Source organism: Nomascus leucogenys, chromosome 14, assembly GCF_006542625.1.
Source record: "Nomascus leucogenys isolate Asia chromosome 14, Asia_NLE_v1, whole genome shotgun sequence".
Classification (NCBI taxonomy): Eukaryota; Metazoa; Chordata; class Mammalia; order Primates; family Hylobatidae; genus Nomascus; species Nomascus leucogenys.
Genome location: NC_044394.1, coordinates 46,013,178 through 46,295,028, shown reverse-complemented (window position 1 = coordinate 46,295,028; position 281,851 = coordinate 46,013,178). Strand labels below are relative to the sequence as shown.

General features: G+C 51.8%; 7 protein-coding genes and 2 pseudogenes across 20 annotated transcripts; 5 read left to right on the top strand and 4 right to left on the bottom strand.

Moving 5' to 3' along the window:
- Positions 1–25,277: 25,277 nt before the first annotated feature.
- Positions 25,278–39,224, top strand: LOC115838220 (glycerol-3-phosphate acyltransferase 2, mitochondrial). Of its 8 annotated transcripts, none has more exons than XM_030826936.1 (22): positions 26,007–26,400; positions 28,809–28,877; positions 29,027–29,140; positions 29,837–29,910; positions 30,326–30,430; positions 30,640–30,768; positions 33,093–33,192; positions 33,632–33,765; positions 34,078–34,177; positions 34,275–34,487; positions 34,879–35,001; positions 35,174–35,256; positions 35,582–35,700; positions 36,334–36,404; positions 36,491–36,749; positions 36,839–36,987; positions 37,176–37,253; positions 37,728–37,859; positions 37,942–38,062; positions 38,145–38,210; positions 38,447–38,502; positions 38,895–39,224. In XM_030826936.1, exons 2-22 carry the CDS (start codon positions 28,815–28,817, stop codon positions 39,009–39,011), a joined length of 2,406 nt encoding a protein of 801 aa, XP_030682796.1. In that variant the 5' UTR covers positions 26,007–26,400; positions 28,809–28,814; the 3' UTR covers positions 39,012–39,224. The 8 variants fall into 8 exon arrangements, with proteins under 8 accessions (XP_030682801.1, XP_030682796.1, XP_030682798.1 ...); XM_030826938.1 differs by having other exon boundaries at positions 28,758–28,877; positions 37,728–37,849; XM_030826934.1 differs by having other exon boundaries at positions 28,758–28,877.
- LOC100593421 (fumarylacetoacetate hydrolase domain-containing protein 2B) lies at positions 37,783–50,608 on the bottom strand. 4 transcript variants are annotated; one of them, XM_030826944.1, is made up of 9 exons: positions 50,443–50,608; positions 47,206–47,465; positions 45,851–46,067; positions 41,903–41,962; positions 41,463–41,625; positions 39,925–40,033; positions 39,705–39,792; positions 38,419–38,496; positions 37,783–38,274 (listed from the first exon to the last, which is right to left on the bottom strand). In XM_030826944.1, exons 2-8 carry the CDS (start codon positions 47,448–47,450, stop codon positions 38,428–38,430), a joined length of 951 nt encoding a protein of 316 aa, XP_030682804.1. In that variant the 5' UTR covers positions 47,451–47,465; positions 50,443–50,608; the 3' UTR covers positions 37,783–38,274; positions 38,419–38,427. The 4 variants fall into 4 exon arrangements, with proteins under 4 accessions (XP_030682804.1, XP_030682805.1, XP_030682803.1 ...); XM_030826945.1 differs by having other exon boundaries at positions 37,783–38,176; XM_030826943.1 differs by having other exon boundaries at positions 37,783–38,496.
- A 49,522-nt stretch (positions 50,609–100,130) lies between these two features.
- LOC100593075 (glycerol-3-phosphate acyltransferase 2, mitochondrial) lies at positions 100,131–110,515 on the top strand. Its single transcript, XM_030826942.1, is given in 22 exon segments — positions 100,131–100,193; positions 100,343–100,394; positions 100,397–100,455; positions 101,152–101,225; positions 101,643–101,747; positions 101,957–102,085; positions 104,451–104,550; positions 104,990–105,123; positions 105,436–105,535; positions 105,633–105,845; positions 106,236–106,358; positions 106,531–106,613; positions 106,939–107,057; positions 107,691–107,761; positions 107,848–108,106; positions 108,196–108,344; positions 108,534–108,611; positions 109,083–109,214; positions 109,297–109,417; positions 109,500–109,563; positions 109,802–109,859; positions 110,253–110,515. Coding segments are annotated over 22 exon segments (2,403 nt in total). The 3' UTR covers positions 110,370–110,515.
- Positions 110,516–110,689: 174 nt separating this feature from the next.
- On the bottom strand, positions 110,690–121,487 carry FAHD2A (fumarylacetoacetate hydrolase domain containing 2A). The gene is made up of 8 exons (XM_030826947.1): positions 121,315–121,487; positions 118,405–118,655; positions 117,052–117,268; positions 113,254–113,313; positions 112,820–112,982; positions 111,281–111,389; positions 111,059–111,146; positions 110,690–110,926 (listed from the first exon to the last, which is right to left on the bottom strand). The coding sequence occupies exons 2-8, from the start codon at positions 118,647–118,649 to the stop codon at positions 110,864–110,866; spliced, it is 945 nt and encodes a 314-aa protein (XP_030682807.1). The 5' UTR covers positions 118,650–118,655; positions 121,315–121,487; the 3' UTR covers positions 110,690–110,863.
- A 16,552-nt stretch (positions 121,488–138,039) lies between these two features.
- On the bottom strand, positions 138,040–229,284 carry KCNIP3 (potassium voltage-gated channel interacting protein 3). Its single transcript, XM_030826932.1, has 9 exons — positions 229,153–229,284; positions 215,785–215,950; positions 149,672–149,796; positions 149,169–149,238; positions 148,878–148,948; positions 142,334–142,441; positions 141,558–141,662; positions 140,781–140,843; positions 138,040–140,071 (listed from the first exon to the last, which is right to left on the bottom strand). Exons 1-9 carry the CDS (start codon positions 229,165–229,167, stop codon positions 140,024–140,026), a joined length of 771 nt encoding a protein of 256 aa, XP_030682792.1. The 5' UTR covers positions 229,168–229,284; the 3' UTR covers positions 138,040–140,023.
- On the top strand, positions 155,211–155,815 carry LOC115838219 (annotated as a pseudogene).
- Positions 229,285–235,210: 5,926 nt separating the features above from the next.
- Positions 235,211–252,065, bottom strand: PROM2 (prominin 2). Of its 4 annotated transcripts, none has more exons than XM_030826931.1 (24): positions 251,613–252,065; positions 250,933–250,982; positions 250,311–250,574; positions 250,097–250,217; positions 249,787–249,850; positions 249,391–249,480; positions 248,956–249,088; positions 248,450–248,524; positions 247,670–247,733; positions 247,310–247,469; positions 246,434–246,586; positions 245,076–245,199; positions 244,424–244,515; positions 244,213–244,297; positions 241,347–241,493; positions 240,751–240,822; positions 239,890–239,982; positions 239,628–239,681; positions 239,271–239,351; positions 239,020–239,088; positions 238,195–238,284; positions 237,906–238,012; positions 237,489–237,562; positions 235,211–236,384 (listed from the first exon to the last, which is right to left on the bottom strand). In XM_030826931.1, the coding sequence occupies exons 8-23, from the start codon at positions 248,459–248,461 to the stop codon at positions 237,499–237,501; spliced, it is 1,467 nt and encodes a 488-aa protein (XP_030682791.1). In that variant the 5' UTR covers positions 248,462–248,524; positions 248,956–249,088; positions 249,391–249,480; positions 249,787–249,850; positions 250,097–250,217; positions 250,311–250,574; positions 250,933–250,982; positions 251,613–252,065; the 3' UTR covers positions 235,211–236,384; positions 237,489–237,498. The 4 variants fall into 4 exon arrangements, with proteins under 4 accessions (XP_030682791.1, XP_030682789.1, XP_030682788.1 ...); XM_030826929.1 differs by having other exon boundaries at positions 235,216–237,270; positions 248,886–249,088; positions 250,311–250,513; XM_030826928.1 differs by having other exon boundaries at positions 235,216–236,384; positions 248,886–249,088; positions 250,311–250,513.
- LOC115838503 lies at positions 241,951–242,128 on the top strand (annotated as a pseudogene).
- A 24,272-nt stretch (positions 252,066–276,337) lies between the features above and the next one.
- LOC105738919 (golgin subfamily A member 6-like protein 9) lies at positions 276,338–278,876 on the top strand. Its single transcript, XM_030827090.1, has 3 exons — positions 276,338–276,353; positions 277,885–278,086; positions 278,149–278,876. The coding sequence occupies exons 1-3, from the start codon at positions 276,338–276,340 to the stop codon at positions 278,834–278,836; spliced, it is 906 nt and encodes a 301-aa protein (XP_030682950.1). The 3' UTR covers positions 278,837–278,876.
- Positions 278,877–281,851: the final 2,975 nt, after the last annotated feature.

Below are 281,851 nucleotides of genomic sequence, written 5' to 3'. Positions count from 1 at the left end.
TGAGCCCTGGCCCAAGCAGGGCTAGGCAGTGCCCTGTGGCTCAGGCCTGAGCGGCATGGGCGTAGCCCATGCTGGGAGGGAGGAATGAGACTCCCTGTGTCCCGAGGCTCTCCCTTGGAGCAGGCTCTCTCTGTACCTCCTGCCCTGTCCTTTCTGGCTGCAGGTTCCTAGTGGCAGGAAGTTCTGGGAAGCAATGCAGAAAGAGCACTGGACTTGGGTGTTCTCATCCAGTCTCTGTTACCAGTGGGCTGTGGGATCCAGCCCCTTCCTCAGTCCTCAGATGGATATTTGCCTGTGGCCTTGTGCAGTGCCTGCGGCCTCGGCAGGGTGGCTGAGGGTGGCTGAAACCCAGGTTGTGGGAGGATCTGGAAGGAGCCTGGCTCCTGTCTCCCTATGTCCATGTCAGTCCTTGGCCTGACACTAGGAGACCCTCAGGGTTAGGGGTGTCACCCCACTTCCTGCAGCCTCCACATCCTCCTCCCATGCCCCACTCTGCTTTTCTGCTGGCTGGTGCGGGAGACAATGGCTGTGGGGCGTGTGGGTGCATGTAGGGGGGGCCTGCGTGGGTTGTGTGATTTTCCCGGACAGGCAGGCATGAGAGGGAGAGGAAATTATTCTGTCTGAAATCTCAGAGATGAGTCCTTGAGAGCTGGGAGAGTGACTGCTTCCCGTCTGGGTGGGGAGGCAGAAGACAGGGTGGGCTTTTCCCAGGGGCAAGAGCAACGCAGGGCAGGGCCAGTCCTCAGGGAGAATCCCAAGAAGGCCACAGCAGCACAAAGATAAGCCCTCATGTTTCCCACGTGTCACCTGGACAAAGAGCCGTGATGCTCGCCATAACAGCTGGTCCTCACAAGAATCCAGAGAGCTTGCTAGGGAGGCAGACATTATGATAACCCAGTTTACAGATGAGGAAATGGAGGCTCTGGAGGGGTTCACTGACCTGTCTAGGTCACAGAGCCAGCCCGTTAGCGATAGAGCCAGAGCTCGAACTCGGGTCCCCAGATCCTGAGTGCACATCTTCCTCCGAAATGACCACAGGGAGGTGATGTCTCTGAAAGCAAAGCCAGGGAGAGCCACCAAGGCAGACAGGGGCCGCAGTTTTGTTCAGGCAGAAAATGCCAAAGGTGCCACACTCCCACCTCACCCCCACCCAGCCTTCACCCTCAAAAGTGCATCTTTCCTGGTGGAGGAGGGGAGGGGTTGAGCTGGGAAGACATCTTCCCGCCTGTGACTCTGAGGCCCAGAGGCTGGGCAACTCTCTGGGATTCACAGGGAGCCTCCTGAGGGACTTCTACGTCTCTGCCATGATAATTTTTATCTATTTATTGCCTCAGAAAAGGAGCCAGATAGCAACAGCTAGAAACTGAACCCTCCATGGACTCTCTCCCTCCTTCCCTGGCAGCATTCACCTGCACAGTAGGAAGTCCTGCAGCGATGGCCCAGGTGAAATGGAGTGGGCAGGGGCTCTTGGTGAGGTGTCAGTACGGTAGTCATCTGGGCTGTTCACAGATGTTCAAGTCTCCTTTACGCCAGGCCCATGGCAGGAGGTGACTTCTCCATCCACTTCAATTCAAGCATGGCCATGTGAGTTGCTCTTACCAACAAAATGTGGGTGGAAGCGGGTGGAATGTCACTTTCAGGCAGAAGCCTTAGGAGGCCGTGTGTGGGCCAGCATGTTCTCTTTCCCTGTCTCTGAGATCCTGGACACACCTGTTGAGATGAAACCTCTGTCAGACTGGGTCACCCAGTGACTGTGATGCCCAGAGCCCTCCTGCTGACTCAGTGGACATACTGCATATGTCAGAAATAAACTTTGCTATTTTCATCCATTGAAACAGTGGGCTACTTGTTACCTACATAACCCAGCCTATCAGCCTCAATGCAGTCACCAAGCTAGCCAGTAAGATCCCTGCCCAGGACTTTAGAAACAGGACCTACAACTCTCTAGAGGGCTGGGCCCATAAGGTGTAAACCTGGCTGCTATGTTTTGCACTGTGGGATTGTGGAAGCAGAGAGATCACTTTTCAAAGACAGAGAAGGAAGTGTTCTGCGCGTGTCTGATTGAAGAGACGCCCTGAACAGGCTAAGTGTGAGCAACAAGGCTGTTAATTCACTCGGGTGCGAGCGGGCTGAGTCTGAAAAGAAAGTCAGTGGAGGGTTGTGGGAGTGGAGTTAGTTTTATAGGCTTGGGGTAGGTAGTGGAAAGTTACAGTTAGGGGCAGTTTTTTCGGGCAGGGGAAGAATGCCACAAGGTGCATAGTCACGAGGTGGCGAGAAGTCACAAGGCACAATATTACAAGGTCGATTGATTAGTTAGGATAGGGCAGGAACATATCACAATGGTGGAATGTTGCAAGGTCGGTTAATCAGTTAAGGCAGGAACTAGCTGTTTCTTCTTCTTTAGTGGTTCTCCTATTGCTCCAGGCTTTGTGACTCCAGGAGGCCTGTACATGTGGGTCACAGGGATCACAATGGCTTGACCATGGTGCAGCCCGTTCAGAGAACCTTACAGGAAGCAGGCACACAGTAAGGAGACGTGCAGAGCCCTCCCCAGGATTCTCTCTGCTGCCTAAGGTCTGGATACATAAAAATCCTCGTGTCCTGGGAAACTCTTCCCCTTTTCTTACACAAGCTTGGGTTGGTTTAGGTTACATTCAACCTCGTGTCCTAATACAGAGTAAAAGGGGACATGGGAGAAGCCTCCCTCTTACAGATGAGGCACTGAGGCTCAGAGTGGCCAGGCGCCTTGTTCAAGATCATAGGGCCATTGAGGACTAATGCTCACCTGCTCCCTTTCTAGTGAAATAATCCAAACAGTAAAGATCCATTGTGAGTCCTCCCTCTCTCTCTCCTATCCCACTCTCCAGAAGTAGCCACTCTTAATAAGAGTTTGGTGGGCTTTGTATCAGACCTTTTAAAAAAGGTGTTTATCAACATATATTTATACAATATTCATACAGTTATATTGGAAAAATGGGATATGGAACTCATTTTTCTGAAATTCACTTTTTTTCACTCTTCAGATTGTCAGTATTGCCAAATTCTATCTGTGCCCGGCATATCAGTTGATGTATCTGGGAGGGAAGTGCTGATTAAGGTCAGGGCCACCTTGAGCCCTCGTGTGTCCAGACTCAAAGGACTGAGGTCAGAAAATCCTCTGGGGAGGGCTGAGACTTAGAGTCAGGGTGGAGCCTTCCAGGAAGTGGTGCAGCCCCTCCAGGTGGCCGGCTCCTCTTGCTAGCTCTGACCTGGAGGAGTTCAGCTTTTGGTTTCAGTGAAATCTGCTCCCCCGCGGAATCCTCCCAATGGCCCGGTACCTCCCCCTTAATTTCTGGGGCAAATTGCATTAAATGCCTTCCTTCCTCCCACAGTGGGCCAGGCAGGAGAGAGCCTGTTAGCTGCAGGGTAGGGAGTGTAGCCCCAGATTCTCACCTGGCAACCCCAGTAATGAACACTGCAGAGGCAGCTGCAGACATCCTCATAGACAAGGAAGAAGTCAGGAGCCCAAAGGCAGAGAACCAAGGGCTGTGGGCCTGGAGAGAACCCAGGGAAGCCTAGACAGCCAGAGGCAGGCAGGCAATTAAAGGAGGGGGTGGAGTTTTCAATTGACAGCTCTTCTGCTAGAAGCAGGTAATTAATGGATTAGCAAGGCCATTAGCAAAGCTGCTTGCTGCCAGTGAGGAACCTGGCAGGTGCTGCCTTGGAGAAGGAGGACCAGGCTCCAGATTCCACAGGAAGCAAAGGATTCTTTGGAGGCAGGATCCTGAGGGCAGCTGAGAGTCATGGGACTCAGCAGGGACACAGTGAGCAGGCTGGAAGGGCGGGAGGCAGGCCAGAGGGGATGGGGCAGTATAATCCCACTGTCCCCTGGCCTCACAGGGCCCCTGATTTGCAGAGCCCTCTTTGCCTGGGATGGGCTAAGGAGGCAGTGTATGAGAATATCTGTGGGTCATGGTGTTGACACCCCTGGAATTGGCACATTACCACACAGCTCACACGTTTTCACAGTGGTTGGGGGGAAGCTGCATAAGGCGGGGCTGACAGCAAGGACTTTGACATTAGACACGCTTCAGTTAAGCCTCGCTCCCACTTCCCAATCTAGGGGGCTGTGGGGTCATCAGACAGCCCAGATGCTCCTCAGACTCCTCAGCACCTTTCTAGTTAGACAGGATCATGCCAAATTCTAAAGAAGCCAGTATGCACCTCCATCTGCGTCTTCCCCTGCCAGGGAGTTGGCAGAGGCCGCTATTCCAGACAGCAGAGCCTCAATCAGCCTGAATCCCTGAGGGACCTGCATGGAGCAGATTCCCTTGCCAGCCCCCGTGAGTGGGAGTGAGGTAAACTACTGTGTTAAGTTATGAGATGTTTAGAGCTGTGTGTTATAGCAGCATAACCAAGCCTACCCTGACTATTACACAGGGTCAACCTCACCTTTGTAAAATGGGTAAGAATGATACCACCTGGAATGATTATTGTGAGGTTGAGTGAGAGGATATATGACTTGGCTGAAGGGTACACTTATCTCCTGGACCCCACACCCTCTCCAAAAGCAAGGAATATTGCCATGGACCAAGAACCAAGGCCAGGGACATTTGATTGGCCACTTCTAGCAGAACTCCTATAATGCTTAGCAAAGTGTTTAAGGGTTGAACACACAGGGGAGGGGCCTGACCTGTGATGCTTAGCAAAGTGTTTAAGGGTTGAGCACACATGGGGAGAGGATGGTGGAGGCCTGGGCTGTGCCCTCCGGAAAGGCTTGACCAGCTCCCTCTCTCTGGCTTCTCCAGTTCTCTTTTGTACCCAGTATGGGGAGAGAGGCTGGGGGCTGCTACCCCAACTCTTGCTGGCTGGAGCCGTGAGCATTGCTTGTGGTGTTGCTGGGCTCTGGGAGGGCTTCCCTTGGTTCTTGAAGGCCCCAGGCCATAAGTGACTCTTGTGACCCCATTAGCAGCACAACTTTCCCTCTGCCCCCTCTATCCCATAGCAGCCCCCAGCTTTACCTCCTGTCCTGCCACACCTGGACCCCACCACCTTTCCGTCATAAGCCTCCAGCCTGTCCCCTGAGCTGGCCCCACTTCCCTCCATTTGGGAGAAGCCGTGGAAGCTGCTGACTGTTCTCCCCTCGTTTTTCAGCCTGTTCCCCACTGTTCATGTTTGGTCTACAACATGAAACCCATTTCTTTTTCAGCTGATCTCATTTCTCCTGGAGTTTCTGATGCTCTGAGTCCAAAGCCTAAGCAACCGTATTCTTTTCACTCTCCAAATACGAAGCCCTCTCACCCTGGCTCAGCGGTTGGCTCCCTGCTCTGAGCCAGCTCACCTGATCCTTTAGAGGAAGAATGTTCCAAGCACAGGCTTTAAAAACGTCCTTCCTAGCTTGTGCATATTCTATTTGCACTTCCCCACTCACTCATGAAGATGCCATTTCCCCCACAAAGCTGGGAGCCTTAATGCCCTTCTCCAGCACCCATCCTGCCCACCATGGCTGAGGTCACAGCTCTGGGCTTTGAAATGCACAAACACAATCAGAGGTCAACTCCTGTCATTTGAGGATCCCTGATTAGAAAAGAACTTGATATACAAGCAGGGTATGTATGGAAATAAAAACATTAGAAAAAAGAGAAACAAAATGGGACACACAGATCAGCAGGGGTTAGCAGTTTCCTTGTCACTGTCACAAACAAACCCCTGTTCTGGTTCATGCCAGCCACTGCCACCCTTACAACCAAAAGTACAGTCACTAGGCCTGTGCTGTCCAGGGCAGCAGCCACTAACCACGTGTGCCTGATGAGCACTGAAAAGGAGCTCAGAAATGTTGAGATGTGCTGTATGTGTAGAATACACACTGAATTCTAAAACTGGGGATTAAAAAGAATGGGAAACACCTTATCAATATTTTGTATATTGATGACACATTGAAATGATAGTATTTTAAATATATTGGGTTAAAATATATTATTGAAATAATTTTACCTCTCTTTCTTTCTTTCTTTCTTTCTTTCTTTCTTTCTTTGTCTTTCTGTCGTCTTTCTTTCTTTTTTTTGACATGGAGTCTTGCTCTGTTGCCCAGGCTGGCGTGCCATGGCGCGATCTTGGCTCACTGCCACCTCTGCCTCCCAGATTCAAGTGATTCTCCTGCCTCAGTCTCCTGAGCAGCTGGGATTACAGGCACTCGCCATAACTCCCGGCTAATTTTTGTATTTTTAGTAGAGACAGGGTTTCACCGTGTTGGCCAGGCTGGTCTCGGACTCCCAACCTCAAGCCATCCACCCACCTTGGCCTCTCAAACTGCTGGTATTACAGGCATGAGCCACCACACCTGGCCTCTTTTTCTTTTTTAATGTGGCCACTAGAAAACTTAAGATCCCCATTGCAGGGAGTGTTGTATTTCTGTCATACACCGTTGCACTGGGCACCGCTCTGTCACTCCTGCCATGTGGAGTCCTGCCCTTGGAATGCTGTATTTTTTTGTTACTGCTGCTGTAACAAATTACCACCAGCTCAGTGGCTCAGAACAACACACATTTATTATTTTGCAGTTCTGGAGGTCAGACTCTGACCTGGGTGTCACTGGGCTATAGCCAAGGTGTCACTGGGGCTGCGTTCCTTTCTGGAGACTGTGGAGAAGAATCTCTTTCTATGCTTCTCTGAGCTGCACACATGCCCTGCCTCACAGCCCCATTCCATTTCCAAAGCCAGCAATTATTGTGAGGTTTTCTCACACTGCGCACCCTCACGCAGACTCGCCTACCTCCCTCTTGCACATCCCACCTGAATAATTCAGGATAATCTCCTGACATTGAGGTCAGCCGACTAGTAACCTTAACCCCATTTGAGCCCTTAACTTCTCCTTGCCATGTAACCTAACATATTCATGGGCTCCAGAAATCAGGACTTGTACATCTTCAGGGCCCCTCTTCAGCTGCCCACATGCCAGTGCCCCGTGCATGTGTTTTCTTGTTCTGTGCAAACTGGCCAGGTCATAGAAATGACTGGTGTGGGGACACTTGCTTCATTTTCTCCCTTTTCTTGATTATAGTCCAGAGATCTGCTGGGGGATGGTGTGACCCCAAAGAAGCCGATTTCCTTCTTGAAGAGGGTGAGAAGAAGGGAGAATGTGACTTGACCAAGTCAATCAGCAAACAACCTTCCATCCCAACAGGAGTTGATTTGTTCAGGAGGGGGCATGTGACAAAAGCTGGGCCACTCAGAGCCCATCTAAGGACTTCACTGAAATGCTGACATAAAGCAGCCATTTGTGCCACAGGGGGAAAGCCAGCCTCAAATGAAACTGTCTCACAAAGAAACAGAGATGAATGACTTGTAGAGAACTGGAAACAGAAACAATATGAAACTTGCAGAGAAAATATTGCAAGTAAATGTTGAACCTCTGGATCGAACCACGCCTAAGTCCCTCCTGGCTCTGACTTTTCAGTGAGGTGAATCCACACATTCTCTTTTTTGGCCAAGCCATTTGAATGGGATTTTCTGCTATTTGCAAAATAAAGATTTGCGATGACTTAGAGAGGGGTTAAAGCCGTATTTGATCTGGACACATGAGAGTACCTAAAGCCTGTCCTCACCCAACTGTCTCTTCCCACCGGTCTTTGAGGCACAGGTCCTAAAGGAATGCCCTGTCTCTCCTTCCCCCAGATCTCCAAGAGGACCCTCCTGCCTCTGCTTCTCTTCCTCCCCTGGAGTCAGTTTTGTGGTGTGCTGGTCAGCCTCATCCAGTCTCTCTTTTCCGGGAACTGCTCTAACTCTATGGCTGGATTGACTGGCCAAGAGACAGACACCAGGGTGAGCTGGATCTGATGACAGTCTCTCCTAGGAATGTGAAATACGAATTCAGAGAGGCCAGCAGCCCATTGTCCATGGGAATGCAGAAGCTGTGGGGCTGAGAAACCCCTTTCCATCCAGAGGGAAAGAAGGTATACTAGGTGAGGGGAGAACAGCAGAGGCAGGCAACCCTGGGGCCAGGGGAGCCAGAAGGAGCAGCTGCCTCTGTCTCCAAGGGATTGCTAGCTTGAGGTCAGGTCCTTCCTGAGGTCTGACTGCTCCTCTTGCCCATTGGGTCTGAAATAAATCAATTATCACCCGCCCTTTTTCCTTATAGATGAGTTCAATCAATTTCTATCACTTGACATCAGAGGAGCCTTGAATAAGCCACCCTTCCCATTCCCTTGCTTGCCCTAGGACCCACTGCCCCAGATGGGGAGAAGGCCAAGTGAACACCCAGCCTTCAGGGACCCTCATGGAGGCAGTTCTCTTCCCCCACTTTGTGCCAGGCAGGAGAGGCTGCTGAGGCTGCAGCAATGACCTGGGCTACCTGGGGTTACTGAAGGCAGCAGGAAGCAGTGTTAGGTTGAGTCCCAGGTTTCCGGAATCCACACCTGGTGGCCCATGCAGCTAGCTACCTAGTCCGCAGCCATTCTCCCCTTCCTCTCCCTCAAAGCCAAAGGTGGTTACACAACACAGTACAGCCCATGACAGGCATCTTCAGAGTGGGGCTTCCAGCACAGCTGCTGCCTTCCTGTTGGGCCTGGTGGCTCTTCACTGTACCTTTCCCCTTCCCTATATTCCTCCCTGGGGCACGAAGTTCTTCCTGAAGGTGTAGCAGCAGGTATTTGTGGCCCTGAGGATGAACGCAACTGGTGAGGATGTCAACATAGGGAGCTGGAAGGACCCTGGTCCCCTATAGCCTCACCACAGCCCCAGCAGTGGGACCATCATGGATCCTGACCTTTGGGGCTTCTCATTACTCAAGGAATAGAAAAACCCCAAACCATGTTTGCTTAAGACCCTCTTGTCAGGTTTCTGAGTCTTTATTATTTGCAATTATAACTGATCATTTCCTATGTCCTCTGGGAATTTGGGTCATGGGTGGAGTATTCTGGTGAGAAGGAGAAGGGCTCAGGGACTCTCTAATTTCATCATTTTGCCTAGGGTCCAGTTTCCTCTCACGTTTGCAAGGACACATGGAAGGTCAGCAGAAACTTGGCCATCTCAGTGTCCTGGTGGGTGATGTTTACAAGGATTTCTTATCACAGAGGATGGGAACCCAAAGCAGAATGGCTGCCATAGGCGCCTTTCCTCTCCCTCCACTGCTCAAAACAACTGAGCTCTGTGTCAGTTGGGCTGCAAGTAAAGAAAAGTCAACTAATGGAGGCCTCATTGAACAGGAGTTCATTTTACTCACGTAACAAACCTATATGGTCCCAGGATTGTCTCACAGCCCAGTAAAGGCAAAACATGGGGTTGGCAAGTCTGAGATGTTCTTGATTTTCCCCCATTGCTGCAAGATGGCCCCTACAGCTCCAAACATCACATCCTCAATGGTGAATAAAGCTGATCGCCAACTGGGAAGAACCTCTGTCTCCTGGTGTGGTGAAGGCTGTTGGAGCATCTGCAGGAGTATCCAAACCCTGTGCTATTGGGGTAGTCCACGCCCTTCAAGCCAGTCATGGCTTTCCTGTTTCCTCTGTCAAATACTGGCTAAGGATAGGTTTGTGATGCAATTCTGGCCAGTGAGACATGATGGAAGAGCTGCTGGGTGAAATTCTGGGAAAAGTTCCCTTACTCTTTAAAAGATGGATCCAGGAGAAGAGAGTCTCCTTTGCTGGGTGTTGTCATATCTGGAGGTGATGCCTGGAACTGTGGCAGCTGTCTTGTGATTATGAGGGAAGCTGGCCTGAAAACAGACTGTCCCATTCAAGAGGGCAGCATGAAAAGGTGGAATAAACCTGGGTCCCTGTTGGCTCCCTGCAGCACTGATCTAACCAGCCCTGAGCTGTCCTTCCTCTGCACTGCTTGGCACAGGAGACACATCTTGATTGTTTAAGCCCCTTTGAGTTGGGTTTTCTATTCCTCGCAGCTGAAAGCACTCTAACCAATCCACACATTTCCCTCTGCTCGATTTCCTGCTCCAGAGAGACAGGCACAGACCAGTACCGGGCAGCCCCACTCTGGGGAAAAACAATAGTGCTTATTGTTGGCCGGCACAGTGGGAGCTCTGCCTCCCGCGGCAGGCTGGTCATTCCAAAACCACACTGCCTGCCACAGCCATAAAGAGGCCAACCTAGGCAATATCATTCAGGACATAGGCATGGGCAAGGACTTCATGTCTAAAACACCAAAAGCAATGGCCACAAAAGCCAAAATTGACAAATCGGATCTAATTAAACTAAAGAGCTTCTGCACAGCAAAAGAAACTACCATCAGAGTGAACAGGCAACCTACAGAATGGGAGAAAATTTTTGCAACCAACTCATCTGACAAAGGGCTAATATCCAGAATCTACAATGAACTCAAACAAATTTACAAGAAAAAAACAAACAACCCCATCAATAAGTGGGCAAAGGATATGAACAGACACTTCTCAAAAGAAGACATTTATGCAGCCAAAAAACACATGAAAAAAATGCTTATCATCACTGGCCATCAGAGAAATGCAAATCAAAACCACAATGAGATACCATCTCACACCAGTTATAATGGCAATCAATAAAAAGTCAGGGAACAACAGGTGCTGGAGAGGATGTGGAGAAATAGGAACATTTTTACACTGTTGGTGGGACTGTAAACTAGTTCAACCATTGTGGAAGTCAGTGTGGTGATTCCTCAGGGATCTAGAACTGGAAATACCATTTGACCCAGCCATCCCATTACTGGGTATATACCCAAAGGATTATAAATCATGCTGCTATAAAGACACATGCACACGTATGTTTATACCGGCACTATTCACAATAGCAAAGACTTGGAACCAACCTAAATGTCCAATGATGATAGACTGGATTAAGAAAATGTGGCACATATACACCATGGAATACTATGCAGCCATAAAAAATGATGAGTTCTTGTCCTTTGTAGGGACATGGATGAAACTGGAAACCATCATTCTGAGCAAACTATCGCAAGGACAAAAAACCAAACACCACATGTTCTCATGCATAGGTGCGAATTGAACAATGAGAACACATGGACACAGGAAGGGAAACATCACACACTGGGGACTGTTGTGGGGTTGGGGGAGGGGGGAGGGATAGCATTAGGAGATATACCTAATGCTAAATGACGAGTTAATGGGTGCAGCACACCAACATGGTACATGGATACATATGTAACAAACCTGCACGTTGTGCACTTGTACCCTAAAACTTAAGGTATAATAATAATAAAATTTAAAAAAAAAGAAAGAAAAGAGGCCAGGACTGTGTTCAAAACCCCAGGCAGCGGGAGGAGTAGTTTGGGGGAGGTGTTGTGTGCATAAAGGAAGGTCATTTCCTGACCCTCAGAACCCACACTGCCCTCAGCCCCACAGAGCCCTACCCAGCCCAGCATCGCCCCCAGTGCCCCTGGAGACAATGACGGCAGCCACCCACTGGCTGCTCCTCTGCCGGGCAGGGCAGGAAGGTTGGCAGTTAAGTGCTGGAGAACCCCCAGGCCCTGGGGCTTGGCCGGAAAGGATTTCTGTAGAGACAGCGTGGACATTCTGCAGGCCACCTGGTACAGGATGAAAACAGGCCGGCTCAGTACTTTCTTGGCAACCGATTATATAGATTTGCATCCACATGAGCTCCCTCTTGCAATGACCCAGGCCCCCAAGAGGGCTCTCCCCACAGTCATTTGTGTTGAGAACACTCTGAGCCCTTGAGCCTCCTTTCTCTCTGGGAAAGGGACTTTCCAGAGAGATGCCTAAGGGCCTAGAGGGAGGCACTTCTGGAGGCATTTCCTTTCTAGGAGGAAATGCTCCAGGGCTCTCCTCCATCCACTGCTAGCCGCCAAGTTGAGGGAGTTGCAGCGAAGGTCACGCCTGAGCTGGGCAGCCATGGAACCTCACCTCCTGCTTTTCTAGCTTCGTTCCCAAAGATGTCCCTCCATGAGCTTGTGCTCGTGCCATGCCTATGCTGGAAGACTTTGCAGTCCTCAGGTGGTGATGTGACCCGGGCCTGGCCCTGGGGATTAGTTCAGGCATGTCACTCTTTCTGGCCAAAGGGGACCAGCCTTGGGGCTTTTGTGGAAACCTCTGAGAAAGGGAGGTCCACAATTCTGGTTTCCTGGCTGGACAGAATATGCCTGGTCCTGCTGGCAACCATCTTTCCCACCCAAGGGAGTCAGCCTGGACATTTTAGTCACTTGAGTCAATAAATTGTTTGTAAAGAAAAAAAAAAATCGATTTGAGCCGGGCTTTCTGTGGCTTACAGTGGAAACTCATTAGTAATATAAATGCAGATATCCCTCTTAGGCCAAATTAATCTCTCCTTTATTGTTCTCTCTATACCACACACACCTGCTTCATTGGCATTTACTGTTTCTCCACCTGCACGGGTGACCTCAGCCCCCCTGCACAAAGGCCTGGACATCATCGCCTGTGCAGCCGCCCTGGATCCAGGTGCCATTAATTTTACCCTCAAGTTGAGCTAAACTACTCAGTGAATTATCGTTGGTCCAATAAAACTGCTTTTGTTTTATTTATTCTTTTGTCCCCACACTCACTCCCATTCCCTTCCCTGCATGGGTAACAGGCTCCTCATAGATTCCCCCACCTCCTGCGCTGCTTTAAAAATGCTCTTTCAAAAGAGATACTGTCTTTATGTGTTTTTTAATTTCTGCAAATGGTAATGTTTGTGTTCCCATGTTGCTTCTTCCTTTTAAACTCAGCCCTGTGTTCAGGCCCATCCATGTGGCTATGTGTGCCTTTCATCTCTCCTTGTGGGTGCATAATTCTCCATGGTGTGGACCATTCCCATTTTGCCTCTCCATTCTCCTCAGGGTAGACCCCTAGGGTGCCTCCCACAGCCCCCATCCCCACACTACCACAAAGAACTCTGCAGTGAACATCTTGGTGTGCATGTTCGATGAATCTGTGTCAATTTCTTTTACATCTCTACCTGGAAATGGAATAGCAGGGGTGTAAGGGATGCATACTATTGACCAAAATCCCTCCACAATGGTGGCTCTGGACTATACTCCAAAAGCAGTGCCCTCATCAACTTCCCCACTTCCCCACCCAACAAAAAGACTTTTTTTTTTTTTTTTTTTTTTTGAGGCAGGGTCTCACTTGTTGCCCTGGCCACTTACAGGTGCGATCATAGCTCACTGCAGCCCCAAACTCCTGGGCTCATGGGATCCTCTCACCTCAGCCTCCTGAGTAGCTGGGATGACAAGGCATGTGCCACTGTGCCCAGCTCCAATACTTGTCTATTCCCAGATTAGTTTTGCTTAAAAGATTGCATTAGTTTTCTACAGCTGCAGAACAAGTTAACACAAATTGTGTGGCTTAAAACACCATATATTTTTCATCTCCCATTTTCTGTGGGTCAGGATTCTGGGTTCGGCTTAGCTGGGTCCTCTGCTCAGACTGTAATCAGGTGTTGGCCAGCCTGCATTCTCATCAGAGGCTCCACTGGAGAAAGATCTGATTCCAGGCTGCCTCATGTCGCTGGCAGTATTCATCTCTGAGTGGTTGTAGAACTCAAGGAGACTTGCTTCTTCAAGGTCAGCAGGAGAGAGAGTCTCATACATTTACATCCTTTTTTAAAGGGCTCACCTGATTAGATGCACCCTGGATGATGTCCTTTTTGATTAACTTAAAGTCAACTGATCAGGGACTTGAATTACATTGGCAAATTCCTTTCCCCTTTTCCATATGGCACATGATCATCTTTGTTAGAATCTATTAATTAGAAGCATATTTACCAGGAGAGGATTACAGAAGGGCTTGCCTATTGGGGTTCAGCTGAGAATTTTGCCTACCATGTATGTATAAGGTTGTATCTGGTTCAAACTGTAGTAAAACACACATAACGTAAAGTTTCCCATCTTAACCATTGTTAATTGTACACTTTAGTGGTATCAAATACATCCAAATTGTTGTGCAACAATTACCACCATCCATCTCAAGACTCTACTTTTGTGAAACTGAAACACTGTGTCCAATTAGATACTAACTTCTCATTCCGTTTTTGCCCCAGCCCTTGGCAATCATTCTATTTTCTGTTTGTATGAATTTGATTATTCTAGGTATCACATGTAGGTGGAATCCTGTCTTTTTGTGACTGGCTTATTCCACTTAGCATAATGCCCTCAAGGTTCATCCACGATGTAGCCTGTCACAGGATTCTCTCCCTTTCTAAGGCTGAATCATATTTTATTGCATATGTAGACCACATTTTGTTCATGCATTCATCCATCAATGGACACTTGCTTCCACCTTTTGGTTCCTGTGAATGCTGCTGCTGTGAACTTGGATATACAATATCTCTTTGACATCCTGCTTTCAATCCTTTTGGGAATACATCCAGAAGTGGAAATTTTTGGTCATAGGGTAATTCCATTTGAATTTATTTTTAGGAGTGGCCATGTCGTTGTCCACAGTGGTGGTACCATTTTACATACCCACCGGCAGTGCACAAAGGGTCTAATGTCTCACTCCTCACCAACACTCGGTATTTTCGGGTTTTCTTGACAGTAGCTATTCTAGTGGGTATGAAGTGCTATCTCACTGTAGTTTTCATCTGCATTTCCCTTATTCTGGGTGATGCTCAGCACCTTTTTCTGTGCTCATTGACCATCTGTATATCTTTTTTTGGAGAACTATTTCCTCATATATCTTATTGTTATAATGTGTATTTCTGTACTAATGATCTTGGCCACTTCCTCGTATGCTTCCTGGCTTTTGGGGTTTCCTCTCCCAAAAACTGCCTGCTCGTGTTCTTTGTCCATTTATTTTTCTTGTTAATTTTCAGGAGTTCCTTGTATATTGAGGCTACTAATCTCTTGTCAATTTTAGACTGCATGTAACTTTTCTCATTTTGCCATGTGTTGCTTGGAACAGATCTATTTGATTTTAACATCATGAAATCCCCTCCCCTTTTTCTGCCTTATGGTTTCTGCTTTGAAATTTTGTCTAAGAAAACTTTTACTCCCTTTGGGACGTTCCCCTGTGTGTTTTGTTTTCTAAATGTTATAATCTGGCCATTCATGGTGGTCAATGTGAAAAGCAATCCCATATAAGGTGGATGCTCAGATTATGGATTAAAGAATCAATGAGTCAGTTCCAAGATGGCCAAGTAGGAACAGCTCCGTTCTGCAGCTTCCAGTGAGATTGACACACAAGACGGGTGAAGGGGAACATCACACTCCGGGGACTGTTGTGGGGTGAGGGGAGTGGGGAGGGACAGCATTAGGAGATATACCTAATGCTAAATGACGAGTTAATGGGTGCAGCACACCAACATGGCATATGGATACATATATAACAAACCTGCACATTGTGCACATGTACCCTAAAACTTGAAGTATAATAATAATTAAAAAAAAAAAAGACGACGGGTGATTTCTGCCTTTTCAACTGAGGTACCTGGTTCATCTCACTGGGACTGGTTGGACAGTGGGTGCAGCCCATGGAAGGTGAGCCAAAGCAGGACGGGGCATTGTCTCACCTGGGAAGTGCAAGGGATCAGGGGATTTCCCTTTCCTAGCCAAGGGAAGCCATGACAGATTGTATCTGGAAAAATAGTACACTTCTGCCCAAATACTGCACTTTTACCATGGTCTTAGTAACCAGCAGACCAGAAAATTCCCTCCTGTGCCTGGCTCAGTGGGTCCCATGCCCATGGTGCTTTGCTCTCTGCTAGCACAGCAGTCTGAGATTGACCTGCGTGGCGGCAACCTGGTGGGAGGTGGTGGAGGGGCGTCTGCCATTGCTGAGGCTTGAGTAGGTAAACGAAGTGGCCGGGAAGCTTGAACTGGGTGGAGCCCACTGCAGCTCAGCAAGGCTTACTGCCTTTATAGACTCAACCTCTGTGGGCAGGGCATAGCTGAACAAAAGGCATCAGACAACTTCTGCAGACTTAAACGTCCCTGTCTGACAGCTCTGAAGAGAGCAGTGGTTCTCCTAGCATGGCATTCGAGCTCTGAGAACAGACAGACTACCTCCTCAAGTGGGTCCCTGACCCCTGTGTAGCCTGGCTGGGAGACACCTCCCAGTAGGAGCCAACAGACACCTCACACAGGCAGGTGCCGCTCTGGGATGATGCCTCCAGAGGAAGGATCAGGCAGCAATATTTGCTGTTCTGCAGCCTCCCCTTGTGATACCCAGGCAAACAGGGTCTGGAGTGGACCTCCAGCAAACTCCGAAAGACCTGAAGCTGAGCGTCCTGACTGTTAGAAGGAAAACTAGCAAACAGAAAGGAATAGCATCAACATCAACAAAAAGGACATCCACACCAAAACCCCATCTGTAGGTCACCAACATCAAAGACCAAAGGTAGATAAAACAGCAAACATGGGGAGAAACCAGAGCAGAAAAGCTGAAAATTCCAAAAATCAGAGCGCCTCTTCTCCAAAGGATCACAGCCGCTCACCAGCAATGGAACAAAATTGGACAGAGAATGACTTTAACGAGTTGACAGAAGTAGGCTTCAGAAGGTCGGTAGTAACAAACTTCTCTGAGCTAAAGAATATTCTAACCCATCGCAAGGAAGCTAAAAACCTTGAAAAAAGATTAGACCAATGGCTAACTAGAATAAACAGTGTAGAGAAGACCTTAAATGACCTGATGGGGCTGAAAACCAAGGCACAAGAACTTCACGACACACGCACAAGCTTCAGTAGCCGATTCGATCAAATGGAAGAAAGGGTATCAGTGATTGAAGATCAATTGAATGAAATGAAGCCAGAAGAGTTTAGAGAAAAAAGAGTAAAAAGAAGTGAACAAAGCCTCCAAGAAATATGGGACTATGGGAAAAGACGAAATCTACATTTGATTGGTGTACCTGAAAGTGACGGGGAGAATGGAACCAAGTTGGAAAACACTCTTCAGGATATTATCCAGGAGAACTTCCCCAACCTAGCAAGGCAGGCCAACATTCAAATTCAGGAAATACAGAGAACACCACAAAGATACTCCTCAAGAAGAGCAACTCCAAGACACATAATTGTCAGATTCACCAAAGTTGAAATGAAGGAAAAAATATTAAGGGCAGCCAGAGAGAAAGGTCAGGTTACCCACAAAGGGAAGCCCATCAGACTAAGAACTGATCTCTCGGCAGAAACTCTACAAGCCAGAAGAGAGTGGGGGGCACTGTTCAACATTCTTAAAGAAAAGAATTTTCAACCCAGAATTTCATATCCAGCCAAACTAAGCTTCATAAGTGAAGGAGAAATAAAATCCCTTACAGACAAGCAAATGCTGAGAGATTTTGTCACCACCAGGCCTGCCTTACAAGAGCTCCTGAAAGAAGCACTAAACATGAAAAGGAACAACCAGTACCAGCCACTGCAAAAACATGCCAAATTGTAAAGACCATTGATGGTATGAAGAAACTGCATTAATTAATGGGCAAAATAACCAGCTAACATCATAATGACAAGATCAAATTCACACATAACAATATTAACCTTAAATGTAAATGGGCTAAATGCTCCAATTAAAAGACACAGACTGGCAAATTGGATAAAGAGTCAAGACCCATCATTGTGCTGTATTCAGGAGACCCATCGCATGTGCGGAGACACACATAGGCTCAAAATAAAGGGATGGAGGAAGATCTACCAAGAAAATGGAAAGGGAAAAAAAGCAGGGGTTGCAATCCTAATCTCTGATAAAACAGACTTTAAACCAACAAAAATCAAAAGAGACAAAGAAGGCCATTACATAATGGTAAAGGGATCAATTCAACAAGAAGAGCTAACTATCCTAAATATATAGGCACCCAATACAGGAGCACCCAGATTCATAAAGCAAGTCCTTAGAGACCTACAAAGAGACTTAGACTCCCACACAATAATAATTGGAGACTTTAACACCCCACTGTCAACATTAGGCAGATCAATGAGACAGAAGGTTAACAAGGATATCCAAGACTTGAACTCGGCTCTGCACCAAGCGGAACTAATAGCCATCTACAGAACTCTCCACCCCAAATCAACAGAATATACATTCTTCTCAGCACCACATCACACTTATTCTAAAATTGACCACATAATTGGAAGTAAAACACACCTCAGCAAATGTAAAAGAACAGAAATCACAACAAACTGTCTCTCAGACCACAGTGCAATCAAATTAGAACTCAGGATTAAGAAACTCACTCAAAGCCACACAACTACATGGAAACTGAACAACCTGCTCCTGAATGACTACTGGGTAAATAATAAAATGAAGGCAGAAATAAAGATATTCTTTGAAACCAATGAAAACAAAGACACGATGTACCAGAATCTCTGGGACACATTTAAAGCACTGTGTAGAGGGAAATTTATAGCACTAAATGCCCACAAAAGAAAGCAGGAAAGATCTAAAATTGACACCCTAACGTCACAATTAAAATAACTAGAGAAGCAAGAGCAAACACATTCAAAAGCTAGCAGAAGACAAGAAATAACTAAGATCAGAGCAGAACTGAAGGAAATACAGATGCAAAAACCCCTTCAAAAAATCAATGAATCCAGGAGCTGGTTTTTTGAGAAGATCAACAAAATAGACCACTAGCAAGACTAATAAAGAAAAAAAGAGAGAAGAATCAAATAGACACAATAAAAAATGATAAAGGGGATATCACCACCAATCCCACAGAAATACAAACTACCGTCAGAGAATACTATAAACACCTCTATGCAAATAAACTAGAAGATCTAGAAGAAATGGACAAATTCCTGGACACATACACCCTCCCAAGACTAAACCAGGAAGAAGTTGAATCTCTGAATAGACCAATAACAGGTTGTGAAATTGAGGCAATAATTGATAGCCTACAAACCAAAAAAAGTCCAGGAGCAGACAGATTCACAGCCGAATTCTACCAGAGGTACAAAGAGGAGCTGGTACCATTCCTTCTGAAACTATTCCAAATCAATAGAAAAAGAGGGAATCCTCCCTAACTCATTTTATGAGGTCAGCATTATCCTGATAACAAAGCCTGGCAGAGACACAACAACAAAAAAAGAGAATTTTAGACCAATATCCCTGATGAACATCGATGCAAAAATCCTCAATAAAATACTGAATCCAGGCAAACTGAATCAAAAAGCTTATCCAGCACGATCAAGTTTGCTTTATTCCTGGGATGTCAGGCTGGTTCAACATACACAAATCAATAAACATAATCCATCACATAAACAGAACCAACAACAAAAACCACATGATTATCTCAATAGATGCAGAAGAGGCCTTTGACAAAATTCAACACCCTTCATGCTAAAAACTCTCAATAAACTAGGTATTGATGGAACATATCTCAAAATAATAAGAGCTATTTATGACAAATGCATAGCTAATATCAGGCTAAATGGCCAAAAGCTGGAAGCATTCCCTTTGAAAACTGGCACAAGAGAAGGATGCCCTCTCTCACCACTCTTATCAACATAGTGTTGGAAGTTCTGGCCAAGGCAATCAGGCAACAGAAAGAAATAAAAGTATTCAATTAGGAAAAGAGGAAGTCAAATTCTCCCTGTTTGCAGATGACATGATTGTATATCTAGAAAACCCCATCATCTCAGCCCAAAATCTCCTTAAGCTGATAAGCAACTTCAGCAAAATCTCAGGATACAAAATCAATGTGCAAAAATCACAAGCATTCTTATACACCAATAACAGACAAACAGAGTGCCAGATCATGAGTGAACTCCCCTTCACAATTGCTACAAACAGAATAAAATACCTAGGAATCCAACTTACAAGGGATGTGAAGGACCTCTTCAAGGACAACTACAAACCTCTGCTCAACGAAATAAAAGAGGACACAAACACATGGAAGAGCATTCCACGCTCATGGGTAGGAAGAATCAATATCGTGAAAATGGCCATAATGCCCAAGGTAATTTATAGATTCAATGCCCTCCCCATCAAGCTACCAAAGACTTTCTTCATAGGATTGGAAAAAACTACTTTAAAGTTCATATGGAACCAAAAAAGAGCCCACATTGCCAAGACAATCCTAAGCCAAAAGAACAAAGCTGGAGGCATCACGATACCTGACTTCCAGTAACCAAAACAACATGGTACTGGTACCAAAACAGAGATATAGACCAATGGAACAGAACAGAGGCCTCAGAAATAATACCACACATCTACAACCATCTGATCTTTGACAAACCTGACAAAAACAAGAAATGAGGAAAGGATTCCCTATTTAATAAATGGTGCTGGGAAAACTGGCTAGCCATATGTAGAAAGCTGAAACTGGATCCCTTCCTTACACCTTATACAAAAATTAACTCGAGATGGATTAAAGACTTAAATGTAAGACCTAAAACCATAAAAACCCTAGAAGAATACCTAGGCAATATCATTCAGGACATAGGCATGGGCAAGGAGTACATTACTAAAACACCAAAAGCAATGGCAACAAAAGCCAAAATTGACAAATGGGATCTAATTAAACTAAAGAGCTTCTGCACAGCAAAATAAACTATCATCAGAGTGAACAGGCAACCTACAAAATGAGAAAAAATTTTTGCAATCTACCCATCTGACAAAGGGTTGATATCCAGAATCTACAAAGAACTTAAACAAATTTATAAGAAAGAAACAAACAACCCCACCAAAAAGTGGGCAAAGGATATGAAGAGACACTTCTCAAAAGAAGACATTTATGCAGCCAAAAGACACATGAAAAAATGCTCATCATCACTGGTCATCAGAGAAATGCGCATCAAATCTGCAATGAGATAGCATCTCACGCCAGTTAGAATGGCGGTCATTCAAAAGTCAGGAAACAACAGATGCTGGAGAGGATGTGGAGAAATAGGAACGCTTTTACACTGTTGGTAGGAGTGTAAATTAGTTCACCCATTATGGAAGACAGTGTGGTGATGTCTCAGGATCTAGAACTAGAAATACCATTGACACAGCAATCCCATTACTGGGTATATAACTAGAGGATTATAAATCATGCTACTATAAAGACACATGCACACGTATGTTTACTGCAGCACTATTCACAATAGCAAAGACTTGGAACCAACCCGAACGTCCATCAATGATAGACTAGATTAAGAAAATGTGGCACATATACACCATGGAATACTATGCAGCCGTTAAAAAGAATGAGTTCATGTCCTTTTCAGGGACGTGGATGAAGCTGGAAACCATGATTCTCAGAAAACTATCACAAAGACAGAAAACCAAACACCCCATGTTCTCACCCATAGGTGGCAATTGAACAATGAGAACACATGGACCCAGGGCAGGGAACACCACACACTAGGGCCTGTCAGGGGGTGGAGGGCTGGGGGAGGGATAGCATTAGGAGAAATATCTAATGTAAATGACGAGTTGATGGGTGCATGAAACCAACATGGCACATGTATACGTATCTAACAAGCCTGCACGTTGTGCACATGTACCCTAGAACTTAAAGTATAAGGATAAAAAAAGAATCAATGTATGATTCTTTAATCCATCATCTGAGCATCCATCTTACAAGGGATCACATTGTTTTTCTCCATATAGTAAGAGTTTTTCCAACAAGAACAGCAACTCTTTCCCACTGACTTGTGATGCACCTTTTATCATAGATGAAATTTCCCTCTAACCAGGGATCTTCCCTCTCCGTGCTGAGTTGTCTATTGGTTCACTGTCACCATACTGCTTAAGACAACAACAGCACCTTTAGAGTGTACCTGAGTATCTGGAAGAGCTTCCTGCCTACCCTCCTTTGGCTCAGGCATCTGTGGACCTTTATTCCTCCTCACATGATTCAGAGTGAGTTTCTAAAACTGGAATCTTTACTGGGACTACAGTGAAGTGATGGATGAATTGAGGGAAAACTGACATCTCCATATATCAGGCCACCCCTCCCAGGAGCAGGAGATGACTTTACTTGGGGAGTGTCTACACCCCCGTTCTACTCCCACCCGCCAATTAGTCAGCAATGGATGGAGTTGCTCAATCGATGCTAGGGAGCAGATCTCTAGGGAGGAAGACAGAGTGGGCCTGGAATATTCTTCAGCACCACTGCTTCCATTCCCAGCCACGCCTGGCAAGAGGGAGGAAACATCCTGTCACAGAACCTATGTTTTCTGGGTGGACGAAACCAGGTGTCCTGGAGGAAGCAGGTATGCTGGGAAGTTGGGGCAAGGGGCAAGGGGACACAGAGCAACAGAACTTCTGGCTTTCCCTAGCATGGGCCAACCCTCCTGGCCAGCATTGAGATGCGGCACTGGCTGCTTCCCCTCGTCCTGGGGGTTGAGAGGATTGATGTGCTTCATTCAGCCTGTCTACCTCATGACTTGACTGAGCTACACCTCAACATTGTGAAGTAAGTAGACAGATTATCATCCCCATTCAAGAGAATAGGAGAAGTCATCTCCTGCTAAGGTCTATGGAGAAGGAAGTTCACTCACCACCTGAAAAACATTTATCCAGAGCTCACAGTGCAGCAGCTTCCTGGCCCTGGGATGTGGCAGAGACCAAACAAATGGTCAAATGGATCCAGTCAGCATCAGACACCATAGTGGACATGTTGTTCTTGTCAGCCAGCACCATTCCCTGAGAAAACCAACCCCGTGCACTCCATTTCTCCTAAGCTGGTCAATCATGGCGCCCCCTCACCAAAGACAGGAAAGGGGGCAATGGTGTGGGTCCAGCCACTACATCAGGACATGCCACACCCTCTAGCCACAGGGATTGGTCGAGAGGGTAGGAGGACGATCCTTGCAGGAACAGAGTCTTCCCTGGGGTTTCATGTGTATTTTGGGGGACAGAAGTTTCTTTCTACTAAGGTTGATGAGGAGGGTGGATATAAGTCTTGGGCGGCTGACAGTCACGTTTTTACAGAAAAGAGCCTTCAGGAAGAACAAAACCAAGCAGAGACAAGCAGTATGGACACATGAGAACCAGAGGCCTGACAACATTGCTTTAGTACTTAGGTCCAGCCATGCCTAGAGTTGACACATTCATACTTTCTCGTTATGTGAGCCAACCCATGATCTTTTAGCTTATGTGCATTTGAGTTGGAGTAAGTGGAAACAAAGAGTCCCACTGGACAGAGCTCCTACCAAGAAATCCAACTCTCTGCCCCCTCTACTGAACTTTCCCCTCAGGTTCCACCAGACTCTTTCAGGTTGGGGCTTATTTTGATCATAATTCCCCTTTTCTCAAATTGTCTTTGAATCCAGATTCTGTCAGTAAGTACCCTTTATTCCTTATTGGTTTATGACATCTGCTAGAAGGCCAAGCCTGCCTTCTGTGTCATCCCCCAAGTTGGAGGAGGACAGAGCACTGTAGCATGCAGCACCCTCCTCCCTCAGGTTGTCAGCCCTTGAATCTCTCACGCTGTCCCTGGTCTTCACAGAATCTCAGATCCCCAGTATTAGAAAGGATCTCGGGTTCCCCACTCATTCCGTCCCAACCTCTTGGCTCGAGTTTTCATCTACAGAGGTGGTGCCAGCCTTGGCCAGAGGAAAGTGGCCTGTGTGGTGAGTGTCTGTTGGCAGCTTCCCAGCATCAATGTTCCCATTCTCCTGCCACTAGCACCCATATTCGACTTCTCCATTCTAGGCTGCCATTTGCTGCAATGCTTAGCAAGACGTTATGGAAGGTTCTGGTATAATGGAAGGGATCTACAACATAGAGTACCACCAATGGTTTCCTCTGGAGGTGGCTGTGCTCAGAGCACCTGGGCCTGGGAGGGAAAGGGGTGTCTCAGAAAGAGGCATGTCTCCTCCATTAATCAGGGTTCCTCAGAGATTGGCATTTGAATCACTGGACTGAGTAAGGAATATTCACCTTCACCCCATGGGGGTAGACATCATCCAATCGGCTGAGGGCCTTGATAGAACAAAAGGCAATGGAAAAGTGAATTTCCTCATAACCCTAACTAATGGAGGAGACATGCCTCCCTCTGAGACACCCCTTTCCCTCCCAGGCCCAGGTGTTCTGAGCACAGCCACCTTCAGGGATAACCATTGGTGGTGTCTATGTTGTTGATCCCTATTATTCCGGAATCTTCCATAAAGTCTTGTTCAACATTGCAGCAGACCACAGCATAGAATGGAGAAACAGAACCAAGAGCATAGGTAGGGGGATGGGAATTGGCTCCCGTGATTATGGAAGTTGAAAAGCCCCACCATATGCCTTCTGCAAGCCAGAGAACCAGAGAAGCTGATGGCGTAGCTCAGCCCAAGTTTGAAGGCCTGAGAACTTGTGGGTGGGGGTGCTGCTGGTCCAAGTTATAGAACCCAAAGCCTGGATCTAATGTCCAAGGATAGGAGAAGACGGCTGTCCCAGCTGCAGAGGAGAGAGAGAGAAAGAGAGAGCGCCTGCATGCAAATTCATTTTCCTCTGCCTTTTTTTCTATCAAGGCCCTCAACCGACTGAATGGTGTCTGCCCTCACTGGGTGAAGGTGAATATTCCTTACTCAGTCCAGTGATTCAAATGTCAATCTCTTCCAGAAACACCCTCACAGATATACCCAGAAATAATGCCTTACCAGTTTTCTGGGTATCCGGGTATCCCAGTCAAGCTGACACCTAAAATTAAACATCACATCTCCTCTTTTCAGCCCCCCAGTGGTCCCTGGACAGATGGGCGAGAGCCCCTCTACCCATTCTAATGCCAGCCCAAGTCATTTTCTCCAGGTGATATACAAGAGAAAGGACTGTCAGTGCCTTCAGGGAACACCTGCCCCCAGCCACAGAGAGGGCCTTTGTCCCTCTGGGTGCAGGCAGTCAGTTATGTGCGTGAGGATATTCTGGGTAATGCGTTCTGGCATGAGTCCAGGATGGGGCTCACCAAGTCCAGTCCAGGTTGGGCAGAGCCCAGCTCAAATCAGTTTCTGTTTCTCTCAGGGTCGGGTCAGTCACAATCAGTGTGTATGGCAGCTGGCCTACAGGTCTTGCTGCATTGCAGCTCTGCCTCTCCTGCAAACTGCTTGAAGGAGTAAGAGCACACTGAGTCCTCGGTGGCCCAATCTGGGTCTGAGAGGGATGATTCTTTTCAAATATCCAAATTGCAGCAAACAACCACCACCATCATAACAAAATCTGTTTCTTCCGAAGAAGCAGCACATCTGACAGCTGAACTCTGTGAGATGCCAGGCCTCGTCTCTACAGTCAGTCCATGCAATCTTCTAGTCTAAATTCTCTGCCTTGGGGCTACTTCTCAGCAGGAGAACTCCTTAAGAGGTGGGGGCCTGTTCACAATCACAACACTCAACTGCCTGTACAGATGGTGTTCCCAGAACTAAGGGGCGTCAGCCCTCGGTAAATTCAAGTCTGCACTCTTAGGAGGTAACTTACAACTTCGAAATCAAAGTCTGTATTTTTCGTTTTTCAGCATCAGAGTCTCAGGATCTCGATGTGGACAGGCACCCTGATACAAAAGAAAGGTAAGATGGGGTACAAAATGGATTCTGCAGGTACCGGGAGGACGTTGCAAATCCCAGTGAAGGTGAGTGGATGCACACACAGCCTGGATAGACACAAAACGGCACAAAGGGAGAGAAAGGCTACATCCCGGAGGGGCAGGGTGTGGGAGTCACATCAGGGCTGGTGAGTCAGAGACGAGGGAGGATGTGAACACGTTCTGTCCTCTCTTGGGCCCCGCCAGGCTCATGTGTGGCTCTGCTCCGGCACACGTGTGTCACATGCTCTGGAACTGTGGAATCCTCTGGCATGTCAGGCTGGCTCATTCCATGGGGGCAGGAACAGAGAGCACAGTCATTCGCACGTTCATCTGTTCTGTACTGCCTGCCTCCCACTGGCTGGTCTCCTGCTGGGTGCTGGGAACACAGTTACAACGTGAATGAACCCATAAGGTCTTTGTACACGCGGAGCTTAGGGCCGAGACAGGAGTCAGGTCTTAATCAAATAACCACACGAGTGAACACACTGGCCACAGGCCCAGCGGAAACCTCGGCACCTCGCGGCTGCGGGAGGTCGCGGACTGTGGTCTAGGCTTCACATTAACAAAGGAAATGACACTGGGAGGCCTGACTTGTTTTTCATGACTGCAACTGTCTCTTGATGATCTTCTCTCCTTTCTAATTGTCCCCAGCTCGGAATTTTGCTAAAGCCTGAACCCCAGCTTGGAGGAGCGTGAGCCCTGGGATAACCTCTTTAATCAGAATCTGGCCTGAGTCCCTGCTCGAAGCTCGGGCACCCGAGGCCTCGTGTCCGCCTGCAGTACTCCCCTCCTACCGTGGGCAAGGGCCGACTGGAAAACGGAGCAGGCCATCCCGAGAGCACGGATCATGTGGCCACCTCGAGTGCCCCAGAGCACGGGGCGCAGGGCGGGGCTTCTGGACCAGCGCACATCCCAATTGGCTCTCGGGGCTGCCTTTTAGCCGGACGCGCTGAGGTGGGCAATCCGCTCCTTCCGTTGGGAAGTCAACGCCTTCCGGCGGCTTTTCGGAGCTGCTGCTTTGGCGGGAGTTGGCGGCTGGTGTGAGGTGAGAGGCGCGGTGGTCGCTCCCCGGTGAGGCCAGGTCAGAAGCGGACCGGGATCATCCAGGGGCTTTCCTGCTTCAAGAGCCTGGTCTGAGCGGCGTGTTGGGGACTGGGCGGAAGTCCAAAGGGAGGGAGCGCCGGCCATGCGGAGCCTGTGGCGGGAATGAGTCCTTGTGGGGCATGGTGTTGCGGAGAGCCCCGCTTTGCCTCTTCCTCGGCGTTCCGTTCCCCTACATCCAGAGGGGCATCCAGGACCTGATGTGGGGCAGGTGCCCTTCGCATATATTGGGGTAGCTCGGGGAGCGCCTGCCACGGGTCTGACGAGGGAGCTGAGGCCTGAGGGGCCCTGGGCGGGGGCTGTGGGGTGCTGAGGCCATGTTTGAGCAGAGCCGGAAGGTGAAGTTCTCTTGCGGCTCTCTTTAGGGCACAAGCATTCCAAACGGGGGCAGGTTTAGAGATTTACCCTTGATCAAGGGCTGGACGCTCAAGATGTGCACAGGCTCAGGTGTCAGTGATAAGGTGGAGGCAAACGGGAGGGCTCCTGCTGTCGGGCTAAAGGGACAGTGGCGGCCAGCTGGGCCCTGTGGGGTGTGTGCTCAGAGACGCCAGAGCTCAGCTTTTTCATTACAACCGCGACTAGAAACCTTGATTTTAAAAAAAAAAAACGTATATATAACAAGCCCTCTGCTGTTGAACGTTGGTTTTACATCATAAGGTTTTAGCACGTTGTATAGTCAAAGAAGTATATGTGTGTATATACATATGTGTGTGTGTGTGTGTGTGTGTGTGTATATGTGTATATATATATATGTATGTATCTATGAGTTGAATTTGCCCTCGGGGTGCCAGTTTGCATCCTCTGCTGTAGGAGTCCTGAGCTGTGTCGTTAATTGGCAGATGGGAATAACCCGTTGCCATGGCTTTGACTCTGCTTCCGTAGAGCTAGCACAGATCTAATGGGGTTGGATTTGGGGGTTGGGGATGGTCTGCAGTTAGGGGACAGACACCCTCCTTGCAAAGTGGGCCTGGGTTTGTAGGCTTCCTGTACCATGTGTCTGTGAACAGGGCTATGTGAACATTTTCAAGATACCAGAGTGCCTTTGGGATGAGCCTCCCGTGGCCTCCCAGACCCTGGGCACTGCAGGGATCCTGATGCCATTACTGCTTGGCTTCATGGCTGGAAACTGAGCTGACTGGGGGAAAGGAGGAACACGCCTGGAGAATTCTTGGGAGGAAGTTACCGTGGGTCAGCTGGCTCTTCCTGGTTCCCTCTTGCATGCAGGGCGGACGGCTGGACATACAGAGATGAGCCCGTGCCCTCAGGACACTCTGACCACATAGGGAGATGAAACCATAGCCCTGGAGGAGGGCTTCGAATGGCTTTTTGCCCGGCAGGCTTGGGCTGGGGAACCCAAAGAGGAGAGAAAGGGCTTAGAGTGTGTTCCAGAAGCATCATGGACTTAGAACCCTGGGCAGAATTGGGTGGGTGGCTGGGAAGGGAGAGGCTCCTAGATGGGCCTGATCAAAGTGTGGTGGGGATGAGGAAACATGATTAGACCAGCCCACTCATCAGGGTAGTGCTGAGAAATAGGGAAGAGGGGCTTTTAGGCCCCAATTTTTGAGCCAGGAGGCATTCAGTGCTGTTTGAAGGAACATAGATATTTATTAGTTCAGGGAAATATTGTGGTGGGAAGGAGGGGCTGAGGAGATACAAGTGGTGTCTTCTGTGGAGAACGTTAATGTGCGAGAGGAGTGATTGTGGAAAAACCTATCTTGTCCCCAACTAGATGCTCATTCCTTGTGAGTAGGCCACTGTGTTCTGACCCTGAGTTGTCCCTCTTCTATTAGCCAGCCCACATTCCCATAATGTTTGGGTGGTTACAGAGCTGTCTCCTGGTGGGGAGGGGAAGGGCAGCTGAGTAGGACCTGGTGGCCTCATGGCGATAGTCTTCTTCCTCCTTGGCAGTCTCGTGCCTCCTTCCTTCCAATCCAGCCCTCATTCTTTCCCTCTGCACAGAAAGGATCAGCATCTCCGGTACAGCCCCCATCTGTGCTAGGAGATGGCCGGGTGGGTGTGGATGGTAAGACAATGGATCCCCGTCATGTTGGCCTGAGGAGGGCCCTGACCTGGATACTGTGAGACCTTTCGAGGACAGCTGGCTCCTTTGTGGGACCAGTTGGGTTTGGGGCAGGACCTTAATCTGAGCCAGCCCCTAGTTTCCAGCCTAGGTTCTCCTCATCACTAATGGCTGAAGTGATATCTGTCTGTCCTGTGATAGGGGGTTGCAGTTACCGCAGGAGGCCCTGGATTATGGTTCAGATTCTTATGGCCCCATCCGTGCACCTTTCCCTGGCTCAGGTTTCTGTGGGGAGGAGAGTGCCAGAGGTGACTGGTTCATGGTTCTTCTAGGCTCTCATGGCCACCATGTTGGAAGGCAGATGCCAAACTCAGCCAAGGAGCAGCCCCAGTGACCGAGAGGTACTGTGGCTCCTCCCATTCCTCAAATCCCCTCTGCTCTGCCACTCTTCTGCTGTGCCGCTCACTCCTAGGGCCTCAGTTGCTACATCTTTCCCTCTCTCCTGCCAAGGACTTTGAGTCCTCTCATCTCTCCTCATCACCCTTTCCAGACTAGCCTGTGGTCCTCAAGCTTTGGGATGAAGCTGGCATCTGTCACCCCATTCCTGGGGAAATATCGCCCCTTTGTGGGTCGCTGTTGCCAGACCTGCACCCCGAAGAGCTGGGTGAGTGATGGTAGGGCCAGGCCCCAACCAGGAAGCTTGGTTCTGAGAGCTGAAGCTCTGGGAAGCTGCTTCCTTTATGTCCCTGCAAGCTTGGCTCTTCCCTGCCCCATGCCTCTGCTTCTATCTTTCAGGGGAATGGATGCACTAGTATTGGTTGTATGGTTGGGCGGTGGCTTGTTCCCAGGCCTGGGAGGGTTGGGTGGGAGAAGTACAGAGGGGCCTAAGTGGTGGTAGGGTGTGCCCAGAGGGCTGGGTTCTCATCATGCCTGTGTCAGTTTTGTTGTTCAGTTTTGCGGACATCACCCACTCAGACTTGCCCAGCACTCAGCGCATGCTTGAAGACCTCTTTTTTGGTTCATGTCATGTGATGGTGGTGAGGGGGCACAGATTTCTCATAGAGACCCGGACTATGTGTCCTCTGCTATTAAGATAACTTCCTGGAGACTTTCATATGCCATTCTGAAAGAGGGTGATTCTGTACAGGGTACAGCACTTCAGTTTTGAGCATGGGCCCCTTTTTCCTGAGCCAGCCTAGGATCTGGGGTCAAACACCTTTTGCGAAATACTGTGCTGTAATCTTTTCTCCTGGAAGACTTAGCAGGCCACCAGACAGAGCCAGAGGGGCAGTACAGGGACGTTTCTTTGCCAGTTTGCAAAGGCCCCCCAGGACATGCTGTCTCTCCCCTTCTCTTGCAGGAGTCCCTCTTCCACAGAAGCATAACGGACCTAGGCTTCTGCAATGTGATCCTGGTGAAGGAGGAGAACACGAGGTAGTCAGAGCTAAGGATGGAGCAGGCTTGGGGACAGGGCCCCTTGGGTGCAGGGCTGCTGGGGCCCTGCTTTTTTGGTGCCATTTTCTTCCTCTGATAGAGAAAGAAGGGCCCCGTCCTCTGTTCCATACACAAGCCTGCAGGGAGGGGCAGACTTGGAGCTCTCCTGCAGTTCCTTCTGTGAGCATGTATGGATTGCCCACCGTGTTTCAGGCTGTGAACCTGTACCCGACTCAGCAGGGTGAGGGGTTGGAAAGGGGCACAGATGGACAGGCAGTTCCTCTTCCTGCTCAGGTGTTCCTAGTACATGGGTCTGGGGTGTGGTCCCTTTCTGACTGAATAGCCTTCTGTGAGTCCTAGTGGAGGTGGACCCTCTCTGAAGGATCTTCCCTCCTGCTCTGGGAGCTGTGCCCAGGTTTCGGGGCTGGCTGGTTCGGAGGCTCTGCTATTTCCTGTGGTCCCTGGAGCAGCACATCTCCCCCTGCCAGGATGCCCCACAGAAGATCATGGAAAGCACCGGGTGAGGAGGCAGAGAGTGAGGTCTGGCTGGCATTTCTGGGATCCTGAATGGGATGGCAATGACACTAGGTAGGGGTGGTTGAGAGGCCTGGCTGGGGCAAGGCTTCTAGAGCATGAGCTTTGCCTGGGACCCTTCCTTAAGGAGGAGAGTGAAGACTGGAGGCCGTGCCCTGCTGCAGCCTCATACCACTCCTTCCAACCCCCTCACAGGGTGCAGAACCTCCTCTCAGGGAGGGTCCCAGGAGGTGCTGGGGAAGGCCAGGTGCCCGATCTTGTGAAGAAGGAGGTACAGCGCATCCTGGGTCACATCCAGGCTCCACCCCGTCCCTTCCTGGTCAGGTAACTGTGCTGAGGGGCACTCACCCTTGGGCTGGGGACTCTGTCCTTCTGGAGAGTGGGTGTTGGCCGGGCTTGGGGAAGTGCTGGACTCTCCTCCTGGGTTGCTGGATAGTGTTTACCAGAGTGGGCTGCAGCCTGCCTTCACCACCGCCTCCCATCCCCACATTTCCCAGCACAGGTCTGAGCTTATGTTAGATGCAGCGCACTGTTCCAGGGAAATGGAGGGGTAAACAGAGATACGCGTGGCTGCAAGAAGGAAGGAACAGGGCTGAGACAGAATACCAGGAAGGGGACGAAGAGGCTGTAAGCCAGAGCCGAGAGGAAGAAAAGGAGCCAGGCTTGTGGGTACAAGAATGAGGGGAACAGTCTTGCTAGAGGGAATAGCCTGAGCTTTGTTTGGCCCTGGGCAGGAAAGGACTAGGTTTGCTCAAGAAGCTGACATGGTTAGAAGCCAGCAAGTGGGGGGTCGAGAGCTGTGGGAGGTGAAGTCGAGAGGCAGAAGGGATCAAATCATGTAAGGCTGTGCAAACTTGCACCAGATCTCCAAGTGCAGTGAAAACCAGTTGCAAGGTTTTAAGTGGGAAGTGACGACATCATGAATTGGGGTCAAGAGTGGAGACCAGAAGGGCACCTGGAAGGCTCTTTTGTTAATCCAGGTGAGAGATCATGGTGGACAGTAGAGGTTGAAAAGTGGGTTGAGAGGTCGAGGTGATATTAACAGGACTCACTGAGGGATTGGACGGTGGGAACAGGGGCAGCGAGGGAAGGAGAAGTTACAGGACAGCCCCATTTCTAGCCTACTTTCCGGTGGTATGGACAGAGAACAGGCTTTGGGAGAAGTGAGTTGGCCCAAAAAGGTAGTTTGGACAGAGAGTTTTGGTACCTGACATGCTTGTGGAGACACTGAGGAGGCAGTTGCATATAGGAGCCTGGAGCTCAGAAGAGAGGTTGGAGCCAGAGACACTGCAAAGCTTTAGCATACAGATGGTGTTTAAAGCCAAGGAGATGAATGAGTCCCTGAGTGCAGGTGGGCTTTGTGGCAGCATGCGTCAAGCTCAGCTGTCTTGAATGTGCTGAGTGGCTAACTGAGCAAAGACAGAAAGTAGGGGTTGTTGGTGACCTTGACCAGCCCTCTGCTGTGACAATTCCTTGACTTTGTTAAGATTTCTAGTCCCTTGATCTGCCTACCTTGAGATCAGCCATCAGCCTCCCTTTCTGTGTTTCCTTCCCTCTGAGCCTAGCTGAGATTGCAGGCTCAGGGTTCTAATAATGCTCTTGTGAGGGAGTCATGAGCATGACCCCCCGCTACCTTCTCTTTGCACCTGAGCAGCCCAGTGTTGCCAGAGAAACACACACCCGTGGACTGGTTTCTTTGCTAAGTGCAAATGTCACAGGGACACATGGCACCCTCCAGAGCTCCCACCTAGCCTGTTCCTTTTTAGACTTATCCACTGTCAACTGATTCCCCATCTCATGCTTTACAGAAAGATAAAAGCCATCACATGGGGACTGGCTGCTAATCCTCCACATTTCCCTGCTACTACAGCTATGTGTCTGTCCTAAATTAAAGCTGGTCCTATGCCGGTGCAGTGGCTCACACCTGTAATATCAGCACTGTGGGAGGCTGAGCGGGGTGGATCACCCAAGAGCTCAAGACCAGCCTGGGCAAACTTGTCTTTCCAAAAAATTAGCCGGGTACAGTGTTGCATGCCTGTGGTCCTAGATACTTGAGAGGCTGAGGTGGGAGGATCACTTGAGCCCAGGAGGCAGAGGTTGTAGTGAGCCCATTGCACTTCAGCCTGGGCAACAGAGCAAGACCTTGTCCTAAAAAATAAATAGAGCTTGTCCTCCTGTTGGGCTGGAGGGACAACCCCACCCACCTGCCCACCACGGATTTTGCCCCTGCAGTTATCCCCTTTCCTTCTTCTATCACTAATCCTTCCTTTTTATTTCACCTTTTCTGGTAGATTGCAAAGACCAGGCTGGGTTCTGCCTGGTGAGAGGCTTGGTCCTCTAGTCTCCTTTAGGGTAAATTGAGGCAGATGCTCTGATTCTGATGTGAGGCAGCTGCACCATGAGGTCGTGGGAGAGTAGCAGTGTCTGGTGGGCATGAACTGTGGTGTCAGAACTTCCAGTCCCAGCACTGCTACTTCTTAGCGTTCACTACCAGGAAGCAGTTCTGTAGCTTCCCTGAGCCTCACTTTCCTCTTCTGTGAAGTGAGGATAGTGGTGGGGCCTGCCCTAAGGAGCACTGGGCGGCCCTCCAAGTGCCACGGGCCGAGCGTCACTCCTTGCCGCACCTCAGGCCTGGTGTCCCTCCCCAGGCTGTTCAGCTGGGCGCTGCTGCGGTTCCTGAACTGCCTCTTCCTGAATGTGCAGCTCCACAAGGGTCAGATGAAGATGGTCCAGAAGGCCGCCCAGGCAGTAAGGCCCGCCCTCCATTGGGATGGGGATGGTGGGAGCAGAAGGGCAGAGGCTGGGCCAAGCCCTTAAGTCAGGAGCAGTCCCCATCTGGTCCTGCTTCCTGGCCTCTCTGCTCCCAGCCATACAGCAGTCCAGTCCCCGTCAGCTGGTGGGAAAAATCCCCTGCTCTTTGCCGACCTTCCCTTTATGTCTCACGGCCCTGTTCCCACGGGGTTTCCTCTAACGTCTTTCCATCACGGTCTTAACAACCATTACGTCAGGGCATCAGCGCAGTTACCTTAAAAGTTGTCTAAAGCCTCCTTTGCTTTTGGGAAATGTGCTCAGAGGAAGAACACTGCAGCTGAACTGTACCTCCCTCTGGGGCTGCCCTGGGTCTTTGGCTGCCTGTGTCCTCAGGGTAGGGCAGGTTGGCACTTCCCTCTGGCTCTCCCCGGAGCAGGGCTCGCCGCTTGTCCTCCTCTCTACTCACAAAACCCTCCTGGACGGGATCCTGCTGCCCTTTGTGCTGCTCTCCCAGGGCCTGGGTGTGCTCCATGTGGCCTGGGACTCCCGTGCCTGCTCCCCTGCCCTCAGGTAAAAACCTTTTTCCTCTAGACATACGTGGGAGTAGTCTCAGGCTGGGGCGGGATGTGTATTGGGGTGTGTTGGCAGCAGCTCCCTGCTAAAGACCCTCTTCCTGGCCTCTGTGTTCCGAGCCATACAGCAGTCTAGCCTGTGGGGCTTAGGTGGAGGTGTCAGCCACAGGGCCTAGGGCCATGGCTTCGCCTCAGGGTATTCAAGTAGGACACAGGTTGGCCGTGGGGGAGCTGAGACTCTCACTAGCCCCTTATTCATTTACATCTCCAGAGCCCCTTTCCTTATCAGGCTCTGCCCTATGTCCCACAGAGCTCTGCTGAGGAAGCTTGGGGGGCTTTTCCTGCCCCCAGAGGCCAACCTCTCCCTGGACAGCTCTGAGGGGCTCCTTGCAAGGGCTGTGGTCCAGGCGGTGAGTGCCCCCAGTGGTTACATATGGGCCAGGCTAAGGGGACAGGGGTCTGTTTCTGCTCTGGCCTTAACACCCCCTCTGACCCCTCCTATTCCAGGTCATAGAGCAGCTGCTGGTTAGTGGGCAGCCCCTGCTTATCTTCCTGGAGGAACCTCCTGGGGCTCTGGGGCCACGGCTGTCAGCCCTGGGCCAGGCTTGGGTGGGGTTTGTGGTGCAGGCAGTCCAGATGGGCATCGTCCCAGATGCTCTGCTGGTACCAGTGGCCGTCACCTATGACCTGGTTCCGGATGCACCATGTGACATAGACCATGTGAGAATGTGAGACCCTCCAGCCCCTTGGGCCCCTAGGTGGACACCAGCTCCAGACATGAGGCACAATATCGTGTTCTGTGGCTGAGCCCCTCTTAGGGCTGCGGGGGGCACAAAGTAATCGTCCTTACAATCATCTGGCAGCACCTGTCAAGGCCATTACCATCATCTCATTTCATCCTCTGAAGACCTTGATAGGGAGGGATTTTTCCTGTGTCATGGATAAGAAAAGAGGAGTTTGGGACAAGTTCACACACCAGTTTGGGCCTGAGATAAAACTGAGCAGAGTGGGACCAGAGGATACCTCTGGAGACCAGGATGGGTGGGCAGCCCTGATGTCTGCCTGAGAGCAGTGTCCTTGGCGAGTATAGTTATCCTCTCCCTCCTTGCAGGCCTCAGCCCCCCTGGGGCTGTGGACAGGAGCTCTGGCTGTCCTACGTAGCCTGTGGAGCCGCTGGGGCTGCAGCCGCCGGATCTGCTCCCGGGTTCACCTAGCTCAGCCCTTTTCCCTGCAGGTAGGGAGCCAGCTGGGGAAGGCTGGGAGTACCTAGGGGAGGTGTGTCCTGGGCCTTTTGGGAGCCTGGCCCTCAAAGCCACTGCAGGGATAGCTTTGCCTACTTCCAATGGGCTGTGTGCAGGTTTCCTGGTGGGCCCGAGCAGGCCACCTAAGAGCCTTCTCCTGGGCAGGAATACATCGCCAGTGCCAGAAGCTGCTGGGGCAGCAGGCAGACCCTGGAGCAGCTACTGCAGCCCATCGTGCTGGGCCAATGGTAGGGGCATGGGAGGGTGCGGTCTCAGGGGCAAGGCAAGCAGCCCTTCAGCACCAGCTTATGTATCCCCCATATACACACACTAACAGCCCTCCCTCATCAAATATCCTGGGGTCATCTAGAATAGTTCCAGGCACTTACCTTGCCAACAGTCTGAGTGTGGGATATGGCACAGAGGCCTGGATGGGACTGGGGGTTATAGAAGCCATCTCTGTCCTGGGGCTGGGAGGGGGAAACACCCTCACCTTTTAGAAAGCTCTAGGCGTTCTCACAAGCTGTTTTTGTGTTTGGACCCTTCATCCTGTCATCTGTGTCTCTATCTCAGTACTGCTGTCCCAGACACTGAGAAGGAGCAGGAGTGGACCCCCATAACTGGGCCTCTCCTGGCCCTCAAGGAAGAGGACCAGCTCCTGGTCAGGAGACTGAGCTGTCATGTCCTGAGTGGTGAGGGTAAACCAGATCTGGGCCTTTGCGGGTGGGTCACTGAACCATGCCCTCTCTCGGGGTCAGCCAGTCACCAGGGTTCTCCATTCCAAGTGAGTGTCTGCACCTGAGGCCTTCTGTGGTACCTCGGGGACATCTGAAGAAGAATGGAACCTTCCTCCTACAGGAGGAGCAGGCAGCCAGGGCCGTCATGAGGGAGCAGCTAAGTGCATGCACAAAGATGGCTGCAGCTGCTTCCCCAAGGCCACACCCAGCCCTGCCTTCTGAGCGGAGTCTCCTTAGCTTTGCATGGGGATGGTGTTAACTGAGTGGAATGATATGTGTAAGGGGCTTAGCACAGCGCCTCGGCAGAGGGCTCTTATAGGGAGATCCATCTGTATCTTCTTCAGTGCCCCTCTAGTAGACGCTGTGGGTTGGTGTGTGGGCCCCACAATGAGATCCAGGGAAAGCCCCGAGCTCCTGGCCTGGCTCTCAGCCTGTGTGTGATAAACACCACTGCTCCGGGTGTACGTTCCTCATCCCTGGGGTGGAGTTGGGATGTGTGGCTAGGAAGACTTGCCAGATAATGGAGGGACCAGGCTGCTGGGCCTCAACCCGACCAGCATCTCCACCCCCTGCCCTGCCCCACTCCAGCCAGTGTGGGGAGCTCTGCGGTGATGAGCACGGCCATCATGGCGACGCTGCTGCTCTTCAAGCACCAGAAGGTAGGGGGTGCAATGTGGTGGGGACCTGGGTGGTGGGGGGGTGGGGATGTGTGGCCCTGCTGCTCAGCCCTGCTCTGCCTACCCAGGGCGTGTTCCTGTCGCAGCTCCTGGGGGAGTTCTCCTGGCTGACAGAGGAGATACTGTTGCGTGGCTTTGATGTAGGCTTCTCTGGGCAGCTGCGGAGCCTGCTGCAGCACTCACTGAGCCTGCTGCGGGCGCATGTGGCCCTGCTGCGCATCCGCCAGGGCGACTTGCTGGTGATGCCGCGGCCTGGCCCAGGCCTCACGCACCTGGCACAGCTGAGTGCTGAGCTGCTGCCCGTCTTCCTGAGCGAGGCTGTGGGTGGTGAGTCTTGAGGTGCACGGGGTAGGTGGGACGTGTGTGCAGGGGTGAAGGGTACAGCTCCTTCCTCTTAATGGACCCTCCTCCCCCAGCCTGTGCAGTGCGGGCGCTGCTGGCAGGCAGAATGCCACCCCAGGGGCCCTGGGAGCTGCAGGGTATATTGCTGCTGAGCCAGAATGAGCTGTACCGCCAGATCCTGTTGCTGATGCACCTGCTGCCGCAAGACCTGCTGCTGCTAAAGGTCAGGCCTCCCCTACCGCCCACTTGGTCCTAGGCCTTCCCTTCTTGGTGGTAGGAATGGCCCATCCCTGCCCAAGCCCTACCTCTGAAACCTCTTGGGTAGTAGGTCTGACCTTGTCCAGCTTTGGCTAGGCCCCTGCCCATGTGCCTGGCTCTCCTGAGGCCATATGTGTGCCTTTTTCTCCCCAGCCCTGCCAGTCTTCCTACTGCTACTGTCAGGAGGTGCTGGACCGGCTCATCCAGTGCGGGCTCCTGGTTGCTGAGGAGGTAGGCAGGGCAGTTGGAGACAAGATCCCTGCCTGGAGACAGCTTCCCACCCTGAGTGCCAGCTGCCCCAGGCTCCTCCTCTGCCCTGTGTGTGCTGTGGGGGTGGGCAGCCCCTGGCTTTGCAGTGGGGAAGCCTAGCTCGCACCTCTGCTCCCTGTACCTTGGGATATGGCCACCTATGCCCCGGTTCTGTGTGTGTTCTCTCTGGATAGCACTGGACATGTGTGCCTCTGAGGTTCTCTGCATACCTCCTGCTCCCCACATTTCTTGGCCACAGGGCTACTGCCCTTGAGGGTGGGAATTCACTTCCTCTCACTCTGCAAGTTGGCCCAGCAGGTGCTGGGGCATGGCTCTGGCCATCCTCTTGGGTCTCTAGGTGTGCTTTTACTGGTTTCACCTGCATGTACCTGGTCCGGGGGTGTAGGGTTGATCCCTGGCCAGCTTGTCAGAGAACAGTGTCTCCACGGCCCCTAGACCCCAGGCTCCTGGCCAGCTTGTGACACAGGGCGACAGCGATTGAGCAGAAAGCTGCTGTGGAAACTGAGTGGGGACTTTACTGATAGTGACAGTGATGACTTCGAAGAGGCCGAGGGCCGGTACTTCAGGGTGTGTTTCAAAAAGCTGCCCCTGGAGGGAGGTGGTAGGGAGGCGGTGGGGAGCTGCACTCACCCCGGCCTTTCCCCTCCAGCTCAGCCAGCAGTCACACTGCCCAGATTTCTTTCTCTTCCTCTGCCGCCTGCTCAGCCCGCTGCTCAAGGCCTTTGCACAGGCTGCCGCCTTCCTCCGCCAGGGCCAGCTGCCGGATACTGGTGAGGCCCTTGTTCCCTTGCAGTCCTTGAGGCAGGCTCTGTCTGTGCTGGGCGCCAGGTCTAGGTCTTCTCTCTTCTGCAGAGTCGGGCTACACAGAGCAGCTGTTCCAGTTCCTGCAGGCCACCGCCCAGGAAGAAGGGAGCTTTGGTGAGTCCCAATCAGTCAGCCCAGGCTCCCAGAGGCAGGGGTGTTTGCTGGTGGCTGCTGCCCCCTGCTGGACAGTAACAACCCAACTCTAAGAAGGCGGGCTGCAGAGTACAGAGGGTCTTCTGTCCAGTCTGAGCTCTATCCCTCCCTGGGCTTCTTTAAACAAGAGGAGAGAAGCCTGTGCCCAGTGGCTCCCTGTCCTCCCTACCTAGAGCCTTCACTTCTCTCCTCTCCAGAGTGTGCGGACCCAAAGCTCGCCATCAGTGCTATCTGGACCTTCAGAGACCTAGGGGTGAGAGGAGCCAGTGTCACCATCTTCTGTCCCCCTGCTCCCACCCCAATAGAGTGGCTCAGGGAAACCCAGCTATGTCCCCATCACCCCACAGGGCTGGCCTGATGGTGCCTCATTAAAACCCTGGGATTTACTTGGTGTCTTCCAGCAACAGATGTGGTGATGGGTTGGAGAAGGTGGGATGGTTTCCTGCCTCTTGGTCTCCCAGATCACTGGCTCATCCTTCTAGGTGGGGTATTGGGGCTGCTTTGAGGCAGCATTTGCACTGAAACACTGAAGTCTAAGGGGCCAGAGGTCTCAAGGCAGGTTTCTGGGGGACAGGCCTGGCCCCTGGGCCATGTGGACACAGTCCCTGTGGTGAGCACACTCACAGCCCATCTTCCATGGCCCAGGTTCTGCAGCAGACACCGAGCCCTGCAGGGCCCAGGCTCCACCTGTCCCCTACTTTTGCCAGCTGGGACAATCAAGAAAAACTAGAACAGTTCATCCGGCAGTTTATTTGTAGCTAGAACTGTGAGGAGGAGCCTGTGCCGAGACTTCTCAGCCCCAGAACACAGCTGTGTCCTAGAGCCAGAAGACAGAAAGGAGGCTGCAAACCCTTAGCTGGTCTATAAATATAATCATTGAGGCTTGAGTGTCCCTTGCCATCTCTTGCTTTCTCCCTCCTTTGATGTGATAAACAAGGGGACCAGATGAGTTGTCTTTTCCCAAGCCCAGCAGCATCTTTTTGGCGTATGTGTGTGTATTTACTCTCTTCTTCCCGAGTCCCACAAAATGCCCCAACTTGTCCCATGAAACAAAGCCCAAAAGAAAACAAACAGCAGAAGCCAAGCTGCTGCTTTGACCCGATGAATTTATTGAAGATAGTTCTGTCCTTCTCCCTTCTACTGAGAAGAGGCAGCTTGCAGGGCTGGCGCCTGCCCACACCTGTCACTGGGACTTTCCCTGGGCTAGGCTGAGTGGGAGCAGATGCCCCCATCCTACGTGCAGGGCCTTTGCAGGAGCCATCACACCACCTTGTTGATGATGACACCTAGTTCTTCAATCTCACACTGGACTTCATCCCCCTTCTGCAACAGAGCAGGCCATGAGTGTGTCAGTCCTTCCGTCAGACACACGTACACAAGCCTGTACTTCTCAAGTCTGAGCCAAGCCTGCCAGGCCTTTGGGGCCCTTGCTCTCTTTGCTTTTTGCTAACCTACCTTGAGAAAGACAGGAGGTTTCCTGAATACACCAACACCTGGGGGAGTCCCAGTCAGGATGACATCCCCTGGGTAAAAGGTGACAAACCTGGAGCAAAGCAAAAGGACCCAGTGAGACCAGGGGCTGGCTGAGGTGGCCACAGCCAAAGGTGGAGGGCTCAGGTCGGCCTCCACATATGTGGCAGGTGGACCGGGGCTGGCAGCACAGCCCGTCACTCACTGGGAGACCCAGGCTATCAGGTCCTCTGTCTTGAATACCATCTGGTTGGTGTTGCTGCTCTGGACCACTTCCCCGTTCACTCGGCAGCAGATCTTTAAGTTGTGTGGATCTGAAATGCAAAGATGGTACCTTGGAGTTATTCCTTTTCCCCCTCCAACTCCCCAATATTTTACAAACACAACTGTAGTGGGGGCTTCATGACTTGGCAGGTGAAAGGGCTTTGTGCCGACATTGACTCTGCTCTGTGTTAGAACTTTCTGTATGGACATTGGCCTTCTCAGGCCTCCCCGCATCCCCACGAAGAGTACCAAGCAGTAGTCACTTGGATGAGTTGAGAGGATGTTCCAGACTCTGAAGGGGAAGAGAAAAATGGCTAGGGTTTTTGCCTTGGAAAAAAGAAAGGGGCATCTGTGTACAGCATAGGATGACACCTGTAGATACAAAAATGACTCCTGGGCAGCACCAAGTGTGGCTCACACCTGTAATCATAGCACTTTGGGAGGGCAAAGCAGGTGAGAACTGATTAAGCTTAGGAGTTCAAAACCAGCCTGGGTAACATAGTGAGTGCTTGTCTCTATGAAAAATAATAAAAACATTAGTCAGGTGTGGTGGTTCGTGCTTATAGTCCCAGCTACTCAGGAAGCTGAGGCGGGAGGACTGCTTGAACCCAGGAGGTTGAGGCTTCAGTGAGCTGGGATTGGGCCACTGCACTCCAGCCTAGGTGACACAGTAAGACCATGCCAAAAAAAAAAAAAAAAAAAGACTCAGCATCTATAAAGCAGTGAGGCAATGGTTCCAGCCAGGACAGAGAAGCCTTGTGTACCAGATGCTGGCAGGGGATGGATTACTGTAAGAACATCCTGGCTAACCTGCACTTTTAACTGTTGGTGGTGGTCTTAGTGTTCTACCCCCCTTAAGTAGAGCAGCTGAAACACAATTTAACTTTGCCGAGGACTCTGCACGGGGTGCTGTGAGGCACTGGGGTCTTTGGTATCTTGGCATGGCTGGCCCACGTGGACACCCCCCACCTCCACCACAGTTGTGGGTGGCTGTGTGTTAAGAGGCTGCACTCTGCCCTCTGGCACACTGCCTCCGTCCTGGCGCTGTCTCCTCACTGTGTGTGGTCAATGCTGTTGTGTTTCCACAGTGGCTGGGTGAGTCACACTGGCTTTCATCTCTTATAGTGTGGAAAATGCCTGGGCCTTGGGATAGCTATGCTCCATGACGCTCAACTTAGATTGTTTCAAATGGTGGCAGCCACAGGAAGCCTGATCCACCCATGAGCTCAGTGCTCTTTGTAATTTACTTCATGCATGCAGTTTCACATCCTCTGCAGTTGTGTTCCCTCTAGGGGGCTTGGGAAGGAAGCCCATGGGAGAACTGGTGGCTGAGGATAAGAGATTTGCCCTGCATGGAGTCAGCAGTGAAAGGGCAGCCAGGGAGGGCAGGTGCCACATGTACCTGAACCCATGCTCCTCCCTGGAGGGCTGTTCATCTGTGCAATGGTAGGTACAAGGGGGCAGGGACCAGGGACATACCTGCTACACTGTCCTTGGTCACCAAGGCAGGGCCCAGAGGGCAGAAGGTGTCGAAGGTTTTTCCCAGCAGCCACTGTTTCCCATTGCGTCTCGTTAGCCAGTCACGAGCACTCACGTCATGAGCCACAGTGAAGCCGGCCACGTGGGCCATGGCATCTGTGGCCTATGGGGGTAGGGGATTTGGCCATACAGGAGGTTAGATCACGGGTGACACCAACACCTATGGCAAGGGATCTCAAAGCTGTTATCCTATGTTAGTAGCCAGAGCCAGCCAAAGGTGGGTGAAAGGCAAGGCAGTGTCAGGGAGCAAGGAGGCTGACTGCTTCCTAGTGTCAGGGACACCTGGCAACGTGTGTTGGTGAGCGAGGTCAGAACTAGGAGAGGCAGGAGCTGGGGCCTCTGCTGCGCTCTGGCCTGGGAGCCCACCCTTTCCACCTCACCTTGATGTGCTTGCTTTTCTTTCCAATGACCACAGCCAGCTCCACTTCCCAATCTACCTCCTGTAGGGTGGGAGAGGAACAGTGAGCCGCAGTGGCTTCGGGGCCTATTATCTATGCTCAGAGGCTGTACGCCGTGGATCTCTGTCAGTATGGCTTGGCTGCCATCCCATGTTTGCCATCACCACGAACCAGAGCCAAGTGAATGACAAGGGAGGTGTGACTTGTAGACCCATACATTTTGGGCAGTGGCAGACAGCATCATGGGATGCAGGCACAGGTCCCCACACCACTGTGACTGCAGAAGAACAACACCTGTCCAGGGCACTGAGTTTAAAAGTCACTCTGGATACTTTTATCAAAGGATAAATACGAAGTAATATCCCCTAGCAATATGTAACCTTACTGTGTGTCAGGCACTATTCTAAGTGTTTTAATCTATTAACTCACTTTAGTAAGAGAAAGATTGACATCCCACAAAGGACTTGAGTAAGCAATTCACAAAAAGGTAACAGACATGGCCACAAAACATGAAAAAATGCTCAGCCTCTCCCATAATCCATAAAATACACTATAAAATAGATATAATTTGGCCTTTAAAATTGGTGGCTCTTTCTAATAATAACCAGAGTTGGTATAAGTACACCTGACATCCAGATGTTGGTCTCTAATACCACTCCCCACTAAGGAGCACCAGGTTCCTTGGTCCAAGACAGACAGTACACGATGAGCCTGGAACGTCTTGGCCAGAAAGCTTGGGGATGGAGCAAACTCGAAGGTCCCTCATTGGCCAAACTGAGGTCACCTGAAGAATGTGATGGATTACAACCAATTGAATAAAAACAAAAAGGAATTCACAGTGATATTGAAGACACAGGAATAAAGAGGGAGGCAGCTTTTTTTCTTTTGAGACGGAGTCTCGCTCTGTTGCCCAGGCTGGAGTGCAGTGGTGCGATCTCGGCCCACTGCAAGCTCCGCCTCCCGGGTTCACGCCATTCTCTTGCCTCAGCCTCCCGAGTAGCTGGGACTACAGGCACCTGCCACCACGCCTGGCTAATTTTTTGTATTTTTAGTAGAGACGGGGTTTCACCGTGTTAGCCAGGATGGTCTCGATCTCCTGACCTCATGATCCACCCGCCTCAGCCTCCCAAAGTGCTGGGATTTCAGGCATGAGCCAACGTGTCCGGCCAGACTTTTTTGGTAGAAGAATGCCAGCTAATAAAAATGGCATGATTTAGAAAAATCATTGTTCTTGGCCGGGCGCGGTGGCTCATGCCCGTAATCCCAGCACTTTGGGAGGCTGAGGCAGGTGGATCACCTGAGGTGAGGAGTTCAAGACCAGTCTGGCCAACATGGTGAAACCCCATCTCTACTAGAAATACAAAAAATTAGCCGTGTGTGGTGGTGCTACTGTAATCCCAGCTACTAGGGAGGCTGAGGCAGGAGAATTGCTTGAACCTGGGAGGAAGTGGTTGCAGTGAGCTAAGATGGTGCCACTACATTCCAGCCTGGGTGATAGAGTAAGACTCCATCACACACACAAAAAAAGAAAAGAATAGAAAAGTCATTGTTCTTCATCCCCCAATGCAATAATGGATTCAGTAAGGATGACTGCAGGATCCCTGGATGAGAGTCTATGGGGCAATAAGATAGTTACGTGATCTCAAACTACCACCCACAGATTGCTTATTAATTACAAAAATGGAAATGCATCTTCACAATGGAGGGACCTAGTGAACGCCAGCTAAACCAAGTGGCCAAATTCTGGGACCACTGACATAAGCCTCCCAGTCGGATGCAATGGGAAATGTATAACATCTTTGTAGATCTCTTGATAAAAATGCTTACCCTGACACTAATCATGAAGAGACAACCAGACAAACCCAGGATGTGAAATATGCTATGAGACAACTGGATTCTTCAAGGAAAGGGCAGGGGGGATTGTTTGAGATCAGGAGTTGGCAAACTATGGCCAGCTCACCATCTGCTATAATCAAGTTTGATTGGAAACCCATCATTCATTTCATCCCTGGTGGTTTTCACACTATAACAGCAGAGTTGAATTGTTGCAAAACACACCATATGACACTCAAAGCATAATATTTACTAATTGGCCCTCAATATGGTTTAGCTGTTTCCCTACCCAAATCTCAAACTTGTAGCTCCTCTCATTCGAAGGTGTTGTGGGAGGGACCTGGTGGGAGATGACTGAATCATGGGGGCAGGTCTTTCCCGTGCTGTTCTCATGATAGTGAATGGGTCTCATGAGATCTGATAGTTTTAAAAACGGGAGTTTCTCTGCACAAGCTCTTTTCTGCCTGCTGCTACCCATGTAAGATGACTTGCTCCTCCTTGCCTTCTGCCATGATTGTGAGGCTTCCCTAGCCATGTGGAACTGTAAGTCCAATTAAACCTCTTTCTTTTGTAAATTGCCCAGTCTCGGATATGTCTTTATCAGCAGCATGAAAACAGACTAATACAGCCCTTTAAGAAAAAGTCTATGGAACCCTGTTTTAGGTTAAAACTACTAAAGAGATATAACTGAATATAGTGTGTGGCCTTGGTTGATCACAGAGCAACAAAGTAACCGTATTAAAAGTCATCTTTGGGGCAATTAGATTTCATATTAAATATCATTCAAGTTAATTTTCTTGGTTGTGATAATGGTATGGTCATGCAAGCCGTTGTCCTTATAAGATGTCTATTTAAGTTTTTATGACAATATTTGCAATGTGTTTTAAAATGTCTCCACCCCACCCCTTGCCAAAAAAAAAAAAGTGTGTTTGCCATGTGAAGGGCAGGGAGAGGGCAAGGGAGAGAAAGCAAATACAGCAAAATGTCTACAGTGAAACCAGGTGAAAAGTATATGAGCATTCACTGTATTATGTTTTCAGCTTTTCTATAATTCCCAAGACATTTCTAAAATAAAAATTTGAGAGGAGAAGTAACCAGTGTATATACGTTAACAATGGATGTGTAAGTTGCTTTTACAATTTGCTTAAAGGACAATTGGCAGATTTTCTCAAGAGTTTTGAAATACTGCCTATAGTCTGATAATATTCAAATCCTAAGAGTTTATTCAAAGGAAATAATAAGGCCGGGTGTGGTGACTCACACCTGTAATCCCAGCACTTTGGGAGGCTGAGGCGGGCAGATCACAAGGCCAAGAGATCGAGACTATCCTGGCCAACATGGTAAAACCCCATCTCCACTAAAAATACAAAAATTAGCTGGGCGTGGTGGCATGCACCTGTAGTCCCAGCTACTCGGGAGGCTGAGGCAGGAGAATCACTTGAACCCAGGAGGCGGAGGTTGCAGTGAACCAAGATTGTACCACTGCACTCCAGCCTGGCAACAGAGAAAGACTGTCTGAAAAAAAAAAAAAAAAAAGGAAATAATAATATATTAATGGACATGCAAAGTCTGTTCTACATAAGGATGTTCATTGTGACATTTATTTATAGAAACTAGAAACAACTATCCAGCAGTAAGGAACTCAGGAATATAAACTACCCTGTACAACACAAAACTCCATGGTAACCTAAATATGTCACGGAGAATATTTAATGGCATGAAAAAATGCTCCTGATGGAGTCTTAAGTAAAAGGTAAGTATATGTACAGTATAAAAGTATACAGGAGTGGAGAAACACTGGGAAGGTAGACAGCAAAACATTAATATTGCAAGCCCTGGGCAGGGATTATGGGTGACGTAATTTTTAAACGTTTATCTCTATTTTATCTACAGTGAAGGTGTATTGCTTTTGTCATCAGGAAAACATGTACATTAACTTTTTTTCCAAGGCCAGTGTTACTACTGTGTGTATAATCCTGTAGAGTTTCTGTTGAATGCACTATTGAGCGAGAGGTGGCTCCAGTACGCTGAATACTGAGCTCAGAATGCCCTTGTGATGGGCCCAGTGACTAGGGAGGGCAGTGGGGAGACACTGACCTGGCTCTGTGGTGGGAGGACCACCTCATCATAGGGCCCCACGATGGAGCTGGCAAACTTGCTGAAGATGATGGGCTCCTTGGGCACGGGCACGTTCTGTTCTTTGCAGTGGTCCACATAATTCATGCCCACACACACCACCTTATCTGGCCGTGTGACTGGAGCCAGGAAGGTTACCTCCGACCGTGGTAGGACTGGCAACTGGGCAGCCAAGGCTCTGTAGAGACCAGCGCAGGTGAGAGGGTCTGGCTGGGAACAGGTCGGCAATCCCGGGCAGGCTGGGCAGATGCTGCAGCAGCTACAGGTTTTGCTTTTTGAAATCTATTTCCTAGCTCTATCAACCATCAGAGTCAGTGTGAAAATCAGGCCCAGCTATTGTCCTTTGCTATCAGAGCAGGGCTTTTATTTATCCAGTGTTGATTTCCTCTCCCCCTTAGGTAACGCATGTCCATGTAAAAGATACAAACTGGAACACATGGAAAGGTCTCCCTTTCCCCTTCTGGTTACCCCGTTCCCCTGGCTCTTCGCAGCTACTCTATGGATATTCTTCTCCCACCCTTTTGTATGCAAATGTAGCACACTAGTTACACCTTTTAAAAAGACAATTGATTTTGGAGATCTCTCCTTAGCAATATGTAACAATACATAGAGTGTCCTCTTTATTTCTTGTGGCTGCATATTACTGCTCTATAGAGATATACCCAAGTCCCTAATGAGGGGCACGGAGGTTTCCAATCTTTGCAGAACATGGCAATATGGGAACATACTGTTAATACTGTGAGCTGTGAAACATTTGTATTTTCTTCCCATTTTAATAGATGAAAATGACATCTTAAAGTATTTTTAATTTATTGTTCATCAGCTCCTTAGACCAGATTCTATAGGGGTCCAGGCTTCAGGGACACTCTCACTTAATCTAGTCCAAACCCAGGAAGCAACAGTCTTATAGAAAACCTCCTTGCAGTCCTCTCTCCCTGCAGGAGCTGGGAGTCTATATCACTCCCCCAGCTGCATAAGATGCCTTTTAGGACCCCTGGGCCCAGACCCATCAGTCAGTCCAGAATTTCATTCCCAGAGGAGGTAGTGTGATGAAGTATAGAGCCCTGGTTCCAGCACCAAATGTATGGCCTTGAAATTGTTAATCACCTCCCCTAGGTCTCAGTTTTCTCCTCTGAAAACTGAAGATGTTATTATATAAGATTTCTAAGGATCTTTTAAGAGAATGGGAGAAGAGGAAAGGTGGGGTTACTCTGCTCCCTTGCAAAAGAGCTACCTGCTGGTGCTGTTTCCCAGAGCGGGGAGGGTGCGGGGGGACCAGGGCAAATGCGTCAGGGCGATGCTGCCCACTTACTTACCTTCTTGCCACTGAGAGGGTGGCCTCTCCCTGCTCTAGGAACTGTGTCATCGTCTTCGGGAGTGTGGGGTCAAAGGCATTGAGGTTGATAACCCCTCCACCATTCCCTGTCTCCAGGCCCAAGTGAGGCCCCAGCAGGTGAGGTGCCTGGAACTGCACTAGTCTCATGTCTCTGGAGGGTTGAAAGGGCCACTTCTGAGCCTGCAGCAGAGCTGTGAGCAACCTTCTTCTACAAGACACCAGCATCAGAGCCTGCAGAGAAAAACCCAGGATCCAGGAGACAGAGGATCCCAGAGCCATCATCAGGATCCCTGAAATTCCTAGGGCTACAGCCCAAGGCCCTTTGCCCCATCAACCGTTCCCTGCGTACCACATGGGAAGTGGTCCAGGCTTGTATTTTACCCTGCTATACTTCATAAGGTGAAACTTTTCTAGAGGAGCAACTACTACATGCTACGCAGTAAGTCCCAGGGATTCCAGGGTTCCTTCAACCAGTGCTTTCTGAAAGTTCCCACTGTGCTTGGCTCTGCTGTAGGTATTGGGGAAACAATGTAGGTCAAGCTCAGCCCTGCCATTCTCCCTGCACAGGTCACAGATGTTAACAAGTGACGTAAGATTCAGCTATCAGGACTAGTGCTGTGAAGATGGTTAGGGGCCCTACCCTTGTCTAGTTTCTTGAGGAAGCGATGTGAGCTGAGCTGGGCTAAATGAGCAGGACCAGGAATTAGCTGGGTGGCAGCCCAGCATGGGCAAGTGACGCTGGTGAAACTGGCTTCACAGCGGCCATAAGCAATTTTTTAAATGCTATTTTGTTCCTGTTAACCTCCTATTTAAAATGGTTTCCACTGCTCACATGATCAAGCTAGAACCTCTACCAGGCTGTCCCTGTCTTCTAGGAGCAGCGCCCCCACCTGCCTCTCCAGATAATAATTATTTCATTTCTCCTGATAGAGAACAAGTTGCCTGAGGGAAGAGGCTGCAGACAAACAGCAAAGTCTGGGCCTGACAGCCATCACTTGGTCATCTCCTCCCTGGATCCAGGGCACATGTCTGTCTCTTTCACTGCCCAGCACTGTGCCTGGTGCACAGAAGGCTCTCAGTGATTTTCTGCTGAATGAACAAATAAGTGACAGAAGCAGGGGCTTGACATTTCACTACTGGGGAAAGCTTAGTGCTTGTTAACTTCAGAAGACATGGCTGTGCGTTTCCTCCTCAAATCACCTAGAAAGTATCCACAAGGGCCAGGCGCAGTGGCTCACACCTGAAATCCCTAGCACTTTGGGAGGTCGAGGTGGGTGGATCACTTGACGTCAGGAGTTCAAGACCAGCCTGGCCAACATGGTGAAACCCTGTCTCCCCTAAAAATGCAAAAAAAATTAGCCAGGACTGGTGGCGGGTGCCTGTAATCCCAGCTACTAGGGAAGCTGAGACACGAGAATCACTTGAACACAGGAGGTGGAGGTTGCAGTGAGCCAAGAACATGCCAACGGCACTCCAGCCCAGGCAACAGAAAAAAAAAAAAAAAAAAAAATTATCTACAGAGCTCAGGTCCTGTTTTGAGTCCAAGCCTCCACTTAAAGACAAACACTATTCTTTTGTTTTGTTCTTAATCCAAGTCTGGCCTCTATTCCTTACCACATGGTGCCTTCCCTGAATGGTTCCTTGCTCTTACGGCAAAGGCTGTTTGTATTGTACAGCCTTCTATGCTTAAAAATGTGGAGGCAGCTGATCCCCAGACTCTTGGTCCTCACCTGGAGATTCAATCTGCCTTGTTCAGTTAAAGACTCATTAGACTTAGGTCACCACTGTTGTGGCCCGCCAGTTTGACTAGAAAACCGAGGGTTTTGACTTCTCTGCCCTGCTATCTTACACAAGCACCAACTGTGCCACTGTCAAAAGGCTGTTTGAGCCAAAGTGCACACACTCAGACACTCCACATGCTAACATAACAGTAACTGCTGCCACTGAATGCCAACTATTAAGTGCTCTACCGACAATGTCTGATTTAATTCTTTTTTTTTTTTTTTTTTTGAGATGGAGTCTCACTCTATTACCCAGGCTGGAGTGCAGTGGCGCGATCTTGGCTCACTGCAAGCTCTGCCTCTCTGGTTCACGCCATTCTCCTGCCTCAGCCTCCCCAGCAGCTGAGACCACAGGCGCACGCCGCCATGCCCGGCTAATTTTTGTATTTTAGTAGAGACGGTGTTTCACTGTGTTAGCCAGGATGGTCTCAATCTCCTGACCTTGTTATCCGCCCGCCTTGGCCTCCCAAAGTGTTGGTATTATAAGCGTGAGCCACCGCGCCCGGCCTGATTTAATTCTTGACACTTGTGGAAGGTAGGTACTGTTAGTCCCATTTTACAGATGAAACAGTTAAGGCTTAAAGAGGTTAAGGGATTTGCCCAAGGTTACACAGTCCTAGAGCTAGGAGGGGAAGGAGCTGGGATGTGAATCCAAGTCCAGGTAACATTGAAGTCCTTGGTTCAGAAGCTTGTAATGCAAGCAAGAAAATCTAGCTTCAGCGCCATCTTCCTACCAAGGACATTTTAACCCAGAATGTTGTGGTAAGAAGTGGGGGCCTTCCATAGGAAATCCTCTAAAGGCCCTCAAGATTGTAGTGAGAAGTAGGGACCTCCCACAGGAGATCCTCCAGAGGCCGTAACTGCTAACAGCCATGCGTGGGGAAACTACAGGCGCCCTCTGGCTGTTGCCTCAGGGAGGAGGCTGGTTACCAGCTCTCCAAGAGAACCCCAGGCACCACTGACTGTTCCCTTCCCACATGACACACATGCAGGTTCATTCCAACCTTACAGCAATCCCCTCCGGTAGAGCGCCCTCACCTTACAGAAGAGGACACTGAGACTCAAAGGGATGACGTCAGGTGCCCAAGGTACTAGTCAGAAGGTGGCCCTGGGGCTTCTGCAACAACCACTGTCACACAGCCCGAGCTCAATCCAGCTCTGCAAGAGTCCATAATCAAAGGGGCGGCGACATGAGGTGGAAACAGTAGCCTGAAACGTGGGTGTGCACGTCGGATCCCATCCCACCGTCCACTCGCCTGGAAACCCCCAGTTTCCCCATATGCCCAGCTTCGTCCCCTGCAATCAGTGAGGGCTTAGATGGGTCTGCCCCATCCGTGTGGTCGGAAACGGCCGGGGACCTTGTTCTAGTTCTGCCCTCCGCGGGAGACCTGCGCCAGGGACACCCTACTCGCCTAACCCAGCCAGGCTTGGTCTACCTGCGGCGGCGGCAGCCGGTCCTCCTGCGCTGAGTTAGGGCTCGCGGGGCGGGAGGTCAAGGGCAGCGGGCGCCTGAGCACTGGCACCAGTGACCGCAGCCAACCGGGGAAATGCAGCAGCGGCGAACCCACGGCCGCTCGGTGAGCACTCCAGCGAGAAGCGGGCGCGTCCGGTGACGTCACAGGCAACCGCCCCTTGCAGGCCACCAATCCCAGAGGGGCGGGCCCATCGCGGGGCGGGCGGTTCCGGGGACTCTTCAGGCTCAGGGCACAGCCAGGCGCCGGCCGCGTTCTCTGGAGACGCTCGCTCTCGGAGGGACCCTGCAATTGCCCGAGCCCGAGAGTGGGCGCTGCCTGAAAGTTTGTCCCTGGGCGCTTCGCTGGCCTCATCCGGTCTCGGCCCTGTTCTGGGCCTGGCGCCGTTCCCATTGCTGGGGAAAGTGGTGGAGGAGACCAAGGCAGCGTGCTGGGTGGCAGAGAATGATTTGTGGCTTCTGATTCTGACTTATATAGTTGAGGAGAGGAGGGATGACTGCCCCTGTTTTACTTATGGAGAACCTGGGGCCAGAGCTGTTTTCCCAGGGTGGCACAGGCGGTGAGTAGTGGAGCTGGCATTCCTGACCCCAAAGCGCAGCGTTTCCCAGCCACTCTCAGCAGCCAGGCCTTCACCTGCACTGCTGGGCGCAGGTGGGGAAGTGGGGAAACGGGGCTCCATCCCCTGCAGAGGGCAGGCTTGCAGGGACCGGCGGCTGAACTCCACAGACAGCTACTGCTCAGCTCTTCAGCTGCCGACTTTGAGGAGTGAATGGTGCAATTCATGAATGAAAATATTTGATAAGCTGGACTTCACTAAAATTGAAGACTTCTGCTCTATGAAACACACTGCCAAGAGAATAAGAAGACATTAAGTGTCAATAAACCTTTTTAAAAAGAAATAAATACATGCACTAAATAATAATTTGTTTTTTTAAATTGAGATGGAGTCTTGCTCTGTCACCCAGGCTGGAGTACAGTGGCACAATCTCAGCTCACTGCAACCTCTGCCTCCGAAGTTTAAGCGATTCTCCTGCCTCTGCCTCCCAAGTAGTTGGGACTACAGGCCTGCACCAGCACACCTGGCTAATTTTTTTTTCTTTGTATTTTTAGTAGAGACAGGGTTTTGCCATGTTGGCCAGGCTGTTCTCGAACTCCTGATCTCAGGTGATCTGCCCGCCTCGGCCTCCCAAAGTGTTGAAATTACAGGCTTGAGCCACCACGCCCGGCCAACAATGAATTCTTAAAAAGAGAAAAGAAGACAAGCCACAGACTGGAAAAAATATTTGCAGAAGAACTATTGGAAAAAGGACTGTTATCTAAAATGTATAAAGAACTCTTTAAACTCAACAATAAGAAAATGAATAACCCAATTTAAAAATGGGCAAAAGACCACAATAGACAACTCACCAACGAAGACATACAGATGGCAAAGAAGCATATGAAAAGATGCTCAACATCATATGCTATTAGGGAACTGCAAGTTAAAACAATGAAATAGCACTACACACCTATTAAAATGGCCCAGATCCAAACCCTTACAACCCCAAATGCTGCTGATGATGTGGAGCAACAGGAACTCTCATTCATTGTTGGTGGGAATGCAAAATGATGCAGACACTTTAGAAGAAACTGGAAAACCAAGTATGCTCTTACCATATAATCCAGCAACTGCAAGTCCATTCTATTTATCTAAATGGGTTGAAAATGTACATACACACAAAATACTGCACATGGATGTTTTTAGCAGCTTTATTCTGAATTTCCAAAACTTGTAAGCTATTAAGGTGTCTTTCAGTAAGTGAGTGAACAAACTGTGGTACATCCAGACAATGGAATATTATTCAGCACTAAAAACAAATGAGCTTTTAAGTCATGAAAAGAAAAGAAGGAACCTTAAATGCATATTATTCAATGAAAGCACTCAATCTGAAAATGCTACATACTGTATGATTCCAACCATACAATCTTCTGGAAAAGACAAAACTGTGGAGACAGTAAAGAGTTCAGGGGTTGACAGAGGTTAGGAATGAGGGAGAGATGAACAGATGCAGCATCCCAGATTTTTAGAGCAGTGAAACTACTCTGTGTGACACTCTAACGGTGGCTACATGTTATTATACCTCTGTCAAAACCCATAGAAAGCACAACCCCAAGAGTGAACCTTAATGTTAAATATTGACTTTGGTTCATAATGATATGAATGGGACTTAATTGTAAGAAAAGTACCACTCAGGTGGGCCATGTTGATAGCGGGGGACATTGTGTATGTGCAGGACAAGGGATGAATGGGAACTCTCCACACTTCCTGCTCAATTTTGTTGTGAACCTAAGACAGCTCTAAAAAAATAAAATCTATTAACAAAGAAATAAACTAAAAAATAAATAACATTTATTAACAAATGAGCAAATGTAAGCTCTAGATCTGAAAAATACAGAATCTAAAATGAAGTATTCACTTAATAGGCTTAACAACAGATTGGATACAAGCAGAAGAAAGGATCAGTAACTCAAAGGCAGGTCAAACTAAGTTCTCCAAGTGGAAGCACAGACAGAAACCAACAACAGAGCAGAGGAAGGGTCAGCAAACTGTGGGACCATGGACCAAATCTGACCTGCTGCCTGCTACTGTAAATAAAGTTTTATGGGAACCCAGACATACCAGACATTGTTTATAGAATAGCTGAGTAGTTGTGACAGAGACCATATGGCCTGCAAAGCCTAAAATATTAAGTCTTGCCCTTTAGAAAAGTTTGCCAACCCTTGTAATAGAGCATCACCATCTATGAAACAATATATTAAATGGCATGTTATATGTATAACTGGAGTCCCAGAAGGAGAGGAGAATGAGAATGGGGCTTGACTAAATATTTGAAGAGAGAATGACTGAACACATCTTCACAAAACTCATGAAAGATGTCAACGCACAGATTCAAGAATAAAAATAACCCTAAGCTGTGTAAGTACAAGAAAGGCTATACCTAGAGATATCATTGTCAAGCTAGAAGACAAAGGTAAAAAGAAGATCCTAAAATCATCCAGAAAATACAATCAGGTTATATTTAGGGGAAACACAATAAGAATTGTAGCTGATTTCTCACTAGAAACAAAGGCAGCTAGAAGACAATTGAAGAACCACTTTAAAGGGTCTCAAGGAAAAAATTCTGTGAGCTTAGAAGCCTATATCCAATAAAAATGTCCTTCAAAAATAAAGGCCAAATTAAGGCATTTTCAGACAAATGAAAGCTTAAGGAATTCATTGCCATGCCATAAGTAATACTAAAGGAATTTCTGAGGCCAAACGGAGAGAATCTCAGATGGAAGCCCAGACTACACAAAAGAAATAGAAAGGGCCAGGAATTGTAAATACATGGAAAATATAAGAGATTATCTTTTGTGTTGTACTTTAAAAAACACTTTTGGTCATTTAAAGCAAAATAATAAGCATGTGGAAGTAAAATATATAATAACAGTAGTGCAACAGGCAGAGAGGGATCAATACAATTACACCGTTGCAAGTTCCTTTTATTATCTGGATGCGAGTGATGGTCACAGGTGCATCCATTTGTAGAGATGTATCAAGCCATAGCTTAGGATTTGTGTACTTCACTATGTGTTAATTATCCTGTACTTTAGTAAAGTACTGTTACCAAAGAAAGAGAATGGACACGACAGAGCTCTGCAGGACAGATGGACCAGATATTTATGTTTGTCACGGGAGAGTCAGTGCCTCCTGCTTGGCAGAGGCTGCTGGGAGCTGAAGATGGGGTTGGCTGGGGCTCAGCCCACCTCCTGCATTGCCGAGGAGGCAGCGTTTTCCTCTGTGACTGACCCCTGCTGGAGCCTTGGCTTTGTGGAGATCTGCCACAGGGCTTGGCCCATGAGACGAAGAGCCCAGAGGCCTGGCCTTCCTGTCCTGAGCCTGGTCCCACTTCTAGGGACCCTCTCCTATGGTGGAGAAAACCAGAATGTCAGCCTGGAAGGGACTTCTGATTCAAGTACTTGATGGCTGCCATTTTATAGAGAAGGGCTCTGGGGCTCAGAGTGAATACATTCTAGAAACTGGACTGGAAACCAGATCTCCTCTTTATACTGTAGCAGCTGTCTTGGGCCCATTCAAGCTTGTCCTTCCTAGGTCCACAAGTATTCCTCTCTCTACTCTTTTCTTTAAAATCCTCATGCCACCAATGCTAAATAACTGCTGATAAAACTAATTCATACTAAAGTGTGAGTGACTGCTTCCCCGTTAAAGTCTCCCCAAGAAGGGCATGCGTAGTAACCACCCCCAAGAAACCATTCTAATGGTGTGATCCCATTCAGCACCCAGGCTGAGGAGAAATGGGCATGAAGCGGGCAGAGTTGAGAAAAGGGTTGCTAGTCTGGAGCTAGCATGGTGCAGGAGAGAAGGCAGGGCTCTGTCTTTGCTCGAACTCATCGGCTCATCTTGGCCTCATTCTCTGACCTCCTTGGGTCTGTTTCTTCTGCTGTTAAATGAAGGCTGGATACTCAGATAGCCCAGGGCCCTTCAGCTCTGGTGTCCCAGGCCCGTTCACTTACAGTCTTCTGGAGCCTTTGCTTTACAATAAGCAGTCTTCTGATCATCACTGGCTCTCACGACATTCTTAGAAGCAGATTAGAGGCTTGGGTGTGTGGGTCTCCATGTCACAGGTGAGGAAATGGGGCAGAGAGGGCAGGTCAGTGGCCTGGGGCCACTCTGTGGGATGCCGCTGCATACCTCCCCCACCCCCGGCTGCCTCATGAATGGGGCTAAAGGAGCCTCCCCTTCCTGACAGAACCCACTGCTTCTCTGGTCAGCCCAGGACAGTGGAGCCCTCCCTGAGCAGGGGTGGGGGTGCAGAGCCAGCCCCACTCAAGTCCCCAGGGGAAAGTACAGGGCCCCTGCCAGAGGGGCCCTTCCCTCTCATTCCTCCCCAACAGGAGGCCACCCCGAATGGAATGCCTTCACCAGCTTCCAAATGCCTCTCAACTCTGCATCTTCGAGCCTTTGCCCAGGCGCCCCGTCTGCCTGGATGTCCTTCCCTTCTTCTCTGCCCAGCACACTCCCACCAAAGCAGCTCCCCAAGGCAGGTTGCAGCTCATGCTCCCAGTGGTGGACAGCTGTTCTGAGCTTGCCTAAGGGTTTCCCTTGCTGCCTGCAGCCTCCTCTGGGAGAAGGAGCATGTCTTGTCTCTCCTGTCCACCCACTTCCCAATGCACAGTTCCTGGCACACAGTGGGGTCAGGACACGCCTTCTGAGCACTTCAGAGGGCTGGCGAGGCACAGTGTCCCTGAATGCCCTCGGAGTCCAGGTCTGGCCCAGCCACATTCTTGAGGATGGGAAGCTGGAGAGGTAAAAATATCTGGGCTGAACGCCCAGCTGGTCACATAGAAGCTGGTGAACTGGACACTTCACCTAATGCCTCCAAGCCTCACCTAAACATGGGAGCTCAGCTCCTCCTCTGCAGCCTGTGGTAGTGAACAGGTGAGGTCGTCTATGTGAAGACTTAGAGCAGATGTGCCTGGGACATAGGACACGCTCAACCTCTTCTTCCTGTTAATCCTCCTCTGACACCCGAGGGACCCTGGCCAGGCCACCCAGTGCCCTCTGTTTTCTCAAGTTCAAGGTGAATAAGAGCCCCAGCACTGCCCAGCCCCTAAGGGGTGGTGAGGGTGCAGGTGGTTCATGAAGACAGTTGCTGGGAGCTACAGAAAGAGTGAGGAGGGCCGGTGGGCCCTGTGGCAACTTCCCACGGCTCACAGGAGGGCTGGAGCTGACTCGGCTGCTCCACTGTGCTGCAGAAACAACAGCTGCTGCTCCTTGGGCTCTGGGCTGTGTCTGCAGTAGCCTGGGGACACCAGAGCCCCAACCCAGTGGAGCCCCTGCCCTGCTGTTCTGTGTTCTCCAGTGCGAGCCCCCAGCTGGTGTGCATCTCTCTTGCTTTAGGGATATAAAACTGTTTCATTTCCAAAATAAAGAGAACAAAGCCTCCTTGTGGTAACAATTATGCAGTCATAAGAGGAGGCTTAATAGGCCTTCATTAAGAGGTGCGCTCAGGGAATGACAGCTCTGACAGCTGCCAGTACTGACTGTCGTAGAGTCATGGTGCTGTTCCCTGAGGGAGCATCACCCCTTCCCCGGAGCTGCAGCTGCTCCTCCGGGAATGGTGCTCACAGGAAAAAAGGCCCAAGAGCAGACCTCTGGAGCCGCCAGAGCCAGTCTGGTCTCTCAAAGTGGCCTCGGATGGTGTGTGGCCGCATTTGTGGCACTTGTTGTCTGATCAGAGAAGCAATGAACATATGCCAGGCCGAGATCTCACAGGCATCTGGGCTGGTCTGACAAATCCTTGGCCACGTCTGACCATGTCTGTGCCTGTCATGCTGTGTTTGTTCCTACTGAGCCAGGGCCGTATCAGAATTCTTCAAATAGCCCTCCAGACGGCCAGGCTAGGGTGGCCAGGGAGTGGTGACTGGCTCTACATTCCCCATAGAGTCCATTTCACCTCATCCCTGGATGGATGGCACCCTGGGACCCAGAAAGGGGTGTGACCTGAGGAACAGCCACTGCCAGATCCCGGTGCCCTCGCGCCCTGGAGTGGTTGGGTCTGTTTCCACAGCTCACTTGTCCATGGGGAGAAAGCAGTGATTCAGGCCTGGCTGAGGGACTTGGACAGACACTCAGGATCTTCCTCCTGAGCCCTGTTCCCTCTCGCTCAGGAGAGGAGTTTGAATTGCTTCCTCATTCCCCCAAAAGTCCATGTAAGCCCATGCCACTGCCAGCTGGAGCTCCCGGCTCATGATGCAAGAAAGCCAGAGCACCATACGCCACTTAATTCCTGTCCCAGCTGTGTCTCTCCTGGTTGATCTGTGCCTCGAAAGCATAAGGATTCATCCATTTTAGTCCCATGGATGGAAGCCGGCCCCTCTGCATAGAGTTGCACAGGAGCAGGAATTTGAACACCCCTAGGAGTATGGCACAGGTCACCTGTGGGGTGAAGACGTAAGTGTGTTTGCAAGTGGGTGGGTATCTGGGAGCTGGAGGATTTGGCTGAGCCAAAGATGGGCTGGGTTTGCCCACCTTAGGGTTGTTGGCCTGGAGCCCAATTGCTCTGTGATGGAGGAAGGTGACTGGAGCTCTCACAGGCACGGGGAGGGGCAGAGGGACAGAGAGAAGAAAGGGACGTGGGAAAGACAACACACAGCCCCTTCCATGAGGCTCTGTGGATCTTCAGTCGTGTGGTTGGAACTCCGGGAGATGTCCCCTGAGCCCTGGAAGCAGGATCGGTCAGGAGAAGGCCCTCAGGAAAGGCTTTGGAAACTACCTGTGGCCACACTGTCCTACAGGCCAAGGAGGGACAGACAGAGAGGGGCTCTGGGCAGCCAGTGGCACTGAGCTCTCAGAGTTGAGGTCTGGGGCAATATCCGGGCTACGCTTTCATTCCATAATGGCCACATAATAGAGTGCAGAGTGCTGGCTGAAGAGTGAGTAGCTTCCTGGTTCAAGGCCAGCCTCTGGCAGCTGCCACTTTTTTTTTAGTTGAGCAGTGGCCAACCTGCACAACAGGCCCCTTACCACATGCCAACACTGGGTACAGCCTGTGTTGTAGGGGTCTTGGGAACCTGAGTGTTGAATGCACCCCTTTCTCTGTCTCTCGCTGGGGACCCCTCACTGGGTTGTCTTGGTTTGTGCTCCGTTCACTGGGCCAGCTCCTCCCTGTGCCCCCAGCCCAGCCTTGGCACTGCATCTGGAACTCAGGTGGGGGATGGTAGCAGCTTTCAGGAAACTGCCCAGTGACAGGACTGGGCATCGTGCAGAGGGTGACTCATGTTCTAGTCTGTAGTTTTGACGGAATGCTTCTAAAAGTTTCCTGAGAAAAGGTGCAATAGAAGAAAAGATGTCTGCAAATGTCTTTAATGCATCCCCACGTTTAGCCGAATGAGTGGCTGCCGTATTCAATGAGGTCTGAGCTGCAGATAGCTGTCTCCAGCAGGGCTGGCGGGTTGACCCCTTTGGCTTCCAGTTGCTAGGCAGCTCCCCGGACTTTGTGGATAACCCCCTCACTCCGACCCACCATCTCTGCTGCAACATCCTGTCACTCAGGAACTCCAGCAATCCAACCCCATCTCTACTAAAAACAAAAAATTAACTGGGTGTGGTGGCAGGCACCTGTAATCCCAGCTACTTGGAAGGCTGAGTCAGCAGAATTGTCTGAACCCCGGAGGTGGAGGTTGCAGTGAGGCCAGATCACGCCACTGCACTCCGGCCTGGGCAACAGTGTGAAAAAAATAAATAAATAAATAAGAAACTCCAACAATCCTCACAAACAAACAAGGCAAAGGACACACTAGCAAACGGTGGCTTTGATGACCAGGAAAGCACACGGAGCTCCCATCAGGAATGTGTTTTAACTAGACGTGCCTCCTTAGAAACAGAAGAAAAAAAAGAAACTCCTAGTAAGAAAAAAAGCCCGGCCCTGCTTCTGCCAAACTCAGCTCTGGCAGCAGCTGCTCCTGTTTGGAAAGACCTACATCCCGGGAATATTAAATTTTTTATTGTGATTTTATTTTATTTGTTGTTGTAGAGGGTTTTTATTTTATCTTTTGAATCAGTAGCAGCAGCGGAAGAGGGAGAAATGGGGGAGCTGCAAAGCTGGCTGGGGGTGTTCTCCGTCCTCTGCTGGGGGTGGAGATGACACCTGAGCCCCTTCGCTGGGCTTGCTGGCCATGCAGGCTCCTGTCTCTGCCATGGCATGGGGACTTGTGGTATTGGGAGGGAAAGAAGAAGTAAAGAGGGGGTGGGGGCAGAGGAGCAGGGGTGTCCAGGGGTGTTTGGCCCAGAGCAAACCCAGCTGGTGCTCCCACATTCCGGGTCCGGGTCATCTGCTAGGACAGGCACAGTGGGAGGGGTGTGCCCCCTGCCCATCCTTGGGGAGGTTCGAATGGACTAGATCCAGTCCAACCCCCCAGCTGCAGTGGAGGAAGCAGAGGCCAAGTCCCTGCGGAAGCTGCCCAGGACCCGCTGAGCAGTGACCTCGGGGGCAGACACCCTACATGCACCCAGGACTGAGGGTATGTGCGCTTCTCCTGTGCTGCCTGGGAAATAACAGGAAAGACCACGGGCATCCACCCTCAGGGAAAAGGGTGAAGAAAGTGCGGGGCCCTGGCAGGGTCTCTCTGGGTGTGCAAGGAGAAGCCAGAGCATCACAGGAACCCAGGAGGTGGGGGATGCAGAGCAGGACCTATTATTCCTGTCATTAAGTATCGATTCTTCTTTGTGAGAAAACAACAAATATCTGGTGTCTGAATATGATTATGAATTTTAAAAGATCCGGAGGAGTACCCAAGAAATTGTTCATGATTACTGGGGGAATAATTTTATCTTAGACATTTGGTATGGCTTGAAGTGTTTTTTTTTTTTTTTGGAGGGTGACATGTATTATTTTTATTAAACAGTACTAGCTGAAGTGGTTACCTCTGGAAACAGAAATTTGTTTTGTGGGAGGGTTAGACGGTTAAGAGACATGTTAGCACTGCCTGTAATACTTCAAGTTTTTTTTCTAACAAAATGATATATTCTTGGACAATTAAAAACATCTTTAAACTCTAATAAATAAACAAAAACAAAGCAATTCCTGGCTGCAGCCTGTGGCCTTTTTTCCCCTGCTTACCCTGCCTGGGAGCTCAGGTCTTAGGAAGGCAAGCCCCTGCCTGCAGCTTGCCTTCCTAAAAGGCCTCGCAGATGTCTGAGAGATGCTGTGTGCTGCGGCCAGGGCAGATCAGCTCCTGGATCCCAGCTCCATGGGGCTCCAGGAAGGCTCAGAGGGCACAGTGCTTACTCAATCCTGCTATGGGCTGTCAGAGGAGCACAGTGGGAGCCCAGGAGCATGGCCCAGCTCCCCAGCAATGCATGACACTCCTGGCACTGGTCCCAGCCTCCCAGACAGACAAAACACCATCCTAGTCTCCAAAGTCCTTTAAGCCCAGGTTGTTGTTTGCTTCCCAAAGGAGCCCTGCTGGACCCTGTGCCAACAGTCCACCTCTTTGCCCAGGGTGAGCTCTGACTCAGCTCTCTTGCTCCTTCCCCCTCACCCATGGCCCTTCTGGTTCCTGAGGCTGAGGGACATGGGCTTGTTGGGGTAGTGTTCTTGGGGGAGGCATCCCAGGCCAGTTCCCGTTGCCAAGCTCCCCTCCCTCTCTGCCAATTCCCTCATCCCCTCTGCTCCTCAGTGGCTGGCAGGTGGCATTGTTCAGCACCTGACAGCTCTCTCCACTCCCACAGCTCCTGCCTCCTGAACTATTGTGTCAATTTGCACAGCTGTCATGCCAGCTCTGAAACACACCCAGTGTTCCCTACCCAATTCTGGAGGCCCCACTCTGCTCCAAGCAGCCTAGTGACCTTGGGTGTCCTTTTTCCTGTCTGGGCCAGGGATCCCACCTGGGTTGAAGAAAGCAGGGACAGTGTGGTGCAGCAGAAGCCTATTCCCATACTGTGCGCTCGCTGAGAGCTTGTTTCCCCTGGGACACGAGAGATGTACCACCTTCCTGCCCAGCTGGGCAAGAACATCAGGAGAGCCAAGGGTTACAGGAGGCCTGGAGGAAGCAGTGTTTTCAGTAATGCAATATGCAGTATTGACCAGCACCTGCAGCATACCAGGTGCAATGCTAGGGGATAACAGATCACAGAGAAAGGGCTGCAGCACTCAAGAGCTCACAGTGCAGCAGAGTGGCCAGCAGAAAAGTGGCTGGAGAATGATGTGAGAAATTCCACAGTGAAGACATTTGAAGGCAACAAGACAGGGCTTTGAGTTCTGCCTAGGGGAGCTCAGACGCCTTTGCAAATGTGGGGGCATTTGAGTTGGGCTTTGAAGGATGACTAGGAGTTCACCAATTCGAGGAGACTAGAGGGGCCTGGCAGTTAGCAGCCAAAGCAAAGAGAAAGCAACACATGTTTCACCCAGAGAGGCATCAAAGGGCAGTGGTGGAAAATGAAGCTGGAAAGACTCCCCAGATAGTGTTGAGCCTTTGTATTTGTGAGGGTGCTTTTGGCTGTCAGTAAACAAATTGTCCAATAAAGTGTATAAACACGCATCATGTCTTACCATGTGATATAGTTTGGATGGTCCCTCCAAATCTCATGTTGAGATGTAATCCTCATGACTGCCAGAGTCTTGAATGCCAAGACACTTAGGCCACAGTGGGAGGGAGAAGCATTAGGACTCAGAGTCCAGGTGTCTGGTTGAGAAGGAGGCACTGGTGTCCTTGGTTGCTCCCAGCACCTCCCTTTGAGTCCTCACTCTGCTCCTAGGAAGCAGCAGCAGAGCTGTGTCTGAGCTGCAGCCCCTGAGGTTCAGGCTGAGGATGGATCAGCGATGCAGGCAGCAGTGCCAGAGCAACAGCCTCATGGATTCTGGCCTTTCCCGAGTCCCCAGGAAGAGGCCCCTGCACTGGCAGCACTTTGCAGCAGCCTGGAGGAGTAGAGCTGGCCTTGTGCTCTGTGGAGTGCCACATGCAGGCCTTGAGCAGGTGTGCTGCACAGATGACCTCATCAAATCCTCAAAGTGACCACCTCCTAGAGTGGACACTATCACTACACCCACTTCACAGACGAGGGAACTGAGGCCCAGCGAGGCTCCACACACAGCTGAAATTGCAAGCAGAGGGACGAAAGGCAGGACTTCTGTACGTGCCTGCCCCCACCCTATGCTGCCTGGGAGGCTGGGGCTGTGGGGTGGGGGCTCCCTCCACCTCCAAGACCCCTTCCCTTGCAGGGCATAGCCAGTAAGTGCTCTGGGCTTCCCACAGACAGATAGGAGAGAGAAATCAACTTCCATGTTATTCAGGTTCCATTACTCACAGCAGAAATGGATCCCAACAGACCTGAGCCCCTTACCCTTTGGAGTCCTGTAAGGTATGGCCAAGTGCTGTCACCACACCATCTCCCACAGGACCTGCCAACACCCACAGGATTCCCTGGGCATCCTCATTGAGCAAGTAAGAGGACCGAGGCGGGGCAGTGTTCAGGTGGCCTGCCCAGAGCCAGATGCCATGGGGTGGTTCAGCCATGGGGCTCTCTGCCTCCCTTCAGCCTCCTTCCCCAGATACTTGAGTGACTGCTTATTTCTGAGTTCTCTGCAGACGTGTTGAAGCAGAATCTCTAGTGACTCTAGTGACAGGCCCAAGTACATGCATTTTTCCACAGTCCTGAGTGAAGAGCTGAAGAGCAGAGCTTGCCTGAGGCAGAGAGGAGAAGTGAGGTTTCCAAGGCCATGCAGCCAGCCAGGGGAAGAGTTGAGGTCAGAGCCTAGATCAGACTGGATCCCAAGCCATGTTGGCTGGGGTTGAAGCGGGCATTGGCTCCTGGGGCTCCCGGAGCTAGAGGTGGATGGGGCATAAAGGCCTAGGGGTGGTGGCTGGGCTTGGAGGGCTGCTTAATTGGTGTGTTACAGGCCAGAGCCTGTTCAACCTGCCCTGGGGCAGGGATTGCAAGGCAAGCAGAGCACTTGCTGCTCCTTTGGGTAGCTGGGACAGCTTTGCCACCCAGCAAACACTCTTCCTGCTACTGGGAATATCCAAACTCCACTCAGGAAGTTTCCTGCTCCTCTGTGCCTCCCAGTCTTGGCTCCTACTCTGTCCACTGGCTCTGCCCCTGGGCTCTAGGCTTCTGCTGCTGCTCCCAGGGACTGCCAGCACAGAAGGCTTTTAGTAGTTAGTGGGGAAAACACTAATCTGGGCGAAGAATTCCTGGGCCGGACACCTGGCCCTGCTCTTACCTTGCCAGGTGGACTTGGGCAAGTCATGCCCCTCCCTGGACTTGGGGCTGTACCTCTGGATGGCCTGGGATTTGGCCTGGATCATCCAGAGTTGAAGATGAGGGCTGGTGGGCTCTACTCCCCTTCTCCGGGTGAAGAATTTATTCATTCATTCAGCCATTTGGCATTCAACAAATATGTATTCAACACTGACTTTGTGCCAACTTCTAGGCACTAGGATACCACAGGGAACAAACCTAGCAGTAATCCTTCCTGCTTTAGAGCTGATGTTCCAGAAGACCCATGTGCACAGGGTGACATCATTAAGCATTCTGAGATTAGATGGATGGATGTGTGGATGGATGAACAGATGAATGGATAGATGGATGGATGGATGGATGTGTGGATGGATGGATGAATGGATGGATGGATGGATGGATGGATGGATGGATGGATGGATTGATGGGTGGATGGATGGATGAATAGATGGGTGGATGGATGGATGGATAGAAGAGTGGATGGATGGATGGATAGATGGGTGGATGGATGGCTAGATGGACAGACAGATGCATGGATCAATGGATGGATGGATAAATGGGTGGATGGATGCATGGATAGATGGGTGGATGGATGGATAGAGGGACAGTCAGATGAATGAACGGATGGATGAATGGGTGGATGGTAGATGGATAGATGGATGGACAGATGAATGAATGGATGGATGAAGGAATGGATAGATAGGTGGGTGGATGCCTAGATGGATAGACAGATGAATGGATGGATGGATGAATGGATGGATGATAGACAGATAGATGGAGGGACCGATGAATAAATGGTTGAAGGAATGGATAGATAGCTAGGTGGATGGATGCATAGATGAATAGATATATAAATGAATGGATGGATGGTAGATGGATAGATGGATGAATGGATGGATAGATGGACAGACAAATGAGGAATGAATGGATCAATGGATGGATGGATAGACAGATGGATGGACAGATGAATGAATGGATGGAGGAATGGATAAATGGTGGATGGATGCATAGATGGATAGACAGATGAATGGATTGATGGGTGGATAGATGGATGGGTGGATAGATGGATTGATGGATAGATGGAAAGACAGATGAATGAATGGATGAATGAATAGATGGATGGTAGATGAACAGATAGATGGACAGATGAATGGATGGATTGGTGGATAGATGGATGGATGGATAGATGGACAGACAGATGAGTGAATGGATGAAAGGATGGAAGGAGATGGATAGATGGATGGACAGATGAATGAATGGATGGATGGATCGATGGATAGATAGGTGGATAGATGGACAGACAGATGAACCAATGGATGGATGGGTGGGTGAGGAGGGGAAGAAGCCTGAGCCCCTACTCTCCTCCCTGTGGCTGCATTTCCATCTCAGGACAGAGCTGACCGGTTTGGTCTCCCAGATAGAAAGTGATGGGTCTTCTAGATAGAAATGCAGTGGCCTGGCTGAGGCAGGGCTGGGGATGACTGTAGTTGGGCTCTGGGGAGACTTTGGTGATGGGCTGCATGTCAGGGAAGGTGGCCTGGGAGAAGGTCGTAGGGGATGGGCTGAGTGTTATGGGGACAGGGGACACAGTTCAACCATGTGATCCTGCCTCTCTTCTGCCTCCATCCAGGTGGGAGACTCTCTTTGGGTTTGAAAACCCCCAGTCTGAGATGTGCTGTTTCCCCTGTGCCCCGACAGGGCCCAGTGTGTAGCATTCTGGGGACATCGGGTGTTGGTGAGAATGAATCAGGGAACCATAGTCAGGGGGCTCAGTGCAGGGCAAGGGTGAAAGGAGCACCGGAATCAAGCGGGCCTGGGAATAGGGCATTTATTCGCTATTTGTTGGGGCCATCTCAGAGCGGGTGCCCAGGGGCTGGGGTGGCCTGCTACAGCATTCAGTCCTCTCAGCAAGTCTGCAGCAAGAACCTGCTGGGAGCTGCAACATTCACAGCTGCAGGATGGGCAATCAGCTCTGCTTTCATCTATAGGCCTAGATGTGAGGGCAGAGGAGCACTCAGCCTGCCGAAGGTCTGCACAGCTGGGTGGCAGCGGGCAAGATTGGAATTCACTCACCATGCAGCTACTCGGTGCCTGGCTACTGCTGGGAAGCAAGCTGAGGGCAAAGACTGCTCCATGGGGGCAAGAGTGGGGCCCAGGCACCCAGGATACATTGCTGGGTACAGACAACCATGGTTCGAGGAATGAGCTCCCTTCCCATGCGCCCCTCCCCAGCTGTCCCTGAGTCATAAGCACCCTTCCCTTTCACTGTCAGGGAGGCTCTGGAGCTGCTTCCTATCCCCCACTGTCCTGTGAGTCACCACCCCACGCTCCACGTCCCTCCCACATGGTGCAATCAGCATTCCCACCTCTCTGCCCACATAAGTGCTGTCAAAAGGCAGTGCCTCTCACCTCCCAGTTCATCTCTCTTCTGTCAAGTGGCGCAGCGGCAGGGCTGAGAAGACTGAGTTCAAAGCATCCTGGAAGGCCTTGGGTTGTCAAGGGCCCCAGGCAGCACATAAAGCTTTGAGAGGTGCCCCTGCCTTGTGCCTGGGCAGGCTCCTTCCCTGCTCTAGGACCCCATCTTGAGCAGACTCTGGAACCCTCCTTTCCACCATTAGAGTGCATTCCTCCAGGCACTCTGGGTCTCTGTTAGAGCCCCTTTGAGATTAAGAGATCTGGGTGGGGAGCATGTGGGGCGGGGGCCCATCTTCAGTGCTCTGGCATGGATTTATTCCTCAGGCTGCTCCTGCAGCCACCCCCAGCCGAGGACAACGCCCAGATCCACAGTGGCCTGGGAAGTGCTCCCAGCAGTGCGAACAGAGCTGGGCTTCGGTGCTGTCTGCCCTCTGTCCTGCTGTAAGGCTAATCACCTTCTGTTTCTGGGCCTTAAATCCCTTTTACAGCATGGGGGGCTGGATGCTCTTTGAGCCTCCTCCTGGCTTCGATCCTGGAAACCGACACCTACTTCTGTTTGCAGTTGTGTGACTTGGTCAAATTGTGTAACCTCTTGAGCCTCAATTTCATTCTGTGTGAATGAAACAGATAGTGAAAGCCCTGAAGATTAGATTTTTGATAGAAGAATTGTAACAGCAGTGACCCCATAGCCCTTTACCATTTGCAAGGTGCTTTCAGACAAAATATCCCACTAGTCCCTCCCAACAATTCCACCACCAAAGGTGGTGTTACTTTCATCTCCAGCTTACAGTTTGAGGAATGAAGCCCAGCAATGGGGGCAGGTGCAGAGGTGGGCCTGGCTTCCAGGTGTTGGGAGCAGGCCACCCAAAATCTGGCCATAAACTGGCCCCAAAACTGGCCATAAACAAAATAACTGCAGCATTGTAACATTTTCATAACGGCCCTAACACCCATGCTGGAAGATTGTAGATTTACGGGAATGAGGGCAAGGAACACCTGGCCCGCCCAGGGCGGAAAACCGCTTAAAGGCATTCTTAAGCCACAAAGAATAGCATGAGTGATCTGTGCCTTAAGGACATACTCCTGCTGCAGTTAACTAGCCCAACCTATTCCTTTGATTTGGCCCATCCCTTTGTTTCCCACAAGGGATACTTTTAGTTAATTTAATATCTATAGAAACAATGCTGATGACTGGCTTGCTGTTAATAAATACGTGGGTAAATCTCTGTTCGGGGCTCTCAGCTCTGAAGGCTGTGAGACCCCTGATTTCCCACTTCACACCTCTATATTTCTGTGTGTGTGTCTTTAGTTCTTCTAGCGCTGCTGGGTTAGGGTCTCCCTGACTGAGCTGGTCTCGGCATCCAGGTCTCAGCCTCTGGATGAAGGGCAAGATCCACATGGCTAAGGATGAAGGAGTGGTGGCACAGAATGTCCAGCCTGCTGGTCTTTCTTTCCCAGCTTGGGGCATCTCTGTGAAGGCCGACGAGTGGCGGCCCCTCCCCAGGTGCTGGTGCCAGGCAGCAGGGAGCTGCTTCTGACAGCTGTTCAGATAATCGTCACTTCTCCATCGCTGCTAACAGCATGTTTAGCTTGCCGACTCCTCTGTTTGCCTGGTGCTTCCCACAGACCCAGAGCTTGGAGTTTCTTCATTGCCTGGGGTGGGGCAGGGTGGCAGAGGGGCGTCTCTGCTCCCTGGCCCTGGCTGCAGCCAGCAGCTCCACCCAGGGCCCTGCACCTGGGAGGTGACTGCAATTCCATGCCTTGGCTCCCACCACCCCAGTGAAGTCTGTCTGGGCTCTGGAACAGCAGAAACGGCAAATCTTCTACCCGACACAGGACCAAGTGTGGGAAGGCTCTGGTCCAAGGGGCTTTCTCCAACTGTCTGGGCCACAGGGAGCCAGCAGGATGGGGGCCAGTCCACCTTCAGATTACACCTTTACCTCTGACTCAGACCCCTTTGCCTCCCAGGCCACCATATGATGTCTCCTCCTTGCAGATCTGGCCATGCTTGGGGCAGGATGGACCCCTGGCCCCTCAGTTGTGGCCCTTCCTGTTAGGTAACAAGAGCACCCTAATGGCACTGGTTTCGGGTTCTTCTTCCTCCCCAACACAGGCCCGCCAAAAGGAGCCAATCAGAGGTCACGCCTTCCCGCCTCAGCCTAGACCCAGCCCCTCAGCCAACCAGCAACCCCCACGTAACGTCCCTAGATATAAAAGACGGAGGCTGCAAAGCTCTTGCTCTCTTTCCTTCCGCTTCAGCTCTCCTTCAGACTCCTCCAATAAAGATCTCTTGACTGTAACCGGTGTGGCGTGTTCTTAGTCTGAGCCTACAGAGTCACCCTTTCACTTCCTAACTTGTTAGGTTAGTAGAAAACTCAGCTCACACTCTCAGGGACTGCTCCTCACCTGGTTCATCCACAAACCCCAAAGGTTCATGGGATTCCTAAAAGCAGCCTGACAAATTTCCCTCCTGTGGGGAGAAGACCCTGTGGTCTGGCAGGACCCACTGCCCTTGGCTAGGCACACCTCACTTTGATCCCGGGTCTGTCCCCTTCCTTAGGAGCCTGCAGACCTCTGTGGGGCCACTCCCTGGTGACCCACCCAGCCCAGGCAGGATGGACCCCGCAGAGGACAACACTCGGTTCTGTCCATCTCCCTGCCTTGGTGAAGTACTTGCCTGTGGTTTTAATTCACCTTTGACCCTATGGCGCACTTCTGGAATGTTCCTCCCACGAGGGCGGGGACTTGGTCCTGTTGACGGGGATCTCTTTAGCACCTGGAACAGCTGCGTAGCCCAGACAGGGTGCTCAGTCATCGTCTGCTGCCTGAACAAATATGTGCAAGTTTGTCTTACCACTTCCCTTAACATTATTTTATGAGAAATTTCCAAGTTTACCATTTTTCGTGGATGTATTGTACCTGAGCAAGTTAGAGGAACGCCACACTTTGAGATGAATTTAAGAGTCCTTTATTTAGCCAGCGGCTGAGAGGCAGCTAACGCTTGGAATTCTCTCGGCCCCGAGGAAGGGGCTTGATTTTCCTTTATACTTTGGTTTAGGAAGGGGAGGGGAGCTCGGTTGCAACAATTCTACAGAAGTAAAAACATGCAAAAAATTAAAAAGACAAATGGTTACAGAGAAACAAACAGTTTCAGGGGCAGGGGCTCTAAATCTATTATAAGATGTCAGGTATGGGGGCTCTGCCGGACACAAACTCAAGGCTTTATGGTGTTATCTCTTGAGCAAAATCCTGGGAACTTCGTACATTGCTTGCTTCAGTACCTTATCAGTTAATTGGACTCTTTGTTATGTTGAGAGTCAGCTTACACAAGTCAACTCCTTGAGGAAAGGGGGTGGGTAAGGAGTCCTTGATGTCTTGTAAATGAAGGAGCCAAATGGAGTTTGTCTGGCTTTCTCAGCTAGGGGAGAGCTTATTCATGTGGAAACAAGGCTAGGCGATTAAGGGAGAAAGGGAGAGTCTAAAAACAAGGTTAGGTATTACATTCCCCACTTGTGTTTTTGGGGAATCAAATCATTGAATCCTCAGTTATAACAAGGGGGTCATATTGAGTTTTAAGGTACATAAGTTTGACAGAAGCTATGCGTTGCTTTACAAAGTTAAGAAACCAATTTAATATACAAGGTCCCCAAATTAAGCTTAATAGTAGGATGAGGAGGGGTCCAGCTAACCCAGTGATTAAAGTCGTTAGCCAGGGGTTCTAGTTGAACATGCTTCAATACCGGGGGATGTTATTTTCTCATTCTTGTTGACATCTATCTAGATTTTCTCGAACCTTTTGGAGAGTATCTTTTATGACTCCAGACTGATTGTCATAGAAGCAATAACTTTCTCCTAGAGCTGCGCATAAACCTTCTCAAGAGAGGAAGAGTAGATCTAAACCTCAGCAATTTTGAAGAACTACTTCAGCCAGAGACTCTCCCTAGGAACGCAGCACATCTATGGCAGACTGGAGGTTACTTAAATCAGCATCTACTTGTTGAGACAGGGACATTAGTCCAGTTTCTCCTTGAACCAGGGCAGCCGTACCAATGGCTGCTGATCCGGCTATGCTAAGGCCAGTCAAGAGGGGAACTAGGAGTGGGGCGGCTTGGCAAAACCTGGGATGTAACTCAGGGGGAGCAATGAGAAGTTGTCCTTCTGGTCCACTGTACACGTATACCTGGGGAAGTACGTGAACTAACACGCACAGGAGAGGTCCTGGTTCAGTCCCGTTAATTCAGCGAGTGAGACCTGAGGTGCAAGACAACCAGGTATTGTTAGGCACTTGGTATGAGACTGAGGTGCTTATGGAAGTAAGCAGGGACTGATTACAAGTAGCCTGAAAAGGAGAAGCAGATAAGTTATACCCAGTACTAATTAGACAGGAAGCATTTCCAGACACATCTTCCAGTGTGAGGGCAGGGGGTCATGCACAACAAGATAGAGGGCCACGTTTAAGTGTGGCTTTTATTCCTAATCCTACATAATAAGGGGGTTTTGCTTTTAAACATAGCCAACAATCTTGGGCTAGTTTAGGCTGGGTGAGGTTAAGGAGGTGATTGATGTACTCCACCTAGTATAGACACCAGGCTGGGTTGAAGATGTTGTCATTGTAGCTGGGGTTTAGGGACTAAGAATGGCGCTGGAACAGTTAAATCGACTTTGTCAGGGAGTTTCTGGAACATAAGGTCACCTAGACCAGTCAAAGGCCCCATTGGCTTGGGAGGGCTCCGTGAGACCAGGGTTTTTTTTTGGATGGTGAACATAGTCCCAACATCAAATCCTGGGATATAATGTCTTAATCCCCATGACATGCCATAATACCATTGAGCTGAATTAGGGTCATGGACAGTTATAGTAAGAAGATTACAATTTTTTCTCATACACAATCTAGGACGAGAAGCATGACTTATGGAAAGAGTTGAAGATCGGGTTGATCCCCCGGAGTATGTGGCTAAAGTTACACATGTTCAATCCGGGTAGAAAAACTGGTAAGTATCTTGACAGCTAGAGTCAGGGTGATTTCCAGGACAGAGGTAAAAGTCAACACTTTGAAGTCTTTTTTCTGCACCTTTGGAGCTTTTACATCCAGTCTGGCTCCCAGAGTGTCCAAATCCTGCCACAAGGTCTACACTTCCTGCCCCCATGACTGGCAGATTGTGTTGCTCTTCGTGGGTATGGGCTGGTTCTGGGAACAGCACACATAAATCAACTGTAAGGGAGACTGCCTTGGAGGTACCTGCCCTCCAAGTAGTGTTTGCAAATACACGTCCTGTCGTGAAAGAGGTGAGGAGAAAGGAATAGGAAGGCGCAGAGGACAGGGCAGGCAAAAACAAACAAGACAGGTAAATAAGAAGAATTAATCTAATGGCTTCACCCGATTTAAGTGCAGTTTTAAGGGGCCTGACTCAGGCTTAGCGACCCGTGTTTCTAGCTGGGCTTTTTGATGTGGGAGTGATGAATCCAAGCAGGAATGCCGTCCACCTTCAGAGCCGTTGGCGTGGTGAGGATGACAGTGTGAGGTCCCTTCCAAGCAGGAGTGAGTCCTTCTCTCTGGAACTTTTTAAGAAACACCAGGTCACCTGGCTGGAATGAATGGCAGGGCCCCGTCTGGTCAGGAACCGGATTGGGATGGGCTCCTCGAGCAAGTGGCGGGATGGTATCTTGTACCTGTTGGAGAGACTGTAGGTACTGTAATAAATTAGCTTGTGATATTTTTGCCAGATGGGCATCCCTTAGCTTAGGCAAGATAGGCAGCGCTCTCCCATGAATGATTTCAAAAGGTGAGAACCCAGCCCAGTAAGGGGTGCACCTTATTCTAAGAAGAGCTAAAGGAAGGAGACTTACCCAATTTTCACCGGTCTCTAAGATTAATTTTGTAAGAGTGCTTTTCAGGTTGTGATTCATGCGTTTTACCTGCCCAGAGCTCTGGGGTCGATAGGCGTCATGGAGCTTTCATTGGATGTTTAATGCCTTACTGACTGACTGAGCTATGGACGAGGTGAAGTGTGGTCCATCATCAGATCCTATGGCAGCAGGCACCCCATGTCGAGGGATGATTTCATTGAGTAAAAACCTAACGACCGAGGTGGCAGTCTCATTTTTGGTAGCAAATGCCTCAGTCCATCCGGAGAAGGTGTCTACCAGTACTAGAAGGTATTTGTACCCAGCCTGGTGTGGTTTTACTTCTGTAAAGTCAATTTCCCACTTTTCTCCTGGCGAGTTTCCTCAGAGACAGTGGCCTGGGCTGGGTTTAGGACCTTGCTTGGCATTTACCTGGGCACAAGTTGTGCACTGGAGAGCTGCTTGATCTGTTAAGCTTTGAAGACGGGGGATCTTAAAACAGCTCCAGAGGAACTGGGCTAGTTTTGCCCCTCCTAAATGGGTGTTAGAATATAGGTGACTGATTAAAGTTTCCCCAAGAGCTCGGGATATAAAGATTCTAGAGTCAGGAAGAATCCACCAACCTTCCTGATTTTTATTGGCTCTGAGATCTGAAGCCAGTTTTTCTTCTTCTGTTGAGTACGTGGGATTGTCAGGCAGATCTGGCTGTGGAAAGGAGACTGTGGGTAGTAAATTTAGAGGCGTGACTGGAAGTCGCGCTGTGTCCCAGGGCCACTGAGTCAGCTTTCTGGTTACCACAGGCAATGGCTGTGTTTTCTCTTTGATATCCTTTGCAGTGGATTACAGCCACCTGCTGAGGGAGCCATAGGGCTTCAAGCAGAGCTAGAATTTTTTCTTTGTTTTTGATAGTCTTTCCTACTGAGGTGAGTAGCCCGTGCTCCTGATAGATGACTGCATGTACACGTACAGTAGCAAAAGCGTACCTGCTGTCAGTGTAAATGTTAATACATTTATTCTTACCCCGTCGAAGAGCCTAAGTGAGGGCAATCAATTCAGCTTTTTGTGCTGAGGTGTTCGCTGGTAAAGCCTGGGACCATAGCACATTTGGCTCCGTGGTAACTGCTGCACCAGCCTTTCATACTCCCTGCTCAAGGAAGCTGCTACTGTCTGTAAACACAGTGGCATCTGCCTTCTTTAGGGGGACATCTTGGAGATCAGGTCGGCCAGTTTCGGTAGTTTCTAACAGTTCCTGACAGTCATGGACAGGAGTAGTGAACTCTGGATCACGGAGTAGAGTAGCTGGATTTAAACACCTTGTGGGAGAGAAAGTCAAACGAGGCTGATCTAACAGTAAACTCTGATACTGCAGGATGCGAGCATTTGAATCCATTTGCCAGAAGCACTTCGTGGTAAAGACTCTATGGCATGAGGAGCCGTAAGGGTTAAATTTTGGCCCAGAGTTAACTTATCAGCCTCTTGGACTAGGCTTGCTGTAGCCGCTATAGCTCGCAGACAACTTGGCCATCCAGAGGCCACAGGCTCCAGCCTCTTAGACAAATAGGCCACTGGGCATCTCCAGGGTCCTAAAGTCTGAGTAAGCACCCCCTTAGCAACTCCCTGGCTTTCGTGGACAAACAGGTGAAACGGCTTTGAGATATTTGGGAGGGCTAGAGCAGGGGCTTCAGTTAATGCCTTTTTCAGATTTTGAAAAGCCTGTTCTGTGTCTGTCCAAACTAGCAGGCCATTTCCTCCTGTAGCAGTGTACAGGGGCTTGGCAATTTCCACAAACCCCAATATCCAGAGGTGACAGTACCCCACGGCCCCCAGGAATTCACATACCTGTCTCTTGGTGGTAGGAGTGGGGATTCGTAGGATGGCTTCTTTCCAGGCACTGGTGAGTGCCTGTTTTCCTTGGTTTATCTCGTATCCCAGGTAGGACACTCTGGGAAGACAAAGCTGGGCCTTTTTGGTGGAGAGTTGATACCCGAGCTCCTGAAGGAGGTAAAGCAGGTCTCTAGTATGTTGCAGGCAACTGTCCATAGTTTCAGTAGCTAATAAAAGATCGTCTACATACTGAAGAAGAGTACAGTTAGGGTGACTAGCTCAGAATAGTATAAGATCTTGCTGGAGAGCCTCCAAAAAGGGTGGGGGAGTTTTTGAAACCCTGAGGTAACTGAGTCCAAGTCAGTTGGGTAGTGTCTTCCGAGCTAGGATCTGTCCATTCAAATGCAAAGATCGTCTGTTTCTTGGGGGCCAGAGGAATAGCAAAAAAGCATCCTTTAGGTCTAAGACAGTGTATACTGTATGTTCTGGTGGAAGCAGGCTAAGTAGAGTATAAGGATTAGGGATGGTTGGATGGACAGTAACAGTCCATTTGTTAACTTCCCTTAAGTCTTGTACCAGCCGGTAATCATTTGTTCTGGGTTTCTGGACTGGCAAAAATGGAGTATTCTAGGCAGACTGACATGGTGTAAGTATGCCAGCTCGTAACAGTCGTTGAATATGGGGATTAATCCCCTGTCTAGCCCACTGGCACAGCAGTGCCCAGGAGTTCTACAACCACTGGTGGATGGTGTTTAGCCAGTCCTGGGGTGTTTGACTCTGCCCAAACTCGGGGAAAGAGTGTCTGTAAGTCCAACAGGAGAGGATTAGTATTCTCTTCCAGTGGTTGTGATGGTGAAACTAAAAGGTATTCCTCTGACAGAGGGGTAGTTAGCAGGAGTTGGGCAGTAGGGATGCTGTATTTCCTAGTGTGAGGTGAGCCTGCTGAGCTGAGAAGGAAATAGACGCCTGTAACTTATGGAGCAGGTCTCATCTGAGGAGAGGAAAAGGACACTCTGGAACCACAAGAAATGAGTGTGTCACTCTTTTCTGTCCCAAGCTCACTTCTCGTGAGTGTGTGACAGGATATTCTTGAATAGCTCCAGTAGCCCCTTGTACAGTCACTCTTTTATTAGAGACATTGCCCAAGGGGGTCTGCAGTACTGAGTGCTCCACCCTGGTATCTACTAGGAAGTATACAGGCTGGCCCCCCAACTGTAGTAGTCACCATGGGCTCCTGGGGGCCAAGAGCAAGGGAGCCCTGGCCCTGTCAGTCATCAGACTCTTCCATCGTGGGGTAGGTGAGGACCTTTTTCTTTTCTGATTTTTCCTCTGGCTGTAGTGGGCATTTCTTTTTCCAGTGCCCAGTCTGCTTGCAATAAGCACATTGGTCCATTTCTAGGGGAGCCTGATTACCTCTTTTGCCCTTCTGGTGGGGACCTGAGGTTCCCTGGCTATTCCTCTGTGATGGGGGCCTTCCCTTCTTGGCCTCTTGGATAGCTGCCGCTAAGATTTTTGCTTGTCTTTTGGATGCTTTATCAGTGGCTTTTTCGGCTGCCTGTGCTGCTTGTTTTTGTTTTTCAAACTCTCAATTGTCAAAAACTTTTTGGGCTATCTCTAAAAGCTGACTGATATTCATCCCAGCAAATCCCTCCAGTTTTTGGAGTTTTCTTTTAATATCAAGGGCTGCCTGAGCCACAAATGCCAAATTAAGAGCATGGCTATTTTCGGGAGCTGCCGGATCAAAAGCGGTGTAAGTCCGATAGGCCTCCTGGAGGCATTCTAGAAATGCTCCCGGTGACTCATCAGGCTCCTGTACGACTTCAGTCATCTTAGACAAGTTTATGGGTTTCTGAGCGGCTCCTTTGATACCTGCAAGGAGATACCGGTGTAAATCGTCCAAAGCTCTTTTCCTACCTGAGGAATTCAGGTTCCAGTTAGGCCGGGTAGAGGGAAAGACCTCCTCAAGAAGGTCTCTGTCTTCCTCCTCCCGCCTATTGGCTGATGTGCGGAAATACTTTCTGGCCTCTCTTCGGATACATTCCCTCTCTTCAGAGGTAAGAAGGGTCAAAAGGAGCTGCTTGACAGTCATCCCAGGTGGCCCGATGGGTCTGGAGCACGGACTCCATCAGTGAGGTCAAGACCTGGGGCTTTTCAGAGAAGGGAGGATTATGAGCCTTCCAGTTATACAGGTCAGAAGTAGAAAAAAGGACATAAACCAAGAATGGGGCTGAGTGCTCATCACCCAGAGGGACTTGTGCTTCTTTCAGTGGTAGAAGGGGGGCTACTTCCTCCTGCCGTGGCTGCAATCGACAGGCAATAGGCGGTGAGCCTACAGGGGACGTAGTCAAGGATTCTAAGGGAGCAGGACGGTTAGAAGGCAGTGGAACTGGGTGGGGAGACTCCTCTTCTTCAGAGGGAGGCAGTACAGGGGGAGCCGGACCGGCTGAGAGTTAAGGCGAAAGTGCGGTCTGGCTCCAAAGGACCTTGGAGGCAGAACTATGAGCGGAGCCATGGAGGGGGGCTTCTGACCAAACTCAGCCATTGATCAATGTAGGGAAACTGATTGGGGTGGCCAGGAGTTCCAGCAACAACCGGCCACACAGCCTGAACAATTGCGAGGTTCAGTGACCCTACTGGGGGCCACCCAACTCCAAACTTTGACCATTCTACTTCGCAGAGTGTCCAGAGTTTGCCTTTTTAAAGGCGGACCCCATAATTCTCTGAGAAGCCTGGAGAAAAATTCTGCAACATACATTGGAGGGGGCTCCAATCCTTACAGGGCTGGGAAGAGGAGTTTCCCATTTTTGGAGGCAGTTTGACAAGGTTTGAGCAGGGATATCAAACCCAGCATGGACAGAAAAACTCACTCTCTAGGGGGCTGGAGTATCAGAATAACAGAATTAACATAACCAGAAGGAGCAGAAAGACAACAATAGCTCATACTACTTGCCACGTGATGGTTAACTTTAGCTTTAAGATTGAGGGAGGAGGATGAGAGGCCGACCCGAGGTCTCCTTGGCCGGATGGACCTGGGCATCCTCCATCTTTCTCTGGACCTGTAGCCTAAATACTTTTGGTGTCTCCATGACTCAAAGGCAAATAGCTCAAACTTGGCCTTTTCTTTTAAAGGTTTGAAGAGTGAGAGCACAGCCAAGTCCTGGAGACACTGAACTTGCTGTGACATGGGAAAACAAGATGTACAGGGTAAGGGGTAGGGATGAGGAGGAAAAAGGGCCACTTGGATCTTTCCTAAGGTAGGAGAGTAGCTACAGAGGAATAGAATAAGAGTCTAAATGAAGTAAAGCGGTACGGGCATAGGTTTCTCTGCACAGTGCCCTATTTAAGGGCATGGGAAAAGTTACAGGATAACAAAAGAGGTGAGCAAGGAGGTCTGCAGGGTGGCTATTTTGAACCCACCACCGGTTTAGTCTAGAGGCAGCCCAGTCACTTGGACGTGGGGTATGACAATCTAAATGCCAGCAACCTTCATGGTGCCAGAAATCCCAATCAGGTGAATATTCTCCGCACTCGTTCCTGTAACAACACCTGATTTGTTTCTGACAGAAAAGGCAGGACTGGGATGGCCAGCCTAAATGATTGATGAGAAATTTAACCTCCTGTGATGAAAAATCAGCACGAAGGACCTTGAAGAAGTTCTTACCCAGACGTCTTGGGCTATATCGATGATCTGACATACGAAACTTTGACAACCACTAAACAGGACAATAGCCACTGGGCAGGACAATAAACATAAAACAAACAATAGTCCCTAGGGTATAGAAACAATTATGACAGTTTTTATTAGACGGACAAGGGGAGGGGGTCCCGTGATGGGATCAGTCAGATGCCCGCCTGGCTGCTCCCCCTGTGGGGACTTGGGCTCCTCTTAGCATTGGCAGACTGGTATAAACCCCCAGCTCAGATCGAGCTATGCCTGATGCTGCCTTAAGCCTTATGAGGTCACCATGGAACCGCAGGTGAGGGCCCACTCGAACTCCGTAGCTTTCACCATGGAGCTACAAACTGGAGATCCAGAAGCAGGCCCCTGGCTCCTCAATCATGCACATATTCACTCAGAGTTTATAACCATTTTTCTTATTTTCTGTTTTAAATAAGAGGTCCCGGGAGACCTGAACGAGAGGAGGAGGAGGGATAGGGAAAGGGAGAGAGAGAGAAAGAAAGAGAAGAGAAGGGAGTGAGAGACTAGTCTTAATGGAGAGGCCAGCCTGCCAGAAACCAGGACTCTATCCTCCAGCATCTTGGAGTATGGACAGAGTCAAAGAGAGGGACGCCCTCATCAGGGCTGCCTCCCTCTCGCCAAACCAAAGTCAAATCTGACTTACCTGACCCCAGGGTCAGAAGTTGAGGACTCAGAGGTTGAATTTTGTGGGTACACACGCGGTAGTCGACCCACTCTCCTCCGGAAGACGGTCGCCTTTCGGGGACCTGGAAAATTTTTTTTCAGGTGGCACCTCCCCTATAAGCTGGCCGTCCATCCGGGGGAGCCCGGAGTAAGCCTGGCTCTCGCCTAGTGGCGAATATAATCTCTCTGGGGCCTCCAAATGTTGTACCCAAGCGAGTTAGAGGAACGCCACACTTTGAGACGAATTTAAGAGTCCTTTATTTGGCCGGTGGCTGAGAGGCGGCTAACCCTCAGAATTCTCTCGGCCCCGAGGAAGGGGCTTGATTTTCCTTTATACTTTGGTTTAGGAAGGGGAGGGGAGCTCGGTTGCAACAATTCTACAGAAGTAAAAACATGCAAAAGGTTAAAAAGACAAATGGTTTCAGAGAAACAAACAGTTCCAGGTGCAGGGGCTCTAAATCTATCATAAGATGTCAGGTATGGGGGCTCTGCCGGACACAAACTCAAGGCTTTATGGTGTTATCTCTTGAGCAAAATCCTGGGAACTTCGTACATTGCTTGCTTTAGTACCTTATCAGTTAATTGGACTCTGATACATTGAGAGTCAGCTTACACAAGTCAACTCCTTGAGGAAAGGGGGTGGGTAAGGAGTCCTTGATGTCTTGTAAATGAAGGAGCCAAATGGAGTTCGTCTGGCTTTCTCAGCTAGGGGAGAGCTTATTCATGTGGAAACAAGGCTAGGCGGTTAAGGGAGAAAGGGAGAGTCTAAAAACAAGGTTAGTAAAAACAAGGTTAGGTATTACAGTATAATAAATATCCCACCTTATTGACCCACAGTTCCCCCTCCCACAACTTGCAAAGTATTTTGGCTGACTTGACGTGTTTACTATGGTAAATAACGTTGCTATAAACAGCTGTGCACATTTTGCTATTTTTCCCTTTGCAATTATGTTTGTGGGAGGAATTCCAAACAGTGGGGTTAGCGGGTCAAAGGGCATGGCGTATTTATGGTCCTGGATGTGCTGGGACTCCCGAATTCTCAGCCCCCAGGCCACCCCTGTTTTTCCTGAGGTCTAGCTCTGGGTGAACACCCACAAAAGTGTCTGTCTGCCTGAGGCTACCCCGGCCTCTGTCTGGCTCCTGCGGTCGTGGAGCAGACCTCATGGCGCGGGAGCTGGAGGTGGCTGTGGGAGTTTGAGGGGGGGCAGGAGGAGGCAGCTGTGGGAGTTGTGGAGATGGCTTCACCAAGCCAGGAGCCCTGTTCCGGGAGGGCAGTAGGACCCCTTCTTCTCCCAGAGCCCTGGCCTTCTCCTGGATGGCTCTCCTGTCCTGGAGCCATCCCGCCCCCTGCAGCTAAGTCTCCACCCACCCCCAGTCTCTGAGAGGGGGCAGTGCCCCCTGTAGGCAGGTGTGTTTAGGAGAAGCGAGGGGACCCAGTGCTTCAGCCTACTCCGGACTTTCTCCTGTGGGCCCCGATGTGGTGTCATGTGGGGGAGAAGTGCCTGTTGAAGCTGGCTGCTGAGCAAAAGGTCTTTATCACTGCAGAAAATGCGCCTGAGATCTGCCCGACTTCTGCCTCCATCCCCTGTCTCTGCCCCTCCTCAGCTCCTGGACCCCCTTTCCCCACCATTAGCCCCAGACCTGTGGGCTTGGATGGTCTAAGGAGAGGGGTCCACATAGGCCTCTCGGGGGATCTTCCAGAACCTGGCTTCTATGGGAGGGCAGGGTATCCAGGGTGGGCACTCACTAGGCAAATCTTCCCATCCTGGGGAGACTTATTCTCTGTCTGGGGATGCCTGCATTTTATGGGGACCCCAAGGCTTTCCCCTGCCATGGGGTAGTGTCTTGGAGGCGGGGCCTGCTGTCCCTTAGGGCTGGTGAGCCCTGGCCCAAGCAGGGCTAGGCAGTGCCCTGTGGCTTGGGCAGGGGCGGCATGGGCAGGGTCCATGCTGGGAGACAGGAATGGGGCTCCATGTGTCCCTAGGCCCTCACTTGGAGCAGGCTTTCTCTGTACCTCCTGGCTTGGAGGCCTCCAGTGGCAGGAAGTTCTGGGAAGCAGTGCAGAAAGAGCACTGGACTTGGGCGTTCTCATCCAGTCTCTGTTACCAATGGGCTGTGGGATCCAGCCCCTACCTCAGTCCTCAGCCGGATATTTGCCTGTGGCCTTGTGCAGTGCCTGCGGCCTTGGCAGGGTGGCTGAAACCCAGGTTGTGAGAGGATCTGGAAGGAGCCTGGCTCCTGTCTCCCCATGTCCATGTCAGCCCTTGGCCTGACACTAGGAGACCCTCAGGGTTGGGGGTTTCACCCCACTTCCTGTAGCCTCTGCATCCTCTTCCCATGCCCCATTCTGCTTTTCTGCTGGCTGGTGCAGGAGACAATGGCTGTGCGGCGTGTGGGTGCATGTAGGGGGGGCCTGCGTGGGTTGTGTGATTTTCGCGGACAGGCAGGCGTGAGAGGGAGAGGAAATTATTCTGTCTAAGATCTCAGAGATGAGTCCTTGAGAGCCGGCAGAGTGACTGCTTCGCATCTGGGTGGGGAGGCAGGATACAGGGTGGGCTGTTCCCAGGGGCAAGAGCAACGCAGGGCAGGGCCAGTCCTCAGGGAGAATCCCAAGAAGGCCACAGCAGCACAAAGATAAGCCCTCATGTTTCCCACGTGTCACCTGGACAAAGAGCCGTGATGCTCCCCATAACAGCCGGTCCTCACAAGAATCCAGAGAGCTTGCTAGGGAGGCAGACATTATGATAACCCAGTTTACAGATGAGGAAACGGAGGCTCTGGAGGGGTTCATTGACCTGTCTAGGTCACAGAGCCAGCCCGTTAGCGATAGAGCCAGAGCTCGAACCCGGGTCCCCGGATCCCGAGTGCACATCTTCCTCCGAAATGACCACAGGGAGGTGATGTCTCTGAAGGCAAAGCCAGGGAGAGCCACCAAGGCAGACAGGGGCCGCAGTTTTGTTCAGGCAGAAAATGCCAAAGGTGCCACACTCCCACCTCACCCCCACCCAGCCTTCACCCTCAAAAGTGCATCTTTCCTGCTGGAGGAGGGGAGGGGTTGAGCTGGGAAGACATCTTCCCGCCTGTGACTCTGAGGCCCAGAGGCTGGGCTCGGCAACTCTCCGGGATTCACAGGGAGCCTCCTGAGGGACTTCTACGTCTCTGCCATGATAATTTTTATCTATTTATTGCCGCAGAAAAGGAGCCAGATAGCAATAGCTAGAAACTGAACCCTCCGTGGACTCTCTCCCTCCTTCTCTGGCAGCATTCACCTGCACAGTGGGAAGTCCTGCAGCGATGGCCCAGGTGAAATGGAGTGGGCAGGGGCTTTTGGTGAGGTGTCAGTACGGTAGTCATCTGGGCTGTTCACAGATGTTCAAGTCTCCTTTACGCCAGGCCCATGGTAGGAGGTGACTTCTCCATCCACTTCAATTCAAGCATGGCCATGTGAGTTGCTCTTACCAACAAAATGTGGGTGGAAGCGGGTGGAATGTCACTTTCAGGCAGAAGCCTTAGGAGGCCGTGTGTGGGCCAGCATGTTCTCTTTCCCTGTCTCTGAGATCCTGGACACACCTGTTGAGATGAAACCTCTGTCAGACTGGGTCACCCAGTGACTGTGATGCCCAGAGCCCTCCTGCTGACTCAGTGGACATACTGCATATGTCAGAAATAAACTTTGCTATTTTCATCCATTGAAACAGTGGGCTACTTGTTACCTACATAACCCAGCCTATCAGCCTCAATGCAGTCACCAAGCTAGCCAGTAAGATCCCTGTCCAGGACTTTAGAAACAGGACCTACAACTCTCTAGAGGGCCAGGCCCATAAGGTGTAAACCTGGCTGCTATGTTTTGCACTGTGGGATTGTGGAAGCAGAGAGATCATTTTTGAGAGACAGAGAAGGAAGCAGGCATACAGTAAGGACAGGTGCAGAGCCCTCCCCAGGATTCTCTCTGCTGCCTAAGATCTGGATACATAAAAATCACCATGTCCCAGGAAACTCTTCCCCTTTTCTTATACAAGCTTGGGTTGGTTTAGGTTGCATTCCACCACACGTCCTAATACAGAGTAAAAGGGGACGTGTGAGAAGCCTCCATCTTATAGATGAGGCAGTGGCTCAGAGTGGCCAAGCGCCTTGTCCAGGATCGTAGGGCCATTGAGGACTAAGGCTCACCTGCTCCCTTTCTAGTAAAATAATCCAAACTGTAAAGATCCATTGTGAGTCCTCCCTCTCCCTCTCCTATCCCACTCTCTAGGAGTAGCCACTCTTAAGAGTTTGGTGGGTAGCGCATCAGACCTTTTAAAAAAGGTGTTTATAAACATATATGCATACAACACTCATGAATTTTTACTGGAAAATGGGATATTGACCTCATTTTTCTGAAATTCACTTTTTTCACTCTTCAGATTGTTGGTATTGCCAGATTCTATCTGTGCCTGGCGAATCTGGTGATGTGTCTGGGAGGGAAGTGGTGATTAAGGTCGGGGCCACCTTGGGCCCTTGTATGTGCAGATTCAAAAGACTGAGGTCAGACAATCCTCCGGGCAGGGCTGAGACTTAGAGTCAGCGTGGAGCCTTCCAGGAAATGGTGCAGTCCCTCCAGGCGGCCGGCCCCTCTGGCTAGCTCTGATCTGGAGGAGTTCAGCCTTTGGTTTCAGTGAAATCTGCTCCCCTGTGGAATCCTCCCACTGGCCCGGTTACCTCCCCTTTAATTCCTGGGACAAATTGTGTGTGGAATTTATTCCTTCCAGTGGGTTCTTGGTCTCGTTGACTTCAAGAATGAAGCCGCGGACCCTTGTGGTGAGTGTTATAACTCTTAAAGATGGTGTGTCCGGAGTTTCTTTCTTCTGGTGGGTTCGTGGTCTCACTGACTTCAGGAGTGAAGCCGCAGCCCCTCGTGGTGAGTGTTACAGCTCATAAAGTTAGTGGGGACCCAGACAGTGAGCAGCAGCAAGATTTACTGTGAAGAGCAAAAGAACAAAGCTTCCACAGCATGGAAGAGGACCGGAGCAGGTTGCCACTGCTGGCTTGGGTGACCAGCTTTTATTCTCTTATTTGGACCCACCCACATCCTACTGAATTGGTCCATTTTACAGAGCACTGATTGGTGCATTTAGAATCCTTTAGCTAGACACAGAGCGCTGATTTGGTGCATTTTTACAGAGTGCTGATTGGTGCATTTACAATCCTTTAGCTAGACACAGATCGCTGATTGTTGCAGTTTTACAGAGTGCTGATTGGCGCATTTACAATCCTTTAGCTAGACACAGAGCGCTGATTGGCACGTTTTTACAGAGTGCTGATTGGTGCATTTACAATCCTTTATCTAGACACAGAGCACTGATTGGTGAGTTTACAATCCTCTAGATAGACAGAAAAGTTCTCAAAGTCCCCAGTCGACCCAGGAAGTCCAGCTGGCTTCACCTCTCAAAATTGCCTTAAATGCCTTCCTTCCTCCCACAGTGGGCCAGGCAGGAGAGAGCCTGTTAGCTGCAGGGTAGGGAGTGTAGCCCCAGATTCTCACCTGGCAACCCCAGTAATGAACACTGCAGAGGCAGCTGCAGACATCCTCATAGACAAGGAAGAAGTCAGGAGCCCAAAGGCAGAGAACCAAGGGCTGTGGGCCTGGAGAGAACCCAGGGAAGCCTAGACAGCCAGAGGCAGGCAGGCAATTAAAGGAGGGGGTGGAGTTTTCAATTAACAGCTCTTCTGCTAGAAGCAGGTAATAAATGGATTAGCAAGGCTGTCAGCAAGGCTATTAGCAAGGCTGCTTCCTGCCAGTCAGGAACCTGACAGGTGCTGCCTTGGAGAAGGAGGATCAGGCTCCAGATTCCACAGGAAGCAAAGGATTCTTCGGAGGCAGGATCCTGAGGGCAGCTGAGAGTCATGGGACTCAGCAGGGACACAGTGAGCAGGCTGGAAGGGCGGGAGGCAGGCCAGAGGGGATGGGGCAGTATAATCCCACTGTCCCCTGGCCTCACAGGGCCCCTGGTTTGCAGAGCCCTCTTTGCCTGGGATGGGCTAAGGAGGCAGTGTATGAAAATATCTGTGGGTCATGGTGTTGACACCCCTGGAATTGGCACATTACCACACAGCTCACACGTTTTCACAGTGGTTTGGGGGGAAGCTGCATAAGGCGGGGCGGACAGCACGGACTTTGACATTAGACACGCTTCAGTTAAGCTTCACTCCCACTTCCCAATCTAGGGGGCTGTGGGGTCATCAGACAGCCCAGATGCTCCTCAGACTTCTCAGCACCTTTCTAGTTGGGAGGATCATGCCAAATTCTAAAGAAGTCAGTATGCACCTCCATCTGTGTCTTCCCCTGCCAGGGAGTTGGCAGAGGCCACTGTTCCAGACAGCAGAGCCTCAGTCAGCCTGAATCCCTGAGTGACCTGCATGGAGCAGATTCCTTCACCAGTCCCCCTGAGCAGGAGTGAGAGGTAAAGTACTGTGTTAAGTTATGAGATGTTTAGAGCTGTGTGTTATAGCAGCATAACCAAGCCTACTCTGACGATTACACAGGGTCAACCTCACCTTTGTAAAATGGGTAAGAATGATACCACCTGGAATGATTATTGTGAGGTTGAGTGAGGCATATATGACTTGGCTGAAGGGTGCACTTAGCTGCTGGACCCCACACCCTCTCCAAAAGCAAGAAATGTTGCCATGGACCAAGAGCCAAGGCCAGGGACAATTGATTGGCCACTTTTAGCAGAAGGAACTCCTGTAGTGCTTATCAAAGTGTTTAAGGGTTGAACACATATGGGGAGGGGCCTGATCTATGGGATGGTGGAGGCCTGGGCTGTGCCCTCTGGAAAGGCTTGACCAGCTCCCTCTCTCTGGCTTCTCCAGTTCTCTTTTGTCCCCAGTATGGGGAGAGAGGCAAGGGGCTGCTACCCTAACTCTTGCTGGCTGGAGCTTTGAGCATTGCTTGTGGTGGTGCTGGGCTCTGGGAGGGCTTCCCTTGCTTCTTGAAGGCCCCAGGCCATAAGTGAATCTTGTGACCCCATCAGCAGCACAACTTTCCCTCTGCCCCCTCTCCCATAGCAGCCCCCAGCTTTGTCTCCTGTCTTGCTACACGTGTGCTCCACCACCTTTCCATCGTAAGCCTCCAGCTTGTCCCCTGAGGTGGCCCTACTTCCCTCCATTTGGGAGAAGCAGTGGAAGCTGCTGACTGTTCTTCTCCCCTCCTTTTTCAGCCTGTTCCCCACTGTTCATGTTTGGTCTACAACATCAAACCCATTTCTTTTTCAGCTGATCTCATTTCTCCTGGAGTTTCTAATGCTCTGGGTCAAGACTATTCTTTTCACTCTCCAAATACGAAGCCATCTCACCCTGGCTCAGCAGTTGGCTCCCTGCTTTGAGCCACTCACCTGATTCTTGGGAGGAAGAATGTTCCAAGCACAGGCTTTAAAAATGTCCTTTCTTTCTTGTGCATATTTCATTTGGAATCTTCCCCAAGTAACCAAAGAAAATGCCATTTCCCCCACAAACCTGGCAGCCTTAATTCCCTTCTCCAGTGCCCATCCTGCCCACTGTGGCTGAGGTCATAGCTCTGGACTTTGAAATGCACAAATACAGTCAGAGGTCACCGGTTGTTTGATGATCTCTGATTAGAAAATAACTTGATACATAAGCAGGGTATGTATGGAAATAAAAAATTTGAAAAAAGAGAGAAAGAAAACTGGACACACAGATCAGGAGTTAGCTGTTTCCTTGTTGCTGCCACAAACCAACCCCTGTTTTGGCTCATGCCAACCACTGACACCTTTACAACCAAGGGTACAGTCACTTGGCCTGTGCTGTCCAGGGCAACCACCACTGGCCACGTGTGGCTGATGAGCACTGGAAAGGAGCTCAGAAAAGTTGAGATGTGCTGTGAGTGTAAAATACACACTGAATTCTAAAGACTGCGGATAAAAAAGAATGTGAAATACCACATCAATATTGTATATTATTTTGTATATTAATGACACATTGAAATGATAGTATTTTGAATATATCGGGTTAAAATATATTATTGAAATTAATTTTACTGGTTCTGTTTCTTTCTTAATGTGGCCACTAGAAAACTTAAGATCCCCATCGCAGGGCACGTTGTATTTCTGTCATACACCGTTGCACTGGGCACCACTCTGTCACTCCTGCCATGTGGAGTCCTGCCCTTGGAATGCTGTGTTTTTTTTCTTACTGCTGCTGTAACAAATTGTCCTCAGCTCAGTGGCTCAGAACAACACACATTTATTATTTTGCAGTTCTGGAGGTCAGACTCAGACCTGGGTGTCACTGGGCTACAGCCAAGGTGTCATCAGGGCTGCGTTCCTTTCTGGAGACTGTGGAGAAGAATCTCTTTCTATGCTTCTCTGAGCTGCACACATGCCCTGGCTCACAGCCCCCTTCGATTTCCAAAGCCAGCAATTGTTGCGAGGTTTTCTCACACTGCGCACCCTCATGCGGATTCGCCTACCTCCCTCTTGCACATCCCACCTGAATAATTCAGGATAATCTCCTGACATTGAGGTCAGCCGATTAGTAACCTTAACCCCATTTGAGCCCTTAACTTCTCCTTGCCATGTAACCTAACATATTCATGGGCTCCAGAAATCAGGACTTGTACATCTTCAGGGCCCCTCTTCAGCTGCCCACATGCCAGTGCCCCGTGCATGTGTTTTCTTGTCTGTGCAAACTGGCCAGGTCTTGGAAATGACTGGTGTGGGGACACTTGCTTCATTTTCTCCCTTTTCTTGATTATAGTCCAGAGATCTGCTGGGGGATGGTGTGACCCCAAAGAAGCCGATTTCCTTCTTGAAGGGGGTGCGAAGAAGGGAGAATGTGACTTGACCAAGTCAATCAGCAAACAACCTTCCCTCCCAACAGGAGTTGATTTGTTCAGGAGGGGGCATGTGACAAAAGCTGGGCCACTCAGAGCCCATCTAAGGACTTCACTGAAATGCTGACATAAAGCAGCCATTTGTGCCACAGGGGGAAAGCCAGCCTCAAACGAAACTGTCTCATAAAGAAACAGAGATGAATGACGTAGAGAACTGGAAACAGAAACAATATGAAACTTGCAGAGAAAATATTGCAAGTAAATGTTGAAGTTCTGATCGAACCACGCCTAAGTCCCTCCTGGCTCTGACTTTTCAGTGAGGTGAATCCACACATTCTCTTTTTTGGCCAAGCCATTTGAATTGGATTTTCTGCTATTAGCAAAATAAAGATTTGTGATGACTTAGAGAGGGATTAAATCCATACTTGATCTGGACACATGAGAGTACCTAAAGCCTGTCCTCACCTAGCTGTCTCTTCCCACCGGTCTTTGAGGCACAGGTCCTAAAGGAATGCCCTGTCTCTCCTTCCCCCAGATCTCCAAGAGGACCCTCCTGCCTCTGCTTCTCTTCCTCCCCTGGAGTCAATTTTGTGGTGTGCTGGTCAGCCTCATGCAGCCCCTCTTTTCTGGGAACTGCTCTAACTCTATGGCTGGATTGACTGGCAAAGAGACAGGTCTCCTGGCTCCATACCTGGTGGCCCACGCAGCTAGCTACCTAGTCCGCAGCCATTCTCCCCTTCCTCTCCCTCAAAGCCAAAGGTGGTTACACAACACAGTACAGCCCATGACAGGCATCTTCAGAGTGGGGCTTCCAGCACAGCTGCTGCTTTCCTGTTGGGCCTGGTGGCTCTTCACTGTACCTTTCCCCTTCCCTATATTCCTCCCTGGGGCACGAAGTTCTTCCTGAAGGTGTAGCAGCAGGTATTTGTGACCCTGAGTATGAAGGCACCTGGTGAGGATGTCAACATAGGGAGCTGGAAGGACCCTGGTCCCCTATAGCCTCACCACAGCCCCAGCAGTGGGACCATCATGGATCCTGACCTTTGGGCTTCTCATTACTCAAGGAAAAGAAAAACCCCAAACCATGTTTGCTAAAGACCCTCTTGTCAGGTTTCTGAGTCTTTATTATTTGCAATTATAACTGATCATTTCCTATGTCCTCTGGGAATTTGGGTCATGGGTGGAGTTTTCTGGTGAGAAGGAGAAGGGCTCAGCGACTCTCTAATTTCATCATTTTGCCTAGGGTCCAGTTTCCTCTCACGTTTGCAAGGACACATGGAAGGTCAGCAGAAACTTGGCCATCTCAGTGTCCTGGTGGGTGATGTTTACAAGGATTTCTTATCACAGAGGATGGGAACCCAAAGGAGAATGGCCGCCATAGGCGCCTTTCCTTTCCCTCCACTGCTCAAAACAACTGAGCTCTGTGTCAGTTGGGCTGCAAGTAAAGAAAACTCAACTAATGGAGGCCTCATTGAACAGGAGTTCATTTTACTCACGTAACAAACCTATATGGTCCCAGGATTGTCTCACAGCCCAGTAAAGGCAAAGCATGGGGTTGGCAAGTCTGAGATGTTCTTGATTTTCCCCCATTGCTGCAAGATGGCCCCTACAGCTCCAAACATCACATCCTCAATGGTGAATAAAGCTGATCGCCAACTGGGAAGAACCTCTGTCTCCTGGTGTGGTGAAGGCTGTTGGAGCATCTGCAGGAGTATCCAAACCCTGTGCTATTGGGGTAGTCCACGCCCTTCAAGCCAGTCATGGCTTTCCTGTTTCCTCTGTCAAATACTGGCTAAGGATAGGTTTGTGATGCAATTCTGGCCAGTGAGACATGATGGAAGAGCTGCTGGGTGAAATTCTGGGAAAAGTTCCCTTACTCTTTAAACGATGGATCCAGGAGAAGAGAGTCTCCTTTGCTGGGTGTTGTCATATCTGGAGGTGATGCTGGAACTGTGGCAGCTGTCTTGTGATTATGAGGGAAGCTGGCCTGAAAACAGACTGTCCCATTCAAGAGGGCAGCATGGAAAGGTGGAATAAACCTGGGTCCCTGTTGGCTCCCTGCAGCACTGATCTAAGCAGCCCTGAGCTGTCCTACCTCTGCACTGCTTGGCGCAGGAGACACATCTTGATTTTTTAAGCCCTTTTGAGTTGGGTTTTCTGTTCCTCGCAGCTGAAAGCACTCTAACCAATCCACACATTTCCCTCTGCTCGATTTCCTGCTCCAGAGAGACAGGCACAGACCAGTACCGGGCAGCCCCACTCTGGGGAAAAACAACAGTGCTTATTGTTGGCCGGCACAGTGGGAGCTCTGCCTCCCGCGGCAGGCTGGTCATTCCAAAACCACACTGCCTGCCACAGCCATAAAGAGGCCAGGACTGTGTTCAAAACGCAGGCAGCGGGAGCAGTAGTTTGGGGGAGGTGTTGTGTGCATAACGGAAGGTCATTTTCTGACCCTCAGAACCCACACTGCCCTCAGCCCCACACAGCCCTACCCAGCCCAGCATCGCCCCCAGTGCCCTTTGAGACAGTGATGGCAGCCACCCACTGGCTGCTCCTGTGCCGGGCAGGGCAGGAAGGTTGGCAGTTAAGTGCTGGAGAACCCCGCAGGTCCTGGGGCTAGAGACAGGGTGGACATTCTGTCCTCTGCAGGCCGCCTGGTACAGGATGAAAACAGGCCGGCTCAGTACTTTCTTGGCAACTGATTATATAGATCTGTGTCCACATGAGCTCCCTCTTGCAATGACCCAGGCCCCCACGAGGGCTCTCCCCACAGTCATTTGTGTTGAGAATGCTCTGAGCCCTTGAGCCTCCTTTCTCTCTGGGAAAGGGACTTTCCAGAGAGATGCCTAAGGGCCTAGAGGGAGGCACTTCTGGAGGCATTTCCTAGAAGGAGGAAATGCTCCAGGGTTCTCCTCCATCCACTGATAGCCTTCAAGTTGAGTGAGTGGCAGTGAAGGTGACGCCTGAGCTGGGCAGCCGTGGAACCTCACCTCCTGCTTTTCCAGCTTTGTTCGCAAAGACATCTCTCCACGAGCTTGTGCTCGTGCCATGCCTATGCTGGAAGCCCTTGCTGTCTGCAGGTGGTGATGTGACCTGGGCCTGGACCTGGGGATTAGTTCAGGCATGTCACTCTTTCTGGCCAAAAGGTACCAGCCTTGGGGCTTTTGTGGAAACCTCTGAGAAAGGGAGGTCCACAATTCTGGTTTCCTAGCTGGAGAGAATATGCCTGGCCCTGCTGGGTACCCTGTTTTTCACCCAAGGGAGTCAGCCCAAGCTTTTTAGTCCCTTGAGTCAATAAATTCTCTTCGTTAAAAAAAAAATCGATTTGAGCTGGGGTTTCTGTGGCTTACAGTGGAAACTCATTAGTAATATAAATGCAGATATCCCTCTTAGGCCAAATTAATCTCTCCTTTCTTGCTCACTCTATAACACACACACCCGCTTCAGTGGCATTTACTGTTTCTTTCCCCACCTGCATGGGTGACCTCACCCGCCGCGCACAAAGGCCTGGACATCGCTGCCTCTGCAGCCACCCCAGATTCAGGTGCCATTAATTTTACTCTCAAGTTGAGCTAAACTCCACAGTGAATTATCATCAGTGGTCCGATAAAACCACTCGTTTTATTTATTCTTTTCTCTCCACACTCCCTCCCATTCCCTTCCCCTGCATGGGCAACACACTCCCCGTAGATTCCCCCACCTCCTGCGCTCCTTTAAAAATCCTCTTTCAAAAGAGATACTGTCTTTATGTGTTTTTAAATTTCTGCAAATGGTAATGTTTGGGTCCCCATGTTGCTTCTTCCTTTTAAACTCAGCCCTGTGTTCAGACCCATCCATGTGGCTATGTGTGCCTTTCATCTCTCCCTGTGGGTGCATAATTCTCCATGGTGTGGACCATTCCCATTTTGCCTCTCCATTCTCCTCAGGGTAGACCCCTAGGGTGCCTCCCACAGCCCCCATCCCCACACGACCACAAAGAACTCTGCAGTGAATGTCTTGGTGTTCGATAATTCTGTGTCAATTTCTTTTACATCTCTAGCTGGAAATGGAATAGCAGGGGTGTAAGGGATGCATACTATTGACCAAAATCCCTCCACAATGGTGGCTCTGGTCTACACTCCACAAGCAGTGCCCTCATCAACTTCCCCACTTCCCCACCCAACACAAACACTTTTTTTGTTGTTGTTGTTGTTTGTTTGTTTGTTTGTTTTAGGCAGGGTCTCACTTGTTGCCCTGGCTACTTACAGGTGCGATCATAGCGCACTGCAGCCCCAAACTCCTGGGCTCACGGGATCCTCTCACCTCAGCCTCCTGAGTAGCTGGGATGACAGGCATGTGCCACTGTGCCCAGCTCCAATACTTGTCTATTCCCAGATTAGTTTTGCTTACAATATTGCATTAGTTTTCTACAGCTGCAGAACAAGTTAACACAAATTGTGTGGCTTAAAACACCATATATTTTTCATCTCCCATTTTCTGTGGGCCAGGATCCTGGGCTCGGCTTAGCTGGGTCCTCTGCTCAGACTGTAATCAGGTGTTGGCCAGCCTGCATTCTCATCAGAGGCTCCACTGGAGGAAGATCTGATTCCAGGCTGCCTCATGTCGCTGGCAGAATTCATCTCCCAGTGGTTGTAGAACTCAAGGAGACTTGCTTCTTCAAGGTCAGCAGGAGAGAGAGTCTCATACATTTACATCCTTTTTTAAAGGGCTCACCTGGTTAGATGCACCCTGGATGATGTCCTTTGTGATTAACATAAAGTCAACTGATCAGGGACTTGAATTACATTGGCAAATTCCTTTCCCCTTTTCCATATGGCACATGATCATCTTTGTTAGAATCTGTTGATTAGAAGGAAGTTACAGGTTCTGCCCACACTTAACGGGAGAGGATTACAGAAGGGCTTGCCTATTGGGGTTCAGCTGAGAATTTTGCCTACCATGTATGTATAAGGTTGTATCTGGTTCAAATTGTAGTAAAACACACATAACATAAAGTTTCCCATCTTAACCATTGTTAATTGTACACTTTAGTGGTATCAAATACATCCACATTGTTGTGCAACCATTACCACCATCCATCTCAAGACTCTACTTTTGTGAAACTGAAACACTGTGTCCAATTAGATACTAACTTCTCATTCCGTTTTTGCCCCAGCCCTTGGCAATCATTCTATTTTCTGTTTCTATGAATTTGATTATTCTAGGTATCACATGTAGGTGGAATCCTGTCTTTTTGTGACTGGCTTATTCCACTTAGCATAATGCCCTCAAGGTTCATCCACGATGTAGCCTGTCACAGGATTCTCTCCCTTTCTAAGGCCGAATCATATTTTATTGCATATGTAGACCACATTTTGTTCATGCATTCGTCCATCAATGGACACTTGCTTCCACCTTTTGGTTCCTGTGAATGCTGCTGCTGTGAACTTGGATATACAATATCTCTTTGACGTCGTGCTTTCAATCCTTTTGGGAATACATCCAGAAGTGGAAATTCTTGGTCATATGGTAATTCTATTTGAATTTATTTTTAGGAGTGGCCATGTCGTTGTCCACAGTGGTGGTACCATTTTACATACCCACCGGCAGTGCACAAAGGGTCTAATGTCTCACTCCTCACCAACACTTGGTATTTTCGGGTTTTCTTGACAGTAGCTATTCTAGTGGGTATGAAGTGCTATCTCACTGTAGTTTTCATCTGCATTTCCCTTATTCTGGGTGATGCTCAGCACCTTTTTCTGTGCTCATTGACCATCTGTATATCTTTTTTGGAGAACTATTTCCTCATATATCTTATTGTTATAATGTGTATTTCTGTACTAATGATCTTGGCCACTTCCTCATATGCATCCTGGCTTTTTTTTCTCCCCAAAACTGCCTGCTCATGTCCTTTGTCCGTTTATTTTTCTTGTTAATTTTCAGGAGTTCCTTGTATATTGAGGCTACTAATCTCTTGTCAATTTTAGACTGCATGTAACTTTTCTCATTTTGCCATGTGTCGCTTGGAACAGATCTATTTGATTGTAACATCATGAAATCCCCTCCCCTTTTTCTGCCTTTTGGTTTCTGCTTTGAAATTTTGTCTAAGAAAACTTTTATTCCCTTTGAGTCTCAGAGAAGTTCCCCTATGTGTTTTGTTTTCTAGCGTGTTATAATCTGGTCATTCACGGTGGTCAATGTGAAAAAAAAATCCCATAAAAGGTAGATGCTCAGATGATCGATTAAAGAATCATTGATTTTAATGATTTAATCCATCATCTGAGCATCTATCTTATATGGGATCACATTGTTTTTCTCCATATAGTAAGTAAGAGTTTTTCCAAGAAGAACAACAACTCTTTCCCACTGACTTGTGATGCACCTTTTATGATAGATGAAGTTCCTCTCCAGCCAGGAATCTCCCCTCTCCATGCTGTCAGCGTGTTGTCAGCATGTTAACTGTCACCATACTGCTTAAGACAACAACAGCACCTTTAGAGTGTACCTGAGTATCTGGAAGAGCTTCCTGCCTACCCTCCTTTGGCTTAGGCATCTGTGGACCTTTATCTCTCCTCACATGATTCAGAGTGAGTTTCTAAAACTGGAATCTTTGCTGGAACTACAGTGAAGTGATGGATGAATTGAGGGAGAATTGACATCTCCATATATCAGGCCACCCCTCCCAGGAGCAGGAGATGACTTTACTTGGGGAGTGTCTACACCCCCGTTCTACTCCCACCCGCCAATTAGTCGGCAATGGATGGAGTTGCTCAATCGATGCTAGGGAGCAGATCTCCAGGGAGGAAGACAGAGTGGGCCTGGAATATTCTTCAGCACCACTGCTTCCATTCCCAGCCACGCCTGGCAAGAGGGAGGAAACATCCTGTCACAGAACCTATGTTTTCTGGGTGGACGAAACCAGGTGTCCTGAAGGAAGCAGGTATGCTGGGAAGTTGGGGCAAGGGGCAAGGGGACACAGAGCAACAGAACTTCTGGCTTTCCCTAGCATGGGCCAACCCTCCTGGCCAGCATTGAGATGCGGCACTGGCTGCTTCCCCTCGTCCTGAGGGTTGGGAGGATTGATGTGCTTCATTCAGCCTGTCTACCTCATGACTTGACTGAGCTACACCTCAACATTGTGAAGTAAGTAGACAGATTATCATCCCCATTCAAGAGAAGGGGAGAAGTCATCTTTTGCTAAGGTCCACGGAGAAGGAAGTTCACTCACCACCTGAAAAACATTTATCCAGAGCTCACAGTGCAGCAGCTTCCTGGCCCTGGGATGTGGCAGAGACCAAACAAATGGTCAAATGGATCCAGTCAGCATTAGACACCATAGTGGACATGTTGTTCTTGTCAGCCAGCACCATTCCCTGAGAAAACCAACCCCGTGCACTCCATTTCTCCTAAGCTGGTCAATCATGGCGCCCCCTCACCAAAGACAGGAAAGGGGGCAATGGTGTGGGTCCAGCCACTACATCAGGACATGCCACACCCTCTAGCCACAGGGATTGGTCGAGAGGGTAGGAGGACGATCCTTGCAGGAACAGAGTCTTCCCTGGGGTTTCATGTGTATTTTGGGGGACAGAAGTTTCTTTCTACTAAGGTTGATGAGGAGGGTGGATATAAGTCTTGGGCGGCTGACAGTCACGTTTTTATAGAAAAGAGCCTTCAGGAAGAACAAAACCAATCAGAGACAAGCAGTATGGACACATGAGAACCAGAGCCTGACAACATTGCTTTAGTACTTAGGTCCAGCCATGCCTAGAGTTGACACATTCATACTTTCTCGTTATGTGAGCCAACTCACGATCTTTTAGCTTACATGCATTTGAGTTGGAGTAAGTGGAAACAAAGAGACCCACTGGACAGAGCTCCTACCAAGAAATCCAACTCTCTGCCCCCTCTACTGAACTTTCCCCTCAGGTTCCACCAGACTCTTTCAGGTTGGGGCTTATTTTGATCATAATTCCCCTTTTCTCAAATTGTCTTTGAATCCAGATTCTGTCAGTAAGTACCCTTTATTCCTTATTGGTTTATGACATCTGCTAGAAGGCCAAGCCTGCCTTCTGTGTCATCCCCCAAGTTGTAGGACAGAGCACTGTAGCATGCAGCACCCTCCTCCCTCAGGTTGTCAGCCCTTGAATCTCTCACGCTGTCCCTGGTCTTCACAGAATCTCAGATCCCCAGTATTAGAAAGGATCTCGGGTTCCCCACTCACTCCGTCCCAGCCTCTTGGCTCGAGTTTTCATCTACAGAGGTGGTGCCAGCCTTGGCCAGAGGAAAGTGGCCTGTGTGGTGAGTGTCTGTTGGCAGCTTCCCAGCATCAATGTTCCCATTCTCCTGCCACTAGCACCCACATTCGTCTTCTCCATTCTAGGCTGCCATTTGCTGCAATGCTTAGCAAGACGTTATGGAAGGTTCTGGTATAACGGAAGGGATCTACAACATAGAGTACCACCAATGGTTACCTCTGGAGGTGGCTGTGCTCAGAGCACCTGGGCCTGGGAGGGAAAGGGGTGTCTCAGAAAGAGGCATGTCTCCTCCATTAATCAGGGTTCCTCAGAGATTGGCATTTGAATCACTGGACTGAGTAAGGAATATTCACCTTCACCCCATGGGGGTAGACACCATCCAATCAGCTGAGGGCCTTGATAGAACAAAAGGCAATGGAAAAGTGAATTTCCTCATAACGCTAACTAATGGAGGAGACATGCCTCCCTCTGAGACACCCCTTTCCCTCCCAGGCCCAAGTGTTCTGAGCACAGCCACCTTCAGGGGTAACCACTGGTGGTGTCTATGTTGTAGATCCCTATTATTCCAGAATCTTCCATAAAGTCTTGTTCAACATAGCAGCAGACCACAGCATAGAATGGAGAAACAGAACCAAGAGCATAGGTAGGGGGATGGGAATTGGCTCCCATGATTATGGAAGTTGAAAAGACCCACCATATGCCTTCTGCAAGCCACAGAACCAGAGAAGCTGGTGGCGTAGCTCAGCCCAAGTTTGAAGGCCTGAGAACCTGTGGGTGGGGGTGCTGCTGGTCCAAGTTATAGAACCCAAAGCCTGGATCTAATGTCCAAGGATAGGAGAAGATGGCTGTCCCAGCTGCAGAGGAGAGAGAGAGAGAGCACCTGCATGCAAATTCATTTTCCTCTGCCTTTTTTTCTATCAAGGCCCTCAACCGACTGAATGGTGTCTGCCCTCACTGGGTGAAGGTGAATATTCCTTACTCAGTCCAGTGATTCAAATGCCAATCTCTTCCAGAAACACCCTCACAGATATACCCAGAAATAATGCCTTACAAGTTTTCTGGGTATCCGGGTATCCCAGTCAAGCTGACACCTAAAATTACATCACATCTCCTCTTCTCAGCCCCCCAGTGGTCCCTGGACAGACGGGCGAGAGCCCCTCTACCCATTCTAATGCCAGCCCAAGTCCTTTTCTCCAGGTGATATACAGGAGAAAGGACTGTCAGTGCCTTCAGGGAACACCTGCCCCCAGCCACAGGGAGGGCCTTTGTCCCTCTGGGCGCAGGCAGTCAGTTATGTGCGTGAGGATATTCTGGGTAATGCATTCTGGCATGAGTCCAGGATGGGGCTCACCAAGTCCAGTCCAGGTTGGGCAGGGCCCAGCTCAAATCAGTTTCTGTTTCTCTCAGGGTCGGGTCAGTCACAATCAGTGTGTATGGCAGCTGGCCTACAGGTCTTGCAGCATTGCAGCTCTGCCTCTCCTGCAAACTGCTTGAAGGAGTAAGAGCACACTGAGTCCTCGGTGGCCCAATCTGGGTCTGAGAGGGATGATTCTTTTCAAATATCCAAATTGCAGCAAACAACCACCACCATCATAACAAAATATGTTTCTTCCAAAGAAGCAGCACATCTGACAGCTGAACTCTGTGAGATGCCAGGCCTCGTCTCTACAGTCAGTCCATGCAATCTTCTAGTCTAAATTCTCTGCCTTGAGGCTACTTCTCAGCAGGAGAACTCCTTAAGAGGTGGGGACGTGTTCACAACGGCAAAACTCAGCTGCCTGTACAGATGGTGTTCCCAGAACTAAGGGGCGTCAGCCCTCGGTAAATTCAAGTCTGCACTCTTAGGAGGTAACTTACAACTTCGAAATCAAAGTCTGTATTTTTCGTTTTTCAGCATCAGAGTCTCAGGATCTCGATGTGGACAGGCACCCTGATACAAAAGAAAGGTAAGATGGGGTACAAAATGGATTCTGCAGGTACCGGGAGGACGTTGCAAATCCCAGTGAAGGTGAGTGGATGCACACACAGCCTGGATAGACACAAAACGGCACAAAGGGAGAGAAAGGCTACATCCCGGAGGGGCAGGGTGTGGGAGTCACATCAGGGCTGGTGAGTCAGAGACGAGGGAGGATGTGAACACGTTCTGTGCTCTCTTGGGCCCCGCCAGGCTCATGTGTGGCTCTGCTCCAGCACACGTGTGTCACATGCTCTGGAACTGTGGAATCCTCTGGCATGTCAGGCTGGCTCATTCCATGGGGGCAGGAACAGAGAGCACAGTCATTCGCACGTTCATCTGTTCTGTACTGCCTGCCTCCCACTGGCTGGTCTCCTGCTGGGTGCTGGGAACACAGTTACAACGTGAATGAACCCATAAGGTCTTTGTGCACGCGGAGCTTAGGGCCGAGACAGGAGTCAGGTCTTAATCAAATAACCACACGAGTGAACACACTGGCCACAGGCCCAGCGGAAACCTCGGCACCTCGCGGCTGCGGGAGGTCCCCGACTGTGGTCTAGGCTTCACATTAACAAAGGAAATGACACTGGGAGGCCTGACTTGTTTTTCATGACTGCAACTGTCTCTTGATGATCTTCTCTCCTTTCTAATCTTCCTCAACTCAGAATTTTGCTAGACCTTGAACAAGAAGTAGCCCCAAGACCCAGCTTGGAGGAGCGTGAGCCCTGGGATAACCTCTTTAATCAGAATCTGGCCTGAGTCCCTGCTCGAAGCTCGAGCACCCGGGGTCTCGCGGCCGCCTGCAGTACTCACCTCGCACTGCGGGCCAGGGCCGACTGGGAAGTGGGGCAAACCCCACCCAAAGCACAGACCATGTGGCCACATACAGTAGCACGCAGCGTGGGGCAGGGGTTCGGGCCCAGCAAGCGTCCCAGTTGGTTCTCGCGGCTGTCTTTGAGCCCGGACGCGCTGAGGTGGGCAATCCGCTCCTTCCGTTGGGAAGTCAACGCCTTCCGGCGGCTTTTCGGAGCTGCTGCTTTGGCGGGAGTTGGCGGCTGGTGTGAGGTGAGAGGCGCGGTGGTCGCTCCCCGGTGAGGCCAGGTCAGAAGCGGTCCGGGATCATCCAGGGGCTTTTCTGCTTCAAGAGCCTGGTCTGAGCGGCCTGTTGGGGACTGGGCGGAAGTCCAAAGGGAGGGAGCGCCGGCCATGCGGAGCCTGTGGCGGGAATGAGTCCTTGTGGGGCGTGGTGTTGCGGAGAGCCCCGCTTTGCCTCTTCCTCGGCGTTCCGTTCCCCTACATCCAGAGGGGCATCCAGGACCTGATGTGGGGCAGGTGCCCTTCGCATATATTGGGGTAGCTCGGGGAGCGCCTGCCACGGGTCTGACGAGGGAGCTGAGGCCTGAGGGGCCCTGGGCGGGGGCTGTGGGGTGCTGAGGCCATGTTTGAGCAGAGCCGGAAGGTGAAGTTCTCTTGCGGCTCTCTTTAGGGCACAAGCATTCCAAACGGGGGCAGGTTTAGAGATTTACCCTTGATCAAGGGCTGGACGCTCAGATGTGCACAGGCTCAGGTGTCAGTGATAAGGTGGAGGCAAACGGGAGGGCTCCTGCTGTCGGGCTAAAGGGACAGTGGCGGCCAGCTGGGCCCTGTGGGGTGTGTGCTCAGAGACGCCAGAGCTCAGCTTTTTCCACTACAACCGCGACTAGAAACTTTGATTTTTTAAAAAAACGTATATATAACAAGCCCTGTGCTGTTCAACGTTGGTTTTACTTCATAAGGTTTTAGCATGTTGTATAGCCAAAGAAGTATATATATGTATCTGTGAGTTGAATTTGCCTTTGGGTGCCAGTTTGCAGCCTCTGCTGTGGGAGTCCTGAGCTGAGTCATTAATTGGCAGAGGGAGGTTACCCCTCACCCTGGCTTTGACTCTGCTTCCGTAGAGCTAGCACAGATCTAGTGGGGTAGATTTTGGGATTGGGGATGGTCTGCAGCTAGGGGACAGACACCCTCCTTGCAAAGCAGGCCTGGGTTTGTAGGCTTCCTGTACCATGTGTCTATGAACAGGGCTATGCAAACATTTTCAAGATACCAGAGTGCCTTTGGGATGAGCCCTCCACGGCACCCCAGACCCTGGGCACTGCAGGGATCCTGATGCCATTACTGCTTGGCTTCATGGCTGGAAACTGAGCTGACTGGGGAAAGGAGGAACACGCCTGGAGAATTCTTGGGAGGAAGTTACCGTGGGTCAGCTGGCTCTTCCTGGTTCCCTCTTGCATGCAGGGCGGATGGCTGGACATACAGAGATGAGCCCGTGCCCTCAGGACACTCTGACCACGTAGGGAGATGAAACCATAGCCCTGGAGGAGGGCTTCGAATGGCTCTTTGCCCGGCAGGCTTGGGCTGGGGAACCCAAGGAAGAGAAGTAGGGCTTAGAGTGTGTTCCAGAAGCATCATGGACTTAGAACCCTGGGCAGAATTGGGTGGGTGGCTGGGAAGGGAGAGGCTCCTAGATGGGCCTGATCACAGTGTGGTGGGGATGGGGAAACATGATTAGACCAGCCCACTCATCAGGGTCGTGCCGAGAAATAGGGAAGAGAGGCTTTTAGGCCCCAGTTTTTGAGCCAGGAGGCATTCAGTGCTGTTTGAAGGAACATAGATATTTATTAGTTCAGGGAAATATTGTGGTGGGAAGGAGGGGCTGAGTAGATACAAGTGGTGTCTTCTGTGGAGAACGTTAATGTGCGAGGGGAGTGATTGTGGAAAATCTATCTTGTCCCCAACTAGATGCTCATTCCTTGCGAGTATTCCACTGTGTTCTGACCCTGAGTTGTCCCTCTTCTATTAGCCAGCTCACATTCCCGTAATGTTTGGGTGGTTACAGATCTGTCTCCTGGTGGGGAGGGGAAGGGCAGCTGAGTAGGACCTGGTGGCCTCATGGCGATAGTCTTCTTCCTCCTTGGCAGTCTCATGCCTCCTTCCTTCCAATCCAGCCCTCATTCTTTCCCTCTGCACAGAAAGGATCAGCATCTCCGGTACAGCCCCCATCTGTGCTAGGAGATGGCTGGGTGGGTGTGGATGGTAAGACAACGGATCCCCCTCATGTTGGCCTGAGGAGGGCCCTGACCTGGATACTGTGAGACCTTTCGAGGACAGCTGGCTCCTTTGTGGGACCAGTTGGGTTTGGGGCAGGGCCTTGATGTGAGTCAGCCCCTAGTTTCCAGCCTAGGTTCTCACTCCTGATGGCCGAAGTGATATCTGTCTGTCCTGTGATAGGGGGTTGCAGTTACCGCAGGAGGCCCTGGATTATGGTTCAGATTCTTATGGCCCCATCCGTGCACCTTTCCCTGGCTCAGGTTTCTGTGGGGAGGAGAGTGCCAGAGGTGACTGGTTCATGGTTCTTCTAGGCTCTCATGGCCACCATGTTGGAAGGCAGATGCCAAACTCAGCCAAGGAGCAGCCCCAGTGACCGAGAGGTACTGTGGCTCCTCCCATTCCTCATATCCCCTCTGCTCTGCCACCCTTCTGCTGTGCCACTCACTCCTAGGGCCTCAGTTGCTACATCTTTCCCTCTCTCCTGCCAAGGACTTTGAGTCCTCTCATCTCTCCTCATCACCCTTTCCAGACTAGCCTGTGGTCCTCAAGGTTTGGGATGAAGCTGGCATCTGTCACCCCATTCCTGGGAAGTATCGCTCCTTTGTGGGTCGCTGTTGCCAGACCTGCACCCCGAAGAGCTGGGTGAGTGATGGTAGGGCCAGGCCCCAACCAGGAAGCTTGGTTCTGGGAGCTGAAGCTCTGGGAAGCTGCTTCCTTTATGTCCCTGCAAGCTTGGCTCTTCTCTGCCCCATGCCTCTGCTTCTATCTTTCAGGGGAATGGATGCACTAGTATTGGTTGTATGGTTGGGCGGTGGCTTGTTCCCAGGCCTGGGAGGGTTGGGTGGGAGAAGTACAGAGGGGCCTAAGTGGTGGTAGGGTGTGCCCAGAGGGCTGGGTTCTCATCATGCCTGTGTCAGTTTTGTTGTTCAGTTTTGCGGACATCACCCACTCAGACTTGCCCAGCACTCAGCGCATGCTTGAAGACCTCTTTTTTGGTTCATGTCATGTGATGGTGGTGAGGGGGCACAGATTTCTCATAGAGACCCGGACTATGTGTCCTCTGCTATTAAGATAACTTCCTGGAGACTTTCATATGCCATTCTGAAAGAGGGTGCTTCTGTACAGGATACAGCACTTCAGTTTTGAGCATGGGCCCCTTTTTCCCGAGCCAGCCTAGGATCTGGGGTCAAACACCTTTTGCGAAATACTGTGCTGTAATCTTTTCTCCTGGAAGACTTAGCAGGCCACCAGGCAGAGCCAGAGGGGCAGTACAGGGGCGTTTCTTTGCCAGTTTGCAAAGGCCCCCCAGGACATGCTGTCTCTCCCCTTCTCTTGCAGGAGTCCCTCTTCCACAGAAGCATAACGGACCTAGGCTTCTGCAATGTGATCCTGGTGAAGGAGGAGAACACGAGGTAGTCAGAGCTAAGGACTGGAGCAGGCTTGGGGACAGGGCCCCTTGGGTGCAGGGCTGCTGGGGCCCTGCTTTTTTGGTGCCATTTTCTTCCTCTGATAGAGAAAGAAGGGCCCCGTCCTCTGTTCCATACACAAGCCTGCAGGGAGGGGCAGACTTGGAGCTCTCCTGCAGTTCCTTCTGTGAGCATGTATGGATTGCCCACCGTGTTTCAGGCTGTGAACCTGTACCCGACTCAGCAGGGTGAGGGGTTGGAAAGGGGCACAGATGGACAGGCAGTTCCTCTTCCTGCTCAGGTGTTCCTAGTACATGGGTCTGGGGGTGTGGTCCCTTTCTGACTGAATAGCCTTCTGTGAGTCCTAGTGGAGGTGGACCCTCTCTGAAGGATCTTCCCTCCTGCTCTGGGAGCTGTGCCCAGGTTTCGGGGCTGGCTGGTTCGGAGGCTCTGCTATTTCCTGTGGTCCCTGGAGCAGCACATCTCCCCCTGCCAGGATGCCCCACAGAAGATCATGGAAAGCACCGGGTGAGGAGGCAGAGAGTGAGGTCTGGCTGGCATTTCTGGGATCCTGAATGGGATGGCAATGACACTAGGTAGGGGTGGTTGAGAGGCCTGGCTGGGGCAAGGCTTCTAGAGCATGAGCTTTGCCTGGGACCCTTCCTTAAGGAGGAGAGTGAAGACTGGAGGCCGTGCCCTGCCGCAGCCTCATACCACTCCTTCCAACCCCCTCACAGGGTGCAGAACCTCCTCTCAGGGAGGGTCCCAGGAGGTGCTGGGGAAGGCCAGGTGCCCGATCTTGTGAAGAAGGAGGTACAGCGCATCCTGGGTCACATCCAGGCTCCACCCCGTCCCTTCCTGGTCAGGTAACTGTGCTGAGGGGCACTCACCCTTGGGCTGGGGACACTGTCCTTCTGGAGAGTGGGTGTTGGCCGGGCTTGGGGAAGTGCTGGACTCTCCTCCTGGGTTGCTGGATAGTGTTTACCAGAGTGGGCTGCAGCCTGCCTTCACCACCGCCTCCCATCCCCACATTTCCCAGCACAGGTCTGAGCTTATGTTAGATGCAGCGCACTGTTCCAGGGAAATGGAGGGGTAAACAGAGATACGCGTGGCTGCAAGAAGGAAGAAACAGGGCTGAGACAGAATACCAGGAAGGGGACGAAGAGACTGTAAGCCAGAGCCAAGAGGAAGAAAAGGAGCCAGGCTTGTGGGTACAAGAATGAGGGGAACAGTCTTGCTAGAGGGAATAGCCTGAGCTTTGGCCCTGAGCAGGAAAGAACTAGGTTTGCTCAAGAAGCTGACATGGTTGGAAGCCAGCAAGTGGGGGGTCGAAAGCTGTGGGAGGTGAAGTTGAGAGGCAGAAGGGATCAAATCATGTAAGGCTGTGCAAACTTGCACCAGATCTCCAAGTGCAGTGAAAACCAGTTGCAAGGTTTTAAGTGGGAAGTGACGACATGGTGAATTGGGGTCAAGAGTGGAGACCAGAAGGGCATCTGGAAGGCTGTTTTTTGTTAATCCAGGTGAGAGATCATGGTGGACAGTACAGGTTGAAAAGTGGGTTGAGAGATTGAGGTAATATTAACAGGACTCACTGAGGGATTGGATGGTGGGAACAGGGGCAGTGAGGGGAAAGGGAAGAAGTTACAGAACAGCCCTATTTCTAGCCTACTTTCTGGTGGTATGGACAGAGAACAGGCTTTGGGAGAAGTGAGTTGGCCCAAAAAGGTAGTTTGGACAGAGAGAGTTTTGGTACCTGACATGCTTGTGGAGACACTGAGGAGGCAGTTGCATATAGGAGCCTGGAGCTCAGAAGAGAGGTTGGAGCCAGAGACACTGCAAAGCTTTAGCATACAGATGGTGTTTAAAGCCAAGGAGATGAATGAGTCCCTGAGTGCAGGTGGGCTTGGGGCGGCATGCGTCAAGCTCAGCTGTCTTGAATGTGCTGAGTGGCTAACTGAGCAAAGACAGAAAGTAAAGGTTGTTGGTGACCTTGACCAGCCCTCTGCTGTGACAATTCCTTGACTTTGTTAAGATTTCTAGTCCCTTGATCTGCCTACCTTGAGATCAGCCATCAGCCTCCCTTTCTGTGTTTCCTTCCCTCCAAGCCTAGCTGAGATTGCAGGCTCAGGATTCTAATAATGCTCTTGTGAGGGAGTCATGGGCATGACCCCCCGCTGTCTACCTTCTCTTTGCACCTGAGCAGCCCAGTGTTGCCAGAGAAACACACACCCGTGGACTGGTTTCTTTGCTAAGTGCAAATGTCACAGGCACACATGGCACCCTCCAGAGCTCCCACCTAGCCTGCTCCTTTTTAGACTTATCCACTGTCAACTGATTCCCCATCTCATGCTTTACAGAAAGATAAAAGCCATCACATGGGGACTGGCTGCTTATCCTCCACATTTCCCTGCTACTACAGCTATGTGTCTGTCCTAAATTAAAGCTGGTCCCAGGCCAGTGTGGTGGGTCATGCCTGTAATCCCAGCATTTTGGGAGGCTGAAGCAGGCAGATTGCTTGAGCTCGGGAGCTCGTCACCAGCCTGGACAACTCAGACCAGCCTGGGCCATCTCGTCTCTCCAAAAAAATTAGGTACAGTGGTGCATGCCTATGAGGTCCCACCTACTTGAGAGACTGAGGTGGGAGGATCGCTTGAGCCCAGGAGGCAGAGGTTGTAGTGAGCCTAGTTTGTGTTATTGCACTCCAGCCTGAGCAACAGAGCAAGACCCTGTCTTAAAAATTAAATAGAGCTTGTCCTCCTGTTGGGCTGGGGGGACAACCCTACCCACCTGCCCACCACGGATTTTGCCCCTGCAGTTATCCCCTTCCCTTCTTCTATCACTAATCCTTCCTTTTTATTTCACCTTTTCTGGTAGTTTGCAAAGACCAGGCTGGGTTCTGCCTGGAGAGAGGCTTGGTCCTCTAGTCTCCTTTAGGGTAAATTGAGGCAGATGCTCTGATTCTGATGTGAGGCAGCTGCACCATGAGGTCGTGGGAGAGTAGCAGTGTCTGGTGGGCATGAACTGTGGTGTCAGAACTTCCAGTCCCAGCACTGCTACTTCTTAGCGTTCACTACCAGGAAGCAGTTCTGTAGCTTCCCTGAGTCTCACTTTCCTCTTCTGTGAAGTGAGGATAGTGGTGGGGCCTGCCCTAAGGAGCACTGGGCGGCCCTCCAAGTGCCACGGGCCGAGCGTCACTCCTTGCCGCACCTCAGGCCTGGTGTCCCTCCCCAGGCTGTTCAGCTGGGCGCTGCTGCGGTTCCTGAACTGCCTCTTCCTGAATGTGCAGCTCCACAAGGGTCAGATGAAGATGGTCCAGAAGGCCGCCCAGGCAGTAAGGCCCGCCCTCCATTGGGATGGGGATGGTGGGAGCAGAAGGGCAGAGGCTGGGCCAAGCCCTTAAGTCAGGAGCAGTCCCCATCTGGTCCTGCTTCCTGGCCTCTCTGCTCCCAGCCATACAGCAGTCCAGTCCCCGTCAGCTGGTGGGAAAAATCCCCTGCTCTTTGCCGACCTTCCCTTTATGTCTCACGGCCCTGTTCCCACGGGGTTTCCTCTAACGTCTTTCCATCATGGTCTTAACAACCATTACGTCAGGGCATCAGCGCAGTTACCTTAAAAGTTGTCTAAAGCCTCCTTTGCTTTTGGGAAATGTGCTCAGAGGAAGAACACTGCAGCTGAACTGTCCCTCCCTCTGGGGCTGTCCTGGGTCTTTGGCTGCCTGTGTCCTCAGGGTAGGGCAGGTTGGCACTTCCCTCTGGCTCTCCCCGGAGCAGGGCTCGCCGCTTGTCCTCCTCTCTACTCACAAAACCCTCCTGGACGGGATCCTGCTGCCCTTTGTGCTGCTCTCCCAGGGCCTGGGTGTGCTCCATGTGGCCTGGGACTCCCGTGCCTGCTCCCCTGCCCTCAGGTAAAAACCTTTTTCCTCTAGACATACGTGGGAGTAGTCTCAGGCTGGGGCGGGATGTGTATTGGGGTGTGTTGGCAGCAGCTCCCTGCTAAAGGCCCTCTTCCTGGCCTCTGTGTTCCGAGCCATACAGCAGTCTAGCCTGTGGGGCTTAGGTGGAGGGGTCAGCCACAGGGCCTAGGGCCATGGCTTCGCCTCAGGGTATTCAAGTAGGACACAGGCTGGCCGTGGGGGAGCTGAGACTCTCACTAGCCCCTTATTCATTTACATCTCCAGAGCCCCTTTCCTTATCAGGCTCTGCCCTATGTCCCACAGAGCTCTGCTGAGGAAGCTTGGGGGGCTTTTCCTGCCCCCAGAGGCCAACCTCTCCCTGGACAGCTCTGAGGGGCTCCTTGCAAGGGCTGTGGTCCAGGCGGTGAGTGCCCCCAGTGGTTACATATGGGCCAGGCTAAGGGGACAGGGGTCTGTTTCTGCTCTGGCCTTAACACCCCCTCTGACCCCTCCTATTCCAGGTCATAGAGCAGCTGCTGGTTAGTGGGCAGCCCCTGCTCATCTTCCTGGAGGAACCTCCTGGGGCTCTGGGGCCACGGCTGTCAGCCCTGGGCCAGGCTTGGGTGGGGTTTGTGGTGCAGGCAGTCCAGATGGGCATCGTCCCAGATGCTCTGCTGGTACCAGTGGCCGTCACCTATGACCTGGTTCCGGATGCACCATGTGACATAGACCATGTGAGAATGTGAGACCCTCCAGCCCCTTGGGCCCCTAGGTGGACACCAGCTCCCGACAGGAGGCACAATATTGTGTCCTGTGGCTGAGCCCCTCTTAGGGCTGCGGGGGGCACAAAGGAATCGTCCTTACAATCATCTGGCAGCACCTGTCAAGGCCATTAACATCATCTCATTTCATCCTCTGAAGACCTTGATAGGGAGGGATTTTTCCTGTGTCATGGATAAGAAAAGAGGAGCTTGGGACAAGGTCACACACCAGTTTGGGCCTGAGATAAAACTGAGCAGAGTGGGACCAGAGGATACCTCTGGAGACCAGGATGGGTGGCAGCCCTGATGTCTGCCTGAGAGCAGTGTCCTTGGCGAGTATAGTTATCCTCTCCCTCCTTGCAGGCCTCAGCCCCCCTGGGGCTGTGGACAGGAGCTCTGGCTGTCCTACGTAGCCTGTGGAGCCGCTGGGGCTGCAGCCGCCGGATCTGCTCCCGGGTGCACCTAGCTCAGCCCTTTTCCCTGCAGGTATGGAGCCAGCTGGGGAAGGCTGGGAGTACCTAGGGGAGGTGTGTCCTGGGCCTCTTGGGAGCCTGGCCCTCAAAGCCACTGCAGGGATAGCTTTGCCTACTTCCAATGGGCTGTGTGCAGGTTTCCTGGTGGGCCCGAGCAGGCCACCTAAGAGCCTTCTCCTGGGCAGGAATACATCGCCAGTGCCAGAAGCTGCTGGGGCAGCAGGCAGACCCTGGAGCAGCTACTGCAGCCCATCGTGCTGGGCCAATGGTAGGGGCATGGGAGGGTGCGGTCTCAGGGGCAAGGCAAGCAGCCCTTCAGCACCAGCTTATGTATCCCCCGTATACACACACTAACAGCCCTCCCTCATCAAATATCCTGGGGTCATCTAGAATAGTTCCAGGCACTTACCTTGCCAACAGCCTGAGTGTGGGATATGGCACAGAGGCCTGGATGGGACTGGGGGTTATAGAAGCCATCTCTGTCCTGGGGCTGGGAGGGGGAAACACCCTCACCTTTTAGAAAGCTCTAGGCATTTCCACAAGCTGTTTTTGTGTTTGGACCCTTCATCCTGTCATCTGTGTCTCTATCTCAGTACTGCTGTCCCAGACACTGAGAAGGAGCAGGAGTGGACCCCCATAACTGGGCCTCTCCTGGCCCTCAAGGAAGAGGACCAGCTCCTGGTCAGGAGACTGAGCTGTCATGTCCTGAGTGGTGAGGGTAAACCAGATCTGGGCCTTTGCGGGTGGGTCACTGAACCATCCCCTCTCTCGGGGTCAGCCAGTCACCAGGGTTCTCCATTCCAAGTGAGTGTCTGCACCTGAGGCCTTCTGTGGTACCTCGGGGACATCTGAAGAAGAATGGAACCTTCCTCCTACAGGAGGAGCAGGCAGCCAGGGCCGTCATGAGGGAGCAGCTAAGTGCATGCACAAAGATGGCTGCAGCTGCTTCCCCAAGGCCACACCCAGCCCTGCCTTCTGAGCGGAGTCTCCTTAGCTTTGCATGGGGATGGTGTTAACTGAGTGGAATGATATGTGTAAGGGGCTTAGCACAGCGCCTCGGCAGAGGGCTCTTATAGGGAGATCCATCTGTATCTTCTTCAGTGCCCCTCTAGTAGACGCTGTGGGTTGGTGTGTGGGCCCCACGATGAGATCCAGGGAAAGCCCCGAGCTCCTGGCCTGGCTCTCAGCCTGTGTGTGATAAACACCACTGCTCCGGGTGTATGTTCCTCCTCCCTAGGGTGGAGTTGGGATATGTGGCTAGGAAGACTTGCCAGATAATGGAGGGACCAGGCTGCTGGGCCTCAACCCGACCAGCATCTCCACCCCCTGCCCTGCCCCACTCCAGCCAGTGTGGGGAGCTCTGTGGTGATGAGCACGGCCATCATGGCGACGCTGCTGCTCTTCAAGCACCAGAAGGTAGGGGGTGCAATGTGGTGGGGACCTGGGCGGTTGGGGGGTGGGGATGTGTGGCCCTGCTGCTCAGCCCTGCTCTGCCTACCCAGGGCGTGTTCCTGTCGCAGCTCCTGGGGGAGTTCTCCTGGCTGACAGAGGAGATACTGTTGCGTGGTTTTGATGTAGGCTTCTCTGGGCAGCTGCGGAGCCTGCTGCAGCACTCACTGAGCCTGCTGCGGGCGCATGTGGCCCTGCTGCGCATCCGCCAGGGCGACTTGCTGGTGATGCCGCGGCCTGGCCCAGGCCTCACGCACCTGGCACAGCTGAGTGCTCAGCTGCTGCCCGTCTTCCTGAGCGAGGCTGTGGGCGGTGAGTCTTGAGGTGCACGGGGTAGGTGGGACGTGTGTGCAGGGGTGAAGGGTGCAGCTCCTTCCTCTTAATGGACCCTCCTCCCCCAGTTTGTGCAGTGCGGGCGCTGCTGGCAGGCAGAATGCCACCCCAGGGGCCCTGGGAGCTGCAGGGTATATTGCTGCTGAGCCAGAATGAGCTGTACCGCCAGATCCTGCTGCTGATGCACCTGCTGCCGCAAGACCTGCTGCTGCTAAAGGTCAGGCCTCCCCTACCGCCCACTTGGTCCTAGGCCTTCCCCTCTTGGTGGTAGGAATGGCCCATCCCTCCCCAAGCCCTACCTCTGAAACCTCTTGGGTGGTAGGTCTGACCTTGTCCTGCCTTTGGCTAGGCCCCTGCCCATGTGCCTGGCTCTCCTGAGGCCATATGTGTGCCTTTTTCTCCCCAGCCCTGCCAGTCTTCCTACTGCTACTGTCAGGAGGTGCTGGACCGGCACATCCAGTGCGGGCTCCTGGTTGCTGAGGAGGTAGGCAGGGCAGTTGGAGTCAAGACCCTTGCCTGGAGCCTGGCCTTCTACAGCCTCCCACCCTGAGTGCCAGCTGCCCCAGGCTCCTCCTCTGCCCTGTGTGTGCTGTGGGGGTGGGCAGCCCCTGGCTTTGCAGTGGGGAAGCCTAGTTCGCACCTCTGCTCCCTGTACCTTGGGATATGGCCACCTATGCCCCGGTTCTGTGTGTGTTCTCTCTGGATAGCACTGGACATGTGTGCCTCTGAGGTTCTCTGCATACCTCCTGCTCCCCACATTTCTTGGCCCTTGAGGGTGGGAATTCACTTCCTCTCACTCTGCAAGTTGGCCCAGCAGGTGCTGGGGCATGGCTCTGGCCATCCTCTTGGGTCTCTAGGTGTGCTTTTACTGGTTTCACCTGCATGTACCTGGTCCGGGGGTGTAGGGTTGATCCCTGGCCAGCTTGTCAGAGAACAGTGTCTCCACGGCCCCTAGACCCCAGGCTCCTGGCCAGCTTGTGACACAGGGCGACAGCGATTGAGCAGAAAGCTGCTGTGGAAACTGAGTGGGGACTTTACTGATAGTGACAGTGATGACTTCGAAGAGGCCGAGGGCCGGTACTTCAGGGTGTGTTTCAAAAAGCTGCCCCTGGAGGGAGGTGGTAGGGAGGCGGTGGGGAGCTGCACTCACCCTGGCCTGTCCCCTCCAGCTTAGCCAGCAGTCACACTGCCCAGATTTCTTTCTCTTCCTCTGCCGCCTGCTCAGCCGGCTGCTCAAGGCCTTTGCACAGGCTGCTGCCTTCCTCCGCCAGGGCCAGCTGCCCGATACTGGTGAGGCCCTTGTTCCCTTGCAGTCCTTGAGGCAGGCTCTGTCTGTGCTGGGCGCCAGGTCTAGGTCTTCTCTCTGCTGCAGAGTCGGGCTACACAGGGCAGCTGTTCCAGTTCCTGCAGGCCACTGCCCAGGAAGAAGGGATCCTCCCTGAGTCCCAACCAGTCAGCCCAGGCTCCTGGAGGCAGTGGTGTTTGCTGGTGGCTGCTGTCCCCTGCTGGACAGTGACAACCCAACTCTAGGAAGGCGGGCTGCAGAGTAGAGCGGGTCTTCTGTCCAGTCTGAGCTCTATCCCTCCCTGGGCTTCTTTAAACAAGAGGAGAGAAGCCTGTGCCCAGTGGCTCCCTGTCCTCACCACCTACAGCCTTCATTTCTCTCTTCTCTCCAGAGTGGGCGGACGTAAACCTCGCCAGCAGTGCTATCTAGACCTTCAGAGACTTAGGGGTGAGAGGAACCAGTGTCACCATCTTCCTGTCCTCTTGCTCCCACCCCAATAGAGTGGCTCAGGGAAACCCAGCTATGTCCCCATCACCCCACAGGGCTGGCCTGATGGTGCCTCATTAAAACCCTGGGATTTACTTGGTGTCTTCCAGCAACAGATGTGGTGATGGGTTGGAGAAGGTGGGATGGTTTCCTGCCTCTTGGTCTCCCAGATCACTGGCTCATCCTTCTAGGTGGGGTATTGGGGCTGCTTTGAGGCAGCATTTGCACTGAAACACTGAGGTCTAAGGGGCCAGAGGTCTCAAGGCAGGTTTCTGGGGGACAGGCCTGGCCCCTGGGCCATGTGGACACAGTCCCTGTGGTGAGCACACTCACAGCCCATCTTCCATGGCCCAGGTTCTGCAGCAGACACCGAGCCCTGCAGGCCCCAGGCTCCACCTGTCCCCTACTTTTGCCAGCTGGGACAATCAAGAAAAACTAGAACAGTTCATCCGGCAGTTTATTTGTAGCTAGAACTGTGAGGAGGAGCCTGTGCCGAGACTTCTCAGCCCCAGAACACAGCTGTGTCCTAGAGCCAGAAGACAGAAAAGAGGCTGCAAACCCTTAGCTGGTCTATAAATATAATCATTGAGGCTTGAGAGTCCCTTGCCATCTCTTGCTTTCTCCCTCCTTTGATGTGATAAACAAGGGGACCAGATGAGTTGTCTTTTCCCAAGCCCAGCAGCATCTTTTTGGCGTATGTGTATTTACTCTCTTCTTCCCGAGTCCCACAAAATGCCCCAACTTGTCCCATGAAACAAAGCCCAAAAGAAAACAAACAGCAGAAGCCAAGCTGCTGCTTTGACCCGATGAATTTATTGAAGATAGTTCTGTCCTTCTCCCTTCTACTGAGAAGAGGCGGCTTGCAGGGCTGGCGCCTGCCCACACCTGTCACTGGGACTTTCCCTGGGCTAGGCTGAGTGGGAGCAGATGCCCCCATCCTACGTGCAGGGCCTGTGCAGGAGCCATCACACCACCTTGTTGATGATGACACCTAGTTCTTCAATCTCACACTGGACTTCATCCCCCTTCTGCAACAGAGCAGGCCATGAGTGTGTCAGTCCTTCCGTCAGACACACGTACACAAGCCTGTACTTCTCAAGTCTGAGCCAAGCCTGCCAGGCCTTTGGGGCCCTTGCTCTCTTTGCTTTTTGCTAACCTACCTTGAGAAAGACAGGAGGTTTCCTGAATACACCAACACCTGGGGGGGTCCCAGTCAGGATGACATCCCCTGGGTAAAAGGTGACAAACCTGGAGCAAAGCAAAAGGACCCAGTGAGACCAGGGGCTGGCTGAGGTGGCCACAGCCAAAGGTGGAGGGCTCAGGTCGGCCTCCACATATGTGGCAGGTGGACCGGGGCTGGCAGCACAGCCCCTGTCACTCACTGGGAGACCCAGGCTATCAGGTCCTCTGTCTTGAATACCATCTGGTTGGTGTTGCTGCTCTGGACCACTTCCCCGTTCACTCGGCAGCAGATCTTTAAGTTGTGTGGATCTGAAATGCAAAGATGGTACCTTGGAGTTATCCCTTTTTCCCCCTCCAACCCCCCAATATTTTACAAACACAACTGTAGCGGGGGCTTCATGACTTGGCAGGTGAAAGGGCTTTGTGCCGACATTGACTCAGTGCTCTGTGTTAGAACTTTCTGTATGGACATTGGCCTTCTCAGGCCTCCCCGCATCCCCACCAAGAGCACCAGGCAGTAGTCGCTTGGATGAGTTGAGAGGATGACTCTGAAGGGGAAGAGAAAAATGGCTAGGGTTTTTGCCTTGAAAAAAATAAGGGCATCTGTCTACAACATAGGATGACACCTGTAGATCGACTCGGCAGGGCCAAGTATGGTGGCTCACGCCTGTAATCACAGCACTTTGGGAGGCCAAGGCAGGCAAGAACTGATTAAGCTTAGGCGTTCAAAACCAGCCTGGGGAACGTAGTGAATGCTTGTCTCTACAAAAAATAATAAAAACATTAGCCAGGCGTGGTGGTGCATGCCTGTAGTCCCAGTTACTCAGGAGGCTGAGGCGGGAGGACTGCTTGAACCCAGGAGGTTGAGGCTTCAGTGAGTTGGGATTGGGCCACTGCACTCCAGCCTGGGTGACACAGTAAGACCATGCCAAAAAAAAAAAAAAAAAAAAAAAAAAAAAACTCAGCATCTATAAAGCAGTGAGGCAATGGTTCCAGCCGGGACAGTGACGCCTCGCGTACCGGATGCTGGCAGGGGATGGATTACTGTAAGAACATCCTGGCTAACCAGCACTTTTAACTGTTGGTGGTGGTCTTAGTGTTCTACCCCCCTTAAGTAGAGCAGCTGAAACACAATTTAACTTTGCCGAGGACTCTGCACGGGGTACTGTGAGGCACTGGTGTTTTCGGCGTCCAAGCATAGCTGGCCCACATGGACACCCCCCACCTCCACCACGGCTGTGGGCAGCCGGCTGTGTTAAGAGGCTGCGCTCTGCCCTCTGGCACACTGCCTCCGTCCCGGCGCTGTCTCCTCACTGTGTGTGGTCAATGCTGTTCTATTTCCACAGTGGCTGGGTGAGTCACACTGGCTTTCATCTCCTGTAGTGTGGAAAATGCCTGGGTCTTGGGATAGCTATGCTCAATGATGCTCAACTTAAAGATTGTTTCAGATGGTGGCAGCCACAGGAAGCCTGATCCACCCATTAGCTCAGTGCTCTTTGTAATTTACTTCATGCATGCAGTTTCACATCCTCTGCAGTTGTGTTCCCTCTAGAGGGCTTGGGAAGGAAGCCCATGGGAGAACTGGTGGCTGAGGATAAGAGACTTGCCCTGCATGGAGTCAGCAGTGAAAGGGCGGCCAGGGAGGGCAGGTGCTGCCTGCACCTGAACCCACGCTTCTCCCGGGAGTGCTGTTCCTCTGTGCAATGGTAAGTACAAGGGGTCAGGGACCAGGGACCTACCTGCTACACTGTCCTTGGTCACCAAGGCAGGGCCCAGAGGGCAGAAGGTGTCGAAGGTTTTTCCCAGCAGCCATTGTTTCCCATTACGTCTCATTTGCCAGTCACGAGCACTCACGTCATGAGCCACAGTGAAGCCAGCCACATGGGCCATGGCATCTGTGGCCTATGGGGGTAGGGGATTTGGCCATACAGGTTAGATCACGGGTGACACCAACACCCATGGCAAGGGATTTCTAAGCTGTTATCCTATGTTAGCCAGAGCCAGCCAAAGGTGGGTGAAAGGCAAGGCAGTGTCAGGGAGCAAGGAGGCTGACTGCTCCCCAGGGTTAGGGACAGCTGGTACCGTGTGTTGGTGAGCGAGGTCAGAACTAGGAGAGGCAGGAGCTGGGGCCTCTGCTGCACTCTAGCCTGGGAGCCCGCCCTTTCCACCTTACCTTGATGTGCTTGCCTTTCTTTCCAATGACCACGGCCAGTTCCACTTCCCAATCTACCTCCTGTAGGGTGGGAGAGGAACAGTGAGCTGCAGTGGTTTCGGAGCCCATTGTCCACACTGAGAGGCTGTACACCGTGCTGAAAGGCCTCGATCTTTGCCCATATGGCTTGGCTGCCATCCCATGTTTGCCATCACCATGAAACAGAGCCCAGTGAATGACGAGGAAGGTGTGACTTGTAGACCCATACATTTTGGGCAGTGGCAGACAGCATCATGGGATGCAGGCACAGGTCCTCAGGCCACTGTGACTGCAGAAGAACACCTGTCCAGGTCACTGAGTTTAAAAGTCACTCTGGATACTTTTAACAGGATAAATATGAAGTAATATCCCCTAGCAATATGTAACCTTACTGTGTGTCAGGCACTATTCTAAGTGTTTTAATCTATTAACTCACTTTAGTAAGAGAAAGATTGACATCCCACAAAGGACTTGAGTAAGCAATTCACAAAAAGGTAACAGACATGGCCACAAAACATGAAAAAATGCTCAGCCTCTCCCATAATCCATAAAATACACTATAAAATAGATATAATTTGGCCTTTAAAATTGGCAGCTCTTTCTAATAATAACCAGAGTTGGTATAAGTACACCTGACATCCAGATGTTGGTCTCTAATACCACTCCCCACTAAGGAGCACCGGGTTCCTTGGGAAAACGGCTAATTCCAGTTCCAAGACAGACAGTACATGATAAGCTTAGAATATCTTGGCCAGAAAGCTAGGATATACGAAAAGTGATGGAAATGGAGCCAACTTGAAGGCCCCTCACTGGCCAAACCAAGGTCACCTAAAGAATGTAAATGATGAAATACAAACAATTGAGTAAAAACAAAAATCATGAATTCACAGTGATATTGAAGACACAGGAATAAAAAGGAGGGAGGGAGCTTTTCTTCACAGAAGAATGTCAGCCAATAAAAACAGAAGGCATGATTGGGAAGTCATTGATCTTATCTGGGAGTGGTGGGTCACGCCTGTAATCCCAGCACTGTGGGAGGCCAAGGCAGGTGGATCACCTGAGGTGAGGAGTTCAAGACCAGCCTGGCCAACATGATGAAACCCCGTCTCTACTAAACATACAAAAATTAGCCAGGTGTGGTGGTGCATGACTATAATCCCAGCTACTCGGGAGGCTGAGGCAGGAGAATCACCTGAACCCAGGAGGCAGAGGTTGCAGTGTGCTGAAATGATGCCACTGCACTCCAACCTGCACAATAGAGTGAGACTCTGTCTCAAAAAAAAAAAAAAAAAAAAAAAAAAAAAGTCATTGTTCTCTAACCCCCAATGCAATAATAGATTCAGTCAGGATGACCACAGGATCACTGGATGAGATGCTGTGGGGCAATAAGATAGTTACGTGATCTCAAACCACCACCCACAGATTGCTTATTAATTACAAAAATGGAAATGCATCTTCACAGTGGAGGGACCTAGTGAACGTCAGCTAAACCAAGTGGTCAAATTTTGGGACCACTGACATGAGCCTCCCAGTCGGATGCAATGGAAAATGTATAACATCTTTGTAGATCTCTTGATAAAAATGCTTACCCTGACACTAATCATGAAGAAACAACCAGACAAACCCAGGATGTGAAATATGCTATGAGACAACTGGATTCTTCAAGGAAAGGGCAGGGGGGATTGTTTGAGATCAGGAGTTGGCAAACTATGGCCAGCTCACGGTCTGCTATAATCAAGTTTGATTGGAAACCCATCATTCATTTCTGTATCATCCCTGGTGGTTTTCACACTATAACAGCAGAGTTGAATTGTTGCAAAACAGACCATATGACACTCAAAGCCTAATATTTACTAATTGGCCCTTGATATGGTTTAGCTCTGTGTCCCCACCCAAATCTCAACTTGTAGCTCCCATAATTCTAACATGCTATGGGAGGGACCCAGTGGGAGATGACTGAATCATGGGGGCAGGTCTTTCCCGTGCTGTTCTCATGATAGTGAATGGGTCTCATGAGATCTGATGGTTTTAAAAATGGGAGTTTCTCTGCACAAGCTCTTTTTTGCCTGCTGCTATCCACGTAAGATGTGACTTGCTCCTCCTTGCCTTCTGCCATGATTGTGAGGCTTCCCTAGCCATGTGGAACTGTAAATCCAATTAAACCTCTTTTTTTTTGTAAATTGCCCAGTCTCAGGTATGTCTTTATCAGCAGCGTGAAAACAGACTAATACAGCCCTTTAAGAAAAAGTCTATGGAACCCTGTCCTAGATTGAAACCACTAAAGAGATATAACTGAATACAGTGTGTGGCCTTGGTTGATCATGGAGCAACAAACAAAGTAACCAAATTAGAAGTTATCTTTGGGGAAGTCAGCAGTACTTCCGATTGGGAATTGGGGCAATTGGATTTCATATTAAATATTATTCAAGTTAATTTTCTTGGTTGTGATAACGGTGGGATGGTCATGCAAGCCATTGTCCTCATTCTTAGAAGGTGCCTATTTAAGTTTTTATGACTAAATTGTCTTAATATTTCCAATGTGTTTTAAAAGGTCCCCTCGACCCCATACCCTGCAAAAAAAAAAAAAAAGTGTATGTTTGCCATGTGGAGGGCAGGGAAAAGGCAAGGGAGAAAAAGGATATATGACCAAATGTTTACAATGAAACCAGGTGGAAAAGTTATCTGAGTGTTCACTGTATTATTTTCCCAGCTTTTCTATAATTTCCAAGACATTTCTAAAATAAAAATCTGAGAGAAAAAGTAACCAGTGTTAGTAAGGGTATATACACTACTGGTGGATGTGTAAGTTGCTTTTACAATTTTTTAAAAGGCCAGTTGACAGAATTTTTCAAAAGTTTTGAAATACTGCCTATACTGTCACATATTTAAATTCTAAGGGTTTATTCAAAGGAAATAATAACGTATTAATGGACATGCAAAGCCTTTTCTACATAAGGATGTTTATTGCAACATTTATTTATAGAAGCCAAAAACTAGAAACAGTGTCCAGCAGTAAGGTACTCAGGAATAAACTAATCTACATAACAAACTCCGTGGTAACCTAAAATATGTCAGGGAGAATATTTAATGACATGAAAAAATGCTCCTGGCCGGGTGCGGTGGCTCACGCCTGTAATCCTAGCACTTTGGAAGGCCGAGGCGGGCGGATCACGAGGTCAGGAGATCGAGACCATCCTGGCTAACACGGTGAAACCGCATCTCTACTAAAAATACAAAAAATTAGCCGGGCGTTGTGGCAGGCGCCTGTAGTCCCAGCTACTTGGGAGGCTGAGGCAGGAGAATGGCGTGAACCTGGGAGGCGGAACTTGGAGCCGAGATCGCGCGACTGCACTCCAGCCTGGGTGACAGAGCGAGACTCCGTCTCAAAAAAAAAAAAAAAAAAAAAAAAAAAAAAAACTGCTCCTGATGGAATCTTAAGCAAAAGGTACAGGTACAGTATAAACATATACAGGAGTGGAGAAACACTGGGAAGGTAGACAGCAAAACATTAATATTGCAAGCCCTGGGCAGGGATTATGGGTGACGTAATTTTTAAACGTTTATCTTTATCTACAGTGAAGGTGTATTGCTTTTGTCATCAGGAAAACATGTACATTAACTTTTTTTCCAAGGCCAGTGTTACTACTGTGTGTATAATCCTGTAGAGTTTCTGTTGAATGCACTGTTGAGCGAGAGGTGGCTCCAGTAGGCTGAATACTGAGCTCAGAATGCCCTTGTGATGGGCCCAGTGACTAGGGAGGGCAGTGGGGAGACACTGACCTGGCTCTGTGGTGGGAGGACCACCTCATCATAGGGCCCCACGATGGAGCTGGCAAACTTGCTGAAGATGATGGGCTCCTTGGGCACGGGCACGTTCTGTTCTTTGCAGTGGTCCACATAATTCATGCCCACACACACCACCTTATCTGGCCGTGTGACTGGAGCCAGGAAGGTTACCTCCGACCGTGGTAGGACTGGCAACTGGGCAGCCAAGGCTCTGTAGAGACCAGCGCAGGTGAGAGGGTCTGGCTGGGAACAGGTCGGCAATCCCGGGCAGGCTGGGCAGATGCTGCAGCAGCTACAGGTTTTGCTTTTTGAAATCTATTTCCTAGCTCTATCAACCATCAGAGTCAGTGTGAAAATCAGGCCCAGCTATTGTCCTTTGCTATCAGAGCAGGGCTTTTATTTATCCAGTGTTGATTTCCTCTCCCCCTTAGGTAACGCATGTCCATGTAAAAGATACAAACTGGAACACATGGAAAGGTCTCCCTTTCCCCTTCTGGTTACCCCGTTCCCCTGGCTCTTCGCAGCTACTCTATGGATATTCTTCTCCCACCCTTTTGTATGCAAATGATAGCACACTAGTTACACCTTTTAAAAAGACAATTGATTTCGGAAAGCTCTCCTTAGCAATATGTAACAATACATAGAGAGTGTCCTTTATTTCTTGTGGCTGCATATTACTGCTCTATAGAGATATACCCAAGTCCCTAATGAGGGGCACGGAGGTTTCCAATCTTTGCAGAACATGGCAATATGGGAACATACTGTTAATACCGTGAGCTGTGAAACATTTGTATTTTTGCCAATTTAACAGATGAAAATGACATCTTAACAGGTTTTTAATTTATTGTTCATCAACTCCATAGACCAGATTCTATAGGGGTCCAGGCTTCAGGGACACTCTCACCTAATCTAGTCCAAACCCAGAAACTAACCGTCTTATAGAAAACCTCCTTGCAGTCCTCTCTCCCTGCAGGAGCTGGGAGTCTATATCACTCCCCCAGCTGCATAAGATGCCTTTTAGGACCCCTGGGCCCAGACCCGTCAGTCAGTCCAGGACTTCATTCCCAGAGGAGGCAGTGTGATGAAGTATAGAGCCCTGGTTCCAGCACCAAATGTATTGCCTTGAAATTGTTAATCACCCTCCCTAGGCATCAGTTCCCCCTCTGAAAACTGAAGATGATGTTATATAAGATTTCTAAGGATCTTTTAAGAGAATGGGAGAAGAGGAAAGGTGGGGTTACTCTGCTCCCTTGCAAAAGAGCTACCTGCTGGTGCTGTTTCCCAGAGCGGGGAGGGTGCGGGGGGACCAGGGCAGATGCGTCAGGGCGATGCTGCCCACTTACTTACCTTCTTGCCACTGAGAGGGTGGCCTCTCCCTGCTCTAGGAACTGCGTCATCGTCTTCGGGAGTGTGGGGTCAAAGGCATTGAGGTTGATAACCCCTCCACCATTCCCTGTCTCCAGGCCCAAGTGAGGCCCCAGCAGGTGGGGTGCCTGGAACTGCACTAGTCTCATGTCTCTGGAGGGTTGAAAGGGCCACTTCTGAGCCTGCAGCAGAGCTGTGAGCAACCTTCTTCTACAAGACACCAGCATCAGAGCCTGCAGAGAAAAACGCAGGATCCAGGAGACAGAGGATCCCAGAGCCATCATCAGGATCCCTGAAATTCCTAGGGCTACAGCTCAAGGCCCTTTGCCCCATCAACCATTCCCTGCGTACCACATGGGAAGTGGTCCAGGCTTGTATTTTACCCTGCTATACTTCATAAGGTGAAACTTTTCTAGAGGAGCAACTACTACATGCTACGCAGTAAGTCCCAGGGATTCCAGGGTTCCTTCAACCAGTGCTTTCTGAAAGTTCCCACTGTGCTTGGCTCTGCTGTAGGTATTGGGGAAACAATGTAGGTCAAGCTCAGCCCTGCCATTCTCCCTGCACAGGTCACAGATGTTAACAAGTGACGTAAGATTCAGCTATCAGGACTAGTGCTGTGAAGATGGTTAGGGGCCCTACCCTTGTCTAGTTTCTTGAGGAAGCGATGTGAGCTGAGCTAGGCTAAATGAGCAGGACCAGGAATTAGCTGGGTGGCAGCCCAGCATGGGCAAGTGATGCTGGTGAAACTGGCTTCACAGCGGCCATAAGCAATTTTTTAAATGCTATTTTGTTCCTGTTAACCTCCTATTTAAAATGGTTTCCACTGCTCACATGATCAAGCTAGAACCTCTACCAGGCTGTCCCTGTCTTCTAGGAGCAGCGCCCCCACCTGCCTCTCCAGATAATAATTATTTCATTTCTCCTGATAGAGAACAAGTTGCCTGAGGGAAGAGGCTGCAGAAGGTCTGGGCCTGACAGACATCACTTGGTCATCTCCTCCCTGGGTCCAGGGCACATGTCTATCTCTTTCACTGCCCAGCACTGTGCCTGGTGCGCAGAAGGCTCTCAGTGACTTTCTGCTGAATGAACAAATAAATGACAGAAGCAGGGGCTTGACATTTCACTACTTGGGAAAGCTTAGTGCTTCTTAACTTTAGGAGACATAGCCGTGCCTTTCCACAAGGGTCAGTTGTAGTGGCTCACGCATGATATCCCTAACAATTTGGGAGGCCGAGGTGGGTGGATCACTTGAGGTCAGGAGTTCAAGACCAGCATGGCCAATGTGGTGAAACCCCGTCTCCACTAAAAATACAAAAAAATTCGTCAAGTGTGGTGGCGGGCACCTGTAATCCCAGCTACTAGGGAGGGTGACACACGAGAATCTCTTGAACCCAAGGGACAGAGGTTGCAGTGAGCTGAGATCACACCACTGCACTCCAGCCTGGGTGACAGAGCAAGACTCCATCTCAATTAAAAAAAAAAAAATCCTCAGGGCTCAGATCCTGTTTTGAGTCCAAGGCTCCACTTAAAGACAAACACTATTCTTTTGTTTTGTTCTTAATCCAAGTCTGGCCTCTATTCCTTACCACATGGTGCCTTCCCTGAATGGTTCCTTGCTCTTACGGCAAAGGCTGTTTGTATTGTACAGCCTTCTATGCCCAAAAATGTGGAGGCAGCTGATCCCCAGACTCCTGGTCCTCACCTGGATGATTCAATCTGCCTTGTTCAGTTAAAGACTCATTAGACTTAGGTCACCACTGTTGTGGCCCGCCAGTTTGACTAGAAAACTGAGGGCTTTGACTTCTCTGCCCTGCTATCTTACACAAGCACCAACTGTGCCACTGTCAAAAGGCTGTTTGAGCCAAAGTGCACACACTCAGACACTCCACACACTAACATAACAGTAACTGCTGCCGCTGAATGCCAACTATTAAGTGCTCTACCTACAGTGTCTGATTTAATTCTTGACACTTGTGGAAGGTAGGTACTGTTAGCCTCATTTTACAGATGAAACAATTAAGGCTTAAAGAGGTTAAGGGATTTGCCCAAGGTTACACAGTCCTAGAGCTAGGAGGGGAAGGAGCTGGGATGTGAATCCAAGTCCAGGTGACATGAAGTCCTTGGTTCAGAAGATTGTAATGCAAGCAAGAAAATCTAGCTTCAGCCCCCATCCCCCTACCAAGGACATTTTAACCCCACTTGGTGACAAGTGGGGGCCTTCCATAGGAAATCCTCTAAAGGCCCTCAAGATTGTAGTGAGAAGTAGGGACCTCCCACAGGAGATCCTCCAGAGGCCGTAACTGCTAACAGCCATGCGTGGGGAAACTACAGGCGCCCTCTGGCTGTTGCCTCAGGGAGGAGGCTGGTTACCAGCTCTCCAAGAGAACCCCAGGCCCCACTGACTGTTCCCTTCCCACATGACACACACATGCAGGTTCATTCCAACCTTACAGCAATCCCCTCAGGTACAGCGCCCTCACCTTACAGAAGAGGACACTGAAACTCAAAGGGATGACGTCAGGTGCCCAAGGTACTAGTCAGAAAGTGGCCCTGGGGCTTCTGCAACAACCACTGTCACACAGCCCGAGCTCAATCCAGCTCTGCAAGAGTCCATAATCAAAGGGGCGGCGACATGAGGTGGAAACAGTAGCCTGAAACGTGGGTGTGCACGTCGGATCCCATCCCACCGTCCACTCGCGTGGAACCCATGCCGGTCCCCTAGTTTCCCCATATGCCCAGCTCCGGCCCCGGCAGTTAGTGAGCGCTCACACAGGTCCGCTCCGTCTGTGTGGTCAGAAGCGGCTGGAGATGCCCTACTAGTTCTGCGCTCCGCGAAAGACCCGCGCCATGGACACTCTTCTGGCCTAGACCCAGCCAGGCTCGTCCTACCTGGCCGCAGCGGCCGATCCTCCTGCGCTGTAGGGTTAGGGCTCGCGGGGCCGAAGGTCAAGGGCGGCGGGCGCCTAAGCACTGACGCCAGTGACCGCAGCCAGACGGGGAAATGCAGCAGCGGCTAACCCAGGGCCACTCGGCCGGATCACCCGAGAGAGAAGCGGGCGCGACCCTGTGACGTCACGGGCAATGGCCACTAGCAGGGCGCCAATCCCGGAGAGGCGGGCCCATCGCGGGGCGGGCGTCTCCGGGGACTCTTCAGGCTCAGGGCTCAGCCAGGCGCCGGCCGAGTTCTCTGGAGACGCTCGCTCTTGGAGGACCCTGCAATTGCCCGAGCCCGAGAGTGGGCGCTGCCTGAAAGTTTGTCCCTGGGCGCTTCGCTGGCCTCATCCGGTCTCGGCCCTGTTCTGGGCCTGGCGCCGTTCCCATTGCTGGGGAAAGTGGTGGAGGAGACCAAGGCAGCGTGCTGGGTGGCAGAGAATGATTTGTGGCTTCTGATTCTGACTTATATAGTTGAGGAGGGGAGGGATGACTGCCCGTTTTACTTATGGAGAACCTGGGGCCAGAGCTGTTTTCCCAGGGTGGCACAGGCGGTGAGTAGTGGAGCTGGCATTCCTGACCCCAAAGCGCAGCGTTTCCCAGCCACTCTCAGCAGCCAGGCCTTCACCTGCACTGCTGGGCGCAGGTGGGGAAGTGGGGAAACGGGGCTCCATCCCCTGCAGAGGGCAGGCTTGCAGGGAGCGGCGGCTGAACTCAACAGACAGCTACTGCCCAGCTCTTCAGCTGCCGGCTTTGAAGAGTGTGAGGGTCTCTGGGCAAGAGGCCCCCACATTACCCAAGGACCAGATCATCAAGAGCTTTACTTGTCCCACGAAGGAGTCTGGATCTTGTTTACGTGCACAGGAGACCGCTGGAAGGTCCTCACTGGCGTGCCGTGGCCAGACTTCTGTTTGAGAAGTTTCTGTCTGGCCACCCGTCTAAGGAAAGGTGTCTGGGTGGGTCGTGCGGGTGAGAACAATGGTGGTGCGGTGCGTGGCGGAGAAGGTGAGTGTCCATAGATGTTCAGGAGGAAGAACTGACAGCTCTGGATGACAGGAGGTGGAAGTGAGAAGGAGGGAGGTACCAGGCCAACTCCTGGGTCTCTAGCTCGGTAGGTGCAGGGCCGTTCATGGAGACAGGGCTTCTGGAGGAGCAGCGGGTCTGGGGAGAGGATGGTGAACTCCAATTTGCATGGGACATCCAAAGGGCATTGAACGGTGGGCAGTTGGAGACATGGGTCCGGAGCTTGGGACTTCAGCCTAGCTTGCAGAAGGTTACCACAGATACAGAAATGGAACCTATGGGGGTGGCTGTGATCAGGGGGGTGCGCTGAGGAGAACCTGGCACAAGCGTTTCACTAAGCCATAGCTCCCAAAGACTTTCTGAAAAGCTAAGTTACAGCCTGGAAGAAACTGTCTGCAAAGGCTATATTTGATAAAAAGACTTGTATCCAGAATATAGAAAGAATGCTTAAAAGTCAATAGATAAAATCAAATAATTCAATTTTTTAAATGGACAAAATAGTTGAACAGACACTTCACCAAATAAGCTATACAAATAGAAAATTGGGACATGAAGGCCGGGCGCAGTAGCTCACGCCTGCAATGCCAGCATTTTGGGAGGCCGAGGCAGGCGGATCACAAGGTCAGGAGATCGACACCATCCTGGCTAACACGGTGAAACCCTATCTCTACTAAAAATACAAAAAATTAGCCGAGCGTGGTGGTGGACACCTGTAGTCCTAGCTACTTGGGAGGCTGAGGCAGGAGGATGGCAGGAACCCGGGAGGTGGAGCTTGCAGTGAGCCGAGATCGTGCCACTGCACTCCAGCCTGGGCGACAGAGCAAGACTCTGTCTCAAAAAAAAAAAAAAAAAAAAAAGAAAAGAAAAAATTAGGACATGAAAAGATGCTCAACATCATTAATCATTAAGGATATGCAAATTACAAGCACAATGTGACACCATCTCACACCTACTAGAATGGACAAAGAAGACTGATTATACCAAGTATTGGCAAGAATGTGGAGGACCTGGGATTCTTGTACACTGCTGATGGGATTATAAAATAGTACCACCACGATCGAAAACCATTTGGCAGTGTATGAAGAGAATTAAACATACACCTACCATATGATCTAGCCATTTCAATCCTGACTATTGACAGTATTGAATTTTACCTTAGCCCTTTGCTTCTAGAAATAGTGAAGGTTAAGGAATCCCTCCACTCTTGTTCCAGAAAACACCCTACTGGAAAGAACCAGTGACTTTCCATATAACCTGGATAAGACTCCCAGATGCTCCCTTGTTTATCTGTGACCAGGCCAGACACAGACCCTCTAAATTCCCATTCTTGGCCTCATAAATGATTAGCTGGACTGCTTGTCCCCACGGATCAATAAGAACAAAAGCCTGTAACCAAACCTTGGTTCAGATTCTCTCCTTTTCCAGGCCCTTGAGCTTTGGCCCACCCGCAGCTTGTGCCAACCCACAGCCCTCCTGAGGGTCCCTCCTGAGAACAGGCTGTCTGCAGGGTAAGACCTGCTCGATCGTGACACTCGCTCAGCCCACTTTCCCATGACAGTTCTTTCTAGCCACGTTTACGCCTCCCTATACAAGATCAGCCCCTTGCCTAACCTCTGAGACACTTGCAGATCATATGGGAAGCCTGCGAGTGGCCACACTGCAACGTTTCCCCATTGCAATGGTCACCCTCACACCCCCACAACAATCCTTTAGAATAAATTATCTCCTTATATAATCCAGATTTTTTTTTGTTTTATAGTAATTACCTGAGAAATAAAAAAAAATATGCTTATGCAATGACTTATACAGAAATGTTCACAGCAGCCTTTTTACAAAATCCCCAACTGGAAACAACTCAATTTTTCATTAACAGGTGAATGTGTAAACACTCTGTGTTTAGCCACACTAGGGAATACTACCCAGCAATGAAAAGGGACAAATTGTTGATGCAACATAGATACGTATCAATATAATTATTCAGAGTGAAAAAGATAGATTAAAAATGAGTACATATGGAATTATTTCATTTGTATAGAGTATCCCAGGGGGGTACTTTCCAAGACCCCTAGAGGATGCCTGAAACTGCAGATAGTACCAAACCCTACATCTGCCACGTCTTTTACTATACATACATGCCAGTGATCAAATTTAATCCAGATGAAGTTAATCTGGTGCTACACCGTTGCTGTCAATCGGAATATGTTTCTGTTCACGTCTTCCACCCACAAATCTAATGCCTTTTCCATCCTAACTAAGCATTTCTCACATACTGTAGCCATAACTTTTGCAGATTGAGGTGTGACAGCAAAACTGGCACAAATTTCTTTTTCCTTCTTCACAATTTCATGGATAGAAGATTCGTTCTTTCTGTAGATCTTAGCAAACTTATTATGTGATTTTTGTTTTATTTCCTTAAGTCAGGAGCGTTTCCATAAAGGAAGGCTTCTCTTTGGCATATCGGAACTGCCGGCACCACTCCCCTTTTGCTCTGGGGCCATTATGAAGTCAGATGATGGTGCATTGCACAGAAGCACTGCGGTACCACGACAGTGGATCTAATCATGGAGCCAGCTCGTTGGTGACTAAGGGGCAAGGAGGGCAGACGTCATGGAAAAGCTGAACAGAGGAATGATTCCTGTCCCAGGTAGGATGGAGCAGGACAGTGCAGGATTTCATCACACTACACAGAGCAGCACATAATTTAAAACTTATGAATTGCTTATTGCTGCAATTCTCCAGTTAATATTTTTGGGCCATGGATGACCTTGAGTAACTGAAATTTCAGAAAGCAAAACCATGGATAAGAAGGGACTACAGGCCGGGCGCGGTGGCTCACGCCTGTAATCCCAGCACTTTGGGACGCCGAGGCGGGCAGATCACGAGGTCAAGAGATGGAGACCATCCTGGCTAACATGGTGAAACCCCGTCTCTACTAAATATACAAAAAGCCGAGCGTGGTGGCAGGCACCTGTGGTCCCAGCTACTCGGGAGGCTGAGGCAGGAGAATGGTATGAACCCAGGAGGCGGAGCTTGCAGTGAGCCGAGATTGCGCCACTGCACTCCAGCCTGGGCAACAGAGCGAAACTCCATCTCAAAAAAAAAAAAAAAAAAGGGACTACAGTACACTAGAAATGCAAATGAATGTGTAGTGACAGGAACCAGGCCAGTGGTTGTTTGGGTGTAGACACCTCCTTGGAGAAACTGCTTGTGCCTAGGACAAGAGATGGAGAGCTGGACAAATCCAGGGTGGTAAAACAGAGATCATAAGACTGATGGAATGGAGTCTTTGTGGCTTATAAATTATTAAATTATAAATAAGACTAAGGCCATGCCAGGCAAAAGTCACATACCCCTACACTAAAATAATAAATGTTCTAACTCACCAACTGCCAGATGCTAACTGATGCCCTCAGACTCCAGACTCCATTCCACAAAGCATAACTACAGGTTTGATTGAACAAGAGACTGACTTCAGTAATTTTCTCCTGATAAGACACCACTGATGGTGGGCTGGTTCTGGCCAGTTTATAGAGGCTGTGCACTGAGTACCTTTGTGTTCTTTTTTTTTAAGGCAGGTCTGGCTCTGTTGCCCAGGCTGGAGTACAGTGGCATGATGCTGGCTTACTGCTACCTCTGCCTCCTGGGCTCAAGCCATCCTCCCACCTCAGCCTCCCAAGTAGCTGGGACCACAGGCACACACCACTGCACCTGGCTAATGTTCTTTTACCTTTTGACTTACAGAGCCTAATTTTAGGCATTTAATATTATGTTTCCACCCCAAAGTGAACATGGGTTGTATGCAACACACAGGATTATTCAGTTGCATGTGTTAGGATCCCCTCATAAATATTCATAAGGCTCTCATATAACTTACTGAATATGTATGTATAGTTCCTGTCTTTGGGCATACACCTCAGCCTCTCCGCTTTTTCCTCTGAAGTGCCTGCTTTTGGTTTCTGCTAAAGGCCACGTTTCCCCACCTGTGGGATGTCCAGCCTGCAGGTGGCAACCCTTTCTAAGAGATAAAGCTCTCCTGGCTAAATTTCTACATTTTGTGACTTTTTCCATTGAAAATGTGGCTGAATAATCAGAGGGGAAATAAAAGCTTTTGACCCCTGCTTTCTCCCTGGCCACCCTTATGATGTGGGTTGGTTTTGCCATGAATTCTTTGTCACTGCCTCAATGCACGCCCAGCCCCACAGGCGGTTTGCTCCTCTCTCTGCCTCTCCCTCACTCTGGTTGGTAACTCGCAAGTTTAACAGAGAAAACAGAAGCCCTCACTTGGGGGGAATGCCCTCCATTTCCTACTCCCATGCCCTCAGACCCTCCACACCTGCACCTGCCATGTGCTAGCCCCACTGATGAGGAGCGTCCCCCTTCCCAGGCCTCAAGTCCTGTGCAGGAGCCCCTGCACCTTGGTTGCCTTACACTGAGAATTATCCCGTATTCCTCTTGAGCAGGGCTCTGCCTCTTCAGCACATCCTTCCCCCATGCTCAGATCTCTCTATCTTAAACAAAACCAAGCAAAACTCTTCTTTGGCCCCACTTCCCTCCAGCTGCCCCTCCCACATCGCTCACCAACCTTCCTTGGAAAGTCTCCCACAGGAGGTTAATTCCCATAAGAATCTTCACTTTGATTTCCTTGTCTCCCATTCATTCCTCATTCATCCTGATCTGACCTTTGTCCCCATCCTTCCACTGAAACAAGTCTTACTTAAGTCCCCAGTGATTTCCATGGTGCTAAGACCAAAAGACACTTTTGTTGTTGTTGTTGTTGTTGTTGGATGGAATCTCGCTGTCACCCAGGCTGGAGTGCAGTGGCGCGATCTCAGCTCACTGCAACCTCCACCTCCGGGTTCAAGCGATTCTCCTGCCTCAGCCTCCTAAGTAGCTGGGACTACAGGGGCACCCGCCACCATGCCCGGCTCAAAAGACACTTTTTATCATTACCTCTAAGCACTCTTGGCGTCTCTGGGCCATTTCCCTGTGCTTTAAATACTGCCTTCCCGTGGCTTCCCAGCAAAGGTGACTGGTTGGCCTCCAGTATTCTTTCTTTCCCTCTTCCTCAGCAGTAAACCCCCATTTATTTGCTAGATACACGGCTGCCTAGAATAGAAAGATTCATTTCTCAGTCATGCTTTGAGGCCACATGAGACCATGAGAGTTAGTCTGGTTAGCAAGATCTAAATAGAAAAGTTTGGGAGTTAAAGGAATTATTTAAAAAGAATCAGCAGGCCCTTACTCTTCACCCTTCTTTCTTTCTGCTGGCTGAAATGTGAATGTGATGGCTGCAGCATGAAGGGCCATCTCTGGCCTTGTGGTGACAGGTTACCGGAGCTAGGAGCTGGATCCCTGAGGATTGTTGAGCTGCCAAACCAATGCCAAACAATGCTCTGTTGGCCTTTTATGCAAGAGAGAAAAAAAATCTATGGTTTTAAAAGCTACCATTATTCTGGATCCCTGTTACTTGTAGCCAAACATAGTCTCCATTGATAGGTCTTCTGTCATATCACATTGTCTTGAATTTTCCTCCTCTATCTCTGTTATTTTTCAGACTCACTCTCCTCCATCCAAGCTATAAATGTTGCTGCCTCTCAAAGCACGGTACTTATGTCTCTTCTCACTCAGTAGGATCCCTCAGGCCACATTTTCACAACATCAACCACAGGCTTGATGGTTTAGTTGCCACCTATAGAAAGAAGACTCACATGTGTACATCTCCATAAACTCAACGGATTATTGGACACTATCATTTCGATGTCTCAAAGGCAGCACAAGCTCAACATGAACTCATGATTTTTCCACATCAAACGTGGTCCTCTTCTGTATCTCAGAGGATGTCATGGCATCCTCTGACCATCCACCTGGGCAGCCCCCAAGCCAGAATTCAGTCTTTGCCCTTTCCCCACGTCATTCCCATTTGCATCTTCACATCCTGGCAGCTTTACCTCCTCACATCGTCTGAACCAATAGACTTCCCACCATCCAGGCCAAGATGCTATTTGACCCTGCCGGCTGCACTCCCACTATGGCCTGTGTGATGATTTAAAAACATGTCCTCAAATTATTTGACATGTCTTCCATGTCCTTGGCCTTTATTGTGGGCAGAACCTAGCAATTCACTTCTGACAAGTAGAGTATGGGGGAAGGACCCTGCATTCCTTCCACAGCTAGCCTATCAGCCTGCTTGGCTGCTGCAAAAAGTACCGTAGCCTGGGGGGCTTAAACAGCAGCAATTTGTCACCTCAGTTCTGGAGGCCAGGAGTCTGAGATCATAGTGTTGGTGGGCTGGGTTCTTCTGAGGCCTCTCTCCTTGGTTTTCAGGTGGCTGTCTCCTGGCTGCCTCTGCACATGGTTGTCCCTCTGTGCACACATGGCACTTGTGTCTCTTTATGTGTCCTAATTTCCTCTCCTTATAAGGATGCCAGTCAGGTTGGATTAGTGCCCACCCTAGAGCCCTCATTTTAATTGCATTACCTCTTTAAAGGCCCTATCACCAAATCCAGTCACATTCTGAGGTACTGGGATTAGGACTTCAACATGTGGATGAGGAGGGGGCACAATGCAGTCCATCACAACTAGGTTCTAATCAGTGACCCAGCTGCCTCCTGGCTCTCAGGACAGTGCATCAGTCTAGGTCTGATCAGAAGAGAGAAATCACACAGGGATTGGAACAGACTGAGTTTAATAAAAGGAAGTAGCAACTATGACAGGTGATTGGAGCCATGAGAGATAGGCTGGTAAGAAGTAAAGAGAACTCTAAGGACTAAGGAAGGACTAGATATAGGGAGCAGCCAAGTTGGGCATGGTGTTTTATGCCTGTAATACCAGCCCTCTGCAGGCCAAGGCAGGAGGATCTCGTGGGCCCAGGAGTTTGAAACCAGCCTGGGCGACATAGTGAGACCCTGTCTCTACAATAAAAAATAAAAAAATTAGCCAGCCATGGTGGTGTGCATGTGTGGTCCCAGCTACTCAGAAGGCTGAGCTGGGAGGATTACTTGAGGCAGGAAGGTTGAAGCTGCAGTGAGCCATGATCACACCATTGCACTCCTGCCTGGGGGACAGAGGGAGACCCTGTCTCAAAAAAAAAAAAATGCAGCCAAACTTCTAAGATACAAGGAAGCACCCAAGGAAGAAGCTCCCACCCCACAGACCATGAGAGCCAGATCTTGCTGGAGACGGCAGAGAGGATGCTGTAGTTTTACACTGGTGAAACTCGCTGGAATCTTGTGTCTATTGTAGCAACCATATTCCCCTTGGAACCAAATTTTCCCCTTGGTCATCAGGACCCATCGCTGCAGCCACTGGATCAACCCTCTTGTTTTGCCTGTTGATTCAGTGGCATAAGGAACCCAACATGACCAGGAAGCAGTCTTAACTTCTCTGTCTCCTGCAGGAGGCACTCTCCCTTTGAGTACTAATATCTCCAAGCCAGCAGAGCTCAAAGTGGCCAGGACAAGAAACAAAACTGCTGTAAGTGAGTTATTAGATGTACTCATGAGAGAAGCACTCCCGCTTCTTATAGTCCATAGACGATGCTGGGCAGGGAAGTTGAAACCCTCTAGAATATGTGTCCTGTCGGGGAAAACCTCTGCCTCTTCCACGATGGAGGAGGTCCAGTGTAATCAACCTGACACCAGGTGGCTGGCCAGTTTCCATGGGGAATGGTGCCATAGCAGGGACTTGACATTGGTCTCTGTTGTTGGCTGACTGAGTCTGAGCAGTGGCGTCAGCCAGCTCCACCTTGAGAAGGGGAAATCCACATCGTTGAGACCATGCATAGACCCTATTCCTGCCACCATACTTTCCGCCATCTCTTACTCCAGACAGCCAAATATACGGCTCAAAGTTCTATCTACTGGGAGGACTTCCTTCACCACTGCCCTTCAGAGTCATCCCTGAGTGGGGCTGCCATGTGCAGCTTGTCACTTTTGGGTGGCATAAGCCAATTGTGCAGATCCATTCATAAGTCTTGCTTGAGTTTCTTCTTCCTCAGTAAACTGATCCTAAAGAACATGCAGAAAGCCATAGGCAGGGCTGGAGGGAGAGGAAGCAATGCAGCTGGACTTGCTGTCAAAAGAACCTGAGCCACCTGCTCCTGCAGCTTAGCTATCCCCTCCCCACTGCCTGAGCTCCAGCTCTTATCTGCCACTACCACTTGATGGCACGTCCAGCTTATGACTAGGTGGGTCAGACAATACAGATTGTTTTAGGAAGCTCAGGCCATGTGGTCACCTGACAGCCCATGGTTAGGTTTTCAGTCTTTACCAAAACCCAACAGCAAAGCAAGAGGCTGTTTTTCAAAAGGAGAGTGGTTGTCTCCAGGAGACGGTTTAGACTGGCTCCACAATCCTACAGTCCAGCTGTGATGGTTCTGTTAGTGCCTTCCAGAGGCTCCACAGCTCATGCCTATTGGCCATGAACACTCCAACTATCAATTGACTTCTGCCTCAGCCGCTGTCTAATTGCAATCAGCATGAGAGACCGTGCTAAGAATCACCTAGTGGGCCCAGTCAAGCCCAGGCCTTGTGACATGTGATAAAGCTCAGTGGCTGTGTGGCAATAGCTAAACAGAATAGCCTCCTCTCTGGTTTCTCTGCATCCACTCAGGTCCTCTCCAATCTGGTGTCCATGTTTCAGTCAGAGTGGGGTTTTAAAACACCAATTTAATACTCCTCAGTAGCTCCATGCTGCTCTTGGGCTGAGGCCAACACCTTCGGGGTGGCTCTGCCCTGTGGGCCTCTCCCATTTCCCCAGCATTTGCACCTGGGATCTGGCCACAGCCCCTGGCAGTGCTGTCTCCCTTCCACCCCTCACCCCTTTCCCCAGCCCCTTCCTCATCCTGCAGGCTGGGCTCAAAGGCTGCTCCCTTGTGGAGCCCCCAGGTCGTGGCGCCTGGCCGAAAGCTCTCATCAAACCATGGGCCTCATCTTCCTGATCATGACATCGGGTGTAAATTTATACTTTTCATAGGATTTAATTTATTAATGTCTTGTCTCTGAAAAAGCATATGCTCCACCAGGGAAGGCTTTGCAGGTATTCTGCTATTTTATCCCATTCCCTGGCACAGTGCTGGGTGCACAACTTATTTTTTGTTGGTTTTTGTTTCAATGAATGAAGCAATGGGCAGACGGGGGATCGGGTGGGATAGATGGGAGAGATGGTTGTCCCTGCCAACCAGTGTCTTGTCAATTTTTCCACATCTGCAGGGGCAGTGGGAACCAGGCCCTGGAGTGGGCAGGGAACGGGGTGGGGGCGCAGTGGGGGAGAAAGGAGGAGACCAGTGATTCCTCCCCTCTGGGGCCCATTTGCTCTGCCCAGAACACACTTCTACCTACTTGGGAAGTTTTCTGCTGGGAAAGTTTGTCAACAAAGCAAGAAACTTGCAGATTTCTAAATCCTGGTTGGCTGTCAGGAAATAACGGATGCCTGGCTCCTTGGGGCCTTACTTTTAGTTTCTGGATGTTTTACTGTATTTGGTGATTTTTCAAAACTGGGAAAAATGCCACCTGGCTTCACGTGCTGTGTTCCTGGGTTGGGACACAGCCAGGAGAGCTCAGGAGAGGAAAGTACATGGAGGAGGGGCTGGGCTGGGGTGGGTGCCCAGGCTGAGGCCCTCCAGTGCAGGCAGCCTGCCGGCAGAGATATCTCTAAGAGCCTTCGACCCTGGTGTAACCCCACAGCTGGCCTCACCACCCCAAAGGCTCAGGGCCCTGTGCCTGGCCCCTCCCTGGGAGCCCTGCCAGGGCCTCCCTCCCTGTGACCTTCACTTCAGCAGCACTGGCTGAGTCTTGCCTCCCCACTGGCTGGCATAAGTGAATAGTCCAGCGATTGGAAGGAGGTGGCTTCAGGTGCAGTTGCAGGGCTGATGCCCTCCCAGGTTTTGTTTCCTCTCTCGGTCAGGACTTCCCCTGCTGGCTTCCTTCCATGGCTCCTCACAGTGACAAAATGGCAGCAACAGTTCCAGGACTCACACCTTTGCAACTTCAGAGATGGGGGAGGAGGGAGCATCTTTCCCAACCTTCCCAGCAAAGGTCTCCCTGGGCCTTAATGACGATAATCAGGTCATGCGCCCGCCCCTCCACCAATCACTATGACCCGAGGGGGGCAATGCACCCAGTGGCTTAGGCCTGGCCTTGCTCTTTTCCCTTGGAGGTGAGGGCTGACTCCAAGGCTTCATGGATGGAGAGTGGGGGAGGGGTCCCCCATTGAGACTGGGGGCTACTGGCAGTAGAAGAGGGAGGAGGCTGGGGAGGCAGAAGACTGGTACTCGGTCAGGAGATCTTCCTCCTTGCCCTCATGGTGCCCAAGGCCACAAGCAAGAGAAAAGTTCCTGGGGGCCTTTTATCTCAGGCAGAGGGATGGGGTAGACATAGATCCTTTATCCGTGGAGGGTTTGATTATGTTCAAAGCTGGTCAAGAGCTGAACAGAGGGAGCTCTGTGCATGGGTCAAAGAGCAGGAGCAAAGGCAGGTACGGCTGGGCCTGGTGAGCTCCAGAGAAGCCGGGTTTCCTGCTTGAGGAACAGAGAGAACAGAAAGGTGTGCAGGGCTGGCAGGGAGCCCAGTGCTAAGACTGATGGCCCTCGGTGGCCGGGCAGCAGTTGAGTGGGGGCGGGCAGGGGAGGCGATGGTGGTCCACTGAGTGCTGCCACCACCACTTAAAGATGGCTGCGCTCTGGCACTGTGCAGGAGGAGCCTGACTCCCTTCCAGGGCCACACAGGGCCTTCCTGACAGGTCTCCGCCCAGTACACAGCCCCTTCGCCAGGACCTCTCAGCTCTGGCCAAAGGCGAACAAGACCCGTATGTTCCCCTTCTAGATCCGTGAGATATTTGAGTGGCGGGGGTGTGGGCGGGGTGGGGAGAGTTTCTTCCTGGTACCATCTTGGCCTCACTCAGGCATGAGGTTACTCCTGGCCATGCTGGCTTTGTCACCGGCCCTCAGGTCCCCTTCCCTGTGAAGCAGGGCCCCACCTCTCCCCCACCCCCAACTGTCTTTCCCAATCTCTGACGCCTGTGAAGCTCACCTTGCAGGGAGCTCTGCACATTCCCTTGACAATCAGGTGGCTGGGACAAAGTCCCACACATGGGCCACAGCTGGCCCACACATGACCAGTGATTTCCTCTCCAGGAATGGCCGGCCTTTGGTAGGCCCCTAACCCAAGGGGCTGGGGCCCAGGTGAGAGGACCAGAGGGCTGGGGGAGGGCCCAGTACCTGCTTTGGGCTGGCAGCAGTGCCTCTGGACTTGGGGGCTTGTCTGGGACACAGAAGGTTGATGAGGGCAATGAACAGATCAAAGAACCACCTTTGGAGGAGGGCAGAACTGGGTCAGAGAGGTCCTCCACAGTAGGTGTCAAAGCCTTACTCACTCTAGACAACTCTGCCTGGAATGTGTCCGCCAGGGAAGTCAGGGCAGGTGATGGGGATCAAAGGCTCCACAGTGATCTGAACACATGGCAGACATGTCCCACACCAAGGAAGGTTCTGCTCACTCCTGTTCTATTCACAGTTCTAGGGGATGTATGAGCCCTCCATCGCATCCCCACAAGTGCAGTCTCCAGCCTGTGCCCCGAGGTCACTTCCCACATCTCCCCATCATCATCAGGGCCTCTTCTCACTGCCTTCTGCTGTCCCCACAAGACTTGAATTTCCTGACAGCAGGAACTGCGGCTTCTTCCCTGTGGACTCAAGATGCAGCTGTGCCCGGTGTGTGGAAGGTGTTTAATAAATGGAGAATGGCACTTACCTTGCCTAGACCTGGGAACACAGCGCTTGGAAAGCGTGGGGAGTGAAGGTTAAAGCCCTGCCCGAAGCAGAGACGCAATGATTAGGGCTCAGGGAGAGCGAAGCACTTTGCAGCCTCGGGAGCCTGGGAGGTGGCTGTGAACTTGAAGGACAGTGTTGGTGTTCCTGAGGGTTCGGGGCCACGGGGCGCAGGTTAGAGACCGCAGAGTCCCTAGAGAATGCAGAAACGTCTCTACCTCCCTGGGGCAGGCTGTGGTCCTGTCAAAGTCCAGGTCTGTGGGCCTCAGTTAACTGCAAGGGTCTCCTTCCGTGGGCTCCTGGAAGGCCGCTGTCTCCTGCCTTCCGGACCCGACAGGGGCCTGTGAAGGATGTGAGTGGGGTTCCCAAGCTGTCTTCGGTCCGGTCCGGAAAGCCTAGCGGGTGACGTGCAGGCTTCTTAGGAGCGCCCCGGGGAATTAGGCCGGGGACACGCATCGTGCCTGTCCCCAGCACCCAACTTGGTGCACTCGGTGCGCTCATTACTTGATACATTCAGTTTTGGAGGCAAACCATGTGGAGAGTGAGGCAGAAATAGGAACGTGTCTTTGGGGCTGTGAAGGAAATGACAAGCTCCTTCCAAGGAGCTTCCTCGGGCCGAAGGACTGAAGGAGCTGGAGGCTGCGGTGGGGCCCAGTCGCCCCCTGGCGGTAAGTGGGGGACACAGCACTCGAACGCCTCACTCCGGTCTCCTGCGAAATCTCTCCTGCAGCCCGAGAAGCCTGGGACCTTCTAAACCCCAGTGGCCAATTCTCTGGAAAGCTGTGCTACAAGGCACAACGGGGAGGGTGTGGGCACGCTGGCCACCGTCTCTGGACCCGCCTTTCCCACCCTACGCTGTCGAGAGGGCCCTTGTTGGGGTGAAAGAGACAGGCCAGGCCCACGGGTGCCAGCGCTGGCTCTGGGCCCTCTTCCCTCCCTTTTTCCGCGCAGTGAGAGCGGCCTGCTGTGGCCCGATGGCCCGGACTACCCCTCCTCAGCCTGCTGGTCCTCACACCGGCCTTGGGGTTACCAGGAAAACTGGCGACCAGCACGGATTTGTTTCCAAGACCTGGAAACTCCTGAAATGTCTGTCCGCTCTCTGATGGCTTATGGGTGTGAGTCACCATTTCGTAAAAAGGGACAGATGCAGGCACACGTCAGTGGCTAGGAAGGAGGGACGCCCGTGTTTATTAAGAGATGTGCATGCGGAATCATCACACCAGCCCTAGCAGAGGAGTTTTGTGTTGTCGTTGCTTATTTTACAGATAAGGGAAACCGAGGCTCAGCAAGGTAAACTGACATGCTCAAGACAACACAGAAAGTTCCAGAATGGAAGCATTGCCCTGCGCCCTAGATGCTACAAGGCTTTAGAGACATGGCATGTGTCAAGCAGTCACCTGGGATGTGGACTGGGGACACAGCTCTTCTCTATCCTCAGGGCAGGGTGAGGGGAGCAAGAGGACTCCCCTGCCTTTGCCCCTTTCCCACCCAGACTTCTGCGCTGATATCTGGGTGGGAGCTGCACAGTGCTGGCTCCCAGAGAGGATTGGACCAGCCCCGACCCTGTCCCAGGGGCAGCCAATCCATGGGCCATTGAGAGGCTTGGCAGGGGAAAGCCACGCCCAGCAGAAAGGGCCATCTTCAGTCCAGTCAACTCCTCTGGGGGCGGTGGGAGTGTGCCCTAACGGAGAGAAGACGCTGCACATGACAGAGAATCGAGGCAGAGGGCACCCGCATTTCGCAGAAGCAGTGCTGGGGCAGGGAATGATCTGCTCCCAAAAGCCAGGCCATGAGATGGTCCAACCCATTGCTGGAGCTGGATGTGGTATCTGAACATCCTGTGCTCATCTAAGCCTGATTCTGTAATGCAGACTCTCTCCTTGTGCTTGTTTTACAGATGAGAAAACTGAGGCACAGAGAGATTGTGTGACTTGCCCAAGGTCACACAGCTGGTGAACGGTGAACTGGGGTTTGTGGTGTGGCAGATGGGTGACTATGTTACAAGGGTGCGTGGGGAGCTTCTGTCTGTCCTGGGTGCTTGAGGCTGACACAAGAAGCATGAAGGGCATAGAGAGCAGTAAATATTGAGGGAATCTAAAGAAATTCAATGTTACTTGCAAAAAAAGTAAAAAAAAAAAAAAGTATAATTTCCAAAAGTAGCTAATGCAATATTTCTAGCGCCATTGCTCTCCCAGACTTTATCACTTCCTCATCAAGAGATGGAGACTAGTTCTCCTACGCTCAAAACTCAGTAGGACTTCATGTGACTCTTGATGACTAGAACGTGGAAGAAGTGATGCAGCTTGACTTCTGAGGGTAGGTCATCAAAGGTAATACGGCTCGTGCCTGGTTCTCTCTTAGGACACTTGCCCTTGGGAACCTAGCTGCCACATTGTAGGGAAGCCCAGGCCACATGGAAAGCCCATATATGTTTCCTGCCAACAGCCCCAACTGATGTTCAGGCTTACTGCCAGCAGCACCAGCTATCATGCATGTGAGTGAGTGAGCCTCACTTCTGCCATGTTCTATTCATCAAGACAGTCACATGAAGTCCTACTGAGTTTTGAGGACAGGAAAACTAGTCTCCATCTCTTGATGAGGAAGCGATAAGGTCTGGGAGAGCAGTCAGGCTAGAAATATTGCATTAGCTATTTTTGGAAATTATGCTGATTTTTTTTTTTTTTTACTATTTTTGTAAGTAACATTGCATTTCTTTAGATTCCCTCAATATTTACTGCTCTCTACACCCTTCATGCTTCTTGCACCTTGGACCTTTTAGCTGGGAGATCGCCTTGCTTCCACATGAAGTAAAGCCCTTTTCTCTATTATCTATTGGTGGCAAAGTCTCTTAAGTTATTTATTTATTTATTTTTTGAGACTATTTATTTTTTGAGTCTATTCCACCCCAGGCTGGAGTGCAGTGGCACCATCTTGGCTCACTGCAAACTCCGCCTCGCAGGTTCAAGCAATTGTCCTGCTTCAGCCTCCCTAGTAGCTGGGATTACAGGCACTTGCCACCATGCCCAGCTAATTTTTTGTATTTTTAGTAGAGATGGGGTTTCACCATGTTGGCCAGGCTGGTCTTGAACTCCCGTCCTCAGGTGATCCACCCACCTCGGCCTCCCAAAGTGCTGGGATTACAGGTGTGAGCCATCATGCCACATTGAAAATGTTTTATTTGCCTGGTGTAAAATTCCAGGTTGGTAGTTTTCTCTCGGCAAACTGGACATGCCATTCCCATCTTTCCGCATCACTGTCACTGAGGAGAGCTGGCAGGCAGTCTGTCTCTGGCTGTCTTTGCCGTCTCTGTCTTTGGTGTTCTGCAATTCACCGTAACATGTTTAGGTGAGTTCCCTTTTATCTCACTTGCTTAGGACGTGTTTGGATTTCTTCAATCTAAACTGGTGAGTTGGGGAACCCTCCTCCTCCCTCCCCCCAGGCTCTCATTCTTGTCCCTTCCCCGGCATTGTCCTCACAGGGCTTATACTTTTGAAAATAAACACCAGGAGATGTGTTCAGGCAAATATTGCTTTCTTCTGCCCCGTGACCCTCACTTTCCAGCCAAGGGGACATCCAGAATGACTTCCTGGAACTGGGAAAGAAAAATTATCTGGGGGTGAAATACACATGGTGCCTCAAGAAGTCCTCCTGCCCTGTGGGGTCTGTGTGGAGGCTCCAGGGCTGGCGCTTCCCATGAAGGCCCTGAAGGCCCACTGTGTGCATCTTAGCCTCAGTGAGGTCACACTGCGAGCCTGAGAATTTGAGTGGCATTCTCTGCCCCCAGAGCTAGCTGTCAAACATTTCCCAGCACAGCACCGGGCAGGATCCACGGCTAATGGCAGCAGGGGTGGGAAATGCTGAGCTGAAGTTCAGAGCTAGGATAAAGCCAACAGGAATCCCTCTCCTTTGTCAAGTTTATTTTATTAAAATATACAGGACTGAATATTAGTGGATGCTGAGAACAGGAACCACCCTCCCAGGCCGTGGCCAAGGGAGACGCTTCTGCCATGCAGACATGCGGCCAGTCTGTGTCCCAGCGTGGGAGGCAGACCCCTCCTGGCTGGGCTGTGCAGCCAGTCTGGCCCCCAGGCCAAGGCCGGCAGGGGTGTGGTGGTGATGCTCTCCTGAGGCCTTGGCCTTAGAAGCAGAGTGACACCAGCTGGGAGGGCTGGGCGGGGGGTGAGGGGAGGGAGGAGATCCCTGAGCCAGGGAAAGCTGATGCCCTTCTGGAGGCAGAGGCCCCCAGTCAGCCTGGAGCCTGGAGCCGGGTGTCCATGCAGCTCCGTGGGGGAGGCCAGGCTGTGCGTGAATGCCGAGGGGCCCCCACGGCCTCCGCCATACCGCCTTTCCTCTGAGGGCCCTGCTCACCCTGGGGCTAGCCTCCTGGGGCACTTGGGGACTCCCCGGGCCAGCCCTGAGTGGAGCTGGGCTGGCTGTGATGGAATGTATTATGTGGGAATGTTCCTGGAGGAGCCATGCGGCCTGACACCGGGTTCCTTCTGGGTGAGGCCCTGAGCAGGCGGGAGCAGCATCTCTCTCCTCCTGGGGGTTTCTGCTGACCACCCAGCCACAGCCCCCTCAGCCCTCACCATTCATCCCCAGATGGAGGGGACAGCCAAGCAGAGTCCCCAGGGTTTGTGCTTTTGAATGTTGGTCAGCCGGGCTGGGCTTTGGGGCCCCACTGATCTCAGGCACAGAGCAGACCCCCAAGGCCTCTTCCCCAGGGCCACCGTATTGGGGCTACTGGACCCAAGCCTCAGCCAGCAGGAGGGCCTGGCCTCTGAGAAGCAGTGTGCTGGGCTCCCACCGGGGCTGCGCCTGAGCTGCTAAGGAATGCTTGTGCTTTTTGTGCAAGGCAGAGGGACGGCGACACTGCTTCAGGAGGGGGCTCAGCCAAGTTGCTGGGCCATGGGAGGAGCACTGCAGGAAGAGGAGGGACACGCCCCTTCCCAGGCCCCTCTGAGCTCTGCCCCGGGCTCCCTGGCTTCCAGTCCCTGAACCACGTGCCTCCTCCCGGGACCTAAGAGGACCTTGGAGGGAACAGTCTGTGCTGGAGGGTGTGTACAGCCCTACCCACCGCATTCCCACTGAACCAGGACTGGGGCAAGGAGAGGCTTATCCCACCCTGTGGAGCTGGCAGAGAGTGCCCTCAGATTCTCCACCACAACCCAATCCCCAAGCTTGAAATCCCCTGCCTTCCTGCCATGGAGGGAGAATGGGGCCCAGTGGCCCCTCACCACCCAGGCTTGCCCCACAGTGGGTGGCCTGGTACCCAGCTCTTTCAGGTCAGTGGAGTGGCAGGGGGTCCTCGGACCCGCAGGGAAGCATTTCCAGAAAGCTGCAGGCTCGGCCTCCATCACCCCCTCTCCCCCCTGCCCCCCAGCTGGTCCCTCTGGGGTCCTGAGGTGAGGGGCTTTCTAGAAGCGTAGGTAGTGGGCAGACAGTGGCTGTGGGGAGGAGACCGGGGAGCCCGGAGCCGACCCACTGTGTGGCAAGAAAGCAGAATGGAGAACGGGATGAGGTGGGCTCACACCGGAGATTGGACCTTCCCCTGCAGGGGGACTCGAGCCCCTTCTTGGTGACATCCAGCGGCTGGTGGCCTGCAGACCTGCTCTGTCAGCCACTCACCCAGAGGCAGCTTTGCCTCGCTGGCCTGGGAGGGGCTGACTGGGGCTCCTGGACTCCTCAGCCCCTCCCTGACCTCTGTCCCTTCTGCCAGCCCAGATGAATGGCTGTGTGTGTGTGTGTGTGTGTGTGTGTAGCAATCTGTTCACTTTTTGCAAATCTATTTTTTAAAAGTTTCTTGGAGGCTACTCCTGGCAGGATGGAGGTTTCTTGGGGATGGAGGTGGCCGTGGCCATGCACTCCTTCGGACGTATCCTAGATGACATTCTCAAACAGCTGCATGGAGCTCATGATGTTCTCGTCCTGCGTGGAGAGAGGAAGGGAGGCCGGTCAGGTGCTGGGTGGGCTCCAGATCTGACCCCCTTGGGCAGATTCCCGCCAGGGACTCGGAGCCTGTGGCGACTGCCTGTCTGTCTGTCTTATTGGGTGCAGGGGAGCTGGGGGACAGGGAGGTGAAGTAGCTGGTCCGAGGTCCCCGGCTGGTGAGGCACAGCCTGTCTTCAACCCCACTCCTGACTGCAAGCCCATCTGGGATGAGCTGATGAAGGGGATCCTGGCTGGCCTCCAGCGGAGGTGGGGGCTAACCAGGACTGCTCTGGGAGTGGGGCAGTAGAGGCGCTGGAGGCCCAGCATCCTGCCCCCTGAGGTGCTCTCTGGAAGGGCTAGCAGCAACACTGCGGAGGCTCTGGTGCCTCCCCACAGTGACCCTCTCCCTCTGGCTGGCCCCATGTCTGCCCCTAACTTGAGGTTCTCCAGGGGCGGGGCTGAGGGAGGGTGTAGGGGTAGTGGGGGGATGCTGTGGGCTGCAGAGGTGGGTGGGGAGGAGGAGACTCAGACAAGAGGGCAAGTGGAGCTTGGGGCTGTCCAGGAGGTGGCAAGGGGCCAAGGATAGCTGCCACGTCCTGGGCTGGCAGGGGTGGGACTGGGGTGAGGGAACGAGCGGACGCTGCCAACCACCCACCTCCGTGCAGAGCCTGCAGAGAACTGTGGCCCGGCCTCCCGTGCCGCCTACCTTCTGACAGGTCTCCAGGAACTCTTCAATGGTCACCACCCCATCCTGGTTCCGGTCCATTTTCTGCAACCCAAGCCATGCCCAAGGTGAGTCTGTGCCCCAGCAGAGACAGCCCTGCCCCTGGCCTGAGGACGCAGAAGTCACGGGTGGGTGGATGGGCGGGTGGGCTCCCTCCACTCCGACTTGTCCCCTGTGACTACTCTGGATCCAGGCCACATAATCCACCCTTCATAGCCACCTCCCAACCAACTGCTGAGGCTCCAAGCATCTCCCCACTGCTCCCCTAGGCCACTTCCCTGAGACTTCCTGGGCTTGGGTTTCCCAGAATTTGTTCCCATGCTCATCTGAGGCAGCCAGGGCAGAGGGAGCAACTGAGTCACAGGATGGCCCATGTCTAGTGGCCCCAGCAAGCAGGAGGCAAAGCCTGCAGCCCTGCAGCCCCCATGCATACAGGTGAAGGCCCCTAACCCACTCCTCTCCCACAGCATCTTCCTGGAGGAGCCACACAGCTCTCAGGAGGCATGGAGCTCCGGCCCAGGGTCAGCTGCCTCAGGATCCCCAGCCCTGGCCCCCAGATGAGGTCCACAGGGCAGAGCAGTGGTGTAGTTCACTTCTCAGGGGTTCTGACAACCAGCCAGATTGGAGGGGCAAGTTTAACCTCCTCATGGGGAGTGGGGAGGCTCAGAGGGGCAAGCCACTTGCCTGAGGTGGCCCCAAAAGCGAGAGCCCCTTCCTCTGCCCGGCTCCCCTCCCTAGGCAGGGCTGGCGCTCACTCACCTGGAAGAACCTCTCCACGTGCTCCGCCGGTGCGTCCTCCCGCAGGATGGGGTAGGTGTGGCGGCCCATCATGTCATAGATGGACTTCATGATGGCCAGCATCTCCTGGAGGGGGAGGCTGGCATGAGCCTGCTGCAAGGCTGGGGTGGCTGTGAGGGCCCAAAGGGAGCAGGCGGCATCCAAGGGTGCAGGGCACCTCCAAGGCAGTGAGTGCGAGGGGCCGGACGAGCTGGAGAGAGGAGCCTGTCCACTTCCAGGGCACCCAGAGCGAGCTTCTGACTCTAGGGGAAGCTCATCTCCCAGAGAAGTGGGAGATGGATTGCTATGTGCTTATCTCCAAAATGTGACGCTGTAGAAGAAAAAGTGCTTGGACCAAACAAAACCTGTCTGTGGGCCCATGTGGGAGGGCTCCCCTCTCCACCCATGCCTTAAGGGACCGCACTGCCCCCTTCACTTGATGGGGGCCAAGGCCAAGACCTCTGGCTTCTCCACTTAAGTCTCCCCAAGGCCTTTTGTGTAAGACAGTATGACTGAGAACACTTGCTGAGCTGGACCGAGATGTGTGCTACAGGGTACCTGAGCCCACACTCCATACCTGGGTGTCCAGGACCGAGCCCAGGAGAGGAGAGCCCGCTGGCTGCTGTCCCCAGGGCCAGTCTCTGGATGGAGAGCGGGAGAAGACAGGTGGGCAGCAGGAGCAGGGAGAGGAAGAGCGGCGGGGGATGGCGCAGCAGGAGAGGAGGAGGGGACAATCCCTACCCCCAGCCCCCCACTACCTCTTTGGTGATGTAGCCATCCTTGTTAATGTCGTAGAGATTAAAGGCCCACTTGAGCTTCTCGTGGACTGTGCCCCGCAGTAGGATGGAGAGGCCAACCACAAAGTCCTATGGGGAGAAGAGAGTGTGGGGCGTGACAATCCAACCAATGCCCAGGTTCCAGTTCCAGTTGCTGTGTGGCTTCCACTGAAATTCACGCCCCCGATAGGCACAGAGCCTCCCTAAGAGACTGACGGCATCCATTCAGGTCAGCACACGGTGAGTGTGTGCCCGTGTGTGAGCGCGTGCACGGGTGTGCACCTGTGTGTGTGAACTTGTGTGAGGGTGTGCACCTGTGAGGGTGTGCATCTGTATGTGTGAACCTGTGTGTGTACCTGTGTGTGTGAACCAGTGTGTGTGTACCTGTGTGAGTGTGTGTACCTGTGTGAGTGTGTGAACCTGTGTGTGTACCTGTGTGTGTACCTGTGTGTACCTGTGTGAGTGTGTGAACCAGTGTGAGTGTGTGTACCTGTGTGTGTACCTGTGTGAGTGTGTGAACCTGTGTGAGTGTGTGTACCTGTGTGTGTACCTGTGTGTGTGTGAACCTAACCTGTGTGAGTGTGTACCTGTGTGAGTGTGTGAACCAGTGTGTGTGTACCTGTGTGAGTGGTGTGTACCTGTGTGAGTGTGTGTACCTGTGAGTGTGTGAACCTGTGTGTGTGTGTACCTGTGTGAGTGTGTGTACCTGTGTGAGTGTGTGAACCTGTGTGAGTGCACGCGCATGTGTCTGCATGTGTGGCAGGAGTGGCATGGTAGCTGATACTGATGCCAGATAAAGATATTCAAATATATATGGTGTCCTAGACCCATTTAATGCAGTGCTGCCGCTGGAGACGCCTGGGGGTGCTCTTTTAATAAAGGAGGTGCTCTATGTTTAGTCTGCCAAGCAAAGGTGCCTGAAAACTTCCAGATTAAAAAGCTAGAGGAATGATGCTCAGCTTTTTGTTTGTTGTTTTTAGAGACAGAGTCTCAGACTGTCACCAGGCTGGAATGCTGTGGCGCCATCACGGCTCAGTGCAGTCCCAAACTCCCAGGCTCAAGCGATCCTCCACCTCAGCCTCCTGAGTAGCTGGGACCACTCGGAGTAATCCATGCCTGGCTAGTTTATTTTATACTTATAGAGATGGAGTCTCGCTATGCTGTCCAGGCTGGTCTCCAACTCCTGGCCCCAAGTAATTCTCCTACCTTGGCCTTCAAAAATGCTGGGATTACAGGTATAATCCCAGGGCCACCTTGCCCAACCCTGGTGCTCAACTCTTCAGTCATGTGTGTGGCCATCGCCTTTGGCATGGGACACTTTATTACTAATATGACAGAATATGGCTGTTTAAATGGTTTCCATGTGACAACTTCAACTGTTTTGTTACAGCAGTTGGTAGAAAGCAGGTTTTCCCCTACCTCTTGGAAGGTTTAAAGGTGAAACCGTCCCTGCACCCTGGGGTCCTCCCAGGCTACTCTGAAAGAAAGGGGTGAGAAAAGGGCTGTACCAGCGAAGTGGGATGGAGGATGGTCAGAGTGCAACGGACAGGGCCATGCACCAAGGCCCTGAGGCCCCTCAAGTGTTAGATTTTCGGGATTGGAGGAAGTCTGTACCATGAGAGAGAGAGAGAGAGGACAGAGAGAGAGAGAGAAAGAGAGAGAGAGAGAGAGAGAGAGAGAGAGAGAGAGACAGAGGAAAGCGATCTGGAAGAAGAAAAATTATCCCAGGAGAAAAAAATTTGACAACCATTAGGTTCAGAGATTAGAAATCTTCCATCACTAAAATAAGAATAGGATGTCACAAAAAAGGGGTAAATGGAAAAAAGAAAGAGCTCTTGGAAATTAAAAATAAGAAAGCAAAATGACAGACTTAAAAAGAAAGGTTGGGAGAGCAAATGGAATCTTCCATGAAGTGGAATGAGAAGGCAAACAGCTGGAATATAGGGGAGAAAAGAGGATAATGAGAGGTGCACTCCAGAGGGGCCAGTGCTGGGACACAGGCAGTTTGGGAAGAACGGGAGAAAATGGAGGAAAGTGGGTAGGAGCAATCAGGAAAGACGATTTCCCAGAATGGAAGCAGAGATTTCCGGTGTCCACCAAGGCTTGGCACAATGCATGAAAACAGCCTGCAGTTTAGCTGCACGCATAGATCACGGTGAAATTTCAGCAAATTGGGTGCAAACAGAGGATCCTATAAACTTTCAGAGAGGAAAGCAATGCCAAACAGAAAAAGCAAAATCGGGTCCCATCACAGGTCAGTGTCAGCAGGGGCACCTGCTCTGCAGCAGCGCCTGAGGCAGGAGGCCCAGGGAACGATGCCACCCGTCAATTTTGAAGGAGAAAAAATTGTCTCCTTCACCCCTGGGGGTGCTGGTCCCTATGACGGATTAAGCAAGAGTAAGAACAGAATAAAGACATTCCCAGGTGCTCAAAGGCTCCAAAGTTACAGCTCACGTCCTCTTTTATAGGAATCGGCTGGGTGGTGAGCCCCTGAACACACAGAGAGTAAAGCAAGAGAAAGAAAGATCAGGGATCCAGAACCAGAAGGCCCAGCCCAGCAGAGAGGGGAGGAAGCCCCAGAGGGCACCAGGCCCCAGTGAAGATGGAGCCATGGGAGGCTGGGTTGGGGGGCCTCCTCTGGCAGATGCCGGGCAACAGGTTCAGATGACTGGAGAAGGGCCTGGGCTTGAATGAATAATGAGGCCACAGAACACCAGACAAACCAATCATCAGGACCAGTGTTAACCATAGGCAAAGGAAAGGAAAAGATCATTGCAATGGACAACAAGCCTCAGCGAGGGGTCCAGTTCACAAATCAGAGTAAACCAAGGCCTTATCCAACCTGAAGCCTAGAGTCTGTTGGAAAGCTGGACTCACTGCAGTCCCCAACTCCTGGGCTCAAGCGATCCTCTCTCCCCAGCCTCCTGGGGGATGGGTGGGGGGCTGGGGGGACGGGAAAGTTGTGTGTCTGAGGGAGTCCCAAATTCTCACTCGTGGCAGGGGGTGGAAAAGTGGAAGCAAGCTGCTGGGGGACATGGAAACAAGCACAGGCGACTGGCTACAGCAGACAAGGTGGTGGTCACCTGCTGGTTTTCCAACGTGCACCCTGCGAATGTGTTGGACTCCAGTCATGTGTGTGTATAACTGAAGACAATGACTCTCTATATCTATATCTATATCTATATCTATATCTATATCTATATCTATATCTAGAGAGAGATTGAGTCCCACTCTGTCACCCAGGCTGGAGTACAGTGGTGCAATCTCGGCTCACTGCAACCTCTGACTCCTGGGTTCAAGCGATTCTCTTGCCTCAGCCTCCTGAGCAGCTGGGATTACAGGCACCTGCCACCATGCCCAGCTAATTTCTTTTGTATTTTTAGCAGCGACGGGGTTTCGCTATGTTGGCCAGGCTTGTCTCAAACTCCTGACCTCAGGTGATCCGCCCGCCTTGGCCTCTCAAAGTGCTGGGATTGCAGGTGTGAGCCACCGAGCCCGGCCAACGAAAATATTTTAAAGAAGAAACACCCAGGTGTGGTGGCTCACACCTGCAATTCCAGCACTTTGGGAGGCTGAGACAGGAGAATTGCTTGAGGCCAGGATTTCAAGACTAGCTTGGGCAACATAGAGAGACCTTGCATCTACAACAATTAAAATAAAAAAATTAGCCGGGCATGGTGGCATGCGCCTGCAGTCCCAGCTACTTGGGAGGCTGGGGTGGGAGGATCACTTGAGGCCAGGAGGTCGAGGCTGCAATGAGCTATGGTGGTGTCACTGCACTCCAGCCTGTTTAAAAATAAAACAAAAAAATTAAAAATTAAAAAACAAAGGAGAAACACTGTTATATTTCTACTATGTCCAAGTTTAGGAAATAATAATAACCGAAGCTTGGGCATGGTTTACACAGTAGTGAAGATTCTAAGTTATCCCTGAAGCCCTGGGTCAGACAGGCCTTCCTAGTGGGCAGCAAGGGCGTGGAGCACACCGTTCTCCTGTGGACCCCACCGTTCTCCTGTGGACCCCAGGCAGGCACTGCTGTCCTTCACCTTGTCTTCAGCTGACATAGGCCCCTCAGGTGGTCTGTCTGCTGTGGAGAAGCCCTGATGTTCAGCTGCTAGCAGCAGGCTCTGCGGCTGAACAGGTGTAGGAACCCTGTCACATCCACAGCCTCTGCTCTACGGCTGTCCCCATGGCAGGGGCTAGGCAGGGTGAGGGCTCCGGCGATACAGCACACTTCCAGATGAAGGTGCACGAGAGTGCATAGGAGGGTCGCCTGGCAGAGCCCAGAGCAGGTGCTTAGCGAGGGGTAGGAGTCGCATGTGGTTCCTGGGCTTGCAGGCCTGCCCTCACACGGCCCTGGATGCTGCTTGGCCGTGTGAGGGCACATGGAGCAGTTTACTGTCGGGGGAGGTTAACAGAGAAGCGGCCGCACCTCCAGATGCCCGCCTGGCTGCCACTTCCAAGCTGGGCCTGACTTGATCCTGGGCACTGAAGAGGCCCCAACAGTCTACGGAATCGTTTTGGAAGCTTTGCACATCCTGGCAAGCCAGATGAGTTGCACGAGAAAGGCCCTGGTGGCCACAGCATTCAGCAAATCTGTGTGTGGCGCTGCTCACCTGGGGCTCCCTGCTGCTGGCGAATCCCAGAAGGTCCTTGGGGATGGGAGCAGGAGCCACTCCGAGGTGGGGTGTGGGGATGGCACCGCCCGCTCGGCTCTGTTGAGGTCTGTGTGTTTTCCGATTTGGTCTTTTTGGTTATTCTTTTTGGTGAGCGGAGGGAGGGTATTATCTTTTACCATATCAGTAAACTGTAACTAATATGCATCTTGTCTCTAAGAATATACAGAAAAGGACAGGATCACTGCAGACAGTGTCACGCAGGCTTGCCTTGCATTACAGGCGCACATAGGAGGCTCTGAGGCCTGGCAGTGAGGACGGCCCAGTGTTCTCCAGACTAGATTTGGTGCCTCCGTCCCCGGCAGGATCCTTTGTGACCACTGGGATCCCAGCCTGTGGGGCTCCCAGGATGGGGCCATGGGGGCTTGCGCCCTCCTCCTTCCCAGAGCAGAACACTTTGAAATCAAGAAGTTCCTCAAGGTAGATGTACCTGCGTGAAGCCAGAGGACTTCGTTTCATGTGCAGAGAAGCTGCAGAAGGCCCGGGAAGAAGCCAGGGATGAGTGATCTTCTGAGAAGGTGCCCAGCAGAGGGGCCACAGCACAGCCACTGACAGACCCAGCCCAGAGGGCTGCCGCCTGCTTCCTTAAAGGGCCACAAGGCTGTCCCTCAGGACAGTGAGGGCGATGGCCACAGGAGGTGAGGGGCGACTGTGACCCTCCTGAGCGCTGCCATGCGCAGGGGCTCTGCTGAGCCTCTCAGTCATCTCATTCCTGAACAAGAAAAACCACTCACACCCCGCCTGTCCCTTACACCGTTTCCTAAAGACACTTTACTGCCTGAAGTCTCAGGTGCCTCTTAAAGGGCACCCCAGGAGGGAGGGGCAGGGAAGGGACCTTGAGTCCTCCTGAGGCTCCTCTGTGCTAACCGGGTGTTTTCTGTGTGCTGTGGGGTTGGTATTTCAAATCTGAAAACAAGATTTGAAAACACAGTCTGCTTCTATGTGCAGAGCCCTCAGAGTGTGGCTCAGAGTGGAGGGGTCCTGTGGTCACAGGGCAGGCAGGGAGTGTCCGTGTGCCTGGCGGCCTTGCAGCATAAAAATAACCCGCGCAGCTTATTGACGAGTTATTATTACCCCATGTGGCCGGGGCCTTCCGGCCCCATGTGCTTCTCTGTGCTTTCCTGTTAGCTGCCCTTAGCCTGGAAGCCAAGCTGTCGGGGTATCGATCAAGCCAGCTCTCAGCAAGGTTTTCCTCCCCAAAGTGGTTTCAGCTTTTCGCCTGCAGCTATTTTTAGAGGCTTGGGTTCCGCAGATGGGGCCTCTCTCCAATGATCCTGTGTGGCGGGGCTGGGGAGGAGCCCAGGCCAGGCCCCGACAGGGAAGCTGTCTGGGTGGGGGACAGGCTTCTCCTTCCGCCAGTGGGTAACACCAGGCTTCACTCTCAGTGCCCAGCTGGGATGAGCCCTGGAGGCTGCTCCGGCTGCGATGTTTTCTAGACATTTCTGGCCTATTTTCTGGGTAACGCGTAAATTCTGAAAATGGAGGTCTCACATCCCACCATCAGCAAACCAGGCCTCTGAGTTAAGCCCTGATCCCTTTGAAAATGCAAATTCCCACTGGGTCACTACCACCCGTGGGTGCCTTGGGGGCTCCCTTGACTGGGCAGAGCTGGATGCAAACTCTCAAATGGAAGAAAAGGCTGAGAACGTGGTGCCAGCCCAGCAAAGTCAAACACCCCAGAGCTCACTGGCCCAGGGCCAGCCACATCCACTCGTTCCCAGGGTGACTCACAAGATCCTTCCCACCCAGGACCATGACTCTCTCGACAGCCCTGAGAGTGACGCCAGGGCAAGGATTCACCCCTGCAGCCACAGGGGCAGGACATGTGGGAGGAATCCGCGAGGACCTACCTCAAAGTGGATGGCCCCGTTCCCGTCGGCATCAAAGGCGTTGAAGAGGAAGTGTGCATAGGTGGTGGCATCTGGGGAGGGCAAGGAAGAGGCTGGGGTGTGTCGGGGCTGCCTGGTGGCTCATCCCCCATCCCAGGCAACCCCAGCTGAGGGTGCTAACTGTGTCCTGGCTTGGAGTCCCTGTTTCCCACAGGACAGGGGCAGCACCAAGCCTCCAGGATGCAAAGGGCAGCAGGAGGGTCCCCTCCCTCCACTCTGGGACATAGCAGGGCTGCCCTGCCTCGGACTCACCTCCCTGAGGGAAGAACTGCGCGTAAATGAGTTTGAAGGTATCTTCGTCCACCAGGCCCGTGGGACACTCCTGCAGCAGGAAGGCACCCCCTCAGCCCTCGGCCACCCTCAGCTCCAAGCCCGACTCCGCATGGTGCCTGGCTGGCCTCTCTCCACCCCCTTGGGGGCTGCCTGCTGCCCGTGGCACTGCTGGGGCCCCCTGGCCTGGGTTGTGAAGAGCCTGGGCAGGGGTGGGGTGAGAGGGAGCAGGGGTCAATAGGAAGGGGGTGACTGCTCCCCCATACCCTCCTTCCTCCTCTGTACCAGCAGCAAAGACACGGAGGGGGAGGAGTGTGGCGGCCTCAGCGATGCCCATTCTGGAGCCTGCCCCCGCCACAAAGCTTTCCCATAACACATAAGCCCCTTAAAGGCCCCTGGGATATTTACTGTGGCATGGAGAAGTTTCCAGGTCTCCCTGGGCCAGGGTCTCCAAGGCCTCTCCCGGGGGAATGGGGAACACTCACATTCTTAAAGCCCCTGTAGAGAGACTGCAGCTCCTTCTTGGTGAACTTGGTCTGGGCCTGCAGCTGGTCCAGCCCCTCCGGCTGGTGGCGCACCGTGGACAGCTCCAGCTCACTGTCGCTGCTATCTGGAGTGGGACACAGACCACAGAGGGTAAGGCCTGTAGCCCTGCTCCTCCATCTTGCTCCGGTGTGGCCAGGGCATGGGCCAAAATAGCGGGTGGAGGAACTCTCCTTGCATGACTACCATGGACAGCCACACAGGCTGTGCACTGCACAAACAGAGGGGGTGTGGCTGAGTGGCCCACGCAAGAGCTGTGCCTCTGCTTTCCTGCCCCCCACAGGGCAGGCCTCCCCATCGCAGCCCCTGCAGTGTGCCCCCCTGTCAGCTGCACGGTGGGACAAGGTGGGAGCTGCTCTTGTCCTAAAGAGGCACTGAACAAGGGGATACAGGAGGGGGAAAGACAGCAAGACAGGCATGAGGGACCCTTGAACTTCAAGATCCAATTCCCAGACCACTTCTTCCACGTGGCCCTCCCTGACTTTCCCCAACCCTTGGCCCTCGAGGCCTAAGGCGATGCTGTTCAGCTACAGTTGGCAGAGGGGCGTTATTCACATCTGGTTAGGAGGCTAAACCTCCAGGGCTGTGGGGGCAGGGATCAGACCTGTCCTTTAAAAACAATATACAAACTTGGCTGGGCGTGGTGGCTCACGCCTGTAATCCCAGCACTTTGGGAGGCTGAGGTGCACGGATCACGAGGTCAGGAGATCGAGACCATCCTGGCTAACACAGTGAAACCCCGTCTCTACTAAAAATACAAAAAATTAGCCAGGCATGGTGGCGGGCGCCTGTAGTCCCAGCTACTCGGGAGGCTGAGGCAGGAGAATGGCGTGAACCAGGGAGGCGGAGCTTGCAGTGAGCCGAGATCGCGCCACTGCACTCCAGCCTGGGTAACAGAGCAAGACTGCATCTCAAAAAAAAAAAAAAAAGAAAAGAAAAAAACCACCACAAACTTGTTAACTAACCATGGCTACATTTGGGCGGGAGGTGCGATTTCAGGTGATTTTTACTTTTTTATTTATGATTTTAAAAAACATTTTCCTAATTTCTTTTGGTGTGACATGCATCACTTTTACAATGCAAAATAAAGCTAGGGCTGAAACAGCACTGAGTGCCCACACCTTGCTGAGCAGCATCCTCGCATAATTACAGAGCGCCACCTTCCCACAGACCCAGGACGCACGGGCCCCGCTGCACCGCTGCCCTGTCTCCCCTGGGCCACACAGAATGGTGGTGATCCATAATCACCCGCATGGCTGGTGCTGGCTGCTGCCTCTCCCACTGCACAGCGAGCTCTTCAGGGGCAGCTGTCCTGCACAGCTCATCCTGTGCCCGTGGTGCCTGGCATGGTGCTGGGCACTGGTCCTGTGCTGAGCTTGCTCCATACCCAGGCCTCTCCCGAGAGCATGGCGGGAAAGACAGCCTGCACTGCCCACTCTCACTAACCACAAGAGCACCCTGAAAGCTGCTCAGCAATCGGGCTGTTTCTTTGGTCCACACATGCTCCCAATCTCCAAGATAACTATGTCATACCATCCTTCCCCTTAAGTTTCCAGTATCTCCTCTCCCATCCTTACCCTCAGGTTGCTTCCCACTTCACTGAGAAGATACAAGCCATGGAGGAAAATTTCCCAAGCCCTCACCCCACACCTACCCACCTGCCTGCACCTGGCCCAGACGTCTGCACCCCTGCCTGCTCTGTGCCTGAACTGTGCCCGCTCCCAGCGAAGGCAAACCTGCCACTTGTGCAGTGGGTCCCGGCCCCTCTTGCCTACTCAGGCAAGTGGTGCCAGCAAGTCTCCCACTCTTTCCTCATCACCTTTTCCTCTCTTCTGGATCATTCCCGTCACCACATAGACATACTGTAGAATCTCGAATCCTTAGTCATATTAAGTATAGGCAAACCCTGTAAACCAGCATCCCACGCCAGACAAGCATCCCACATAGACTCCTCCCCTGCCCAGGGGCCTGCACAAGGATGCTCACAGCAACAGCATTTTTGGCGGGAGAGTTGGAGGCAACTCAGGGGTTTATGGCAGGCAGGATGGGTAGGTGAAATATGGAGGCTGCACAGTGGGGAGAACTGTGCCGTGGAGCAGATGTACACACAGCAGCATGGATGGATGGATGGATGGTAAGAATCCTTTGATTAAAAGGCAGACTTTTCAGACTGGAAAAGCAAGATCCAATTATATCCTGTTTACAGGAGGGATACTCCTAATACAAAGATAGATTAAGGCCGGGTGCTGTGGCTCATGCCTGTAACCCCAACACTTTGGGAGGCTGAGGTGGGTGAATCACCTGAGGTCAGGCGTTCAAGACCAGCCTGGCCAACATGGTGAAACCCCATCTCTACTAAAAATACAAAAATGAGCCGGGTGTGGTGGCGGGCACCTGTAATCCCAGCTACTCAGGAGGCTGAGGCAGGAGAATTGCTTCAACCCAGGAGGCGAAGGTTGCAGTGAGCCAAGATCACGCCATTACACTCCAGCCTGGGTGACAGAGTGAGACTCCATCTCAAAAAAAAAAAAAAAAAAAAAAAAGAAAGAAAAAAAGATTTAAAATAAAAGAACGGAAAAACATTAAGAAAGCTGGATGTTTTATAATGATGCAAGGATTAATTCATCAAGAAGCAGAATAATCTAAAATAGACATCACCTAGTAACAGAGCTTTAAAATACCTAAAACAAAAAATTCAGAACTAAAGAGAGAAACAAATAAGTCACAATCATAATTGGAAGATTTTAGCATCCTTTTCCAGTAAATGGTATGACAAGTGATGACATAAAAGGTTTGAAAAACACCATCAACCAATTTGACCTAATTAATATTTATAGAACACTGTACAATATAATTGTAGATACACATTCTTTTCAAGAGCATATCCTGTGGTTACCAATATATATTAGATGCTGCAACACAGACTCTTACCACAATGGTATTAAGTTAAAATTCAGGACAAGATATTTAGAAAATCTCAAGTATTTGGAAATAAACAATACATTTCTAATTAGCTCATAGGTCAGAGAATAAACTGCAAGGTGATCACATTTTGAGATATTTTGCGTTGAATGATTAAAAAAACAGAGCATATCAAAATTTGCTGGATGCAGGTAAAGCTGGGCTGACAGGGAAATTTATTGCTTTCAATTCCTTTATTAGAAAAGAAGATAGGTGTAAAAGCAATGACATAAGCTTCTAGATCTAAGAGTCAGAATCTAAAAAATGCAGAGCAAATTAAATTCAAAGTAAATAGAAGAAAGAACATAATAAAAACAAGAGTAGAAATCAATGACAGGCTGGGTGCAGTGGCTCATGCCTGTAATCCCAGCACTTTGGGAGGCTGAGGCAGGTGGATCACTTGAGGTCAGGAGTTCAAGACCAGCCTGGCCAACATGGCGAAACCCTGTCTCTACTAAAAATACAAAACAAAAAAAGTTAGCCAGATGTGGTGGTGCACGCCTGTAATCTCAGCTACTCAGGAGGCTGGGGCATGAGAATCACTTGAGCCCAGGAGGTTGGAGATTGCAGTGAGCTGAGATCGCACCACTGCACTCCAGCTTGTTGACAGAGCAAAACTTCGTCTCAAAAAAAAAAAAAAAAATCAATGACAAATATAAGCATAGCTGCAAACCTTATAATAAAGTCATTAAGAAACTCAAGTGATAGACTGGAAAAACATATCTCCAGTATATGTACCTGACAAAGGACTCATTTCCAGAGTACATAATGAACTTCTACAAATCAACATAAGACTAATAACTCGATTTTTTAAACAGGCAAAAGACAAGGACATGTCACAAAAAAAGATATACAACTGGCCAATAAGCACAGGAAAAGGTACTTGAAAGGACATATGAGAATTCATGCAGTGATGGGAAAACTGGAGTACTGGCTCAGCCAGAGTGGAGATACCTCCCTAAGCAACTCAGGTGTTGGCTGAAACCCCAGAAAAGCTATGCTTTAGGACTGTGAACCACATCCTTGAGTAAGCGCATACTCTAGACCCAATGACAAAGTCAAAACAAACCTACTCTGACAAAGCCTAAAATAAAGTCTGTGAAGATCACGTGAGTTGCCCAATAATTTAACTACATGCCACACTAAAATTTGTTAGCATTTATATTAAAACAATATAATCCATTGCCTACACTATCCCTTTCACAATGTCCAACATACAATAAAAAATAAAAAGACATGAGAAGCAAGAAAATGTGACCATAATAAAGAGATGAAGGATAAGCAGAATTATTAGACTTTTATTGTTAGAATTATTAGAAAAGAACTTTAAAACAACTATTATCAACACTTTGAAAGAAATAAAGAAAAGAAAGCATAATAGATGAGAATCTTAGTAGAAAAATTAAAAACTATAATAAAAGAACAAAATGGAACTTCTACGCTTGAACAAAACAATACCTAAAATTAAAAGTTCACTTGATGGACTGAGTGCAGTGGTTCACACCTGTAATCCCAGCACTTTCAGACACTGAGGCAGGTGGATTGATTGAGCCCAGGAGTTCGAGACCAGCCTGGGCAACATAGCGAGACCCTGTCTCTACAAAAAAATTACCCAGGCATGGTTGTGTGCACCTGTAGTCCCAGCTGCTTGGGAAGCTAAGGTGGGAGGAGCACTTGAGCCTGGGAGATTGATGCTGCAGTGAGCCATGGTCATACCACTGCACTTCAGCCTGGGCAGCAGGGCAAGACCCCATCTCAAAAAAAATAAATTGAAAAAATTTAAAAAAAAAAGAGAGAAAAGACAAACTACCAATATCAGGAAGGAAACAAGGGAAATAAGTACTAACTCTCCAGACATTAAAAGGATAAAAAGGAGATATTATGAACAAGTCTTCACACACAAATTCAACAACTTTTATAAAATGGACCAATTCCTGCAAAATTACAGACTACCCAAATTCATCCCAGGTGAAAAAGATAACCTGAATAGTCCCAACCAATATTCTTCATGAACACAGGTGTGAAATTTCTCAACAAAATATTAGCAAATTGAATCCTTTGATGAATAAAAAGAATAATACACCACACCAAGAGGGGTTTTCCAGGAACATGAGGCTGATTCAATATTTAAAAATAAATCAATGTAATCCACCATATTAATAGTCTAAAAAAGAAAAAAGCACATAATCATATCAATTGATGCAGAAAAAGCATTTGACAAAATTCAACATCCATTCATTAAAAATAACTGGGAATGAAAGGGAACTTCCCCACATTATTAAAGAGCATCTACACAAAATCTACAGTTAACATCATTCTTAATGGTAAAAAACAGAATGTTTTCCCCCCAAGAAAAAAGGTCAATATACAAAAATCAATCACATTTCTATAGATAAGTAATGAACAATTAGAAATCAAAATTTAGACAAAGGTGTCTCCTGAATTTCAGTGGCAGTAAGATCCAAGAGCCTTGCTCTGGTCTCTCTTATCTGTTTTGGAGCTAAACAGGGAGAGGGAAGGATGGTGGGGGCTTTTTGTGCTACCTGGAAGCTGAGGGACAGTCAGAACTCTGATGACTACATGAAGGGTCATCAAAGGTGCAGGCTTTGCCACTGGGCAGGTGGAAATGTGACCAAACCAACAGTGTTTATCAGTCAGGAAGGAGACAAAGTGGTGATCAGGACTCAAAGCATATTCAATCACACAGAGAAACCACTGCTGATGACAGACACTGTACACTGTTAGAGTACGTCTGTTGTTAGTCTGGATGGAGACAAACGTGTTCACATACAGAAATGGGATGGCAAAGACACAAATTTTGTAAGAGAAATTAAGGATGGCAAAATGGTTATGACTCCCACTTATTTATTTATTTTTTTATTTCCATAGGTTTTTAGGGAACAGGTGGTGTTTGGTTACATGAGTAAGTCCTTTAGTGGTGATTTGTGAGATTGTGGTTCACCCATCATCCCGGCTGTATATGCTGAACCCAATTTATAGCCTTTTATCCCTCACCCCCTCCCACCCTTTCCCCAGAGTCCCCAAAGTCCATTGTGTCATTCTTATGCTGTTGGATCCTCACTTTTGGTGACATAGTTGCTGTTTGCTACTATGAGAAGGCATAGAAAACTACCTGGCTGGGAACTGGAGAAGATCTTCAGTTTTTCTGTTTACTCAAGTCTTAGGGTTATTCTGCTATTACAGTACAGCTGATCACTAATCAGAAGGTTATCCTTAGCATGGAGGTAGAAAATGGTGACTTAAAAACTTGTTACTCCAAGCAGCTAGCCTAGTTTGTCCTGCAACTTTATCATGTTTTATAATTTGTATTAAAATGTTAAGTCACAGGCCGGGCGTGGTGGCTCATGCCTGTAATCCCAGCACTTTGGGAGGCCAAGGCGGGTGGATCACCTGAGGTCAGGAGTTCGAGACCAGCCTGGCCAACATGGCAAAACCCTGTCTCTACTAAAAATACAAAAATTAGCCGGGTGTGGTGGCAGGCGCCCATAATCCCAGCTACTTGGGAGGCTGAGGTAGGAGAATCGCTTGAACCTGGGAGGCGGAGGTTGCAGTGAGCCGAGATTGTGCCATTGCACCCCAGCCTGGGCAACAAGAGTAAGACTCAATCTCAAAAAAAAAAAAAAAAGTTAGGTCACTTTTTTATATAAAGAAGTGAATGGATTTTGTAATTTCCTTTGGAATGCAAATTAGAATAAAAATCTTACACACAAATAAAAAACAAAACTTAAAAAACAATACCATTTACAATTGCTCATCTCACAAATGAAATACTTAGGTATATATCTTGCAAAACATCCATATAATCCATATGCCAAAAACTACAAAATGCTGATAAAAGAAATCACGGAGGATTCAAATGACATAACTATGAAGAAACATAACTATGTTCATGGATTGAAAGACTCAGTGCTATAAAGATGCCAGTTATCTCCAAAATGATCTACAGATTTCATACACTTCCTACCAAAATCCCAGCAAGAGTTTTTTTGTACATACAGACAACATACTCTAAAATTTATCTAGAAAGACAGAGGAACTAGAATAGCTAAAATAATTTTGTGAAAGAAGAATAAAGACATTGTTTTTTTATTTTTGTGTTATTTTACTATTTTTTTTTTAAGACAGAGTTTGGCTCTGCCCCCCAGGCTGGAGTGCAGTGGCATGATCTCAGCTCACTGCAACCTCTGCCTACCGAGTTCAAGTGATTCTCATGCCTCAGTCTCCCAAGTAACTGGGACTACAGGCATGCACCACCACACCTGGCTAGTTTTTGTATTTTTAGTAGAGACAGGATTTCACCATGTGGGCCAGGCTGGTCTCGAACTCCTGGCCTCAGGAGTTCCTGAGTGATCCAGCCACCTCAGCCTCCAAAAGTGCTGGGATTACAAAGATATTGTTAAACAAAAAGGTAAGCACAGACTGGGAGAAAATATTATCTTTGCAAACTGCATATCTGACAAAGGATATACAGAATATATAAAGAAGTCTCAAAACTCTGCAGTAAGAAATCAAAGAACTCAAATTAGTAAATGTCAAAAAATCTAATCAAACACTTCACTATAGAGGATACAAGGCTGGTAAATAAGCACAAGAAAGAGGATTAGCATCATTTTCCATTAAGGAAATACAAATTGAAACCTCAATGAAATACTGCTATATACCTATGAGAATTGCTTACATAACAAATACTGACAATGTCGGGCGTTCGCGGTGGGGGGACGCAGAGTGACGGGAAGCACTATATGTTGCTGGCAGGAGAGAGAAGTGGTACTGCCACGGTGGAAATCATCTTGGCACTTTCTTATAAAGAGGCTCTTCCCATAAGACCCAGCAATCCCATTTCTGGTTATTTACCCAAATGAAATGAAAGCTACTATATTCAACTTTAGGCAAATGTTTAGAGCAATTTTATTCAAAATTGCCCCAAACTGTATATAACCCAAATGCCCTCCAACCGGTGAGTGGATAAGCTGTGGTACATCACACAAGGGAAGATACTCAGCAACAATACGGAACAAACTCCTGACACACGCAAAACATGAATGAATAGCACATGCAATGATGTGAAAGAGTCCAGACTCCAGAGGCGATCATGTCTGACAACATTCATGGGATAGTCTGGAAAAGATAAAATGATAGAAAATTACAGGGAAAGAGAACAGATCAGTGGCTGCCTGGGGGCTGACTACCAAAGAGGCAGCATAAGGCAATTTTTTGTGGTGACGTCATTGTTCTATATTGCCAGGTGCCCGGTGTGGTGGTGCGCGCCTGTAGTCCTACCACTCAGGAGGCTGAGGGGGGAGGACTGCTTGAGCCCTGGAGTCCAAGGCTGCTGTGAGCTAGGATCACACTACTGCACTCCAGCCTGGGCGACAGAGACCCCACCTCCAAAAAGTAAGTAAATAAAAATAAAAATTAAATTAAGTTGTTCTAAATCTTGATTGTGGTAATGGTTACATGACTATGCATGTATTGAGATTCATAGAACTAGACAGCCAAAAAGGTAAATTTTACATTAATTTAAATTAGAAAAAATTAGAATACTTAGCTATGGGGAGGAGGGAAATGGGGGAGTAAAAGAGGAAAAACAAATGAGAGGCTATAAATGGGTCAAGGCTGATGATACCCCATGAACTACAGAGTAGGATTAACTTAATCCTCTTTCCTGAGGGCCAAGAAACAAAATAAGACAGAAACTCCAAACCTGCTGCTATTTCTTCCATTAAAAACAAGAAAACTCCTTGACCGTATTTACCCCTAAGCCTTTTTCTCACCTCCTGTAACTCCCTGCCTTCACTTCCTCTCCTCCTGTTCTCCCTCGAACTTACTCCACTCCAAGAAAGCTGCTCTTACAAGGATCGTGGATGATCTCCATGTGGTCAATATTGTAATTTCGATTAAAAAATGACATAAGGGGCCAGGTGCGGTGGCTCATGCTTGTAATCCCAGCATTTTGGGAGCCAAGGCGGGTGGATGATCTGAGGCCAGGAGTTCAAGACCAGCCTGGCCAACATGGCGAAACCCTGTCTCTACTAAAAGTACAAAAATTATCTGGGCACAGTGGTACACGCCTGTAATCCCAGCTACTTGGGAAGCTGAGGCAGGAGAATTGCTTGAACCCTGGAGGCGGAGGTTGCAGTGAGCTGAGATCATGTCACCGTAATCCAGCTTGGGCAAGAGAGAGAGACTCCGTCTCAAAAAAAAAAAAAAAAAAAAAAAAAGACATAAGGGCAAGGTGTGAATCCATTCTTGCATTGCTAGAAAGTAATACCTGAGACTAGGTAAATTTTTTTTTTGAGACAGGGTCTCACTCTCTTGTCCAGGCTGGAGTGCAGTGGTGCAATCACAGCTCACTGCAGCCTTCCAGGCTCAGGTGTTCCTCCCGCCTCAGCCTCCCAAGTAGCTGAGACTATAGGCACACACCACTATAACCAGCTAATTTTTTGTATTTATAATAGAGACAGGGTTTTGTCATGTTGCCCAGGCTGGTCTCAAACTCCTGGGCTCAAGTGATCCTCAAGACTGCATTATTTATAAAGAAAAGAGGTTTATTTCACTTGTGGTTCTGCAGGATGTACACAAAGCACAGTGCTGGCATCTGCTTCTGTTGAGGGCCTCAGGAAGCTTCCAATCATGGTGGAGGGTGAAGAGGGAGCAAGCAGGTCACGTGGCAACAGTGGAAGCAAGAGACACAAGGGAGGAGGTGCCAGGCTCTTTAATGTATTATATAAATTGTATAAAAGTCAGATTTCACATGAACTCAGGGAGAGAACTCACTCATTACCATGAGCATGGTGCTAGGCCATTCAGGAGGGATCTGCGCCCGTGATCCAATACTTCCCACTAGTCCCCACCTCCAACATTGGGGATTCATTTCAACATGAGATGTGGGGGGGACAAACATCCAAACCATATCAGAAAATGCAAGAGTGAGAGTGAACAATGTATGCCTAATGCCACTTTTGAACACAGATGCAAAACCCTAAACCAAATGTTAGCTAAACGAAGCCAATGGCATTTTTTTAAGTACATCATGATCAAGAAGATTTTATCTGGAAGAACATAAAGAGGAAAAATCACATGAAAATCTTAATGCAGAAAGGGCATTTGATAAGCTTTCATGTCTATTTATAATTAAAATAAACGACAACCAAAAAAAAACTCTCAGCAAACCAGGAGTCAAAGGGAAGTTCTTTAACGTGATTTGCTTATATTTGCAGATCACATCTTTACAAAAAAAACTACAGAAAATATTGGATTTAATGGCAAAAGCTTAGACACATTCTCTTTAATATTTGGGACAAGTTTGGCCATAGCCCCACTAATCAAGGTCCTGCCAATGCTCTTAGGAAATTTAGAAAAGAAATAAATAGTGTATGAATTGGGAAGTAAAGGATAAAATTAACAGTATTTAGATGATATGGTCCCTAGAGGGACTAAAAGAATCAACAGACAGGAGAGTTCAGTAAGGTTGCCAGATACAAGATTAATCAATACAAAAATCAATGGCAGTTCTCTACACCAGTAATAACCATCTAGAAAATATAATTAAAAATACCAAAATAAACGCTCACAATAGCAATAAAACTAAAGAGTATCTCTAAGTAGTAATAAAAACTCAAAGGACCTCTACATGGAAAGATATTCTGAATACATGAGGCATTCCATCTTATGGCCACATATTAATGTCATTTCTCCCCAAAGTAATCTCTAAGTAAATTCAATGCAATTCCAATAAAAAATGGATTTTTTTTGGAAAGCTTGATAAACATATGCTGAAATATATATGGAGAAATAAACAATTCATAAAAACCTAAAAAGAAAGAATAACAAGGGAGGAGTTTCTCTCAGACACTAGTACATGTTGTATAGTCATTGTAATAAAAATTGTATGGTTGGTACAAGAACAGACAAACGTACCAACAAACAGACCAGAGAGCTAAAAAAAGAGACTGAGGTGTAGGAGGGATTTCATGAAAGCTATGGGAAAAAAGGTCAGAGTGTTTAGTAGATGGTGTTAGGAAAACTGGATCACCATATAAAGAAAACAAATCTAGATTCCTTCCATATCCCACATGCAAATGTAGGTTCCAGGTGCATTAGAGACCCCAGTGTGAACGGTAAATGATAGAGCTATAATAAAATGTAAAAGAGCCTCCTGTTAACCTAAGATTGTGGACAGATTTCTTAAAACCCCAAAAGCTCAAACCACAAGGAAAAAAAAGGATGAATCTGATTACATCAAAATTAAAGATTTCTGTTCAACAAAGGTCAGAGTGAGACACTCAATGGAATAAAGAAGATAGCGTAGAGTGTTCACAAATGATGAAAGAGGAATTTCTAGAGCAGGTATCAGCAGAAAAGGAAACCAGAAAGACGGATACAAACCCAAAAGATGGCTCAATTTCAGCAATAAACAGGAACATGTAAATTAGCATGAGAATGCAGTACCTCCTAGATTGCTAAGAAATAATCATAATGAAAAAATAAGTTTTTTGGCAAATATGTAGATCAATGGTAATTCTGAAACACTCTAGTGCAGGGGTCCTCAACTCCCTGGGCAGAGGACCGGTACTAGTCAGTGGTCTGTTAGGAATTGGGCTGCACAGCAGGAGGTGGGCGGCAGGTGAGCAAGTGAAGCTTCATCTGTATCTACAGCTGGTCCCCACTGCTCGCATTCCTGCCTGAGCTTCACCTCCTGTCAGATGAGCAGCGGCATTAAATTCTCATAGGAGCGCAAACCCTACTGTGAACTGTGCATGCAAGGGGTCTAGGTTGCACACGCCCCTTATGAGAATTTAACTAATGCCTGATGCTCATTAACATCCCCTCCCCCAGCATCATCCGTGGAAAAACTGTCTTCCACAAAACCAGTCCCTGTTGCCTAAAAGGCTGGGGACCACAGCTCTAGTGTATGTGGGAACTGGTACAAACACTGTGGAAATCTATTTGCAATTTTCATAGTAATTATGTATTATATAAACTGTATAAAATTAACACTTTGTATAAAATCAACACTGGGCCTAGGGCCCAGGAATCATCTCCTAGTATACATGCTAAATCCAAGTGCCCAGGAGACATGTACAAGAATAGCCATTGGCGCACTCTTTACAATAATGGCTTGAATCAACCAAACGTCCACTCACAACAGAGCAGACAAATATACTGTGGTCTAGGCCAGGCTAGGTGGCTCACACCTGTAATACCAGCACTTTGGGAGGCCGAAGCAGGAGGATCGCTTGAGCCCAGGAGTTTGAGACCAGCCTGAGCAACATGGCGAAACCCTATCTCTATTAAAAATACAAAAATTAGCTGGGTGTGGTGGTATGTGTCTGTGGTCCCAGCTACTCAGGTGGCTGAGGTGGGAGGATTGCTTGAGCTGTGGAGGCAAAAGGCGGCAGTGAGCCAATGGTCACACGACTGCACTCCAGCCTGGGTGACACAGTGAGACACTGTCTCAAAAAATAAATAAATAAAAATGAAAAAATAAAAAAATATATATTATGGTGTATGCACCTGATGAAATATTACACAGCAGTGAAAAAATGAGTGAACTATATTAACACACAGCAAGTTACATATTGCTGAATGAAAAACCAGTCCTAGGAAACCAGTAGAAGTCCATTTTTCATAAAATTCAAAGCCAAGAACAACTGAATCCTATATATGTAAGTAAGATAAGAGATAAAATCATAAGAACAAAAATCAAGGAATGACACACACAGATCTGGCTATGGGAACCTATGCAGGGGTTCACTGGTGTTCAGTATGTTATTCTTTATAAGTCACATATCAAATATATGTTTATTAGAGGTTAATTGAATTGGTTACAATTTCATTTTCCAGAGCAAGAGAAAATGAGAGCGCGCGAGGTGAAGTGGATGCGTGAACAGACACCTCTGGTCTGGATTAAACCCTGGATGCTTGGACCAAAAAAAAGCAGACAGCAATCCCAGGAGAAAGGGTCAGAGAATGTGAAAGGGCAACTGACAGACGGGGAGGCTGGGAAGGCCAGCAGGCACACACAGAGGTATTCAAAATCATTAGTATGGAAAATGCACGAGAACAACGAGAAAAAAATGTTACTCATTTAACTTTCCAAACCTGAAAATTACTTGAAGTTTAGCCTTGGTCAAGGATGTGGGCAGCTTCTCCCCTGAGTTCTGGGCTCACCTGCGTCCTTGCCATCTGCATTGGATGTCGGGGAGGTTTCTAAGGGGACATGTCCCAAGTGAGCTCCTGAGCTTCCCCCTAAACCTGCTCCACCCACAGTCTTCCCCCTCAGTTGATGCAACTCTATCCTGCCAGAGCTCCGCAGGGGCACACATTCAACCCATGTGCAAATCCTGCCAGCTCTACTTTCCACATAGGTTCTGCCTCTGATCCCTACTCTCACCTCCCCTCCCTCCACCCAGGCCCAAGGCTTCTACCCTGGACCCTGTTAGTCTATTCTTCAAATAGTGCCAGAGGAAGCTGTTGTAAACATATCTCATACGCCTCTGCTCAACAACCTCCCCCAAGCTCTCAGTATAAAATTCAAAGTCCTTAGATGGCTGATAAGTGTCCCCAGTCCCCCAGCTCTGACCTCATCTCCCATGTCTCTCTCTTCACTGCCTCCACCTTAGCCATGTGGGTGCCCCTCAAACCTACCAGGCACGCTCTCCCTGTAGGGCCCCCCTATTGCTGGCCTCTGCCCAAATGTCACCTCCTCCTCAGAGGGACACTTCTATTTCTCTCTATCCTCATCTGTTTCTCTCTTCATTTGGCTATCGCTCCCTGGCACATGCAGATTTCTGTTTACTATTGCTATGGATTGAACTGTGTCCTCTCAAATTCATCATTGAAGTCTTAACCCCCAGTGTGACTGTGACTGCATTTGGAGATAGGGTCCTTAGGAGGTAACCAAGGTTATGTGGGGTCACAAGGTTGGGCCCTTATCCCATAAGATTGGTAGCCTTATATGAAGAGTAAGACAGGTCAGGTGTGGTCGCTCATGCCTGTAATCCCAGCACTTTGGCAGGCCGAGGTGGGTGGATCACCTGAGGTCAGGAGTTCAAGACCAGCCTGACCAACATGGAGAAACCCCGTCTCTACTAAAAATACAAAATTAGCCGGGCATGGTGGTGCATGCCTGTAATCCCAGCTACTCGGGAGGCTGAGGCAGGAGAATCGCTTGAACCCAGGAGGCGGAGCTTGTAGTGAGCTGAGATCACACCACTGTGCTCCAGCCTGGGCGACAGAGCAAGACTCCATCTCAAAAAAAAAAAAAAGAAAAAAAAAAAGAGTAAGAGAGACAGCTATGTCTGCCTCCACGTGCATGCAGCAAAAGGCCACATGAAGACAGAGCAAGAAGGCAGCCGTCAGCACACCATGAAGAGAGCCCTCACCAGAAACTGACCTGCTGGCACCCTCTTCTCAGACTTTCTTTCCAGAGCTGGGAGAAAATACATTTCTGTTGTTTAAGTCCTTCGTCTGTATTATTTTGTTATGGCAGCTGGAGAAGACTAAGACACCTGGTATACTGTTGGGTCTCTCCCTCTACAGGGTGACCGCAGCAGGGATTCAGGTCTCCTTGCTGCCGTACCCAGCCCTGGAACAGTGCCTGTGCATGGGAGGTGCTCTGGAACGCACGCTGGGTAGGATCCTCCCAGCTATGTTTCCTTGGGTGAGTTTATGGAGTACTGGCGTGGGCTTTAATTTTAATGTCTCTAGGCAGAGCCTGCCTCCTGCAGATTGTCCCAGGCCCCAGCATTCCCTGATGTTTACACCTGTTGGGCACAGAGTGGGCAGGAGAATCAGAGAAAAAGAGATAATATTCCAAGACTCAGGTCCAGTGACAGCAGGTGAACTGGGGTCAAGGGCACCTGGGCATGGAGTCTAAGGTGAGCTGAGGCACATGTGGGCACGAGAGCCATCGAAGGGCCCAAAGCAGAGAAAGGGTTGTCTGACTTCCACTCCAGAATGGTCACTATGGCCACAGGGTGTCACAGTGACGTAAAGAGAATAGAGTGAAGGGAACTGGTGGGAGGTGTCAGGAATGAAGAAGCCAGAGTTTCTAGCTGCTGACTTGACCAGGGTGGGGCAGGCAGAGTCCAGAATGACTCTGCGTTTCTAACCTGGGAAACAGGGTGACTGCTGGTGTCATCCACCAAGACATGGAAGTTAAAATTACCCGGAAATGGAAGATAAGGCAAGAAGATGGCTGCATGGCTTTTCAACGTAACATTAGAGCACTATCTATAGGAAACCTGGGCTTTTTACTATTGATCAGGGCCCCAGCTCTGTGTGTTTAGATGTTAACTTGTAGAAGACTGCTCAGGGCAAAATTGTAATGCCAACGAACTCAGCCATTTCCCTTTCTACCTCTCCCCCAGCGTGGCTCTCCTCCTCCTTCTCCAGGGGCTAGTCCTGGGCCACCTCCTCCCCATCAAAGTCTCCATTTGCTGTGGTTTGAATGTTTGTCCCCTCCAAAACTCATGTTGAAATTTAGTCACCACTGTGACAGTATTAAGAGGTGGAACCTGTAAGAAGTGTTCAGGCCATGAGGGCCCCACCCTCACGAATGGACTAACACCATTATCACAGTAGCGGCTTTGCCCCCTCTTTCTCTCTCTCTCTCTCTCTGTCTGTCTGTTCTTCACCATGGAATGATGATTCACTAACAAGGCCATCCCCAGATGCCGAGCCCTCAGCCTTGGACTTCCCAGCCTCCAGAACTGTGAGCCAATACATATCTGTTCATTATAAATTACCCTGTTTGTGGTATTCTGCACAAAACAGCCTAAGACAGAAAACTGGTACTGAGAGTGGGTGTTGTTATAACAAATACTTAAAAATGTGAAAGTGGCTTTGGAACTGGGTAGTGAGTAGAGGCTGGAAGAGTCTGGATGAGCAGACTAGAAAAAAGCCTGTCACCATGAACAGAACATTAAGGGCTCAGAAGATGAGAAGAGCTGTAGGAAAAGTCTGAAACTTCCTGGAGATTAAAGTGGCTGTCATCAGAATGTTGGCAGAAATATGGATGGTGATGAGGTCTCAGAGGGAATTGAGGAATAAGGTATTGGAAACTGGCGGAAAGCCCATCCTTATAGTGACAAGGAACTTGGCTGAATTGTGTCCACACCCAGTGGCTTTATGTTTATGGAAGGCATAATTTTTTTTTTTTTTTTTGAGATGGAGTCTCACACTGTCGACCAGGCTGGAGTATGGAAGGCAGAATTTAAGAGTGATGAACCGGGATACTCAGCAGAAGAAATTTCTAAGCAAAATATTGAAGGTGCTGTGTGGTTTCTTTTAATATCATATAGTAAAATGAAAGAAGAAAGAAATGACTTAAAGACAGAACTTATCATGAAGGCATTTCAGGATATTCCAGGCTGCCCCTCTCATCACAGGCCCAGAGCTCTAGGAGGGCAGAATGGTTTTAGGGGATGGGCCAAGGGCCCCCTCCAAGGACCTGCTGCCCTGGACTGCCTTTGGGACTCTGCTCCTCACATTCCACCACAGTGCTCCTAGGCTGCCCCAGCTGTGGCTCAAGTGGGCCTGGGTGTGGCTCAGGCCACGGCTCCAGAGGGCAAGCAGTAAGCCTTGGCAGCATCCATGTGGTACTAATTCTGCAGGCACAGAGTTCAAGAGCAGTGGAGGTGTGGCTGCCTCTGCCTGGATTTCAAAGGCTGGATCAGCCTGAGGGTCCAGGCAGAGACCTGCTGCAGAGGGAGAGCCACTCCAGAGAGTCCTTGCTAGGACAATGCCCTGTGGAGCCACAGGGGCTGGGCTGCCCTTGAGACTGCAGAGCTACCAACCTGACCGGCTAGCAACATCAACCTGGGAGAGCTGCTGTGGCTGTCGAGCCCACCAAAGCCATGGGGGTGGGGCTGCCCAGGGCCCCAGTGTGTCCAGGAGGTGGGATGTGGAGTCAAGGAACATTATTCCCGAGTCTCAAGATTTAATGTTGCTCTTCATGGTTGGTTTTGGACGTACTTGGGACCAGTTACCCCCTTTTTTCTTGCCGGTTTCTCCCTGAATGGAAATGTCTATCCCACAACTGTCTCACCATTGTATTCTGGAAGCATGTAACTTGTTTAATTTCACAGGCTCACAGCTGGAGAGGAATTTGCCTCAGGATGAATCATGCCTCGAGTCTCACCCATATCTGATTTAGATGAGACTCTGGGCTTGTGAGTTGCTGCTAGAATGAGCTAAGACCTTTGGGGGCTATCGGGATGGAATGAATATATTTTGTATGTGAGAAGGACATGAATTTTGCGGGGGTGGGCTGGGCAGAATGCTACAGTTTGAATGTTTGTCCCCTCCAAAACTCATGTTGAAATTTAGTTGCCACTTCAACAGTATTAAGAGATGGGACCTTTTTTTAAAAAAAAAATTTGTTTGGTTTTTGAGAGGGGGGTCTGACTGTGTTGCCCAGGCAGGTCTCCAACTCCTAAGCTCAAGTGATCCTCCTACCTCAGCCTTCCACGTAGCTAGGACTACAGGTGCACACCATCATGCTTGGCAAGAGGTGGGACCTTTAAGAAATGTTTAGTTTACGAGGGCTCTGCCCTCATGAATGAACTAATGCCCTTATTGCAGAAGTGGGTTTGTTACCATGAGAGTAGGTTTGCCCCTCTTACTCTCTCTTGCTCCCTGTGCCCTTCAGCCATGTGATGCTTTCCACCATGTTATGACACAGCAAGAAGGCCCTTGCCAGACGCCAGCCCCTCAATCTTATACTTCCCAGCTTCCAGAACTGTAAACCAATACATTTCTGTACAATACAATTACCCACTCTGTGGTATTCTGTTATAGCAGCAGAAAACAGGCTAATACACCATTGATAGCCAGAGGGGCTGCAATCAAGTTTGAATTCCTCTATCCAACAAGCATTTTGCCAAAGGAGTAAAAGCATGAGGGCTTTTTGATGTTTAAAAGTTGTACAGCAGCCTGACAGACTACAAGCCAGGCTTTCTTCCCAGTGTGTAAAAGTCTCAGTTCAGGTCCTGTCCTATACCCCATGTAGTCCTCTCTGTGCAAAAGCTCAGCAAAGTGGCTCCAAATCTTTAATTCACTAAGCTGAAATGCATCAGGTACTGGGCAAGAGGCAATTTTGGCCACCCCATGGGTGAAGCCTGTGAAACCTCTCTGAGCTGCACCAGTACCTCTGCAAAGCCCCTCACAGGCCTCCTGCAGCTTGCCACATAGGAGAGAAGCAGAAGCAATGGAAGATTCTCTAAAAACCTCTCGAGCCTATGTCCCCTGCCAGCTGTCACCCATCCTGTTCCCCTTTGTGGCAAAACTCCAAAGAGGTGCCATGCTCCCCAGCTCCCATCCCTCCTGAACACACTCCATTCAGATGCTCCCCCCACCAGTACTCCCCAAAGTACTGGTCAAGGTCCCCTTGGTGCACTGCAGCACATTCATGTCCCTGTGTGACACTGTGCCCAGCCTGTGCCTGACACACACAGAAGACAGGGGTGGACACAGCTGGCTCAGACAACAGCCAGCCAGTTCCAGCTCCAGCCACAGCAAGGTGAGGCCAGCAAAGCAGGGCACCAGGCTGGGGTGTGACTGGATCTGATATTTCCAAAAATTCACATGTGGTCACCAAGGGGAACACTCATGGCCTTCCTGACATAGACACTGCATTTCAATACTAATTTAATTTAATGATGGGAAGCCCCAGAATTCCTGCAGTCCTGGGTCCACTGAGAGCCTTGGTGTGGCCCTGCACTCATGACTTCACATCATACCCTCCTTAGTGACTGTGCACTGGGCAGGAAGGCTGCCTAATCCCCATAAGGCCTGTGGGGACCAGGGCAGAAAGCAGTCCTAACCACCGCCCCAGGGGTCTGGCCTCTAGAGGACCGGAGCTCAGCTCCTCAGAGGCGCAGTTAGCCCTGGAATTGCTCATTGGTGCCTCTGGCTGACAGTCCATGAGGGCTTGGGGAAGAGGGAGGCAGGGCATCCAGCACACCATGAAATGGGGCTCCCTGCCCCTGTCCCGGGCCGGGGATCTCAGCCTTCACTTAGGCTCTGCTGCTCTCCTAAACCATAGGGTCCCACAGAAGGTCCAGGAACTGTCATGGGGTGAAGGGAGGCCTTTGGGGCAAGAATCCCTTTGAATCTGAGCTGAGCTGTCCCTTTTATCCATCAAGGGGCACTGGACTTGTAAGACTTATTGGAAAGTCTGTGGTGAGACTGCTGTGATGCTACCACCTGTGTCTAGGTATGTGACAGTAGAGCCGCTGACCTGGGGAGGGAGGGGCCTTGCCCAGGTTCCCAGCCTAGAGCAACATCAAGCATCCGGCTCCAGCCCACACTGTCTCCTGCAGAGGCCACCCATGCCAGCGAGCCCAGCCCAGCAGTCCCCAGGCCAGCAGCCTCTGGGCTCCTGACCCTACAGGGCACGGGATGAAGAAAGCCCAACACTACCAAATGTGGGCCACGTGCATCTTCCCTTCCCACTAACTCCTAGGACACAGGTAGTGACATGTAGCTGTGGGGCAATGTTGCCTGGGTCATTTCGGACAAGAAGTAAGGCGAATGTACACTCCGAAAGTGCCTCCTCCTAGGCATCATGCTACCTGACTTCAAACTGTACTACAAGGCTACAGTAACCAAAACAGCATGGTACTGGTACCAAAACAGATTTATAGACCAATGGAATAGAACAGAGGCCTCAGAAATAACACCACACATCTACAACCATCTGGTCTTTGACAAACCTGACAAAAACAAGAAATGGGGAAAGGATTCCCTATTTAATAAATGGTGTTGGGAAAACTGGCTAGCCGTATGTAGAAAGGTGAAACTGGATCTCTTCCTTACACCTTACACAAAAATTAATTCAAGATGGATTAAAGACTTAAATGTTAGACCTAAAACCATAAAAACCCTAGAAGAAAACCTAGGCAATACCATTCAGGACATAGGCATGGGCGAGGACTTCATGACTAAAACACCAAAAGCAATAGCAACAAAAGTCAAAATAGACAAATGGGATCGAAGTAAACTAAAGAGCTTCTGCATGACAAAATAAACTACCATCAGAGTGAACAGGCAACCTACAGAATGGGAGAAATTTTTTGCAATCTACCCATCTGACAAAGGGCTAATATCCAGAATCTACAAAGAACTTAAACAAATTTACAAGAAAAAAAACAAACAACCCCATCAAAAAGTGGGCAAAGGATATGAACAGACACTTCTCAAAAGAAGACATTTATGCAGCCAACATGAAAAAATGCTCATCATCACTGGCCATCAGAGAAATGCGAATCAATACCACAATGAGATACCATCTCATGCCAGTTAGAATGGCAATCATTAAAAAGTCAGGAAACAACAGATGCTAGAGAGGATGTGGAGAAATAGGAACACCTTTACACTGTTGGTAGGAGTGTAAATTAGTTCAACCATTGTGGAAGACAGTGTGGCTATTCCTCAGGGATCTAGAACTAGAAATACCATTTGACCCAGCAATCCCATTACTGGGTATATACCCAAAGGATTATAAATCATGCTGCTATAAAGACACATGCACACGTATGTTTATTGCCGCACTATTCACAATAGCAAAGACTTGGAACCAACCCAAATGTCCATCAATGATAGACTGGATTAAGAAAATGTGGCACATATACACCATGGAATACTATGCAGCCATAAAAAGGACGAGTTCACGTCCTTTGCAGGGACATGGATGAAGCTGGAAACCATCGTTCTCAGCAAACTCTCACAAGGACAGAAAACCAAACACCCCATGTTCTCACTCACAGGTGGGAATTGAACAATGAGAACACTTGGATACAGGGTGGGGAACATCACACACCAGGGACTGTTGGAGGCTGGGAGGCTGGGGGAGGGATAGCATTAGGAGAAATACCTAATGTAAATGATGAGTTGATGAGTGCAGCAAACCAACATGACACATGTATACCTATTTATCAAACCCGCACGTTGTGCACATGTACCCTAGAGCTTAAAGTATAATAATAATAATAATTAAAAAAGAAAGCAAGCGCCTCCTCCGTGCCGGACACTGCCTTACAAGCTCTGTGCACACTCACACATGCAGTCTCCACAACAGCTCAGGGCAGTGGGTCCTCTCACTGTGGACTTGGACCAGGGCAGCTGCCTCCACTTTGGGCTCCTGACACCTGTCCTGTAAGAGGCTGGCACACACACGACCATCTCTGGTGGTCCCCAAGGCCCTGCAGTTGTAGATGCATTCAGGGCAGGTGTGCCGGTGTTCAGAAAGGTCCTGGCTCTGCCGGTCCCCGGCCCTCAGTTTCCTCGTCGATGAAACGAGCCTGCTGATGAGGACAAGACTGGGATATGCATAAAGTGCCCCCAAAGACAGAGCACTCTCTAGAGGTTGGTTCCTATCACTGTCAACAGCATCCCAGATCTGGAAAGCCTGCTCAAGGAGCTGCACGAGACCTGAGGGACTGGCAGTTTACAAAGGGCAGCAGGCCCAGCCAGGGAACAGGGCACCCAGCACACCCACAGCATCACCACTGGCCCCAGCAAAGGTGGGAGAGGGTGTTGGGGGGAAGGAGAGCAAGAGAATCAGCAGGAAGGATCACAATGGCCCCCTTGGGCCTGCTCCAAGCCAAGAGGTAGCTGCAGACCCAACAGGCCCCAAGGTGACCTTTGTAAGACCAGGCCCCTGGTGGTCCCCTTGGCCCTGCAGTTAGAGACGCTTTCAGGGCAGGTGCACAGAGGGAATGTGCAGAGTGTTTGGGTTCACCTCCCAGAAGGGAGGAGCAAGGGCAGTGGGCCAGATCCTGCACATCCTGGTTCTAGGCATTCTCCTCTTCCCCATCACACCTCACACCTCTGCTGTCCCCAGGCCCACAACCCAGTCTCCCTGCCTCCGCCCCAGCCAGAGGGACCCTCCCTGCAGAGGGCACCGTCCCAGAGCTACCGTAAAGGTAGGGCCAAGACTCCATGTTACCTGTGCTGCCTAGCATAAAACGCGTGTCCAATAAGTGTGTGCTATGGTGGCATATAACTTACATTTACTAAACAGCTGCTGCTTGCCAGGCAGTGTTGGGCATACTGTGAGGCCCTAAGTGTAGAGACACACACCCCTGCTGCTCTGAGAGAGCCCCCGGCAGGGCGGGACAGGAACACAGAAAATCTGAGGGCAGTGTTATCTAACACAACCTGAGGGGGCAGGGAGAGGGCAGGGTCCGGGAGAGTTCCCAGGGGAGATGGTACCTTTGCTCCCCATCCCTCACTTATAGGTGAGGAAACCACTCAGACAGAAGTGACTTGTCCACGTGAAGTGGCACTCCCAGCCCTCAGCCAGCACTCCTCCCAGAACAGCGCCCTCCACTTCTGTGCTACTGATACGGGGTCAGATACCTCTCTGTGCTGGGGCCGTCCTGTGCACTGCAAGATGGTGAGCAGCACCCCTGACCTGTAACCCCCAGATTCCAGTAGCACCTCCCCAGCTGTGACAGGCAAAAATGTCTCTCGACGTTGCCAAATGTCCCTGCGGGGTAAAACTACCCTTGGTTGAGAGCCGCATGGAAATCTGAGCCGAGCTAAGAGAAGCAGTGGCCAAAGCCGAGCCTCATGCCCGGCTTTGTGACCAGATGTGGTCACAAAGCTCTGGGTCGGGGCTGCATCAGCCTCGCAACAGCGCCCAGGCTCGCCTGCCTGCATCCACTTCTGTTTGCCCTCCCCTTCTGAATTTCTGAGATCCGAGTTCCTCTTTCAACTTTTCCGAAGTGTTTTTGGCTCAGCACCCCCTCTGGCTAAAGTGGATACTGGGAGGTATTATTATCCCCATTCTACAGATGAGGAAGGTGAAGCTCAAGGAGGTTAAACGTAGAGAAGTCACCTGGTAAGCAGGTGGCCAAACCAGGCTGGAACAGAGGGAAACCCAGTGTGCTAGACCAGGCAGGGCCTGTGGGTCGGGATGCCCGGCTCCAGCCCAATGCTGGCTGCCTCCCACTCTGGCCTCTGAATCCGATCTGATCCCAGAAGGCCCTTCATGGGGGAGCTGAACTGGACCACAGGGCTGCATCCGGTGAGGGCCTGGTGTCAGCTGCTCTTCCTCTGGGATCAGTTCTGTGTGGAGTGCTGGGGGAGGCCCCCACCCAGGTTCTCTGCATGGAAAGCATCTCTTTCTCTTCCCAGGGCCTTGCCTTCTGTACAGTCTTGGCAACTCACTCACTGTGCATAGGGCTCAATCCTCCCACTAGGAGACGAATCCAATCCTGCCCAGCTGGGAGGCCCTTACAGCCCCCGCCCCAACAGACACTCTCAGTGTTTGCTCACTAACCCATACAGCTAATGGTGGGACTATAGGCATTGGGACAGAGTGCCAGGTTTAGGGGGCAGATGCCTGGGAACCCCCAAATCACTGAAGCAACAACCTGACAGGCTGCACACCCTCTTCAGCCATGGACCGGAGGCCTCCTGCAGGGCGACCAGGCTGTTATCAACTCCACAAGGAAAGCATCTGGCCTTCCTGTCTCCCTCCTGGACATGTCTGGTGGCCAGTTGTGATGACCAGGGGAGGTCTGGCATTGCCAGTGGGTCAGGGCCCTGGCTGGCCCCCTGGCCAGCCCCTAAGTGGCAACAGGATGTCCCTGAACTGGAAGGCAGGGGAGGGAGGGCTGGGGGGAAAGGCAAGGGAGGGAGCACGAGGGGAAAAGGTAGGGGAGGGAGGGCAGGGGAAGTTTACAGGCCACTGGCAAATGTGGGGACATGGCACTGTGAGACTCCTTCGAGAGCTAGGGAGGGACAGAGGGCTGGAGAGGGCGGGCTAGGGGGGAAGGCTGGTCGGAAAGCATGGAGATTCCAGGATGGGCTGCTAAGTCCGGTGCTGGGTCTTGTCCTCAGGTGACCTGGAGCCTGGATATTCAGGGTCCACAACCAGCTTGTCAGCAGCCTCTGACCCCGGGGCCACTCCCTCCCTCCCCTGGCTACTCCTCCTCCCCTGTCCTCCAGGACACAGCTCTCCAGTGTTCCTGACCCTGCTCTTTCTCCCTGACCTGCTAACAAATGCTGGAGGGCCCCAGGATTGGGCCCTTGAATCTGGTCCCCTTTCTGTCCTACCCACTTCTTGTTTGTTTTGAGAGAGCCTTGCTCTGTTGCCCAGGCTGGAGTGCAGTGGCGTGATCTTGGCAAACTGCATTCCGGGTTCAAGTGATTCTCTTGCCTCAGCCTCCCAAGTAGCTGAAATTACAGGCGCCCACCACTATGCCCAGCTAATTTTTGTATTTTTAGTACAGACGGGGTTTCACCATGTTGGCCAGGCTGGTCTTGAACTCCTGACCTCAAGTGATCTGCCCACCTTGGCCTCCCAAAGTTCTGGGATTTTAGGCCTGATCCACCGCACCTGGCCTGTCCTACCCACTTCTCTGGTGATTCCCCCAGTCTCACAGTGCTATATCCCTACATTTGCCAGTGGCCTGTAAACTTTCTCAGCCAGACTACTCCCATAAATTCCTGACACGTACATCCCAACACCTCCTTCATGGCTCCACTTGGATCTTTTTTTTTTTTTTTTTTTTGTAGAGACAGGGTCTTGCTATGTTGATGAGGTTGGTCTGGAACTCCTGGCCTCCCGTGATCCTCCCACGTCAGCCTCTCAAAGTGCTGGGATTACAGGCATGAGCCAGGGCGGTCCCTGCAGACCTCTGAGCCACAGAGCTATACGATAGTAAATTTGTTTTGGTTTCAGGCATGACATCTGCGGGAATCTGTCACAGCAGTGATAGAAAATTAATACATCCCAAACTTACCAGGTCCAAATGGAGCTGCTGAGCTTCCCACAAACCTGCACCCCGCCCCAGGCTTCCCCATCTCAATAGATGGCCGCTGTACCTTGTAGGTGCTCAGGCCAATCTTCCAGACTCCTCCCTTCCTCTCATGCCCCACTGCAAACCAACAGCTCTCCCTGGGAAATGCATCTGGAACTGGTGACTTCCCCCAACCCCAATGCTGTCTCCCTCCTGAATGGCTGCAAATGCCTCTCGTAGGATCTGCTTCCCCTGGTGCCTTGCACCCCAAGTCTGCTCTCAACACAGCAGCCAGCGGGACCCTGCGGAAATGCAAAGCCACTTCACTCCTCTTCTCAGAACCTTCTGATGGCTCCGGGTTTCTCCCACAGTAAAAGCCAATGTCCTTGTGGAGGTCCATCCCTGGCCAGGGCAGTAGTCTTCAGGCTTGAGTATGTCCCCAGCACCTGGAGCTGGGGAAGAGAGAAGCTGCGGGGCCCAAGCCCAGACTTTCTGAGCCCGCAGGTTTGGGGTAGGGGCCTGAATATGCATTTCTACCAAGCTCCTGGGCTGCTGCTGCTGCTGTTGACCCAGAGCACACGTTGAGAGTCCCTGTCCTCGGAGGCCTTGCGCCTGAACTCCCAACTCTGGCTTCAGAGTTCGCTCACCCCTGATGACACTGAACACTGCTCAGGAGAAGTGGCTGCAGTGACTCCCCCATGAAGTCACCCAGAGAAAGGGACTGATGGGGGACCCAGGACAGAGAGTCCCCCAAGAAACTCCTAAAAATCCCAGTGCCTGGGATCCACCCAGAGATTTAGAGTTCAATGCCCCAGGGTGGGCACGGTGGGTATTTTTTCAAGTTCCCAGGTGATTACGATGATAATGTACAGCTCAGTGAAGAGCCCACTGGTCCCCCCGCTCCACTGCCACGGCTCCTCACTCACTCCACCCACCTACCCTGATGACACCGAGCACACCCCACCTCCAGCTTCTGTGCTCTCTGCAGCAGCCCCCACCCCTGCTGCTCTGGGCCCCCTGCTCAGTGCCCATCCAGGCAGTAGCTCTCACAGGACCTGGCCTCAGGCTCACCAGCAGGGGCTGGAGCAGAGGGGATAGGAGAAGGCTCCAGTTCTCCCTCTTGGTCAGCAGGTTCCCTCATGAATTTAACAAATCCTCCCCGAGCTGCTGCCTGGTGCCAGGCACTGTTATAGGCACAGGGTGCTAACATGACCAGGACAAAGTCCCTGCCCTCAGCTGGGGGAGACAGACCACGAACTAATGACCATGAACTAATGATAAAGAAGCTGAGATACCAGTATCTTAAAGGAAGTGACAAGGCTGTGGAGAAAAATCAAGTGTGTAAGGGGGTCTCTGCTCCTACAAGGAATGTGCTAGGAGCCCAGAGCCACAGAGGGACGAGGAGGACCTTTATGTCACCAGCACATCAGGAATGCTGCCCGCCGGGGCCCACCAATACCCTCCACCAGCAAGGCTCCACGGAGAGCCACAGGGGCGAGCCTTCGAACACTTTGGGAACACAGATCCCCTTGAGAACCGTATTTCAGCACTCCAGAAAGAAGCACCAAACACGCAATCCTGCCCATAATTTCAGGAGCTTTATGGACCTTCTGGGCTAGGACCCCACTGTGTTAAACATGGAGTGTCAGGCACCATAGCCCTTCAGGTGCAGACCCCACCCCCAGCCCAGCCCCACAGGGTCCAGGTCCCAAAGCCAAGATGAGATCCCCCTGGTGGCCTTCGGGGCCGTCCCAGCAGCTCCAAGCTCTCACACCCTTGCCGAGGCGAGGCTCCTGGATGGCAGGCAGCTTCTTCATCTCTGATATCCTGTAGGTCACCAGGGAAGGAGGAATCCTAATTAAGCAGACAGGATGAGGACTGCCTTTCTGCCACCCAGAGTCTGTCACACTGAGGCTAGCCTGGCCTCTGGCCAGGCCCATGCCCTGCTGCCCATTGATTTGCCCTAGTGGTCAGGACAGCCATGCTACCACCCCGGGCTCAGCCCCCTTGTCCATGGATCATGGGGCGAGCTTCCTGCTCCATTACTGCTCAGGAAAAGTGACTGAGGTGACTCTTCCATGAAGTCATCCAGGGAAAGGGACTGATGGGGGACCCAGGGCAGAGAGGAAGGCTTTTTGACTGCTGCATGTATTTCTAGAAGGCTGCATCCCCAGAACCCAGATCCATTAGTTCCTAACAATCCCCAGGGCACCATAACTCTGGTCTATTACAGATGAGAACCACGGAGGCTCAGAGAGGACAAGAGACCACTCTGACTGCACACGCGCAGGCTTGGAGCGGAGCTAGGGCAACAGTCCCCTTCCGGCCTCCAGCGGCACTGAGGATAGCTCACATCCAGGCTGGTGGGACAGCCTGGGCTCCTCACAGCTCATCTGACAGTTCCTTAGACACTGCCTGGCCAACGGGAGCTTCCAGGCCCTCGGCTGGCTAACACCATTCCCCACCAACAGAACATCTGGAACTCACGACGCCCTCCCTCTGACGGGGGTGGGGGTGTCTGAGTGAGAGAATGGCTGCAACCATGAATCAGTGCTGTTATTGTGAGTATCACTCACATACTCACATACTCATTGCTAGTATCCCTGATAAGCACAGCTCACAAAGCCTGCACATTTATTATCCATGCAATCCCCACTGACTGGTTCAAGCCTGCCACAGCCCTAGTGAGCAGGAATTCTTATCAGCCCCACTTTACAGATGGTGAACTGAGGCTTGGACTGTTTAAGGGATTTTCACAGCCAGTTTATGAAGGTGACAGGATCTCAGCACAGGCCTGGCTGACTCTGAGGTCTGAGCTCCCCCAACTGGATCAAGACCCCAGAACTCCAGGGGTATGAGTGGGCACATTCACCAGAAAACGGAGACTCATGGGAGCCTGAATGGGGATTTTGGCAGGTGGAATAAACCATCTGTCGTCTTGTGCATATTGTCCACCTTGCAAAGAAACCTCCTCAGAAATCACAAAGGCAAACTTCACACTGCCCCCGACTGCGGGTGAATCCGCTGTTAGGAAGGTCTGAGGTGCTAAGTGAAGTGAGGCTGGCTGTTGCTCCTGGCCACTGGAGGCCCCGAGGATCAGGGAAGAGCAATGGAGAGATCACGGCTTCCCTGGGCACCAGCCACCCCCCACGCCCACCCCAGCCTCCAGACGGGGAAAGAAAATGGGACAAGGGGACAGGGGATGGCAATCCCTGCAAGAGGCACGGTCCTCTGAGGCATAGCAGCACAGGACGCTCACCCCTCCACACTCTGCCCCAATTCCAGCACCTGTATTTTCCACGAAGTTCCCTGTCACAGATTCCCCCTGCCAGGGCCAGCATCCGGCCGAGCGAAGGCCCAGCCTGGGACACTTTCTCCCCCATCTCCAATCCAAAGCTCCTGGTGGCATCCCTCTGAACCACCTGGAGCAAGCCCTTTCTCTCTGGGCCTCATACACTCACCAAGAGAGAAGGTGTGGCAGAGCCCAGTGGCTTCTGAGGGGCATGTGGCCGTGGACTTTGGGGAAAGAGCCAGCCTTGGACACCAAAGGTAGAATGGAGGGAAGTCTTGCTTCCTGCCCCTTCCCGCCCTCAGCAGCCCTTCGCAGGAACTCGGGGCACATCCCCATGCCCGAGGGGCTGCTGGGCAGCTCCCAAGCAGGGGCAGCCTCGCTCTCTCTCTTTCTCAGGCCTCTGGGTCTCAGTACTGAGAGCTGGAGCCCGGCAAGGTCAGCAGAGTGCTGGGGCAGGCAGGATGCCCATGTCCTCGGGGAGGGCAGCAGGGACGAGAACAGGACGAGACAGCCCCTTCCCCACGGCCCAGAGGTGCAGGGGAAAAGCTACATCCCTGGCTTCAGGGTCCCCTTCAGAACCAGGTGTACCATGGAAGGGCCCCAGGGGGCCGTCAGTGTCTGAACCAAGTGTGGGTCTGTCTCCTCAGTTAATATTTTATTGAGACAGAAATGTGGCGCCTGCAGGTTTGGTTACTGATCCCATGGGCTTGAACCTTGCTTGGGGAGGGGTAACTGGATGCCAGGTGCGGGGCGAAAGGGGAGGCCCCATCACACGGCAGAGGCCTCAAATCTCTCCCCACCGCCGGCTGCCAGGTGCCCTGGGCTGAGGGTCCTTCCTGTCATCTGCACCCTGCACCACCTCCCTCCACAGGGCGACCCAAGCCGGTGTGCTCACCAAGAGCGCTCGGACTGCAGGCCTAGGACGGCAGGGGCTGTCCGCTCAAGGTGTCACCAGGCGCCTCGCTCACACCCAGCCCAAGCGCTGCGGCATCGTCCCCTCTGGGGCTTCCTGGAGCCCAGGCCCTCTACGTCTCCTTAGTCCCAGGCCCAACCCTCCGGAGCCGGGAGGGCGCGGCGGCACAGGCCGCTCCTCGCCAGACCAGTGCACCCCGGCGTGCGGGTGCTGGTCCCTCCCTCCAGACCACTGGTCTCCCGCGCAGGCGGCGGAGGGGCGAGTGGCCACGCGTTACCTTCCATGGATATGGGCTCCAGGATGCCGAACTGCTTGAGGACGGCGATGAACAGCAGCACCACCACGGCCATGGCGCACAGCTCCATGCCCTGGATGCCCATGGCGAGCCGGACTGCCTGGGGCCCTGGGGCCCGGGCGCACCCCTCGCCCGCGCGCTGCCTCGGAGGCGCCAGGGCCCGTGCAGCCCGCACGGCCTCTCGCGGGCGGCGACGGCTCACATGCCCCCAGCAGGCGGGGCTGCGGGGTTGGCTGGGCCGGGGCCCCGCGGAGGGCGGCGGCGGGGAGCGGGTCAGGCCGGAGGCTGGACGCGGCGGCTGGACGCGGCGGCCGAGCCCGAGCGCAACTTTCCGAGTCAGCCGGCAAACTTCGAGGCGCGGCGGCGCGAAACGCAGCGCGGACGGCCAGCGCGGGCCAGCGGCGCCTCCATGCCCGGCGCGGGCGCCGCGCCTCTGTCGCCCCCTCTCCAGCCCCGCGGGCGCGGGGTCGCGGGGGCGCGGCGGCGGCGGCGGCGGCGGCGGGGGTCCCGGGCACTCCCGGCCGCCCCAGCCTCCATGCCGCTCCCCGCGCGCTCATTGGCCTAGGCGCGGCGGCCACTCCGGGAGGCGTCCCTGCGGCCCCCCCGCGCCAGCCCGGGAAAGGCGGAGGGAGCCGGCCCCGCCCCGCCCGGCACGGGCCAGCCCGGGACGGAGTCTGGCGCGTCGCCACCGCTGCTCCGCCAGCCCCCGGAGGCCGCGCGGTCGGCGGTTTCTCCCACGCGCAGGATGGGGGCCGAGGGGCTGGGGAGGGGCCGGGAGCCCGAGAGGAGGGGGCGGTGGCTGCGCTCTACCAGGGAGGCGCTGAGCCGGGCCCGCCCCGCCCCGCTGGCCCGCGCGGAGTTGGCAGCTGGGGATCCGGGAAGCCCTCACTCCCGGGCGCATTTCCCGCAACCCGGGTCCTCCGCCAGAGATTAAACTGGGCCCAGGCTGGCCCCCTTTGAAAATGCAGAAGTTGGTCTCCAAAGTTCTCCCGTTCCGGAAACCCGCGTGCGCTCGGGGCTTTAGGGGAAGTGTGGGCTTTGGCCCTGGCGTCTGCGGAACGGAGCTTGGTCGCTGACTTTGCTGCGTGACCTTGGTGGAGTCACGGACTCGCAGCCGACGCCGCCGCCTGCTCCGCAGAGAGAGGGAGACGCCCGCCTTCGGGCGGCGGGGAAGAGCTAAGCGGATGCGGAGTGCCACGCATGGGCAGGGCAAGGGCATGCTTATTCGTTTGTGGGTGGCTTTCTTCCTGCCGGGGGCTGGTAAAGGAGGGGAAGCCGCTAAAAGAAAGGAGAAAATAGGAGAGGACCAGGCGTGGCCGGGCGGAGCCCGGGGTCCTCGGAGCCGCGAGGCCGGAGACCTGAGCCGGGAGCCTGGCCCTCTACTGCCCTCCAGCGGGCGCGGCGCACTGCGGGCATCCCCGCCGGACGGACTCAGCGCGGGCAGCGCGGCTACGGCCCGCACCTCATCCTTCCCGCTGTGTTAGCCAAGGGAGAAATCCAGCTCCGCTCCACGCCTATAAGCGCAAGTCCTGTTTGGACTCACGGCCTGAGCAATTGCAGCTTCCATCTAGGGAGCCTCTGCCACTCACTCGGCCATTCATTCAGCTGATGTTGAGCATAACACAGTGCTTGGTCCCAGGCACAGAGCTCGCTGCCTGGCTGGGGTGGGAGCCGCAGCGCGTGGCTGCGAGGGCCCCCTGGAGTGCGCCTGTGTGTGCCAAGCCTTTGAGCTTACGTGTGATTCTTAAAGGGCTCCCCCAGTGGGCATTCCTCTTCCTCCATTTTACGGGGGAGGAAACCTAGGCTAGAGGGCTAATTGCGTGAGGGGCACAGGGACAGCCAGGCCTGCGGAGTACGGAACGGGGACTTTCCCGTGACACCAGCCTGTTTCTGGTGGGAACTGAGCGGGAGAGGGGCTGCGCAGTGCAGCCTCACTGTGTCACATGCCTAGTTAAATGTCTGAGCCGTTGGCGATAGTTTTAAAGAACTATAAATGCATAGCTTTTAATTCTAGTTAATTGGGATGTGGTGATTCTCCACTGACCAAAGGCAAAAGTTCTAAGCATAGAGGCTAACAATCCCCAGAGAAAACAGCTCTGTTGGAGCAGAGCTTTTAAGGTTAAAGAGCCTCCTGCAATGTAATTTACACACTTAAGTGCTGAGCAAGATCCAGCCTGTGCCCAGGTAGTGCCGGCTCAGCCTCCATTAGTGACCTGTGAAAGCCTAGTGGTACATAACCCCTCTAAGCCTCAGTTTCCTCATCCATAAAATGGGAACAATAATCCAGCCTCTCCAGGGGCTTGAAAGGATGGAATGAGATGGAGGCTGGCACGTGGCGGGGGCTCCAATGGCCCCTGCAATGCACCCTCAGAGCTGCATGTGCCCAGCTTCACAGGGTGACACGTGTCAGATGAGATAGAGAACTGAGCATGCAAATGAGGCCATCTTGGGGGTCCTGAGGCTGGCCTCCAAGCCTCTTCTCTGCCTCTGTTTCCCTGGGTGCTCCTGAGCATCTTCCCAGTTCCCAGTGAGAGCTCCGATGACTGCCCATAAACCCTGAGCTATAAACAAGACATTGATCCTCTGGCTGTGCCATGTAAAATATTAACAACGCCTAAGTGGATACCAGGCCTGAGAGCAGAGTGTCCACGCGGCATTAGCCGCCTGGGCTACGGGCCTAATGGATGGGGAGCTGACTCCCAGGCTCACTCACCAGCGTGGGCCCACTGAGGCTGGGCTGAGGGTTTTATCACACTCCCCTTCCCTGGGACTTGGAGAAGGAAACCAGCGGGGGAGCCCTGAGGCCCCGTGTACCCCCTCCCCCGCCACCCATGAAGTGCCTTCCCAGGTGACTGTCTGCCCTGGCGTGCATTTCCTCCATCCCCAGCACACCCCAAGTGCCTCCATGTGGCAGTATGCTGCGTGTGGGTGGCACTTATTGCTTTGAGGGAAGCACAGGCTGAAGGTGAGGGACATGCAAAAAAACCTCTTCAGGGCGGGGAGTTAGGGAAGGACTGCCCCAGAGGCGGGGACAAGTTGAGGGGCAATGTGGAGGGAGCAGTTCACTGGTCCTTGGGGTGATTGGAGAAGGCTGGGGCCCTGAGCCCTCCCCTGAAGTCGTCAGGATGACTAAGAGACAGGGATGTCCTGCATCTTGCTCTAGTTTAGGAAGTTTTCAGAGGAAATTGCTTTGGGGTTGGGGTAGGGGGTCACTCCAAACCTGGACATGCACCCCACACCTGAGGCCACAACCATGGCCGGAATATTGAAGCTGCCACTCCAGTTCTGTCTCCAAGAAGCCAACCCAGATTCTAGCAGCCCTGCCTTGGCTGCCTTTGCCTGTGAACTAGCACACACCCGCCTGGGCCACACTCTTCCTCCCTGCATTTTGGCTCTCTGCCCCGGCATCTTCCGTCTTGTTACCACAGCTGCACTGACGGTTCCCAGGGCCTGGGACTCTGTCAGTTTGACCGACATTCCCTGGATGTCCCATGCTAACTGTTCCTGACCACCTAGCTGCGCAGGGATTTCATGAGGTCTCCTGACTCATAAGGGCGGGTCTGGGCTGGATGCAGGCTGTTTGAGGGACCCATTCCGTGAAAACAGCTCAGCACACTGGTCCAGTCCCAACTCTCCGGATTGGGGCTGGGGGAGGCCTGCCTTATTCTAGTTTAGTTCTTGTGCTTTCTACTGGGCAAAGCAGGCATTATTCAATTTATTTATTTTTCCCATATTGCATAGAAACCAGACAAGAATGCCCAGGAGTGGAGTTTCACACTCTCAAGGCTCCTCAAACTCAGTACCTCCAAAGCTGACCTCTTCATCCTCTCCCAACCTGCCACTCCCCAAGTCTCCCCATCTCAGCTGTTCAGCCAAAACCCCGGCTCTTACCTTGGAATATCTGCCTGTCCCCACCCCTGTCCAGCCTGTCACCACACTCTCGCCCTGTGCCTCCTCGTCCATCTTTGCCCCACCACCACCAGCCCAGCCGCAGCATCGTTCTCCCTCCTGGACTCCCGACATGGGTCCCCAGTGCCTCTCCCCACCTCCACTGTGGTTCTCCTCCTACCTCTTCTCAGTTCAGCAACCAGCATGATCATCTCAAGACAAAAATCAGACCGTGCCCCTTCCCAACTGGAAACCACCAGGGGCCCCATGGTTCAGCACTGGCCGTGTTTGCCTGTGTGGCTGGTGACCGCACCCCAATTTCCTGTCCCAGCCTCAGTGTGATGACTTTGGAGGTTGGCTCAATCAGTGTCAATTTCTCTTTTCCACTCCATACCACCCCTCTGCTGCCACAGTGATTGGCTCAGGGATGGCCAGCAGACGGGAGCCAGGATAGTGAGAGCCCTCCATGAGACTGGCCCGGGGAAAAGCAGGTGATTATAGTAGCTAAGTGGCCAGGCTGCCACCATGTGGGAACAGCGGGCCTGAGAACGGAGTCACCTCAGGAGAAAACACAGCGAAAAATGAAGACAAAGAGATCAAGTCCAGTTGGCAATGCTGCGTGCCCCATGACACATCTAAGCCTGTATCTTTCAGACATATGAACCAATCAATCCGCCAACTGTGGCTTAGGCCAAAGTGAGTTGAGTTGCTGTCCCCTGCAGCCAACAGGGTCCTAGCTAATGCATTCTCCACTACTCACGGAACAAAGACCACAGTCCTAAGAAGCCCCCTAATCCAAGCAGCTAAAGCACTTACTATGTACCAGGTGTTTCAACATCATTCATCTCTTCATTCCTCACAGTTCTGTTAAGGTAAGAACTGGAAAGGAGGAAGAAGTTGAAGCATAGAGTGGTTAATGCTTTGCTTAAGGGCACACAGCTGATAAACCAGAGTCAGGATTTGAACCCAAGCAGTCCAGCTCCAAAGCCTATGATTTCAATTCAACCTTGCCCCCCATGGCTGGGCCCCTCCTCTTTCTTGCTCATGTGGCTCTGGTCACACTCGCAGCTACAAGAATGAGCCCAGCACTCTCTCATCTCAGGGTCTTCACACACTTCTGTGAACTGTGAACACTTTTCCTCCTCTCTGTCTTTGCCCAGTTTATGCCTCATCATCCTTGGGGTCTGCACTCTAATGTCACTTCCGCAGAGTCACCTTCCTAGATCTCCTCTGTCATCAGTCTCCACCCCACCCCCGTCCTTTTCCCTCCTTGCAGTTACTGCAATGGGAACGTAGATATTTGCTTATGTGTTTATTTGTTTCTGCTCTCCCACTAGACTGCAAGCTTCCCGAAGGGATGGCTATTGCCTGCCTTGTATAAATATTTATTATAATTGATAGGGTTCACATGACACCTTTTCCCAATTGTTTCAGCACAGGGTGCCCTGGTGTCACTAGCAAGAGCACAGGCCTGGGAGTCCAGGAGAACCAGGGCTGAGTTCCTGGTCCCAACCCTAGCCTGTTCATGGATTTGGCCACAGCACATTGCCTTTTTGAGCCTTCCTTTCCTCCTTGTAAAATGGAGTCACTTGGTGATATTTACCTGCCTGTTGCACAATGGGCTATGGATATGAAAGTGTCTCAAGACGCGCAAGAGAGACCTTGTCTCTGGAAAGCCTGTTTCCTCAGAGCCAGGACAACCTACAAAATGACACCAAGGAAGCCCAGCTATCTTGACCTTAGAGTATTGCCCAAGCCCTCTGTATTAGTCCATTCTCACGTTGCTATAAAGAAATCCCTGAGACTGGGTAATTTATAAAGAAAAGAGGTATATTCATCTCATGGTTCCACAGGCTGACCAGGAAGCGTGGTGCTGGTATCCTCAATCACGGTGGAAGGTGAAGGCGGAGCAGGCATGCCTCACATGGCAGGAGCAGGAGCAAGAAAGAGAGTGAGCGGGGAGGTGCCACACACTTTTAAACACCCAGGTCTCACAAGAACTCACTCTCTATCGTGAGAACAGCTCCAAGTGGATGGTGCTAAATCATCAATGAGAAACAACGCCATGATCCAGTCACCTCCCATGGGGCCCCACCTCCAACATTAGGGATTACAATTCAACTTGAGATTTGGGTGGAGACACAGACCCAAACCATATCGCCCTTGAATCGGACCCCCAGAGGCCGGCACAGAACCCTTCCACACAGCCTCTGCTCTGGCCCAACTTCACATGAAATCTGGGAGGCTTATGGCTACAGGTAACAGAAAACCCCATTCCTTGGCTTAAATCATAAGGAAATGTACTATGTCACACATGGGAAGTCCAGCCAGAGGGTGGCTTCCAGGGGCAGCCAGTTTAGATGCAGTGGTATCAGCAAGAACCTGGGCTCTTGCATCTAACTGCACTACCAGCTTTAGAGCATCTACCTTAACCACAGCCTGTTCCCATCATAATCACAAAACAGATGCCTAATTCCAGATATCACATTCCGACATGATACTGTCCAAGGGGAGAAGAAACCATCTCTTCTGGCATCTCTTACTGTGAGAAAGACTTTCCCATAAACTTCTCATGAAAAATCCCCTCATGTTTCATTGGCTACGATTGTGTCACACGCCATGCCGAAATCAATTGCTGGCAACAGAAAAGAGGCCACCACTGTGGCAGAGACTGCCAGCTTGCCACCAAAACCCATTCTCCTCTCTTCTACAGTAACAAAGTTTTAGCTACACGTGTGACCATCTAGCAGGGACTGCATTTCCCAGGCCTCCTTGTAATTAGTGTGGATGTGCGTTGTTGCCAAAGGAAGCTATGAATGCTGCTTCGGGGACGGAGGTTTTGTTGTCGTTGTTGTTTGTTTGTTTGTTTGTTTTTGAGATGGAGTTTTACTCTTTTTGCCCAAGCTGGAGTGCAATGGCACCATCTCAGCTCACTGCAACCTCTGCCTCCCGGGTTCAAGTGATTCTCCTGCCGCACCTCCTGAGCAGCTGGGATTACAGGTATGCACCACCACGCCTGGCTAATTTTGTATTTTTAGTAGAAACGGGGTTTCGCCATGTTGGCCAGGCTGGTCTCAAACTCCTGACCTCAGGTGATCCACCTGCCTCGGCATCCCAGAATGCTGGGATTACAGGCATGAGCCACCGTGCCCGGCCTGGGACGGAGGTCTTAAGATGGTAAGTGACTCTCCTACTTGTTCTCTCTTCTCTTTTCCCACTGGCTGGAACTCACACGTGTTGGTGACCAGCCTCAGCCATGCAGATCTTAGGGGTTAGGGGAGAACACAGCCACAGGGTGGAAAGGGCCTGGGTGCCTGAATGGTTGCATGGAACAGAGCCTCCCACCAATCTAGAACTCTCACCTAGGGGGAAAGGGAGAAAGAAATACACTTTTTTTTATGCTTTAAGGAAAGAGATGAGATCAACTAAGAGCTATCGATTTGGAAATAGAGGTGGAAAGAGAGATGGAGAGACCAGGTATTGAAGCCTTATTCACAGTGTTGGAAAAGCCAATTGCTTTTGGACCAAACAGAAGAGATAAGACTGATGTTACTGGGTTTTGGGGGTCTCATTATTACAGCACCTGGTCTGACCTAATTATTATCATTATTTTCAATCTTTTTCTTTTTTTGACAGGGTCTTACTCTGCCACCCACGCTGGAGTGCATTGGCACAATCTCAGCTCACTGTGACCTCCGCCTCCTGAGTTCAAGTGATTCTCCCACCTCAGCCTCCCAAGTAGCTGGGATTACAGGCATGCGCCACCATGCCCGGCTAATTTATCTGTGTTTTTTTGGTGGAGACAGGGTTTCACCATGTTGGCCAGGCTGGTCCCGATCTCCTGATCTCAAGTGATCTGCCCGCTTCAGCCTCCCAGAGTGCTGAGATTACAGGCTCGAGCCACCAGGCCTGGCCTGACCTAATTACCACAAACATGATGATCAGATCAGTCAGGCCTGGCTCCCCTTGTGGCTGAAGGAGGAGGGGGGACACCTGAAATTGGGGCCAAAAGCAGAGCTTTTAGAAGAGGAAGAAGAGAGGGAAAGATTGGGGCAGATAATCAGCAGTGTCTGCACTAACTCCCAGCTCCTTATGGTATTTAGGCACAGGGCCCAGAGCCTCATCCTCCACCTGCTGAGTCAAGATAGCAAGTAAAGAGCATCAACTTCCTCCAAGGCAGGTCTTTACGAAGGCTCCAGGCTGTGCCCCATCGGCCTGTACAGATGGGTCTCTCTTTGGATGGGGCTTAGACAAGTCAATGCTGCAAGCGCTTATGAAGCCTTTTATCTGAGGATGGGCCTTCGAGGGGTCATTAGAAAAGTTCCTCAAACTCAAGAATACCTGCTGCCATTTGCTGAACAAGTACCTGTTAGGTGCTTTACACCAATGTCCTGATTCCCTCCTCACATCAACCTCACGGATAAAGGAATTGACATCATTTACCCCTGTGGCAGAGACTTCTGATTGCTGATTTCATGTCACCTCTCTCCTTCTTCCCCTCAAGTAGACTCCTTATCTTGTTGGAATTGCTTCTCTGCCTTTTGGCTAAGATCAAATCTAATTTCATTGGGGGCGACAGTGTTCTTTGCCACAGAATTACATTTCCCGGGGTCTTTGTGGCTAGATGGCCATGTGATATAGTTTGGGCCAATGGGACATAAATAGAAACCACTGGGTAGGGCTTTTAGGAAACCATCTTTATGGAAGTGGGAAGGACTCAGCTAGCATACTCTTGTTGCCATTTCTCCCTCCTCATTTCTGGGATGGGCTTATGATGACTGTCCCTGGAACCATGAAAGAAGGACACAGGTTCCTGGGCTCTGATGGCTGGAGCCGCCAAGCTAAACCTCTGGATTTCTCATTGCTTGAGAAAGCTAAACTCATCTCATTTAAGTCACCATAATTAGGTGTTCTGTTTCACAAAGCTAACGTCAACCTCGAATGGATTCTAAGGTGGAGAAACTGAGCCTAAGAGATGTACCCAAGTGTGCACGGCTGGTGAGAGGCAGAGCTGGGGTTTGAACTCAGCCTGAAGGCAGCACCACAGTGACATGCTGCCCCATGGCCCCTGCCTCCCCACCCACCTCCTGCCCTGGCTGTGCTGATGCCTCGGGGCCTCTGCCTTGCCTGGTGTCTGCCTGCTCCTCCTGGGCCATCAGTCTTGGGCCTGTGTCTCCTCCCACAGGCCTAATCCCTGACTGAGAAGCATTCACTGTTTGTTCTCCTGCTTCCCCCACCACCTCCAGTTTCCCACACTGTAGCCCCGTGGTTGGGCCTGGACTTTCTTGGCCCCAGTCCTCATCAGCACCCCCAGCCTAGCTGCCCGTCTTTCTACTCTGGCCCTGCTTTTCAGAGAAGTCTAGAAGCAGAAAAACCCGTCACGAGGACAGCGGAGAGCTTGGGTGAAAGATGAGGGTGGCCTGGACTCAGGTAGCGGCAGAAGGACTGGAGAGGTGGGGACATCATCAAGGGGAAGTAATAAAGCCAACAGACCTTGGGCAAGTAACTTAGCCTCAACATCACTCGATTTCTGCAACTATAAAATGGGAATGATAGTAGTGCATATGTCTCAGAGTGAGTGGGAAGGTGACATCAATTAGATGTATGAAGCACTTTAGAATAAAGCCTTGGTCCATTTGAGGTACTCAATAAGGGCTGTAGCACCAGCTGTTATGATAGAGAAAGGATTTATTTTATATCCCAATGACACGCTCAGAGACCTAGCAGGAACATAGATGAGTTTGAATAAATTTGTATTTTTAACCATACAGACATCATTCCCTCCCCCGCTCCCTCAAATCCAGGAAAGGAAGGTTCCACGCATGATAGAGTAGGTGGCATCAGACTAATCTGACCACTGAAAACAACCCTAGGACCTGGATAGAGTATGTAGAGCAACTCTAGGAGGGCACTGGACAGCAACAAACAGAGGGCAATGATCCTCGAGAAAAGAGAATTGCACTGAATGGACCCCACAGTTCACTTCATCTTTATCCTTGAGTATATTCTCCAAAATGCTGCACATACAAGATCTCCCAGCACTGGTGGTCACGCTGGATAAAGGAAATAGAGCTCAGAGTTCAAGGCTGCTAAGGCAGCTAACATTTGAGGTGATGGGGGTCTGGAAAGGAGGGAGCCACAGAGAAAAAGTAGCCCCCAAAATCTGCATGAAAAGATCCTTTGGGGCCTTGGCTAATTGCTAGGCTCTGCATTAGTAGGGAGAGACTCTGGAGTGCTTGCAGGGAACAGCTGCCGCGATGTTGAGAGCAGAGCAAAGATCCCAGGGGTCAGACAGCACTGAGGAAATATGGAGGTTCAGGCCCACCCACGCACTGGTGAACACCCTGGGCTTTCTGTTGAGACCTCAGAAAAGCCATTTGTTAGGATTAAGATCACGCCTTAAGAGAAGAGCTATACTCTATGAATAAGGAAAAAAGCTGAAACAGACCCGCCCTAACAAAGGCTAAAAGCAAACTTTGACAGGAATGGTATGATTTGCCAGGAATTTAAATGCCCGCCAAAACAAAACTCAATGCTCTTTATAGGGAGGTAAGTAAATCCAGGGCCTGTATAACGTATCACTCACAATTTCCAGCATGCAATAAAAAATTGTTAGACATGAGAAGAGGGAGAAAGTGGCTGATTATGGAGTCAATAGAAATAAAATCCAGAGATGACTAAGATGTTTAAGTTAGCAGATAAGGACATGGTTCAAAATAACTATGATAAATATGTTTTTAAAAATAGAAAAAAGAAATGGATAAAATAAGTGAAAAGTGTAGTTTAAAATTTAACAGAGAATTTGGATCTTGTATCATTGAAGGCTTGATCAGAGACGTGTAACCACTATGATTGATATGGAATCTGGGCTTTGTTATAAGAATGAGACCTCGTATAGTTGTGGAAGCTGGGGAAGAAGTCTTATTGAGGGCTGTTGCCTCTGCATATGCCTGAAGTTGCTGTAGGTCAGCAGGACCAGAAAATGGGAAGAGAGACTGGACATGAAGTAAGATACAGTGAGAACAAACTGGAACTCAAAAGAACAAACTGGAACTCAAAAGGACAAACTGGAATCCACATCTGTCTCTCACTGCCCCTAAACCTGACAACATGGGTGACCTGCAAAAGAAGTTCACACTGTCTGTCACAGAGCTACAGTGTTCAACAAAAAATTACAAGACATGGCAAGAGACAAGGAAGTGCAAATACAGCAGATGATAATAAAGGAGGAACAGAGGAACAAAAAGGCATGTGACAAATAGAAAACAAGTAGCAAAATGGCAGTGTAAATCCAATCATATCAATCATTACCTTAAACGTGAATGGCCTAAAAATGAATGGAAGAAAAAAAGCAGAAAAGAATTTAATGAGGATGTGTGGGTCAAAGTAAAAAAGTCTAACAAATGTATAACTAGACTCCCAGAAGAAAAGGAGAGAGAGAAAAGCATGGAATTAGAATTAGAAGAAATACTTAGAACTTGAATAAGTTATGATAATAATTTTAAAAAACTTAAAGAAATAACAATAGAATTTGAAGAAATTTTCCAAAACTGATGAAAGATATCAAATCACAGGTTTAACAAGCTCAATGAACCCCAGGCAGGATAAATACAAAGAAAACCACAGGTAGGTACATCTGCTATGGTATGGAGATTCTGCCATGTGCATGGTCAAACTGCTGAAAATTAGAGGTAAAGAGAAAACCTTAAAAGCATCCAGAAGAAAAACAGACACATTGTACTCAGAGAAATAACAATACAAAAATGATGGTAGACTTCACAACAAAAACCACAGAAGCCAGAATACAATGGAAGAACATTTTTCAAATGTTATTGCTCAAAGAACAATAACTGGCTATCCTAGAATTCTATACCCAGCAAAAATGTCTTTTAAAAAATGAAAGGTAAATTAAGGCATTCCAAGTTAAGCAAAAATTGAGAGAATATATCATTAGTAGATACATTCCACAAGAAGTACTGAACAGGTAAAATTTCCCATGTGGGAGCCACATGCTGGGAATAGATCTTTTCCCATCACAGGAGCTGTGGGATCTCTTAGCATCTCAGGCCAGAATCAGGACCAGTGATCTGAAAGGAAAGGAATTTCATGTTCCTTAATTAAGTAGTTCTGGTTCCCATGGTTCTCATGGTCAGGAAAGACTTGGAAGGTAGGAGAAGACCAAGCTACTTGGCCAAGTGGGGACTTGACACATGCCCAAGTGTTACTGTGATAGCAGGCCCCTCACTGCATAGCTCCAGGAATATTCTCCTTTGAGCGCTCAGTGACCTGTTTGATTCCCCCTTGGTCAGGGGAACGAAGCTCTCTTCATGCCCCCATCCCCTTACAAGGCATATCCAAATCCCCATCTGTTCTGCCAGAAGTCTGCAAGTATCTAGTAATATTGAACAGGGGAAGGGGAACGTCTGAGGCCAGCTTGTCCTGTGAGCCCCTCACCCTGCTTCCTGGTCCCCAGTGATGAAAGGTTCCCATTTCCTCTCTCATGTGGAGGGTTTCTCATCCCATCTTGGGTCTTTTCATGCCCCTACCCAGATGCAGTCCAGGGGAGCTGACCAGTCCCAGCATGGCAGGACTGGGTAAGGCCAGCTGTAGCTCTTCTCTTCATACGCTTAGAGTTTGTACAAGGCCCACCATGTGGGCTTGTGAGTTTCTCTGGGTAAATTTCTGGGTTTTGGCTGAACTTGGCTTTCCCACCTCTCTGTGCTGGCAAGAGGAGAGGGTAGTGATGAGTAGGGAGATCCAAGGGTGTGTGACCTCAGCTGCCTGGCTTCGCACCTCCTTGAACCTCATTTTCCCTCATCCCTAACGTGGAGAAGCATTCCTTAACCCCTGCCCACCCTGCATATTGTCATGAGAACCAGGTGCACACATGCCCATGCCAGTGTGCTGTAAACAGGGGCCTGCGGGACATGCTAACTAGTGCGGCGCTATTCTAATGCCCCCCCCCCCGCCCAGTCTAGGCTGGCACCCTCTGCACAGAGTGTACACAGGGAGCACCGCCGGCCAACTCAGAGCCTGTGTTCCCCTGGCACTCGCCCCACTCGCACGGGTCATCAATCCTCATGTTTTATGATGCTGACGCAAAGTGCTCTCAAGTCACATCCTCACTGGTGATCTGCGAAGATCTCTGAACATAAGCATTTCTTTGTTTGAACTTGAGCTGAGGGCCCAAGGGTGTCTTGGGGAATTTCCATCTGGGACGCTTGATGCCAGGATCTCAGCTTCTGCGGTGTCTTCTGACAGCTCAGAGAGGTGTGTGTCTTGCAGATGGCCTGTGTCAGCTGAATGCAGATGAATGACTTGGGAATCAAAACCTTGAGGTCTGAGTCAGAAAGCAGCAGGGGAGCAGCCAGGGTGCTGGGCAGGAGTGAGACGCCCCCTACCCAAGTCCCACCTTTGCCTCAAGGAAGCTGGGAGGACTCAGCCACCCATCATGCCCTCAGCACTCAGTGAGGGAATTGGGTAATAATAATGGATAGCAGCAGTGTCATTCATTGCTGTTTACCATGTGCCAGGCACTGTCCTAGGCACTCACTGACATAGTATCATTGAATCCTCACCATGCTCCTACGAGCTGTCACAATTGCAACTAACAGAGGCTACAGGACTTGCCCATACCGTCTCTAGAAGCATCAGGACTCTACCCTGAGCACGTGCTCTGAGGAGTCTCTGGAAACACCCAAGCATTCCCTTCTTCGAGGCTAGGTTGGCTGAGGGCGGGCCCTGGTGAGGCCACCATAGGGGAGGAGTCAGGGTCCAGGGCAGTCTGTTTCCCGCAGCAGTAGTGGAAGAATGGCTTTTGATTCTTTTCTCAATCCAGAGGGATGTAAGATTTCAGAGTTAGAAGAGGCCTAAATTCATGCATTTACTCATTTGACAAATACTTCCCAAGTCGACTCTGTGCCTGCCAGATGTGGCATTACATGCTGCAGCTGCGGCCCTGGCCTCAAGGAGCTTACACTCTAGAGGTGCAGGCAGACAGTCAAACAGTTATAAGGGCATGGCCAAGCCTGTGGCCGGGGATTTATCATCAGAGCAAGGGAGCATTCGTTTGGTTTTTGTTTTCTCTATAACAACCACTCTAGCTGCAGCGTGACTGCATGCAGCGTAGGGGAGCTACAGTGATTTTACCCCAACTCCCATTTCACAGATGAGACAAGTGAGGCCCAGCCAGAGGCTGTCACAGAACTCATGTGAGACAGGGCATTTCACATTCACATAACCTTACATTTTATTAAGCATCTTCACATTTGTCTTCTCCCTTTGTCCCTAAGTCTGGAAGACCCCCAAGGATGTAATTGTGATTCCCATTTAACAGATGAGAAAATTGAGGCCCAGAGGGACAAAAGGTCTTCCCAAACACAGAGACAAAAAGAGGCAGGGAAGGCTTGAGAACCCAGGTCTGAGATTCCAAAGCCAGGGCTCTTCACCACCCCAACATTGTCTTGAAAATATAAAGAGTATAGTAAAGGCTCTGAGAAGTTCTGTAGTGAAAGAATTTGTGTAGCCTCATCTGACTAGTACTCCCCAAATGTGTTTGCCCACAAAATACCTTTCCACATGACACATATTAATATCCCATGGCCCACACTTGAAGATGAAATGAAAATTATATGCTTACATTTGTTCTCTTTAATATTAAGGAACACCTCCTCCTCTCCATCCCCTCACCTGTTTTCTGGGACTTCTTTTAGATGAAAGATGAGCATGCTGAACTCTCCTCCATGACTTGTAAGTTCTTTTTGATATTTTCAAAATAAGGGATGGCATTCCGCCATGTAGGCCAGGCTGATCTTGAACTCCTGACCTCAGGTTATCCACCCACCTTGGCCTCCCAAAGTGCTGGTATTATAGGCATGAGCCACCGAGGCTGGCCAGCCTTGTATAAACCTTAAAACAGTTGACTCAGAATAAAATCAGATCATCAATATGTTCCCCTGTTGGTACGCATCTGCCCCGGAGCGCCAGGGCCATTTGTGTGTCACATGCGTGTTCTCACCTGGCTCTGTGCAGTCCGGTTGAGGGCTCAGGAGGACCAGCCTTTTGCCTATGCTCCTGGGCCCCTGGATTCCTCGGCCTGTGCCTCCTCTCTCTGTCTGAATGCTGAGATGCTGTATTAAGGCTAACTTGAGTGAACTTGCTCAGTCAAAGGGACTTGTTAGCCCTTAAACCAAACCACGGGAAGAGAACGGGCTGGGGATGACCAGAAAAGTCCACTCACACCGTGTCCTTCACCTCTCACATGCAGATGCTGCATGTCAGCATCCCTTCTTAAGTGGCTTCTTCCATGTGGCTTCATGGTTGGCTATAAGAAGTTGCCCAGGCCTGCATGTCACAGCCTCTGCATCCCAGTCACGGGGCCTCCCACTGTCAAAATATCTGGGAAGGGATCTCCTTGGCCCAGCCTGGGTCAGGCACCTGCCCTGGTCAGCGGGTATTCCTGTCGTGACTGGCCAGCTGGATCTGGTAAGAAGCTGGGAGCCCTCGTGGCTACCGATGGCAGAACAGGATGTGGAGCACTCTTTGGAATGTGGATAGGTGTCTTTCTGAACAGAAGAAACAATAGCAGCCTTCTGCAAATGTCCAAGCCAAGCTCTGGGGATGGGCGCAGGCAGCGGGGGCAAGGAGGCCTTTAGACGTCAGCGTGCGCACCTAGCTCAGTCATGGGCCTCTTCTGCTCAGTCTTTTGGCTTCAAATCCATCTATGTGCTGATGACCCCCAAATGTATCCCTCCGGTTCCAACCCTTGCAGATCCCACCTGCCTCCTTGAAGCCTCTGCTAGGATCTCTTTAGATGTCTCAGACTTGAAATGCTACTGCCAAGCTCCCTCCTCCCCTCACACCAGGCCAGCTTCTGTTTTTCCCACCACAGTGAATAACAGCTTGGTTCTTCCAGCAGTCCAGGACAAAAGCCTTGGCCTAACTCCTCTCGTTCGCACGCAACTGACACCCAGGACATCTGCAAATTCTTTCAGTCCCATCTTCAGAGTGCCTCCAAATGCACCGCTGCTCCCTCCCTCCTCCACTGCCACCCTGGACAGCCACAAAGCCCTTCCGCCCCCTCACCTACCCCTCGGGCTCTGCCTCCACCCTTCGACAGCAGGAGGGGCCTCTCCCACCAGCTCGCCTCACCCCTGAGCTCTGGCCCTTGCTGCCCTTCTGCCTGCCTGGACAGCTTCCCTTTCACTCTCCCTCATCCCTCGGATCTGTATTTGAACGCCATGTGCCCTGCAGGCCCTGCCCTAGGCACCCCTCCCTTCTTCCCAGTCCTAGGTAATTTCTGCAGCCCTATTCCCTTCCAATATATCGTTTATTCATCAATCTTATTTTATAGCCTATAAGCTCTAGGGGGTTTTGTTCTGTCTGGTTCCCTGCCATGTCCCCAGAGCCTGGGACATTGCCTGCCAGACAGGGAGCCCCACGGCTTCACAATGGGGTGTTCTCAGACCAGAGAGCAGAAGAGGGATCAGTGCCAGCCCAGTGACCTGGGATTGGGAGCCACAGCCCCGGAGCCCTGGCTGAAAGGGCCCTCTGCATCGGTGGCCACTGGCTCCAGGCCAGCTGCACTTCTAGTGACTGTGTGCCTGTCCTCTCGGGCCCCTTGTGGTGTTTGTCTGGCTGTAAGAGTTTTACACTGGGCAGCTGCCCTGGGGGGCACAGATGGGTGAGTCTCCCTTAGCACCGATCAGTGACATGGACGGGGCCTCGAGGGAGAGGGAAGTGAAGTTGGTGGTGGAGCTCTTGGTAGCGCCTGGTCACCCTGCCCCGAGGGCAGGGCTGGGACACAACACAGTCCCCTAGACTCCACCCCATATGGGATGGCCCTCAGAGGCCGCTGGGGAGCAGCCCCAGCCAGAAGACATGGTGCCCGGGAGATGCTATACATATTGATTTGGCTTCACCTCCACCCCCAGCCTTTGGCAGGGGAGGTCTGGGCTGAGGCCTGTCCAGGGACCCATTCAGGATCAGCCTCCCCTGTCACCTCGAGATGCCGCAGATCCCTGCCCCTCCCTGCCCAGTAGCACTTCAGGGCGCCCTGGGGAGGCCCGGCCAGACCTTCCTGCTCCTGCCTCTTCTCGCCCCAGACCTGCAACTCAATTACTCCCAGCTCACTTCTGCTGCGGCAGCCGGCAGTGGCTGCGGTCGGAGGTGAGGGACATCCTGAGCCCCTCCTAGAAGTGGTCAGAGGCAGGGCAGGGAGGCCAGGATCTGCAGCAGAAAGGGGGAGAGGGGCCCCCGGCAGGGGGGACGAGAGGGGGACCAGAGCGGGGGGGAAGGCCCTGAGTTGGCATTTTCAGGTTTGCGTTTGGAGACAAATAGGAGCTGAATTATTAAAGATGCGCAGGGAAGAGCTGTTTTTAAGAAAGCATGAGTAAGCAGGGGCATCTCACAGCAGCGCCTAGGATCGAAGGCGATCAATGGCCGTAATGGCTGTAAATATTTACTCGGCTTAATTGGGAATGTGCGCGCCAGCCACGAATCTGACGCAGGGGTCCGTGCCCAGCAGACCCCCGTCAGGCCGGCTTCAGCCTGCTTCCAGGTCCCCCTGCTCCCAGCAGCCAGGCCAGCACTGTGTGAGACCAGCGGTGATGGAGCCCCAGCGGTGCAGGTGCCCTGAGGGCACAGGGTCTGTAGTCAGATACAGGGGGGCCCTGCCAGCTTGATCACACTGGACAGGCTGCTTAACCCCCCTGTAGGATGGGCTAGTGATGCCCACGTCAGGGCATGTGCGCAAGCCCAGTGCAGTGTCCGGGGTGGCCAGTGCCCAGCGAATGCCAGTCCTGTTGGCCTGGGGCCTGGTGGTCCAGAGGTGGAGGGCAGGTATCAAGGGAGATGCCTGGGCCCCTGCTCTTACCCCAGGCCTTTGGCTTAGTTGAAGTACAGGATCAGCTTACTCTAGAAAGTGGGATGTTCTCCATAGGAGTGCTATGGGATAAGAAGGTTGTAGGGCCACTCTGAGGCTCAGCTCAGCGCTGGGAGCAACAGCACTAACTAGGCGCTTACTGTGCATGGAGTACTCCTGGGCTAATCGCCGTGTTCTAGTTAATCCTCGAAGTAACCCAAAGAGGCAATTTCTTCTCTCATCATAGCCCATGTTAAAGATGAGGAAGTGGAGGCCAAGAGAGGCACGGTGACTTGCCCAAGGTCTCTGCAGTCCAAGCCCTCCCACCCTTCCTCGGAACCGCTAGGCTACACTGAGACCCATCCATTCTCTGCCTTCCCCTCCTCTGCAGCTCCCCTCTTCCTTCCATGGGTCACTGAGAGGTGTCCCTGGCCCCGGCCAGCAGCCCGCATTCCTGAGGGCATAGCTAAGGCCCAGCAAAGGCCAGAGCTTGGAGGCAGCTAGAACTGAAAGACATCTGACCTGTGTTTCTTCCTCCAAGGTGTGTGCTGGGGCACACTCTTCCCCACCCCAACAGTCTGGTACTGGGGAGCAATGCCTGCTCAGGCCAGGCTCCCTGGCGGTCAGTTAGCAGATCTGACTGTAGACTGAGAATGCTGCCCCAAGAATAGCACCAGAGCCGTTCCCCAGCACACAGGCACGGCAGTCACAGACGACCTGAAGGTGGTGAGCACACTCACACACACAGGAGTGTGCACACACATGCATGTGCCACACACATGGGTACACACACCTACGCAGGCACACAGCGGCGTCCAGCCCGCCCTCCCCAGATTCACCACTTCCTGTGTGAGATCAGTGCTTGGAAACAGCTCAGCTGCCCACTGCCCGCCCCACCGCTCTCCTCCAGGCGCTCAGACAGAGCCCACAGCCTCTCTGAGTGGGCCTCACATTTCCCAAGCATGACACTGCGGCTCAGTGTGCGGAGCAGCAGCAGCACTGCTCTGGGAGTTAGACCTAAACGGCCTCAGACAGCTCACATTCTTTCTCCAGTCCTCAGTTTCCTCATTGGTGCCATGAGAGCTCAGCAGGTCTACGATGAAGGCCAGAGGGGCCGGGGGAGGGGGAGAGTGTGCCATCATGTTTGGCCAATTTTCCCAGTCCCCGGGAAGCTGGTGGCGGCTGGGGGTGGTGCAGGCTTGCGTGTGTGAGATCCTCATGGTGAAGTCCCCATGGGGTGAGGCCGAGATAAACTGCACATGGGCCCTTGCCTCTGCTGTCTTCCCCTGAGAGGGTGTGGGGGCCACGGAGCCCCAGGTCTGTCCAGTACAGGCTGGCAGCAGGTCTCCAAATCTCCCCAGCTCATGTCTGCCCTGACAACCCAACCACAGCAGATTCTACGGCAAGTTTAGCATGGAAGTTTGGGGTGAGTGTTTGGGGTGAGATTGGAAGGGGACCTGCAAGGTGGGAGGCAGAGGGGAAGCCTTCCCTGGCTCCTTCTTCCCTCCCAGCTGGGCTGAGTCCTGCTGCGTGTAGCCTCTAGGGTGCCTCATGCTGTGTGTTGGACGGATGGATGTACTAACGGATGGACGGACAAACCATTCCCTCTCTCAGCCTCGAGCTCTTCCCCTGGAAGATGGGGGCGATGGTGACGCCCCCTGCAGGATTAGCATGAGGACTAGCTGAGGGCACAGATGTGGGCACCAGCATCTGCCCAAGACAGAGAAGGTGTCCTGCCACTCCAGGTCCCTCCTCACAGTGGACATCCCCTTGCTCTGGCCCCAGGAGGTGCTCAGAAGCCACATCAACTGTGGCTATAAATGAAAACAACAGCCACTGCTTCCAGGTGCATGTGTGTGTGATAGAGTGTGAGTGTGCATGGTGAGTGTGCATGTGTGGGTGTGTACGTGTGTGCATGTGTGAGTGTAAGTGTATGTGAGAGTGTGTGTATGTGTGCATGTGTGTGTGAATGTGTGTGAGTGAGTGCACATCCAGGGTTCTTGAAAAGCAGGTAGGGTGGCCTCAGAGCCACTGAGCTGGGATCCCTAAGTGCAAGGGGACGATGAGGTCCTGGGGATGGGAACTGGGGGCAAGTGATGGCACTCACTACAGACCAGGTGGGCATGGTTAGTGTAAGGCACCGTCATCAGGACTTGCAGAGACCTTGGGAGTCGGCCGGTTGACCTAGGGTTCCTAGAATGGAGCTAGGCAGTGACCTACTCAAGCCTTCCTTGTTCCGTAGACGTGGCACAGTCTAGGTCTAGTGAACAGTCAGCCTTCAGTCCTCCAGCAAGAGAGTGACTTGTCCCGAGCAATCTCACTGGGCAGCCGGCATGCGCTGAGCACTGTGGTGATAAGAGGGTGCAAGTCTTCTGAGGAGGCGACCCGTAAACCGAGGCCTGCTGGGAAGAGCAGCCATGCGGTGCGGGTGCTTGGGGGCAGCAAGGGCCCCATGCATGAGTGCCCTGCCCAGGAAGGGCAGGGCGAGGGGAGTTCCAGGCGGAGGCCTACTGGTGCCGAGGGGCTCAGCCATGTGGGCAGAGCCAGGTCCCACAGGGCCCTGTAGGCCGAGGTGCATTTGGAATTTATTCGAGGACCAACGGAAAGCAGGGTTTTGGGAGGAGAGTGGCAGACTCCAATTTATGTTTCTGAAGCTGGCCCTGGGCCAGGTGGCCGGAGGAGGCCTGCCCTCTGGGGAGACCGGGGAACAAGGAACGGAGTCAAGAGCAACCCCCGCCATGGGCGTTCCCACCGCCATTCACAAGCACAGCCGCGGTGCAGCAGGGGGTGTCCTGCAGGGCTCCCCATTTGAGAACAGGGCCGGCAGGCTGGGCCAGGTACACAGGCCCTGTAGGCCATGTTGGGCACTGAGAATTTGGGAGCTGTTGCCCTCCCAGAGCCCAGCCTCATGCTGTTCTTGGCCCTCCCGAGTGCAGTGTGTGAATGTGTGTGTGCATGTGAGAGTGTGTACTGGGGTGAGTGTGTTTGTGTGCACGTGTGAGTATATGTGTTTACACATGTGTATGTATGTGTATATGAGTGTGTGAGTGTATGTGTATATGAGTGTGTGAGTGTATGTGTGAGTGCATGTGTGTATGTGTGTGTATGTGTGTGTGTATGTGTATGAATGTGTATATGAGCGTGTATGTATGCATGAGTGTATATGTGTGTATATGAGTGTATGAGTGTGTCTGACTGTATAAGTGTGTGTATGAGTGTGTATGTGTGTATATGAGTGTGTTAGTATGTGTATGAGTCTGTGAGTGAATGTGTATGAGTGTGTATGAGTGAATGTGTATGTGTATATGAGTGTGTATGAGTGTGTGTATATGAGTGTGTTAGTATGAGTGTGTGAGCGAATGTGTATGTGTGTATGTGTGTGAGTGTATGAGTGAATGCGTGTGTCTATGAGTGTGTGTGAGTGTGTAGGAGTGTATGTGTGCCTATGTGTGTATATGAGTGTGTATGAGTATGTATGTGTGTGTATGAGTGAATGTGTATGTGTGTATGAGTGTGTGTGTCTGAGTGTATGTGTGCCTGAGTGTGTGTGTATGAGTGTGTATGTGTATGAGTGTGTTTGTGTATGAGTGTATGTGTGAGTGTATGAGCGTGTATATGTGTATGTGTATGAGTGCATGTATGAATGTGTGTATGTATATGTGTGTGTGTATGTGTGTGAGTATATGAGTGAATGTGTGTGTGTCTATGAGTGTGTGTGAGTGTGTAGGAGTGTATGTGTGCCTATGTGTGTATATGAGTGTGTATGAGTATGTATGTGTGTGTATGAGTGAATGTGTATGTGTGTATGAGTGTGTGTGTCTGAGTGTATGTGTGCCTGAGTGTGTGTATGAGTGTGTATGTGTATGAGTGTGTATGTGTATGAGTGTATGTGTGAGTGTATGAGCGTGTATATGTGTATGTGTATGAGTGCGTGTATGAATGTGTGTATGTATATGTGTGAGTGTGTATGTGTGTGAGTGTGTGTATGTGTATGAGTGTGTATCTATTTGTGTGTATGCATGTGTGTGTGCGTGTGTGTATGTGTGTGTGTATGTGTGTATGAGTGTGTGAGTGCATGTGTGCATGCATGTGTGCGTGCATGTGCCGTGACCTGCCCCCTGACCTGGACATCTTGCCTCACTCCAGGAAACCTGTCTGTTTTGGGGGTAGGGGACAATGGCTGCCTTGGCCCCCTGAACCTCCTGCCTGGCCGGGCCCCTCCTCACATGATACCCAGCTTTCAGCCAGACCCCAAGCTGCTGGGACGTGCCCTGACTGTTCTCTTGTGTTCTTTCTTAGGCTCAGTGGTGGGCACAGGTTTCTGCACGCCCACTCCTGCTGGGCTGAGCTGCGGCCAGCACTCCCTGCCACAGCCTCTCTGCTGCTCAGGTGAGCTCCTGCACCGTCTCCGCCAGGCCCCACTCCAGTCCCAGGATTCCGGTCACTGCCCAGGCCCAGGCCCAGGCCCAAGCCCTTCTCTCTCTGGGAGGGCCAGCTCTCAGCCACCCGAGTGGGGGTCCAGGCCTGTGGACCCCACCAGCGTGGCTGCACCTTGCTCCGAAGGCTGTCAGGGGCCCAGCCAGGACACTTGCCTCCCCACACTGTCCCTGTCCTCTGCCTGTGGCTCAGCCAGCAAGGGACTGGAGCCCCCTTCTACCTCCCAGCCCAGCCTCAGCCAGCCAGGGGTTTGTCACCGTGGTCCTGGGCTTTTTGCATTTCCTCCCAAATTGGAAGAGGTCATAAAACTGTTTTTTGTTTTGTTTTGTTTTTGAGACGGAGTCTCGCTCTGTCACCCAGGCTGGAGTGCAGTGGCGCCATCTCGGCTCATTGCAACCTCCGCCTCCGGGGTTCAAGCCATTCTTCTGCCTCAGCCTCCTGAGTAGCTGGGACTACAGGCGCCCGCCACCACGCCCGGCTAACTTTTGTGTTTTTAGTAGAGACGGGGTTTCACCATATTGGCCAGGCTGGTCTCGAACTCCTGAACCTTGTGATTCGCCCATCTTGGCCTTCCAAAGTGCTGGGATTACAGGCGTGAGCCACCATGCCCGGCCAACACTGTAATTTTTTTATTTTGCAAAGCAAGGGCATGGAAAAAAAAAGGTTTTTAAAAAAGCTCACGTTATTTTATTTTATTTTATTTATTTATTTATTTTGAGACGGAGTCTCACTCTGTCGCCCAAGCTGGAGTGCAGTGGCGCAATCTCGCTCACTGCAAGCTCTCCCTCCCGGGCCCACGCCATTCTCCTGCCTCAGCCTCCCGAGTAGCTGTGACTACAGGCGCCCGCCACCACGCCCAGCTAATTTTTTTGGTATTTTTTAGTGGAGACGGGGTTTCACCGTGTTAGCCAGGATGGTCTCGATCTCCTGACCTCGTGATCTGCCTGCCTCGGCCTCCCAAAGTGCTGGGATTACAGGCGTGAGCCACCGCGCCCGGCCATCACGTTATTAAGAAAAGCTTGTCAGCATTATTTCAAACAAGAATGAAAACCTGAATCTGTGTCAGGGAATCCGTTTAGTTCACTGACCAAGTCAGCCCATCGCCCATCTCTCCTTATTCCCCGCAGAGGCCCCACCAGCCCACGGAGGGGAGGTGGGGAGCCCCGGTCTACCTGCGTGGGTGGGGATTCCAAGGCAGTGACCGCGGGCTCCCTCTGCCTCCCCGTGCCGTCAGGTGCAGGCCCCGAGTGCGGACACCGCCCCTGCAGTCAGGAGCCCTGCACGTGGCCCTGGCGGCCCTCCCCTCCCCTGCCCGCAGGAGCTGGCCCCTCATCCATACAGGAGGACAGGTCTTCCTAGACAAAACCCCCGCCCTCCCGAGGCCTCTGGGGTGACATGAGACGAGGCCACTGCCACCCCAAGGCCTAGGGACCGGGGCAGGGGCTGCTGGGGAGAGGTTCCCAGCCTGTCCTTGGCTTAGCTCAGGGCATCGGGAGCCAGGACACATCCTGGAAGGCAGGTGGCATCCCGGGGATGCCAGATCCTGGTGTCTTTAAGCCCCAAAGTTGTGACGGGGTGGGAACAGAAAACGCGGTGGAGCCAGTGAATTGAAGGAGTGAAAAGGTCCGGGGAGGCAGACGCGTTGGCACCTGCTGCCCCCTGGTGGAAGAGGAGGGAACGCCTGCAGAGAGCGCTCCTGCGCCGGCAGGGAGGGGCCCTTTCCTGGAGGGGTGGCCAGGCCTGCAGGCTCCAGCCTGGGAGATTCTGCCACGGAGCCCAGAGCGCCCACTGCCCTCTCTGCCACCGCAGTTCTGCCTTTTCCTTGAGTAGCCCTAAGCACACAAAGACGTTTCCTCCCATCCCAGAGCATCTGAAAGCTGCTCCTGTCTCCTCTCCCCACCTTCCCAAAAAACTCTCAACCTCCTGCACCCCAGAGGGCAGGGATGTGGGCCCTACATGCACAGCATATTGGGGAGGGGCCTGGCGCCAGGAAGGTGGCCATGGGGCCAAACGGCCTGTGCCTGGGCAGGTGGTTCTGCACCTTTCTGGAGGCTGCCCTGCCCACCTCGCCAGTCAGCACGTCCTTCCGCTGACCCTCCCATAGTGTTCCTGTCTACCCGCCTCCTACATGTTCTGTTTGGCCATTAGGAGGCAGGCAATGGGGGAGGCTGGGTGGGTAGAGGCCAGAGCGGGGGCCAGGACCACAGCAGCCCATTCTTCCTGGAGAGTCCCAAATTCCTGGGTAAAGAAGAGCACCGACCTGCTCGCGTGGCTCTTAACGAACTCTGCCTCATTTGCAAGGCCCTGGGGAAGTGTTTGAGAAGTGCTCTGAGCAGAGGGGCACAGGGCCTCGCAGTACTCAGAAGCGCCAGGGAGAGCTGCCAAGGGCTGGGGCTGGGTGGTGTTTTGAAGGCAGGCCCCATCCCGCAAGTGGGAGCCACAAGCACACCCTAGGCTCCCTGGCCCCTGTGCTGGGATAAGCAGGGTGGGGAGAAATCACAGGATAGACATCTGGTCCTAGACCTTGAAAATCCTTCTCTCCAGCCTTCACTTCACAGACAAGGAAACCGAGGCCTCAACTCAGGGCCTTGAAACCAGTCCCACTATCACCAGCCCTGCCCTTGAGGCCAGGGGCAGCACTGCCTTGGCCCTTTATGGACACTGATAGAATCCTTAAAACCACTCTCCATTGTGCCCATTTGATGGATGAGGAGATTGAGATTCATAGAGACCCAGCAATTTGTCCAGGGTTACAGCAAGGTGGGGAGGGCAGCAGGCTGTCCCACGGGGACAGGGCTTTTCACGTGCCTCTGACAACAACCTCCACAGTGACCTCATTCTTTTTTATTTTTTTCTTTGAGGCAGGATCTCACTCTGTTACCCAGGCTGGAGTGCAGTGGCACACACACAGCTCACTGCAGCTTTGACCTCCCGGGTTCAAGCAATCTGCCCATGTTCCTTGCAAGTAGCTAGGACCACAGGTGTGTGTCACCATGTCCGGCTAATTTTTGTATTTTTTGTAGAGATTGGATCTCACTGTGTGCCCAAGCTGGTCTCAAACTCCTGGGCTCAAGCAATCTGCCCACCTCGGCCCCCCAAAGTGCTGGGATTACAGGCATGAGCCACCAGGCCCTGCCAATGTCATTATTCTTATGTGCATTTTGCAGATGAGGAAACCGAGGCTGAGAGGTTAGAAACAATTTGCTTCACACAGAACTATGAGTGGCAGAGATGAGATGCTTAAGAGTAGTGGAAATGTGGCCTGAGGAGCATTGAGTGGCCTTTGTGGTCCCGCCAGGCACTGTCTAGCACGGCAGTCGGGGGATCTGACTCTCGGAGGGGCAGAACTAAGCTGCATAATTAATTAGGGCTGCGATGTCTTCCAGGCCTGTAACACGGTTGCAGATGCCATGGTTTCCTCTTCCCTTTGGCAGAGAAGATAACCCTGCAGGCAGTGGCCTCACTCACCTGGGTCTTTCTCAGTTTCATGTCCCTTCTGTGTAACTGAGCAGTACTGTCTCTGTGTGCCTTTTGTTCCCACCCTCTCTAAAGAGCCCTGTGTTTCTCTTTTAAATCAGCTCTGTCGTTCTGTTAGTTCCCTCATTAGGGAGTTCAACAGAACCTTGACACGCACTCAGTGTCTATTTGCAGAATGGCATTTTTAGTGCGTCAGAATGACGCTTTGTCAATTCAAGCCAGATGTGCCCAATTTTGTGTGTAACCTCTGGTCTCTGCTGCCTCTGTCGGGTGCCCCAGCCCCAGCCCTGACCCCCCTTCTTCCACTGCACCCCAGACTTGTCTCTGGGGCTCCATCCGGGGCACCTGCCCTGTGATAGGGTGAGTGACCCAGAGCACAGGGCTGGCGCTCTCTTGACATGAACTCCATGCTTATATCTGGTATATTAAATGTAAGTTTTCCTGTTGAGTTTGAGAGAAGTCCCAACAGCCAGGAACAGCATGAGAGATACAGGACCAGCTCTGCAGGCCACACTAAGGTGCTGCGAAACCGGCTCTGTGACCCACCCCTTCACCCGCAGAGGGTGACGTAGGGAAGGCTGGGGGGGCCGGGGAGGAAAGACTTCCCTAGGCTTGGGGGGCTGGGGAGGAGAGGGCCTAGGGAAGGCTCGGGGGGCAGGGCCGGGGACAGAGGCCTGGGGTGTGGGGAGGAGAGGCTGGGGGTCAGGGAGGAGAGGGCCTAGGAAAGGCTGGGGGTGCCAGGGAGGAGAGGCTGGGGAGGGGTGGGGAGGAGAGGGCCTAGGGAAGGCTGGGTGGAGTGCTGGGCATTTTCCCTTCTTCTTCCACCCTGGGGAGCTTCAGTCCCCTCCTCCCTCCAATTCAGGGAATTCTGAGAAGCCTGTGGTGATCTGAATGTGTCCCCTGGAGTCTGGGGGATGCAGGGCCAGTTGGGTCTGACCTACCACCCCTGGAGGAGGTCGGGTGGTGACTGTGGCTACACTGGCCGGTGGCCACCAGGGTGAGGACAGTGAACCGGACACCCACCCAGAGGCCATGATGGAGCCGGAGGGGATGCTCCCCGGCAATCCGTCTTCAAAGTCCCACCCTCCCCGCAAGAAAGACCACGGGAGAGGGGCAGGCTCAGCACCTGGGAGACAGGCCAAGGGGCAGCAGGGGCTGCTGAGGGGTGGCGGCCTTGGGCAGGCCTGGGAAGGGCATAGAGACCCAGGACCCGCCCACACCCCACCACACCCTGCCTCCTCCTCCCTGACCCCTCCGGACTGCCGTAAGTGGCAGGAGGGAGTCCTGAAGCAAAGGAGGGGTGCCGGGCTGGAAAGGATTCCCTGAGTACTTGCTGACACCTGAAAGGTGACCACAGGATCTGCAGAAATTTTAATGCAAATGGCAGGGAAGAGCAGCCACACCGAGTGGACTGAGGGTCAGAGGCCACAGCACCTCAGGCTCCCTCCATGTGGTTCCATACCTTGGCAGCAGGCAGTGGTGTTTTCAGCAGCACCCACCTCATTCTCAGCTGTGCCTCTGGGTCCACACCCAGCCAGCTCTAGCCTCCTCACCCCTGCTCCCAGAGAACACCTCCCTGGCTTGCTGAGAATCCCAGAACTGGCATCGCCAGAGCTGGGAGGAGCTCAGAGGTCAACCAGCAACCCCCAGCCCTCGGTGCCAGGAGAGGCACCTGGGGCCCCGGGCAGAGGCAAACCTGCCGCTCTTGTCCTCCCTCCCTTGTTCTGAGCTAGGGCTCAGTGGCCACCTTGGGAACAGCCCTCCTGACCTCCTAATCCGGTACAAGGCTTATATCTCACTCTCCCTAAGGAAGGCAAGGAACATGGACTGAGACAGACGGCACAGCGGAGGGAGCGAGAGGGAACACCATGAGCCCAAGCACCTGTGAGGCCGGAAAAAGGCATGACACAGGCGCCCGGAGCTCCAGGCAATACGGACTCTTGCTTATGGCAACACCATGGCAATAAACTGGCCCTCTGGGCCACCCAGCGGAGGAGGCATTGTCACTGTAGCCTCCCCCACCGGGGAAGATGAGGAGCCAGGCCAAAGGTGGGCAAGAGGGATGCTCAGGGTCACTAGCCAGGAGGAGTGAGGAGGAGCACCCAGCTTGGAGGGTCATGCCTAGCAGCTCAATGACCGCGGGTACATTCCTCTCCCCCTGGGCCTGGCCCACCAGTGTCTCACCTCACAGAGAAGCGGCCCAGGGTCCACTGTCTTCAAAGTTCTCTCCTTCCCCAAAAAAACTTCCTGAGGAAGGGAAGGCTTGGGAGCCTGAGGCACCACTAAGGGACAGCACATGTAGCCACAGCATTCCCCTGTCTTTTGAAAAACTGAAAGGCCCAGGAACCCTGGGCTCTCCGAGTCCCCACTCAGAGCCACCGAACTTGCCACCTGGGGCTAGACTGAGCCCCCGGCTCCACCAGCCTCCGCACAGCAGGGTCCGCCTTCCTCCTGCAGACTCTGTGCTGCTCTACCGCTCTCCAAGCCCCTGTTATTCTACTGGTTTGGGGATGCGTGAGTGTATGCTCAGTCTTACGTTTGCACGCTTCTCAAAATGTCATGCATGAATTCGACAGGTATTTTGTGTGCCAGGCTCTGTGCGAGGCACTCAGGACAGGGCAGGGTCAAGATGGGGGGGACGAGTCCCTGGTCCCTGGAGAGGCTGTGGCAGTCCAGCCCGGCCGGCGGCTGCAGGTGACCTCTCAGCATGGGGCAGCATCTTCTGGCAGCATAGGCAGCTTGCGGCACCAGGTCCTGGGATGTACATCTCACATGTCTACACCAGCTCATCTTTGTTTCAGGGACTTCATTTTATCTCTCTTTGGAAATCACCTGACTTCTTTAGCCTACTTTCCTCCGCGTCCCCACAGCACTTGCTCAGCACTCCAAGCTGCTGATGGTCACTCCTTTCAGGGTCTGAAGCTCCTGATATCAACCCTTCCCCAGTGTCCTTCCCAGCAAATGCCAGGTCCCCCCATGCAGGATGCCACCCCGTGCCTGCTTCGTGGCCCCAGGGCCGAGCCTTGGTCTTGGTCCTGCTCAGCCCCCGGTGCAGGCAGAGGAGGGAGAGCTGAAGCCTGGAGTGGAACTGGCTGGCTGTGGATCACCCACCTCCTGGCTCCCCACAGGCCTGGGCCCACAAGCACAGACTCAAGGAGCCCCCTACATCCCTGCCAAGGCCTCCGGGTTGCTTAGGTTTCATAGGTTTTGGGAGGTGGCTGTCATTAACTGAGCACTTTCTATATAGAGGTCTTAATACACACTTGCCCATTTTTGTGAATCCTTATCACAGACACCACTTCTGCCTTTGATGGAAGAGGAGAGGGTCTCCAGTGAGAGAGGGAGACGGGGAGGGCCTGGGCAGTGGAGTCGGTGTGCACAGGAGGAGGACTGGCCTGAGAGCCGCCCCACTCCCTCCCGGCCCAGGCTGGTCCTGAGTCTGTGTATCCCATGGAGAAGCCAGCGGCTCCCCATCTGCTCTCCCTCCCTGGGCCCACGAGTGGGGGATCCCAGGCTTGGCATTCACTGTCCCCAGGTCACAGTGGGGAGGGGTGGGCTGCAGAGACTGCAGTCCTTCGTGGTCCTGCTCCCAGGGCCACTGCCCATCCCTGCCCCCTGTCACCCCTGCCCCAGATGAGGCAGGCCCAGTCCTCGGCCCGGCCCAAAGCCGTTCCTTCTGTAGCCGCATCCCAGCCCCACCAAAGCAGCCCTCACCTCGAGCCAGGTTCCCAGAGATGAAGCGGAAGAAGACGCTGATGATGCCTCCCAGGTGCTTCCCACAGTCATGCTGGCACTCCTGCAACCTCGGGCCAGGGCCGCACCCTGCCGTCCTTGGGCCTGGCTTGATCCGCCCGGCTCCTGCCCTCAGCTCTGCCCTGCCTGCCACTGTGCAGGCGGTGCCCCCACAAGCCTGCTCCCTGACCTCGTCTGCCAACCTCTCCTCAGCCTGACACTCAACACCTTTCTTTTTCTAGGACTCCCCACTCCTGGTCTGTCTGTCTGTCTCTGTCTCTCAAAAGCAGCGTGTCTCCTCTTGGTCTCAGCTTGTCCCCAGTGTCTTGGGCTCCCTGGGCCTGTCCTTCTCTCCTCTGCTCTCTGTCCCTGCCTCTGGCTCTCCCAGCCTTTCCAGGGACCGCCTGCCCCTCAGCCCAGAGCCCCGGGGCAGCCAGAGCGCACTCAGTCCCCCTGCCTTTTGTCTGCCTCCTCAAGTAGCCCTTGCCCCTGCCACAGGGCTGGCCCCTTCACCTGGTGCCTGGCCTCAGCCTCCAGGCCCCTGGAGCTCACTGTTCCTGGAGGCAGAAGGGCCCCTGCGGCTTCCTGGGCTGGGAGGCCTGGGGATGGGGTGGGCATCACTCCTGAGCTCCCAGCACCAACTGAGGAGGTGACACTGGTGTGATTATCAGCTGAGGGTGTGATCTCACTGCAGAGGGGCCTCACCCAGGCCCCAGGGCTTCTCTGCAGCCAGGAAGGGAACAGCCTGCTCCCACACAGTCCCCTGCCTAGGAGGCTCGGGGCCAGGGGCCCGGAGTAGAACGGGGGCATAGGTAGGGCCCTAGCCTTAGGCTGTCTCTTGACCTCTGACCTCTACCCACTGGCCTCATCCCTCAGCCCTGCTGTGCCTCTCTAAAATGCAGAAAGGGAAGTGGGAAGGGGTTCTTCTGCTGAGGAGGAGAAGGGAGAGCCAAATTCATGACTGGAGCTGACCAACCTCCTGCCCTCCACATTTTTGAGCACCTAGCAATAAATAAAGGCGATAACAGCCAGGCAGCTTGCTAAGGTCTTTCTGGGTGCCAGTGAGTGCCTTCAGTCATCAAAACAACCCTGCAAGCTATATGTGGCTGAGAATGCCAGTTCTGTGTTCATTCTTCCTGAGTTTCACCAACACGGTTCAGATGGTGTTGGAGATGGAAATGCGCCCAGCTGAAAACTCCACCATTCCCCTGCCTTCCTTGCAGTGAGGGCAGCTTATCTCTGGCCAGTGGAATGGAAGCATCCATCTTCCAGAGACTTCTGTGAGTGCTGCCTTCCTGACATGGGGACCACCACTCTCCCCTTCCACCTGGGTTCTCCTTCCTGTTGCCTGAAATGAGGCTGTGTGGGCTGCAAAGCAACCACCTTGCCACAGCGAGGGGGAGCGGTAGAACCAAAGACATTGACACTGATGTCCCCCAGCTGCCAAACTAGTGCCAGCCACTGCCTCACCCCATATTTCCCATATAGGAGCTGATGCACCTGTCTTGATCAAGCCACGGTTATTTGGGGTTTCTGTTATGTGCAAGTTCAGGCAAGCCAAGGGATCCCTTGCAGAGGGAAAGACAAGCTGCTGCGCTTCGCCCCCCTGCCAATAAAGGAAGGTGCGGTGCCCGGCGGGCCTCCTGTGCACCACAGTTAAATGTGCCGCTCAGAGGCTGTTCCGCAGGTACAGGCCAAGTACAAGCAGTGCTGCCCCTTGGGCCTAATGACCCAGAACATTCAATGACACACGATGAGTCTAAGGCAAGTTGGGATGCTCTGCGGGGCCATGGCAGGCCCCCAGAGTGGAAATCTGTGGTCTCTTGGGTTTTGAGCAATGCCAAAAATCTCTCCTGTTGGCATTCAGCTAACTGCCCACCGCTGGGCTGCTGTGGGGGTGGAGCGCCTGATGGTGAGAGAGACAGAGACAGACGGACAGACCAGGTGGCCATGAGTCCCGAACCGCCCACCAGCAATCGAGTATCAACCTCTCGCCCAGCCCCACTGGTATCTGCATGTGCACACAGTGCTGTCGTCATGCCCAGGTGCTGTGGATGGGGCCCGAGGCAGGGCGGGTCTGGAGGGCGCAGGGAGGCTGTACCTGCGGGGGCTGCGACTCCCACAGTACGTGCTGCATTGCCGCTTTCCCCACAGCCCACCCGCCGCCCCCCTCACGGTCTTGAAGCCGTTTGAGGAGGAAAAACATTCGGAGGTGACTTGTAGACAGAGCTGCAAGAAATGTTGGCCCCAACTCTAGGTAACACTGAGGCCCACCAAGGGGAAGGACGTGGAGAAGGGACATCTTCCTGGTACATGTGTTGCCCACATTGTCTGAAGAAGAGAGGGCCCCGAGGCACAGGTTTACACTGATTCATGGATGGCTGTTAACCATTAGTTCAGGGGTCAAGGAGGTGGAGGGGCAGGATCGGGGGAGTAAGGGCTGGGAGGCCTGGGGAGGAACCACCCAGAGTGTGGCACAGCAAGAGCTTCACAAGTGCCCTCCGAGGGGCGCTGGGGCCGAGGAGGCGCTGGATGATCGGGTGGGCCAGTTGTCCCCTCTGTGCACCTCACAGCCTCTGTGCACCTCACAGCTTCTGTTCCTGGCTCCTCTGGCATTTGCTTGAGAACGAAACACCATAGGTTCAATAAAAGAACTTCTCCCTGGGCCGATCAGGCTGCAGCTGCAGTTCAGTGCCCAGCCAGCCACCAGGTGGCCAGTCAGCCACTCTGCATCCCCGCCATCACTCTGGGGCTCCCATTATCCTCATGGGAGTGATGGTCACTCTGGGTGTGACCTTCCCTCTGGCCTGCCCTGGTGCTGCCAGCACCTCCCCCCATCACAGTGCCCCCATGCCATAGATCCTGAGCAACAGACTCATTTCACCACGGAATAGAGCAGTCTTGTCAAAGACCAGGGCTCACAGGCTCCCGTCCCCTTCCTGTGCCCACCCCCAGAGGCAGCTGGCCTCACAGAACAGTGATGAGACCCACCGAAGACTGGTTCTGGCACCAGTTGCGGGTTCCAGGGCTGCCCTGTCGGGTGCCAGTGACACTGCTGGATGTGCTGCCTCTCCCCCCACCAGAAGAACAAGCCCGGAGCCCGGGAAAACGCGCAAAGGCCCCTCCCTTATCCAGTGCCTGCTCATCGCACCTCTGCTGCTGCTCACCAATACTCCAGGCTCCTGATTAGAGGCTTTAGATTCCCATGGGAGAATAGGTCCCCAGCAGGAGGCAGCAGGGGGTCTGCTAAACTGGAAGCTGGGACAGCCGCCTGGCCATGCTGGGCCCCTCACACCACTCCGACCAACTGGCATCAAGGGCCATCGGCCAGTGAATGACCCCTATTATCGAGGGGAGCAGGGAGGACTCTGTCTCAAATCCAGTGAATTCTCCAGGGAGCCTAGCAACACTGCCAATTACAGTGATGAAAGTCAGTGGGGGCTTCTAGCAACCCCAATGAGGCAGGACCACCCAGGACTCAGATCCCTCAGGAATGGGGGTTTGTATCACTCCACCAAGGACTCAGCCAAGGCCCTTGTGGTGGATTAAAGATGGCCACAGATGTCATACGACAGCCGCATGGAAAGGGGTTAATTTTCAGAAATACTTGAAAATTTGCACTAATCTGACATCTCACTTTGATGTCATGTATCTTGATGCCTCATGATGTCAATTGTATCCTGTATCTTCAAATACATGAAAATTCTGTTTATAGATCTTTACATATTAGAGACGAGTTAACTCACCTTTTGTTCCCATGCCTTTCTGCTACCGCTCTTTCCCAGGAGCACTGGTGGTGGTGACTTTATGATTTTATGTGGGGTTGCCATGGAACCCTGGGGAGGATGAGCATCTCCCTGGGACGCATGGGTGACTGAGGAGGATGTGGGTCTTCTCTCTGGCGGAAGGGCATGTGCATGCGTGTGTGTAAGTATGCATGTGTGAGTGTGTGTGCTCGTGTGTGTGCATGTGTGTGTGCTTGTGTGTGTGTGTATGTGTGTGTGCATGTATGAGGAATGGCTGCACCATGTCACACAGAAGCGTGTAGCAGCTGCTAGAGCGTTTCTGCCAGAGTGGTCCAGGATGCCAGGCATCTCCTGAGGCGGTAGGTTGGGCCCTGGCTTCATCCCATTCAGACCTCGTTCTCTGGTCCTCCAGAGTTTCTGTGAACTTCCTGAGGCCTGGAACCCGCCCTGTTTCAGTTGTCTGTAGCTGGGACCCCAGGTTATTTGTGGGTGACATTATTATTCCAGTTGAAGAAACCCAAGTCCCACAGCCCTTGTGGGCACCAAACTTGAGAAACAGGTCTGGCCAGTTGTGGCACTGGCCATGCCTCTGGAGAGGCGACCTGCAGGGAGGGGCTTTAGATGCAGGGGAGGCATGCAGGGCAGGCCAGAGTCCCAGCTTCCGGGTCATGGAAGAGGGTCCAAGGAGCTTCTAGGCTGAGGATGGGGCGCCTCTCCTGGGTAGGGTGGGGCCAGGCTGCCTGTGCTCTGTGTCTCCTGGGCTCCCCTCTTAGAGGCCCCGCTGCTGGCCACCTCCTGACTCCAACCTGGGGTCTTCACACCCAGAAGTAGCCACCCAGGGCCCAGCCACAGATGCTCCAGCCCTTGCCCAGTGTCTCCAGGCCCCTGAGTCCTGTCCACTCCTTGCCGACGTTCTACCTCGCCCAAGCCTCCAGGACTCCCAGGCTGGGCCTTGGCTTTCACTCCCAGCTGTTCCTGACATGTGTCTCTGGCCCCACTTCTGCTGAATGGAAAAACCCCAGTACAAGGGCACAGTGTCTGGGCCGCCCCCCTCCCACAGGACCCCAAGGCTCAGGACACCATGCTGGGCCTCGCAGAGCACACAGTGGGGCTGCACTGAATGGGCCCCATTGTTCTTTGCACCCAGAGCCTGCGCCGGCTCCCAAAGAGCGGGGATGCCTCATCTGCACACGGCGCAGCACTTCACACGTGCACAAAGCCCTCAGTGTGACCGCACCAGCCTGGCCTCCTTGCGGGACACACACGGGACGTGTTTGGACTGAAGAGAGGAGACCCAGGAGCTATGGCCAAGGGAGACAAAGGGCACATCGGGGTCCCAGCTCCTCTGTCCGTGAGGTCCCTGGGCTCCCTCGTCCCTCAGCTCCCACCAAAGACGCTCGTCAGGGTGGGCACCGTGGAGCTCTGGGCCCAAGCCTCCCCCACCCCAACCCCCGCTTCTTGTGCCATCTGCTGAGTCATGTGACCTCTCTGAGCTGCTGTGGACGCTTTGGTAAATCAGGGTGATGAGCTCCACACTGCCTCCCTTGCACAATCAAATAGGCCCTTGGATGTGTCGTTCACATCTGCTCCCAGTGCCGGCACAAGGTCCGGTAAACACGCCCATTCAGCGGAACAAACCCATCTCTGGTGCCCTGGCCCTGCCCTGGCCCTATCTCCTGTGTACCTTTGACAAGTTGTTCAGCAAACGTGTCCTGACAGCTGGGTGTGGAAAGGCCCTGCCCTCTAGGAAGCTGCCCTGAGGTGGGATGGGGCATGCAGGGGTGGGCCGTGCAGGGGTGGCCCCCCCCGCCCTGACTTGAACACGCCATGCCAGCCCCTCTGTCGCCTTTCTCCCCATCCACCCCACTCAGCATAGCTGCTGCCGTCATGGGTGTGCAGAAAGCTTTGGCAAAGGAGGCATACCAGCCCCAGCCCGTCCTGAGCCACCTCTGCTTGCCAGAGAGAGACGGGAGGATGAGGCTGAGCATCTGCAGGTCCTGAGGGATGAAGGGAGGGTTCCACTGCAGCACCCCTTAAATACTTGCTGCCACCAAGAAAACCCTGGAAGACTTAAGTGGAGGAAATCTGAGTCTCGAGCAACCTGCAGCTGTGTCTGTCAGAGTGGACCTGAGCCCCCAGCACATGCGATGGCCACTGTGCTCTCACCCCCACCCTAAGGGAGAACAGACGAATTTTCATTCTGATGCAGAATGAACAGTGCCCTGAAGGTGGTCCTTCCCGATCGAGCTATGTGTATTTGCTTTTAGTGACCTCATCACGTTTCTGCCACCTGCAAAACCTGCCACCCCCGTCCCCGAGAAGCTAGGGGTGCATGTGGACCTCACCCATACATTCACAAGTGCTAGCGCTTCCATGGGAAGGGGTTGGGGACAAGTCTCAGCCAAAGTTACAGCATCACAGATGGGTAGGGGCTCTGTGGGGAAGCAAAGGTGGTGGTGGCAAAAGGGAGGGGGCTGGAATCATGCTGGGAGCACCCTGGAGTGGCATTTGTGGGTAAAGGACGGGGATCTGGTGCGTAGCAGCCAGTCCCTTTGTGAACAGGCATGGACCTCTGGCTGTGGCTGTCAGCCACTGTGCCTGTTGTTTGCCCAGACTCCTCAGTTGATCCCCTCCACTCATGACCCCCATCAAGCCTAGGAGGCTGGGACCCCGATCGTGCCCATTCTCCTGGCCAGGGGACCAAGGCTCCCCGGAAATCACACAGCTAGAGAAGGTCCAAGACAGCAAACAAGATGCAGCTGTCAAGGGCAAGTCTGCACCTTTTCCTTAAAGTCAGAGGCAGACTTTTATACGCACCACACTCACATATGTGATCCCACGAGTGTGCATGGTGTGTGTGTGCCTGCATGTGTTGTGTGTGTATGTGAGTATGCAAGTGTGTATGGTATGCCTACCTATGTGTGCATGGTGAGTGTGCAAGCTCGTGTGTAGTAGAGGCACCGGTGTGTGTGCATAGGTGTGAGTGTGAGGTGTCTGCATGTGTGTGTGAGATCGTGGGGGCCGCATGAGGCTGTCATTGCCTGTTCAGCCCTGTCATACTCGGCAAACACCAAATATCACCCATGGCAAGCCCAGGGCAGTGATTTCTGTCCGTTCTCTCGTTAACACACCAGAATGCAGCCCAAGGCAAAGAGCCAGCACCAATCCTTGGGGTGCACTGAACAGGACCAAGGAGGGGCTGAGGGTGGGGCCTCTTGATCACCAGGCACTGCACACATTATTTCCCATCTTCAAATGTGCCCTGTGGACAGGTTCCAGCCTGCCTTCTCACGGAGGGCATAGAAAGGATCAATGAGGTGCCCCAGCTTACTCAGGGCATGAGCAGTGGGCAGGGTGGAGCCTGGTTGGTTGGACTCTGCAGCCTGGCTCTGTCTTCCTAGCCAACTGGAAAACCCCAGTGTGGTCCCAGCTGTCTGTACTCGTGCTCTGTGGGTCCCACTGGGAGCTCAGTGGCCTGTGTGAAGCAGGCACTCAATGAATGGGGAAGGGTGTGAATGAATGAAAACACACCTCCAATAGAGACAGGGGCGATGTGGCCCAGGCTGGGGTCCCAGGCTGGCGTCCCAGGCTGGCCTTTGAGCCCTCAGAAAGGAGAGTGCTCAGAACAGATCTCCCCACCCCCACCCTTGACCATAGCCCACACTGACCCCTACCTGAGCCCTGTGGGGCTGTGCTGGACAGGATCCACTTGACCAGGCAGCATCTCATCAAAGCCTGGCGGCTGAGCCTCGGCCTCTGCCACTTGACACCCTCCTTCTTGCTAAGTGGTGTGTGCCCGAGGTCCCCCAGGAGGCTGCCGTCCGACGCCTTTGTCACCTCCTGCAGTAGGAACAGGCAGAGCAGCCTTGAGCCCCTGCTCGGAGGGGGGGACCCCTGGATGGTCCCGAACTGCCCTGATATCCTAGGTGAGGCCAGCCTGAACACAACAGAGGGCTCACCTTCCAGGGCTGCATGCCTAGTGCCCCTCGTCCTGGCCATTCCTGCCAGACCTGGGGAGGTTCCTTTCACTCTACACCCTGGCTATGGTGTAAGATGGGACCCCTGGAAGAGGAGAGGACAGGGGTGCAGAGAGGGGATGTCAGCAGTGATCCCAGACTTGCTCATTGGATTCCCCACCTTGGCACAGGCTGGGTTGTCAGAGCTGGATGGCCCCTTAGAAGTCACGATCCCAATCCCTCATCTGCCTGAAGACCAGAGAGGCAAGTGGATCTGTACAGGGTCACACAGCCAGATCCCGCTCCCTCACTCCCCCAGCAGGGCCCCTGCTGTGCCTGAGTTTTCATGTTGAGGCAAGCTGAGAATGAATGAAAGGCTGGGTGGTGACCCCAGGAGGGCTGCACTGGTGGAACCCACCACTGAGGCTGACAGAGATCTGAAGAAACGGCTCCAGCTATGGGCAGGAGAGTCTTGGGAGGAGTGAGCCATCAGTGGTCATTAAGAGGCGGTGGATCAGCCGGGCGTGGTGATTCACGCCTGTAATCCTAGCACTTTAGGAGGCCAAGGCAGGCAGATCACCTGAGGTCAGGAGTTCGAGACCAGCCTGGCCAACATAATGAAACCCTGTCTCTACTAAAAATACAAAAATTAGCCAGACGTGGTGGTGTGTGCCTGTAATCCCAGCTACTCAGGAGGTTGAGGCAGGAGAATTGCTTGAGCCCCGGAGATGGAGGTTACAGTGAGCCGAGATCATGCCACTGTACTCCAGCCAGGCCAACAGAGCTAGACTGTCTAAAAAAAAAAAAAAAAAAAAAAAAAAAATAGGCAGTGGGCCATGTGCCTGAGTCAGTGTGGATAGGAAAAGAACAGTCTGGGGTCATGGTGGAGGCCCCAGGGCAGCAAGATTTGCTCTCCTACAACGTATTTCAGGCCCCCCAATCCTGACATCCAAACTGCCCACCATGCTCAGTTCCCATACTGGCAGCTGGCCCATGAGGCCCAGAGGAGGGAGGTGCACGGCAGGCTGCCGCTGGCCACACCTCTGTGCACCTGCTGGGTCTAGTTTGCTGCCTTTGTGCTGTCCCCTCCTGCTCAGGGTGGCAGGGGGACAGGTGTGGCCTGGCCAATTGGACCACAGCCCACCAATGGTCCTCATGCCTATTCTGTCTGTGACGCACTGCCTGACCTCCAACTGTGGCAGTGGCACCACCCCCACATGCATATGCGTTCTGAGTGGTTGGGTTCCTTGGCCAGTAAAGAGGGCCACTCAGGGGGTGGGTTGGCAATGCCCTTCCCAGGTCACAGGGTCTCGTGTGTGCTATCTTTGCAAGGTCCTGAAAAGTATTTGGTTGTTCAAAGTAAATAACAGATGGACGGGGCCGTCAAGCAGCTTCTACAGAGGCAGCCTTGCAAGACAGCCCCTGTGCTAGTTGGACTGTCAGGTGCGAGAGCCAGAGACTGACCCAGGCTGATTTGAACTGGGAGAATTGGCAGCAGGGAGCCTGGCCCAGTCACAGCCTGCAGGGAAGCACAGAGAGCCAGTCCTGGAAAGCAGACAAGATCAGAGAGCAGCACCAGACACCAGCCCTGGCCATGCCCGTCCACACAGAGTCCAGTGACAGAGCTCTGCTGCTGCTGCAGAGGCTGGCCTCTCTCCCGAGGCATGGGCCTGGGACCCCCACTGATCTCTGCACACTGCAGGCTCCAGCCGGGGGAGGATTCTCCAGGTGCTTCACTGGTGCATGGTCCCCTGAGGCCTATCCACATTCGGGATGGGCAGCCGGCCCACTAGTCAGTGTTTGGTGAAGTGGTCCCCTAGGCAGGGAGATGTCCAGTTCCCTTATCCTGGCTTTTGGGCCTTCCCCAGCTAGGTCCCAACTACCAGTCCTCCAGCTCACAGTCATCATCCACCCTTCCTCCGACACACCCTTGGCAACAACCCCTGCACATCCCTCCCCTTCTCCGAGGCTCACCAAGCAATGAGGGGGCTCAGTGGTGCCCAGAGCTGCAGCAAGTAGAGGCACTGACCATGCTGATGGTGCAGAAAGAGAGGGAGAGCTGGGGGTGGATGGGTGCCTGGGGTGCTGAGGGAAGCTCCCTACATGCACACACTATGCACACACACGTGTACACATGCTCACATGCACGCATGCACACACACATGCACACATACATATGCACACACGTACGTGTTTGTATGCACACATGCACACACAGGCACACGTGCATATGCACACACACATACACACACTCATATGCACATGTGCACACACATACATATGCACACACATGTCCTGTCAGGCTGGGTCAGAGACGCACCTTCTTCATTATTCATGATCTTATTCAGGAGTCTTTATTTTGGTTAAGGAGGGGAGTAGGGAGAGAGGGGCAACAGGTGCTTCATTACATCACAAATTCTTTGCTGCAGGCTCTGCATGGGGAGTGAGCAGAGGACATCAGAAGAAACTGAGGCGGCCTCGGAGCCCCTGGCAGGAGCTCTTCACTGGGACCCCCAGCCCCGTCTGCAGCCCATCTCAGAACAGCACTGGCTTGGCTGGCAAGGCTGCTTCTCAGGGCCCAGGGTTAGTCACAGGGATTCTGTCTTGAAGCCCCAGGCCCAGGTCGTGGGGGAGATCCCATGGGTGTCCTGGGTTCTAGCTCACAGGGCTCTGTCCTCCCGGGAAGGCTGGGTGAGCCCAAAGGGCAGGCTGAGCACCTCCCAAGTGGATGTCTATGCTGAGCTGAAAGTAATCTCGTCACGACAACCCCCTGCAATCGGTAACACGATCCCCATTTTGCAGATGAGGAAACTAATTCCCTGAGAAGTTTTGGGACATTCCAGGGCCACACTGTATGTATAGTCTTCTGATTCCAAAGTTCACATGGGCTTGACCGTGGGCTTTGCTGCTGAGGCTGTTTCTCGGCCTGGGTCCCCAGGGCGGTCTCTGGAGCTGGATGTGTTCCGAAGCCCCTCAGGCGCATCAGCAGCCTTCCAAAAGTAGCCATTAAGGAGTGCTGTGATGCCCTCCTGGGCTAGGGGGCCCCAGTGTGTCTTTTCTCCCTGTGGAGAGAGTCTGGGTGGAGTGGTGGTGGGGGGGCGGTTCTGGGCCAGGCTCCTCCATCTGGCTAAGGGGCCAGAATCCCACCTGTGAGCCCCACAAGGCAGGCCCATGATGGCCACCCCCCTTTGTGAGGCAGGCCCGGGACGGCCACCCACCTTTGTGAGGCAAGGGGTGGGTTCTCAGGAGAGAGGGGAGGGGAGGGCCAGGGAGAGGAGGGCAGGGAGACCCCAGCAGCAGAGCCTGGGAGGTGCTGGGACCCATCAGGCTGCGGCCTGGGCCCGTCAGGCTGTCGGAGGCCGGAGGAGGGAGAGTGACCGGGTCATCCTCATGAATATTTGACACTTGTCTGTCTGGAAGAGGGTCTGACTGAGCTGTCAGGGAATGTTAAATAGCAGCCCAGGCACCCTCCTGCTGGCTTGGGAGGCTCACAGCATGGAAGGGAGGGCGTCCTGAGAGGCGGCCCCATGGCCCCTCACCTCACAGTGCCTTGGTGCCGGGAGAGAAGCTGGGGCAGTGATGAGATGGAACATGAATTAGATGTCCCAACCCTGCCGGGAGCCCCAGTGCCCCCCTGCCAGGCCCCGACAGCCCCACCGTGCCCCTCCAAGTCTGCTCCCACACCACCGCCTTGGCACCTGCTGCTCCTGGCACTGGACGCTTTTGCCCCGGGCGTTCAAGGCCTCACTCAGGGCTCAGGTCCTGGGAGAGCCCCTGCCTGACTACCTAGGCCATCCTCCCCCGTGCACCTCCATCTCAGCACTTCTTCACAGCACCCAGCCCTTGTGAATTGATCCTATTATTGTGTTTTCTGGTGCATTTTCTGTCTCTCCCCTTTAGCGCATCAACTCTGCGAGAGTGGAACCTGATCCTCATGTGATCTGCTTTTCCTCGTGACACAGCCTGACACCCAAGAGATCCTCACTCCCAAAACTCAACAGTAAAAGAGCAAACCATCAGGTTAGAAAGTGTGAAAGACATGCACAGACATTTCACCAGAGAGGACGCATGGATGGCAAAGGCGGCAGGAAGAGATGTCTGCTGTCATTAGCCATTCCGGTAACACAGAGAAGGACCACTGTGAGACACCACTATGTGCCTGTCCGAACAGCTAGAACCAAAGATAATGACAACTGAATGCTGGTGAGGATGTGGAGAAACAGAATCAACCCTCCATTGTCGGTGGAAAGGGAAAATGCCTTAGGCACTCTGGAGAACAGTTTGGCAGCTTCCTATAAAAACTAGACATGCGCTACCACAGAGCCCAGCCACGGTACTCTTGGGCGTTTATCCTGGAGAAACAAAAAGTTATGTTCAAGTGAAAACCTGTACACAAATGTTCATGGCAGCTTTACTTGGAATGGCCCCAAACTGGAAGCATCCCAATGCCTTTCAATGGGTGAATGATTGAACAAACTGCAGTGCGTCCATATCACGGAATTCTGAACGAGTAAAACAAACAAACTGTTGGCACACACCACACCTGCGTGAACCTCCAGAGAATTACGCCGAATGAAAAAGCCAACCCAAAAGGTCACATTCTGTGTGATTCTATTTATATAACATTGTAAAATGACAAAGTTTTAGAAATGGAGAACAGATCAGAGGGCCAGGGTTTAAGGATGGGGGTAGGCAGGCAGGAGGGAGAGGGTTGTGGCTTTCGTAGGGCGGCAGGAGGGGCCTTGTGGGGATGGAGCTATTTTGCATCTTGATGGTGCTGTTGGGTGCCTGAACCTACACATGTGATAAAAATTGTAGCAAAAAACGCACACGGAAATGAGTGCGTGTGAACTGGGAAATCGGAGTAGGACTGGTGGGTTGCATCATTGCAGACACTCCGGTTGTGCTATTGTGTTGTAGTTTTGCAATATGCTGTCATTGGGGAAACCGGGTAAAGAGTACATGGGCCCTCTGTGTGAGCTCCTACAACTGCATGTGAATCTACAAAGAGCTCAATAATGATTTCCATCAAAAAATACTCTCATGCATCCAAAAAGAGGGTGTTAAAAACGCAAGCATGCACAAGGCTCTGAATAAATATTCACGAATGATCAAAAGTCCCTTGTGCTCTTCACAATTCACCTGGGACTCTCTCCTCCCAGTCCTGCTCGATGCCGGCCTCATTTTAACGGGTGACAGAACTGTCATTGTCTACCAGCTTTAGAGGATGGCCAGGGTTGAGTGGCAGAGACCAGTGAAGCCAGAAGATCTGGGCCCTGGGTTCAGGCAGAGTCCCTGGTGGCATACTTGGCAGTGTGGGCATTTAGGGCTGTGTCCCAGAAATGGCCCTAGGCTGGCCCTGGGGACCTGCAGCCTTCTCAAAGGTCACAAGGTTCCCTGAAGGGTAGAGGCTGCTGGTGGGCCAGGCAGGCCATTCTCTGCCAGTCACCTGGTGGCCGAGATTTATAGCTCCTGCCCAGCCAGGCAGGCCAGGACCAGGCCTCAACTTCCTTCTAAGTCCTCCTGGCCTGTGGGGAGCCAGGGAGGGATGGAAAAGGATGGTGTGGGTGATGCCCCTGCTGTGTGCTGGTGCTGAGTTAAGTTTTTGGAGAGGTTATCTTATTTAATGGTCACACCAACTTTTTGAGGCTCCTTAGAACCTCAAAATTACTGCTTAGAGCCCCAAATCCTGTAATGGGTTCTAGCTCACCCCCTCTCATGCAGCTTGCCAGGGTCCCTGGGGTATGTGTTCTCCTGTTATTCAACAGGGGTAAACCCAACCTGTTCTGAGTCAGCTGCGTCCTGGGGGCTTTGGCCTGTGGTCTCCAGCAGTAGGGAGCTGCACCTACAAGGTGCAGGAGATGACTTAGACTCGGGGCCAGCGCACTCTCCAGCTCCCCACTGCCATCCTCTTTACAAAGGGAGGGCATGGCCTCAGCTCAGAGCCTCAACAGGCCACAGACCATGGGTGGGAGTTTATCGCTGCTGCCTTATTTCATGGCAATGTGGTGGTTACCTTCTACTTCTGCTCCCGGCTTCCCACTTACAGTACTGATTTAAAGATTCCCTTTTAAATGAATTGACTAAAATTCAATGCATGAGTTAATTTAAAGAAAAATAATAAGAAACAATAGCACAGGTCACAACAGATACAGCAAAATAGTAAAGGCAGGAAGTGTGTGTTTCTCTCTGTGGCTGAGGCTGGGGGCCTGCTCGACTCAGCCAGGCGACCCCCCAAGTCTGAGTGACGGCGGCCTCTTGCCACACAGGCTGCTGAGACTGACATGCGGCTGGTCCACACTGAGACGTGCTCTCGTGTAAACACACACTGGGTTCCAAACGTTTACTTACTAGACTATCAATAGGTCATTAAAAATGCTTTTATCAATTGCAGGTTGAAATGATAATCATTTACACTAGGTTTAATAAAACATATGGTTAAAATAATTTAACTTTTTTTTTCTTTCTTTACTATGCCTACTGGCACATTTTAAGCGACATCTGTGGCTTGCATCATGTCTCTATTGGACAGGACTGGTCCGGATGGTTCTCAGACCTGCCAGCCGGCTGGCTTGGGGCAGCATCCTCCTGGCAGGGCACAGCCGCCCCAGCTGCTCTCTGCCACTCAAGTCCAGCTGGAGTCGGAGCTGCCTCAGAAGGGTAGCATGGTGGAATGTGCAGGTCAGGTTGGGGGTTCGATGAGGCAGGCAGCCACCTGGGGGAAGCGAGGGGTGCCCAGGCCCAGGAAAGCGGGAGAAGGCTGAGCCAGGCGGAGGTCATGGCTGGGTGCTGGGGATATTATGGAGACAGGTACTTAGGACCTACTCTAGATGTGGCCAGTGAGGGAGGGGCAGCGACTCCCCAGTGCCTGAGAAAACTGTCACTGTGGGGATATAGGAGGCAGGGCTGTCCCCCATGCCTTCCTCTCCCCCTGAACACCGTCCAGTCTCTGCCGCAAACACCACACCTTCACCCCGAGAGTCTCCACACCACAGACAGAGGCTGAGCACTTGGAACAAACCTCCAGGACCTGGACCAGATATTTTGCCTCGTGGCTCCCTACCCTGTAGGTCCCCTGAGAGGCCAGGTGGCCCATGGAGCAGCGTCTCACTCCTTGCCCCATGCCCAGCATGGCACAGCTTCATCTCGTGGAGGCCCATCTGGCTGAGAAGATGGAGTCAGACTGTCAGGGGTGTGCCAAGGTGAAACCCTTGAGCCGCTAGTTCAGTCTCCATGGTTCTCATCAACTGTGCTCCAGAGAAACTCCCAGAGAGCCGTCCAGAGCAGATGTGGCAGAGGTGACTGGGGGGCACATGACGGCCTGTGAGAAGTGGGGGTCCTGGAAAACCTGCGTTAAAGTATCCAGGCTCCGTTCCCCAGACGTGGCGTTCTAGGAGTACATGCATGGGCAAGATGCATCGCTGACTCCTCCCAGATGTCTACAAACTTAACGGATGCAAAACAGAAGTGAGTAGCTTCGTATGTGCCACCAGGACCCCTGGGTGTGTGCTCAGAGGGCACGGCTAGCTGGGGGCAGGGCAGGAGATCGAAGGCAGGTGGATGTGATTTCCAGCAGCCGAGGACAGTGGGAGGGGTCCGTGGCCAACCAGTTACATGAATCCCGCACCCTCGCTTCCCAGCTCGGTGACCCTGACAGAGAACCTGACAGCTCCGAGCCTCAGTTTCCTCATCTGCAAAATGGAGGTGACAATATGCCCTCACAGGGTTAAGGGGAAGGTGAGGTGACAAAGCCCCCAGTGGGGGAGGGTCAGTGTTCCTCGCCCTTCCGATCCCAGGGAGGGTCTGGCTGTCCAAACCCACAGCCTAGCATGCCTGGCATGGAGGCCCAACGTGCCGCTCTCAGCTGCCACACACCAGAATCACGTGGGGAGGCTCCCACCATCTGCCTGCCCAGGGGCTGGATTGTTTGATGCAGAGAGGCCTGGGCCACTCTGTTCTTATAAAGCTCCTCAGGAGATCTGAAAATGCAGCTTGGAGAATTCGTTTAGAGTGTCTGCCCCTCCAGATAGAAACTTCTTGGCCTTGCCTGAAAGGCAAAGGGGGTCTCCCGATTCTCACCCCCTTCCTTTCTGGGAGGGCTTCCCTGAGGCCAGGGCCAGCAGGGGACATTCAGGCTGCTCAGATGTGGGGCTCCCCACCCCCTACCCTGTCCACGGCTGCTGCGGTGCAGACTGGCCCACCCAGCACTGCTTGCTGTCACTGGCTCTATTTCCATCACTCGGGACAGATGGCAGGAAGCAGTGGTGGGTGTTGTGTCGTGCAGGCCCCCGGGGAATGGAATGGGGAAGCTTTGGGGAGCCTGGATTCTCCACCCACCCCTGGGCCCAGACAGACATAGGCGAGGCAGCTCGCCTTGTCGGGGGAGCCGAGGTTGTCATGAGTCCTTGAAGATGCATGCATGCACATATGCACATACACACGTACACATGCCTGTGAACACACCTATGAGCACACACACACACACACGCACACACAGTCCTGGGCCCCAGCCCTCTCACAGAACCGGAGCAGGAGAGCTGGGCTGTCCTCCCCTGCTCTGATGGCTGCCACCTTGACAAGGACAAGCTCCCCATGCTGCCTGGCAGTGAGGGTGTCACGTTAACCCAGGGGGGAACTTGAGTTGCCCATGGCCAAATTGTCTCTTGGTGGCCTTCCCAGGCTCTCCTCAACAGCCAGAAGGGATGGCATAGGTATTCCCTTCATGGGTGGAGGCCTCACTCTGTGCCAGGGGCCAGGCCAAGCTGGTTGGTATAGGATCACATTATCTGGGGGTTCTGTGATATTCATACTTCCCCCATGAAAATGAGGAGACAGTGGCACAGAGGAGCTAAGTAACCTGTCAGAGGACACACAGCCGGTGCGTGACGGGGCCTGGACTGAGCCCAGGTCTGCTGGTGCAGGGTCAGGGCTCACAGCCAACAAGGCACAGCCATGATGCCTCTTGGCCATGCCTGTCTCCTGCCCGGGGTCCTTCAGTCCCACACGGTGAGGATCCGGGCTCTGTGCAAGACCCATGGACATTTGTGTGCACATGTGAGGCACTGCTGGCAGTGGCCCTGACTTGAGTCAGCCAGGCCCATGCCCTCCCAGCCGCGCACTGCTCATCACAAGGCCTGACAGATGCTGTGAGCATCTCTCAGACCCAGATGGGAAGACTGAGGTCATGAGTCAGTGGGGCAGAGGTGGGGCTACAGTTTGGTTCTCTGGGGCACTGTCCAGAGTGCCCATCTTGAGAGAGGATCCCACGACAGAGCTGGGCACAGGGGCATGTGGCACCAGCAGCAGAGGACTGGGATGCAGGGGACTTGCCCGTTGCCTACCCTGGCATCTGCCCACTGTCCACGTGATGAAGGTTGGGGAAGGCCGGGGGCATTGGGCAGGCTGGGAGGTGAGGCCAGAAAAGACCAGCAGCTGCTTTTCCTGGCTGAGCCTGGCCCAGGCCTGGCCAGACTGATGGAGAGGGCATGCTGGGCAGAGAGCTGAGGTGGCAGATAGGAGGCGGAGGCTGGGCCGACTCTAGTGTGGGACACACCACCCCCACGCTGCCCTCCCGTCTCAGCTCAGCTGCTCCCTCTCCAACTCTGCAGGTCCCCTTGCTTCTCTCCCTGCCACAGGGCTGCTCTGTGACCTTCTAGGGCATGGGCTGATCTCAGATGACAAATAAACCTGCTCAAGGGCAACACCAGTCAGCTGAGGCAGGGACCCCTGGGCAGGGAGCAGCATGGGACTCGCCCCATGCTGTGCCCTCCCCCGACTCTCAGGCTCCTGCCTGCCCCAGGCCTGGGCACTAGGTCAGGAAGACGTGCTAACTTCTCTCCCCTCTTCTGTTTCAATTTTGAGAGTGCCTTCTTCCCTGCAGAAGCCACATTGGCTGCTCCTGGAAGTCACTGGGATGCCCAGGGGTGGGCTGGGGGGAGCAGGGGGGCTCTAAGCCCCCTCTGCTAAGTCAGCAAAGCAGTTCTCTGCCTCACACAGAAGGTCTTGGTAAGACAAGGTAACCTGAATTTAAAATGTTGGGGTCCTTTCCTTCCTAGCTCTGGATCCACAGTCCAAAAATGGGAGGCAACTAGCTCCAGGTCACGTGGCTAATGCAGGGGATGTGGCCAGGTGGAGTCTGGCTTGTGTGTACTCACTAGAGGGCTCAGAGGGCACCACAGACCACCGGCCCAAGGAACCAGGCCCATGGCTGGCATGGGCCCCTCCTCTGCCATCTGGTTAAAGGCATGCCCTTCTCCTCTTGCGTCTTCTTCCACAACCCCCAAGCCCTAGGGACCTGCTGCGCTCTGGAGTAAGACAGAGCAGGGTTCAAATCTCAGCCACAACTCGTTGTAGCCTGCAGTCTGGGGCAGGCCTCTGTTTCCCCATCTGTGAAGTGGGGATGATACCAACAGCTGCCTTGTGGGCTGCGTGAGGGTCCAGGGAGATAATGCGGAAGATAATGGCCTAGATGGGCATTGGCACCCTCAGGCTCCTGGCCCTCAGCCCTGCCCTTCTCCTGGGCTGTACCTGGAGGGCAGAGGCAGAGCCCCTTTCTTCCCAGCGCAGCCTGGGGTCTTTTGAAATGTGGGAGCAAATTAGGGCCCATCTCGCACAGTGCCCTGCAACAAGGCTGGAAGCCAGGCAGAAGGGGTTCCCCGTGCACGGGCTGGGCTGTGAAGATGCCACAGCCCCAACACTGCGAAAGCAGTGCCTGTCGCAGAAACTGCGGGTCTTTTGCTCCTTTCTCCTAAGAGCTCATGGGATCAAGCTCATGGAGTCCTGGAGCTGTTCCCCTTTTCTGAGCTTCAGTGTCTAGAATGGGAATGGCAGTGCCTCCCTACCTCCCCGCAGGAGTGAAGTGAGAATTCGTGAATGGCTGGGGAGTGTGGGGAGAAGGCTGGGGAGTCGGGCAGTCATGGGGCGTTACTGGGGGACAGCCACTGACCATGACCCTGAGGAGTCAGAACACCTCCCAGCCTGAGCTCTGACTACAGTCCCTGCTGCCACAAGAGAGGAAGGTTATTTTTCACAATCTCCCATTGATCTTGATGAGAAACCTAGTGGTGGCTTCTCCTAGGACCACTGTCTCTGCTGGGCCCAGCACCAGAAGATGTGGGTCCCAATCCCCTCCCTGGCCAGGCCAGCCACAGGAAGGCCACTAGCAGACATAAGGACAGTGAGACCCACTGGGGCCCAGGAGCTGGTTGTGGGAGGGTGGAGGGCAGTGTGGGATCACAATGGCCAAGGGAGGAACCAGGGAACCAGATGTAAGTGCAGGACTCAGGCCACCCACTCTGCCAGTCTGGCAGGGGCAGGAGTGGCCAAGCTCCCAGAGCGACCTTTGGCAGTTAAGGCCAGCAGAGGAAAGGCAAAAGAGGGGAGGACTGTCCTCTGCTGGTGGTCAGAGCTGGCTGTGTGCACATCTGTGTGCAGCCTGACTCTGGAAATTCCCATCTCTGTGGTCATGCAGGGTCGCTCAATGCATCTCTGCCTATGGGCATGGTTGCACTGTGCGCCCCAATGCCGTAGTGTGTGAGCCTGGGACAAGGTGCTACGTTTCTCCACTCTGCCCTGCCTGCATGGTGGTTGCTGGGAAGACTTGAGGTGACAGGAGAGAAGGCACCTTTTCCATGTGTAGTGTTGCCATGCTCAAAGGGCTTCATGCCATCACCTCAGCTGATCCTCTTGGCACCCTGGAAGATGGAGCAGATAGCACAAGGGAGGCCTGGGGTTTGGGGGCAGTGTGGTCCAAGCCAGCCACCCGCCCATGCTTGGATGCTTGTCCTCACAGGTGAAAGAGGCAGGAAGCCATCTCTTCAGGGCAGAGACCCTGAGGTGTCAACCCCATATCCCTTCTTTCCTACACTCAAGACCCTGATTGTCTCCGGGTTCATTTGCCCTTCTTTCTTTCTCCTTCCTGCTCATATGTCAGTATGAGCCCATGTGTGCTGACTGGAGCTCCAGCAGCCATGTTGCACCTTAAGGTAACCTCAGGAGTGATACGGAGCAGGCCTTAAATGCTGCTGACCAGGCGGCCTCCAAGCCAGCCCTCCACTGCCCCTCTGGACTTCTGCATGAGAGAGAAACCCCACTAACCTTGTTCCATCCACTGTTATTTGGGGTGTTCTGTTATGAGCAGCCAGACCTAGTCCTGAACTATCCTGAATGTGTGAGCAGCTCACAGGGCATCAGGCCAGACCTTTTGAGAGTCAGCTAGAGGCTGGAGGGCCAGCTGATTTCTCCTTCCTTCATTCCTCCTTTAATTCTTCACCCTTCTCTGCTCCCCACCACTGTTTCTCGAACTCTGTGCCAGGAATTTTCCTTGTGTTCTCTCTCTGACCTCCCCACAGCCCTACTGAGAGGGAATGTGTGGGAAGTGCTCTTGTTAGGGTTCCTAGCCCTTTCAGAGGAAGTGGGCACTCATTCGTTACTTGATTGCTTGATTGGAAGATGCGTCCATTGACCAACCTCCAAGCACAAGTGACTCCCTCCCAGGCTCACCCCTCCCCCAACCCTGAAGGCTGTGGGGCCCGGGCTCAGTGTCAGCCACGCTGGCACCTGGCCCAGGGACCTAACTGAGCAGGATGAGTCGTGGGCTGACCCCAAGCTCCTCCTCTGTCCAGCTTCTCTTCCGCAAACACTTAAAACCTCTCCCATCCAAAGGGAGCCCCAGGAGTTCAGCCTCCCAGCCAGGACACCCCAACACCAGCCAGGACACCCCAACACCAGCCAGGACACCCCAACACCAGCCAGGACACCCCAACGCCAGCCAGGACACCCCAACACCAGCCAGGACACTCCAACACCAGCCAGGACACCCCAACACCAGCCAGGACACCCCAACACCAGCCAGGACACTCCAACACCAGCCAGGACACCCCAACACCAGCCAGGACACCCCAACACCAGCCAGGACACCCCAACGCCAGTCAGGACACCCCAACTCTCACTTTCCCCAAAGGAAAGTGGAACAAGAGGGTACAGGGGTCAAAGAAAAAGGCTTCCTGGTCCAGGGCAACCCCCAGAAGCCTCCATTCCTCCCCACCAACCCCCTCCAGAGCAAGACCCCATTCCCCCAGCACCTACCTTAGCCGGCTGCATCCTGGGCGCTGAAGGAAACTGTTGCCAGCCTCCCCACTTCACAGCCGAGGCAGACAAGACTGCCCAGGCCGGCTGGCAGCTGCCTCATGTTTGCTTGGACCCAGACGTAATTGTCAACGGCGGCTTCTCGCCCTCCCCCTGCCCACCCCTTCCTCTCTGCCGGCTTCTATCGCTCCACCCCTCTGCCTCCTCCCTCCCTCCCTTTCTCTCTCTCTCTCTCTTTCTCTTCTCTTTCTCTCTCTCTCTCCATGGACCCTAATCCTGGCCTCTCAGAGCTTGTCGAAACCTCTGTCTGGCTCTCCTGGCCTCTCCCCTACCCTGTCACCAGAGTCTCTCTGTGCCTCTCCTGCCATCTGCCTCTTTCTCTGCTCCTCGCCCTTTTTGGTCACCAAGGAAGAATGGGGGTAGAGGGTGCAGGGAGCTGGGGCTGGGGAGAGGGGAGTTCAGGGCAGGAGTTTCTGCCCCAGGAGCAGCAGTTGAACCCAGAGTGCCCAGGAGGGACTGTGGAAGTGGAAAAGGAAGGGATCATTCCTGGAGGCATTTTCCAGAACAAGCCAGGACGCCCCCACCGCCCCAGTCCTGCCTGCCACTCTTCACAGACACAGGACGGTGCCACCCTTATGATGATTTCAGCCCAAGGGGCTCCCAGGACAGCAGGGAGCCACTGCACCCAGCATCTGAAGCATCCTCTCTCAGGGTCCTGGCCTGAGGTGCTGGTCTGCAAGGTGCTGGTCTGGGGCTCACAACCCAGAAACAGTGACAGCCACCAGGGCCACATCAGCAGGGTGACACTCAGGGGTCCTTCCACCTCTTTCATCTGTCCCTCATTAACTACCTCCCATTCATCCATCCTAGGGCCTTGAAGCGTGGGTGTCTTCCCAAAGCATGAGCTGCTCATGCTCTCCAGCTGTACTGGGTCCCCTCCCAGCTCCCAAGTCAGGAGGCATCCAGGGCGGCTGAGGACCTGACGGGATCTCTTGGGGTGTAAGGGTGAAGGACCAGGCCGAGGGCTCCCAGGCATCCCTGAGAGAAGGGGCTCTGTTCTGTCCCTCAGGCGGGCAGCTTCTGGGCATTTGCTTGGCCCCCAAGCAAACCACTCAGGAGCCAGGTGCCTGAAACCTTTGCCAAGTTTCCCTTTTTGGAGCCCAGAGGAGCCAGCCTGTGCCAGTAGTTCCCATGGAGACGAAGCCCTAGGATGCCTCCCTCCTTTGCAGCCTGCACAATTCTGCTTGAATGCCCTTTTCCTTTTTTTTTTTTTTTTTTGAGCCAACCAATTACTTCCAACTTTCAGATCCTCAGGGGAAGAAAATAGCCTGGAGCTGTCGACCCACCGAGGCAAGGAGGACTGTCTCCAGAGGGGAGGTGGCAGCCCAGGTGTCTGGCCCTGTACAGCTTCAGAACAGGCTGGACTTCACACTGGGGCAGGGGCTCAGCAGAGCCCGGAGGACTCCCCAGCTGCCCCCGCCCCACCCACACTGCACCCTAGGAAATAGGGGAGGGAGGCAAGGCCCTTCATGGCCGCCAGCTCAGGGCCGGCATCCTGGGAGCTCATCCGCTTTTTTTTTTTTTTTATTCAGGGTCTCACTCTGTCACCCAGGCTGGAGTACAGTGGTATGATCACGGCTCACTGCAGCCCTGACCTCCCAGGCTCAACCAATCCTCCTATTTCAGCCTCCCAAGCAGCTGGGACTACAAGGCTAATTTTTGTATTTTTTCGTAGAGATGGGTTCTCACTATGTTGCCCAGACTGGTCTCAAAGTCTTGGGCTCAAGTGATCTACCTGCCTCTGCCTCCCAAAGTGCTGGAGTTCCAGGCGTGAGCCACTGTGCCCAGCCCCATCCTCCTTTCACCGCCTGGGACAGTCCTGCCCTCCTGACTCTGAGCAAGCCTCGCCTCCGCAAGCAGGGATGCATTGAGCATTTTGAGTCCTCATAGGACTTTTCTCCTTGGGAGAAAAATGTCATTATCTCACTCTACAGATGATAATGGTGAGACCCAGAAAAGCTAAAAGACTTGCCCAAGTCACAGGCTAGGGAGTGGTAAAGCCAGGTCCCAAAGTCTGTTGCCTTCTTCCTAGAATGAGCACCACGGGTGCTGAGATCCCGCGGGCGGCTATATGCCCACAGCTTACACAGCAGCTTGGAAACTTGGTGACCGCACTGCCGTGATGGGCTGGTCTCCTGATGGCCTGGCCGGAGGAGTCAGGAGCAGAGGAGCCCACTCGTCACAGCAGCATCCCCAAGAGTTGCTCGCCCCTGCTTGGCACACTCGCTGACATCCCACACTCAGATGCGCTGTCCTCAGAGTTCACCAGCCATGACACCGCAGGCCTGGGACAACTGCCCTGCTCTGCTGGGCCCACCAGCTGCTCGGGCCTTGCGAACCTCCCACTGCAGCTAGCACCTAGGTGAACACCCCTCATACAGATGTGGGGCGTGTGTGACCCTGCCACCACACCCCCCTTCCTCAGTGGCCTGTCCAGGGCCCCAAGTGCTTCCAGTTGGGTCTCTCCCTTCGGCCTGTAGGGAACACAGGAATGAGAAGGAGAGGAGAAAGGGGGCTGGGACTCCCACGTGGGCCTCAGAGGCGGACCTGTTGTGGGCACACGGGCATCTGCAGACTTCCCAGAGACGGCCTTGGCAATTCCCAGTGTTCTCTGTGGTGTATCAGACCCACAGAAGGCTAAGGAGGCTGTGGGAGGACCTGGTCTTGTCTGCTAGGAACGCTTCAGCCCCGTGTTTCCCACTGTGGTTTCCTCACATAGGGGCTGTGGGGAGAAACCGAGGCTGGGGGGAGTTTGGAAGTGGGAAAGGAAGGGATGATTTCAAGCCCGGATGAAGGTCGGGTTTCCTCTTGTCACAGTGTTTCAGGAGGCAGTCGTGGGCTGTTTCAGCTGACCAGGGAGGACCCTCATTCTTGTCCTCCCCAGGCAAGCGGCTCGTGGTGCTCCTGCCCATGCGCCTTGGGGGCCTCTCTGCCTTCCTCCATTGTTGCTCATGATCCCGCATTCCAGGCCCAAATTCAAGTCCCTCCTCCCCAGGCCTCCAAACCCAGCTCTGTGGAGCCCCAGCCGAGGGCTCTTTTCCTTAGGCCCTGTTTTTTGTTGGGCCCTGGCTGAGGGGTACAGGGAGAGAGAGAGAGAGAGAGAGAGAGAAGCCTGGCCAGCTGGGTGCATCTTGGTAAGAAAATACAAATGGTCCTCATCACTTTACATCACAAAACACAGGCTCAGCCTCCATCCAAGCCCATGTCATCGTCAACTCTCCTGCTCCCCACCCAGCTGAGGCCTGGGGGTGGCGGCTTGGGGAAGGCAGTGGACATGGCAGCCTCCGGCTGAGCTGCGCTCTGGGTTTGCAGAGGTTGAGAGCTGTCCCGCTTTCTCTGTGGGTTCCTCCAAGGGTCCTCAGAGCCTGGCTCCATGGTCCCCCGACTAGAGTGTTTCATATGGGCCTCAGGGGACCCACAAACCCCCAATACCTAGTGGCAGCTCTGCCTCCTCTTGGCTGAGGTCGGTTCACTCTCTGGGCAGCCTCCTTCGACTAGTACCCAGGAGACTCCATGCTGTCTCTCACAGGAGGCCCTCACCTGGGCCGCCAGCCTTCTCCTTAGCTTCGCCTTCAATGCAGCCAGCCTGACTGCCCTCTAGACTTTGCAGTGGATAAGGCATTAGTCCAAGGGATTTATCAAACTGCAGGGGACATCGTGAAGCTCTCTGGCAGCTTTGTTTAAAGCCCCTTTCCTTGCAGCTTGAAGTGAAGAGAGGGCAGCCGAGCGCACCCCTTGGACTCACCTCGCCTCCCTGAAACCTCCCTCCTCTAACCTCAGCGCCTGACTCCTTGGCTCCCACTCCAGCCCCCAGTGTGGGTAGGGGTTCAGCCACCTCTTCCCTAAATTCTGTTTCACTCGTGGGCAGAAGCCAAGGGCTCAGATGGGGCCCCACCCTCTGCACACCCCCTCCATCCCTCCTCACCCAAGCTGCAGTTCTCGGTCAGCATTTGTAAGACGGATGAGTGTGGACCACCCCAGGATGGGCACGCCTAGCATGTGCTAGGAAGGGCTGGGACCACGGAGAAGGAGCTTTATTCTGGCAGCATGTGCTGTGTGCACCAGGTTGGCCACTAGCCTCCTGGTTCAGCTCCTGGCACTCAGGCTAGAAGCGATGGATGGCTCTGGCTCAGGGAGAGGAGGGAAGGGGGAGGCTGTCCACATCCGCCCAGAGCAGGGCCTCAGGCTGATTCCAGAAGACTCAGATGTGGCCTGAGTGACACTGTTCTCGGCTGATTCATTTGGATGAGCGCTACCCTTTCCACTCCGCCCACATCCAGTCTGTGTGCCTGAGCTTTCTCAACTGTCAGGCAGGTAAATAACAAGGCCTGCCTCCCAGTTAATTCATGGAAAGTGCTTCCTGACTTATGCTAAGAACTCAGTAAATAAATGTTAACTCACATTGTTAGTCCCTTCAGGTAGTTGGGCAGGCTCTTGCCCCAGCCACTTGGCTCTCCCTTTGTACACCTCAAGCCAGCTGGAGCTGCCCTGAGCAGCCACCTGGGACCTCAGACACCTTGGCCCATCTGGCATTTCTTTGGCAGAATCTACCGTGAGGGCTTCTGCTGGGTGGCCAGGTTGAAGGGTCTGGAAGAACTCCTAGCACCCCCAATCTGTCATCCCTGCCACAGGGACAGCAAGGACACTTGGTTCAAGTGACCTTGGACATAGGGCCTCGCTCCCACATGCCCACAGGGAATGGGAACTGGCATTGCCTCCAGGAAGAAACCTCCAGGGCCACCAGGACCAGGGGACCTGCTTCCAAAGCCTGGCTGGGCTTCAACTTCTGAGACCCTGAACCAGCCATGTAACTTCCTGGAGCTTCCTCTGCCCAACCAGATGATAATTTGCTCCCTCAGAGACAGTCATGGGCCAGAAGAGATAGACTGTGACCTCGAAGGGGCTTTGTTTCACATATAAAGTAGCATTAACATTTTAGGATTCCAGCATTTTAAAAGCCAGAGAAATAGGTAATTTATTTTTCTCTGTGGCTATTTCTGTCTCTCTGCCAACTGCCGAGTGCCACCCCATCCTCAGGTAACCAGTATTACCGTGGTGCTCTCTAAACGAAACTCCTTTCAAAAGACAATGTTCAATTAGCTGGGCCACAGTTTCTGGACACTAAATTCAAAGAGTGGCAGCCTTTTCCCAATTTATAATGGGAACATCAAAGTCAATTTTTTAGGACTACTCCTAATAACTGTGGACTGGGTAATTTGGACCAAATTCCCAGTTCAGGACAACTTAAAAAGTGGCTCAAAATTTGTGTGTGTGGGGGGGTGGGGGTGGGGGTGGGGGAGGGCATTTTGAACAGCTTTTAAAGTTATATATATATATTTAATAAATATATGTACATATATATTTAATAAATATATGTACATATGTATATATATTTAAGTCTAATTGAGAGTATTGGGAAGGAAACAAAGCAGTGAAGAATTACAAGGCCAAGATCTGGGAAAAGAAGGCAACTCAGAGACATATGCATGGCATCTGGGACTACGTTTTCTGTAGGGGGTCTGCTGATTCTAGAAGACACTGCAAAGCCCACCAACAGGAAGGCTACCTGGAAAATGTTGTATGCTTTGGTTTGGAGCCCCGGCGGGCTTTACCCTATGAATATGAATGAACCAGAAGTAGATCAGCCCTTAAAGTGACTCAAATCATCTCATTCCCTATAAGTAGATGAAAGAGATCTGGCTCACTGCATCCCCAGCCACCTGCCAGATGTAAACATAATCCTCACAGAGGAAGATAACTCCATCCTAGACCTGAAATTACTTGTACTCAAAACATTGCCAAGTATGGGAGGAGACAGGACAAAACTAACAAAAAACAAGAGAAACAACAGGCACTAGAAACAGACTCATAGAGGCTCCATATAAGGGACTAACAGAACTTTAAAATAACTATGCTTAATATGTTCAAATATATAAAAGATAAAATAGGTAATTTTGAAAGAGAACTGGAAAATATTTAAAAAATTGTTTCTATTCCATTTGTAATGCCATCAATTTTATTTTTTAAATGCAAGGGTGCTACTTCCCCCAGGTAGGTCAACAGATGTGTAACAAGCAAAAACAAAAACAAAATCTCTAGGAAAAGCAAAAAAGAGGCAGTCATGCTACATTCAAAGATGCTCATCTGACAGTGATAACAATACATTGTGTATGCACCATTCTAATTTCTAGTAGAAAACTTGTTGCTGGTTTATAAGATGCAGTTAAACATAGACACTTCCAGCCTGGGCAACATAGCAAAACCCCATCTCTACAAAAAAATACAAAAATTAGCCTATGCATAGTGGCACACACCTGTAGTCCCAGCTATTTGGGAGGCCGAGGCATGAGAATCGCTTGAGCCCAGGAGGTGGAGGTTGCAGTGAGCCAAGATTGCACCACTACACTCCAGCCTGGGTGACAGAGCGAGATCCTGTCTCAAAACAAACAAACAAACAAAAACAAACAACACAGACACTCCCCGAAACCCAGCAGACCACAATCTTAAAGGAATTTCTGCCTTTGAATAGAGGCCTGCCTCCCTCTTCCCTCGTACATGCCCAGAGGCTAGCTCTACCCCCGGCCCAGAGCAGTCATGGCAAACAACAACAACAACAAAAATAATAGGCAGCTTCTGTCTACTGAGCATTTGTTTTGTACCAGGCCACTGCTAAGGGCTTTCCACAAATTATCACATTTGATTTTCACAACCCTTTGAGGAGGCTGTGACTATTCTTCCCATCTTATAAATGGAGAAGCTGAGCAAACAAGCATCACAGCCAGGCTGTGAGTCCAGGTCTGCCTGCTCCTGACAGCAGGCTCCCAGGCTGGGACCCACTCCCTACCTGCAGATTGCTGGAATAATCCCTGGATGCCTGCAGCCAGAGGTGACCTTAGAACTCTCCTCTCCATAAACACTCATTAAACACCAACTATGTACAGGGCCCCAGACTAGGAAACCTGGTTTTAAGGACCCAGAACCAAGTCTCAAGGAAGTGAGAACACTTTAATGGATCTGAGGTCTGTCCATCTCTTCTCTCTCCTCTTCCTCATTTCTGGAACGCAGCGTGCAGCACTCAGGGCTGACACAGGGATGGGCTGGGGATGACCCTAGGCCACATGTGCAGGATAGAAGGGGCAATGCAAAATTCTGTTCTGGCCACCAGATCACTCCTAAGAAAGCTGGGTGGGGGCTGTGGAAGATGCTTCCTTCTGAAGAGATAAGGGTGATTCCCCACTGTAGCCCACGTCCCTTCCTTGGGAGCCAGCACTCAGAGAGGAGCTAAGTGCTAGTACCCCCATTTCTAACCTGGGTGCAGGCAGGGAGGCTCAGCCTTCAGACAGGCCTCCCTCACCCCATTGGACACCAATAAATCCTGGATGAGATCTGCAGAGGGCCCAAGGCCCTGGGGCAGTGAAGGGCTCAGGGGCCACGAGGCAGGGCCTGCAGCCAGCCAGACCTAGGCCATGGTGGCTCCTGCCTGATAAGTGGCGTTACCTGAGTGGTTTGGTTGGGCAGGGTAGTGCCTGGGGCCAGCAAGGTAGCAGTGGAGATATGGTGAAGAGGGGACTAAGGGAGGAAGCAAAGGGCCAGGAAGGGCATAAGAGAGAAGTGGGGGCCAGTGGGGAGGCCAGATGAGGATGGTGTGGGGGGTGAGGGGCTCAGAGAGGGGCAGGGGGAGGCTTGGCAGGGGGAGGACACACAGGAAGGGGAGTGGGGTTGGATGAGGCCTCTGTCCTGCCCCAGGGTCCAGGCTCCAGCAGATGGAGAACAGGCTCTTCCTGTGAGGATGCCACCAGCATGGGGGTAAGGGGTGACACCTGGGGGGACCTGCTGGCTCTGCAGCTGCACAGAAGTCCCATGTGATTCTGAGAATGAATCATGGGGGGCGTGAGCAGAAAGGGGTGGAAAGGAGCAGGCAAGGTGGGGCCAGGTAAGCCGGAATTGGGGACAGTCCAGGCCTGGATGCCAGGCTGGGCTCTGGGGCAAGAGCTACCGAAGTCCTGTGGCCCAGGCTGAATCAAAGGGGAGGACAGGCAGTCTTGGGGTCACCTCACCCTGTCAGGGATTAAGAAGGAAACGGGTGAAGGGGAGGGAGGGGAAAAACAGGGCTGTCAGCCCCACTGCTGGATGGGCCACACCCAATAACCAGACTCAACCATGTCCCCAAGCCTTCCTGCCCTCCTAGGCCCTGGAAACCCCAGACCCCAGCCCCTCCCCACCCCACTCCCTTAATCCCTGGCAGGGAGCAATTAAGCGAGTTGGGGAAAACTCACCCACAGGGCCCTACAGCTTCAGGGAGGTAACCCGGGGGATGTGGAAGAGCTGAGTCTCCTCAGAGCTGGTGGAGCTGCAGTGTCAAAGACAGAGAGTGAGCATACCCTTCCCCCTAGACCCTCAGCCCTGACACAGGGACAAACCCAGAGCACTGAGGATTTCTCCTCAGAAGCCCTGTGGGGGATGGGAAGGGTCCTACGAAGCTTCGCCCGAATGGATGCAGCAAGAAGGGTAAGGGGCAGACATACAGGAGAACTTCCTGGCTTTGGAGCTCCTCAGAGTATGGCTCTTCAGGGCTCAGTCATGAGCCTCCTCTGCCTGGGAGGTCTCAGGAGGGGCTGTGACAGGGGACCCTTGCGGCTGAAAGGACACCTCCCTGGCCCCTGATGCTGCCTGCAGCCCTGGCAGCCCCTCACCTGAGGCGTTTCCGGATAGGACGGAAGTATTTGGAGGTCTTGACAGCAAAGATGATGCTGGGGATCAGGAAGAAGGTGCACCATGCCAGGCAGAACCAGAAGGCATTCTGCAACAAGGCGTGAGGTCGGCTCACCAACCCACGTGGCACCCAGCCTCACCCAGCTGCCTTGTCATCAGAGCTGGGGCAGAGGCCATGCCTGGCTTCACACCCTGCTCACCCGGCCCTCCCTGGAGAGCAGGAAGGCTAGGGGACTTGGTGGACAAGCCCTGATGAGCTGGGGCACTCACCCAGGGGTCAGCCATCATGTCACACAGGATCACACGGCTGTTGTCCAGGGCTCCGGAAAGGGGCTGGCAGGTGGCGATGCGCTGAGTCACCTGTGGCGCCAACATGAGGCAGGTGATGCAGAGACACTCGGACCCACAGGCGCACACCCATATTCATCAGGGAGAGTAGTTGACAGGGACACAGAAAGGCCTGGGGACACCACTGGGGCCACCGCACACTTGTACACACTTGCAGAGAGGCAGGTACAGACAGATGGGGACATACTCCACAGGCTCCTCGCTGGGCCCCTCCCCTTTCCATCTGTTCACCAGCCTGGATTAAGTTCTACTATGACCCAGCACTGTGCATCAAGCCACAGTGCTTGAAGGCACACGTGTGTGTGCATGCATATACACACACTCACACACACATAGACACACAGACACACTCAGGGTAAAGCCAGACCCCTATTGCCCTAGTGTGGGTGTCCAGACAGCTTGCACAGGCTGTGTTCAGCAAGGGTCTGCAGCGGGAGGTGGGCTTTGAGGATTGGCCTTGGACAAGCTGGGGAAGGGGACGGCCCAGGGAAGGACCTGCAGGCCAGGTGTGATGAAACATTTTGGAGAACGCCAACCCTGCTCACACTCAGCTCAGGGAAGCGCTGCAGCAGAGGTGGGGTGGGCAGAGCTCAGCCAGCAAGCAAGGGTGCAGATGCCAGGTTTGGGAGTTTGGGTTTGATCCTGAAGGCCTGGGTCACCCCCAAGGGGCTCCGGGTGTGGGGGCGGGGCAGAGCAGGGTGAACAGCTGGAGCAGGGAATCAGTCATTGCTCTGAGGCCCCACTCACCTCCTCTCTCACCCAGGCCACGTACTGGGAGAAGTAGCCCATCTCCCGGGCCAGGAAACACTCACTCACCTGCAGGAAGGAAAGGAGGTCTGGGCTGTAGGGGTCCCAGAAGCAGCAGTGCCCCCCACCCACGCCACCCCCCATGCCTGGCAACTTGAGGACAGGCCCAGCTTTCCTGGGAGCCACAGTGAGAAGCTGGGACTGGAGAAGCCTGAGGTGGAAGCCCCTTCCCTCTCCCACCCACCACTCACATTCCTCAGGATCCTGGTGGCCCAGGCAGGCAGCTCTCCTTTCAGGTAAGTGACATTGGCTAGGACATCTGAGGTCTCCAGCTGGAGGGGATGAGAGCCTCAACTCAGTGTCCCGCATTCACGCATCCATTCATTAATTCAACACACACCACAGCACACTCAGCAGGAGAGGGTTCAACCCCGAGAGACAAGCCAAGGGTGGTGATCCCCCAGGCTCTGCTGCCACCCCCATCTTCCTCCCAACCCCACCTGCAACCTGGGCAGAGCTCTGAGGTGCAGAGTGAGATGGGCTCCTACTTCCTCCCCGCTCTCTGCAGCCCCCCTGCTCCACCATACGTCCCCACCACCAGCAGCCACCTGGAGATTCGGGGCAGAGGACTCCAGGGCCCTGATGCTGAGGTTGAGCTTTGCCTGTGGAGAAGAGATCAGGGCTGGTTAGGGGAGGGGAAGGGAAGGGGAGGGAGGAGAGGGGAGGAAAGGGGAGGGGAGGGGAGGGGGAGGGGAGGGGAGGGGAGAGGAGGGGAGGGAAGGGACTCTCAGAACTTCCCTCCCCTTTCACTGTCCCCTCTCCAGGTCTCTCCTCCCCCAGGCCCCAGGCTCCCTGGGCCTCCAAACTGACCACAAGGTTCTGCTGGGGGACGACCTTCTCCCGGTGAAGGTTTCTGAGTCCGTGGGCCTCCTCCTGCAGCCGCTGCCCCAGCACAGAATTGCCCTGAAAGGATACAAGAATCAGAACGGCCCCACCCAGGACCCATCTACCCCTCACCCAGCCTTTCAGTCCGACATACCAAGGGGAAGTGGGAGTGCTGGGCTCAGAGGCAGAAAACCGAGCCCTTCTTAAGCTCCAGAGCCTGATCTTGCTTTGGGGGGCCTAGATCCAAGTTCTAGGTTCACTCTAGGTTGCTGGGTGCCCCTAAGTCAGTCACAGAACACGCCTGAGCTGCAGGGGCACCTGCTGAAATTAAGGATGCTCCTGGCTCTGCCCACCCTGTGGGGTTGTTGCGGGGCCTATGGGATGTTTCAAAGAGAACTTTTAAACCCTAAATAGTTATAAATACAAAATGCTATTTTTTCCCTCAAGGGCAACTGCCATGACATCTCATTCATCCCAATGTCCTCACAGCACCTGTCCCAGTAAATCCCACAAGTGGCACACACAGAAACACCTGCCCAACTGCGTGAGGCCAGAGAAGTGATTTCATCTGCTCTGAGATGGAGGACAGTCCACCCAACAGATGAAGAACCTCTGGCTCAGAGACGCTGCATGTCTTGCCCAAGGCCACACAGCCAATGAGTGGCAGAGCTTGAGTCAGAACTGATGCTGCAAAACCCTCCAGCCCAGCCAGGGGTCAGGAGCCTCAGGCCTCACTGGTGGGGGTCCTCAGTTCCCTGCCTTTGTCCTCACGTCCTCCCACCCCTTCCCGCCTCCCAAGCCCCCTGTGGCTCCTGCTGCCCAGTTGGGGCCCTGTTTCCCTCTCACTTGGGCCTGGGCCAGTCCCTGCAGCTCCTGGGCCAGCTGCTCCATGCTGGTCTTCACGACGGGCCTCTGGATCTGCAGGCGGACAGGAGAGGCCAGGAGGGATGAACCCAGCTCCCCTGGGGCCCACCACCACCTGATCCCAGCCTCCAAATCCCCAGTCTTATCAAATATAACCTACACCAGCTAAGTGTATTGTGACACATCAGTCACAGTGAGTTTTCCCTGGAACTGTGAAATATTTCAGACATTTTCCCAGTGAGATAGAAACAACAAGAACAAATAAGGCACCCTCTGGTGTAACTAAGGAAGAAGCAACTTCCCACTGCGTCCTCGGCAGCAGTGAGTTCAGAACCATGAACAGCGACACATGCTGTTGGGTCGGGGGAGAGGGTGTCCATTCCCGTGTGACTGGGGTGGTGACAGGAGGACAGGCCCAGGGGCACATTATCTGGGGACACCTCCACAGGAAGAGGCCCCAGGAAATGCGGAAGAGCCCGGAGCTGGGACAAGGTGAGATGCACACCCAGCTCCTCTGTGGGCCCCTTCGTTCCATCACCACCTGCTGAGGAAGCGCTGCTGAGGTGCCCACCACTGACCTGAATGAAGAAGTCGGGGTAGTGGATGCGCTGAAGCCCACTGCTCTGCAGGGCCTCCAGGTCCCGGCGGGCGGCTGAGCTCAGCAGGTCCAGGCTCTGTATGTCTACTTTCAGGCTCTGCAACTCCTGCCGTAGCTTGTTGGTGTACTGGGAGAGTGGGGGCAGGGCGGGAGTCATGCCCAGTTGCTGAGCCAGGACCCCAGAGATGCTCCCCTAAACGAGGAGGTCACCAGACGATATGGTTTGGATATTTGTCCCCTCCAAATTTCATGTTGCAATGTGATCCCCGGTGTTGGGGGTGAAGGCGGGCCTGGTGGGAGGTACTAGATCACGGGGGTGGATCCCTCACGTATGGCTTAGTGCCATTGCCATGTGATGAGTGAGTTTTGCTCAGTTAGTTCACGTGAGACCTGGTTGTTTGAAAGAGCATGGCACCTCCGCGTTGGCTCTCTCGTTCCCTCTCTCCCTATGTGATGCGCTGGCTCTCCTTGGCCTTCGGCCATGAGTGGAAGCTTCCTGAGGCCTCCCCAGAAATGGGTGCGGGTGCCATGCTTCCTGTACAGCCTGCACTTAAACCTCTTTTCTTTATAAATTATGCAGCCTCATCGCTTCTTGGCCTTTTGGCTAAGATCAAGTGTAGTGTCTGTTCTTATCAGTTTAATAAATTATGCAGCCTCAGGTATTGCACTTTTTTTTTTGGTTGGGGGAGGGGACAGGGTCTTGCTCTGTTGCCCAGGCTGGAGGGCAATAGCGCAATCACAGCTCACTGAAGCCTAGATCTCTCGGGCTCCAGTGATTCTACCACCTCAGCCTCTCGAGTAGCTGGGACTACAGGGGCAAGACACCACACCTGGCTTTTAAAAAAAATTGTAGAGAGGGGGTCTCCCCATGTTGCCCAGGCTGGTCTTGAACTCCTAGGCTCAAGTAATCCTTCCACCTCAGCTTCCCAAAGTACTGGGATTACAGGCATGAGCCACCATGCCCAGCCTCAGGTATTCCTTTATAGCAACGCAAGAACAGACTCACGTGGCAGGCCCTCAGGGCCCCCTGTCCTGGACACCCCAAGCCCCAGACAGGCTCCCAGTAGGCCCCTGCCCCAAATGCCAAGACCTGGCCTTCCTCCAGTGCCCATCTGGCTTCTGGGCTGAGACACAGACCTTCCCTGGCCACCTGAAATAAAATAGCTCTCTCAGCCCCTTTATCCCGTCAGCTGTGTCGAGGCCTTCAAAGCACTTGTTGCTCTGAAATGATCTTATTTGTGGGTTAATTGTTCAATGCTGTCAGCTCCACAAGAGTGGGGCTTTGCCTGCCTATTCCCCCCTAAACCCCCAGCATCTAACTCAGAGGGTCACACATGGTGGGCAGGGGACAAGTTTGTTAGCTGTGTGAATGAATGAAAGAATGAATGAATGAATGAATGAATGAATGGACACAACTGCATTTTCAGGAAAGAGCCTCAGCATTTTCCTACTATCACTGGAAGAGATTTAGAGGTCATAAAATTCAGCCCAGTGTTTAACAGATAAGAAACTGAGGTCAGAGTGGAGCGTCCACTTGCCGAGGTTACACAGGTGGTTAGAGACTGCAGCCCAGCTTGGCTCTCCTCCCCCCATCCCTCCAGGCTGCCTTCTCCTGGAGGAGAAAATACCTGGCCCTCTTGGGTGGTGGCCTTCAGGCCATGTCTCAGGCATCAGTGGCAGCAGCTTCAGGAGAAGTGGGAAGGTGGCTGGTGCCCTCCCCGTGCTCTGGAAAGCCCTGTGTCTTACTCATGTCTGCCTACCCATCAGTATCTCCTTTGAGGATGAGGATTCTTACAGCCACATTTGGTACACTGTCAGGTGGCCTCAGAGGACTGCCTAGTGCATCTAAATCCAAAGCCCTATCTATCCAGACTCCTGTGAGCTGGACCCGCCCCTGCCAAGGACAGTGTCTCGGCCTAGCACTGAGATATCGCCTGCTTGGGGGGCCTCCTGTCTGGTTAAAGAGGCGGAAGGAGGAGTGAGCTGCATAACTGTCCCAGGTTGTGCAGCTCAAGGCACAGAGTTGGGACTGGGCCATCTGGCTGTGCAGTCTGTGGGCTGAGGCTGGTTGGTGGATCCAGAGGTTGGAAGGGTTTCCCAGGACGATGCAAAATCAGGAGTTAGCGTGCTCTGTGTTTGGGAGGGAGAGAGGAACCGGGGCCAGGGGATGTGGGTTTCCCCAGCATATGCTTAGGAGCATGGAAGTCGAGGAATGAATGTCTTCCAGCTTCTGTGCACCATGAGGAGAGCCCCATTCTCAAAGTCTATCCCTCTTGTGAAACAGCCCTTCCTTGCCTTCATTCTAGAACTGTCTCTTTCCAGCATTGGCGAGTGTCTCCAGTTCTACACACCAAGTTCCAGTAACTCCAGAGGTTACAGGAAGAGGCTCGTTTGTCAGGCTGGGGATGGAATCCTGCCACCACCACCTCCCACCTGCGTGAGCTTGGCAGGCCCGCCACCAACGTTAGCCAGACTCACCACCGTCCTTGTCACTGCCACGTCCTTCCCCAGCCTCCCCCTCCCAGGTGGAGTTTCCCAGCCAATGCCTGTCCTCAGTCAGGACACATGTGTCCCCTTGTCCTCCTGCTCACTGTCACCAGCCTTTCCTGCTGCCACCTTGGCTGTGCTTGGGGCTGGACATAGCCTTCAGTGCACACAGAGCCACCTACACACCCAGAACCTTCCCCAGAGCTAATAACTGGGCCTCTGCCCTCCGGCACCTTAATCACTCACACAGACTTCACGGGTCTCCTAGGTTCAAAGAGACGGTGCCTCCACAGAGGCAAAAAGACCAGAGGAGGGGGATCTGAGGAGGGCTCCTCACAGTTTCCAAAACGTTCTCTCACCTGGCTGATATCCAGGTGCTCCTCCAGGTCGTAGGAGTCGTTGAGCTGCAGGACTGTCCAGAGAGCTGCCCCTTCCTTGCACTGCCTGAGGAGGAGTGAGGGGTGCAGACGATGAGCCTTGGGGGTGGTGGGGGGGCTGATGTCCCCTGAGGGACACCGGCCCTCCTCCTTCCTTCCCCAGTCACCAGGTCCACCCAGGCTGTCCACTCACCGATAGGCTTGGTGGATGCTGATGTTCTTCCTCAGGCCAAGAAGGTGCGACAGGTTCATGGACGGGGGCAGGTTCCCTGGGGTGTCTGCAAACTGGAGATGGGGCAGTGAGAAATGGGCACACAGCGGGGTGGGGGCAAGGCCACCCTGGTCCCCTAGGGCCTGGCCCTGCGCCGCTGTGGCACAGCACAGACCAGGGGTAGGAAACATCCCCTCACCCCAGCTCACACCTGGCCTCTAACTCTGGTGAACCCTGGGCCCCAAATCCTTAAAGGGGCTCTTCCCACAAATCCCTAGGAGAGGTGCCTAGCCCAATCTTCTGCAGAGAACCCGGTCCAGCATCGCAGCTCACCGGGCACCGGGGTCCCAGCTCCCAGATAGTGTTAGGAGATGAGAGGGCATGCGTCAGGGTGCCATCTCTCAGGGTCACTGCCCTGGGGCCTGGGCAGCATCTCAGGGACTCATGGGTGCGCTCTCCCTCCACCATCCATTGGTGGGTTTCTGTCTCTTTCCTTGGCCATGTCTGTCTCACTCCTCCCCTCCCTCTCTCCCTCTTACCCCCCTGACCCCCACTTTCCCCCAACCCTCCTGCTCTGCTGATACCGCCCCCCACCTCCCTCCCCAGAAGGGCCTGTGAGCAGAGACAGGCCTACCTCAAAGAGCTCGCCGTTCTCCCAGCTCCGGCACACCAGCGTCTGCACATTGCCGCCCACCAGGAAGGTGGTGAACACCAGGAGGATAAGGGGAGCAGCAAAGAGGAAGCTGAGGCCCACACCTCTGGGGAAAGCGAGAGGCAGGACTGAGGGACAGCAGGGACTGGCTGCCCTAACCATACCCTCTGTCCCACCCTCACCCCAGGGCCAGCCTGCTCAGCCAATTGGCCCCAGGACAGAGCCTTTCGAGGAGAGGAGCTTGGAGGACTTGGCCTCCTGGAGAGGAGGGAGAACCCAGAATTCCTGACTGTCCCGGCCTCACCTTCACCCCATCCCCACCCTGTGCCTGGTTCCCCGGCTGGCCCTGGCAGCCTAGAGGAGAGAACAGCTGTTTTGTTCAAAGAGCCAGGACTAGTCGGGCTCACACCTATAATCCCAGCACTTTGGGAGGTTGAGGTGGGAGGAAAGGTTGAGGTGGGAGGATAGCTTGAGTCCAGGAGTATGAGACCAGCCTGGGCAATAGAGTGAGACCCTGTCTCTACAAAATTTTAAAAATTAGCTGGGCGTGGTGGCGCACGCCTGTGGTCCCAACTATTCGGGAGGCTGAGGCGTGAGAATCGCTTGAGCCTGGGAGGTTGAGGCTATAGGGAGCCATGATGGTGTCACTGCACTCCATCCTGGGTGACAGAGCAAGACTCTGTCACAACAACAAACAAAACAAAAAACAAAAGAACCCAAAGAGCCAAGACTGCTCACTTCTGTGCCTAGGGCCCATGGAGGTGACCTATTCCAGGACCCAGCACTCAAAAGGGTCACCTGGCATGGCCAGGCATGACCTGCCGAAAGGGCAGAATCACAGCCAGTCTGAGGAGTAAAGATCTTAGACCAGGGGCTGGAAGGGCTTATGAGGTAGGCACAGCCCCATGTCAGGCTGTGAGGCTTGGAAAGTAAAACATGGGGTGGATTTCGGCCCCCACTTACCCCTTTAGCCAGGTACTCTTGTTCAGTGAACAGCCTGTACAACTGTATGTGGCAGCCTTGGCCTTAGAGACCGTCTAGTCTGGGGTTGGCAAACAGATTTCACCTCTGGTGCTGCTGCCTATTGGTGGTGGGGGCCGCCTGGAAGCTGGGGTAGGGACTCTAGGCTGTGTCTGACTCAGGGGAAGGAGTGCCCATTAGGTGCTACAGTTGCCCCTGCTGTAGGAGGGAAGATCTCCTTGCTGGCCATTCCTGCTCTGGTTCAACCCCTTTATTCAGATGATGACACTGGCAGCCACACCGGGAGCTATGATCAGGAGCGAGAGTAATCAGCCAGCCCTATAAGGGGGGACCCTTCCCCTCTCCCAGCCCTTTCTTACGCCATGAGGAAGTGGGCTCCAGCCTCGCCCTTGGCTTCTAGGTGGCTGGGGTCCTCCCTGGCAGACAGGCCCCAGATGCCCAGATTGAGGCCCAGCAGGTTGCAGAGCACCACGAGCAGGACCACGGAGCACAGCACGCAGCCCACGATCCACCTGCCACAGAGAGGACACGGGTGTCACTAAGAAGGGAGGCGGCTGGCACCAACATGGACAGGTGCGGGACATGGTGGCTGGGTGTGGCCTCTAACCCCAAGGCTGGGGCTTCAGAAATGCAGATACAGGCTCTTCCTGAGGTCCTACTGCTCTTGTGTGGTCTCCAGGCTCAGGTTCTGAGGGTACACAGCCTGGTGGGGACTTGGAGGCCTGTGGAGTCAGGGGTCTTGGCTTAAAAATATGCAGAAGTGGCCAGGCGCGGTGGCTAACGCCTGTAATCCCAGCACTTTGGGAGGCCAAGGCTGGCTGACCACGAGGTCAAGAGATAGAGACAATCCTGGCCAACATGGTGAAACCCTGTCTCTACCAAAAATGCAAAAACGCAAAAATTAGCTGGGCGTGGTGGTGCACGCCTGTAGTCCCAGCTACTTGGGAGGCTGAGGCAGGAGAATCGCTTGAACCAGGGAGGCGGAGGTTGCAGTGACCCAAGATAGCCCCAATGCACTCCAGCCTGGTGACAGAGCAAGACATCGTCTCAAAAAAAAAAAAAGAAAAGAAAAGAAAAAACAAAAACAAAAACAAACAAACAAAAAACACAGAGGCTCAGTATAGTCAGGGGCTGATAGGAGCTGGGAATGGGGCTCAGGGTGTCAGGGTGGCATAGAGGCTGGGCTGCCCATCCCACCCCACCCCATCCCACCCCACCCTGTGGGTGCCCAGCACCTGTAGGTCTCGTATCTCTGCACCTCCTGCAGGTAGGGGCGGCTGCTCTCCTCCACCTCCTGCAGTGCCTGGGCCCAGCGGGAAGCTGCCTCCAAGCCGGGGAACCCTTCAGCCAGTGTCCTCACCCCTTCCGGCTGCTGGGCCACTGCCTTCTTTAGCTCTGCCCAAAGTAGCAGGGACTTGTGGGATGCGGAGGGCACCCTGGGGCCCAGGAACAAGACAAGCGGGCAGGAAGAACATCTGGGAACCACCGAGGGAGGACAGTCCCCCGCCACCCCAGTCCTCTCTCAACAAGCCTCCCTGGTAGGGGTGGGGTGGGAAGCCATGCCTGGCAGCTGCCTCTGACCCGTGCGGCCTAACCTTGCACCACGCTGGACGTCTGCATGGCAGCCAGGGCTGGAAGGGCGTTGAAGGTGCTGTTCTCCTGCAGGAACCAAGTAGAGCTAGGCCTCCCCATCTCTGCCCAGTGTCCCCTCTTGGGAGACCCCAAAATCACCAGGCCTAGAGGGAGGGCCCCCCTCAGTGCTCCCAGCTTCCCTCTTTTCTCTTGGTCGCTGCCCTCCTCTCCCATCCCCTGGCCCAGTCTGACTCAACTTCCCAAAACGTTGCTCCTCCCGGACCTCTTCTTCCTACCCCCATCCCTCTCCCACCATTGCAGTGAACTCTCAGCCACCCTCCACACAACCGCCAGGTCTAGCTCCTGAAGGTCTAGCTCCAGTCCACCCTTCCAGCCTCAGCTCTGACTTCCTTCCTTCTGGAAACTTCCACTCCAGCCACCCAGCAGGGCTGACTCATCATTTCCCCAGCTCCAGGTCCTGGGTCCTGGGCACTGCCTCACAACACCGCGTCCTCCCCCTTGGCCCATCTCCACCCGGGGGAGCCGCCTGCCCTCTGGGCTCAGACTGAGCACTGCTCCCTTGCCACCCCCAGACGCCTGCTGCCTGGAAGGTCCCAGCTCTCCCATCTGAGCACAGATTGTGTGCACACCAAGGATGGTCGTCGGGAGTCCCCTGCCCAGGGTGCTGTGTGGTGGGTGGGGCCCCAAATATTAGGTTCAACTGGGTTTCTGCCCAAAAGGGGGAAACGGAGGCCCTCACTTGGCAGGTGAGGGAGAAATCAGGCAGACCAGGTGGCTCTCACCTCCTGGACCATGCTGGAGAAGTTGGCCTTGGGGACACCCTTCAGCTGGTGCAGGACATGGTCCACAGAGGGCACCTGAAATGGGGGGAGGTGGGTTATGACAAAGTTCATGGAGAGGCCTGAAGGGGATCCCTGAGGGTGGATGCGGGGGGCAGGTGCCTCTGAACCCCAGTGTCCTCAAGTGTAAAATGAGGACTGTTAAGGCTCTTACTGCCCCTGGCGGCAGCAAGAACTCAAGGAGCTCACACACGAAGCTCACGCACAGGGCGTGGCCTGGGGAGCACCCCACCCGCTGCCAGGATGACCCGCGTTAACCCTGGGCGGGTGGAGCAAGTGAGGAACATCGGGGCAAGGGGACTGGGAATTTGCCATATCCCAGGTGCAGCAGGCAGCTAGCCCTCCGTGGCTTTAAGAGGACTCTGTCCCGGGTCTGCACCTGGCTGAAGTCAGCACCCAGCTCCAGGGTGCGGGCCCGGCTCAGGGCCCCTGCACAATCTCCCCGGCACCCGGCCTCCTGCAGCAGCTCAAGGAGGCGGTCCCGGTGTTCCCGGATGGCTGGCTCCAGGTCCTGCTGCCCGGCCTGCAGCTCTACCACTGTAGCATTCAAGGTTTGCAGGTGGTGCACGGAGACCTGCAGGGCTGAGAGACCCACACATGGCCTGAGCAGGGTCCACCATATGCATCCCCAGACGCCTTGCAGGAGGCAGAACTCCCCTCCCCCAGCCAAAGGGACCTGCAAATCATTGACCTCCTGCCTACAATGGGAACTGCCCCAGGGCACATTAAGCCAGGGGAGGGGGGCTGGATCCTGGGGTACAGCGATGGGGAAGTCATAGGTGGGGCAGAGGTGGCTCAGGAAATCCAGGGCTAGGTGCAGGCGGGATCGCCCCAGGAGGACACCCGCTGGGCTCCCCACTATCCAGGGTGCGGCTCCAGCTCACCCTGGCCCAAACTGCCCACGGCCGCCAGCAAGGGGTACATGGAGCTCCTGAGCTGAGTGTGGATCGCGCTCCCAATGCTCACACCGACACCTACAGAGCACAGGGCAGTCTGCAGGGTGGGGCCCCAAGAGTGGAGGGGCCCTCCCCATTCCCATCCTGCCTCCCCAGGCCCCACCGGGCTCTGCAGGAGCCGGGGGGTGGAGGGGAGTGAAGGAGGGGGGACACGGCTTCTTCCTCCAGCAGCTGAGTGGTGGCCACTCTTGCTCTCCAGCCAGCCTGATCCCCACCTATACCAGCCTGTTCCCAGGGGGGGTCCAGAACGAGGGAGAGGCCCCACCGAGGCACCCGAGCAGGGGCCCTGGAGCCAGCCCACCTGCCAGCCCCCGAGACCCTCACCATCCAGCTCCTCTGAGACTTGCTCCTGGGGCAGGGAGAATTGCTGTGCCACGGCCTGCAGCTCCTAGGCAAACACAAGGCCCTGAAGCTGCCCTTCCTGGTCACCCACAGTCCTTACCCCCATCTCTCCCTGGCCCCTTCCCTGCCCCTATGGCATGCACCCTGAGGGTGGTCGACTCTCAGGCAAGGGCGGGAGAGGAGGTGGCTTTCAGATGCACTGGTTATGGGCTAGCAAGGGCCCACTCGGCTCTGTCTTGTCCGGGCCCAGTGCTCACAGGGGCACATGAGGGTAAGCGGTAACAGTGCTCACTTGGGGGACATCAGAGACCAAGCCCCGGAGGCTGAGCAGGGTCTCAGGCATGGCCTCAATGCTGGGGCCCATCTGTTCATGCGTGCGCTGGTTGGTGACAAAGGCACAGACCACGCCAATCCTGTGGGAACGGAGGGAGGAGGAAGGCGCTTGCTGGGTAAGAGGGAGCCTGGGGCCACAGCCTGCCCCGCCCGGGCCCTGGGCAGCGCCTTACAGCAGCAAGAGGGTGGTCAACAGCAGGAAGACCATGAGGGCCGCGCGCTCACAGGCCAGCGCCTTGTGCTCTGTCTTCACTCGTCCCCCGCAGCGCCGGTGCCAGCGGCAACAGCAGAAGCAAAGCCCGGCAGTGGGCACCAGCAGCAGGTAGAGGCCCGCGATCACGGCGCACGCCACGTAGCCCGCCTCGTACCGCACCACCTGGGCAGGCGGCAGGGCATGAGGGGCCACCTGACCCCCACTGCCCAGCCCTGGCTTCTGCCTGAGTCCAGAGGGAAACCAGAAGGGGCGGGAGTGCCGTCGGGGGCATGGCCTGCATCTCACGGAACCTGTCCCAGAGGTGACCGCATTCTTACTGCTCATCACCATCTTACACAGGAGAAAGCTGAAGTTCAGGAAGTTCCAGCTCCCTGCAAACCTCACTGCCAGTAAATGGCAGAGCTGTGGTTTGCACCCAGGTATGCGGACTGCAGCACCCACAGAGGAGGGGAGAGGATGCCCGAGCCCCCACCTGGTGGACACCAAGCGAGGTGGGCTAAGTGGAGCCAAGGCTTTTCCGCTCCCACCCTGCTGCTCACCCCAGAACTCCCTCCCCCAGCATCTTTACCCAGCTTGCTCACCTCATTCACCTTCACGGAGGCCAGCTCATTCAGTAGGGCCTTTACCAACTCTACCGGAAAGAGCCAAGCTGAGGATTTGGGGGCAGCCACTGCCCTGCCCCCCTGTCCATCCTCTCCCCACTGTTGGGGCAAAGTGGCTGTGAGGCAAGGCTCCTGCCACCACTATGGCACCCTTGCAGAAGGCTGCATCACCGCAGCCCTGTGCCATCCTGCCCTGACCTCAGCACTGCTACAGGAGGGCGAGCAGAGAGGAGGCTACAGACTTCTCCTCCTGGACCCTACAGGTCAGTCCTGAGCCTGGGCAAAGGCAGAGAAGGGGCCTGGCCTGGCAGTTCTTCCCTTCAAGCAGCAAGGGACAGGACTGGGAGGGTCCTTCAGCCACTCCTGGGCCACCCAACCCAAGCACCGCTAGACTAAGAGGATGTCTGAGTCAGGTCTAATGTATTTCCAATGTAACCTCCTCACTTTACAGACGGAGCACCTGAGGCTCAAAGAGGAAACGAGGCCTACCCACAGTCACACAGCAGGTTCTGGAGCCCTCCCCAGATCCTCCGCCTTCTACCCCAGGAAGATGGTAAGTCTCTGCTGGTAGGTTGGGCACATCCCATGGTAGGGGGGACAGAGGAAGCCGGGCTGGGGACCCAAATGCTGAGGCCCTCATGGGGGAGGGGCACACTCACCTGAAGGGAAAGGATTGAGCTGCACCACGGAGAGGAAGCGGCGCACAGTGCCATAGAGAGAGTCCAGGAGTCCTGGCGCAAGAACTCGAGGGGCCAGCCACCGGGCCCTGGTTGCTGGGGTGAATGTCAGGTGCTCTGCCGGGCCAAGGGACTTGCAGTCTGTGGCCCCCGCTGCCAGCCGACTCAGGGCCAGCCCCAGGCCCAGGCCCAGCAGGGGAGCCAGCAGAGCCAGTGTGTGCCTCATGGGGTCAGGAAGGTAAGGGGCTCAGGCTCAGGAGGGAACAGGCAAGCCCAGGGCAGGCCATGCATCCTTCTCCAGCCTCTGTCCCTCTCTCTACAGCTCTCAAAACCTGCCCGACAGGTTTGGGTTCCTGAGCTACCTGGCCTCCCGCCTCCCTGCCTGCCTTGGAGCATAGGAAGGGCAGGGGTGGAGGCACAGGGTAGGGGGCAGGGCCGGGCTGGGACCGCCCTTGATGGCCTCTGGTGGAAGTCTGGGCTCCCCACCACCCAGATCCTTGCAGGCAACGGCTGCCTCCAGCTGGGTCCAAAAGGCACCTCAGCAGCTTGGGATCACCTAGGGTGGCCCCATTTCAAATATTGTGTTCCATGTCCAGCCCCAGCAGCCCAGTCTGGGAGCTGGGAAAACAGCTGCTTGGTGAAGCCCCGGCCAAAATGGTCGTAAGACCAGACACACAGGGCCAGGACCCAGGCTTGCTCTCCCTGCTTCATCTGGAACCTGCTCTGTCCCTGCAGGTCATGCCCGGTGCCCACTGCCAGGCCAATCCGGAACAGAGGCCCACCCTGACAGGCACAGGCCTTTGGGAGGGCAAATCCCAGAGGTGTGCCCTTTGGCCTGGCCATATCTCATCCAGTCAGCAGTTGAAAGAACTGATAGCATATGACCAGAAATGTGTCTGCACAGGTCTCTGTTTTGTAAACAGCTGTATGCCCAATGCCCAGAAAGTCGCCTGTAGCTGAGCAGGTCATGGGGAAATTCACTGAAGGGCTGGAGGATATCAGAAACAGTCCTGAAAGCCACCACTGGGGAACCGGCAAAATGAGCCTCTTACATCACACACTGGGCAGTTGCTAAAGAACATGCTGTGGAAATGTCTCTTGTGACTGAAAAATACTCACATGCACTCATAAGTGCAACTAGCAGATTACAGACTAGCACACGCAGTGAAGGTGTAAAACGGTGATCATTCCGCCAATAGCAGATTACAGACCAGCACACGCAGTGAAGGTGTAAAATGGCGATCATTTCCTCAAATAGAAGATTACAGACCAGATGGGAGGCTGAGGCAGGCAGATCACAAGGTCAGGGGATTGAGACCATCCTGGCTAACACAGTGAAACTCCGTCTCTACTAAAAATACAAAAAAAAAAAAAAAAAAATTAGCCGGGCATGGTGGCAGGTGCCTGTAGTCCCAGCTACTGGGGAGGCTGAGGCAGGAGAATGGCGTGAACCCAGGAGGCGGAGCTTGCAGTGAGCCCAGATCCCGTCACTGCACTCCAGCCTGGGCGACACAGCGAGACTCCGTCTCAAAAAAAAAAGAAGATCACAGACCAGTGAAGGTGTAGGTGTAAAACCTACAGTGAAGGTGTAAAACACTGAGGTTTTACACACGCAGTGAAGGTGTAAAACAGCAATCGTTTTGCAGTGGAGTTGCCGGCAATTTATCGTTCTCTTTTGCTCACGTGTACTTCCTCATTTCTGTGCACTAAACGTGTGTTACTCGTATTTAAATAAGTAATCAAAGTTTGTGAGATTCCATGGTAGCTCCCTGCCCCTGACTGGGAGCCTGGGAGAGAAGGGCTGGCTCCATGGCTCCCAGGACCCCCAAGCTCAGCCCAGGGCAGTAGTTCAGGATGGTCTGCAGGGTGGGTGAGAGGCTCAGGGATGTCCTGCTGTCCCTGGTACGGTTATCAGGCAATTGGGGCCTTATGTGTGAATCAGGGCTGGGCCCACAGTAGAGGTCCTCCCCATTGCTGCCTCTGCGGCTTTCTCAGAGCCAGGGGATGAGAGAACACAATGGTAGAAGGCATGAGAGAACACAATAGTCCAGTTACAGTGGGGTGAGACAGGAAGTGGGGCCTCATCAAAGGGTGATTCAGAGATGAGGATCAGGGATACAGTGAAGAATAGTCTAGGGGTGCCCTGGCACCCTAGGTCTGGTGGGAGCTGGCCCTGGACCCCAGGGAGGGTCCAGGGCCAGCTCCTCCTGTAGGGGTCCAACCCCAGGGTGTGCAGAGAGGCCCCTGGCCACACTGCCTCTGACCGTGTTGTGAAGCTCAGTGGAGGCTGTGCCTAGGCCCGCCCACAGCCCTTCCTCCCGACTCACCTGAGCCCAGCATCTATGTTGGGGGCTCCTGGTTCCACAGAGGCTGCATTGAGGAAGGGCTGGTCTCTCCAGGGCCTCACTGCTTCTCCCTTCTCCTTCTCCCTCCAATTTAGGCTGTTGGAAAGAATGCTTTCCCCTGGGATGGCTTTCTAACCACCCCATCAGCAGCGATGGACATAGCCCTCACCCGAGCACCTGCCGCTTAGGCGATTTTGTATCTTCTGACTCGGGTGCACTAGTGGTGGGGGAATTCAGGTCCCAGCTTCCTGGTTAGTACTAAAAGCCCTTGGGGACTTGGGAAATAAGCAGCTTTGGCCCCAAGTGCTCCACTCCCACCCCCTCTCTCTTCTCAATTATTGTCATAATTAAGCCAATCATTGGCTACTGCTATTGTTTTTATTTGTGTGTATGATAAAAACACTGTAGTTTGAAGATAAGATTTCCCCTAGGAAAAACAAAAACATACCAAGCCTCTTCCTCAGCCCAGGACGGGATGAAGATGCTGAATCTGCCTGTTGAACAGATGGAGAAATAGATGCATGGAAGAAAGGACTATTCTAAGCCAGGAGTGGACATGACAGCTCCCCTTCCCCAGCAGGATCCCAATAAACAATTTATCATCAGACCCGCCGGTCAGCCCCTGCCTCCTCCCACCCCAGCCCTGTGTGGGAGAGCAGGTGGGGTTCAGGATCCAGCCCTGGAGCTGGGCAGAGGAGGCGAGGAAGCCACTGCTCTAATTGAATTCCCTAGAAAAGCCCAGCAAGCAGGCAGGTCGGGGCTGCTTACAAGCATGGGTGCCCCTGGGGCAGCCACTAAGGGCCTTGGGGGGCGGGGCAGGCCGCCCAGCTGGAGGGCTTCTGGAAGTGGGAATGGGAGGCCAAGGGGGGTCCTGGCCCCTCCTTTTCCTCACATCTTTCTGGGCACACCTGCACTTTCTCTGCTCCTGTTGACCCCTGGCACCCTCTGACCTCCGTGGAGAATTCTTTGGTTGACCAGGAGAAGCCGCTCCTGGTTGCCCTGGAAACACCTCCTGGGGCCACGTGCTCACCCTGACTCACGCATCTCCAGAAGATCGATGTTCCCCAAACCCCACAGCCCCAAGGTGGGGAAAAGGCGGGGAGAGGCGGAGACCTCAGCAAGGGGAGGAACTCTGCCCTCCAGAAAGCCCCTGGGCCCCTCCGGCTGCCTCACACAGCCATGCTGGGAATAGACCAGCAAGATGCTCAGACACCCTCAAGGAAACGGCAGGCAAGAAGACAGGCTCCTCTTCTTTCTTGCCTCTGCTATCCATGCCACACACTGAGAATGAGTTTTAAACCAACTCAAGGGGACAAAGACCCACTTACCAGACCATCAAGGCTACAGCACGGCCACTGTCTTAGTCAACATTTTGTATGGCAACAATGAAAAACCCACTTAGGTCAGCTGAAGGATTTGAAACATGAGGATTTATTATAGAGATACAAGGGCACTTTTGGAGTCCAAGGGCCCTCAGGAGGGCTCAGATCCTGGAAAATGAAATCCATCAAGTGCCCCCATGTCTGTCTCCGACCCTCTCTCTGGGACGGGGCCTCTCCCCAGTGCACGTTGGCCTCCTCTGCAGAGCAGACTCTCCTCATCCAACATGGCAGAGAGGGCTGCCCTGCCGATCGGAGTCTATGTATTCTCCCAGGTGGTCTACTATGAGTCCCACCAGCACCACAGGCCACACTATCCATCCTAGCAGGACGAAACTGATGGTCCCAACCGGAGGCAGGGTCTCCCAGTCCACCAGGGCCCTCTGGCTGCAACAGCCTTACATGGAGCAAGCATAGTGGCTGGGCCCAAGCTTGTGGCACGTGATGGCCATGGGGGAACAGGCCTCTGGGATGCCTTTCTGGGAATATTTTGGAGCATTTTGACCACCACGCTCCCAGAATGTGGGTCCCTGCCTGACCTCTTGTCCCTCATTCTGGCATGCAGCCACACATCCAGCCTTCCAGCACCCCTCCTGAGTATTGCCTCAGAAAGGACCATCATGAATGCAGATGGACCCCGGGCTCCCCTGCTTCAAACCTCCTAGTGGCTTCTACACTGGACTCCTTAATTTGTCTCCAGGGCCCTCCAACATTGGAGCCCTTCTCAGTTCCCCTGGCTAGTTCCTCCAGTCCTCTTCTCACCCCACCACACTCCCCTCCATCCTGGCCCTGCTCATGATTCCCCTTCTTTATCCCCAGCCTCCACGTTCACCCAATTTCTGCTCATCCTTTAAGCTTGGTTCAGTGGTCACCTTCTCTAGGACCCTTAGGCTGAGTCAGGGGTCTTCAAGGCATCCCTTAATATGAAACCTGCCCCCATATTACCCGTTTACCTGTCTGTCTCCCCCACATAGACAGGATTGAGTTTTACTCACCATCACATCCTCTTCAGCCCTGAACACAGAACTCAGCATATTCTCAGCATATTCTCCAGTCTCAAAAACTTTGGAAAAGCACATCTGAATACATTTAAAGATAACATTTGTTCCCCATAAGGGCCACGAACATAAACAAACCAAAACCCCTGGCCGGGTGCAGTGGCTCACACCTATAGTCCCAGCCCTTTGGGAGGCCAAGCCGGGCAGATCACTTGAGGCCGGGAGTTCCAGCCCAGCCTGGCCAACATAGTGAAACCCCATCTCTACTAAAAATACAAACATTAGCTGGGTTGGTGGCAGGCGCCTGTAATCCCAGCACTATGGGGGCCAGGGTGGGTGGATCGCTTGAGCCCAGGAGTTCAAGACCAGCTTGGCCAACATGGTGAAACCTTGTCTCTACCAAAAATACAAAAAAAAAAAAAAAAAAAATTAGCCAGTCTCATTACCTGGTCTTTAAATAAATAAACAGATTTTTTAAAAAGAAGAAGAATGAATGGGTGAATCCCCAAACTAAAACTCTGTGCTGCTGTGATGAGTGAGCCTGGCGAGGAAGGGCGAGGTGGGTGGGGTGGGAAAGGGAAGAGGCTCTTCAGTGAGCCCTGGGACCTTCTTCATGAGCCTCTCCAAGCAGTAAGGATGGGATGCAACCCAAACAGAGGCTGCCCAAGTGTGGAAGTGTGTGAGGGTTTCAGCAAAGTGTCAAGAGTCCCCATGATGGCGACGGCAGGCCAGTAAGGCTTCACCACGGCTACCTGGCAGGGACTAGAAGGCCACGGGACATCAGGGCCTCAGGGATCTTTGTTAGAAGTGGTCAGAGTCGGGAGGGCAGGGGCCCTGCAGGCAGGGGTGGCTGTGCTCTGGTTCCCTGTGGTAGGGTGAGCTTCTAGAAAAAGCAGGCCACAATCAAACAGATCCTCCAGAAACACCTACTGTAGGAAGGCTTCTGGTCAACTAAAAACTTCAGTCCTTGCAGCCCAGGCCCACGGGATAGGCTATGCCTTCTCTCAATGGCCGGTGAGTCCCCTCAATGAGTACTCTCTGCTCCCTCTCCATGGTCCATGGCCAGGTGAGTGCTCTTCCCCTGTCTCCATGGTTGGGTGAGTCCCCTCTGCCCCCTCTCCATGGCCTCTGTGTCAAATGGGAGAGCAGCATCTTCCAGCCTGACCCAGATCTCCTCATTGCCCAGAGCCTCCTCGGCTGCCCCCTCTCTCCAAGATCAGCAGGGTGCTTGTCTCAAGGTTAGGTTCAGGCCACATCTGACACTGGCATCAGCTGCCCCTCTCCCTGGGCTCCTGGAGCCCTGACCCCTGGGGAGGAGACAGAGACAGAAGTCTGGTGTGCAGAACCTTGAGGCTGCTGAGGCCACATGTGGTCTGGTAGCATCACGGAGCCCCCCAGAACTGGACTTAGAAAGACAGTGGACACACGTTGGCCAAAAGCCGCTGGGCCTAACCTGACACCTTCTCCCCTTCAGTCTCTTCCCCCACATTCAGTGGAAAGAGAGGTCATTGGTGTTCCCCCTTTGGAGGGGCCATGTGTCTGTTTCTGCCTCTTGGGGGCTCACAACAGCACTGCCCATCAAACTCTCCCGAGCACTGTGGGGCCCCCGGAGTCTCCTGATGTGACCTGCTCAGGTCCTCAGGAACTCTGCACTAACAAGCTGAAACAGACAGACTTTCTATTGCACCCTTTGTCCCTGAGATAGTTCTGGGAGTCCAGGGTGGAAGAGCAGAGGCTTCTCATCAGTGGGGCCCGAGAAGAGGTAGGGCTAGGCCTAAAGATGAGCCTGCCCAACCACAGCCTGGAACCTGGGATGGGGGTGCCATGCTGGGGTGAAACATGAGACCCAAAGCCTGAAGGAAGTTTCTGGTGGCCCATTGCCTACTCTGATCACAGCCTGTCCTGCTCAGCACCTGGAGACCAGTCTCATCAGTGGGGCCTACTGCACAGAACCAGGGGGAAAGTGTGTGGTCCTGATGGCAGGAGGAGGCCTGGAAGGGATCTGGAGAGACTGGAACGGGGCTCACACCCACTGCCCGAAAGGGAGGCAGGAGGATGAAATGGCCAACTCAAGGATTCCCAGACTCACAACTGTTTGTGGAAACAGAAAGACCATAAAGGATTAGCTGACCGCAAGTTATCGTAAGTTAATAATGTGGCGAGACGCCCAGGATGCTTTTGTAAGGCTAGATGGCCCTGGAGGTCAAAGGTCTGGCAGCTGGGGCCTGTGCCATGGTCCTGCACTACCCAGCCCTGCTCTGCAGCTTGGACTCCCTCTCAGGACAGTGACAGCGAGATGAGGCAGGGCCAGGAGCACTGAGCCAGGACAAGAGCCACCCCCAAGGGTCAGGAGGCAGAATGGGAAGGTCAGGGGAAAGCGGCGTTGGCTTCCCATCTTCCACACTGAGAGGAGCCAGAGATCTGACCCTACCCTGCCTCCTCCCCCACTTCTTACCTACATTCTCTGCCTTACAGACCTGGCCACCCACGCCTGGTTCAAGGCATGGAAGAACGAGGGCAGGCACTTTGGCGCAGCCCTCCAGGGTCCCACTCCCAGCAGCATTCCCTTTCCTACGCAGCTGGTGCACTCTGTAGACCAAAAGTGCATGCTCTCCGCAGACCATAGGAGAGGACATAGGATACCTGACACCCAAGAGCCCCAGGTGCTCCCACATCCACAGCGCAGACCCCTCAGAAGTAGAGCCACATGGCATCTCCCAGGAAGCAAGAAGGACCTGGACCATTGCTTTCTGAGGCTCTTTGAAAGGAAAGGCCTTTCCTCTCTGGGTGGGCTGCAAAGGAAGCTCATCTCTCACCCCCATGTCTCTGCCTGGCTGCCTGTCAGAATCACCTGCGGATCTCTGGCTCATGCCCCAGAGCTCCCAAATTCTAATCTCTAGAAGTGGAGTTCAGTGTTTGTGAGTTTTGTGAGCTTGCCAGGATGTTCTGATGGGCCAGGAGGCCGGAGAGGCACTGCCAGGGCAGCCCCAGGCCCCCCTCACAGGACACAGCTCTTGTCCTGTAGGGCAGGGGCACCCCCACCTCATAGGCTCCTGACCTTTCTATGTAGGCTGGTGAGGGGGCGTCAGGATCCCTTTCCTGTCTGTGGCCATCTCTCCTCCCACCTTCCACATCCACCACAGCCTGTACCCTAAGAATAAGTAGCCTTTGCGCCAGGCCCCAGGGACCAACACACACAGGTAAGGAATAGGCATGAGAAAGGAGGATGGGAGACGGTGGGTGCCCTCCACGCTCTCACAAGGGGTGGGGCGGGAAGCAGCTGGGTGGCCGGGAGGAGCCTAGGCTGCAGATGGGCCCCAGAACATATCTCAGGAAGCCTTCAGCTAGTTGGGGGGCAGCTGGAATTTAGGGTGTAACACCCACTGTCGGCATGTGTAGAGATGCAGACGCTCCCTGCCAAGGTCTGGGCAGCCTGTGGGGTGCTCTGGGGGACCACTGGGGGCCAGCAAGGCTACGTGGAGCTCTTAGGGATGGACTACCAAGCTGGCAGGAAAACAGATGAAGTCAGTGACCAAAGCAGTTCCGCTGCAGTGAACGCCTGCCTCACTCTAGCTGATCATTCCAAATGCAGAGGACAGCAGAGAAAGGACCTCAAAATCAAGACAGCAGTGGAGCAGTGACATCCAAGTGCAGAGGACAGTGGGGCAGGGCCCCCCAAATGCACAGGAGAGTGGATTATCAATGCATTAGAAAGACAGGGAGTGTTGGAGCCATTCCTTCCAGAAGCACAGGACTCACTTGGGAAGTGGAAGGATCGCTTGAGGTCAGGAGTTCGAGGTTACAGTGAGCTATGATTGAATGCGTCACTGCACTGCAGCCTCAGTGACAGAGTAAGATCCTGTCTCAAAAAAATAAAGAAGCATATGATGTGGAACAGCAGCTCCAAATGCAGACGACTTTGGATCGGTGACATCCACATAAACTCAGAGGACAAGAGCTCCAATGTCTCCAAATGTAGAGGGCTGTGGGTGGAGCCTCTGACACAGGGTATGTTAGGCTGTTTTTGCATTACCATAAAGGCATACCTGAGACTGAGCAATTTATAAAGAAAAGAGGCTGGGCATGGTGGCTCATGCCTGTAATCTCAGCACTTTGGGAGGACAATCACTTAAGGTCAGGAGTTTGAGACAAGCCTGGCCAACATGGTGAAACCCTGTCTACTAAAAATACAAAAATTAGCCGGGCATGGTGTTTCACGCCTGTAGTCCCAGCTACTCAGGGGGCTAAGGCGGAAGAATCATTTGAGCCCAGGAGGTTGAGGTTGCAATGAGCCGAGATCACACCACTGCACTACAGCCTGGGTGACAGAGCGAGACTTTGCCTCAAAAACAAAAAGAAAGAAAAGAAAAGAGATGTAACTGGTCCACGGTTCTGTAGGCTGTACACAAAGCAGGGTGCCAGCATTTGCTCAACTTCTGGGGAGGACTCAGAGAGCTTTCACTCCTGGTGGGGGGTGAAGGGGGAGCAGGCAGGTCACATGGCGAGAGTGGGAGCAAGAGAGAGAAAGGGGAGGTGCCAGACACCTGTAAACAACCAGATCTCTCGTGAATTCACAGTGAAAACTCACTCATTACCAAGGGGACGGCGCTAAGCCATCCATGAAGGATATGTCCCCATGATCCAGTCCTCCCACCAGACCCCACCTCCAACACTGGGGATTACACTTCAATATGAGATTTGGAGGGGACATAGATCCAAACCAAACCACAGGGTAAATGGGGCGGTGTCCCCAAAGGCAGATCACAGTGAAATGCCTCCAAATGTAGAAGAGAGTGGAGCCGTGCCTTCCACATGCAGGGGACAAGGGGCAGGCCCATGGAAACGCACAGTGGAGTGGGGCAGTTCCACCGAAGGCAGAGGACAGGGCAGCTGTGCCTTCCAAATGCACTGGGCAGGGAAGCAGTGACTCCAGATGAAAGTGAGAGAGCAGCAGAGGCAGCCAAGTGCAAGGGGCATGGGAGCCCTGCCTCCCAATACAAGTGTGGGTTGTGAGCCTTCCACATACAGAGCAAAGAGGGAATGCTGTCTCTTTAAATACATAAGACTGCCAAGCAGTCCCAGGTCAGTGCAGACGACAGGGGAGCACTGACTCCAAAGGGAAGCAGTAGTTGTGGCGCAGTGCCTCGGCCTGCAAAGGGCAGGGAGGCAGTGGCTCCACAGCAGAAGACAGGGTTTGTGCCTGCAGATAAAGATGATGGTAGAGAAGAGAGCAGCAGAAGAGTGTCCCCCAAACACACAAGCAGAGCAGTGCCTTCCACATCCACAGAAGGATGGAACAAGGGCTTCTCACTGCAGAAAACACTGGAATGTTTCCTTCCAAATGCAGAGAACGTCGGAGCCGTGCCTCGAGCTGGAGTACAGTAAGCAGTAACATCCAAATGCCGAGTACAGCAGAACCGTGCCCCCAAATGCAGAGATGGCAGAGCAGTGCCTTCCTAATATGTCAGACAGTGCATCAGCGACTTCCCAATGCAGAAGACAGTGCAGCAGCGCTTCCAAATGCAGAACAGTGTGGATCAAGGGCCTCCAAATGCAAAGGCCACGTGATCTTCCCTCAGACTTTTATAACCAGCCAAATTACCATTTCAGTGGCATAAAGTGGCAATATTAGACCTAAAGGACCTAAAACATTAATATATCCTGCATTCTTTTTGTAGAACTTCCTAGAGGATGTATTCCTCAAAAATGGTGGCACAAGCCAAGAATAAGAAAGATACAGGAATCAGGAAACAGTGAATCAATGCCAAAAGAGAGGCAGAGACACTTCAGGATGACAACCAGCTGTTTACATAACTTGGAGACCACCCAGACCAGATTAGAGTGGGAGAGGAGCGGTGTGTGTGTGGGGCGGGGGGGGGTGGAAGGGAAAGAGGGATACCTGGGGATAGGGATTCTAGAATAAAGGAAAACTCTGTAGAAGGTGCCTGATGGAGTATTGGAAATAAAGATATGTGTCTAGTAAATTATGCAAGTTACCAAACAGGGAAATTTTATAACATGGACTAAGAAAAGAGATGCAATCATAGCACACCTGCAAGAGTTAGGCCAACGCTGGAGGTGGAATTCATTCATATTATAGCAATTGTGGCCAGGCGCGGTGGCTCACACCTGTAACACACCCTAGAACTTTGGGAGGCCGAGGTGGGCAGATCACCTGAGGTCAGGTGTTGGGGACCAACCTGGCCAACGTGGGGAAATCCCATCTCTAGTAAAAATACAAAAATTAGCTGGGTGTGGTGGTGCGCACCTGTAATCCCAGCTACTCAGGAGGTTGAGGCACAATAATCGCTTGAACCCAGGAGGCGGAGGTTGCGGTGAGCCAAGATGGCACCACTGCACTCCAGCCTGGGTGACAGATAGAGACTTTCTCAAAAAAAACAAAAACAACAACAACAACAAAAAAAAACCCAAAGAATCAAAAAATAAAAATAAACATATTAAAGCAATTGTAGTGTGATGAAAAAGGATGAAGGAGCTACATTTGATTCTCTCATAATAGAAAGTTAATATGCAATGTCTGTGTTCACAAATCTAGATACAGCAACATTTTTTAGAGATATGGAGGTAATATAAGAAAAAATAATTAAGAGAAGAAAGTGTGATTACAGGCAGCAAGGGCAGGGCAGGGTTTTGCTGATTTTTCAGTATAGTTCTTTTTGTACTGTTTTACTTTTTACCAAATGCATTTGTTATTTTGCCAAAAATTTAATATTTTACATGAAAGTGATCAGGTTTCTGTATTCATTTTCTATTATTTCTGAAAGAAATCCCCACAAGCTTAGTGGCTTCACGCCATGCAAATGTATGATCTAATTGTTCTGTAGGTAGGAAGTTGGGTAGCTCGGCTGGTTCCTCTGCTCTGAGTCTCACAAGACTAAAATCATGGTGTGGGTTGATGGCTTGGGGTCTGATCTGGAGGCTCTGTGGTAGAATCTAGGTTTTGGAAGTATCCAGGTCCTTGTAGCTGTAGGACTGAGGCCCCTGTTTTCTTGCTGGCTGTTAGCCATGGGTGCATCCAATCCTCCTCACCTTTGGAATCTCTCTGACTCCTGAATCTGCCATATTCTCTCATCTTTTCTGCCTCATCCCTTTGACTGACTCATCCGCTTCCTAATCTGTATTTAATGACTCACGCTGGAACCAATTACATATTTCAGGATGATCCCCTATCTTAAAGTCTGCTGGTTAGTAACCGTAATTACATCTGCAAAGTCCTGTCACAGCCGTACCTTGGATGACATTTGATTGAATAGCCAAGGGACAGGAGTCCTCCAGGGACATCTTTAGAATTCTGCCTATAATAGCTTTCTTGATTATAAATCTCCTTATTGTCTTTAATTTGCTACTATAACTTCTGAGTCTCCCAGAAGGGGGATTTCTGTGCCAAGTATCTCTTGGATTAGGTTCAGTTGAATACGTCAGAAAACTCCAAATAACAGTGGGGAAACCTAAGCCGAAATACATTTCCTCTCACATAAAATGAGACTGGAGGTTGAAAATCTAGGGCTGTCCCAGCAGCACCATAAATGTCAACAACCCCTGCTCCTTCTCTCTTTCTGCTCTATCATCCTAAGGCAGTCTCTAACCTTGTGGTTACTTCAAGGAACAAAATGGCTGCAGAAGGTCTAGTCATCACATCCACATCCCAGGCTCAGAGATGGCTGAGAGGAGCTGTATCCCTCCTGGTCTCCACTTCCTTTAAACAGCCTTCCCAGAGGTCATCCTCAGATCTTGAACTCACATCTTATCAGCCAGAACTTGGTCATAAGGCCACACATAGCTACAGGTAGGGTGGGAAACATGAACTTTCGGCCGGGCACTCTGCTGCCTAGAATAAAGCCAGAGCTCTGTGGCTCAGGCAGAAGGGAGTGTAGACACTGTGTGGATGCAGCCTTCAATGCCATCCTCTGTGTCTCGAGGTTATTTGACTGTAGATGCATTTTGTTCTGAGTGTACCAAGCAAATTCTCCCTGTCAGAGCACAGCTCAGAAAGTGTGGCTGTTCTCCCTCACTTCTCCCTCACTTGCATTCTGGCTGCCTAATACATTTAAGTTTTACTCTCCTAGCCCCCAGTTAGTAAAAGTATTTTAGAAGCAAATGACATAGTACTGAAGAAAGTAAAAATACATATCCATAAGTTGCGTTGTATTAAAATAGGATCCTGCGCTTGTCAAGCGTAAACGAAATAATTCATGTCTTCTCTTTTCCCTTTCATTCTTGTTTTACTCTGCCTGGTACTTAAATATGTTAGAGCGTGCACTGACTGGCACCACACCTCCATGTAGCTCTGAAGGAGAAGGGGAGCCCCCAGCGCCTGCATGGGGCCCATTCCTACCAGCCTTGGCCTTGGAACTTGATGCATGACCAGACGCAAATGAGGAACTCCAGGGACTTCTGCCTGGAGGTCCCCAGGCCCTCCCCTTTCATATCCAACCAGATGGCTCAGCCCATCCCACAGCATCCCTCCCACCTCCTTGCAAGGCAACTTCCACTATCGAAGACCTCAGCACAGTAGAGGATTCTCTAGTGTCCCTTTGCTCACTTTGCTGCTGGTCACAACCTGGAATCTGGGAGCCAGTCCCTGTCCTTTGTCCCTGAATCTCCACTAAAACAATTGTGGAGGCCAGTCATGGTGGCTCACGCCTGTAATCCCAGCACTTTGGGAGGCTGAGGCGGGCAAATCACCTGAGGTCAGGAGATCGAGACCAACTTGGTCAACATGGTGAAACCCCGTCTCTACTAAAACTATAAAAATTAGTTGGGTATGGTGGCGTGCGCCTGTAATCCCAGCTACTCAAGAGGCTGAGGCAGGAGAATCGCTTGAACCCAGGGGGTTTAGGTTGCAGTGGGCTGAGATCACACCAGTGCACTGCAGCCTGGGCAAAAAGAGCAAAACTGTCTCACAAAAAAAAAAAAAAAGAATTGTGTAAGGGTCTTTGACAAATGGTTGGGGGTAAGGAAGGTAAGTGCCACAGAGGAAGGAATGTCACTCATCACATTCCTTCTGATGCCCTCACAGGTGTCCGCAGTGGGGAATCTCTCTGGACTCTGCCTGCCTGCAGGGCCTCCCTTTTCTGGGTTGTTGTGAGTCTCCTCCTGTCTCACATCCTGGCACTGAAAACTCAAACTTGTAGCCTGATGATAACATCATATAGGGTTCTGTCTGGGGCTGGAATGTGAGCCCTCTCCATGTACACAACCCTTTGCAGGTCACTGTTGGAGGGATGCCTAGAGGACACTGCACACTCGGAGAGAACAACCTGGGCTGCAGGCCACCCTCACCTTCTCATTTGGGATTCATGAACCACTAAGGACCCCAGTCTTCCATGTGCCAAAGCGGGGTTTGGCCTTGCTGACCTCTGAGATTGACCCCTGGTTTCACCAATCAGCTGCTGGTGATCCCACCTCCCATGATGCAGGAAGCAGGCGCTTCCTGAGCAGCATTCTTGCAGATGAGGCAGGGCCCGAGACAGCAGAGGCAGAGGCAGCAGTTTGCCTGGGCCCAGGGAGACAGAAATCGGCCCTTTACTCTTGCAATCAGTCTTCTTGTCCCCAGAGGGAGAGAGGATGAGAACCCAGGAAACTGGCTCCATTGTCAAGGTTTCTGTGGAGACTGGCAATGTCCTAGGGGGACCTGTGGTGTAAATTACAACCTGGTGAAGTAGACTACTCTAGGATGTCCAGGAATGCACTTTGGTGAGGAAGGCAGTGCCCCCAAATGAAGATCAGGCCTTTGATAAGAAGAGGAGACAAAGTAGGAATTGTGAGTGTCAGCAGAATGGAGCCCAAGAAGAAGAGCTGAGGGGGATGGCTGGCATTCAGGCTGTAGGCTAGATCAAGGAGCAGGCAGGTAACACGGAGGCCAGACACACTGTTTCAAAGTCAGTGTGAAGCAAGGAGGTGGCAAACCCAGGAAGGGACAGAAGGTCAGCAAAAAAGGGTGGGTGTATGTTTGGCGCCCAGCAGGAACTAGATGAGCTGGTGAGTACAGACGCAGAAACAAAGCACGGCAGGTGAGTACATGTTGCAACAGGCAGCAGGCTGCTGGGAGAAGCACCAGAAGCATAAAGCAGAAACTCAGACATGGGCCAGCTGGAAGAAGGAGACTTGGCTCTGTGATATGTTGGGAGCCATGCAGCAGCTGGACCTGGGTGTGAATCTTGGAGACAGAAGCTTCCCAGGGCACCGCCAGGATCCAGGTTTCACCTAACCAAAGCTCTGACAAGAAGCCCCAGGGTTAAGTGCGGCTCCTCCCGGGTGGTGTCAGGCTCCCCAGGAGCACTCCTGTGGGAAGAATAGCCTTTGCTTCAGGTGGGGTGGGGAACAGGTGGAATCCCCTCCTAGGACTCTCTCTCCAGGAAAATCACTGTGATTCAGCAGTGCTGCTCCTCTACAGAGAAGCCCAGCACCTCTGCACTTAAAAGTTAGCCAAAGGCAGCAGACTGCCTGTCCTGGAGCCCAGGGCTCAGGTTTAGCCTACATTACCATGAAGAACAGCTCACAAGTGAAGCCATTGGATCATAATACTCGCCTCCCACTGGTGCCCCCACAATCAAGTTCTGTCCCAATGTTTGTTGGCACCACAGCCAAGACAATGCTCCATGTTCACTTTCCTCTCCCAGATGCTGGGGAAGATTGCATATTCCAGCCTCCGTTGTAGTTGGCTCACGGCCATGTGGCTAATTCTGATGAGCAGGCTGTAAGTAAAAGTAAAGTGGGTTATTTCTTGGCCGAAGCACAGCAAAGTAGGTGTGAGGTCACCTGGCTTCCTTCTCTGTGGGAAGACCCTGAAACCACATGCTGAGATGGTGATGTGACAACATGATGGTGCCTCCATCTGCCTGGATCTCTGGGTCTTGTCAGAGCCGCCAAACTCAAGCCCCCAACCTCCCCCAAATACACACATACACACTCCAATCCCAGTGAAGAGTGGCAGAACATTCAACCCCAAAATAGGCCACTTTGACATAAGGATTACCTCAAGCTAAAGGCAACTTGAAAACAGCAGATGCAACAAGGGCACTCTGATCTTCCTTCTCTCCCGGAAAACAGGAGACAAAAACTCCCACGTGAAAGGTGCCCTCCTTTCTCCAGAAGAAAGGAACATTCTTCAATGGGGAGTTGTCGCCAACAGAATTCCCTGCAAACAGACCTTGTTAAAGTAATTCTCTTCCTTACACCTCGCCACATATCCAGTTATTCTCTGCAGTCGCTTCTCGTTGTCTAACCTGATACACGTGCAGGCAAGTCTTGCCATTTCTTTCAGCCTTTGATCCCTTATGAGAATTCCCATGTTATGTAAAACTTACAAAAATGTGTTTGCTTTTCTCCTGTTAACCTGTCTTATGTCAATCTCATTCTCAGGCCCAGCAGAAATCCTAACAGGTGGAGGATAAGGTTTGCCTTCCCTACAGTTTCTGGTGATGAGGATGGGACCCTAAAAGGTTAAGATGCCCCATTTGCTCTAGAACCTATGGACGGGGCCCTGGGAGAGGCAGGAATTCTTATGGAGTCAGGCACTGTGTCTGTTGTGCCTAGTCAAGGGATCCAGGTGTTGGATACTGTGAATTCCTCTTCAAAGTTTCCACTTGTTCAACTCCCTCGTTCTTTGTGCTCCATTTTCAAAGCCTAAACTTCTTTGCCTCCTTGCCCCTAGTTATGGTAAACAACCTTCCAGCCGTTGCCAATCTGTACCGCACATCTGTTCCCAATCTGTAACCCATGTCCATTCCCAATTTATAACAACCCATATCTGTTCCTTATTTGGCACCCTTAGTTTCAAAACTGCTCTTCCCGCTGCTGTAGCCCCCAACCCTTGCTCCATTTGAAGTAGCCAATCAGTATCAGCTTAGATGGTGCTGTCCAACTCCAGCCAGTGGGGACTGGACAACAGTAGCAGGGACTGACTGCATTAGGGATAAAAACCCCTTCCCTCCTTTGTTTGGTGTGCTCTCGCAGTGACAAGAGTGAGCAGCACCCTTCTGCAGAAGTAAATTTGCCTCGAGTGGAGCCAAGATGGCTGAATAGGAACAGCTCCAGTCTACAGCTCCCAGCGTGAGCGACACAGAAGACGGGTGATTTCTGCATTTCCAACCGAGGTACCAGGTTCATCTCACTGGGGATTGTCAGATAGTGGGTGCAGGAGAGTGGGTGCAGTGCACCAAGCATGAGCCGAAGCAGGGCAAGGCATCGTCTCACCCAGGAAGTGCAAGGAGTCAGGGAATTCCCTTTCCTAGCCAAGGAAAGGAGTGACAGACGGCACCTGGAAAATCGGGTCACTCCCACCCTAATACTGTGCTTTTCCAACGGTCTTAGCAAATGGCACACCAGGAGATTATATCCCCCGCCTGGCTCAGAGGGTCCGACGCCCACGGAGCCTCGCTCATTGCTAGCACAGCAGTCTGAGATCAAACTGCAAGGTGGTAGTGAGGCTGGGGGAGGGGTGCCCACTATTGCCGAGGCTTGAGTAGGTAAACAGAGCAGCAGGGAAGCTCGAACTGGGTGGAGCCCACCGCAGCTCAAGGAGGCCTGCCTGCCTCTGTAGACTCCATCTCTGGGGGTAGGGCATAGCCAAACAAAAGGCAGCAGAAACCTCTGCAGACTTAAATGTCCCTGTCTGACAGCTTTGAAGAGAGTAGTGGTTCTCCCAGCACGCAGCTTGAGATCTGAGAACAAACAGACTGCCTCCTCAAGTGGGTCCCTGACCCCCGAGTAGCCTAACAGGGAGGCACCCCCCAGTAGGGGCAGACTGACACCTCACATGGCCAGGTACTCCTCTGAGACAAAACTTCCAGAGGAATGATCAGGCAGCAACATTTGCTGTTCACCAATATCCACTGTTCTGCAGCCTCTGCTGCTGATACCCAGGCACACAGGGTCTGGAGTAGACCTCCAGCAAACTCCAACAGACCTGCAGCTGAGGGTCCTGACTGTTAGAAGGAAAACTAACAAACAGAAAGGACATCCACAGCAAAACCCCATCTGTACGTCACCATCATCAAAGACCAAAGGTAGATAAAACCACAAATATGGGGAAAAAACAGCAGAAAAACTGAAAATTCTAAAAATCAGAGCGCCTTTCCTTCTCCAAAGGAATGCAGCTCCTCACCAGCAATGGAACAAAGCTGGACGGAGAATGACTTTGATGAATTGAGAGAAGAAGGCTTCAGACTATCAAACTACTCCGAGCTAAAGGAGGAAGTTCAAACCCATGGCAAAGAAGTTAAAAATCTTGAAAAAAGATTAGATGAATGGCTAACTAGAATAACCAATGCAGAGAAGTCCTTAAAGGACCTGATAGGGATGGAGCTGAAAACCACGGCACAAGAACTACATGATGAATGCACAAGCCTCAGTAGCCAATTCGATCAACTGGAAGAGAGGGTATCAGTGATGGAAGATCAAATGAATGAAATGAAGTGAGAAGAGAAGTTTAGAGAAAAAAGAATAAAAAGAAACGAACAAAGCCTCCAAGAAATATGGGACTATGTGAAAAGACCAAATCTATGTCTGATTGGTGTATCTGAAAGTGACAGGGAGAATGGAACCAAGTTGGAAAACACTCTGCAGGATATTATCCAGGAGAACTTCCCCGATCTAGCAAGGCAGGCCAACATTCAGATTCATGAAATACAGAGAACACCACAAAGATACTCCTCAAGAAGAGCAACTCCAAGACACATAATTGTCAGATTCACTAAAGTTGAAATGAAGGAAAAAATGTTAAGGGCAGCCAGAGAGAAAGGTGAGGTTACCCAAAAAGGGAAGCCCATCAGACTAAGAACTGATCTCTCAGCAGAAACTCTACAAGCCAGAAGACAGTGGGGGCCAATGTTCAACATTCTTAAAGAAAAGAATTTTCAACCCAGAATTTCATATCCAGCCAAACTAAGCTTCATAAGTGAAGGAGAAATAAAATCCTTTACAGACAAGCAAATGCTGAGAGATTTTGCCACCACCAGGCCTACCCTAAAAGAGCTCCTGAAGGAAGCACTAAACATGGAAAGGAACAACTGGTACCAGCCACTGCAAAAACATGCCAAATTGTAAAGACCATTGAGGCTAGGAAGAAACTGCATCAACTAACGAGCAAAATAACCAGCTAACATCATAATGACAGGATCAAATTCACACATAACAATATTAACCTTAAATGATAACTGGGCTAAATACTCCAATTAAAAGACACAGACTGGCAAATTGGATAAAGAGTCAAGACCCATCAGTGTGCTGTATTCAGGAAACCCATCTCATGTGCAGAGACACACATAGGCTCAAAATAAAGGGATGGAGGAAGATCTACCAAGCAAATGGAAAACAAAAAAGGCAGAGGTTGCAATCCTAGTCTCTAATAAAACAGATTTTAAACCAACAAAGATCAAAAGAGACAAAGAAGGCCACTACATAATGGTAAAGGGATCAATTCAACAAGAACAGCTAACTATCCTAAATATATAGGCACCCAATACAGGAGCACCCGGATTCATAAAGCAAGTCCTTAGAGACCTACAAAGAGACTTAGACTCTCACACAGTAATAATGGGAGACTTTAACACCCCACTGTCAACATTAGACAGATCAACAAGACAGAAAATAAACAAGGATATCCAGGAATTGAACTTAGCTCTGCACCAAGTGGACCTAATAGACATCTACAGAACTCTCCAACCCAAATCAACAGAATATACATTCTTTTCAGCACCACACCATACCTATTCCAAAACTGACCACACAGTTGGAAGTGAAGCACTCCTCAGCAAATGTAAAAGAACAGAAATTATAACAAACTCTCTCAGACCACAGTGCAATCAAACTAGAACTCAGGATTAAGAAACTCACTCAAAATCACTCAACTACATGGAAACTGAACAACCTGCTCCTGAGTGACTACTGGGTACATAACGAAATGAAGGCAGAAATAAAGATGTTTTTTGAAACCAACGAGAACAAAGATACAACATACCAGAATCTCTGGGACACATTGAAAGCAGTGTGTAGAGGGAAATTTATAGCACTAAATGCCCACAAGAGAAAGCAGGAAAGATCTAAAATTGACACCCTAACATCACAATTAAAAGAACTAGAGAAGCAAGAGGAAACACATTTAAAAGCTAGCAGAAGGCAAGAAATAACTAAGATCAGAGCAGAACTGAAGGACATAGAGACACAAAAAACCGTTCAAAAAATCAATGAATCCAGGAGCTGGTTTTTTGAAAAGATCAACAAAATTGATAGACCGCTAGCAAGACTAATAAAGAAGAAAAGAGAGAAGAATCAAATAGATGCAATAAAAAATGATAAAGGGGATATCACCACCGATCCCACAGAAATACAAACCACCATCAGAGAACACTATAAACACCTCTACGCAAATAAACTAGAAAATCTAGAAGAAATGGATACATTCCTCGACACATACACCCTCCCAAGTCTAAACCAGGAAGAAGTTGAATCTCTGAATAGACCAACAACAGACTCTGAAATTGAGGCAATAATTAATAGCTTACCAACCAAAAAAAGTCCAGGACCAGATGGATTCACAGCCGAATTCTACCAGAGGTACAAGGAGGAGCTGGTACCGTTCCTTCTGAAACTATTCCAATCAATAGAAAAAGATGGAATCCTCCCTAACTCATTTTATGAGGCCAGCATCATCCTGATACTAAAGCCTGGCAGAGACACAACAAAAAAAGAGAATTTTAGACCAATATCCCTGATGAACATTGATGCAAAAATCCTCAATAAAATACTGGCAAACCGAATCCAGCAGCATATCAAAAAGCTTATCCACCATGATCAAGTTTGCTTCATCCCTGGGATGCAAGGCTGGTTCAACATATGCAAATCAATAAACGTAATCCAGCATATAAACAGAACCAACAATAAAAACCACATGATTATCTCAATAGATGCAGAAAAGGCCTTTGACAAAATTCAACAGCCCTTCATGCTAAAAACTCTCAATAAATTAGGTATTGATGGGACGTATCTCAAAATAATAAGAGCTATCTATGACAAACCCATAGCCAATATCATACTGAATGGGCAAAAACTAGAAGCATTCCCTTTGAAAACTGGCACAAGACAGGGATGCCCTCTCTCACCACTCCTATTCAACATAGTGCTGGAAGTTCTGGCCAGGGCAATCAGGCAGGAGAAGGAAATAAAGGGTATTCAATTAGGAAAAGAGGAAGTCAAATTGTCCTTGTTTGCAGATGACATGATTGTATATCTAGAAAACCCCATCGTCTCAGCCCAAAATCTCTTTAAGCTGATAAGCAACTTCAGCAAAGTCTCAGGATACAAAATCAACGTGCGAAAATCACAAGCATTCTTATATACCAATAACAGACAGAGAGCCAAATCATGAGTGAACTCCCATTCACAACTGCTTCAAAGAGAATAAAATACCTAGGAATCCAACTTACAAGGGACGTGAAGGACCTCTTCAAGGAGAACTACAAACCACTGCACAATGAAATAAAAGAGGATACAAACAAATGGAAAAACATTCCATGCTCATGGGTGAAAATGGCCATACTGCCCAAGGTAATTTATAGATTCAATGCCATCCCCATCAAGCTACCAATGACTTTTTTCACAGAATTGGAAAAGACTACTTTCAAGTTCACATGGAACCAAAAAAGAGCCCGCATTGCCAAGTCAATCCTAAGCCAAAAGAACAAAGCTAGAGGCATCACACTACCTGACTTCAAACTATGCTACAAGGCTACAGTAACCAAAACAGCATGGTACTGGTACCAAAACAGAGATATAGACCAATGGAACAGAACAGAGGCCTCAGAAATAATGCCACATATCTACAACTATCTGATCTTTGACAAACCTGACAAAAACAAGCAATGGGGAAAGGATTCCCTATTTAATAAATGGTGCTGGGAAAACTGGCTAGTCATATGTAAAAAGCTGAAACTGGATCCCTTCCTTACACCTTATGCAAAAATTAATTCAAGATGGATTAAAGACTAAATGTTAGACCTAAAACCATGAAAACCCTAGAAGAAAACCTAGGCAATACCACTCAGGACATAGGCATGGGCAAGGACTTCATGTCTAAAACACCAAAAGCAATGGCAACAAAAGCCAAAGTTGACAAATGGGATCTAATTAAACTAAAGAGCTTCTGCACAGCAAAAGAAACTACCATCAGAGTGAACAGGCAACCTACAGAATGGGAGAAAATTTTTGCAATCTACTCATCTGACAAAGGGCTAATATCCAGAATCTACAATGAACTCAAACAAATTTACATGAAAAAGACAAACAACCCCATCAACAAGTGGGCAAAGGATATGAACAGACACTTCTCAAAAGGAGACATTTATGCAGCCAAAAGACACATGAAAAAATGCTCATCATCACTGGCCATCAGAGAAATGCAAATCAAAACCACAATGAGATACCACCTCACACCAGTTAGAATGGCAATCATTAAAAAGTCAGGAAACAACAGGTGCTGGAGAGGATGTGGAGAAATAGGAACACTTTTACACTGTTGGTGGGACTATAAACTAGTTCAACACTGTGGAAGTCAGTGTGGCAATTCCTCAGGGATCTAGAACTAGAAATACCATTTGATCCAGCCATCCCATTACTGGGTATATACCCAAAGGATTATAAATCATGCTGCTATAAAGAAACATGCACATGTATGTTTATTGTGGCACTATTCACAATAGCAAAGACTTGGAACCAACCCTAATGTCCAACAATGATAGACTGGATTAAGAAAATGTGGCACATACACACCAGGGAATACTATGCAGCCATAAAAAATGATGAGTTCATGTCCTTTGTAGGGACATAGATGAAGCTGGAAACCATCATTCTCAGCAAACTCTCACAAGGACAAAAAACGAAACACTGCATGTTCTCACTCATAGGTGGGAACTGAACAATGAGAACACATGGACACAGGAAGGGGAACATCACACACCGGGGCCCGCTGTGGGGTGGGGGGAGGGGGGAGGGATAGCATTAGGAGATATGCCTAATGTAAATGACAAGTTAATGGGTGCAGCAAACCAACATAGCACATGTATACATATGTAACAAACCTGCACATTGTGCACATGTACCCTAGAACTTAAAGTATAATAAAAAAAGAAAAGAAGTAAATTTGCCTCACTGAGAAATCCTTTGAGTGCTCGTTTTCTTTGCAACTCTGAACTCTTATTTCCAACACAGGCCAAGGTTTTTCCTTGTCCCTTCCTTTCCAAATTTGGATTGGAAGGAGGAAAACATTTGTAAGAATTCGATCTTTTAATTGCAACACTTGTGAATTTGGTTCTGGGTACCCACTGGTCATTGACCCACAGCCTCCCATGAAGAGTCTTCATTTTCTTGTCTCTGATCTTTGAAAGTGTGATTTGTCACAAGGGGAAAATCCTAAGAAGAGATTCTCCTTTCATCTTGTTTCATGTCCTAAGAGCTTTGGTTTGTGACCAGCAAAAATATTCTCTGGTCTCTGTCAGAGAGGACGCAAGTGGTCAGGCTTCCATCAGGTGCCAGCCTGTGGCTAGGAGTCCAGAAGCTCTTGGGGAAGCTCATCCTAAAATCGGGGTCACAGTCCACAGGGGTCATTCGTCTCAGCCTTCCTTGCCTTGTTAACAATGATGGTCTCTGCTTTCCTAGGCTCTCATGGGGACAGTCTTTGCATTGGGGAGTTCCACATCCTTTGCACACTCTTTGGGGATGTCTCTGCCTCTATAGGTAGGCCAAGAAAGGCTAACTAATGTTAAGCCTAAAAAGGCTTATTGGCTTCGAGTCATAATTAAAGTAGGTGTACCTTTGAAGATTTGGATTTTTATATCTGAAAGGATTGTTTTAGAGAGTTCTCATCCTCAACAAATGTCTTATTGTTACCTATAAGAAGATTAGACTGAAAGGAAAAAGTGAATAAGGCCAAGGTGAGAATCAATGTTTATATAAATTAGTAAGTTTGTATTCCTGTATTTATACCTAACTCATGGCTAAGATTTAAGATGAAAACTGTAAGATCTCTGTTGCATTTGTATGTTCATATCTACATATGTATGTTATGTATAGGTGATTTTTTTTACCTCCAAATGGTGATTGCCAAAATTAATTTGTAAAAGAGCTCTGTTGAACTGGCTGAAAGAATAATAAGCATTTATGTCAATGCTTATTTAAGCATTTATTAATATGTAATATTAATTTATTATTTAAGCATTTATTACATAAATAATAAATATGTAATATTTATTTATATAAGCATTTATTTTTTATATAAGCATTTATTTATTTACATAAGCATTTATAAATACGTTGAGACATTTCTCTTTTTCTTCCTACCTGATTCCTCCAGAATTCTGGAAACTTTGAGTATTCTTATTTTTATGGACAGCTGCCTTCTCACAAGCACTGGAATGTCACAACGCCCCTTGGTATCTGTTTCTTCTCCTGAAAAATTGGGATATTCATAGTCCCTACCTCCTAGACCAGAAATGATATCACGTAGGTTCAAGAATTAAAACAGTGCCTGATGCATGGTAAATGCTCAATACATGTGAATAATCATCAGTGAAGCCCAAGGCCCCCGGGTAAAATCGAAAGTCACAGAAGTACGTCTCTGTGGAGGGAAATCATTTCCATGTTTCCAAATCCCTCCACAGGGAATCATGCCGCACACAAGTCTTCCGTTTCGGGGAAGCTTACATGTTGGATTTGGGAGCTCTTCCTCCACCCAGCTTTCCATGGGGCCTCAGGCACAGTCTCTTGAATACCTGCAAAGGTGGCACATTTGTGCCCTAGATATAATTTTTGGAAACAGATAAAAAATGTCCAACTAAGCCTGGTGAATGAGTATGAGTCATAGTCTGCTCAAAGACCACTGATGATGACACAATGGCACCCGCTCTCCAGCTGCTCCAGAGAGCACCAGGGTCTCCTGAGAGCTGACCTTTTTCAGGCCCCTAGCTGATATGACACTGCCACCTGGTGAGGCTGAAGGGAACTACAGGGAAGTTCTGGAAGCAAATAAACCCCTAAAAAAAAGTAAAACCAAAGCTGAGCCCTGGATGACAGCCCTGAAGCCCAGTAATAGTGCAGAGAACTCCAGTTTCCCCTTTTGCCAAATGTTGCCCTGGAGTTAAGTTAACTTGATCTACTCAGCCAACTTCAAGCTTTTGCTAGGCAGTTCATATTTCTGTCCTTCCTTTTTGTTTTACACTTGGAGCCATAATTTATACACACACTCTCGTATATTTATACGCATTTTAGGAAAATTATATATATATTGCATATGTAAATCTTAACTACAATTTTGACAAACAGATACACAGTTGTATGCACACCCCAGTCAGGACAAGGAACGTCATTGCCCTAGAAAGTTTGTTCTGCCCCTTCCCAGGCAGTCCCCCTCTAAGTATCAGTGACTCTTCTACTTTCTGTAAATAGATCAGTGCTGACTTTTCCAGAGTTTCATATAAATGAAATAATGTAATATGTACTGTAGTGTTCTGACTTCTTTCACGCAACACGATGTTTTGAAATGAGCTCATTTGTTTTATTGTTGAGTAGTCCATTGTGTGAATACACTGTAATTTGTTTTTCTATTATACTGCTAATGGACATTTGGGCTGTTTCCAGTTGTGAAGAGCATTGCTAGGAACATGCTTGAAGAAGTCTTTTTGTGAACATATGTGTTCATTTCTCTTGGGCAAACATCCAGGAGTCAGATTGCTGGGTCAATGGGTATCTTTATAAGAAATTATCAAACCATTTTCCAAAGTGGTAGTAGCATTTTTATCTTCCCACCAGTAGTGTGAGACCTTCCTTATATTTTTTTAAGTTGGAAGGGGTCCAATTCTACATGAGCAGCAACATAAGTGCTAAGAAGCACTCACAGACACTATCGTGTCAGCACTGGGTGAAGTGGGCATTCTCTACAACCCCCCACACTTTAAAATGGAAATGCTGGATTAAAACATCATAAATCAGCTCATGAAAACATAAAAGCAACCCCCAGAGCTTTAAAAACACATAGTCATTCCTCACTAAAAGGAACCAAGGATCCTTGGCTGATTCCAGATTTGGTGCAAGGAAAGAACAAAGTGAGCCTGAAACCTCCATCCCATCGGAAGCAGGGAGGCGCCCAGAGGCGGCGACGGAGGAGCCAGCGCAGAGGTCTGCCACTTCCCGTCACACCATCGCTGAGTGCTGGGAGACAATGTTCCCAATCCAGACAGCTACCAGAGGACTTGCATTAAGAATACAGATAGAGAGTAACTGTTGGAGGCCCACGCGGGGTGGGGAAAGGGGCGTGAGCGCCCCGTCTGGCTGAAGCGGGGGGAGGGGAGTTCTTGTCAGAGCAACAAGATGGCCGCGGTGGCAGCTCCGCACCTCAGCGCGACGGGCCCGGGAGCCGCAGCCGCCGCCGCCGGCTCCGCCGCCGCGCAGCCTTGAGCGCCGCCCGGACCGCCCCGACAGGGCAGTCCCAGCGCCCGCCGCCCTCCTGCCACCGTTACAGTCGCCGCGGGCCGCCCGAGCCGGAGGCGGAGGGAGCGGAGCGGCCCCGCGCCCAGCCGTCCGCAGCTGCCGCAACCGCCGCTGCCGCCTAGGACCCGAGCCGCGCCGGAGCCCCGTCCCGCCCGGAGTGAGGAGGAGGACGCGTCGCAGCGTTGCCGGGGCCGGACCTGGACCTGCCGGGACGCGGCGCCGGCGCTGAGCGGGCCCCCGCCGCCCGCGCACTCCGGAGGCCCCTGGGCGGTTGTTGTGTCGCCGTCGCCGCCAGGCCCGCGCCACCGGAGCCCCGCGGAGCCGCCACCGCCGGGGACGGAGCCCAGTTAAAACAATTTTGGCGGAGTAAGAGCCCTCGCATTCCAGGAGGAAAGAAAATCAATGGCAGTAGCCCTGCCACAGACACTTCTGGTGGTTACCACTCAACTGGGGATTCAGCAACAGGTGTCTACAGGGAGGACCCTCCGTCAGCTACCCTGAAGGATCTGGAGGCTCCTCGCATGTTGAAGGAGGGGAAGCATTGGTTACAGAAACTCAGGAAGAGCTTGTTCAAGCTAAAAAACCAGACGGCTGAACCCCTGGCCCCAGAGCCCCCAGCAGGGCCCTCTGAGGTGGAGCAGCTAAAAGGTGAGACCAACCAACTAAGGAAGGAGCTGGAGATTGTGGGAAGACAGCTCCAGGCCGAGATGGAAAATAATCAGATATTGAGTTTCCTGAACATGAGACAGGAAAAGAGGCTACACAGACAGGAGGAGCCGGAGTGGGAAGCCCTCGATGAGCAGTGGGACAAGCCATCCAGCGCCTTGGAGGACCTGGCCCTACAGCAGCTGGAGCAGAAACTAAAGAAGACGAAGCTGGCATCAGCCACACAGCAAAGTCCCTGTGAGGACTTCAGAACCAGCGTCCAGAGTCTACTGGAAGGCTGCCCCACACCAAGGAAAGACCAGCGTCACTCTATTTAAACAATTTTTTTTTTTGGCCATGCCAGGTGGCTCACGCCTATAATCCCAGCACTTTGGGAACGAGACCCTGTCTAAAAATAAAAACTTAAAAAAAAAAAAAAAGAATACAGATAAAGAACTTCCGCAAAGGAACTTAAAACACTGAATTTTTTTAAATGGATAAAAGATTCAGTCACTTTTAAAGAGAATGTAACCAATATCCAATAAACACTTGAAAAATTGATCATCAGTAACACTCAGAAAAATGAAAATTTATTTTATTTATATCTCAAATTTTGGAGGGAACAGGTGGTGTTTGGTTACATGGATAAGTACCTTAGTGGTAATTTCTGAGGTTCTGGTGCACCCATCACATGAGCAGTGTACACTGTACCCAGTGTGTAGTCTTTTATCCCTCATCTCCTTCCCACCCTTTCCCCCTGAGTCCTCAAAGTCCATTATATCATTCTTATGTCTTTGCATCCTCATTGCTTAGCTGCCGCTTATAAGTGAGAACATACAATGTTTGGTTTTCCATTCCTGAGTTACTTCGCTTAGAGTAATGGTCCCCAACTCCATCCAGGTTGCTGTGAATGCCATTATTTCATTTCTTTTATTCCATGGTATATATATATACTACAGAAAAATAAAAATTTAAACCAGTATGAAGAGACCACTGCACATGAGCCAGATGGTTAAAATGTAACAGACTAAAAGTACAAAGTGTTGACAAACTGGAACTCATGCCTTGCTGACAGAGGTGTTGTAAATTGGTAAAGTCAAAACCATTTGATATTCTCTTCTAAAGCTAAACATCTGTCTGCTCTATGACTCAGGAATTCTACTCCTAGGTATTTGTACCCAAGAGAAATGCATATGCTTACTAGGAATGTTCATAGCACTTATATTCATGAGAGCCCCCGAACTGGAAACAATTCAATTATCCATCAACAGTAGAATGAACAAACAAACTGTAGCAAACTGTAGTATATTCCTACAGTGGAATACCACACCATCAGTGAAAAAGAACAGTTGATACATACAGAATGGTTGAATCATACAAAATGTGGGGTGAGGAAGCCAGATACAAAGGAGTATATACCATAGGATTTTTTTTTTTTTTTTTTTTGAGACGGAGTCTCGCTCTGTCACCCAGGCTGGAGTGCAGTGGCGCGATCTCGGCTCACTGCAAGCCCCGCCTCCCAGGTTCACGCCATTCTCCTGCCTCAGCCTCTCCGAGTAGCTGGGACTACAGGCGCCCGCCACCACTCCCGGCTAATTTTTTGTCTTTTTAGTAGAGACGGGGTTTCACCATGGTCTCGATCTCCTGACCTCGTGATCCGCCCGCCTCGGCCTCTCAAAGTGCTGGGATTACAAGCATGAGCCATCGCGCCCGGCTATAGGATCTTATTTAAATAATGTTCAAACAGATAAAACTAATAGAGGAGATAGAAACCAAACCAGTGATCACCCACGGGGATGGGGAGGCGAGGCACTGGGATGATGAGGTGGGGTGGCGTGGGGTGGATTAACTGGGAAGGGAAGGGCATGGAGGAGCCTTCCAGCAGAATGAAAAGGGTCTGTATGGTTGGTTGTTACCTGGGTTTATAGACATGTAAAAATTCACCAAGCATATACTGAAGATCTATACATGTTACGAATGTTAATCCTCAATTAAAACTTTCTTTAAAAGGAATCCATGGACCCATAGTGATACTGTGAACCCAGAAAATCTGAGACAGGTCTCAGTTAATTTAGAAAGTTTATTTTGCCCTGGTTGAGGACACGCCCATGACACAGCCTCAGGAAGTCTTGACGACGTATGCCCAAGGTGATCGGGGCACAGCTTAGTTTTACACATTTTAGGAAGACATGAGACATCAATCAATGTATTAGGAAGTACATTGGTCTGGTCTGGAAAGGTGGGACAACTGGAAGAAAAGGCAGGAAGACTGCAAGTGGGGAGGGAGGTTCCAGGTCACAGACAGATGATACACAAATGGTTGCATTCTTTTGAGTTTCTGATTAGCCTTTCCAAAGAGGCAAATCAGATATGAATCTATCTCAGTGAACAGAGGGGTAACTTTGAATAGAACGGGAGGCAGGTTTGCTCTAAGCAGTTTCCAGCTTGAGTTTTCCTTAATGATTTTGGGGGCCCAAGAGATTTTCCTTTCACAATATATATATAAAAAAAATACCACCAGGTGGAAAGTGGAGATAGAAAGCTCTTCTTTTCATAAGAATGCCAGCGCTAAATGTGGGAGGAATAACAGAATTATAAAAACACCATTTTGTAGGCACTAATGTAATAATTGATTCAGGCAAGTATCATCAATGGAAAGCAAAAACACTAGGTGAAAAGTTGTTAGGAGCCAAGATATTCATAGATTATTTTATTAAGTACAAAGGGAGAAGTTATTAATTACAACTAGAGAATTTGGACAACATGTGAACAAAGTAATCAAATTTAGCATTAGGAACAGGACAAATTGGCATCTTGAGTCTCTCGATGTGATGCAAAAAAAATTTTTTAAAAACAGGGTCTCACTCTGTTACCCAGGCTGGAGGGCAGTGGCATGATCCTAGCTCACTATAACCTTGAACTCCCAGACTCAAGCAATCCTCTTGCCTCAGCCTCCTGAATAGCTGAAATTACAGAGGACAGCCACCAAGCCCAGCCCTCATAATGTCATTTAATGAACATCAAACATATATGTAGATTTCTTGTCAAAATTGCTTAATCTGGATCTAATCATGAGGAAATAGAAAACACAGATGGTGGAACATTCTACACAATAACTGGTCTGGACTTCTCATGAAAGACAAAACGAGGTGGAAAGACCATTCTAGACTGAAGGAAACTAAAGAGGCAGGACAAATAAATGCAGTGTGTCCCAACTGATTGGAAAATGGACAGGGAGGTGTACATGACATTTGGGGATAACTGTGGATAAATTTAAACTAACTGTGTGTTAGTAATCTTGCAACACAGTTAGACTGTTTGGGTTGAATAACAGCATTGCGATTATGTTGGAG

What these genes read in the sequence shown, in the direction of transcription:
- LOC115838220 (XM_030826936.1), top strand. Translation starts at nt 28,815, where the DNA reads ATGGCCACCATGTTGGAAGGCAGATGCCAAACTCAGCCAAGGAGCAGC. An exon ending in CCGAGGGCCGGTACTTCAGG is followed by an intron (nt 37,860 to 37,941) that starts GTGTGTTTCAAA and finishes TTTCCCCTCCAG; the next exon opens with CTCAGCCAGCAGTCACACTG. An exon ending in CCAGGAAGAAGGGAGCTTTG is followed by an intron (nt 38,211 to 38,446) that starts GTGAGTCCCAAT and finishes TCTCCTCTCCAG; the next exon opens with AGTGTGCGGACCCAAAGCTC.
- LOC100593421 (XM_030826943.1), bottom strand. Translation starts at nt 47,450, where the DNA reads ATGCTGGTGTCTTGTAGAAGAAGGTTGCTCACAGCTCTGCTGCAGGCT. An exon ending in AGAAAAGCAAGCACATCAAG is followed by an intron (nt 41,626 to 41,902) that starts GTGAGGTGGAAA and finishes CTACCCCCATAG; the next exon opens with GCCACAGATGCCATGGCCCA. An exon ending in GACCAAGGACAGTGTAGCAG is followed by an intron (nt 40,034 to 41,462) that starts GTATGTCCCTGG and finishes TTTGCATTTCAG; the next exon opens with ATCCACACAACTTAAAGATC.
- FAHD2A (XM_030826947.1), bottom strand. Translation starts at nt 118,649, where the DNA reads ATGCTGGTGTCTTGTAGAAGAAGGTTGCTCACAGCTCTGCTGCAGGCT. An exon ending in TCCTCCCACCACAGAGCCAG is followed by an intron (nt 113,314 to 117,051) that starts GTCAGTGTCTCC and finishes CCCACCCTACAG; the next exon opens with GAGGTAGATTGGGAAGTGGA. An exon ending in AGAAAGGCAAGCACATCAAG is followed by an intron (nt 112,983 to 113,253) that starts GTAAGGTGGAAA and finishes CTACCCCCATAG; the next exon opens with GCCACAGATGCCATGGCCCA.
- KCNIP3 (XM_030826932.1), bottom strand. An exon ending in ATGGCTACATCACCAAAGAG is followed by an intron (nt 141,663 to 142,333) that starts GTAGTGGGGGGC and finishes CTCCCCCTCCAG; the next exon opens with GAGATGCTGGCCATCATGAA. An exon ending in TCCTGGAGACCTGTCAGAAG is followed by an intron (nt 140,072 to 140,780) that starts GTAGGCGGCACG and finishes CTCTCCACGCAG; the next exon opens with GACGAGAACATCATGAGCTC.
- PROM2 (XM_030826929.1), bottom strand. Translation starts at nt 251,856, where the DNA reads ATGAGGCACACACTGGCTCTGCTGGCTCCCCTGCTGGGCCTGGGCCTG. An exon ending in CAGAGATACGAGACCTACAG is followed by an intron (nt 246,587 to 247,309) that starts GTGCTGGGCACC and finishes TCTCTGTGGCAG; the next exon opens with GTGGATCGTGGGCTGCGTGC. An exon ending in AGCACCTGGATATCAGCCAG is followed by an intron (nt 241,494 to 244,212) that starts GTGAGAGAACGT and finishes CCACTCTCCCAG; the next exon opens with TACACCAACAAGCTACGGCA.
- LOC105738919 (XM_030827090.1), top strand. An exon ending in GCGGCGCCGGCGCTGAGCGG is followed by an intron (nt 278,087 to 278,148) that starts GCCCCCGCCGCC and finishes CGTCGCCGCCAG; the next exon opens with GCCCGCGCCACCGGAGCCCC.